Source organism: Falco cherrug, chromosome 3 (genome assembly GCF_023634085.1).
Source record: "Falco cherrug isolate bFalChe1 chromosome 3, bFalChe1.pri, whole genome shotgun sequence".
Lineage (NCBI taxonomy): Eukaryota > Metazoa > Chordata > Aves > Falconiformes > Falconidae > Falco > Falco cherrug.
The window spans coordinates 96,240,459-96,497,045 of record NC_073699.1 but is presented as its reverse complement, the minus strand read 5'-3'; the positions used below and the strand labels follow the sequence as shown (position 1 = coordinate 96,497,045).

At 45.2% G+C, this 256,587-nt stretch overlaps 8 protein-coding genes across 16 annotated transcripts in view; 4 read left to right on the top strand and 4 right to left on the bottom strand.

The window, feature by feature from the left end:
* Nucleotides 1-5,645, bottom strand: part of SMIM13 (small integral membrane protein 13) — a 12,680-nt gene extending 7,035 nt beyond the window's left edge. Inside the window, exon 1 of the mRNA XM_055705159.1 lies at nt 5,168-5,645. Coding sequence (XP_055561134.1) covers nt 5,168-5,243 — 76 coding nt within the window. The 5' untranslated portion in view covers nt 5,244-5,645. The remainder of the gene's footprint in view (nt 1-5,167) is intronic.
* Nucleotides 5,646-13,959: 8,314 nt separating this feature from the next.
* On the top strand, nt 13,960-60,318 carry ELOVL2 (ELOVL fatty acid elongase 2). Of its 2 annotated transcripts, none has more exons than XM_055705976.1 (8): nt 13,960-14,043; nt 38,909-38,972; nt 44,262-44,449; nt 51,802-51,879; nt 53,025-53,196; nt 55,154-55,278; nt 56,839-56,973; nt 57,606-60,318. In XM_055705976.1, exons 1-8 carry the CDS (start codon nt 14,041-14,043, stop codon nt 57,732-57,734), a joined length of 894 nt encoding a protein of 297 aa, XP_055561951.1. In that variant the 5' UTR covers nt 13,960-14,040; the 3' UTR covers nt 57,735-60,318. The 2 variants fall into 2 exon arrangements, with proteins under 2 accessions (XP_055561951.1, XP_005434954.3); XM_005434897.3 differs by lacking the exon at nt 13,960-14,043 and adding an exon at nt 35,569-35,588.
* Nucleotides 60,319-69,137: 8,819 nt separating this feature from the next.
* Nucleotides 69,138-94,007, bottom strand: SYCP2L (synaptonemal complex protein 2 like). Its single transcript, XM_055704821.1, has 29 exons — nt 93,972-94,007; nt 92,640-92,664; nt 91,534-91,619; nt 91,313-91,401; nt 91,175-91,209; nt 90,205-90,347; nt 89,683-89,735; nt 89,272-89,317; nt 88,430-88,522; nt 88,284-88,344; nt 87,731-87,879; nt 86,824-86,902; nt 84,370-84,488; nt 83,876-83,951; nt 83,639-83,714; nt 81,693-81,741; nt 80,522-80,577; nt 79,831-79,885; nt 79,086-79,242; nt 77,963-78,012; nt 76,755-76,851; nt 76,225-76,316; nt 75,996-76,059; nt 74,093-74,224; nt 73,225-73,343; nt 71,822-71,916; nt 70,257-70,356; nt 70,117-70,175; nt 69,138-69,630 (listed from the first exon to the last, which is right to left on the bottom strand). Exons 1-29 carry the CDS (start codon nt 94,005-94,007, stop codon nt 69,516-69,518), a joined length of 2,406 nt encoding a protein of 801 aa, XP_055560796.1. The 3' UTR covers nt 69,138-69,515.
* A 3,757-nt stretch (nt 94,008-97,764) lies between these two features.
* GCM2 (glial cells missing transcription factor 2) lies at nt 97,765-102,500 on the top strand. Its single transcript, XM_005434896.2, has 5 exons — nt 97,765-97,806; nt 99,033-99,285; nt 99,689-99,801; nt 101,267-101,392; nt 101,619-102,500. Exons 1-5 carry the CDS (start codon nt 97,765-97,767, stop codon nt 102,498-102,500), a joined length of 1,416 nt encoding a protein of 471 aa, XP_005434953.1.
* Nucleotides 102,501-112,779: 10,279 nt separating this feature from the next.
* Nucleotides 112,780-144,621, top strand: MAK (male germ cell associated kinase). Of its 6 annotated transcripts, none has more exons than XM_055705059.1 (15): nt 112,780-112,911; nt 118,285-118,621; nt 120,311-120,365; nt 121,331-121,452; nt 122,482-122,561; nt 124,337-124,469; nt 124,562-124,733; nt 129,069-129,236; nt 131,040-131,357; nt 132,399-132,589; nt 133,128-133,258; nt 134,936-135,064; nt 136,953-137,027; nt 139,753-139,881; nt 143,092-144,621. In XM_055705059.1, exons 2-15 carry the CDS (start codon nt 118,521-118,523, stop codon nt 143,244-143,246), a joined length of 1,959 nt encoding a protein of 652 aa, XP_055561034.1. In that variant the 5' UTR covers nt 112,780-112,911; nt 118,285-118,520; the 3' UTR covers nt 143,247-144,621. The 6 variants fall into 6 exon arrangements, with proteins under 6 accessions (XP_055561034.1, XP_055561036.1, XP_055561037.1 ...); XM_014276525.3 differs by lacking the exon at nt 112,780-112,911 and adding an exon at nt 113,389-113,868; XM_027799280.2 differs by lacking the exon at nt 112,780-112,911 and adding an exon at nt 114,146-114,279.
* Nucleotides 144,622-146,613: 1,992 nt separating this feature from the next.
* Nucleotides 146,614-150,204, bottom strand: LOC102057678 (transmembrane protein 14C). Its single transcript, XM_055705063.1, has 4 exons — nt 150,046-150,204; nt 149,707-149,808; nt 147,663-147,747; nt 146,614-147,431 (listed from the first exon to the last, which is right to left on the bottom strand). The coding sequence occupies exons 1-4, from the start codon at nt 150,119-150,121 to the stop codon at nt 147,374-147,376; spliced, it is 321 nt and encodes a 106-aa protein (XP_055561038.1). The 5' UTR covers nt 150,122-150,204; the 3' UTR covers nt 146,614-147,373.
* A 9,913-nt stretch (nt 150,205-160,117) lies between these two features.
* Nucleotides 160,118-176,182, bottom strand: GCNT2 (glucosaminyl (N-acetyl) transferase 2 (I blood group)). The gene is made up of 3 exons (XM_005434953.3): nt 175,041-176,182; nt 162,036-162,128; nt 160,118-160,855 (listed from the first exon to the last, which is right to left on the bottom strand). Exons 1-3 carry the CDS (start codon nt 175,987-175,989, stop codon nt 160,665-160,667), a joined length of 1,233 nt encoding a protein of 410 aa, XP_005435010.2. The 5' UTR covers nt 175,990-176,182; the 3' UTR covers nt 160,118-160,664.
* Nucleotides 176,183-200,102: 23,920 nt separating this feature from the next.
* On the top strand, nt 200,103-217,553 carry TFAP2A (transcription factor AP-2 alpha). 3 transcript variants are annotated; one of them, XM_055706369.1, is made up of 7 exons: nt 200,103-200,346; nt 204,997-205,431; nt 208,390-208,441; nt 210,178-210,409; nt 211,265-211,383; nt 213,691-213,832; nt 215,409-217,553. In XM_055706369.1, the coding sequence occupies exons 1-7, from the start codon at nt 200,296-200,298 to the stop codon at nt 215,695-215,697; spliced, it is 1,320 nt and encodes a 439-aa protein (XP_055562344.1). In that variant the 5' UTR covers nt 200,103-200,295; the 3' UTR covers nt 215,698-217,553. The 3 variants fall into 3 exon arrangements, with proteins under 3 accessions (XP_055562344.1, XP_055562343.1, XP_055562345.1); XM_055706368.1 differs by lacking the exon at nt 200,103-200,346 and adding an exon at nt 202,003-202,669 and having other exon boundaries at nt 215,409-217,494; XM_055706370.1 differs by lacking the exon at nt 200,103-200,346 and adding an exon at nt 203,642-203,710 and having other exon boundaries at nt 215,409-217,494.
* The last annotated feature ends 39,034 nt before the right edge of the window (nt 217,554-256,587 follow it).

The following is a 256,587-nucleotide window of genomic DNA, read 5'->3' as shown; positions in this document are numbered from 1 at the left end:
ATTTACCTTTTCAAATCATCCTTAGCTTGATTGAACCTGTGGATGTCAAACAGCATACCCACAACACACCTTCACCAAACAAGAAGCGATGACATGCAGACTATAATATTTCAATGTTTAATGTCCAAAGAAGTTGCCTCTCAGAGAAGTAAGCCAGATCCAACACTGCATCATCATAATGCAAAACGGGGGCTCCTGCTCTTGGTGTAGCAGGCACCGAAATCCAGAGCGAGCCAGGAAATCCTGCCTACCAAAACCAGATGGTATTTTGCATGCAGGAAAAATAGCAGTCCTCAGCCTTGCAGAGTTCAGTACTCACTAAAAGCTAGGAGCCACTGTCTCACTTCAAATGCCACAGCCAGGTGCCAAAGATACTTAAGCCACACTTGGCACTGTGCCATCAGTATGTCAACCCCTCTTATGAATTGTGATGCAATGTGTTTGTGAAGATGGGACCGCGAGTCAAAGCCTCTTTTCCTGACTCACAGATGTACGTAACATCTATGCAGTATCAGGATGTTAACAGATTTTATGATTTGACTACGCTTTATTAAAGCTACCTTTTCTGTTCCTTCCCACACCAGCTCTTAGATTTTATAAAGGGAAAAAGAAACAAAACGATCCGACTACAATGTTACTTCCCCTCAAAAGGTGAGGGGTACAAGTGTCAGGTCCATGTATTTCATTCAGCTTATACTGGCTTGTACACAAAAAGCTAAGGGAGGGTCTTTTTACTGGAGCACATTTTCCTTTTCCATCTGAATCAGGAAGAGCAAACAAAACAAAAAAAAAAAATGGTGCCAATATGGAGTGCTGGGGTAAAGCAAACTGAATTCTCTTATGTCAAATACAAATTAAGCCAAGAAAGGAAGGAAGGAGATGCAGAAATGGCACAAGACAGAGTCTGAAGATCTGACTTCTATTTCTGACCCTACTATGGACTTTCTGTGCAGTCTTGCAAGATCATTTTACCTCTGTATCCATAATGATTTGAAAATAGAATGCTATTACTCCAGCACATTAAGATTAATTTAGAACTGGGGTACCCCCAAGATGAATGTTGCCTGTATTCAAATGCTGACGCATCCACCACAGAAAATCTTAAGCAGCTATAGCTGAAAAAGAAAGGGAGCCCTGAGCTCTAGATGCTAACCTGAGATTTGTTCTACTCTGAGCAGTGTTAGATGTCTTCTGTGACCATGGACAAGTCACTTCAATGCTGCGCCATTTTTAAGATGTAGAACATATACTGCCCTAGTGGACAGCTTTGCTATGGAGATCAGACTGAAAGAAGCACACACTACTCTGACACTGGAGTAATAGAAGACATCAGGTGACACAGTCCTTGGCTCTGCACAGCTCCTTAAACCTGGTCTCATTTAATGCAACACTCAGCCACACGCTGCTTGCTGACATCACAAGGAAACATGCTCTTCTGATACCTCATTTCTAAGTTTCAAAATTCAACTTCAAATTAAAGGCTATTTTCTCTTTATTGCAGATCTAATGGAACATGACTTACCTCATCTTTTCAAGTATACAATATGTTTATAAACAGTTTTGTAACTAACACATTAAGTTATTCGGGCAGAATTTAGGGCTCAGATGTTTTCCCATCTGCAACTGAATTCAGACCTGTGAAGCAAACCACACATTTGTGTCAGCACTTTGAGTTACATGATTTTTCTTTTAAGGTCATGTCTCTCAAACCACATCTCATTAGCCTCTCTTGCCAAATGAGATGAATGCTTCCATCTGTTCCACTGAAGGCAGTTCTGCAATTTCACATGGCTCCATGCGTTACTATATTGGGAAAAATAAAACAAACACACTGAAGTAAGCAGTACTAGAGTTCACGTTTACTAGTATTTTATCTTATTCTATAAGCTTGGCTGTGCCAGAGTTTCTCACATCAACAGAGGAACATGGAATATACAAAAGCAGCAATGAGACCACCAGAGAGAAACCAGAGAAAGGAAATCAGAAAAGGTGGGAATAAAGAAAGTGGAAGCAAGTTACCTTAGTCACACTTTTTAAAAAAGCAACTGAAAAATTGCTATGTTTAAAGTCCCTGAATGGTTTCTATGTCAGATGTGATCGGTTTACAAATAGAGATGTTGCTAACTGCAAGCCTTCCATGCTTCCTAACAAACTGAGATTAACATTGAAAGTAGCAGTTGCAAGCATCCAGAAATGTTTAAACAAAAATAAACGAGGTTATTTATTTGAAGTACTTTTATAGACATAAATGCCTAATTCAGGCATACACATTTATATCAACCAGTTTCACAGCCATACAAAAAGCAACTCCTGATAGTTTGTGCTTTGAATTTTATCTTTTCACTTTAGAAAAAATGATAAAATGAATGTTTTCCTCCATTGTTTCATTTTTGAGAGTATTTATCACATCATGTCTGTGACAAGCAGCATAAGTCCACGTGATCCTAGAATGTTTCCTGGATATTAAGTCTATTGTTCTCTGCAAGCATTCACACCCTGAGTCCTTTTATAAGCCACTCAAAATCCAAGTTACAGCTCTTTACGCTCCTGTTTCATTACCTCTCACCAGATGGCTGTAAATTATTCTTATCTCATCAAGCTTACTCAAGGTTGTATCCAGCCATTCTTGTGTCAGGTTTGTCCATTAATTAATGTGTATGTCTCACTAGCTGGCATTTACCATCATACCTAGCACGCTGTCTCCCTGGGAGTCACAGGCTGCAAACACTAGGGACCTGTCAGTAAGAAGGTGTGTAAGAAACTGCCCATCACTGGCACAGAGAAACAATTACACTGGAAATAGCTTGTGCTCAGGTTTTTTCTAGTAGTGATCTTGACACTGGTTTTCATTAATATTTTCCATTAATAATCATGGCACAAGAACTAGAAGTGTACCAATATTAATGAATGCTGTATGATGGCAAAAAATAACTACAAATACTGTAAATCATTATCAAGTCCTATTGGGTCACTTCTAACAGGGTAACAGTTCAATTCCCCCCCCCAAAAAACAATGAACATGTCACAGATTTCAAAAGTACTGAACACAGGAAGCTGACTTTTTGTAATCTGAAAAGGTGACCTTTAGCAAACATTTTATAAGCTCTGATACTGATGAAATTGAAGTATAATGAAGGATTCAAAGCATTCATTGAATCCAAGTTGAACGTACAATAGAGAACTCCAAACAGCTACATATTTATAAGCCACTTAAAAATAATTTATTAATTACTTTTGCTGTCTTTAAGCAAGAAAGCACTTAGATGTTTAAGTTAGCAAGAGCCCTTAGTATTTCAATTCCATTTGTCACATACAGCAAAAGCTGGAAGGCACAGAGAAAATTTCCAATTTTGAATGGCATGATGCAAAATCATTCTAATCTTTCAGCATGACAGTAAGGAAAGATCTCATATGCATAATAAAAACTTTACTAAAGTACCACATTTCACCTTCTAAAGATGAAGTGGCCACACAACATATAACAAGCATACAGAAATTTGACCAAGTGACTTAGGTCACTGCTTAGCCTGTAAAAATAGACAGTACAGGACCCAGGAAAAGAGCACAAGACCAGGGAAAGTATACAAGTATATACCCTTGCAGTCCCAGTTATCTGTATTGCAGAAGTTTCCTCATCTGAGTGTTAGTACTGTGGCTTAAAGATGTTGACCTTTCTTCCATAAACTTTAAATGATAAAGAGTTTCAGCATCCAAAATACTATTTTGTTCATGAGCTTTACACAAAGGAGGAATAAATTGAAAAGAATTTTGTTTTAAGCTTGTTGATCAACTTTATGTACTCCAGTTCCTCTAGAATGATGAAATTTCACAACCGTTTCCAGTTCACCTTTTTCATTCTACTCTGTTATAAAACCATCACCCTTCCTCCAGTCATCTGTTTTCCAGGCTAAACAGATCTAACCCATTTAGAGTTTCTTCTCTCTTTTTGAAAAGAAATTAGGACTTTGTTTCAAATAAAGGTAATACACTTTAACAAGAAAATACACTGTTTGTGACACATGCACATGGTAGATTCCTGGAGCAATATAATGACATTTTCCATTTTATTTTAAACTTCTAATGTTTGATTTGCCTAGTTGCTTTCTACAAAGCATTAAACAGATATTTTGGAGAAATGCTTGCAATTATACTTCAGCTATTCTAATCCTTTCTTTGGGATACTAACAGCTCAGTTTGAAGCCATTGTATTTCCCCACATAGGTCATTGCATGCATACATTTCACACTTCTGATGTGCATTACTCCATACATGTTACTACTGGATTTCACCTCCCATTTTACTATCCAGTCCCCTGATATTGCAAAATCTTTTCAGAATGCTTTGCTGTTTTGTATTATTACATTAGTATTTTATGTCAGCTGACTCTTCACTTGGCTCCCCTGGTTTTCAAAAATCACTTATAAATCCACTTGGCATTTGTTCCTTTCTCACAAGCCTTTAACCAGAAGCTATGGTAGTTTGAGTTTGGTGGTGGTGGTGTTTTTCAGGGTGTTTTTCTAGAGTTCAGCGTATTGACCACAACATCCACACACACACTACACTGCTGATTCCCTCCAAGAACTCCAACAGACCTGCAACTCCTGCCTCCCATTGAAATAACCCTTCTCTCTGCATTGAAAAAAATAAGGAAAAAAGGCAAGTCAGGGATCCACATAAGAAAAAACCTCTTCAGAGCTGCCCTCTATCTTTTCTGGCAAACAGACATCAAAAGCTGAGGGATAGCAGCAGGAAGTTTACTTCTTCCATTCACTGGCATTTCAGACCGACGTACAAACTGCAGAGTCTGTTCAGTAAAAAAGCTATCAGCTTCAGATTAGTCACCGAATTAAGCTCTGGAAGCATTTCAAGGCTCAAAATTATGTGGAAACAAAGAGAAGGGGGCGCTGCGAAGCGCACCCGCTCCCCCACACGCCAGGCACGCTGCCCTTTCATTTCCTTCAGTCAATCTGAGCACAGGAACCACCGGGGGTGGGGGGGGAAAAAGCTGGTGGGGGATGGGGGGATATGGGGGGGGAGGGGATGGGGGGATATGGGGGGGAGGGGATGGGGGTCGAAAGGGGTCGGACACCGGCACTACGCACCGCCGCGAGGCTTGCCCTCCCGCACCCCCCCCGTCCCCCCGCCGAGGCGGGCGGGCGGGACTCACCGCACAGCATGAAGAGCAGCACGCAGGCCAGGGTGGCCACGATCACCAGCAAGGTCAGCCCGATGCTCTGCCACATGGCGCCGGCCGCCTCCCCCCCGCCGGCGGCGGCGGCAGCGGGGGCCCCTCCTGGAAGACGCCTCCCCGCCGCGGCAGCCGCTCGGCCGGGCCGGGCCGAACCCTACCGGCGGCCGTCAGGGCCCGCTCAGCCCCGCGGGAGGGGCGCCAGCGGCGGTCGGGGCCCGGCCGGCCCCTCCGCGGGTCACCCCGCGCCCGGCCGCCTCAGGCACCGCGGGGCTGAGGTAAGGGCCCGCCGGCGGCTACGGGGAGGAGGCCGCGGCTCGCATCGCTGCCCCCGAGGAAGGCAGGGGCAGCTCCGCGGCCCAGCGGGGAGGGCGAGGGGAGCTGGGAGGACCCGGGCTGAGCCGGCAGCGGCACCAGCCCCCCCCCCTCTGCTCCCGCCGCTTCACAGCCCAGCGTAGCCAGCGGCGGCCGAGAGCCGGGGCGGGCCCCCGGGCGCGGCGGCGTGACGCCGGACGGCGCGCGGTGCATGCCGGGAGTTGTAGTTCGCCTTCCCCCGCCCCGCGGCCGGAGCGGGCGGGCGCCACCCGCCAACGGGAACAACAAATCCCGGCGTGCCCCGCGCCGGCCCGGCGGCGCCAAACGGCCGGGGGCATCTGTGACCCCTCGCGCGGGAGTGTGGCGCCCCCGCCCCGGGGGAGGCTGAGGGGGGCTGAGCCCCGCGAGCGGCTCGGCTGGCCCCGCAGCGCCGCCGCTCCCTCGGCCGGCAGGCAGCGGCTGCCCGGCTACGGGCCAAGGCCTGTAACGGTTGTGTGAGGCACCGGGGAGCAGCCGGTGTGGTAACAAACAGGTGTGGCCGTGGCTGAAGCCCGGCGGAGCAGGTGTGTGGAACAGATTGCTTTCCCTAGAGGGATTAGTCAGGGTGAGGCCACCTGATCCCGAGTTACTCTTTTTTTTTTTTTTTTTTTTTTTTTTTTTTTTTTTTTTTTTCCTTTCCCCTCTTGTTATTGTTGCCCTTGGTTCCCCTTCTTTGATCAATAAGGGGGCAGCAGGACTACTAGGCCTTAAACCCAGGGCAGTATTTTAACGTCTGTGCCACCCCAGTGGCGTTACAGTTTCCCATGACCTTGGCTCTTGCCCTCTGTTGACATTGTAGTGATTCATCAAAGCTGGACTTTCCCACTTATGAGAAATCTGAGGAAGTGCAATCTTCCAGGAATGGTGAGATAAGTGCGAGAGAATCTTGATTCTGAAAAGGACTTTGCTGTTAGCGCTGGAATAAGGCTGTAACTTAACTTTATAAAGTAAGAGACACTAGTTCCTGTTTCTAACGCTACTGAAAATGTGTGTTTAAATTTGCTACTACAGAAGCCTAATTTCCTGTGGAGAGGTCACCATTGCAGTGAGATGTCAGAGAAAGCTAATCCATTTGTCCTTTGTGTTTGTTTTACAGATTATTTAAAAATCTACCCTTTTAAATGAAGCTAAAAAAATCTCAGTTTTCTGCTCATTGAGCATGCCACGTGCTTCCTCCTTTCAAGGTACCCATAAACCAGAATGACTTGCACATGCAGTCCTCCATTCACATCCTTAAATTTGCTGTCACTTCACCAAATTGAGGAGTTTTCTTTCCGTTCCTAGCCTTCTCTCCCAACATTTCTGGCCCTCTAGTACTCTGCCTAACCCACTCAGCAGGTGTTTTGCAAGTATTTAATTTGAAACATGGTTTCTGTTATGTCTCGGGAAGTTTGTACTTTTATATGTCTCCTGATCTTTAAATGTCACTCTAATTCTAGCCTAAGTAGTTGTTACACATATTTAAGCAAGGTTTCTTCTGTATTGCAAACAAACAGCAAACCAGGAACAGTTACTACCATATTAACCTTTGAAAAATATTTGTTTCCTCCTAGCTACACTGTTCTCTTTCTCTGAATTTTTACTTATCATCTACAGTTAAAAGTAAGTTCTCTGGGTATGGGACCACCACTTTGTCATTCCTGTAAAACGGTTCTCACATTTTAGGGCTGCTAAAATATTTTGGATACATCATCCTATGGTTCCAAACTGGAACATGGATACACGCATATATATGTATACACTTGCATCACATTTATGTGATCAAATATACATGATACCATCCAAGGCAATATAGTAGGAAATAAAGATGAAAACAAGTAGCAATTAGACTTCTCATATTACACTACACAGTTAAGAGAGCCTTTTAATCAACTTATATTCAGTTTGGAAGAACTTAATTTTATTTATGTAAGTGTCCCATTCTCTAACTCATCCACCAAGCTAGTCACCTTGTTGTAGAAGACCATCAGGTCAGGTGGGCGTTATTTCCCATTCATAAGTCTATGTAGACTACTCATAATCACCTTCATGTGTTTGGAGACCATTTCCAGGAGGATTTTCTCCATGACCTTTCCAGGGACAGAGGTGAAGCTCACTGGCCTGTAGCTCTCCAGATCTTCCTTCTTGCCCTTCTTGAAGGCAAGAGAGATGCTTGGTCTCCTCTGGTCTTCAGGAACCTCTCCCAGTCACCGCTGTGTTTCAAAGATAATTGAGAGTGGCCTCGCAATGATGTCAGCTACGTCTCTCAGCACCCAAGACACATCCTCTCAAGCTCTGTGGACTTAGGTTTTTCCAGTTTGTTTAAGTGCTCCCTAACCTGGTCCTCCTCCACTGACTGTAAGTCTTTCTTGCCCCAGACTCCCTGTAATCTTGGTGTCCTGAGACTGCTGAAGGCCAGTGTGGATGAACTGCTGAAATTGTCCTCAGGACAGACAACAAGTAAGAAAGACTTTGTAGCATAATGGCTGAAGCACTTAAATGAGAGGTAGAAGTTCAAACCCCACAAGCACTGGCAAGGTATGCACTCCAACCAAGCCATAAGATAAAAAGGAGAAACACTTACTCTTCCAGCCATTTGGTAAATACAATCTTCGTTATCCTATTTTTCCTAATATGAAATAAAGCTTTTTATTTGGGGCACTCGGAACATGTTGTTAATTGAAACATATATACAGTTTTCCACCTGAATGAAAAAAAACAAACATAATACTGTATGCATTTTATCTAAGACTTTTCTTCAGATCAATATTATATGAACACATACACATCTGTCCCGCTAGATGGCATTTCACGTGCTAATGCACCAGAAATCTGTACCAATACCAGTAATGATGCATTTGGAATAAGTGAGCTACAATGTGGCTATTATTTTTCAAAAGGCTGTGAAATTTCACAGAAGGAAAAAATGATTAGTGCTGGACAGATGAGGTTTTCTAATCACTGAAGTTCAGAAATAAGGTTGTTTATACAAATCCAAGCTTGTTCTATCCAATTCCTTATGTGTATATGTACAATACAGAATTACAGAACTGAATATAGCTCATCCATTCCCTGAAGACGATGGCATACTATCAATATTCTACATTTAATACTTTTTCCTATGATACTTAACACTGATCAACCTTTCCACATCTTCTCTCTCGGTGTGTACAACCACATACTCATTGAGATGTGTTTTGGGGGTGAAGGAAGGAGGACAGTCAGGCCATCAAGCAGCAAAGGGACTGCAGCACAAGACCAGTGAGCAGACATGTGGAGGGCATCTGCCAAACAGTGCACCTGACCATGGGCTGGCTCAAAGCAACAGCATTTGATGTGCTTCTGCAGAGCAGCAAAGCCACACTGTGTTCAGGATAGGAGAGCTAAAGGCTAGGGCCAGGGAAGAGCGCTGCAGATGCTGAGGGCACAAGCCTTATTTTCAGGGTGTGAGAGCAAATGCATCTAGACTAACCAGTTGTTTCACAGCAGTCATTTAACTAGTGTTTGTGTCTGCGTAGCAAGATGAGGTGAGGGATGTTATTATCTACCATTCACCAAGGACTGAACTGAGCTGAAATACACATTTGAACTATCAACTAATTTTGGATGTGCCCCTTTTCATCAGGCATATGGGGAAACTCTCATGTTTCCCTTGCATTTAATTTATTTGTAGCACAGCTTTTGCTAATGTCAAGTGCAGCCGCAAGTGCTCAGCACTTTGACAAAGCTACACTCAGTTACCTTGAGGCAAAGAGCAGAAGGAAGAATAAAATCATTGACTAGCTGTAGAAAAAAGATATTTACATGATACCCTGTAACCACATGGAAATTTTGTTATATAAGGAGTGTATGCTAGTGTTGAAAAGGAATTTCAGCCACTCTAACAGGATTATCTTTTCCTCTTTTGCAGACCCTTGCATCACTCATGGTTTCCTGTTTGTTTATTATCATCTGCAGCATGCATTGATGAAGCAGGAGTCTTGCCAAAGGCTATTATTGTAAATAAGGCTTATTAAAATGAATATGCACAAGAACAGCAAGTAATCCAGGTGGTTTTTGTTCTATGGTGTCCTAATTTTTTAATCCTTCTCTTGATACATACAATATCTTTGAAGGTAACTGGGAAGCATACCAACTACTCGAGCCATAGCAACATACAGGAGCTTGAGCGCCTGCCACTTGTACCCCAGAGGCTGGCCAGGTAGTAACAGTTCATGCAGAAGGTGCAAAATGTAGCCCTTTATTCAGAATATGCTGGGTGACCTTCCCCCTGCTACCATTCTTTTGACATCAAGACATTTCTATTTCCTAGGGCAGGAGTACAGAGAACAGCTTGCTTCCACCCCTTTCCCACTGCGTTACACCATTAGGCATCACACTGTGAGCTCTTTGGTGTAGGTCTCAAAAATACAAGACCATGACCCCAAACTGGGACCTCTGTATGCTACCCTAACACTAAATACTAGCAGGTGTGAGAGAAATCATTCAGGTCCACCATTAAATACTAGCAGGTATGAGATAGATCGTTCAGGTCCACCCAGAACTCACAGCGAGTTAATACCACCAGGCTCCTCACAGAAGACCTGCAGACAGCAAGGAACAGCACATCTAACTACAGTCTGTTGTAACAACGCAGCTGCAGTTTTTGGTTCGGAACTGTTCATCTTTTCCCAGTTTTGGCTGACTTAAATGAGTAAGACAGCCTATTTATGTAAAGATGATAAGCATAAAAGGGATGAGAAAACTCTATGTAAATTTATAGAATACCAAACTACATAACTAAACTGTACCTGTGACTGCAACCAAGGACTTTTTCCTGGTCACGTTGCTTTCCAGCTTTGGCTTTAGCCTTTTAGAAGTAAATACCAGCAGCTTACTTCTTTCCAGAAGAGGGTGCTAAAACATAATATTTATTACAAGAACTGCAAAACTGCCCAGTTGCTCCATTCCATACTTCATACTTCAGCATGAGTTTATTGTGGCTTAGTTCTTATTTTATGTCCTAGCAGCTGGCAATTTAATACAAGTCTGCTGTACAGACATATTACACCAGATGTAGTTTCAAAAACAACAAGCATAGAAAAAGTGACATTATAGAAAGAACTAGCCACACCAGAGGAAAATAAGAAGACAAACTTTCAGATCCATTTTGGTAAATTACAAGGCCTTTTTGCTTTAGCCTGATTACTCAGATTTGATTCAATGCAGTTTTATTACTGACAATTTTCAAGCATTCAGAGCTAACAAAATTTCTGTCACATGGACCTTGTAACTCCCCATCATGTCACTAGCAGACCCGAGATCAATAGGTACTTAACCATTGTCCTGTGCCAATAAAATTAGGAAAAGAATGGCTAATGGAAGAAAGACGATCTCCCATCTGAGCTAGCTGCTAAGGGAAAGAAGAGACATTTTGCCAGTGAGCTGGACGTATGCTATGGACAGGACAATTCCGTGAAACAGGAAAGTCCTGAGTTTAAATTCCAAGTTTTGGAGGAGATCGTGACCAAGAGCAGTCATTGTTAATGGTAGACATGTCTGATTTCACTTTTCTTTCCCAAACTAAAACTTTATCCTACTCATTGAAACTGAGCAGGAGCTGAGAGTTGCCAGTAGTTGGCTGATCAGTGGTACCTTATCCACACAGTTTCCTGCTGAGCTGCAAACCCAGTGGGACCTGGTGGCTCCAAAGTCATTGCAACTCAAAGCTGTTTTTCCTAAGGTGCAGAGATATCCAAAACCTGACTGGACACAGCCCTGGGCAACTTGCTGTAGGTGGCCCTGCCTGAGCAGAGGGATGCGACCAGATGAATTCCAGAGGTCCCTGACAACCTCAACCCTTCTGTGATTCTGTAAGTTAGGTAGTTTGTGATGAGGTCCAACCTACACCACCTACACCAGCAAGGCTCAAGCTATGTCTCTGTGGTATTTCACTGTGAACAGTAGTTGTTGTGTAACAGCATCGCCCCAGAATGAAGTGCTGTTTTAATTGCAGCCACTTACTCTCCTTGTTTCCAGGGAATTTCAGCTGGAACTAAGCAATTCCATTTGCTCACATGTTGATTTATTTTTCTGCCTTTCCTCTCAGCACAACATGCTGTTCAACAGCTGCTCAAAGCTAACGTGTGTGGCAGAGGTCTGCTATGCTCAGTGCCCGGGATCCAGCTAAAAGCGTGGCATTGCCCTCCATACAAAACAGGTGAATCCAAATCCTGCCACAGCCCTTAAATCTCCAAATTCAGGTCATTAGATATGTGTTAAAAATATCCATAATACTATTACAGCTTCTTTCAGCTGCCACCAGAATCCTATTTGTTTCCTATGCATGCCCTCACTGGAGACATTATTGTTTTGACAAAAAAATATATAGAAGGAACTATTATAAATATATAGAAGGAATTACTGTAAAAAATTATAGAAGGAAACTACAGTAATTAGTATTAATATAATGTATCAGGTACAAGGAACTCAAGAAATTAAAAATGTTACATCTTTACCAAACTTGAAGATATGTTTCCTTTCTGTTTCAGACAAAGAAAAACAAGAGTAAAGAAAAAAACGTACCATTTTCTTAGGTCTGGATTTGGCTTGACGTACTAACTCCAGCCTGTTTGGACTATAAAGAAATGGGAAGAAAAATTGTGAGGCTGAAGCATTCCAATGCACTGGGTCACTACCACGTTTCTCTAGTCGGCTTCCAAACTGCATCTTGCTCTACAGCACCCAAAGAGTAATCTTTTGGGCAAAGAGGACAATTTTCTGCTTGGGGAACAACTCTGGGGACAGAACAGATAACAAAAAGTATTTTTCTTCAATATTTCAGGACGGTCTGTAGTAACACAGGAAGAATTAAATGAATAACCTAACAAAAAGATGAATTAGAGGAATGGCTGGCAGCTCAACCTCAGGGATTACAGCAGTTCCATATAGACTAACACACCGGAATTTGGAAGCTCAAGCAAACAAGTCTGCATCTATAAAAGTGGGCTAGAAGTTAGGTGAGGGCACGCTTTCACGGGAAGTTTCTGGCAGTGTCATTTCTGTGCAGGCAGGCAGCCCTGGGAAGACAGCCATTCTCCCAGCCTTTGGCATCCCTCTGTGTCTAGCTCCAGGAGAAAGCAAGGGGTCAAGGAGTACATGAACAAAGAACCTACTGGGAAGGAAGTCTCGAGGTTCAGAATGTCAGCGCTACATTTTGGACAAATATAGGCTGGCTATACATCAAGTACACTTTACCTTGTGAAGATGCTACCTGTCCTGCACCACACATGGTCCCCTTAGCTTCTTTCCACTGCTTGTGCCACTGGAACCGGGAAAGACTGTTCTCTAAGCTCTGGTCAACAAAACTCTGAACAGACAGAACTGAGAGGGCAGCAATGGGAGTGCATGAATGAACTTGTCATTTTTGACAGGTTTTCATTTAGAAAATAAAAATGAAGAATTTTAATATTTTAAGGAAGATCGTTTTAATTTCACATGCCAAAGACAGCTTTATTAAAAACAGGGGAAAGCAGCAGGATGTTTTCAATAAGGTTTGATAGTTTAAATAAATGTTTTATATGAGATACAAGGTTTCGTTAGCAGTTTTGAAGGTGTGAAATTTTGTGTTTGTTCCACCAGGCACAAAGCCTCGCCTCTTCCCTGACCTGTTTTATATCAGTGGCAGAGTTGTGTTGAGGTCAGTAGCTCCTGCTCTGTGTGATTTTTACCTCTCCCCTAACCAACCTAAATAAACAATTGCTTATCAGTTTCTCCCCGATTGACAGATCTCCAGACAGATTACGCAGTTAAGTGGTGGGGTGACAGTGGTCTCACTTTGCGTGGAGGATTCAGGGCTTCAGGTCAGAGACCTTCAATGGCAAATATGAGTGCTAGGCATAGACCCAACCCTCTGTTCAATGCAACAGTCACGTCAGGATCAGAGCAGCCAGGCTCCTGCCTCCTCCCAGAGCAGCCCGTTGGTGGACATCCCTTGGAATGGAATCTTCCCAACAGTTTTGCCAGAGGCCGATGGCCACTGCTGGAAGGGTGGTCAGGCACTGGAGTAGGCTGCCAAGGGAGGTGGTGGAATTACCATCCCTGGAAGTGTTCAACCATCGATACAGCGCTTGGGGGCATGGTTTAGTGGTGGACTTGGCTGTGCTGGGTTAACAGTTGGGCTTGATGATCTTAAATGCCTTTTCCAACCTCAACGACGCTGTGATCCTGCACCTACGCTGACGCCTGGGACAGCCTCACGCAGCCTCCTCCGCTACTGCATCCCACCCCCCGCGGAGGCTCACCACCACCTCCCCATCCTCCTCTTTGCAAGCCCCCCCAAGGAGGGGCGCGGCGGGGACCCGCAGGAGCCCAGCGCGCCTCGCCCCGGCCGCTGCCGTGGAGCCGGGAGCCATCCCTGCCGCCCCGTGGGCGGGGCCGGGGTGGAGGCGGGGCCGGGGCGGAGGCGGGGCCGTACGCGGCGCAGCGCGGCAGAGCCGGCCCGCCGATACCCTGGACAGCGCCTCGCCGCCGCCGCCGCCATGGTGAGTGCCCCCGGCCGCGCCGGCCCCGCTGCCCCCCGGCCCGATCGCGCCCCCCTCCCGGGGCCGTGCGGACGCGCCTCGCCGCGCCCCGCTCCTCCGGGCCCCCCCTTCCCCCACGGGCCAGGCTGGGGGAACACACATGCCCTCAGCCGCCCCCCCGCACCCCGCGGCGAGGGACCCGGGGTGGCGGGGGGAGCCCTGTGCAGTCCCAGCCGTGCGAGGCGGGGACGGTCCGCGGGCGGCGGGAGGCGGTGCGGGCAGCCCCGGTGCCCGCAGCTCCGCAGGAGGCTTTCGGGAGCCGGGGGGCGCCCCCAGCCCCCCGCCCTCCCCCGCTCCTAGCAGGTGCGTTTTTCTCTATTTCGAGGTGGGTTTGAGCACGTTACGTAAACGGATTATTCCCGGCCGTGTGTTAATAGAAGCTCCTGTGTTAAGTCATACAATCTGCAGCGGAACATTTTGGTTTTTTTCTGTGTAATGAATGAACAATGGAGGTTTAGATTCCAGTTTAGCATTTAAGGGAGTTAAAGTGGAACAATGCGGTCACCTATTGCATGAGTAGGACCGTTCCCCTGCAGCACACTGTGTCTTTGCAGCCATAGTAACTTCCCCAAAGGAGCTCACTCTGGTTGTAAGCAGTCGTGCACCCAGTATAACGCCAACCTTACAGACTAGGACGGTATCATACAGGTATTTTGCAGCCTTAAAGCCTGAGGTACAGCGGGGATGAATAACCTGTCCAAGCTTCTTGTGTCAGAAGCTTGGGACATGATTGACAGTAGAACCTAGTTTTCCTTTCATATGATTTAACAACAAAAATACTTTTTTTCCAATGTCTTTGCATCGTGTATAGTAAATTCTGCCTTCCTGGCATAGCAATCAATTTGGAATTTCCCCCCCGCCCCAGCAATTCAAACATGAATAATATTCAAATAGTCTTTCCATGAATTAACTTGAGTTCTCTTCCTAACAGTCACGTATCCATCTGCTGTCGGTCTGAATCTCTTTCTTTTATTTACTCTGTTTGCAATCAGCTGAGACTTAGGATGACAGAAAGGAAAAAACCCTTGTCCTGGTTTTGGCTGACTCCTTCCAGGACTGAGATGAAGTCAATTATACTGGTGCAAATCAAGGAAAAATTCATTGGTAACATATGCATTGGCAACTTAGTATTTGTACTAATGGAAATGATAGCTGACACCTACCCTTAACCTGTTATTTCTGGTTCTTAGAGCTGTTTAATTAACCTTGAAATTATTCTTGAAACAATGGGCAGCGATATCCAGTAATCGTCATTCAGACCTGGGTTTCTATTAGCAGGTTTTGCTCTTCTGTATCTCCAACAACCTTAGTGGTGAAAAGTTGCTGAGCTTTCCTAAGCCTTGTCACTTATGCATACAAGCATTTGGGGAGGGGGGAGAACAGCCAATTTGGGAAAATCCTTAAGGTGGTGTAAAGGCTGAAGGTTGCTTTGGCTCTAAAAGTTTGGAAGAGTGTCCTTGGAACATTAGCTACTGAATGTAGAACCTGAACTGATGAAAACTGTTGCGATGAGGCTAATGCAGGGTTAAAAGTTACAGCACGTTAATGTCTAAAGGGACCTGGATCTTGGGGGCAGGGGGATGCATGGACATGGGAGGACGCTGCCAAAAGTATCAGGAGTAAATGAATAACAAACATAAATTTTTGCCCCAAGTAGTGGGAGTAGTATTTTAGCACTCCCTTCTCTAGTGGCATAGAAATAAGTAGGTGTACGTTGGTAGCATCCCTTCAACTCAACTGAGAGAGTTCCCTCAGCATCCTGGAGCAAGTAATCACTATTATTTGTAGCAAGTAGCACAAGAAAACTTTTTTTTTTTGTTTTAAACTTCATTTTGCTGAAGCAGCAAACCGCAGCCTTCATCAGGCTTCAAGTGTTTCTTTGGCATCCCCACTGTATGAGGGTCACTACAGTGGGACCGTTCTTCTGTTTATGTAGTTCACTGCAGCTCTACTTGCTTCAGTGAATCTAGGTCAAATTACACTGGCTCAGGATTTGGCTGCACCCTTGAACTTTAAACCGATTATAAATTTTGATTTGTCAGTGTATTTTCCATGGGGTCAAATCCCATTTTTGACGGAGTAAGAGAGTGCATAACCTTGCACAGTGCATGGCAACTAATACTTACAACAAGACTAGGTAACACTAAGGTAAGCATAAACATGAGGACAGTGCGACGCTGTGTTTAATAAGTTCAATTATCTGTACCTCTATAATAACCCAGTTGCAGAGGGGTTATATGGACAGCAGCTGGAATATTTTTAAAATTCCCTGAGAGACTTTGATAACTGGTTATCCTGGTTTCAGCTGGGATGGAGTTAATTATCTTCTAGAAGCTAGTACGGTGCTGTGTTTTGGCTCTGATGTGAGACTTCAATTCCTCAGGCCTTGCTAGTGAAAAAGGCTGGAGGGGCACAAGGAGTTGGGAGGGGCACAGCCAGGTCAACTGACCCAAACTAGCCAAATTCCATACCATGGGATGCCATGCCTGGTATACACTGGAGGGGTTGGCGGGGGTGGGCAGGTTGTTTCTGGGGGACTGGCTGGGCATCGGTCGTGGGTGGTGAGCAGCTGCATTGTGCACCATGTGTTCCTTTCTTCCTTTCCCTCTGGATGTTATTCTTTCCCCTTCCCCTTTTCATTATCGCTGTTATTGTCATCATTGTTATTATTGTTCTTTGATTTTTATTCTGTTTCAATTATTAAATTGTTCTTATCACAACCCTTGAGTTTTACATTCCTGTCCAACTGTCCTCCCCATCCCTCTGGGTGAGGAGGGAGGGAGTGAGCGGCTGCGTGGTACTTAATTACCCACCGGGGTTAAACCACGACACTGGCGTAATCTGAAATCAATGAAGACAGACACCTAACTCTTCCAAGCATTCATAAGTGTCATGGCCGCCATATCAGGGTATGATGCTTGATGTGGTTTTGATTGTAGGACACACAGAAAGGGCCCTAGACAACAAGAAACCTTTCTTCTTTATTGGCAGTAGCCAAAATAAAATCCTGCCTCATTGTCCATCAGTATTTGTTAATCACCCTGAGCACTTCCTGAAAAAGAATATTGCAAAGACAATGTTCCAGTCCCCAAAGACTGACACACAAAGTGGAAGAGAACATTTTCTGTAGACAGAGATCAATCCAGCATAAATCCGTGACTGAGATGGGAGCCAGCGCTACAGCACCCACTGTCAACAAGACCTCTCCAGCTCTGTCAGCGTGAAAAGGTAGCAGAGCTCAGCAGCCCTGCCATCCACAACCATGGCAGCAAGCCAGGGCTGTGCCAGCTGATACAGAATTAATAAGCTATGAGAAAACATGCTTAGAAACTGCATATAGAACAGGCAAAGGGACCTAAGTACTTCCACAGAAAGTCAAGAAGACACCCTGAAGCCTTTTGCATATGATGGGATTGATTAAAAAAAAACCTTCCAGGACCTGAAGGAAGAGTCCAGTGTTTCATTTGCATAGTTAATATAGATACCCGCTTATCAAAACCTGCATGCTGTCCTTGGTGTTGATCTCTTTCACCTCTAGGAAGATCCTTTGATTCTTTAAGACAGATCATTGCATCTCCATTACAAGCAGGCTGACCTGTGAAAAGAGAGAGCCTCCTGCTGTTTATCAGGCACTTGATTGTACATTCATTTAGTTTAATAGCGTCTCTTCATTTATTAAACAAGAAAGTTAATCAGATGCAAACACTTTAAACTTGAACCTATGACTCAATTAAAAGCTGGTAAAAAACCTGCATTAGTATTTTCTTTAGGTATTAGTAAACTCCAGACTAATGCAAATATAATGAGCTGGTTTATTCCCTGATGTAAGACATCTTCAAGCGTATTCAACAAAACCCCACCAGGCAGGAATTTTGCCTGATACTTTCATGCCGTGCTATATGAGAGTTTTGTTAATCACTGCCTGTAAAACTGATTTAGAAGCTGAGGCATTGATAGATCTCATACAAATTGAGTCTGAGGTCCAATGATAAAGTAATATGTCACAAGTGCAGCCTGACTTGTAACTAAAGAAGGTAAAGAAGAAGGGAGGGAAATTAGGAGGATGAAAGTAAGCGTACGACTGGTTGTTCAGAGCCAGAAAGCTCCTGGGACGAGTCTGCCTTGTGAGGTGGAAGGTCACAAGAAGGATTGCCCAGCTGCAACCAAGAAGAAACACCTTGTGAGACTGGGGGCTGCAGCTCTGCCACGTTATAAATGCCACATTTCAAGCACATCAAATTTATCAGCCCATTTGTAAGTGGCTGGCAGCAACTGAGCTTATAAATCCATTATCTGCACACACACCCCATGGCTTGCCTTAGCATACGCTAAATACAAGGGCCACAATATCTGAGTGACTGGGTCTTTACCCACAGGGCTGCTGCACAGCTGACGAGCAGAGTTCAATATGAAATAAAGTGAATATTTATGTCTTCTGTGGGGCTTCTTATCGACCCAAGTAACAGCAAAACCACTTTAGTTTCTGAGGACTAGTTATGCTCAGATCTAAGTGGGTAAGAGGGGACAGTTTACATCTTCAATAATATGACAATTACCATTATATTGGCATTAATACTGAAAGTACTCCGATTTGATGTCAATCTAACAACAACTGAGTGATTTTTTTAAATATTAAGTTCATCTAGATGATGACTTTTAAACTGCATTGCATTTCCTCTGCCTCAGTCAAAACTGGCCATGATAAAACGGTAAAGGTCAGACATCCCAAACTGAAGGAAATCAAACTCTATGTGGCAGAAGTTTTTATGTGAAGATGTGTAATTAGAGAACCAAAAATTAAGATTGTTTTCATCGCTGTTGGGAGAAATTTTTATTTTTTCCCCTAAAAAGGACGGTTATGGAAATGAAACCAGTACTACTTCATATTCTGCGTCATTATTTGAAAACCAAACACAGCAAGTAATGGGAGTTGGAAGAAGGACTGCCAAGTTTTAAATAAATATCCTAAAACCATGCATAAGGAAGCACAACAAAACCATTCTTTCCCTGGTTCTTAAAGGCTCCCTGAAGTACGTTAGTCAGTAGTTACCATTCAGGACACTTTGCAGCTAGCAAACAGCATGTGATGCAGCAGCCTAATGGGAGGAGGATAAACTTACACAGATGAGAAGTCTACAGCTGCTTTTATTTCCCCTATGTGACAATAAGCGATGCAGTTCACAGACATTTTGTGCCATTAGGGCCTTACCACGCAGCACAGTCATTAGCATTCTTATTTGGTTTTGAGAAAAGCATCAGTCTGGGTGTTTCCATGGTATAATAGGCTTAAGAGTTTTGGGCTTTAAAATTCCAGTTTTATGTGGATTAAACTCTAGAATACCTACTGTTGGGGCTAATAGAGGAAGGGAACTAATTAGCTTGTGCACCCTGTTATCCTGTGCCAGCAGACTGTGCTCTGTTATTTGGGTTCCATACATTTTTAAGAAGGAGTGTCCCTTGAGTTCATTAGCCTGATTTAGGGTTTTAAAAGAGGTAAATTTTGACCAAAACAGGAGGAGGAGACGTAAGAGAACTTCCATGCTTTTTTTTTCTTCCTTACTAAACTTGAAAATCAACTTCCATTTCCTTCCCTCTCCTCACCCAGTCTTCTTTAATCAAGACTGAAGTCCAAAACATGAATTAGCATTTGAAATCCAGGTTTTCGCATTCAGGGATTTAAGTGAGAAATAGAAGGAAAAAAAAGTTAAGGACCAGTTAACAGAAACAAGAAGATATTTTTCTCTTTCGTTGTTGTTTTGTGTTCTTAAGTGACCCTTTGGAAAACACACATCAGATTCTGTTTATTTCTCTATATTACACATGCATTTTCACAGCCAACTTGAAGTAAAAAAATACTTTGTTTCTTGCATTTTTGCTGTGAGCATGGATAAAACCACTCCGAAAACCAAAGTGCCTTCAAACTGGCAGGGAATAAATGGTTGGCAAAGTTGATGAGGGTCATTTCCATGTCAGGGAATTGGCACATCTTTCGGTAAGGCTGCTCTGAATAGTACCATCCACACAAGCTTTCCCTCCAATTGCTGGCTGCAGCCAGCCAAGCTACTTCTATCACAGTTTAAAAGGTCAGGTGTAAGGTCGTGCAAGTTCTGCATCTGCTAGAAGTCGGTGTTTGTGGCAGAACAGTGGTTTATTATGTACAGTTTAATTTTTTCAGTACTTGTCAACAGCCTGCACAATTCCAGGGGGAAAAAACACGAAGCCTATTTTCATATTTATATGCTTGTCAATCTATTTTTCAAATCTCTTTATGTACTAAGTAATGTAATGAATTTTCACTACTGACTGGCTGCTCAGAATTACCCTCCTCCTCAAATTCAGAAGCTTGCCTAGTATGAAAAAGATCCCACGCAACGCTTATAGGAACAGCTGCATCTGCCCTCTCAGCTGTCAGGATTACTCGCCTTCCTTGAGCAGCATTTCAGTGTTACTTTGCTGTTACACCAGACGCCGTACTGTAGCTTCAAGTCTTAAGATCAGCCCTTCTTACCTAAAGGTACCTTCTCACCTTGACTAGACTTCTTTTCAAGATGCATCTTTTAATATTGGCAGAAGGCTATGCGTGAAACCAAACAAAACCTCCATCTTTTTGAGTTTATGGAAGGGAAAGAAAAATCAAAGACATCAGAAAAGAAGGATATCAAAAACCAGTTCAGATTAGCAAGGTGTTTCTAGGTCTCTTTCTTCTTCCCACCTCTTACTGCTGGTGAAAGCAGAAATGTGAGATGTCTCCCAGCCTGCCAGTATGCAGGTGGCTTGAATATCAGCAGTTATCATCACCCTCCAAATAGCAGACACCTTATTTTATATGAGTTACTCAAGAAATCCAAATCTCCTCCTACAAATGAGGTCCTTCCATTGACAAAAGTATTAGAAGACTCTGGATCCACCCTCAAAAACACCTTTGGAAATCTTGCCTCTTCAATTTCTGAAGCTACTGGCTTTACCTGGAAGCTTGATGATTAAGAGCTGTGAGAAGGTAGCACTGAATCAGTCCATCCCCAAAACCAGACAACCCAAGTATATCATGTCTCTAGTTTTATGGCATTCTTTTTGATTTTCAGAGCTCTCTTTTTCTGGCAGAAGGTTAGTTATAGATCCTCCCTAAGATTTCCCTTCCCCCACCCCTGGTATGTGTCAAAAGCATCACAGGATATTCCAGTTCCCCTTTGAAAGCTGAGATACAGCTTGTGATTTCTTGGCGATGGAACACATTTGAAACTTGGCTCAAAAACAGGCAATTTGTGCAAGGAAATGGGAAAGGCACTATTTAGCTTTATGCCTCTGCAAAATACTAGTAGCTGCCCGTTTCAAAGAAAAGTGATATTGAGAATCTTTTTGGTTTCAACGCAGTTACTTCTTTCTCACTGCTGGAGACTTTGTAAGCCAGCATTTCAATAGTATCTGCAAAAAAATTTGAAAGATAAAAGACTAACTAGATGACAGTTATTTTGCTTACAATAACTAAAAGAAAAACTCAAAATATCCCCCACAGCCTCCCCTGGAGGGAAAAGCACCATTTTTTCCCCTTTTACATTTACTAGATTATCAGCATAATTTTATTTCAAATTGGGTATCACTGAAATGTCCCCTCAGGACTACATTTAATATACTTTTTTTCCCCAAAATAATTTATTTTTCATCAAGTAGGAAGTCATTTCCTTCTTTTTGCTAGACACCTTTGGGAGATGGCAGAATTCAGATCAGAAAGTGTTTTGATGGAAAGGTGCAAAGTTAAAAGCCAAGCCAGAGAACAATGTCACAAAGAACAATGTCACACAGCACCATCCTATTTTGCCTCCAGGTGTGTTTTGATGAGTTTAAAGGAGTGTAAGTATTTCAACATTCTGGCTCATTAAACCTTGGGTCTTGCTGAAACGCAGCACACGTGCTTGCAAGCGCTTAAAAATACTCATCAACTCCTGAACACTCAGAAAGATGAGAAACACCCTGATCAGCTGAAAACAAGGAACTCATGCCAGTCCCCTGGTCTTCAGGAAATCTAGGGGTTCATGTGATTTCGTGTTTCTTTTACAAAGGCATCCCCCACCCCTCAGTGCTCCTTCTGCAAATGGAAGCAGCATTGATAAGACATTGATGCAAATCTGATTCTCAGCAGTTCTCATTGAATGCAATAAAGTGTTTTTTTAAGTGAAAAGGATACAATATTGCTGAAATAAGGATGTCATGTAAATTAACAGTACTGAGCTAAATAACAAAGTACTCACTGCAACATGGGCATATGTGTTGCAGAAAGCAAAGTGAGATCGTTAACTGCTTATGACACTTCATTCATCAATCCAGAATTCAAAGAGGTTTGAGAATTTGCTACCAGAAATAATCTTGCACTTGCCTCAACAAGCCAGTTTGGGATCTATTTTGATTAACATCCAGTCAATCAGACCTTCAGGTTAATACTGCAGGTAACTGAGTCTAAATTACAAAGGACAAATGTGCATAGTCAGAATGAAGGAAGCATTCAATTAAATTAGAGTCCTCAAATAACACAGTGCTTATACCTAGCTGGGAAAAGTACTGAAGGGCATCCTCAGACATCACCTCCTAGTTTCTTGCTTAGCATCTTCCTAAAAGAAATAATTTCAAACAGATGGATTTTCTTTAAAACCAGTAATACTTGCAAACCTTATATTTTACTTGCTTACTTAACTGTCACGGCTATCACACATTTGCTCCCTTACATTTACAGATCACCCAGACTCAAAGAGAGATGTTTATTTCTTACTATAGTCTGTTTTCCAGGGGAAAGTCATCTGTTGCTGCTTTTTTTCAGTAACACCTTAATTCTCTATGATATTTAATAACTGGATTTACCATCATGACCTTTGCCACATCTGTCAGACGACACATTTTGCTGGCAAATAGTTATTGTGTCTGGTCTTTTTTGATAGAAGCTTCCCATTTTATCTGTCTTTAAGGATATCAGTAGTGATACTTAAATCAGCTACAGGTGCCATCAATGCTACTTCTAACTTGTCCTGTAAAGTAAAATATATTTATTACATTTACTTGTAAGAAATTGTCATCTCTCCATATCTATTCCCAACAACACACATTGAGTGCAAAGTACTTCTTCTTTGAAAGAGTAGTAAAACTAAAGAGACTTGGAGCATCTGCTTCATTTGTTGGAAAGCTGAGCTCATAAGGATGCTCATTTTCTGGAAAGCGGTACTTGATCGGTGCCTGTGATGTATATCAGGTCTCAGACAGCTCAAGCTGACCTTGCCAGCAACTGTTTTCCTCCTGTCCGATATCTGTCCACTACAGGGCAGCGCTGAACCTTATCAATACTTAACCACCAAGGGAACCAATATTTTTCCATGTGATCTCCAGCTTTATAATGGCTGCTTGCTCAAAGAATCCATTAATAATTAAATCCAGATGGGTGTGTCGGTCACCGTGGCGCAGCGGTCTCGTGTAGATGTTATGTCACATGGAAATTCCCAGCTTCGATGACACTTGATGTTACAGGTCAGCTTAGGCTGATCCTATCAGATGATCTCCCGGAATGATGAAGAAAGCTGTGTGAAAAGCCTCTGCTCAGAAAGCCGATCTTCTAATACTGGACATAATCAGAAAGACACAAAATGTATTGCAAGGCCAGCATACCCACTGAAGCACTGAATATCTTCTAGTCATGCTTTCTTTCCATAATATTAGATATCATGACATGCCCATCCTTTAGAATTTTTCTGGCTTTACTTCCCTTCTTTAAATCAGCAGTTACTTGTAAATGATACCTAGCACTAAACAATAAATTAGAAGACAAATGTCTATTAAAACTCATAAGCTTGACATTTGTTTGATTTTAAGTTTAATGTACAAGTATCAGATTTTATAAGCAAATATTTTGACCTAAAACCTCAGGTTTCTTTCCCAGAGTGAATTATACTTGTAATGACCCCATCAAAAAGCTTTCTGTACTGAGTTTGGTACCTGCCTTCACTAGACAGCAGCCAGGCTGCTTTGGACGTGGGTGATGACCTCAAAGTGAAATTGAAAGGCTTTGCATGTGTTGGAAGATTAAGGCTGAAACCTTAGAGGCTGGGATCTGGATTCTCTAATCCATTGCAGCATGCTACAAACACTTCCTCCCCTTCCATTTTTTTCTGCCTCTTTTTTCCACTTGCATCCCTATAAATAGGTCAGGAAAGGGTCTCTGTGTTTGAGCAGTGGCTACAAGGAATGGTGTAGCAAATGCCTGCAAACCAAGAAACCCCCATTTCTCTAATGGGCAAATAAACACAACAGGATTTCCTTCACCCAGACCAGAAGAACAAGAACAAATCTTAAACTGAGTGCTGTTACTTTTTAAGGCTGTGGCTAAAGCAGGCTACAACGTGACCTATCTCACCAGCCTCTGAATGGAGAGCAATGGAAAGAAAACACGTGCACACGTATGATGACCTGCAGCACTGAGCTACTTTGACAGATTCCTTCATTTTGGAAAGAAATTAAAATACGAGGGCTCCATCCCTGACAGTGGGACCGTTACACCTCTGTGGAGCTCTGCCAGTCTATTCAGCTGACAGCACAGGATTTACCCATACCTGTTGGGTCACAATTATGCAATGAACATGCCCCCTTATCAATCTGCTTTTTCCAGGTCCACTCCTGGGTGGCAAGGGAATGGGAATATGTCTTGGTTTATACCTCATATAATTCAATAACTTGAGCAGGTTGCACAGGGTAGAATCTCAGGCTAGATCTTGACACATTGTGCCTTTGGGAAGGAAGCTAGCCTGGTTCGACTAAATGTTTATAAGCACAATTTTTCACAAAGGAAATCCAGCTGGGCAGAGTTCATCTCAGTAACTTTACATAAGGATTAAAAAAGACATTCAGGAGAGGGTTTGGGAAAGAAAGCAAACACATAAGCATTATTATACATGTGTTTCTGTGGGGTTTAATCCTTTTTCCTTTGTTCCTTTGTGGGTTTTCTGACTTTACAGAGGTCAGTAATGCTCTTAACTTACAGATATTCCTTTTAAATATAATTCTAGTTTTACTGTGCCAATGCAGAACTTGAAAGTATGACTGTAACCTCTAGAGCACGTGGATTTATGAAAATAAGAACTTAGTGTTTTCCCTCGGTAAAAACATGGGACAGAGGGAGCTTGACCTGGGGGATCTATACAAAAGAAGTTACTACAAAAACCCAACCAAGGATGTGAACATCTGCCTGCTCTAGTTCCAGCTGTGCCAGCAGGTGAGATCACCACTCCCAGCCACACAGCACCATCCCTTTACTGCAGGTCACCGTCCTGCAGAGTTCATGTGAGGAGCGATGCCGAACATCTTTTAAGAACTCCTGTTCGGGTAGTTTCAATTAACCAGAGTCACTTCATCTGAAATATGTAAGAGCTGTACAACCAGCACAGCCGAGAGGTCTGCAGCGGCGTTCCCAGCCCAAAGGATGCGCAGCTGAGAAGCCGGTGGTGGGAACCCAGCTCTCCAGCCAGCACAGTGATGCTCACAGCACCCAAAATGCAGCAGCTCTCTAGCTCTGATTTGGTTTTTATTTGTGCCTACAAGAGGTTCAGTGCAGTTTAATAACTGCATCGACTTGACATAGTTTTGCTCACGGGGATAAAAGTATGTTCAGGAGCATTATTTTTTCTGAAAAGCTAAGGTATCCTATACTATAATTGTCTATTTGCTTACAGGTGTTTTTATACTTAAAACATTCTCCTGTACACATTCAGTAGCTACAGCAATTTTAAGATACTTCAGGAGCATGAAATTAATAGTAATGAACTTCCAAATTTCATAATACATTGACTATAAATACAGTACACAGTTAAGTGATGCAAACAAAATGTGCTGCATTTCATTCCTTTTATGTACGGTACCTTTAGCATTATATATATTAGAAGCCCATGTCATCTCTTATGTCCTGACTAGGTGAATTTGTTGTTGTTTTGAAACAGGTATTAATTAAATTTACATATAAAGCTGTCCATTTTTCCAACAGCTCTCAGAGTCTTTCTTGTTTCGTTGTGTCCTTCACAGGCTGTATTCAACTGTCTGACACTGTTGTCCCTGGCAAAAGTGTGTCTATAAGAGGAATTAGCATTGCAGGAAAAAGTCTTAATTCAGCAATTGCTTAGTTAATATTTTACAAGTCAAGTTTCTGATTTACAGTTTTCTGCAGGGCTGCTCACAGTGGCCTGTCAAAGAGCATAAGATAGAAAGAAAAACCCTAAGGCTTTATTTTAATTTTTAAATGTTTATATTTTCATGTATTTTAAAGATAAAACCACGCAGCCCTACTTTGACAACTGCCCAGAGGAACCAGAAACACTACTCACACAGGTTTTCAAATACTCCTGCCTCACCCCCGCCCCAGCAGGCAAGTACCGCACAGCAGTAACACCAGCTGTTTAACAAATTTGGGCAAAACCATCCAGTCAGGGAACACATTTTAGAAAATCCATTTCAGCCCTCCCTGGCTGTAACGGGAGGGGCAGGCAGTCCCTCACACGTTAATCCCCAGCACAGGGACACACTGTTATGTTGCAGACATCTGGGATGGCAACCAAGAAACCTGCTTCTTCAGCATAGAGTGCCCTTTGTCTCACTGCGCTGCCAGGGTTGTGGGAAAGCCAGAGCTCTTGCTTTTGGGTTGATTTTTTTATTATTTTATTATTTTTTTTAAGGCTCATTGTCCAACAAGCCATGAGATCCTGTGCCGAGGCTTAGGATCCTCTATTCATCTTCGATCTTGCAGTTTGTTACAGCAGAAAATGAAGGGATTTTCACAGTACTGGAAAGGAGGTGTTGTCTGTCTCTATCACTTTCACCAGAAAAACATGCAAATGTGTACAGCAAGTACAGTATAAAGCCCTACATACATTACACTAACTCATGAAATCATCTTCTCAGCAGTGAGAAAATCTGTCTGCAAAGAGTGAGGAAAACAAAAGTATCAAGATATGGAATACTGAGAGGACTGAGCTGCCTTACAAACTTGTCACTGTAATTCTCCTCTGCCACTTCATTTGCTCCCTGTCCCCATCTCATTTATCCTCTGCATGGGTCTGCATTCAGGATTCAAGCTTTTTGCTACATTTTGCTGTGTAATTGCATACATGTCATATGTCGGGCAGATGCTGTATACCCAAGCACATCTTTGGAGAATATTCTGTCCCAAAACCAAATCATCTGGTAAATCCAAAGTCTTAAAAGGGTAATTACCCTCCCTTGCTCTGGTAGAATTATTTTCCTGTGCTTTTCAGGGTGCAGCTGGCTGTCTTGCTCTTATATGACAAGAAGCAACACGCTGCTGCTTCATTACATATTCTGGTTAGGCATGCTTTAGCAAGCTAGTTGTTTGGAAGCAGGTGTGTTAAGCTGTGCAAGCTTTCAGATAGCTGACATAAAATTATTTCTGATACTGATCTGTCTTTCCAACACCTTGTAAAGTCAATGAGAGCTGAACAGACCATTAAGGAAGCAAGCGTAACGGAACGAACCTCTCAAAATCAACCAACCAACCCACTCACTGGGGTTCTCTGCTTGTAACTTGGATTGTTCTTGCTCCAAAGGAAACTTTCTCTTATTCAAGCCAGGACCAGTTCCCAAGAATTGTTGCTTTGCCTGAGAAAGTGATTTATTCACTCAGACTATTGGAAAAAGGCAGATTTTTTTTTTCCTCTGCCCCTTCATTTTTGACTGATTTCCTCTTCGTTTATTCCCTCACAGTCATACAGTCTCATCACATCATCACTGATGGTAATTATGCTCCATCTCAGGTCATACCGTCATTTTAAATCTGATTGTTAGAGCAAATGAAAAATGAGGTCAATGATTGCTACCATTTTCTTGGGAACTGACAGGCCACATCTGAGGTCTCCCTAGAGAAATCTTCTTTAATTACAAGTTAAGCTGATGTTCCCCTGTGTAGCAAGTAGAATTGAGCAGGATTACTTTTAAAAGGATTGCACTGATCTGCTTTGGTGACAGTTTCATTTTGAAATTCTGATAACAGGCAAGAGGATGGATTATAAAGATACGGTTCTGGGGAGTGTACATGACTGACACATACTGCAAATTGGGCCACAGCAGCCACCCTGCCTTTTCTGCTCTTTTATTAAGGCCAGAACAACTTCTATTTCGAGCAGTGCAATACCCATGTATTATTATAGCAATTACTTAATATAATTGTAAAGAACAAAGGGAAAAAAAATTGGAATTGTAGAAGTGAGATCCTGCAAGCAGCGATTCCAGAAAGGGAATTTTTCATCCTAGAGAAAATGTGACACACAACCTTTCATAAGATAAAACAAAGAAAAACGTGTAATATGCTGAATGCTTTCAAGTATTTAAATTATTAATCAATTTTGAGAAACCAAGTAAATATTAATGGGTTCTTAAATCACTTTTATTCCAACCCATGCAATTGTAGCACAGAAACCTTCCAAATGCCTTTTCCTCGTACTTAAAAAACCCACAAAAACAGCTGATCAATTTTGCAAAAGCAATTTATCTCATAATGATATATGATCTGACAGTAGTGTGGCTGGTGAAATAAGACTTACTTTATTTTATCTGAGAAATCAGTATTTTCTGTGAATCCTAGCAGGTTGCATAGTCCAGAAACAAAGAATGATGTCTGAAATAGCTCACATTAAATGTTTTCATGAAAATTGTTCTGCCTTTTAGATCTTATTCACCTTTGGTGCTGATGATGCTTCAACCTGATTTGAGTCCTGACAGAAGCCATAAATCAGATATTCCTCCACCTAGGTCCTTATTCCCATGTGTGGGATGAGTGCATAGCACTGAGCAGTGCTGCAAAACAAAGTGAAGAGACACCTCCTGTTAAATAAAACTAAAAGTCCTAAAGTAGAAGGACCCTAAACATTAGTGCCATCTCTCCAGAAGTGAAAAGCCTGGAGCACGTTGGCTCCTTCGCTACGAACAGCTCAGACTTCTTTTTCCTACAGGAGCACACCAACCATCAACCGATAATTGATAAAACTTGAGAGAAGAGCATTTCTCTGGAGTGTCCTGGATGTAAAGCCCTGTCATGCAGGACTGAGGTGCTCACAAAGCAACCCCCAAAGCCAGGCAATCCGGTTTCAGGAGTTTTACACCAAGCTGAAGTGCCACGCAACTCGACAAATACAACTGCACTAAAGCAATACGTGCTGGGGTTTGGGTTTTCTACATGTACTCTTAAAAATTTAGCAGTGCAAGGCAGAACTTGTTATTCTGCTTCACTACAGCTAGAACCTAGGGTTTTCAGAAAGACACAAGAACTATGACAGTGTGTGAAGCCTTATAGTATCAAGAGTTAAAGCCCAAGGGGTTTGGAAGGGGAAAAAAAATGGGTATCTTTTGAGAACGAACAGACACACACAAAGCTTTTACAATTCAGAATCAGTAGTATCATAGTGTCACTGAAGGTACTGTGCAGGGTGCCTCTGGAATACAGCAATATCCCCAAAAAAATGCAAAAAAACACCAGTGGGGGGGAAAAAAAAAGGAGAGGTTCCTTATTTTCAAACATTAACAGGCACAAATGCTGCCGTCTGGACTGGAGCAAGGAATATATTCTGAATCCTCTTCATTGGTGTCACAGAGAGATTCCTGTTCTTTTTAAGATTTTTCTACAAGCCAAGGCCTAATGAGGACAGCTTGCAGTAAGGGTAATTGATGAACAAAATACTAACCAGTTTAGCTTCTTTTTTTGTATTTTATTTTTTATTTTTAAACTGACTGTAACTGTAGGAAGGAAGCAGCAGCTTAAGCAATGCATTTGTTTCTAGAGGTAAAGCAGAACGACTTTGAAAATAAAAATGCAGCAAACCACTAATATTAAAGTCAAAGCAAACCAAGACAAAAAAACCCAACAGGCTAGCATTTACTCTTTGAAGTGCTGTTTTTCTGGATTCCTTTTCAAAACTGCAGTTTACATCTGACACGTACCAGCATCTTGACACTAGATTTTTGCTTGGTTGAAGCTCATGTGCTAGGAAACTGCTGAACCTTACAAAATGCTGGCAAAGCAGGGACAGATGTGAAGGGAGAACCAGAGGCTGCACAGGGTTGTTTGTTGGCCATATTCCTTCAATCATCAAACTTCTTTTTCAGGGTGCATACACTCCAAATTTAGGACCCTGCTGCCACGTGATGCTGGAGGCTCCTAAATTCTCTGGGTGTTCACGTCTCCAGTAGTAAGAGCATCTGCATTTCTGCATATATCTATACCGGCCTCAGCCTCTAACGCCCCGGAGCATTCTCGAGCCATGCCTTCCCTGCCCTCCCTCCCCTGTGGGACATGGTTTGCCTAGCCTTGGGTTTGAGATTGCCACATACAGACCAAAACTGTGCCCTCATGGATGCCACCAGGCCCACTACCTTACCACTCCTGTTAATTCAGTACATACAGCCCTCACCTGTTCTAGGGGACACCAAGTGTCAAACCACTCTTCTACCTGACTTGAACTTGTATCTCACATCTTTTTATGACCTCCTTAACTGCTTGGGCTGGCACATCCCCCCCAGATTTTTAAGCACAGTCAGTCATCACCAGCATCAAAGAAAGAGGAAAAAATTGGAACTGAAATCGTTCCTCTCAACATCTGGATTCTAGTCTCTGCTCAGGCACACACTGCAGTATTTCTTAGGGAAGCAAGAGCTGCAGATGAAGAAATAAAGGAAAATAAATTCCAGAGTTAACAGTGTAGTTACGCAACTCCGAAAACAGTCACTGGCTGTAAGCCACAAGCAGGGGGAGGCAGGCAGTCGCCTAGGTACCACCCCCCAGAAAGGGAGCTCCTGTGTCCTCTCCAAGCCCATCTGTCCTTGCAGCCCAGGGAGCCAGTTACCCAGGTCTTGTGCCTTGCACAGGGAGCTCAGACATCTCACCTGGGACCACAGAGCTTGTCAAGACACCTCAGCACCACACCCCAGACCTCTTTGAGGATGTAATTCTTCCTTGCAAGATAAGTTTGAGTAGAGAGAATGCAGAACTAAAAATCAAGATGAAATTGAAGAAATTCAATTTGCTTGTGTAAGTGACAACTTCTAGCACACTCCTAGTAACATAGGCAAGTCAAAATGTCCTGCTGCAGGCTTAATGCAGATTCTCCTGGCAGCTTGTTGCTTTCCTGCAGGCATTGCTAAACCACATGGTGAATTTCTTTAAACAACAATAAAGAAAAAGAACCTTTAGACACAAGTGCCCTCATTTAAAAAATACAAAGACATAGAAGAAACTATATATTTCAGAAAAAAAAAAAAATCATATCTATTGTTCCAAGTTAAGCCATCTAGACAGCCCGAATGCAGTAACAGCTAAAGATGAAACCTCTGGCTACGTTTAGCTGTGTGTTTCCGTACTTACCAGACTTTGCATCCTTCCATTCATTTTTCATATCAGAAATTGCAAGCCAGTCATCTTACTGAGGCATTCACTGAAAGCACAGCATTTTCTTGCAGGTAGCATAACCTGAGCAGCTACCGAGACAAAAATCTGCAAGCCTCCCTCCCCTTTGCAGCTATCTCCTACTTATTTTTTCACCCTCAGTAACACTCATCAACTCTGCAGGGACTAAATTAGCACAGGAGAAGGTGTTCAGCACTTTTGGCTGTAATCACTGTTCAAACAGCTGTTCTCAATCCCCTTTAGAGAAAACGAGCCGATTTGATGAATCAGATCCCCTATTGATTTAGCCAGATAACAGGCTGGCCAGCAAGCTACCAGCCTTGTGTAGGATGCCAGCCTGCAGTCAATCATTTCCAAATATATGCAAAAATAACCCTCAGCTGCAAAGATATTGCCCTTTTTATCTCAGAAAGTGCTGGACTTAGTAATATCACCTGGAAAATGTCCAGAAATTTGCACGTGTGTGCAAGTTTTGGCTGTGGAATGGAGTATATATTGCATAGTATCAGAAAATAATAGGAATAAAATATAATCTGCTTGAAAAACATTGAAAATCAAACAAATTGTTTTCAGACAAGACACGGCTCTTACTGGAATCTTTTAGAAATACTACTCAAGTACAACCAGCACTATTCTTTGTTACCTTCAAAGTTGCTCTTGAAGTCTTTAAATAATTTACTGACCACAATAGTAACGTCTTTATTTTCTGGAGTGCTTACAGTTTATTATGGAAACCTTTAGAAGAAAGGAAATAGGAAGAGAAAAGTAACATATGAAGACCATTCATTTTTTATTCTCTGTGCTGAAGCTGGAACAGCCTTCTTTTGTGGTGTTTTTTTCTCCACCATACCATATTTTCCTGAGATTTTTGCATTAAATTAAAACGTATTACACCACTTGTGTTTCCGAAACAAAGATACAGCTCTCTCTTTTCTTGGAATTCTAAAAGAATAGCTGTATCTTTAGATGGAGTCATCAATAGTTCTTTTAATTAGCAATTCTTGGCTATTTTCTGCAAGATAGGAGCATTACCAAGGACTGTTCACGTATTATACGGACACCTCTCTGGCCCTGGGGTACTAGCAGAACTTCCTGTGCCACAGTGCTGCTCAGCTTTGGTCACTTCTGCCACACCAAATTACGTGCCTTCATAGGGCAAATCCAGCTATAAAATTCTGCCAGCTTCCCAGTGCCACTTGTTGGGAAGGAATCAGGCAGCGAGATCGCTACGCTAGCAAAAACATCCCATGTTACAGCCCCTGGTATGTGGCAGAAGAGCCCTGTAGCCAGCCTGTTCACCGCAGCCAGTGGGCCGTGCTCCTGCCAGCATCACCAGGCTGGCTGAGGGTTTGTAACGTAGCTAGTCCCTAATCTTGGACAGCCATCACAGCTGAAAGAATGTTCCAGAACGTGGGATACAGAAATTACCATGACAAATAAAAAAGTCCAGTTTCTGTCCCTTGAAATGATTAATCGGAAATGCTAAAAAAAAGATGATCTAAAATAATGTCCTTCTAGTTATTTGTTTCCTTCCCTCCCTCCCTCCCTGTGCATCCATGGGACACAGTAGCAGTCTCATCCCCCAGCTGGGTGTCTGCTCTCTCATGAGCTTACTCCAGCTTGTTCCTACTCTCAATGAGATTATCTAGCAGTGAGTTCCGTCTATTGATTATAAATTACATAAAGCCATAGTTTATTATCAACTTCTGGGTGTCCTGTCTCCCAGTTTCACTGAATATCCTGTTATAGGAGATAGACATATATATGTATGTATGTATGTATGTATATATAACCCCCTTGTTATAGTGACACAATACATTGCAACCTCAGGCTCACCTTTCTGCCTTCATCTTCATCTTTTCCTGCCGTTTGTATGTAATAATCCTTACATAAATTCTTTCTTTAGGGATTGTTATACACATATTTCCCCCACAGCTATAATACAAATCACAGAAGATAAAGATGACAAAAACCTAAAAGCTGATCTGAAACAATCTGTGATGAAGAATTGTCCCCCATCGTGCTTCTTTTTCCCAGATTAGTTTTAAATGCGCTGGGCAGTAAAAACCTAAGCAATTTCTTTTATAAGCAGTTATGACACAGTCCTGAGACTTAACTTTGACTTCCCTTTGCTTTATTTCATTCCCTATTTCAGCCATTCTGGAGCCAACGCTACAGGTTTCCAAAACTTTGTTAATATATATATTCAAATATGTGCAGCATGTAAAATTAGTTACTTTAAACACGCTGATAAATTCAGATTACTTCCAGTACTGCTCAGTCACTGACTATTTACAGAGCAGAAACCTTCAGGGAATTAAGGAAAAGTTGCCATCTAAACAGTAAAAATCACCGTAAAATTAATATATATGTTCTCTGTCATGATTGCTTCAAACATCACATCTGCTTCCTGGAGCTGTCTTGGAGAGCAGCGGCTGGCACCCATTTCTGGTTTTTGTCTGAGAATTGAAATAAGATGTCTTTTTTATAGAGAATATAATTTTTGTATAGCTGTGTAAGAACAAGCAACAAATTCTTTTGGATTTTTGGGATACTGAATGATTTTCAAGGCTTTTGCACAAAAGAAACCTCGCTAATACAAAAGATTTCCAGCATAAGTAAGATTGAATGCAGCTTACTCGTCCGTAGGAAGTTTATTTCAGAAAGCCATTTAAAATCCACATAATCAAACAAAAAGCCTCACAAGCATACTTCATCATGTATGCCTATATTTAATAATCACCTTTTGTTTGTCTTTTAATCCCAGTTATTGTCTGTAACGGTATTTTATGCACATGAGGAACATTTTGAATACGAGTTCCTCATCCCAGCTCAGGAAAGCCTGGTATCACTGTCTTTGAATTTCAAGGAGCCTTTAATTTTAGAACTAATTTTAGAACATCCTTAGACTAACACAAGTTCTGGAGACCCCATGCCTGTGGGCAGAGCCTCCATCTGAAGGGTCTGTAATTGCAGCCACTAGAACCTGGGACTTCTGGGGGGCTCCCTAGCCTGTTGGTGGTCATTCCTGTTCCCAAATGATCAAAGTTATTTTGGCTATAAACTCCTTGTTTCTAGACTGCAGTATTTATTTGCTGAAGTAGCAGTTGGGACATTTTTGAAGGTTGTCAGTGGGAACAACAGCCAACAGGGACGTGTCCATCCACTTGCTTCTGTAAAAAAAAAAAAAAAGGATTTTTTTAATGTTTATATTGGATCCAGGTAGCCTGGTTTATATAGCTTTATAAAGAGGACTTACATCACTTGAGGCAGTGTTTTTAGTGGTCAGTAGATAATGCCTAAAGATAGATCATTGGTATGTTGAGAAATCAAAGGTATTTTGGACAAATCAAAGGTATTGTGATACCTGCACTGTTTAGATAGCAGGTACATAATTTTTGCATAACTTATACTGCTTTTACTAAAACTATCAGGAAGCCAGTAGACATTGGTCTCTCAGTAAAGACCAACACTAACAAACATATATAAGCATATATAAGAATGAGAAGTTATTTTTTTCCATACCTGCTGACTTGGAAATAGTGTTTTACATGCAATCAGCATGAAAACAATAATTCATGTCTGTGCGCCGTGCTACTTACGCTTTTATTTCCATCTCTGTTGCAAAAATATTGAAACTTATTAGGGATCTCTATGTTGCATTATCATAATTGGCTTTATGCTCCCTCCCCATCTTTCCATTTGGGTGACTTGATTTGCTGAGATAACCTAATGTCTTTTTCATAGGTGAAGTTAAATAGGTCTTCCACAAACCTGTCCAAAATCCTGCCAAACTCTCAGCATTGCCAGTGCCCGCAGCAATGTCCTGTACAACAGGAGGAAAAACATGAAATACAAGTTAATCTTTAGCCCTGTAACTCATTGATACCTTCATTGATAAAGGCTGTTACAGTGATTTGCCAGAGAGAAGTGAGTTGCCTGGCCATGTGGGTTTGTTCAGGCTGGCTTTATTTGCTTTTCTTTACAAACACAACAGATCATCTTGAGCAAGACGTTTGCATCTAGTCTGCACAGAGGCACTATTTTAAGATGTGTTCTAAACCCCAGGAATACGGTATGGTCTCTTGTAGTGGTGTTGACAGGAAGGTGACAAGACCAGTCACACAAAATTACCTACTTTTTTTAAAGAATATTTTTTTTCCAAACTATTAGTGCTAGTATTAGGTATATAAACAAATATATTGTTTTTAACAACCTTCTAAATCTATATTTTGTAAATCTTTGTTTTTGTTCCTGTAAAGTAAGATGAGTTGTAAAAAAGCTAAAAGGGAGGCAAATGCCGGGACATTCTTAAGAAGCATATTTTTTCTTCTGCTGCACCTCCTAGAAGAAATTCTACTCTCAAATTACCACTGAAAGCAAACCCAGCACTGAATTATGTAGTGCTAATTAAGATAGACAGGAGCAGGGTTGGGAGCTGGTACAACTCCCCACTGGGTCACTTGAGCACATTCATAAGGAGGTAGACTTTAAATTTAGAGTGGTTCATCTACTCAGCATGCTGTGTGCTCATCCTAGCCAGGTGTGAGAGGTTAGCTGTCATCAGCTGCGTCAATGAAGACAGTAACCTGCTCAAAAAAACATATTGGTATATTTTGTAGGTGGTATCAAGTTGCGGGGGAGCGTTGATGCGCTGGAGGGCAGGAGGCTCTGCAGAGGGATCTGGACAGGCTGGACTGATGGGCTGAAGCCAACTCTATGAAGTTCAACAAGGCTCGGTGCTGGGTCCTGCACTTGGGTCACAACAGCCCCCCGCAGCGCTGTGGGCTGGGGGCAGAGCAGCTGGAAAGCTGCCCAGTGGGAAAGTGCCTGGGGGGGCCGGTCAGCAGGCGGCTAGGCATGACCCCCCAGCGTGCCCAGGTGGCCAAGGGGGCCAGCAGCACCCTGGCTGGTGTCAGCAATAGTGTGGCCAGCAGGACCTGGGCAGTGACCGTCCCCTGTGCTGGGCACTGGTGAGGCTGGAGCAGCGGGGCACTGAGGGGCTGGAGCGTGACCAGAGCAGGGCAGGGGCTGGGGCAGGGGCTGGGGGAACTGGGAGTGTTCAGCCTGGAGAGGAGGGGGCTCAGGGGGGACCCGTTTGCTCTCTACAGCTGCCTGAAAGGAGGCCTCAAGTTGCACCAGAGGGGGTTAGATCAGATATTAGGAAAAATTCCTTCACCAAAAGGGCTGTCAAGCTCTGGTACAGGCAGCCCAGGGAAGTGGTGGAGTCGCCATCCCTGGAGGCGTTTAAAAGACGTGTAGATGTGGTGCTCAGGGATGTGGCTTAGTGATGGACTTGGCAGTGCTAGGCTTACAGTTGGACTTGGTGATCTAAAAGTTCTTTCCCATGATTCCTAATTCTATTATTCTGTTTTTAAGTCTTCATTCTGCTCTTTCTCCTGAATATTCTACAATTCTAATTCCTTCATGTAACTGTTAGAAGAATCCAGTCCCTAATTTCCATCTCAATGCAGCCAAGAGTAGACTTGTCTAGAGTGTTTTAATATAAAACGAATATACATGGTTTCTTATGTTGTTCTTGATGTGTAAGATTTATTTATATAATGTAAGCATGAAAGCAAGTAGCTTTGCGTACTCATTCCTACATGACATTTGAATCCCTTAAAGTATTTTTTCCAAAGCAGTCGGTATAGTCTAACCACAGGAGTAGCTCTGGTTCAAATTAATGCACCAGGTGAGCACATCACAAATAGCAGTGTGGCACTCCCCAGATGGCATGAAAATAATAGCAAAAAAACAGCATAGCTCAAGGATGTGAAAATGGAAGCAGATCTTTTTGCACAGGTCCAGCACCTGGAAACTGAGCTACCTCCTATGACAGAAGCCATCCTTTAGCCTGCCGCGGAAATTGTCTGAAATTAAGAAAACACCTTTCTCCAGGGGCAGCAGTCAGGACCCTTTCCTGAAAACTAGTTTAGCTTTCTCAGTGCTGCAAAAGTATAAAAATCAGATTCATTCTCTCCTTTTTCAGACCAAGTCCTTTAATTTTTTGTTAAATATATATGTATATATACACACACAGTTTTAGTTTCAGGGTTTTGTTGAGTTTTTCTTTAAGACAAGCTGAACACAGCAGCATCTTGCAGACACAGACCTTTACAGCCTGGAATACTGCAAAATCTTGCTGCCATGTATTCACACAAAATCTGCCCACTTTGAATATCCTGAGGACCAAAACATAAGAGGGGGAGAAACAGAAGGGGCTTGGGAATGCCAGGAGCTTCTCCCTGCCCAGACCACAACCCAGCCCCAGCAGGGGAGTGCAGACGCCAGGACTGGACCTACCAGGGTGCAAATGTGGATCTTCATGAGGCAGATCTGCTAATGGTGACTGCAGCCCAGGCATTCAGAGGCACACACGGCCCTTGGCAGCTCTCGCTCTGTGGAGATGCTCAGCATCGCCGTGCGCCTTTCTCCTCAGCCTGGCTGCATTTGCTCAGTGCTGAAATTAGTTCATGAAGCACAGCAAGGCAATGTTGGAAGGAGCAGAAGAAGAGCTGGCTGACCTCAGGCTCATGGTAAAGAGCGGTTCAAGCACCAGCGATCAGGAAGCCACTACTCAGAACCGGAGTCTGGGAAGAAATATTTGAAAGGCCACCACATCCGACTAAGGGAAAGACTGTGTTGATCATGGCTCAGCTCCCAATCCAGTCACAGACAGGCACAGCCTTGCTAAGCCTGCCAACTTAGCGGCTTCGTTGACTTAGACCTCAAAACACAATGTCCCTGTTAATATAGTCTTCCTTTTCTTGCCTCCTCTTCCTCCCTCCCTACATGGCCTGAACTTTCATTGCAGGAGGTCTGGGTTCTCCTGAAGACCTTTTTTTAGGAATGTTGTGCCTGATATAGAGAAATCTCAGCTGGCTCACCCCAAAGGTTTCCTTCTTTAAGAGTAAAGCATCAAGATATGCAGCTGATGCGCTGTTACTAGGCTGGTTGCAACCAGGTGGCTTTGTGAAGCTTATCAAAGGAAATGCCAGCTCCTCTCCAAAATTATCTCTAAAAGAAATAATAATAATAAAAAAAATATTTCAGGTGAGGAAACATAACAAACCATAAAGCATCTTTATTAGAGTGAAGATTATACCCATCACCGATGGGTTTGCTGTAATACTTGTTCTTTTTCATTTGTAAAACCTTAATTTCCCTTCCCAAAGGGTTCCAGTTTGGGCAGTTTCCAGTAAACGAGGCCTCTATTGTTATCTAGACCACAATCTGCCCTAAATTAATTTTTAAAGAGGTTTGGTTTTTTCCAGTAGACATGATATTGCATACTTTGGAAATAACTCAAGCATGACATTTGTTGGGGTTTTTTAATTATATTCTCTATGTGAGCCATAAGATAATGTCACATATCCTTTTTATATTTTTTAGGAGAACCTGAAAGCTTTTGACCGGGGAGTAAATGAGTTTGTGGACTATATGTTTGGACCTCGAGGTAAGCTGCTCCACCTATAGCCCTTCTAGGTAGTAATACCTGTCCAGATTATGACTCAAAAAATATTCTAGTAAACAGAAGCTGTCAAAATCTTCTAGTGAATAATTTCTCATTGAAAAATGTAGGCTAGGCAGAATCACAGTATTTGTAGAAACACACCATTATTGTTGGAAATCTATCAATGCATTGCATTTATAGAAAGCCATTAGATATTTTTTTTGTCTGTTTGACATAATATTAACTATAATACAAATTAAAACCAATCACAGATTGTACTAAAAGTGAAAGAAGACATGAAACTGATTTTTTCTTTGAAACCTTAAAAAAAAAAATCACTGGATTTTAGAGTCCTTTGTTTCTGAGACTATAAAGGATTTCAGTCTTACATCCTAATGTAGATTAAAAAACTTGAAAGCCTTGATTTTTCTGAAAGTGGAAGATCTGTTTTGGTGCTGATTCTCATTCATAATGCAGTTGTTATTTGCTCCAGCCTCCTATTAAATAGCCTAATTCAGAAGGATGATCAGAGCAAAAGCAAGAAAGGGCCTTCAGCACCCTGCAGGGTCATAGCCAGAATTTCAGCAGACCAGTAGAGAGGCTGGGAGAACAGATACATCTTTCTAGCTGCTGTTCTTGCTCTTTAACAGTCTGGACAAGAATAACTTGAATAACTGTAGCTTGGTGGTGCCTCATGCTTTGTTAGGACTGAAAGAAGTAATAGTCAAAAACAAACAAAAAAAGAAATAGGACTGCAGAAAGAAAAAGCTACAAGGCAAGGATGGAGCATCAAAGTCAGGGCTAAGAGCACCAAGCAACTGGAGGAAGGTGGTGAGACAGGAGCTTAGACAGCAGTCACTCTTCAGAGAAGGTCTCTGTAAGGCCACCTTGCTGTTGATAGGGCTGGACTTAAACTTTCAACTTCAGGAATAGCCTTGCAAACTTTTCCCTGCGGTTAAATCCAGAACTGCTGCCCATGTGGATGGACATATGCTTATGTATTCTCATTTTGTTGTAATAATGTCCTCCAGGTCCCAGAAAAAGTTCTTGCTTAATTAGGAGGACAAGTGAAAGAAAGCTGTATCATTTTTAAAATCGAGAAATTCTCATTTTTCATAGCTGACTGGATGGTTACAAAAATATCTGCCATCATCTCTGCAGTGGATGCAAAGCTTGAAGGAAAGCTTTCTGGTAAACAAACACTGAACAGCTTGGAAACTGCAACAGAAGCAATTAAAATGGAAAAAGTTTTATTAATAGCTTCTATAATAGTGCATTTTAATATTAGCAAAGAGATGTGATCACAAGCATTAAAGTACTTTTTTTTTTTTTTTTTTTTCAAATTGGTATGTTTTCCTTCATTCCTTTCCTCATTGGTCCAGAACAAATTTTTTGAAGGAACAAACTGTAGTTAATCCAATGCAGAATACCACACAGATCCCTTTGGGCTTTTAGAAAGCCCTTCAGTTAAATGAGTATTATTTGTATTGCTTGCCAAGCACATCACCATCCGTCTCCAAACAGCAATGCTGAAGATAGCCTTTGTTTGTCTGTGCCTTTTCTATATGCTCTTTAATTTAACTTGTGGTATAAAGACACAGTATCATACATTTCCTAAATAAGGTAGCTCCCTCCAATGTGTTTATACACATAAATAAATCACAATAAACTGCAGTTTTAAATTGCATAGAATGACCCCAGAAATGAAAAATCTAATGAATTCTTGAGAACTTCCCCAAATGTCTAAAACCAACAAATCGTTCCTCTTCTTTCTCTCCACCAATTTTCACCCACAGCACACACTTCATTCAGCAGCAAGATGGTTTAAAAGAATGGATAACAATGCTCTAGTCTTTTAAAAATCAATCCGATATTTATGGTTTATGTCGTAGGTGGTAACTCCTGAAATACTGGTATCACTATACTGGTTTTAGTCGTCATTAGCAGATGTGGCCGAGGGCATGAGAAGAGACAGAAAGACATGCGCTGGTCCCAGCGGTCACCTCTGCTCCCATCGATAGTACCAGGTTAACACAAGCTGGAGTACTGCACTACTAGAATAAAGGGCGTATTATCAAAGTTCTGAATTTCATTTTTATATAGGCATATTTTGTGCCTTTGAACTAGCAGAGCAAGTCCTTTGGATCAGGAAATAAAAGCCATATACGTGCCCATCAGGTGCATCTCTTAATAAGAAGTGGTCTTACAATTTGGTGTTGGTCCATATTATTCCAGATAGGAAATTACCTAGGCTCAAGGCAAAATGAAAAAGAGTGAAATAACTGTGTTGTTCTGTAAGAGCGCTTTTTTCTCTTCTCCGTCATCTGCAGAGTATTGTTTGGTGTTACACAAAATTAAGGAATATTGAATTGCAGGAGCTAAATCTAGTTAATTGGTTGCTTGTTTTATCTGTGAAAAAAAAAAAAACCAAACAGAGATGGTCAAGAATAGATATATTTTAATAAAGTTATGATAAAGTAATGAGCACTCCTGACCTGAGTATGAACAGTAGCAAGGCATTGGTGCAAAACTGTCTACCCTCTGCACCTGAAAAGATCTGAATCTACTCAGACACTAACTAGCTAAAGTTGTACAGAAACCTGGATGGAAGCCTGATACCTTTAAAGAGCCTGGGAGGCCTGCCACTCATTTCGAAGGAGCCAAGATTTCACCCCAAGGGTCTGGCACATGATGCCCAGTGACTGTGAATGAGCTTATTCATGGAGCAGTCAGAGCTCGCGGGCGCCTGCTCCTTCCCCTGCTGCAGTCCAGCGCTTTCCCACTGCGGCTTTATTCACTGCCTTGGTCTCAAATTCGGATGCTGTGTGCATCCAGTATTGTAAAAATAATCCTTTCTCCTTTCAACAGCAGACCTTTACAGTACTTGAACATGCAGATCAGTCAGTGAGCAGAAATACTCTCCTTTTTCCGACAACCTTTTTTAAAATACACTCCCTTTCCTCTCCCTTCCTTCTACACTCGTGGGTAAGCCTAAGTGGAAATAAAACAATCGTGTTAATTGGCTGCCTTTTACAAACCACTTTCTGCCCACAACTGTCTTACCTTTCAAGGTCCCAAGGTTGAGGTGGAAAATAATCAGCAAGGGTACACGTTTTAATAATTTCTTTTGAAACGGAAATAGTATAGACCTTAAAAATACTTGATGTGCTGACCTGAGCAAGCCCATGAATTCTGCTTTTGTATGGATCAGCCCACATGCTTGTGGCCACTCACAAAAGAATGAAAACTTTCTGAGGATGTACTGGGGCAGAATTTAATGCTGTCTAACTTGTATTCTCAACTCTTCCCCTTACTTTTCCTTTTTGAGCAAACACGCTGTTTTGTTATCTGCTGATGCCAGCTGGCCTTTGTGCAAGTAACCTTTATGCACCAAGTGTTGCAATCCTCAGGTGGGGACACCTTTCTTTAGGTAGCAGTCTTGCAGATATGACTGCTTTCTACATCTTCATTTAGGATACCAATGAAACAAATTAACTTCTTACGCTCCTAAAACATACACTAGATCAACACTTACACATGCAACCTTTACCTGTCCTATGACTCCTGTGTCCTGTTGGGAGCCCATACGGGAGCAGAATCACCTCAAAAACACCCATTCCAGAGCTTCAGACATGGCTTGTGAACTTTGAGAGGGTTTTTGGGCTCACACTGAGGCAATCCTGATAGGCATTGAGATCTGAGGACAGCAAAAGGCGTTCTAGCTTGGTAATGCACAACAAAGCAAGGCTGCCCTAAAGGACAGATTGGGCTTTGTAATCGTTGTGCTGTTGTGACTGCTTTAATCCTACACCTCTCCTCTTCTAGGGGTTTTGGGGAGTCCAGAAGGGTGAGTCAAAACCAGGAGAGCACTGATGTTCCATGGTGGCTTAGGTCTGGTTGAAAGTTTCCTGCAAAAGAGCTAACAACCCAGGTAGAGCCCCAGTCTGACAGACGAGTGTTAATAGCCACTGTGATGGAAGAAAGGTGGGAAGTGGGGAGAGATGGTAATGAGAAAGCAAGCTGATGTTCATAGCCCTGTTCATAAGATTACTCTAACTCACTTAAAATCTTGTTTTATGCATACCTGTAGGCTTGTATTTCTGAGGAAAGAACAGTCAGAAAGAATACAGCACGGCAAAACTGCAATCAGCAAGTGTTTGTTCAATGCTTGGGCACATTTGGTTTGTGCATCATCCGTTGCCCAGTCCTTTCCAAATTCCACACAGGCGAGAAAACAGTAAAATGGTTTGTCATGCACTGTGAATACCTTTTCTTCTTTTACAATTTCTAACATAATCTTGGTCTTTGTAAAAGATAAACTAAGTATTTTAAAACAGTTTCTAAGAGCAGAGGAACTACTGTGGCCTGTGCAATAGCTTCGCACTGACTTAGTTCTTCACTTACTCGGTAAATCATGGCAGCTTTAGAGCACCCTTTTGGAAAAATGAGCAGTGGTCCCCCTTGTTCTTTCGACAGATAAATGTCTGAAGATTGTTGCTGTGGAAAATTAACTCTAAATATTGCTGCACCTTAGGGGAAAAAAAAAACCCACCACCACTCTTTTCGCTTATGACATCCAGTTGCTCACAGGCGCCTCCAGATTGGCATATAGGATTAGGCTTTGCTCATATACACTGAACTATCTGATTACTGCCAATGGGATTACTCGTGTGAATAAGGCAAGCAGGATTTGACCTTAATATTTCATCTCAGGACCAGGCAAATGGCACAGAAACTGTAAGAAAGCCAAAGATCTTTGATAACTAACAAAGTAAACATTTGCCTTTTTTTTTTCATATTTAATGTTTTTGAAAATCCTCCCCTTGTATAAATGTTTTCTAGTGAATGTTATAGACCCTCGTACTTACATGGCAAATGCAGAATTAAAATAATATATGAACTGGCAACTTTACAGGTCCACTGTACTTAATACTACCTACAAATTGTCCATTGAACAAATCAAGATATGATTTCATTATTAAGTCAAAACACAAAATTAAATTTTGAAAAGCATCTAGGAATGTTTTCTTCTTTTAATTTTCTCTTGCCTGTTAAAATGAGGAGATTTACGTGACCTGAAATTATTAGGGAATTCCATACAGTTTTCAGCACACATTCCCTGAATTAGTATGCAGTGTTGGGGAGGTAAAAGCAATGGATTGCTCTTGCGAGCAAAGCGTGGCAGATCCCCTCTCACACTTTTACCAGACTTTTTCCTGATGTGATCTACCTCATTTTAGCAATACTTTGCCATAGCCACCTCCATTGCCTGCTGCGTGTGTTTCTTTTCAGATGCCAGGGTTAGAGGATGGTTCCTTTTGGATTCTTACCTTCCCACATTTTTCCTTACTGGAGCATACCTACTTTGCATATGGCTGGGCAACAAGTTCATGAAGGACAGGCCTCCCTTCTCTCTCAGGGCTCACCTCATTGTATACAACCTTGGGATTACACTGCTCTCCCTGTACATGCTCATAGAGGTAAGTGTTCTTCATGCAGCGCAGCTGGGAAAGGTGAGCAATGCACCGTTTTTAGTAGAAAAATCTTACCAACAGATAATTTTGCTAGGAAATTTAGCATCAATGGCAAAGTAAATTTAAGATCCAGAAAAGTCCCTTAGCAATTGGACAGTGAGTTGTACAGAACCTTCTTAGCTTGGATCTCGGCAAGTTTTACCTGTCCTTCCTGAGCTACAGCCCACACCTGGGGACAGCTGGCTGCTACCAGGACAGTGTCTCCAAGCATGAATCTGAATCTGCAGCAGTCCCTCAGCTGAAACATAACTACACCTCATCCTTAGCACCCACAAATATGCCCACAGATTTGGGTTTATTTCTATGACTGTCTATGGAATGATTTTTCTTTGAACAAATACCCATGTGTAAATGTGAACATATTTATAGGTGAGAATAAGTATCAATTTATCTATGGTATTGGCAACTCAATGTTATTTTTCTGCTCTCCTAAGAAGCTTTCCTCATAGTCAGACAGTAAGAGACAGGTGTTAAAAACCCACCACTTCAACCAAAAGCAAGTGCTGTGGGACTTGGAGGCTGAACATGGTCACGCAGATTATTTCTCCAGGGCTCATCAGGAAGGAATATAGAGAAATCAGGATCCGTTCAGAACTAGAAGAGAGGTTTGAATGCAGCTCAAAATTCTGCAACAGCAGAGGATTCAAACAGTGCTCTTCAACAAAGACATTAGTGTTTTCACCTCCCCAGTGGGGAGCAGAAGCCAAAAGTCACTATTTTGGTATTATTTGGGAGCTCCCCATTATGCCTTGTGATAATTGAGGTACTCGGTATTAAAGTGTTAACATCCATCACTTGTGGCCACAAAACCCAAACACTAAAAGATAAAACCCACAAAACATTTTCTGACTTGGCTTAGAAAGTGACCCCTGGAGAAGCCTTGGCTGAGGGATGTTGTTGACTTCATGGTGTGACCTGTAAGGCTGTGAGCTGACACTGCTGCCTTGCCTGCACAGCCTCACAGCATTCCTTGCTCCCTGGGCTCCCAGCCTCACGAGCAGCTTCCACCAGAAAAATAAGGATGGACTGTTCTATCAGCTGGACAAAAAACTTTGCAGAAGCCAAACAGGACCCCAAAGATTTCAAGTTTTAAATTAATTTGAGCTAAACACCAGGTCAAAAGGCTGAACAGCCGTTTAGGGGGCGTGCCTTTGTGCTGAGGACCAACTGTGCTTCATCCTGGTCAGAGCTCCAACTGGCTTCAGCGGCTGCTGGAGGTGTCAGAGTGCAGGATCAGGCCCAGAGCAAAGGAGAAACCAACACAGTCACTGGAAGGTGTGATGACTCCATACGGACTGTCCTCCAAAATTTAAATTAGCACTTTGATGTTTAAATCCTCATTTTGCTTGAAGGTATACAGATAACTCTTCAGTAGCAGGACTCAGCAAAAAGGATTAACTGAATAGAAAACAAAAATACTGCTCCCTTCCCCTTGCAGGCTGATTTGGCTCACCACAAGTACACGAACAAGCAAAAAGAATTTTAGTAGGTCTCACTTACATGAATGAAGCAAACTCGGTTCTTGCCACCTTCATGTCCTTGTAAGAATTGCGTTGAGCCATCTCCCCACAGCCACCCCACTGCGCTGCCCTCTCTGAGGCCAACTGTGATGCAGATGACCGCTGAGTTGCCTCAGTCCTCAGATTAGTCCCTTTACATCTTGATTCTGTAGCTGGAGGCTGCTGATTTACGCCTCCTGAGCTGCAGCTGGGCACAGCTGGCAGTGGCTCATAGCTCCACATTTGGCATTTTTGGGAACTTGAGGATACGGTGACTGAGCTGCACTGCCAGGTGTTCTGCACCCTTCGCTCCCAGCTCTGGACTGGCAGCCAGACTGGTTTTATACTGCACAAGACATCATTTTTCTGTATTTTTCTGATAGGAACTTGCCTGGTTCCTATCACAGCTTCTCCCATGAAGGAGCAGAATGAAAGTTAAGGCTTGCAGACCTGCCTGAGGGAGCTTGCACATCCCTCCTGAAGGGAAATGAAACAGGCAAATAGGAGAGCAGAAATCATCTTCAGCACTGAATAAAGTTATGGTGACTCAACATTTCAAAGGGTTTCATTTCCAAAGCTTCTCTCTGGCTCTTATTCTCTCTGTCTTTTATGGACTGTAAGCTCTTTAAGGCAAGAGTTACCTATATTTAGAGCATTCTGCACAGTGGTTTATGTAAACACAGCTGATCCCTCCAGCGAGTATGAGTCAGGATTAATTCCTAGTTAGAAACATCTATAACAGTTATCTTAGTCCTCCATTCTCCCACTTCACCTGAACCCCTCTGGTCTCTGTAACACAGGTAAATAAAAAAATAAGCAGCTCCATAATAGAACTAAATCAGCAAAAGAACCCCAGTTATTGGCATTATTGTTCTTATCTCTTCTTGGGTTTGTTTATGAGGTGCCACACACCTTTTCTGATGATAGCTCCAGAATGGAGTGGGTGCTTCTTAGACATTCAAAAGAAAAATACCTCATTCAAAAGAAAAATATCTCGTTCAAAAGAAAGGGTGTATCTCCAACTGCAGACTGTCCCACATGATGGCTTTAGCGAGAAACATGGTAAAACAGCTGATGGGGGTACTTGTGCCACAGTTCTTCATCTCCTCACCTTCATCTCCTGACCTAGTTTAGCTGCCCCTTGACTTCGGTTGATTTGTACAACCTCAAGGCAAGAAGGCAAAGGTTACAGCAAGGAGTCATAACAAAAGGGCCGTTTTTAAATCTCCAAGGGCAGATTCCTCTTTCAAGCCAGAGCTCCACACGCTGCCCCACAGGCATGGACTACCAGGGAGCTGCTTTTAGCTCCATGAGCTTTGAGGACAACCAATCCCCAAAGTACTTGAAGGAACAGCTCCAAGAAAACTCTAAGATGTGTCATTAGTATAGGATCAGATACCCCTACTATCCCTGAAGGACAAGGTGTAAAGGAAAACAGCTCTGCCCAGCTGCCCTCATCATACCGAGATATCTCAGAACTTTTGTGTCAAGAAGGAGTTAGGTGCCTCTGAAGGCCTCCCAGAAGGGCAGCTTTTTAGACCTTAGTTTAGATTTCTGAGTTAGGCAAATGCATTTTCTTGAAGTGGTCAAAGGCACTTACCTCCCCCCATTGAACCTAACGGAGAAGTGGGGCACTTGGTTTTGGAGCGTAGCTTTTCGAAGTACCTGACGCATAGACACAAGACCTGCGCTCGGACTAGGCATGCTGCCGGTGCACGGCTGGGGGGCAGAAGGCAGCTCCCTCCACCCTTACTGCTACAAGAGAAACCTGCATCAGAGGTTTGTAACTGGTTGTGTGCTCTTCTGTACCTTGAAGTGTTCACAGACCCGGGTCAAGGCTTATTGATCCAACAATTTCTAGTAACCTTGCCACAAATCTGTCTGCAGAAAAACAAACACCACTGTTTCATTTTAATAAACCCCAAAACTTTTAGCAATTTCACTGCAGAAAAATATGCCTTTCCTCTACACAAATATCTGCCCAAGATCCTAAAAGTACGAACTGCGAGCAGAAAACCAGCTTACTGTGAAAAGCAATCAGGTCTTTACATCTTTTAAAATTAGTTCATGTGTGAGTCAACCCACAGACCACACTCCAGGGATGCAGTCGGAGATGCCAGAGGCCAAGACAAAGTTTTGAAGTCCACCTGAGGATAAAACTGTCACAACTCCAATGATAAATTAAAACTGGAAACAAAGGAGACCAATGTTGATCTCCAAGTTGTAAAATTACTCAGGTGAGGATACTCTCTTCCATTAATAGGAAAAGACATAATGTTTACCATAGTCTTAGGCTGCTTTCCCCGGCAGTAAGTATCACCTCTGCCCTATTGAAATTAAAATCTCAGCTAGTCATTAAGGTCTTACCCAAGTACTTTTCTTGATCAGGCACTGAGAAAACCAGGACACTTGGCACCATCTGGGTCAGATTAAAAAGGAGATCTAGAGGTATGTGTCATTAGCATAGGGGTGGCGTGATGTCTCAAACTGCCTGTATCCCCAGGTAGCTTCACAGACTTATTACAAATCCTATGGATTTGTAAGCAAGAAACCACATCCATGTGGGGAAGCAGGACTTGCATGTGAGGACCCCTTGATTCAGAGCAAAGGGGAAAGAGCAGAACTCCACAAGTACTGCAATCCCAGTGCATTAACCTTTCTAGTGAAGCCAAAAAAAAATGCCTTTTACCTTACATGATAAAAAAAAAAAAAAAGTAAATTACCTGCACTTTACTTGTTTCTAGGAGCTGAAAATTCACTACACAGTGATTCCAGTTTCTGAATTATAGTCATGATTTGCAGATCCATAGTTGCCAAAACCATGTGAGGATTCCCAGGATTACCAGAATTGCTTTCTCTGTATCCTCTGATAGCAGGGAGAGGTCAGAAGCACAATGCTGGCACAATCAGCAACCAGTTTTTGAAGAAAAAAACAACCACCAGTTTTAGTTCTATACATTGCAACTAGAATTACACATCACAAATTACTAGAATGTCCAGTATAATGCCTGGAGTTGGGATAACAGTGGGCAAAATGGAAAAAAAAAAGAAAACCAAACAAAAACAAAAATAGAAGGTGCACTTAAACTCTGTTTTGTTCCTTTTTTATGATGGCTGATATTACAAAAATTTACTTCCTGACTGTGCAGGTGTTAAAAAGATAGAATTTGAGTAGCAGAAGGTCTGAGTAAAGTCTTAATAATGGAAGTGATGAGGAAAGGTAAAAAAAGACGTATAGATCCTGGCTGATTTGAACTGTCCTGGAATTTTACTATAGAAATTCAACTTCAACATAATGATTTTTATTATTTTTTTTAAGATTGTAATAAATGATTGGTTACACTCCTTCCTTAATTGTTAGAAGTAAGAAATTATTCTAAATCCATGAGGGCTGGTACTTGAGGTAAAGGCTTCCTTTGAAGTAACTGGGACAGAAAGACTGTCTTAACCTTAGGGGAGCAAGAGGAAAAGAACAAAGTGGGGAAACAGAAGAGATCAGGTGCAATTTTCTATCATTCAGAAGAAGGAAGATACGAGGCGGGGGGGGGGGGGGGGGGGGGAAGACAGCAAAAGGTTACTGAGAGTGCAGTGTAACGCAGTGAAATGCAAGGACAAAAGCAAACAGCTTTTTTAACTAAGAACTTTGTCTGAATAGAGTTAAATTCCCAGGTGTTTTTTTATCTTAATCAAATAATTTGTTTGGAGAGCTGAGGAGCTGACTTTGCTGTCCTTGCCTGCAGTTATTCTAGCTGGACATGTTGTCCTCATGTCTCAGTTTTCACCCTCCAAGTTCTCCGTGCCTTTCCTACCGACCTTTCTGAGCTCTGCATTTAGTAGAACATTCAGCCTGTTCATCAAAAAGGCAGCGCTCTGGATCTCACCTGCATATTTAAATAGAATTCAGTAAACTTTACTGGGAATTAAGAGTAAAAATTCGTATGATGAGGTTTTTCACATGTGCAAAGCTTCTGATACCACCACTGGTAGCACAAAGTAGCATACAGGAGCTATTCAGAATAGATGTAATCAAAGATTCATGGGAAATAAGCCTAGAAGGGATTTCTTTTAGCCCATTTCCACTATCCCAGACAACAGCAACACACAAAGTAATTATCATTCATATATATCCATATATATATTGATATAATTAATTTTGAAGTCATTAGCTCACTAATCCTTCTAGCAGTCTCCATTTACTTCAGGGGTATTAAATGGAACTGGCTGAGTTTCTCACAACATGGCTTTACTTTTCAAAGAGGTTTCGTTCACAAAAAAAATTCAGCAATTTATCAAAACTTCATTTAGGAAGGGGGCCTTATTTTTGTCACTGTGATATGAACTTTCTGACCTCAAAATAAGAAGAAAGCATGGGACCGCTTACTTCTTCCACTCTGGAATAGCCAGTATCCTTCCAATTATGATGCTCCAGCAGGATGAGAGATCCAGCATGGAGTTCAGCTGTACGTATTGCAGGTCAGGATAGCAAACCCCAGTCACTGTATTACAGAATTAGGCCATCTTTTTTGGGGGGATACTATGCATGCAGTTATTGGACCCCTGACTAGACCCATGGAGAGATGATGAGCCTCACCAAGGAGTAGCTCAAAGCATGCTCTTCATGTTTCTGTCCCCATGAAAAATCTCTCAACTGCATCATAAAGAAGGACAACAAAATATTTTAATTGGGAAAAATCTTGTGGGGTATTTCCTATTCAGCATGTGTTTCTTGTTTGGCATAACACCGCTACGAAGTTGTTACATTTGGGGAAACTGAGGCACTGACCAAGTGGCAGGGCTGGGACTAGGCTCTGGGAATTCCCCAGTCCTGAGATGAGCAATCTAGCCCATGCTGGTTTTCCCTGTCAGGGTTATGGTCTTGCCAGATTACAGCTTGTGTGAGATCTTCAAAACACGAATAGCAATCTGGAAACACAGGCTAGCCATCTAAAATCTGGGATTCTTGGAGGCTCAACTGAAGATAAGCAACCTCTATAGAGAGATATTCTTCAACAAATACTATTTACAGATGATTTTACAATTGAATGTCCTAGCCAGAACACCTGCCTGAAAGCTGTCTAGGTATTGTTTAAGACTGATTTCATGATAAATCAAGGATGATTAATGGTACGTTCCTCTATTCATCTACTGATGTTGAAGTGCAATGGCCCCAGTAGCACTGCGGTGTGCCTTCACCCCAGCCTCTTGGGCAGCAATTCAGATGCTTCCCGGTGTGACACCTGCTAAGTCTAAAAAATTGCTTGAGTGTCTATCCATGTCCCCATTCAGCACTATGCCAGCTCTTCTCTACTTCCTCCCACATTTATCCATGTAGGATAAAGAGAGAAGTGTATAGCATTAAGAAGTATTTCTCTCTTTGTGCTATTTTGGATTTACCTTCTGTTTGCTTTGCTTAGCACCAGGGAATTTCTCGAGGCTAGTTTTGCACAGGTAGCTGTGTTAAGTTTCCATTCATACTGCTTCAGGACAGAATATTCAAGCATGAGATTTAGAGTGAAGATCACTGCATAAGTAACAAGAGATTTTAATAGATGCCTTGAAGGGTCTAAAGCCAGAGAAATGTAAAAGATGTACTGTTTCAGCGTATACCTCCAACACAATGTGATGCCCTTCTTCAAAACAGAAGACACTAGCAAGTTGTCTGGTTTAAGAGCATCAGTTCGTGGAAGGAGTGGGAACCTATCGTACTTCCGTGCTGCTTTTTTCAACAAACACAGAACTGCAGTGGTAAAAAAATGCTACGCCTGTTCATGAGGATAACTGCTCTGTTTTCTGTTCCAGCTCATCCTTGCCACATGGGAAGGAGGCTACAACTTGCAGTGCCAGAACCTCCACAGCGCAGGGGAGGCGGACATGCGGGTGAGCCACAGCAGCAGCTCAAGCCCCAGCATCCATGGCCATCCTTCCCTCCACATCCTTGGTGCAACACTTCTGCGGCCACAGCAGTTATAAGGATGTTATTGGCGACATCTTTAACACGAGGCTTTTAATCGGGTTGCCTAATAGCTGGTAGAAAACAAGAAGTGTTATCCTTTTGATTCAATACAGGTGCATCTTTGCAGTGGAAAGCACGACAGGGAGTAATTTGAAAAGCCATATATCAAGATCTGTTGTCAAAATGGTGTTGCCTGACTATTGGAACAGACAATATGGATCGTTAAAAAACTTGGAACAAAAATCAACCATCTAAAATGTAACACTTATTTAGCTATAGCTGGAAATTGATTTAAACCCCACCCTAAACTCTGGAAAACTGCAGTGACATTTTGCTGGTTTGACTCACCTCTAGTTTCAACCCTTATTTCTACATCACAGAAATTTCATCTCTTAAGTCTGTTATTCCCCATGTCAAGCTTACATTCCAGACAACGTTAAAGCTCAAGTGCAGAAAAACTAGTAAACTTACATAATTTATTATATATATATAAAAAATATAACCCAACCCTCAAAATTTGTCTGTGGTATGGCAAGGAAAAGGTCAGTTAAATACCTTTTCCCATCCACAAGGTGTTTTCCCCCTGTTTTACCTGTCTGTAACTGTCCTAGGACATACCCTGAGCTCTGATAAAGCCTCTCAAGCCCAGAGGAGGGTACATTCCATTGCGTTGAGTGTCAAATTGGATTATTTGAAAAGAAGCTGCCAGCAAAATCACTTCAGTGCCAAGAAAGTGTAAGTGGTAGCACCCTTAAAACAGAAACAACAAAAAGTCGTCGGCGTCCCCCCCCAACTGTATCTCTGAAGAAAAAAATAGAACGATTATAAACATTGAGGAAAGGTTTCCTATTTCTTAAATTATATATTTATACAATCACATAATAACTGTTTCTAAACTGTCTCATTCAAAAGGGAAATAAAATCGAAGCCAGAACTTGTGCTTCTCCTTCAGTAGGATATTAATGCCTTTGGGAAAGTTTCATGCCTATGGACAGATGAAGTACAGCAATATTTAAGTCTTTTTATAGACAAATATTGATCTTCTGCTCCTTTGTTCTTGCTTGTACAGGTAGCCAAGGTGCTGTGGTGGTATTATTTTTCCAAAGTAATTGAATTCATGGACACTATCTTCTTTGTACTGAGAAAGAAAAGGAGCCAGATCACCTTCCTTCATGTGTATCACCATGCCACGATGTTTAACATTTGGTGGTGTGTCCTGAACTGGATACCCTGTGGGCAAAGTAAGTCTCTGTTTGCTTCATCTCCCGGGGTATAAGTCACCTGTTGCTGGAGGGGAATCACGTCGCTCTGCAAAGCACGTGTGTCGCTGTGCTATGTGATAGCACCTTTAAGGTTCATTGCCTTTGAGAACTGCTGAACACCTGCAGACCGCAATAAAATTAAAAGCATGGTTAAAAGTTCAGGCCAAAAATATCTGACTGTTAGGTCTCAGATTTTTCACTTAGCTGCCACAGCCTCTTGGATTTACTTCTCTTCAAACCACCTTTAGGCAGGATAACACTACTGCATCGTACACAAGAGCTATCTCATACAAAACCTACTCTAAAAGCAGATCTGGGAGGAAATCATGACCTTAGTAAAGGCAGTGTCAATCACAACAAATTAACTCAATAGCATTTTTACAGGCAAATTAACTCAACAGCATTTTTACAGTCAAATTTATGTTTGACTCCTGTATGCAGCAATCCAACATTCTGATTTAGCAAAACACCTACAAAATCACTAATTAAAATACCAGTTTGAGTTTGTTTTGTTTTAAATGAGAATACATCTCATTCAAGTAGTAGAACTACTGGACAGCCAGAACTGTTCAATACGGTCTTGCATTTCATATTGCAACAACAGAAGTAGCAGCATCCTTTGCCTTATTATATTTTGGGTACAATATATTTTATACAACAGTAATCTCTAAACTTCTTGGCTCTTGGGAGGATATTGTAATTGTTATCATCTCCCCTGTTGAGTTAGGGAAGATGTATGGTGCCACAAGCCAGTCACTTGGCATTTGTATACTAGGTCCAAAAAATAAAGAACTACTTCAGGTGTCTCAACATGCATGTTTTTCCAGGGCTTCATACAGCCAGAGGCTTCCTGTGGCATTATCACCAGAGCTGGGAAGAAAATTAGTTTTCTTTCTTTGAGCTTTTAAAGATACTCAGTCCACTGTAATATTTTGTAAAGCAACCCGCTGCAGGTGTTTCTCTGAACAGAAAGCAGAATTCACATTTGCTGGCACTCATTACGGACAGCACAAAAATCAGAGTAAAACAGTGTTACAGGTAGAAGCAGAGATCAAGGATTTCACAGCAAGTAGAAACTGTTTCAACAGAAGTGTAAACAAATTGATGGGTGTTTGTGCTTTCTTTGTGTCTGAACGTATTCCCCATGCTTCACACTGGCTTTGCACGATTGTAATTAACAGAGCATAAAAATCAGTAGCTAAGTAATTAATCAATCACTATTAATCAGTGGAAAACCCAAAACAACTGGTGAGACCATCCTGTAGTGTTCAAGCACTGCCTTGTGCTCATACATGAGCATATAGGAGAGAGTAGTGCTGCTACTTCTCAATAGTCTGTAAGGTACAGAGGGTAATTAATTTGCTCTAGAATATGTAGTAATTCAAGTGATGAGGTATTATCTTGGGTGAAATTCTGGAAATTCGCACCTAGCAGAAGAGCCACTGAAGAAAATGAGAGCGATGCTCAAACACAGCCACACGAGTCTAGTTTGCTTCAGTGTAAAGCCATTACAACTACATCAGGGAGCCAGAGAGCAGGTGCAGCTACTAATACTACTAAGGTGCAGTACCAGCAGCACAGTCACCCACAGCAGTGTTCAAAGCTTACAGCAATAATGGAGAGACTCACGCAAAGAAGGTTCAGAGGGAAACAAAAGCAATAACCCGTAAACTACGGAATAGAAAAGGAAACTGAAGAGAAAATGAAAAATATGGCATGAAAATACAATATTCAGCATGAGAAAAAACTGGTAGGAAGTATCATTTAGTTTGTCAGTTGTCCATAGGACAGCACCTCTTCACATCAGGAATGTCTTTAGCAAAGGGCAAGTGCAAAGGGAAGACTTATCATATGCAACAGACATTGCTAGAATAATATCTTCTCTCACTTTTTAGCAGTTGTTATCTAAAAATGTTTCCTTGATGGATTTTTACAGGTTTCTTTGGACCCACTTTGAATAGCTTTATCCATGTGCTTATGTATTCTTATTACGGACTGTCAGTCATCCCTTCCATGCGCAAATATCTCTGGTGGAAGAAATACCTCACTCAGGCACAATTGGTACGTATCTATTTGACTCTCATGTTTAACTACCAGAAATCCTTCAAAATGCCAGAGGGGGCAAAATGAATGATAAAGACTGTCATTTGCAGAATTAAGCCAGTTTGAATTCAAATATAACAAAGCCATAGAATATATATATATATATAGAGAATAAGTCCCTAGTGCAGCCCAGTATAACTTAATAAAGGAAATTATGGTCTGAAATATTTTCTACAATACAGTAGAAAGTCTACAGTCCATAAAATTCCACAATTTTTGATCTCTTGCATACAAAATTGACACCACTTAATCCTGGCAAATGGACTGATTCAAAAGCTATTAAAACTGTCCTATAGAATCAGCTCCAGCTGGCTCCAGGATGGACCCAGCGCTGGCCAAAGCTGAGCCCATCAGCAAAGCTGGGGGCACCTCTGTGGTATCATATTTAATAAAGGGTAAAAAATGCTGCACAGCAGCGGAGAGAGAGGAGCAAGAAAACATGAAACAGCCCTGCAGCCACCCAGGTCTGAGCAGAAGGAGGGGAGGAGGGACAGAGACTCCCCAGCAGCCCGTGGTGAAGCCCATTAATTAATTAAATAAATAATCTTCCTGAAGTCGAGTCTGTTTTGCCTGTGACTGTAGTTGGCAAGTTTTACCAATTACTCTGCCCTTACCTCAACCCACGAGTTTCTTAATCTTATTTTCTCCCCCTACTCTACTGAGGATGTGAGAGAGCAGCTGGGTGGGCACCTGGCAGCCAACCAAGGTTAACTCACCACACCACGTTACAACTACAAAATGCAAAATTATGTAAACAAACTCTTAGACAAGACAGAAGTTCTCTGACTTCTTAAAGTCCATTCCAGCAGGTACTGTACCCAAAGAGCTGAGCCACATCAAAAACTTCTATCAACAAGATATAGGGCTTGATATGAAATAGTGTTCCTTCCGCTTTTCTATCTTGGGGCCTTTTCATATTATTTGGGAGTTCAGATGTTTGCAGTGAACTTAAAACACCTTGTAGAAATGTGTTCAGCAAATGCTTCTCCCCTGAGCTGAGACCATCCCTGCAGCTGCAACATGCTGCCCTGAAGCATGCTGCCACTCCTTCTGCATCTCATTTTTGCTTCGTTTGTCCCCATCTTAACTCCATCAATGCAAATGCCAGGCTGCCTGAACTTCTCAGACCTGGGATTTCCATTCTCTATTTAGACTTCTAAAGCTGTTGCCTGGAGTCTTCAGAGTTTTCTCAAGCTTCTGTCCAGCAAGAGACAACACTGTACCTGGCATGACATGGTCTGGAAGATAAAACAACCCCTATTAAAATAAAAGAGCTTACATTTTGCCAACTAGGCCTATAAACTCAGACTTTTTGAAACCTCTGACCCCTTAGGTGTGGGTTTTTTTTTTCATTTAATAAGAACACCATTTTAACTTCACCCTCACAATACATGCACAGGTTCAGAAAGGGATAGTTTTTGAGTACTCAAACTTCCCAAGAGCAGGACTAGGTGACGTCGTTATATCTGATTTAGCTAGTATTGATGCAAATATTCATGCATGATCTTTCCTCCACAGATCCAGTTTCTGCTCACTATTGTACACACGCTCAGTGCAGCTGTGAAGCCATGTGGATTCCCATTTGGCTGCCTCATGTTCCAGTCCTCCTACATGGCCACACTGGTCATTCTCTTCATAAACTTCTACATTAAGGTAAGAGTCTTCCAAGAACTCTCTGACAAGGGTGGGGGAGAAAAAGAACTTTTTGGATAGTGGCACTAGTGAATTCACGTGTAGAATGAGCATCAATACTTAAAATATGTTTGTATTACAATATATATGTCAGTTAAGAATGATCAATACAGCAACGTCTGCAAAAGACAGTTGTTCGGTAGAGATGACCTCCCCATCATAGCTCAGCTTTTCTGCACTTGGAGAGCAAGCCAGGAGGTGTGTTCAGGATTAAGAGGTCTGAATTTCCTCTTTGGGGCAACTTCTTGAGTTCTTCTCTCCCTCCTTGGAAAAAAAGAAAGAGGCAGCTGAGTCTTTGCATTGTTTATTTCACCTTTTTTTTAGCAGGCACTGCTCCAGCCTGCCTGCGCACATAGAGCTTTTAGTTAAAATGTCTTAAAATGTCTTTTGACATCAAGAAGTATTACAGTAATACTAGTAAGGTAATATCACCCAGAGCAGTGAAAATAATACAGTTCTCTTAATGCAGTCTGAAGCAAACATACACATCTGCATCAACAACACCAGACAGCTCCATTTTACAGTTAACCATAAGTAGTGTTCGGGGGACACTAAATAAATCCAAGTACTTACTTTTGATTTGGCTTTTATAGACATATCGGAAAGCACCTTCAAGAACAGCTATAGAGGAAACCCCTGACACAAAACAGATCAAGAATGGTTTCCATAAGGACTGCTTTGCTGCTGCCAATGGATTCCTGAACAATAAGAAAGTACAATAAGTATAGTATTTCCTATGATTTTTTTTCCAAAAAAAAAAAAAAAGAAAAAAGAAGAAAAAAAGACTGAATTACAAGCTTTAGCTTAAAACCTATTTGATTACATTTATCAGTTCTTTGTACCAGACACTTATTAATGTACTGCTCTTTAGGTTTTAACAAAACGAGTAGAATTACTTGTCCTGTCAGAGATCACCATTGGAAGAAAGACGGCCAAGATCTTTCTCATATGAAAAAGAAAACCTTTCTGATCTCTAATGCTGACACAAAAACGCCTTATAAAACACTTGATGAATGAATGAATCCATCAATGCCTTCAAAAGGTTGGGACTCTGTTCAGACTAATGTGGTGAGAACTTTCTGTGCATGTGAGAGGTCTTGAGGCAAGGCTTTGAGTGCACCCAACGAATGGGAGGGGGAAGAAAGAAAGGGGGGGGGGGGGAAGAAAGAAAGGTGAGATTCATACCTTTCCCATCACCATACCCGTCTTTGCTTCTTCCCCACTGTTCTCCAAAGCACACTCCCTTCCCACGGACACCAGGAAGGTGCAGCCATCCCTTTGGTCCTACGGGAACCCTGGGGAAGGGCATAACCTAGGGCAGAGCCCAGGTGCTCCATCCCATAGTTTGCAGACAGACGTGCACCTTGCTTACTTGCTTCACGTACGTGCAACCTGACTCAAACACCAGGAGCTTGCTAGTTCAGGGGGCTGGGCTGGTAGCACCTGGGAGTGCCCAGGATTATACTTGGAGTACACAATATCACTCACTGATATGGGATGTTGAGCTCCAGTCAGAACAAATCAAGTCACTTGGGATGTGCTGAATTAATAGTTCTGAGTAAACGGATTTTGAAAGAAATAGGAGCTCAACAAGTTAATGAAGATAAATCCTTTAAGTGTAAACATGCACAAAGTTAATCCTATACAAACACTGCTAATTGGATGCAAACTGATGTGCCACATGTTAACAGACTGGAAGATGAAGAAAATCTAAAAAGTGAATTCAGCAATGAGCAAAGCACATCATACAGGAATTTCTCTGCTAGGTAGGTCTTATTCAGACTGGTCTCTTGAGAAACAGGTGGGACTGAGGCACAGCCCTCTGCAGGGAAAGCACGGAGATGTTTGCTGGCTGCAACTGTGACCGGTGTGTCACTCGCAATAGCCAGTCACCATCTGCTCTGCTCCAGTTCACTGCTTTTACCCCCTACTTAAATGGTTAAAAATGAAGAATACCCAGGGTTAGCTTTGGGGATCTGCCCTCCCCCTTTTCTCATCTCACCCCTTTCAAAACCTCTGCTAAAAGTGGGCACAGCCCTTTTCCTCTCCCTGTTTCACAGTGCAGTAACTCTGGTCTTTTCCAATCTCATGTGTGTAAATTCTCCCAACAAAAATACCTTTCAGAGTCACCCCAGCCCCGCAATCAGAGCCACCTGAGCCCCGCAAGCCCCTTGGACTGAAGTAGTTCTGTAGCAGGACCATGTCCTCTCCCTCCCATCACCCCACAGGGTCCCAGGGCAGGAGGGGGACACAGCAGATGTGGAGCCAGGGCAGAGGGACTGAGCAGCCATGGAGAGCTCATGCGGAGAGACAGCAGCACATCTGAGCATCCCGGCTGCTAAACAGCATCATCACGCACTGGGTAACCAAAATACCGGCAATAGTCAAACACTTTCACACCACCACCACAGACATACACCTAACTGGTGTGTGCTCACATTTGCTCCCCCTTCACGAAGCTGGCCACAGTGGAAGTCAGCGTTTTGCTTTATTTAATGTTTGAGAAGGAGGGAAGGCAACAACTAGAAAAAACAAAACACCCAGAGCCACAAAGCCTGGCCCCTGCGTGCATATATTAGTTCTCACCAGCCCTTCCAGAACCTTTGCTTTGTTGGGTTTTCTGGTTGATTCTGTAAAACTCACAAGTTCTAAGAGATCAGCAGGTTTGGCTGAAGGTGTTGTACATGGCCCTAAGCAAAGGGAGAGCTTCAGAGCTCTGCAGATGTCAGCTTGATGCTGGAAACCAAGGGAAAGGCCGAGGGAATCAGAAGAACTGACAATATAGCACACAAGGCAACTAGCCGAATCATTCATCTAAGGCAGGCAACAAAATGGTCGTTGTAACGTTGGCAACAAAAGTGGCCCAGCGTGGATTTTAGGCCAAGTGGAGTCCATAACCTTTTGATGGCAAGGCACGCATTTGACTATCAAGGTGGACAGCGTCAGCATGCGAAGTCTTAGAAGTTTACTATGACAACCAAACCCACAGATCTTGTCTTTTGTTTTCTTAAAACCTCATTCGAAAGAAAGAGAAATAAAGAAATGCCTTACTTGAAACTCAAAGGGCTGGGGAAAAAAAAAGAAAAAGAAAAGAAAAAAAAAAAAAAAAAAAAAGGAAAAAACCAAGCTGGTCTCACCTTGCAGATCCAGACTGGCCAGGAAGGCTGGAACCAGGTATGTTTTAAATTCTTCAGATCTGTCTTAACATCTTCAAAATGCTGCAACTTTGAAGAGAGAGAAACACTGACTTTTTAAACTGATTTTCCTGTAATACATAACACTGTAAATAAACAAATTTTACTATCAGGCTGTCTCCACTCCTCTTTAAGGCATCAGATTGCTGGGAACTGATTAGAGGCTACTTTCATTCTCAAACTTTTTTCAGAAAGTTCTTAGGACATTCCCCTCAGACTGAGGAACAACCTCCACCACTTTTCACACGGCCACCCCCGGTGTTGATGTAAAGCTCCCCTGCAGTTTTTGTACAGCTGTTGGCTGTGCTCTGTTCTCCTCGTCAACTGGGCATTTCTGCATATCATGCTCATATACACACACATACTATTTAGGTTGATAGGAAACAGTTTTCTATAGCATGTAGATGCAGCATGTTTACACTGCCTCCTTAAGATACATTTCTCTGGTATACTGGACATCCATGTCCCCCTCCTAGACATTCCTGCTTTTTAGCAGTGGTTCTACAGGCAAAACAGGCTCCCAGCTTTGCTCCCTTGGGGTTTAGCTCAGATGCATGAAGTGGATGTTGTGAGTCCCTCATACTGAGCTTGCTGTTTCAATCAGAGAGAAAAAACACTTTCCGTTCAATCCAAACAGACTTGCTAACATTAGCCGGACTCTGGTACCTCCCTGTTCCCAGGCTCTCTTGCCTTGCAGACTTCGGCTGGTGAGATCCTTTTGATTCATTTATTATAAAACGGGTGAAAATAGCAGTCTTGACTTTGATGGAGGAAAATTTCCAAATGTTGCACTGGAAGACAACCATTGCATCTCACTCATTAGTTCAGATGAGTTTGACCTCCGGTTTTGATTCACATTTCATGCACTCCATGGTGCCCTACACACAATACCAAAAACACCTCTAGATTTTGCTGTGCATGACAGTGTGAGGGCACAGTGAAGCGTAACTGGAGCATCACGGTTGAGACAGTGGAGGTACAATTTACAGCTCTTCACCCAGACTTACCTACCTGGGGGCAGAGAGCCTGATTCGCCCCTTATGTGCCAAGATGTGGAATCCTGTCAGTCAATCCAGACTCCCTTACTAGCAATGCAGCTTCTTGTGCCTGCTGTTTCTGCTATATAAAGGCTTCAAAACGTCTCATTTGGGAGCTCTATCTGAGAAAAATAAGCAAATAAATCAGCAGTCAACACAGCCAAGAACGAAGCATGTGAATTTCCAGTGACTCCTGTGCAGATTTTGCAGCTGTGAGAGGCTTTTAACCGACGCATATTTACTGGAAAAAGGCAAAACCTAGGCTTGAATGATTATTTCAAACCCACATAAAGGGTAATCTGGCCCAGTTCAGCAGCTGAATTTCAGTTAGGACAGTAAAAGGAAGTGCTGAGATTATCCTCAATATGTGTGAAAATTTTAGGATTTTATCCTCATAAAGCAATCAGAAAAATGTTTCAAGTTGGAGAAAATGCTGAACTATTTCTGAGAGACTCAATTCATTTCTGTTTGGAGTATGTTCACTAAAACCATATGGGTGGAATGAAGGACTAGAATCTCAACACCACAAAACGACACAGGTGTTCCGTTTCTCTTTCCCCTCATCCTGCCAGGTTGCACTTACAGCCCTTGCTCAAGAATATGGAAAATGGACATTTGTTGCTCTGTTTTGGCCAAGGAGACCAGAACCCACAGCTCCCTATTTCCAGGACAATCTTTTTGGGCTTACTATTTGAGCCTGGTGAAGATTGCGTGCTTTGTGGAAATGCAAATGGAGTCATTTAACAGCAGGCTGTACCCGCATAGCTTATAGACTAGCAGTTAGCCACTGTCCTGAAAGGTGGGAGATACAGGGGTTTGGTTTGTTTCACTAGAGATTGAAAATCTGGTTTCTCCACATGCCACATGAGTGAGCTAATCACTCCAACTGCAAGAAAAATAAAAACATTGTGCAGCATCCTTCTCCTTCACCAGGAGAAGCCCACTGAAAAAGCATTTCTGGATTGAGCTGTTCAACCTCAACTTGCCAGCAGTTTCCCATCCATAAAATGCAGCAACCACATGCAAAGGAATCCTTGACACCCAGCTCCAGCCACAAAGGGAAACCTGGAAAACGTTAAGATACTGAAAGGGAAAATGTTAAACGAAGATGCTCCATGGCTACCATGCTCACTCCCAAATGGACAGTGAGTCCATGGTTTTCACACTGGTTGAATTGCAGGAGAAGCAACCTCAGAAACAGCTACAGCAGTTCTGGGTGCTGCCGTAAAACCCTGTACTGGATGTTACCAGCCAGAGACAGCGTCTAGCACCATGGGCAGAAAAAAGTTGGTATTACTCTTGGGAAGAGGCAAGACCTGTAACAGCTGATGGTGGCAAAGAGCATCCCATCTAAACACACAGGCTGAGTAGGGATTCCAACAACTATGTGTTCACAGGGTGCTTCAAGCCACATTCACGGAAAGCAGCACTCTCTGTGTTTAACTCCTCTGCAAGGACTGCCAGTCCTTAAAGGGTTGTGTGGGTTTTTACTCTCCTCTTTTGCTACGTTTAGAAGCAATTTCCACATCTTATCAGCTGAAAATGAAGTTTTTCAGGCATATTTTCACCCAGTAGCATGCTTGGACCACTCCAAGGAATTGGAAAAGGGAAAGCACCTCATCCAGCCCAACAAGCGAAACCACAACCGCATGACTGCCTGCATTCACTATGGAAAATTTGTTGTATGGGGGGCAGGGGGGGGAACCAAACCTACTTCATCATGTTTTACCAAGCTCATCTTCCAGCAATACTCCAAACATGAGGGCAATACCGATCACTGTTCTAGTGTGCTGTCAGGGCATCGCTTTCCTCTGAATGGATGCAACAAGAGCTTTGTGCTGCCAGCAGCTCCTCTGTCCTACAGAGCACCTGTGCCTAGGAATGTTGCTCATACCCATGGCCAGCCTAAAGACTCCAATAAATGAATCCCTTAGGTGTCAGCACTGGCCAAGCAGAGATCACTGACTAATGAAAGGACCAGATAATGCAGCTTTAAGCTTCCTTCCGTCACAAACATCCAGCATGAAACAAGTCCAGCAGCACTTAGTACATGAAAGCTGAAGCAGCCAGATACGCACTAGGACAAGATTCAGAAGTACTTCCAATGCATTGACTGTGAAATAAAGCATCATCAAATATCCCTGCCACTGTAGCGGACTCCAAGGTGCAATTGCTCCTGCAAGTGAGGCAGGCTCATATCTAGCGGTTTTGTAAAGACTGCAGCATCAGAAGCTAAGGCACAAGAAGGATAGCTCTACAGGCTCATGGCCAACCAGTTAACACTTGTGCAAGGCATCACAATTGTTAAGAGCAAGGGCTGTTCACCAACAAGAGACTGGAATTTGGGGGAGCTATGTTTAACTAACAAACCCACCTCTGGGCAATTTAGTTTCTGAACTTAGATACGTGCCCTTTGAAATGTCACGTACATGGCACCTCTCCTAACTTAATTTTAAACTGTACTGAACTACCAAACCAATCCGCATTTTTTTCTCCCTCACAGAGTACTGTAGCTGGGAACTCCTCGTCACACACAGACAGCCTTGCTATGTGTAAAAACTTCTTTTCTGGACAAAGCTAATGTTGCAATAACTTGTTTGTTCCAGTCATCCCATCAAGTCACCCTTTGATTTTCAGATTGTTTTTGGTTGGGACCTGGTGGTAGAAAACTGAGAGGAGATACAACAGAGGAATCAATCTCAAAAATACTATTTCTTTCAGGCTGAAAATGCAAACACAGGGGGGATGTGCAAACACTTGACTCTGCTGTTTTGGGCTCACCAGAGGGTATGTGTGGGACGACAAGGAAGAAAACCTGAAGAAAGCAAGCTATTGAGTTTGATTCACTGGGTTTGGATGTTAGTAGCTTCCCAAAGAATGAAGAGGAAGGAATATGCTTTACTAAGGCCCTTCCAGGAACACCGGAATTAAAGGAGAGAAATCAGGCTGCTGATGCATGCCAAAGCTTTACAGGGCTTCTCTCACAATCCAGCTCTAAGTAATGCTTTCTCAACTCTTGCTCATGATAAACAAAAAACACCCTGTAGTATGTGACCAGGAAAGGCTCTGCTGCTGCGTTTGGTTCCAATACTCAACAGCTCTCAGCTGTTTCTAGAAATGCATTTATTTTCCTCTTTTAGACGCAGTCCTACCGCTTGCAGAAGTGGGACCTGCCCCAGCGTGCTCCAGCCCACATCAGCACACCTTACTGAGACCAGGGCAAGTCAACCCCAGGCCAGGGCAAGCACACACACACAGTTCCTCTGGTCACCCTGCCCACTTCCAGCCACAAAGAACCACCCTTTCACAGGCATTGTGCAGCCTTCGTCGCCCCTAGGTAACAGTAGCCCTCAGACCTTGGATGAACCATCACACTGATACAGAACATGCAGATAAACAAGCACTTGACATCATCCCCTGAAAGAGATATGGCATAAAGATAGCAGGGGTTATAACAGGGTTTAATATTAAACTGGTTAAGAGCTTAAAGTGGACGAAGCAGTTGCTTTAACCTGCACTTTGTATCTCCCATTTCTTTTTCTGGGTACTGAACACACGGTTTCTTGCACTTCAGCACCCACATCATCTTTGTCGTTCTGGCTTAGAAGAACAAACTGAAAACTGAGCTTCATCTGGTTGCACTGAAAGGAAGAAAATCAAATAAATATCTGGATAAGTAGCACTTCAAGAGTGTAAGCGACCAGGCAAAGGAAAGCTGCCAAGGTCAACTACCTGCCTTCCCAAAGGAAATGTTAGGGTAACCCAGTTACAGGTCTGTGTTGCTGGTGTCAACTGGAGAAGCCAAATGGACTTAACACCTTAGGGGCTTTCAGCTCAAACATGCTGAACTGACCCAACAGTGCAGGACGTGGTGTGGGCTAGGCTGTCCAAGATCAGAAAAAGTCACTCCTGCCCGACGTTGTCTCCAAACACAACTGCTACTGACTACAGATGAAAGGCCATTACACACATCATGTCCTCCCAGCTTGGCAGGTTACCAAGCCAGAACTCACTAAGTTCCTCAAAAGGTTACATATATAAATATATATATATATATATAAAAATATATATACACACACACATAATAAATACTTTTTTATATATAATTTATATATATATAATTATATACATATATATAAAAAATGTTTAAAATAAAGGAATAGAAAAAGAAGTGCAAGGGTAGGAGACATCTAAGCTGTACGCTTAAACTGTGTAGCATCCTGTTCTGCTCGCCTGTATCTATTAGTAAAAGCATCTTTTCGGGTTCAGACTTTTCCAATAAAAGTTAAAAGCAAGTGTAGGCACATACATTATGACAATTTTTAACAAGAGGTCCTGTTTTCTCATCTATCCATGACCTCTGAAGTGCTCAGCACTCACCTTCCAAGCTTTGTAGCGGCAGGTTACACAGGGGGTTCAAGAGTAAGAGACACAGTATGTATCGGTCTTGTTTCTGTATATTATCTAGCAAAGATACTTGAGTGGAAAACATTCCTAAATTTTTACAGTCATAGGAGACACCAAGAAAGCATTCTGCCAACACACATGAAGGGTGGGGAAACAGGGCAAAGCAGGCGTTGCTACACATCTGCTCTATTGTGCTGACAGAGCTTAAATGATTATCAGTTCTAACTTAGAGAGCTATGAAGCCATCAAACAACATCTCAGAAATGAAAGATTAACCATTATTGTCGTAATTTGAAATAAATAAATAAATAAATAAAATCCTTAAGCCAAGGAGAGCCATCACATCTCACCCTCTTCTTGCTTCAAACATTCCTTTTGGGAAGTAAGCTCCTTGGAGATGCAGGTAAGCAAGCCTAAAGTGGCCAAGGCAACCACCACCCCAAGGGAGATGAGATGCGCTCCAAGGATGCAGGTTATCGATGCTGTTCCTGGGGCTTTGCAGAATTTGGTATACAAGAGCAGCCACAGTGTGGAAGTCTCCTCTCCTCTCAATTCTTAGGTCTACTTCACATCAAGCACCTTGTTAGGCCTGGCTTCATCCATCACATCTGGCCAGGTCATGGGGAATAGTGTCACAGGATAAAGGCATTTACCTGGGAACTACTAGAAGACTCATTTTGGTACTTCGGATGGGCAGCAACATCACACAAAGTATCCCTTTACATTCAACTAGCGTGAACTCTGGGTTACAATAACAAGCAACTGGGCAGTTCAAGCCCTTATCACCTTCCTCAGCTCAGGATCTTACATTACTACTCAGGTAGTAAAAGCCCCATTTAAAAAGTGTTTTCTATTTTGGATCTGGTACAGCCAGGCAATAGGAAGGGATGCTCAGATCACTCAGGCTGATACCTTAAAGCCTGTTTTAGTTGGTGATGTTGCTGGTGTAACCACAGCACACCGCAATACCGGTGGGACACAACACATGCTGAAATCTCTATTACTGGGCTGCAAAACCAGACAGCATCACCAGGCACAAGCAGAGCTGTGCTCAGGGGTTACAGCTTCATCTTCCAAAAGACACAGACACTTTGGCTGAGTGCTTTGAGAGAAGATGGGCTGCAAAGAGCAGCTGGAAAGGCACTGAAGAGCAGCAGGAGCATGCAGCATAGTCGGGTCACCAGAGCCAGCTCTCAAATAAATAAGCACGAGGTCGTGGATGTGAAATCACAGTTTCACCCCTTTGCATTGTGAATAGGAGAGGGCAGACCAGTGGATCTGGAGCTTTGGGAAAGGCAGGGTTGATTCTTAAACCAGCCCTGAAGGAAAGTGCTGGCCACTCCTTGATATGGATGAAGGAGTCTTGTACCAACTCTGGTCAGGACTATTTAAGCTAAGGGAATAAGCATAATCTCCAGAAAATGATAAAGCAGAGGCAACAGCAGCTTCTTGCTGCTCTCTGCGCCAGCACTATCCTTCCTGATCGGCTCAAGGAGGAAGAGTTTCAGTCTCCCGGGAGACATTCAGTGGTGAAACAAACCCTGGTAGAGGTGGGCTTTTACCATGGAGGTACATCATGTGCAGGGGGTGATTCCCTCAACTCCAACCCACACAGGAGTCTGATGTCAGGTTTATAAAGGAGCCAGAAACACAACGCTTGGAAACATGCCATGTTTCCACAAATTCATTAAGATGCACCAGCACTAATGCTGTGTCTTCCACAGCATTAAAGGCAGTCTGTGACGAACAATCATAATTAGAGAACTTTGTCAAAGTAGAGGACTATGTCAAATAGTACAGTTTATCTGCTGCTCACTTTCAAGAGACCTTTGATGCTATTTTGCCTGATCCCAGCTTTGTTCACTGTACTTTGAACTCTCTTAGAAGCCAGTAGTCACTGGTTGTAAAAGTAGTTTCTCCACCTCCACTTGCTCTTTTCCTCTGCAATGCTCCCCGTTTCTTGCCTTCCACAGTCTCCAGTTTGCCATCAGGCAGCTGGGCCAATATCCAGTAGATCCCACTGTGCTTTCACCTCTGTAATTCAGAATTGAGTGGCTCTGGTTTCAAGCCAGCGGTTCCCACGTTGCTGCATGCACGCAAGAAACACACCCCATGCAGGGTACACAGTACTCATACCTTTCCAGGCATGCAAAATGCATCAATTTGAAAAAAATGAGATTGTTACCCTATGCAAAATATTTACTTGGAATCAGTCATTACATGCTTTTACATTTGATGAAGATATTAGCAGAATACTCAAAGAAAACCGGTATATGCATCAGTTTAATGACTAAACATGGAATTTGGTCCATTAAATGTCAAAGAAATAAAAAAAGAACTATCTTGTATTTTTGCAGAAAAACTTTGTTTTCGACACAGGGGTCAAAACTGGATCACTCAGCAGCGTATATTCTTTTTAGGCCAAGAAAAAAAAAAGGGGGGGGGGGACGGGGACTCCACATCAGTGTTATTTCCCCTCCCTCCTCTTCCCCCCCCCCCCCCCCCCCCCCTCTTTCCACTTCAATTAATATCTTTCACAGGACCATCTTCTCTACTCCAATAGAAGGTGCTCAAACGTTAAGAGCAGTAGTGGATTCAGGGGGTTGCTAGTCAGCAGGAATGGTCACATTGTTTCCTACTTCCTTCCTCCTTGGAGTTCATACTGCAGGGAAGGAAAAAAGGTAAGAAAAGTGTTTCAAAAGTTTATACAAATGTTTACATTGCATAAGATCAGAAGCCACAAAGATCCTAGAAGCACGTTTAGACTCAGGTTTTAATTCTCAAGCACCCACCCTGGAGTAAGTGCTGCTGGATGAGCAGCTCCCATGATCCGATTGCTCCTTCCTCAGCCCTGCCCCTCTTTAAGAGCATCCTTCAGGAGCACCTATGGTAGGGGAAAGGCACATGTCCCTGAGCAACTCAGTGCTCCTAATAAAAACATTTCCCTATAGAAATATTTCCCTATAAACTCAGGATCCCAGCTTAAACAGCTAAAAGAAACAAGCCCTCTGTTTTCAGCACCTTTTCCGAAATGCCAGGCCCAGTCTCCCGTAGGGACACACAGGCTGTTCCATCAATGCAGGGAGCTTTCATCAGCTCCATGCAGCGCAGACACACAGCATTGCACACATCACAGTAATCCATCAGTCTTACGGCAGGAATGCTGAACCCCCAAAGCCATCAGGTCCATGCATAAAAGCTGCAGCAGCAGCAGCAAAAATACATGCGCATGTGACTGGGTGGAAAAGACGGAAACTAAGCTTTGTATCAAAGTTAGCAAAGTATGCAGCTTCCTTTACAAATTGAAACGGGGCCATAAATTAGTGATTAGGCTCTGAAGAGTTTAACAACTTCAACAGAATATTTAATTAGGATACAAGGTAAATTAATAAATTTGGGTTTTAGAAATTGAATTTGGAGGCATCAAGGTTAGATGTTGATAGACTGAAAAAGCAAATGACAGAAGCACACAAGGTGGTGTGGGGCTGCAGAGCTCCTAGCCACACAGGTGTCACAACGGCACAACTCCAAGGGCAAGCGGGACAAAGGGACAGAAGATAACTGCATTGGGGGTCACTAACTACACAGAAAACAGCCTCAGGACAAAGGAATCCCCGAGATACAAATCCAGGAAAAGCATCACTACCTGATAGTCCTTTCCCTCGCCTTCTTCCTTAGGCAAGTGCTTTTGGACCACTTTCCCTAGATGCTAGCAGGGCAAATATGGCTTTCTCTATGCTTTCCATGCGTCAGGACCGGAGGCCTCACAAAGAACCAGCCCCACATGTAGGCTGACCAAAGGTTTCCCCTCCCAGGACTTCAATTTCATTTTCTCACTTCCAACACTTCTCAGTCAGGCCACAGCTCAGAGCCCACCACCCCCACGGCACTGCTTGTGCACCACACGTACCGTTGTATTCTGGATAGCATCAGCAAAACTGTTTGCTGTTTCACCCAGGGCCGAGTCAATGGACTGAATTCTGCAAGAAAAGTGAGCTTGGCTAGTTTGCCTGTGAAGCATTAGTAGTTACTGATGAAGCTTGAACAGAGATTATTTACCAATCAAAATGAACCTGAGGATTCCCCCTTTTGCAGCTTTCGGCCCAGCATTTGCACCAACAGTACCTTTTACATAGGAAACTATTATTACCTCCTTCCACCCTCTTGGACCCCTGGATACAGATGTGACCAGAGGGCGCACCTCATTCCAGATCCTGGTGCAGGTCTCTTGAGGTACATGCCTGTCATCCACAACTTCCCACACAGAGTCCCTCCTTGCACCCTTGTCCCAATGCAAAACCCTCACAAGGCTGCAAAGGCTCCATCAATGACCATCAAGCAGAGGTGCCATACTGGGTTCAAAATACTTCCTGAAATACCAGTGAGGGTACCACCAGCCTGGCTACTGCCCTCTTTAACCATCTTCGAGGATTTGTGACCATGCAGGGCAGCTGGTAGGGACATACCTTTGCTTTTGCTGGTTGCAGAAAGAATTCAGTTTGAGCAGCTGCGTGTTCCAGAAGTCCTAAAGAGAGCCCCAAAGAAAACCCCCATTACTTGGGAAGGAGGTACCTTCATGGGCAGGCGCACAAGAAGTTGTACACACCACTGCATCCTTCTCCATGTCTACCAAGATTTGAGTTTCCTTCTCAAGACTGGCAAGCTCTGAAACAACAATCTTCTGGAAGGTCTCCAGCTTACTCAGCCTAGTGATGGAGAACAGAAGTAAGTTTGACACTTTAACATGCAATAGCACAAGGCAGATGACAACCCTTTCAGCACCAAACCTGCCTTTTAGGCAGAAGAAAATGTCCTTGCTGAACTATGTGAGGCAGTTTTGCTCTCAGGTGTGTCACAGAGCACACGAACAGCAACCAGTAACAGAGGTGCAGGACAGAGCACCCAACAGGGTTCCCAGGGCATATTCTCCTGGCCTCCAGGGATTTCAGCAGAGATTTCCCCAGACAAAGAGAGCATCTTGGCACAAAATTGGATTTCCTACCATGAGTCTGATATACACATACAGTGTTGTGACAGGATGCCAGAGATTTCTAAACCTTCACCAGCAACACCCTAACTCACTTGGGTTTGCTACTTTTCCCTGGTGATGGGACACCAACCCATCATCTGATGGTGACTTCAGAAACTACCCTTCTGGGGTAGCGCAGTTTTGCCTCCACTGTCCTGCAGCTCTAGTTGGCTCCAGGTTACTTGGTTAATAACATCAACGTACAGAGCAGCACCTCACTGCCGCCAACTCCAAAGCATCCCCTGGTTTTGTTTTGGGGGTTTTTTTGTCTGTTTGATTGTTGTTTTGGGTTTTTTTTGTTTTTATTGTTTTTTTAAACACACTTCTCCATGTACCTTAACAACAAGCAAATTCTGCTTATGGACATCCTGCTGATACCTGGGATTTTGCACTTTTACAGGCTGTCATTTCACATATATGAATATAGGTCATATATTTGACCTAACTCCTGGAAATTGAATGTGTAGAAGATACAGAGGCCTGATAGACTCACTCATATCTTCGGCTGTGCTTGTATTTCACTTAAAAATCCATAACTATTATAATTGATTTCTATTATAATTGATTTTTTTTATTTAGCTCCTATCTAAGAAATTTGACAACCTGCAAAGCACAAGGACCTTCTTAAAGCCCCATCTGGTGAGTGCCTGTGAAGTCCACTAGCTGGATATTATTTCATGTACATGGAAACAATCTACAGAAGTGGGTCTATAACAGACCCCCTCACTTTTCTTCTCCCCCACTTCATTAAGTAAGAGTCCGGTCTCTTTCTTAAAAGATGTAGAAACAGAAGCTACTAAGTGTAACAAGAGGGGTTTTAAACAGATTTGTGAACAATGGTGACTATCAGAAGACAGTCTAAGGACTGACTGCTTCATCAACTGCTCCCGACTCAGGCTCGTTTTGCATTAATTAATCCATCCATTCTTCTTTACAGGAAAAAAAAAAAAAATATCACAGGATCTACACTTCTGGAATTCTTCTTACAGAGGAGCAGGAGACACACACAAGCTATTTTGCCTTACAAACCATAATAAGTGCAGTAGCTTACTATCAGGTTCACTTAAAGAGGCATTCCTTTCCACGTCAATCAAAATTTACACAAAGCTGAAGCTGTTTTCAGCCAGCAGCAGGCAGCTTACCTGCACTCATGGATCTGGTTCAGCAAGGTGGACAAGTTCTTCTCCGAAATCCTCAGGGCATTCTGTGCACTGGTCTCCATCCTTTTGTACCGTGACTAGCCACAGGACGCACCGTTAGCGATGGGCAATGGCCCAAGCCAAAAACTAGAAGTGTAGTTTGCAAAAACTTTGCCTGGAATACAAAACCCCCTGCAGGCTGCCATTCAGCTTAGCAGAAACCATCTTAAGTCACATTTAAGCTGAAGTGAGATGACACGTAGAAAGGGCACTCCAAATATGAACTGATTTCATTCAGCCACACTAGTTACACCAACAAACTCCTATGTAACCCATGCAGCTTCAGGTCAGGGTCATCTTATCCAGCCAGCAAAGCAGTGAGCTTCACCCCGTACTGCAACACACTTAACTGCACAAAACCAGGTCTTTGTTAGCACCACTGCAGATCAACACCAATGCAAACCATGTGCATTTTATTCACTACTGATTTGTAACTACCTTGACTCAAGGACTTTGTGCCAAAGTTTAGTGTGAACACTTAGCACCAGCTCAAACAACAACAACAAAAAAATCATGGTTGCACAATATGAAGTGCTGATCCAGTATGTCTGCTCTGCCATGTCTAGTTTGTTCAAAGCTTTTAAACACAGGAAGATGCTGTGATGGGTCAGATACTTCCTCTCATATCAAACTTAGTTTATTGCCCACATTACTTGTTATGGCTAAATCAACAGTAGCAGCTGGCTGCTTGCACTGCATGTCAAGCACATCTATGCAGCTGAGTGAACCAAGAATATACAGCTTGTATACTACCAATCGTGCAACCAGCATCTCTACATACTACTAAGCTCAAAGACACAACCGTGTCCATGTGGATCTTACATGTTCTAGTCAATAGGTGCAGCCTGTATTGCTGTTTTCCATTATGGAAAAGCTGCATAGTCTTGCATCGCAGTGAAACTGCTCTGTGCTCCAAAAGGGAGTTTCTCTGTTTTTGATACATGCCCATGACATTGACAATGACCCACAGATCCAGTGCAGGTACACCGTCACTATTCTGGGTTGTCTTTCACAAAAACTTTGATCCTTTCCCTCTAAGGAAAGTATTTGAAATGCCTAACCAAATCTGATGTTCCAACATATTGAAAAGACAAAAAAAAAAAACCCAAAAAAACCCCACTTATTAAAAATTCCTTTCTGCCTTTCCTGTAACACTTCTCAGAGTATATAGGTTGTGCAGAACACCTCTGGGAGCTTCAGGCTAACCAGAGGCTGCAGCCAAAACCCTGCTTTTGGACGCAAAATATAAATGGGATGTTTGCACCAACTCCCCTGGTGATAAAAAGGTGATTTCACATACTATAGGAAGTGCCACACACAGCACACATTAAGAGAATGCACGTTACCCAGAGCAATTTCTTTAGTTGGCTGATGAAGCTCTCAAATGCAGTAATCACCCCTGGATCACTGATGTCTTCAGGCATTTCAAAAAATACATCATCCACATTATCATCCTTTTCCTGACCTAGGAGAAAGCACATGCCCAGTTAGTACAATGCTGGAGGGCTTCTTGGAATATAAACTCTCCTGCTACTGAAGGCTTTGTCATTCACGTGAATGCAATTTGTGATAGAGCTAGAATTTTAGTCTTGCTCTTCTACAGCCCACAAGCAGGAGGGAAACTGCCCCAAAAGGCATTGAGAAAGACTTGTCAGAAAGCAGCATGGAAGTAGAGGCATGATACTAACCAAACACAGAGCACAACGTATTTACAGATAACGAGGCAAAAGCACAGCACGAAGGGGGAAAGAACAAAAAGAAAAGTCAGGCCACTTTTCCTGTCTTCCGATTCATTTCAAGGGAAGCCTAGCCCCCTTCTGTTCGGACTTAGCAGTGTTTTGCAGTTACTTTGTCCATTATCTGCATGGTTTTTTCAGGTTTTTTTTTTGGTTGGTTTGTTTGTTTTGATTTGTTTGTTGGGGTTTTTTAACAGCTCCAGACAATCACTGTTCAGAAAGACTAAAAGGTGTGGACATCATTAAGTGGCTTCTTAAGTGGATCATGGTTAGTGAACCCAAAATCCCATATTCACACCTCTACATAGGTGGTACCCAATGGCAGCACTGCAACACATGCCTTATGCTATGTTTTGACTTTTGGAGAAGATACTCTCCCTACAGATATCTCTCTTCAAGCTTCCATGTGACTTCTACATCAAAAAGAAAAAGCTGGAAGCATTTAAACACTTTACCTGAATTGTCAACCTGACTTTACCTGTTTGGATCTCAGCTTTGTTCTCTACTGAATCAAAGGCATCCCTTGCTTTATAGGAAGCATCAGGGGACAGATCACTTGCTTCCCACCTGGAAAATTTAGGTTTTTTTATGACAGTGCTGCTTAATATACCTAGAAAGAGAACAGAAAATGTTTCAGAAAAGAGTTGTTCTTTTGCATGAGGTATGTGCTAGTATCTACCAGCTACTTAAGCAGAAACCACCACTTAAACTACCAATGCCACAGAAAAGCGGGCAACTTCATTTTAGGGTCTGGCATCACACTTACAGGACAGGGTTAAGACTGCACCAGCAAGTATTTTTCCCTTGCAAAAGCAGGCAACTAGACTGCCTAGCGCTACACAGACAACTGGAAAGCCACCATGTCTCCAACTTAAAGACAATTTTGCTCTAACCATTACAATAAATAAATAAATAAATAAATAAAACACACACACACACACACACACTCTTGTCCAGCTTCTTTACATTCCTTCTTCCAACCCAAGATCTCAATCTGTTTATGCTTATTTGTTCCTAAGCTGGTTTCATCTGCTCTGGGGGAAAAAAGAAAAAAAAAAAAAAAGAAGAAAAAGAAAAAACCAAACCAAAACACATATAAATACAGAAGAGAGAGAAAAAACTGACCACGCCCATAATAGCCTTCTTTTCTGCAGCTTCACTGGAGTTGCCACACAATTTCTTTTAACCCAGGAAATTCCTCAGGAACACTGTGAGGAAGGCTGCAGCCCACATTTTAAGGAAAGCTTACAAAAAAAAAAAAGTCATTCCACTGCCTCAGTGTCCACTTTTCTGAGCTCAGTGAGGTATCTGCATCTGACCGACCACCTCTCTGGAGTCTCCATAGGGCAGGAAGGTGATGGATCCCAGGGCAAGGGGGACAGTCGGATCACGAAGAGCATGTTGAGGTAGATTTAGGGTTCACAAAGCAAAAGTCCAGATGCAGTCGCAAACCACACCTGAAATTTCTGAATGTAACACTACTTCTGCCATTGCATGGTATCAACTCCTCTCCAACTGTAAGACTGTAAAGAGTGATAAAAGTCCTCAGCACTTATCTTTTCCCAAAATTAAGCAGATGCATGAGTGCAGGGAAAGTATATTCTGCAAATGCTGGACAAGTAAAAGACCCATTGGGAACATGACTATAGCCAGCTCATGAGAAAAGGGATGCTTCTGCCAAGACCAAAGCTTCAGTGACTCCATTCATAGTCACAACAACAACAACTTTAAGACAATCTCTCAGAACTACCTCAGCATCAAGAGCATTAGGATGAAGACAGCCCACTTCTGCTCAGTTTTCCTTGAAGTTCAGTTGTTTCCAGTCACAAAGAGACTGCGCTGCAGTTTTGAATTAGTTTGTGCAAGTTCAGTTTCGTTTAAAAAAAAGCAAATAAATCCCTAAGTGCCACTTACCTAAAAAAAGCTACAACAATAATAAAGCACCAGTACAAGTCACCATTTACCAACTGCTTATAACAATGTTCTGTGTCTATATGCTTAGGTACAGAGAAAAATCAACAGTTTTCAGGGATGCTTGGTTTTTTAAATCGAAGTTGCCACTGTACTTCCAAAACATTAAAAATTAGTGTTCATATGTCTCTTGGGTCACTGCTTTATAAATCCCCAGCTCTTAACAGCTATGCTACAAGTTCCACTGCGATCAAGGACAGGATTTAATAGTTATGAATTCTGGCATCTGTATAAAAGCATCTTACCATAGTCTGTCACGATATACGAAACAAAGAAATAGAAGGTATTTCTTACACAAAAGGTATCTCTAAAAACCTCAACACTTACTTGTCTTTGAAAGAAAATGAGAACTTTGGCAACACCCCTTTTTACTTCTAAAGAGCTCTTCCACATTACCAAGACTGACAAACCTGAGTCCTTCCGCTTAAAACTGTCTTCTTCTCTTGACAATTTGCCAGACGCGTTGTGAAACTCCTGAGGAGAGAAGGAAAAGAAAGCAAGAAGGTATCCAGTCTGCACTGCAGACAAGCTGCCAGGGTTTCACCCAGTTATAGGAAGCAAAGCAACTCGATGCATTGGTTTTAGGCGAGAAGTAGCCTGACAGCAGGTTAGGAGGAGTTCAAGCGCTGCACACTGCACCTGCATAGCCTTCTCCACATCACTGGGATAGCTCCTGGTGGATGTATTAAGTAGTAGTGGACCCTTTTCGAGCCCCTCCGAGGGCATTTCATCTGTGCAAGAGATCAACCAAATGACACAGGCAGTAGAGGTTGAATCCTATACTGACTAAAAACCTCAATTTAATGACATACATATAAAAAAAAAAAAAAAAAAAAAAAAAAGAAAGAAACCACCACCCTCTCCTTTCTCTCTTCACACAGGGAACAGACAGTGGCTCAGACTTAGTCCAAAGACCAATTTATTTCTGGCCATCAGTTCAGTCAATTCCTTCATGTCATTAGCCCCAGCTAAATTTCTCCCTGGTCAACAGACAATCTACAAACAATATCCAGCCCTCAGACCCAGTACAAGAAATATCACAAGGCAGAATGCTTATGAAGAAAATGCAAAATTAAAAACAAACACCACCAAAAACACACCCAAAAAGCACACCCACACATATCAAAACAACTTCCCTAACTCACTGAAGAAGATTAAAAGAGAAATACCAGCATTATCCACTGTAGGCATATCGCCTCCCTTGGAGCTGGATGTGCTTGTTTTCCTTGGCATCTCCTCTTGAGCATCTTCCCTTGATGCTCCCTGCTAAAACAAAATTGATTCTAAGCATGTATTTATTTAAACACTACTATGAAAGTAAGGGTTTGGGCTGATTTGGGGGGGAAAAGATTTAGTTTGGTTGGTTTTTTAAATACACTAAAAGCAGAAATACACTTGAAAGATGCCTAACAATGCTAGGTCTTCCCAACACCGAAGAAGATCTGCGCCCCAAAGTTCAATGTATGCATAAGTTCTCCCTTTAGCCATTAAAGCTGTATAGCATATAAAGATTTTAATGAACAGAATAAAAGCGTGCTAGTCAAGAGAGAAAAGAAAAAAGCTTTTACTTTCCCCTGGAAGTCTTAACACAACTACTAGTTATGGGGAGTTTAGTCCCAGACTTTCTGTATTTATGTGGGGACCTTTCCTAAACATTTGATGTGCAGCACTTAATGGCTGGGCACTGGGAGTCTGCCACTGCTAAACTGTGTTTTATTTTGCTTGATGTATGCCCGGTCCGCTAATTCCTCCATCAATATAATCTATGGTTAGTTTTCCCAGGGCTATAGGTGAAGGTGGAGAAGGACAGTGGAGAAGGACAGCTGAACCAGGGCTCAGCGTGAGCGCAAGACTTGGAATAAAAACCTTGAAAATTGCCAGCAAAATGCAGAGGGGAATGTGAGCTTTCCCAAAGTGCCACAGGGAACGGGGCAGAGGACAGTGTGGGGACACAGCCCGGGAGGCCCAACTGGGATTTCTGCAGGTATGTGGATAGGCAGCTCCAGCTCTTGGCAGGACCCCAGAGCTGAATTCACTCCTGTGGAGCAACACCTGCATCCCCCAAAGCAAGTGTCACATCAAGCAATTCCTGCCCAATTTTCTGTCTATCAAAGGTAAATAGTATTATTACAGAACAACATGCTTGGGGTTCGTGCACAGTTGTTTCTATGAAGTTTCCCATGTTTTGGTAAGTTCTCCTTGTTTTCCCACTCTCTGGTAGATCAATACAGTCTCAGCAATCCTTGGCAGACAAATCAGTTCAACAGAACATTTGAGAAGAAACATAAAACCAGTTTCTAATTCCCCATTCATTTGTACATGTTTTGCACACAGCATAGTTTTAAACCTGAGGCACCTAAGGATGACAGCTCCTTACCTTCTTTGTCGGGTAGTCACCGCCGCTACTTCCAGAAGACACTGGAAGCACTGCAAGGAGAAAAGCTGAGCTGGTTACTGACAATGAAACCGTGTGCCTTACCCAGTTATGGTCTGCATCACAGCTAACTCGGTTTTGAGTCTGATTTTCTAGACATTTACAAGAGAACACTTTGCAACACTTCAAAAGCTTCAAAAAAGACCCCAACCTTTCTAACAAGGCTAGATGCCATGATGCAAATATACACCACTTGCTGCTTCCAGAGCAGCTGCCAAAAATAGGGCCAGCTCAGCAGCTTCTCTGATGGTCCCCAAGTCCCAGCCAGGACACGTGGGCTATCACTGCAGCGAGAACGATGACTCCCATAGGAACACAGTATAAAGCATAATTTCTCCCTCAACTTTCTTTTGCTTTTCCATCCCTACAGAAGCCAACAGCCACCTGAGCAAGGCTCATCCTCCATGAGAGGGATGGAGACGTTAAAAATCTCTCAGGGCAATTCAGTTTGGATTTGGAGGTTCCAGCAGCCAACAGACCCATGGAGCATGGCTACAGGGGAAGCACACTTGGTCCAGCCTGAGCAGAGAATGCTGTTGGAGGACACTATGTCTGACTTTGTACATCTCTCAGAGAACAATTGACCTATCTGTGTTTAAGAAGGGGAGCAGAGCGCAATGGTCTGCAAATTGCGTAGTTTTTCAAGGTCTGTTCCCCAAGTCAGTCGTATTCCTGGAGAGATGAAGAATGGAAAGTCATAGGGAGGAGGTATGGCCGCTCCAGAGAGATCTTCCTCTTCTTGTGTTCAAGAGCGCCAACACAGGCATCAACTTAGCACCCGTGGGCTCTTCAGCCCCACTTGCACAGAGGGCTGTACCCATGCAGACACTCAGGTGCCCGATTTCCACCTGGATGTTTGAACCCCACTGAGGGAAGGGGGTGGGAGCCTGGTCCTTCGAGCACAAGGTGCACAATGCACCTCCCCCGTGGGGCACCCCTCGCTGCTCTCCCCTGCTTGGATCAGAATTCAGCCAAATCATCCCTCTCCAAACCATCATCAGCCGGTTACTTATCTGCAGGACAGTACATCACGCACAGCTAAGCGTCAACAGGGGACCAAGCTTACCTTTTAATTTACTTCTCACCCTGGATCTTTTTCGCGTATAGTCAAGAGATTTTGGCAACAGCTCTTTCTGAGAGTCAAGGATCCAGCTTTTTTCGCTCTCACCAGTGCTTCTATTTTCATCGCTGCTTTCAGAGAAAAGATGTTTCCTGTAACTGGACTAAAGACACTATAAAAAGTGAGTCCTGCTCGGTCAGCTCCCTCCACTCACCCAGAAGCCCCCCGGCTATTCCCCCTTCATCTACTACCAAATTATTCCATTTCTTCCTTCCCACAGTACAACACCTAAAGCATTTTAAGCTGTGAAATCTGCCAAAACAGCAACAGTTAACTGTCAAACCAGCAGTGTAAAAAACACCAAGAGGCAGATGGTTGCCCTTTGCCAGCATGGGGTTCACAGCATCCTCCATCCTCATCTCCCCCTCCCTTCTGTATCTAGATAAAAGAGCTCTTGGAAGGAGGAAAGCCTCAGCATGCCTGAGCTGCAGCCAAGAGTGCAGCGAGAAGAAAAAAAAAAAAAAAAATAGCACAGACATTCACTCGCTGGTCTGGCAGTCCTGGTGCACCCTAAGCACTGTTTTCGGTAGCAACAAGCAGACTATTTTGAGGCTACCAGGCTCACATTCCTCCACCTCTGCACTGGCTAAGCCTCAAACTTCAGCCTCTTTAAGGGTGCAATCAATTTGTATAGGTGGATACACACACAGCAACCAAAGGCTCAAGGGATAAAAAAGCACAGATGACCTACCAGCCTTCTCTTGAGCTTGCCTGGTTCCTTGTTCTTGTCTCCTGTTTTCAAACTCCTGCCAAGTAACCGAGAAAGACCCCAGTAAGACGAGCAGACGCTGCAATAGCACATCACAGCAGCACAGAAGGGTCACAGCCAGATAGCAAGGACAGGGGGCTCCTCGAGACACCAACAGGAGAACCAAACTGATAATGCCAGTCATTCACCAAATTTTGCTTCTTTGGTTGATTTCTGAAAATAGCGATCTGGGGATACCTGGAAAGTAGCACTTTTTTTGTTGTTTTTTTTTTTTTTTTAAAAAAAAAAAAAGGCTATGTACTTAGAGATGGCAAGTCGCTGGCAGCTTGCTATAACTGGAGGTAGCCAAGGCAAGACAGAGGGTTTAAGCTTTTTTCAAAAATTGGTAATTTAGGCATACGATCAAGGAGCGGGGGGTGTTTGAGAATTAAAGTCTTATTATTGTCAAAACATACAGAAGTCATTATTCTCTGTAGTAGCTTTTGTATTCTCAAGTACTATTGAAATATTGCTATTGATAACATCCAGATACTGCGACAGCTAAGCAAGGAATTATTTTATCAGAAACTCACACAGCCTTTTTGATCCCATCTTAAAACAAGTTAAACTAAGGTAAAGAACTTTTCTTTCACAAAGCAAAAAGTTCATAAATGGTGCACACACAATCCCATACCTCTGATTTTGCGAAGCAACCTTCTGGCTAAGAATCTTTGCTTGGGCTTCAGCAACCTGAAAGAGAAGCAGGTATTTGTCTTGAAGTCAAATTATCCCATAAAACAAACCACAAAATTAAGATGTATCAGAACTCAGAAGGGCTAGAGGAATGGATTACGAGTCCAGCAGGAAAATTCAACTTTTTGACAGTGGGATTTGTTGATTGGAAGTGTCAGAAATTATAACAGACAAACATCAGCCTTCTATAAACAGAGTTACTTTCTCTTTTCCTTGCTTTACGAATAACGTTTATTTTAAGCAATAACATCGTAAGAGACGTCATTTGAAGCAGTAACGCTGCTAGTAGCTGCAGGTGCCAGCCAGCCTTTGGGCAGGGCTGCAGGGACAGAGGGACAGGGTACCATGGAGCAGGGCTTTATGCTGACACCCAGTGGCAGTAGCAAGGGTTGGAAGGTGTCCAGTTCCAAACAGAAATTCGGGGTGCCCGTTCAGCACCCATCGCCGCTGAGCTGACAGGCGGCAGCACCCACCCCGGGGAGGAGGCTGACAGCCAAAGGGTTTGTGCGTGGAGCCGTCTTGATGGAAGCCATCGGGAGCAAGTTCTGAGCTTCCTGAGAAAACCCACACTGGTCAAACTTTGGTATCAGGCAGAACGATTCGTTTTTATTCAGTTTTTCTAACAGTCTGTAAATATGAGTCAAGCAGAACTTCCAAGAAAAGTTTTGTGAAGACCGGCTTTAACCAGGGATTTCTAACTTGCAAAGCATGGCTCAGAACGGACTTCAGCCTCTTCTGGTTTAGCCTCTAGGAGCACAGTGAAGGACACTCAATCTGCTTTCAGTACCAGTAAGACACAAGCAGAGGCTGGCCTTCGACCTCACAGCTTCACTGCAGCAACAGCTCAAGCTGCAGTTGATTTTATCATACATTATCCACCACAAAACTCAAGTAGTGATGAGCATTCTCCCCACCTCAAAACAAAAAATTGCCACGTATAGCACCATGCAGAAAAAAACAAGAGCCTCGGATTCTCAGTTGCCTGCTCTAACAGTGTCTCCATCCTTACCACATTTCTGTGCTAAGAGATAGCCCCTACTTCAAGTTACTGCTGTTAGCTGCTGGGCTGGGACCTGAAGCGCATCTCCTAACAGCTTCTGTCTCAACTTTACCTTTTCATGACTTGCAGCATCTGAGATTTCAAAGTCATAGATTTCCTTCCTGCAAGACAACATATACGTGGCAATGACTTACAATCATGAAGAATCACCCTATGGAACTTCACTAAGAATATGGGGGGGTAGTGCAGTTTGTTTTCACCCCCCTCCCCTATGAACTCCATTATACAGTAAACAGATACTTTATTGCCTAAAAATGCTGTTTTCTCAGCTTCTAAACAAAAACACTCATTCTTTTCCTACACAGTCTCTATTGTCTGTCTTGATTCTAGCTCTTTCCATTGTAAAATTTTAATTTTAAGAGAAATAAGATACAAAGTAGCCTATCCCTGTTTACATAGTGGACATTTTGTTCCCACATCACCAATAATAGTATGTGGTAGGAAGAAATCATAAATGGGAAAATATTTTCAGAAACATTTAAAAGGGGGGAAAAATCCATTTAACTGTTTTGAAAATTCTAATATTTAAATGTTTTCTCTCTCTAATCGCTTCTCTGTATGCATCTAGATTGTTTTCATGTCTTTCAACACTTAAACTTGACCGTATCTTCAGTTCTTTCTCCAGATTGTAACCATGTTTTAAAAAAAAAAAAAAAAGTCTACAATTATTGCTCAACACGCAGCACACCCGGGAGGCGTACTTACTAGTGGAAGAAAAAGAACTGAGCTGCTCGTTAGTTAAAGCTTCCCGAGGGAAAGGAACTCTCGTTTTCAGATGAAACACTAGAGGGAGCAGAATGACCAAACTAAGGAGTTTTTCAACTAACTTCTACACTGCTGCTCCTGCTTTAGTACAAACTCTATTTGCTGCGTCAAGTTATTTGGTCTTAAAACACAGAACTTGCAGTAATGATGAAGTCCTGCATCAAGTTTTCCCATTCTTATCTACAATCAAATAAAAAATTCATCAAAACGCTTGAGTGGGGTTTTTTTTAAGCTGAGTCAGTGGATTGAAGCAGGATGCCCAAGGAAGCCCCGGAACCACAAGAACCACAGGGGAGATCCTTATGTACAGTTCGTTTGCTCTCCTGCCCAGCAGCAGACATTAGCTCGCACACAGCACTGGGCACAGAGCACAGCAAGAGGGTGCAAAAAGGCTGCATACAGCCTTGAAACCCTCCACTGCCTCTGCCCGAAGTGCCGCTGGCTTGGAACACCAGCGGACCCACGTGTGTGCATGAGGGAAGGGGTCAAAGAGACCATCCTGAAACTGTAGGACACGTGGTGCCAAAAATAAGCTTAGGTATTTGTGAAAGAATCATAGTCAAGTCCAACCGTTAACCCAGGACTGCCAAGTCCATCACTAAACCATGTGCCTAAGTACCGCATTTATGAGTCTTCTAAACACTTCCAGGGATGGCAATTCCACCACCTCCCTGGGCAGCCTGTTCATTTACAACCCAAAGAGTCGGTTTGTGAGGTACTAGCAGGGAAAAACACTTGCACCAATTAGCATCAAAGCAGTGGTTTAAAAGGTGTGTAGGGAAGAAAGCTAATCAGTCACTTCACAAAAGTCCAACTCATTAACTATAAGAAATGCTGTCCTGCAAAGTTCGGGGCAGGGGGTGAACTCATGTTCACATGATCTTCCACAAAAGTCACGATCCCCCTTATGAACAGTTACATATTTGGTGAGCTCTGGTTACACAGCTGAAGCTAAACTCCCAGTAATACAGCTGAACACTCATCCTGTACTTGAATTAAATTCATGCTGAGAAAGAAAATTCACACCAAAGTGGCAGCCGAGCCAGTAACCAAACATCACAGTTCTGCAGCTCCAAAGTGCTGTAACTCTGAGCAGCCAGCCTTGCTAGCCAGGGTAGCAAGACAAACTTTTGGGTTTTTTCATATAATAATCGATAGAATAAACTTCAAAATTACATGCATTAAAACCCCAGGGGAGGGAAAACAAACAAACAAAACAGAAAAAAAGCCCACCTTGTAACTTTTTGTCTGCGAGACCCTCGCCTAGGCTTAGCTTTCGTCCTTGAAGATGAAGTTTTGGACTTTTTTGCTGAAGGAGGCAAGGAAACTACAGCTTCACCCGCTGGAGCTACTATGAAATACTTTATCTGCTTTTTGCTGTAAGGCCCACAAAAGCAGACCCTTCACCATGTCACCTGGGGGACACTTAATTGGGTCAGACTTAAGGAACTGAAGGGAGCCACGCCTGACCTGAGCCTTGGTTAGCATCTTCCACGTAAGGCTGCTGGTTCACTGTATTCATGGTGACACCAGAGTTAACCACTTTCTGCTCGGAGACATGAAACCATGAACAGAGCATGCATACGACTGATAAAGAAGTGAGGTTGGTTGGTTGGTTTTTAGGAACAGAGATTTTCACTGCTAGCCTGTGGCCACAGCTGGATGACAGGCTCATCATCAGCCACACAAAAACATTTTAGGTTGCACATAAGTGATATGATGAACTCTCACTAAGAGCATCCCACCATCCCCTTACAAGGGGTAGCAAAATTTCTTCTTTCTTTTTAAAGCACTTTTGCCAAAATTGCAAACATTGATATAAGACTGAGTTTGAAAACATTGCCAGATCTGGGTACAAACTAGTCTTCTTTGAAAGAAGGTTTTAACCACACCTATAAAAAAGGGAGACTGGAGGAGGGCAAAAAAGGGCACAAGGAGTGTTTCACCATACACCAAACACTTACTGCTACGGTGCCTGTTAACTGCTGGCTGTGCTGAGAGGTTAAGTTGTCTGATAGAGTCTCCACGTTCCCAAAGTTTGAAGGATCTTCCGTCATCTGTGGTTTGCTGGACTCTGGTATTGCTGCAGAAAAGCAGTTGAGCGAGAAGGTCATTGCAGTAATTGAATACACACACCACCACCCTTTTCCGTTCTTGCTTACGTGCACAGAAGCATAACGATACAACTTAACAGGCACAAACATCTCAAAATTTTTAATAGAACAGAACCATCAAAAATCTCCAGATTATACAGAATTGCCAAGCGAAATCAACAGCATTTTGAGTGTACCCCTTCCAAGCCCCTCTTACTATATAAATACATATAACTATCACCTTATTTCTACCTTGGCTCTTAGTTCTGGAAGACATGGAACAACCCTTTGTGTTCAACTAAAACAACAAACCAGCAGGATCTTCCACCACCTCTGTTTCCTTCCACTGAAGGTCCACTGGGCACTGCAAAAGTTGTGTCGCTACAGATAAACTACCTTCTGCCCTTTGTACTCCTTGCTTGCTTCAAGGAGTAGTGTCCACCTTGTACCTCTCTGCGTGTTTCATGGTGGACACTAATGAAGGAATTTCTCCCTCACCTGTACCTCCAGGATCTGGAGGACTTCCATTCTAGCTCATTCTGGGTTGTAACTGGAGGAAAATGAGGAGTACTACCAAAGTAGTTACTGCCTCAGACATTTAGAGCTGAAGTAGCTCTTTCTACTATGCACCTGGAGAAATCTGACATACACAATAACTAAGAGGAAAGTAAAAATTTGGTTTTAATATCAGCACAGAAAGAACGCTACCTAACCTAAGGGCTCTTCAAACTCGTGATCCATTTCTGAGACGGTGGGTGCTGGCAGTAGAAAGAGCTGTGAGTTCATAACCTTAGAAGATGTGGAAATCTCTCTTAAACAAGTTACACCGAGGAACAATCTGCACAAAAAGTAATCACTTCAAAAATTGAAATACAGCCAGTTTTGCAGCAAGGACATATCCCGGCCTTCAAGAAGGAAAGATCACTGTACAGAAAAAAAAGCCACCTCCCAAATAATTTGAGACTGAAATTGAGCTAAGGAAACATTGCCTGTTGATGATCAATTTGATCATGCACGCCTCTTGCCTTTGTGCTGAAAGCAGCTTTTCCTCAAGACTAGGGGTCACAGCCTTGCAAAGCAGGGTAGAGGGAAAGAAAGAAGCTACTTTCTCTTCCCCTTGGACAAACGCCAGGCTTGGACCTTCCTTTGGGTCAGGCTCCCAAGCATCACATCTGTACTTCAGGCTCTGTGTTCGCTCGACATCTAGCATGTTTTGGATCAAAATGAAACCCATCAAACAATGCTGGAAGGAGATGTCATGCAGGAGATGGTCACTGGCAGCGCGAGAGACAGCACCACTTGATCACAGAAAATTCGGTGTGTCCAGTTCAAAGAAATACAAAGCACTTGCTCTAGGCTGGTGAGAAGAAGGAAATAACGGCTATTCCAGGTCCAGCTAAGAGGCTTTCCTACCATAAGGCACATAGGCACATTTGTAGCTGGGGCACACACAGGGACAGCCCTGTGACACAAGGTATTTCCAGCAGCACTGCCCCTACGCGTGGCAGCAGGTCGACAGGAGCAGCGTAGCCACTCAGCTCTCTACAGACAGGGCCTGCAGGTGAGCGTTTCTGCAGCACCAGGCACCTCCAGGGCATCACTCACCCTGTGTGGGGAAAGAGGACTGGAGCACACCGTTCTTTATCACATCCCCTTGCCGAAAAGGAACAGAAGTCACATCCCTGCAGGAAGCCTCGGCAGAGGCTGCCCCACCACACACACCCCACCGCGCAGAGGAGAGCGCGTTAAGTGCCAAGGTGTGAGCACTGGTCCATCAGAGGACCTGTGCTTCCACGGGGACACAGATGCCACTGTCCCCTCCTGCAAGGAATCTCCCACAGGCACCTGCATGGCACAGCCAGACCACCAACCATGCACAGGGCGAGCAAGAAGGGAGGAGAGGTGGGTGCATCCCACTGCAGCTGCAGATGGAGAAACACCACTGCACACGCTTGGCACGTCAGAGGTCAGCCAGCAGCAGAGGTGTGCCTTGCCAGCCACCTGCCAGCACACAGATCCCGTCTCCACGAGCAGTTCCCCTTCCCATGCAACCTCAGCAGCCCATGGTCACGGTGCCTCATCCTCGCTCCCTGGGACTCAGCATTTGCATGAGCACCAGTTACCAAGCTCATGAGATACAAACAGTAGAAAATTGAACTTGGGGGTTTCTTTTTTTTTTTTCTTGAGGGGTGGGGGGGGTGGGGGGTGTCATGTGGTTGACCACGAGCTGTGGACTGCAAGTGAAGATACTCATTTGAAAGCCAAACAATTTAAATTTCATTAAATAAAACAATAATTTCTAAAAAAAAAAAAAAAAAAAATCACCTGTTTCATTCTGCATGGCTTGCTCCCCAGCATGGACAGGCTCCCCAGCATGGACAGACTCCTCTTCAGCCATATCTATCTGTTGGTGTGAATTAATCTCATGGGAAGTGACCTTAAAAACAGTAAAGTCTTTATCTAGTTAAGGCAGCTACTTAATAACAAAACAAACAATTGTTAAACGCCAGCAGCAAATCACTGGATGCTAATTGAGTTGACTATTTAGAATGGACTCAGCTCCTACAAGGATAAATGACAGCCACTATACTACAGCTATTTACCGTCACACCAATATTTGTGCAAACCCCATGGTGTGTAAACAAATCACGAGTATAAGAAATTAACATATTAAGATTTAAAAAAAAAATAATCACACACATCCCCCACGTTTTTACAATAGCTCATAAAAAACTTGAGGTTTTCAAGTGTACTCTACTTTTAATCTAGAAGTACTATTAAGATTTGAGTCTTCCAGCACCCCTTTTCTCCAGGTTTTTGTGTCAGTTTGCTCATCCTGTGCAATGTTAGTGCTTCGAGCTAATGTGAGAGCACATTTATATTTCTAGCTATGCAATTAAATGCCATAGGCTTTATTTACTACTTCAGAAACACGGCAAAAGTAATCATAACACGTTGAATTGATTAACAAACCAATTTAACCTTCCAGCTTCTAAACCATAAATTAGAGTCCCTTGAAACTTCTTTCCTAAAGTCTCTAATTTCTTTCAGGCCAAAGTTAAGAACATCTAAACAGTGGGTCAAAAATCCACAAGAGGAAGACAGATATATAATGAACATGCATAAATAAACACACACAAAAAACCCCAAACAAAACCACTGATTTTTTTTCCAGTGTATATCAAGTAAAATATAGTTTAGAAAAGAAAAAACATTCATACCAAGAGCTTACCATCATTTTTTCATCACCCAGAACTTTTCCAAGTATACTTAAAATGTCGAAGTCAGCACTGAAAGTTATTTTGATTTTTCTTGCTTCGGTTTTGTTAAAAGTAGCAGGAACCTTCATATAAATTGTAACAATCTTTTGTCCACCATCCTCTGGGCAAAAAAACCCCAAGCAAACAAATAAAACAGTTAAATCTGTTTTAGAGCAAGACATTCAGTGTGCCACCCCAAAAAAATCTTAATTAGTGTTTGGGATTTTTAAAAAGTCTCTTACACCTTGAATTTCCAATTCCTCTGTTCATCCATTTCTTTCTCATTGGATCTAGACAATTATGCTGTTCCCCAATACATCTATAAAGTGACCCCTCAACACACCCTGCTTGTGTAGGGAGGGTGGGCTACTGTGCTAAGGGGGCCCCTAGACCTCCAACAAGACCAACAGGGAGACAGGAGAAGACACAGAAACTCTCCTTGGTGATGGTGAAATTTTAGGTTGGCTCCATGTGTCTTGTGGACCCACAGCCAAAAGGAATACAATGCCAGCTGGGAAATCTTACCCTTCAGGCTGTAACCGCTGACGGCTTCTTTCGACAGCCTCACCGTGTCCCAAAGAGCACCCTTTGGAAAACCAAAGCCATCACATCAGAAGAGCTGAGCGGAGTCAGCGTTATGCTAACCCAAGGCCACCTGGCTTTGCTGTTACCCCGTTACTGTCCACATAGAAAGTCACGCTCTGGCTGCCAGCGTTGAAGTCAATCCAGAACTCCTCCAGCTTCTCATCTGGTGGCTTCTTCACCTGGGGAAGAAAAACAGCTGCACTGCTGCTCCCAGTGAAGAAAAAAAAAAAAAAAAAAAAACAAACACCACACAACAAACACACACCACAACTGCTGCAGCATTCTCAGTTTTCTTTAACAAAAAATTGGAAAGTGTTGCCCTACACGTGTGTGTATACATATGCACACCTTGCAGAAATAAGACTTGGGATCAACCTGCGAGTTGCCAGCCTGCCGCTCAGCTGGCCATACCCACAGTCAGACGTGGCTCTGCATCAGCCGAGGGAAAGGCGATACACAAATGCTCAGTGTTTGTGGTGAGAAAGACTCTACAAAAGCTTTTAGTAGCTTTCAGCACTTGAAATAAACCTAAGCAGGGGAACTGGCTTCCACTGAGTTGGTTTTGATTCGATACGACTGTAAGGAGTGGTGCCGCAAATACATTTAAAGACCAGCAAAGCAACGTGCAGGATCCGTAACTGCGGCTACGGCCTCTCCTACATGGACATCAGGCTGCTCTTGTTTTCTGGCAGCCTGGGAGCAGCTCTGCTGGAGGAATCAGCATTGTCCTATCCTATTTCTTTTTAGAGATCTCTCTTCTGTCATCGCCTGAAAGAGAAGTGCTGCCTACATCGTTTGGCTGATACAAAAGCAAAGTCAGCAGCAAGGAGAGGAGAAAAAAAACCACCAAACCCAACATATACCACAAAGCAACATTTTAACAGCAATAACACTGTAGGGAAGGTGTCACAGTGTTAAGGACTATTACCTCGTTCACGTCAGCAAAAGCAGACATACAAGGAAATGAATAGACTCTGGAAGAAAAGCAGACTTCACATGATACAGTCAACATCAGAGTTCAACTTTATCAAAGATAAAATCATTAAGATTGGTTATTGATTTTATTGTTCAAGAAATAATTAATAAAGTCCTAAAAGTAAATTAAGCTAGGAGAAGTTCAGACAATACAGTATTTTATTAGTGATGCACTGTCTTCATTGATTTTACTTTCAAAAAAAAAACCCCACCATTAAAATGAATAAAATCTTAAGAACTTCATTATTCGTATGTGATTTAAATTACTATTTTTTTAAAATATAACCCAGCTCAGTTTACAATCCTAGTTTTTCCCCTCTGCACTAATGCCAGCACCAGTTTATTCTGTTGGTTCACAGCTTACCTGCTTTCATCCCCAAGCCTTTCATTTAGCTTGTTAAGAAACTTTCTGCAGTCCTTCAAGACAAATGGCATCTTATTAAAAATGAGGCTACATTTCCTTTGCAAAGAGTTATTCTATTGGGCTGTGTAACTTCTATTCCAGTTATAAGCTTTCAACTGGTCAGTTGAAAAGGGAAAGAAACACTCAAGTTGCTACAAATGGCTGGACCCAACTTACAACCAGCAAACCCCCAAACAAACCACAAAATTTTTTTTATGCTTTAGAAGTAAAATAAAATAGCTCCTATTTCTGAGTTAACAATATGCCATTTTATATTTGCCAGATTAAAAAAAAAAAAAACAAAACCCAAAAAAAACCACCACCACCACACACACACCATCCACAAATAACTACATAGCTTTGTGTATTAATAAAAATCAGTTTTGTAGGAACTTCTTACAAGGACGTCCTGACCGAACTCAACCAAAACTAGCCCCTATACACACTTGTCAAGTATGTTGTTTTCAAAATAAAGACCCTCACCGTCTCAAATTCTCTATCCTGGATCTCTTTGAAAGCTTCAGCAAGATAGTTATCTTCAAACCAATGGTGAACAAGGTCATCCCTCCATTTTTTTGTCATTAACCTACAAAGTGCTTCTGAAAGGGCAACCTGAAGGTCATAATCTAGGTGGTAAACATAAGCACAGGGTAAGTATCACAGCCCAGCATAACAGAGAGTTATAACGTTGCTACTCTGGCACTTATATGCTACAGTCGCATTCATCAGCCAGCTTCAGCTTCACCAAGGAAGGCAGCAGAGGGTAACAGCCAAGCGTTAGCTCCAGGCATCCCCAGCTCAGTGAGGTCAGGGTGTGGAGCACTAACCACAACACCTGCATGTGTCAGGAGATGTTCTTGGGGGTCGGGGGGGATGAGAGCGGCGCCTCATCACTGACTCCCCAGGATTAAGTTTCATTTCACATGCCATGCTAACACCCTAGAAAGTGTTATTGCTAGGAGAAGAAAAAAGAGATTTCACTCAAGAGACTGCAAACCTTGTTAACAGAAGGTTGTCCATATCATGGCAAAGTAGTTAAAATTTGTTTTCTAAAGACTAATAGCCAGCGTACTTTGTAAACACATACATAAAGCAGATCTCATTACCTTTCAACATACATCAGTTTAGCTTTTCTTATTAACCAATATGAATTACTGACTAGAAAGAATTAATGCATTGTCGCATCTAACAGCTTTTGAATAATGTTTTCCTAAAGTACTACCCAACTTTCCTCCTCCCAAATCAACTCTTGACAAGGAAATAATTAAAATTATAATTCATTTTCAATTATAATAAATAAATATTATATATAATAATAAAATTACTGTAATAATTCAAAAATAATAATAATAATAATAATAATGTAATAGTATTATATAACATAATAAATAAGCAGATTAAGTAAAGCCAGAGAACCCCAGCTTCACAAGAATAACCACTAAATACTTCTTACCACCAACCTCCAGTATAGTTTTTGCAAGGTCTTTCCTGAAACGACATAATGCAACAAGTTAAAGCAGAGAAATAACTTTAAGTCTTGTTGCAGCAAAGATGCTGTTTAGCTACTGGAGCTTGAGGGAAAGCCACTTACGTGAGCGAGCACATCTCCTCGGACAGAGGGAATTTCTTTCTCTGTTCCCGTGAGACACTGTTGAGTATAGAGTTGAGGGTCCTCAGAGTCTTTCCCCCAACAGAAAAAGGGGCAGAAGGGAAAGTGAAATAATTGAGTAACATTTTTCACATTTCGTATCTAATTACACACACTTCTGTGCACACCTATCTGTGATTTTCTTCTCCTAGTAGAAGTCTTACCTCATGCCGCAGAGAGTAGCAAATGTTTGCTTCTGTCACTAGATGCCCTAGTTCAGGTAAAAATAAATTCACCAGCTCTTTCTTCCCTAGAAAAATCATTGGAAAGGTTACAGCTAGCAATGAGCTGGTCTCCATATAAGACAGTTGAAGCAACTACAGCTTGTTGTGTTGAAGGAGTAAAAATATCCCAGCTGCGGATGAGTTTTAAATTAAAACAAAGCTTCCAACCATTTAATCCTAGCCAGAAAGGGGAACTGGTAACTTCTCCATAAAAAAAGCTCCAGGTACTTTTAACTACTGGCCTGGGTAACTATTTAAATGGGTACAGAGAGGAGAATCTACTTGCTAACTGCAAGAGATAAATCCGTAATACACAGCTTTTGTCAAAGTCCACAAAGCAAACCACTAGAGTATTAACCAGAAGACACTCATGCCCACTTTGGTCCCACTGGAACAAGCTACAAGGATGAATAAGCTCGTGTTACCTGGCCCACAATGTAATGTTTAATTTTTACATGCCTTGTGAGCCTGGATGTCTGGACACATGGGTACTTGTGCTTTCTGAAAGCACCTGCTCCCCTGCCTTAATGGACAGCCAGCAGCCACAGAGAAAAACCTACCCACCGAAGTGAACGAGGACAGACATCCCTCCCTCTGCCTTGTCAGGGTGGCTGAAGGAATTACCACGTTATTCTGCAGCGGTGGTTGCCTTCAGCAAGGGAATAACATCTGAAGCCAGTATGAACAGGCGTGCAAGAGCAGAGCTTCTCGCCCAAACTCCCTTCAGAAGCGCCGCTTACTCCAAGCAAGTGAAATATTTGATGCCCCCCATTTAGACAAGATGCCCCAGCTAGGTGTTTTTGTCAGCATATTCAAAACAAGCAAGTAAAGAGAATGGTAAAAGGGTTTGTGCTCTGATCTAAACAATGAAATTTAACGGGAGAAAAGTCAGCAGGAGGACTGAAAGAAGACATTGCAGGGAGGACGAGGGGGAAGGGAGCAGAAGGGAGAAGAGGAAGGGGATAGAATTCAAGCAGAATTAAGAAACGTGTTACCAAGACTGAGATTCAGGATATCAAGGAACAGAAGGGGGAAAAAATACTGACCTTCACTGCTGCACCGGCAAATCACCTGACGGAGAAAGCGAAAGAAGCCTTCATTAACACTCCACAGCCCGAGAACCACAGCACTCAAAGCGCTGAGGTGCTTATGCCCCCACCATCACAGCTTCCAGGGGTGAAATAACATAAAACATCAGTGTACCCACATCAGGGAAAACAGTGCCGCCTGATGCAGGTGTGTCACATATTGGTCACCCCAGGTGGGCACTATGTAGGGGGAGTAAAGGGAACAAGGCACCCACTTCCCCCAGGGATTTCAGCAGCACTTGAGAGCGCGGTGCCCTCAGGTCGCCTGCAAAACCCACATCGTGGCATCGCTTTGTTACTTTTATTACACCTATGGGCCTATGTAAAAACATGTTTTGCATTTACACACTACTACAGTGCTATATATCATAACGTGTAGTATCTGAAGAGTGTTAAAGTCCCTTAAGGAAAATAAAATATAAAATAAAAAAATTAAAGAAAAAAAAACCAAAACCCAAACAAATAGCGTTTCGTCCTCCACAGCGAAAGCATATGAAAGAAATGGAAAAGGAAGAAAAAGAGATCAAGTTTTGACAAATCAATAATTTAAAATATTTCATATGATTTCCATGTGGTTAGTAGACAAAGAAGAATATTGGTTTTGCCCAAATATCTTTTATCAAGTCTCCTAAAAATAATCATAAATATGCACACAAATACCAATGCACAAAGTGACACAGTTCCAGTAAGCTACAGACAGCAAGACTGGGGGACCAGCTTGGGTAAAGAAGTCCAAAGTACCCTTCCTACTGCAATTTTACATCACTTAGGACTCCGATACCTTTAAAGTTACAAATATTTAAAATAGAAACCTAAGTAAGAACTGTAAGCAGGTCAGATTATTCTTTAAATCTGCTGTTTCAAACACCATAGGACCAAATCACCAGGACCACCTCGTCAAACACGCACATAAGGTGCAGCTCAATGTCAGTAACTTATGCTCTAAAAAAGAGCTTTGGCACAAAAGCTTTTGTTTACAAAACATCAGAACTTCTTGCACATTTTCCTGCAAAAAATAAACACTTGGCTTTATGTTAGAAAACAAGAAAATGCTGCAGCCCTGTGCAGCCCCACAGCAGCTTCTCCCAGGTGTGTCAAACCTCAGCCTAACGCGAGCCCTGAGCACACTGCTGGGTGCTGCCCCTCCACACCACCTGAGCTGCATCCCAGGCTCAGTCCTAGGACCAAGGTTTGTGTAACTATTTGTTTTTTAACAGGGAACTGTTTGCAGACAACGGCTTTCTTATCCAATAAATGTGACCCTTCTGCCCCCTTCATGCACATACGTACCAATGCAGAGTCAAAGAAGTCTTCAAGAAGCGACATCAAAGATTTATTCTCATTTGGGTCGATGAGGTTCACAAATGCTCTCGTTCTTTCAAACCAAGATACCAGGTAAAGTTAAAAGAATCAGTTAAAACCTGGGAAGGAGGATTGATAATCTTTCAACTAGATACATCTGCAGGAAACCTTATGCACAGAGACAGGTTTTTCAGTCCTTAAACTTCAGAGTCATATGCTGCATCGAAGCTACACGGCATTAAGGAACTAGGATTTTGCTAGGAGAGCATGAGAAGCGCCACCTTCGTACCCATTCAGCTGGACTTATTCCCCCCCTTCCCTCCTTTTGTCCTTCTTTCTCATCTCAAGGCACCCACTCTTGGTGCTCAGGACCTCCTTGACACAATGCACACTGCTAATGGCATCGTAACTCCTGTGGAAATTTCTAGAAGATCAATTCACAGCAAAATAACGTTTTAAAAATTCATCCAGCTTTTTCAAAGCCATTATTTTAACACTTGATGTTATTTTAATATAGTGTATGGCATCATACCCCTATGGCTAACTAGAAATCTATGCTTCACTGGAGGTACAGAGCTCAGATTAATCAAACTTCATTAATAATCTCTCTGTACAGGAATCTTGAGCAGCTGTATCCCTGAAAAGCATAATTACAAGGTAGGATTACAACATTTTGGACTGAGGACTCCTTGATATGACTCTGCTAACAGAGAGATGTTAACTGTTCCCTCCTAGCTATGCTAGATCCAGGTATTGCTCATTTTCAGCACTGGTGCATTTCTGCTACTACAAGTATTACCAGCTGAAATCAATATTGTGCCAGACGATAAAATGCAATTGCAAATTAAACACACCTGGTTGACTGTCTACCTAAAAAGAGACTTTCATAAAGAGCAGCCAGTTTTAAAATTATAAAAGCACAAACTGTTCATCATTTCTATTACTAAAATTGTATTTTGTTGGAGCACTTAAAATGCATTTAGAAATTCTATATCATTTCACAAACAGGACTCATCAAAATTCATCCTCTATTTCCACTGTCAGCTTAAAAAACAAACAAACAAAAAACCCCATACAACCACACCACAAAACCATAAGTCAGGTAATAAGTGAAGCCAAATGTCAGCTGCTGTATAATGAAAGTAATGCAATGAAAGTAAGTATTTTTTCCCATCAGCTCATGCAATATATTAAAAAAATATTTTTTTTTCCCCCCGTGGCCCAGAAGCCATCCTCAAGCTCTCACTTCCTTGGAGTTCTCTTCTTCACACAGGCAACCTTAAATCACATTAGTAACTTGTATAGTAAGATTAATACTTATCTTTTCTACCAGTCCTTGCTCAATAAACAAACTTTTCCCTTCTTGAAGATCGCTTTTAAAGTAGAGCTGAATACATTTCAGCAGCAGAGACACATTCTGGAATTCATTCCTGTCCAGCTCCTACAGAAACACAGGGCACCGTGCTGCATTACTCCGACACCTGTAGAGCTGGGCATTACAACTGTTCAGATAATTTATGATACTTGCCTTTCTCAGTGCTTTGTCTAGCTGGTTGAAGAGAGCTTTGCTGTATTTCTGGGGAGGTTCTACTTCTCTCTCTTGAAGCAATTCGCTGATTTTCTGAAACCCCTTCCCCTTGAAAGCGTCGGTGAGAAGCGATTCAAGCTGCAGAGGGAGGGGAAGCAAACCACTCACAAGCCACGTCAGCTGGCATTAAAGTGTTGCAGCACTGATGATGAGAAAATAACTAGTAGCACTATTTTTAAAGTTGTAGGCTTTTTATTTGGTTTTGCTTCATTCGTTTCTCTGCTTTCATTTTGCCATTACATCTGAAGGCGAAACATCAGTCTCTATCTCCAAAAGAGACAGGACCTTTCAAACCGAGTAATCTCAAAGGATGCTGATTAACAAGCAACTCCTTTAGTACACTCATTTTATAATTCTTACCATGTCCCGCAACTGTTACAATCGCTCTTTTCCCCCGTACTAACAAAAATATTAATGTGATATGGGAGGTGCAGCAGACCCCTTTCAATAAAAATTCTAGGTCACACCATATCCAGTGAAGACTACATATTTAAATATATATAACTGTTTGTAAGATAAAGCTAAAGATACATTTAAAAGATATTTACGTAGTCTTCCATCCTGGCTGCCATATCACCATTCACTTCTCTATGCCGTTCTTCACTTTTTTCTTCCTTTGAGAGAAAAAAAAGGGGGGGGGGGGGGAGACAACAACACTTTTCCTGTCCAAAAGCTGAAGACCGCTTACTCGCCCTCTCCCTTCCCAAAGGCTGGTTTTTCCTGCCTTAATTCCTAAGGAAAGTTTCAAATATCCCACACACACACCCCGCCGCATTCCCAGCCCCGATGCTCCTGGAAGCCCCCGCAGAAGCCGCCGCGGAGCCCAGCAGGTACCCCCCCGGCCGCCCCCCTCCCGGGCGGCGCCGCGCACCTGGGCCACGGAGCGGCGGGGAAGGACCCTCGGGGGCTGCCGGCCCCCCCCGCACCCCTCACCAGCTGCTCCTGGATGCGCCCGCGGCGGGGCTGGAGGGGAGACGGTCCGCAGCGCTTCCCGCAGCCCCAACTCCCCCCGACCAGGGATGGAGAGGAGGGGGGGATAAAGGGAAAAAAAAAAGCGGCTTTTCCCCCCCGCGCTAAATAAGCCGCAGCTGTGTGGGGGGCGGCCGTGGGCATCCCAGCCGGGCTGCGCCCTGCCGGCTGGGGGGGGGGGGGGGGGGGGGGGGGGGGGGGCACAGGCTGGTTTCTTACATCGCACAGCTAAAAGTAAAAAGTTCAGTAGGTTTTTTAGAGCGGGACCAGAGGAGATGGAAGTGAATGAGAAAAACCCTTCGGAACAGGTAGAATTGTTTAAAGGATTATAGCAACACCAGGCTTTCAGCGGTTTTGTCTCTGTGATGTTAAGCATGCTTTCATTTTTTTATTTTTTTCTGTTGCTCAGAGATAAAAGCAAGGTCCCCCCAAAAAGAACCCCAACCCACCCCCCCCCAAAAAAAAACCCCAAAAAAATACACCACAAACACACGACAACGCAAAAAAACCTACAAAACCCTTAAACCCATCAGCTCTTTCTTCCCAAAAGAAGAAAAAAATGATACCTATAAGTTACTAATCAGTTAAAACCTGCTGATCAACGAGATGGCGTTGACTCTTAATGTTGGGTTTGAACTTTTTCTCTCAGAAAAAAGCGTGGAGGGACAACGTGCCCAGTGACACCGAGCGCTCCGCTCCCACCTAAATCCAAAGAGCCGCCGTACACCTGCAGTAGGGGAAAGCAGGTTATTTTGTGCCTTTGGTTCCCTCCAGGGCCCCTTCCAGCTGCAGGCAGCTCCGAGCCGCCCTCAAAACCCGGCATCTGGGGCACCCCGGGCTGGCAGGGATGCGGACAGGGATGCGCCCGGGGGTGGGCACCCCGTGGGCACCCCCCGCCCTACGGCGGCGGGCGGCACAGCCCGGCTCCTGCCGGACGGGACCCAGGCCCTGCTGGAAGTTGCAGAGCTGACGAGCCCAAGTGCTGGGGGGCGGATTGGAGCAAGACCCCCTTGGCTACCCCGCTGCCTGCAGGGAACAGCAGCGGAACCTGCGGGGGAGGGGGGGGGTGGGGGGAGCGCACCCCCTGCCCCTCCCAGGTGCGGGGGTGAAGGGCGGTGGCGGCGCTGCCCCGCCTGCGGGGCCGGCTGGGACAGCCCCCCCCCCCCCCCCCACCTCCCGACGGCATAAAACAGCGGGAGTTGCCACCTGCAGTTGCTTCCTGGCATGAAGCTCACCTGGGACATCAACGACCCTAAGCTGCCGCAGGTACCGGGTTGGGGGGGTGTGAGGGACAAATGCTCAGCTGGCTGTAGCATGGGTCTGGTGGCTGGGGTGCCAGGGGAACCCCTCCTCCCAGCAAAGCTTCGTTTTACAGTTGCTTTATTTCTCCAGCACGTCTTTCCATGTATAAGTGGTTGGGCTGCAGTGGTCCTTACACAAGGAATTGTAATAAAAATATGGATTTGATAAGCAGCTTTGGCCAGCTGGGTATGAACTCCTCAAACAACTTTTTGCTCTGCTCTTTGGTCAGTTTCTCTCTCCTGCATTCACAGAACTGTTGAAAAGATGCTTGGCCTGAATATTTTCTGTTACTATCATTCAAGCTATCTAAATATTTTGTTGGTTTGTTGATGTGACACTTTATTGTCAGGGTCCACTCTGCTTTTCTCTAGTTGTGAGCTCCACATGCATTTTTAGTTCATAGCTTTTTTCACCTTAGAGTTTATTTAATTTTACAGAGCCTGTGCAATTATAGAATGGTTTAAAGCGGTAAGTGCTGGTAGTTTACATGCAGTCACTGGGATGGCTCACATGTGGTCCATCTCTGTGTTAAACGTGTATTATAGGAACTCTTTAATTACACTGCATTTGGAGTTTAAAATATTAGTAGTTCTTTTATTGTGCTTGTAATTATGTTTTTATAAGGAACTCCAGAAAGCCAGTGAAATCCCAAATCATATATTGAAAGTATATTTGTAATGGCAATTTATTTTTAGTTCTGACAGAGGCCTTATTCAGATGGCCATATTAGATGGACTTTAAGAAACCATTCCTTAGCTAAAATTTCTCTTTTCCAGCCTGCAGGTGCACAGTCCCACAACAAGAATTTGCATGAGCAGGGCAGTTTCTGTCCTGCCTGGGTGCATTGGTGGTAGCTTAGTCAGTACGTTTTGGTAACAAGGCTGATCTCTTACAGCTGGATAACCTTGCTGCAAAGAGGCATCTGTAACAACAGACCGTGTTGTTATGGATCACGATGCAAGAGAGGAAATGATCCTGACTTTAAGATGTGGAAGCTCAGGCTGCCTTTCCCCTTTTATAGAGCATTTCTGACTTCTCTTTCTGCTGCATGGGTAGCCACAGAAAAAGCCCTTTTTCCCCACTATGTGTTTTGTAACAGGGCAAAAACATCAGGTTGAGGTATCCTGCTAATATTCTCTTGCTCTCCCCCTTGCTGCCCTGCCCTCCCACCCCTGCTCACCCTGCTGCAGGAGCCCAAGCACTTCGATGCCTTCCAGGAATGGCCCGATGGCTACGTGCGACTCATCTACTCCAGCGAGGAGAAGAACGCGCAGAGACACCTCAGCGGCTGGGCCATGCGCAACACCAACAACCACAACTGCCAGATCCTCAAGAAGTCCTGCTTGGGGGTGGTGGTGTGTGCCCGGAGCTGTGCTCTGCCTGGCGGGGCCAGGCTGCAGCTTCGCCCTGCCATATGCGACAAGGCTCGGCAGAAGCAACAAAGTAAGAGGCACCCGAAGGGAGGGGGGATGCCCGAGGGACCTCATTCCTTCCAGCTGGGTGTGATTTCTAAATTGGGATCACCCTTACTTGCATGCAGACTAAGGCATAGTTGCAAAGACTTCATTGGATGCATTTATCTCTAAATTTCACCAATGTCTGTTTGTAAATACTTAAGGGAAAATGGGTCTAAAATACTCGAACCCGTTGGCATCATACCAAGTGTGCAGCTCTAGTTCACATCATTCCTTATGCTTGGTGGTCTACATCGTGTTTCCTTGGACATCATACTTCGATTTGAATTTCAGTGAGGGCTGATCATATTGCCCTTGGGCTCAGTTTACTCTTGAACACTGTCCTCACCTTTAACCAGTGGCTTCAGAAGTTTCTTTCCCTCTGTTCACAGAGAAAGCCTGCCCCAACTGTAACTCAGCCCTTGAGCTGATTCCTTGCCGAGGACACAGTGGCTACCCGGTCACTAACTTCTGGAGGCTTGATGGCAAAGCAATATTTTTCCAGGTAAAAAGCATGCATACATATGTGCACACATGTACATAAATTATATAGAGTGAGCAGAGAGATTTCTCCTTGTTGTTTTTGTTTTTTTAACACCAAGCATGGCGAGCACTGGAGTTCTCGTCCATGACTGAATTCCTCTGTAGTACAAGCATCTCAAGAAAAAATAAAACAGTAACATTTGGCTGTGTCTTTAAAAGCGGTACTTGAGAGTTAACTATATCCAATTCGAGCATCATTATTGATGCCTAAAATTCTCCTGTTCACAGTACACAAATATGGACAAAAAGGTTGTCCTGCATGTCTGACAACTGAGTCTCACCAAGGACCTAATACTTATTTCCTATTAAAATGAATAAACAGGGAAAGTAAAGCTTTACTTAAATTGCACAAGCTGAAATTTGAGAATTCTATTTCATGTGAAAACAACCTTTCAGTTTTAAGAGGATTTAAAAATTTGCCAGAAAAAAAAGGAAATTTAGAAAGCTAAAATCTGAAATTTCATGTTGATTTTTTTTTGTAATATTAGGACAAAAATTTCACACAAAGCTTCTGTTTTATCAGATTACATTTTCTGCTGGATGGTGGGTTTTTTTTTTTCCTCAGCCCACACAGTGGTGAATTCTGTTGTCCAGTCAGTAAATGGAAGCAAACTGTCCACCTTTCCAAATACTCACCTGTAGTATTATTATTCTTCAGATATTCCATTAGACATGTGAGAACTGAAGATTTTTACCATCGAAACGTTGATAAAACCTTGCTTAGAAGGTAATTTCTGTTTGAGAAAGGCCAGCATTTTAAGAACAATATTAACTTTCCTACTTTGTGTTAGGGACTATATGTAGGTCCATTCAGGGCAATGTCATGGGGAAGGACATGCAGACTATAGAGTTTCATCATATATTGGTGTAGCTTTGGATGCACAGATCTGCATACCCACAGATGTTTCAATAGCAGAGCATCTTTGAGTAGCTTTCCAGGAGATACTTTTCAGTCCTATTTAGGAGTTGTTTATTGGTTTTAGAGTACAGAACACTTTTCATCTGGTGGCATGAAACCTCTTTAAAACTTATTTATGCTATTTTAGCAATGGCTTTTATAAAGTAGAACAGCTATCCTAGACTGCAGAAAACCAACTGAACCAGATTTATATTTTTTTCCCTTGGTTCTAATTAGTTACTGCCAAATGTCACACATAGGTAACACCTTTGCTTCATCAGCTTTGCAGTAGTCACTGACTTCTCCCTTACTTTTTCCTTCTACCTACCTGCAAATCATGATTTATTGCATATATTTATTTTTACATTTAATCCCTCCTTGTTTAGTTTTCTCCTCCGTGTTCTCTCCGTGTTGGTTCTTGTGCCAAACCACAGGCCATGTTGTGGCTACCTCTCATCCTACTTACTGCATTTTCTCTTCTCTTACCCCATTTTAGTTTGCATCTAATTCTTTGTTAATTCTAATTTAGGCTAAAGGAGTCCACGACCACCCCAGGCCAGAAAGTAAGTTGGAGGCAGAGGCAAGACGAAGTGCAATTAAGAAGCAAATGTCCTCTTTTCACCTTTCCCAGAAAAAGAAACCTCTAAACACAGAGGTAAGTCAGTCATTAGTCAATTAAAAAGGTGTCATAAGTGAAGATTTTCAGTCAATTAAAAAGGTGTCATAAGCATGTACTGGGGATGCTAGAGCAGAAGAAAACTTTATGCCATGCTACGTCTGTGCATCTTGGGCTGAAATGAGCAATGGCACAAGTGTTGAGACACATACGTGTGTGCAGGCAGTTGATCCCTGAATCTCAAAGATCTACTTGTCCTTGTCAGGCAGGAAGGTACCACGACAGTGGTGGCTGCACCAACAACCTACAGAATCTGCCCTGCATGGATGGCCCAGAACGGGTCGGTATCGTCACAGACACCAATTTTTCAATTCCAGCCCAGCCTTACCCTTCGCTGCAAAACACCGACCTCTACAAAGCATCTTATGACTCCGCCAGCTTCCAAGAGGATCAGCTATCACCATACCCGAAGTGCCCCAATCCAAAGATTTACGTGCCCAGGCCACCCAGCTACGAGTTTGGAGTTCCTACTTTTATAGGCTCCGGCCCCTACCCGACGTTTTACAAAGACCTGACAAGCCCTGCCGTTGATGCGGACCCCCTCGGTCTGACTGGATCTCACTGCAGTGCTGCGACTGCCCATGACAAGAGCTTTGATACCCCTGGTAGACATTACGGACTGAAACCAGCTTGGGGGAAAACTGGCAGCGGAGACCGGAGTGACTACGGACAGATGCAAACAAGCACTAACTACCCTTACTGCGGTGGTGACTACCCCTGCCGGTACGGTCCCAGCCCCTCCCCCATAGCCCCACCACTGCAAACAGTCATCACAACCACCACCAAGGTGTCCTACCAGGCTTACAAGCCAGCCACGCTGAAATACAGTGACAACCTCTGCGAGATGAAAAATCTTCAGAGCTATACCCACATGGCAGAAAATGTCTCGGGCGCTATCTATTCAGGGATGAAGATTCAGGAAGACTTTGGGATGATAAAGTCCGCGTTGCTCTACCAGCATGACCCAGGCCCCACAAAGTCCAAACCGGTGGAGAGTGTGGAGACCTATCGGTATGGGCCAGTGCTGGGGAACAGCTACGCTGAGCATGAAGGCCAGACCTTCAGGTTTGAGAGTACTGAATATTGATTACATGGCAAATACGTGCAAATGGGAAAACATATTCTTGTGCTAACCACGTGCATGCTAAGCTTGGTGATTTGGGATTTGAGGAGAGGTGAAGCAGCAGTACACCACAACAGCTTATTCCCCAAAAACGTCTTTCTGGAGCTGTGCTGAGTGAAGTATATCCTGCATACAATTTCAAACCAGCCCCTCCAAAATCTCTAAAAATGGCATGAGGAGCTGAGCCCCTAACACCCTGGGAGCAGGCAACGTGGAGGCACAGCACCTCTGGAAGTCAATACCCTCCTCTGACAGTGGGTGCTGTCCCCTTATAGCCACAACTTCTGCCAGATGCCTCAAGCTTTGAGAGAAAACAGTCCATCTGTAAGAAAAAAAGTTTGTTGGGTAATGGAGGAAAAAAAATTAAGGAAGGTGGCTATAGATTATAGTCAACTGAAAGAAATGACAGAAAATGGAAGGAATAAAAGCAAGACAATTTGCAGAAAAATTTACCTGAATGGTCTATTCACCTGCTATGATGCATTTGAGGTATGGAAAGAACATCTAGGGTCCTCTGAAATAAATGAAAAACCTGCATGCTGACTTCGTGTTTCTTTTTGATCCCCTGCATCAAGAGTACAGACTGTCCAGCCTTTCTGTGCAAAAAGGAGAGCCCAGGTATAGCCCCATTGCCCCTGAGAACCACTCCCCTGCAACACTCAACCTGGAGGCAAGAAGGCTCAGGTGACCCCCCACAAGCATGCCCAGCATCATGTGGCTGTCAGGGTTAACGTATGTGGTCCTGAAAACCATTTGCAGTGAAATTGTTTTTTATCTAAAGGGGTCTGGCAAGCTGGTCAGACCAGTACTGCGCAGGTACTGCTGCAGAAATGTGCTTTACCTGTAAATACTGCTCCATCCTGTCTAAAATGCAACATCCCAGCTGCTTAGCAGTGCAGGTCAGCATTGAGTGCACCTTCCCTGGCTGCCTTTTTGTACTGCACCTCTATTAGACCTTTCTCCTACTTCCAAGGGACTTCACCTAGCCATTTTTCTCTCTGCAATGGTAACTCCCCATGACAGCACTGTTCTGGAAATGAAGCAACCAACAAAACTGAGAGGTCAGAAAACAAAATTTCCAGACTCCCTCAGCTAAACAGAGAACACATAAAGACTTGCATCCCAAAATTCTTAGCTAATTGAATTATGTCTTGATTAAGCTAGGAAGAAGAAGAAGAAACTGAGGAGTACTGCTGGTTTACAACCGGGATATTTTGAAAGCTGCCTAGTACTGGGGAATGGAACCCATCCCCAAACTGTGCATGCTGAGCAAGGGAGCTAGGTAGACACAGGGTCAGGGTTATAAAATTTATTATTAAGTTACCAAGTATCTTTAACTTTTGAAGTTAAATTTCAATGAAGGCATTGAAATATTTAAAAAAAAAAATCTGGTTTATGTATATTTTTGTTATGTAATAGCATGCTACTGTACCCTTTCAATAAACTTGAAATCATGGTTAAAAGCAAAGCACCATGAAAGTTAAGGTGAGCAGCTGGCTAGTTGGTTTCAACACACAGAACCTTGTAATGCTATCATCAAACTGGCAAACAAATCTTACTTGCAAAGCGTAGTGCACAAATACGCAAGTTTTTAAAATAATTATTTCTGGTGTAGTATATTTTTTTTCATTTTGTATTTTTAAGAAAACAATGTGTACAGTCTGATCTGTGAAATTGAGCCCCACAGGAATTTAGCTAATAGCATCCTGTTTCGGCAGTGGATTGGTCAGCACTTTAAAAATTCAAGCCATGTGAAGCTGGAATTTACAAAAAGACTAAGTGAATTCATCTGCAGCTAGCTTACCTTGTTTTTTAGGGTACTTGTTGTATACCTGACTTGGCTTTTGTTAAACTTTTTTGGCAACTTTATTACCAGGTGTTTTAAATTACTGAGAAGAACAGATTCAGGTGAGCAACATCATTTTCAGAATTAGCCCACATACTAACCTTAAAAGAAAAAAGGTTACTACCCAGAAAGACTGGTGCAAAGTTTGAGTTTAGGAATGTAAACAGCTCTGCCTGTTTACAGAATGGAGCCTTCTCATCTGTACTCCAAAACGTATTGAAGCATTTGGCATGTAGAATAAAAATCAAGATTTACAGCCCTCTAAGTTTAAAAGAAAAAGCAATATTTTGGAGGGGAATGAGGCCAAACCAAATGACTAAAAAATTTGGAAATCAGGGAAGATGAGAAAGTCAAAGACAATTTTAAAGCTGCAAGTTGCTCCATTTAATATTGATTTTAGAGGAGTTGGAAAACCACAACTCAAGCTTCAAGTGTACTAAAACATTCAGATAAGCTGTGGGGGTTTTGTGCTGTTAATATTACTGGTATAAAACTTGTCACTGTAGCTGTACGCTTAAATCTTTATGCTATGCTTTTAAACACAGCCTTTTAAGCAGAACTTTGTACATCAGTTAAGAAAACTTAGCCAATTCTGTTAAGATGCTACTTTTTGAGTGTGGACTTATTTCTAATAGATGTGACAGCTGTTTAAGCACAGTAAAAGCTATGGTAGCGATGATCTCATTGCATCATCTGTAGCACCAGAATGAATAAAACCACTCTAAAGGTTATTGCTGCCTGTCTTTGCTTTGCTGCCTTTCATGCACAAGTGTCTGGGACAAGTTATCTTTACGTTACATTTTTTCAGATAAAAGACCAGATGGATAAAGTCTAGTGCTGTACATAGTTTTGTCTCCAAGACCTATAAATGTAAAGGCGATGCGAGCTTCTGTAACAAAAAAAAAATGCTGAAATCTAAATCCTCCTTTATATAGGGTTTATATAGCTGCAGGATTGGCTTTAGAAGAGTGTTTCTCAAGTGAAGCAGCATCCTGAAGAATGATGTGCTCTGTTTGGTCCCTAAGTAAGCAGCTTCTCTTCCATTAATCACCACTTTCAAGCCTGGTTTCTGGTCCCACCTTGAGCATATGAGAGGAGCCTCTCGCCAGCCTGCAGCCTGTGCTGCGGCAGGCTCCTTCATCTAACAAATTCCAGTTGTTATGGCAAAGTCATAGAGGGAGGGAGGAAAAAAGTGCTTTCAAACTTTGGCCACCTGTGGCTCCAGCTTCATATGGACTACAAGGGCTCTACTGAAGTAAAGTGCCACCTGTCCCCATGCTGAGGCTGCCCTTTGTACCAAACCAGCAGCCTCTTAACAGCAAAGTTTAAAAGGTCGAGTGCTGAATGGATGCTTCCCAAAGACAAGAGGCCGCGTGACAAGGTTTTTCAATGCTGTACCCACCAAGTGCAGCCATATGTCACATATCCGACAGGTGCAGCTACACGTGGGCATCGTTCCGTGGTCCCATCTCTTCCTGCTGGGAGGACAGAGCCTGGCACGCTATCCTGTTCCATGGCTACCTGTGTCCACCCAGTCCTGCCCAAGGTCTCCGGGGAGAGTCTGAGCAACCTGCCCAGCCCTTGCTCCTCTTCCGAAGGCAGGTTACCTCTGGGCTTTTCAAATACACTACATGCTGCAAACAAGGTGTGCAGAAACTTGGCTGCCTTGGGCTTACTGAGCTTTAAGTCGTCAACCTCCTTGCTTTGGGGTACAGATTAGCATCTTTAAAGACAGAGACAAGATTTCCTCTGAGCTCCATGGGTGGGAGTCAGAGCTGTTCTGTAGATGCTGATGATGCAGCAGAGCAGAACCTGATTTCTGAGACTGGTTTGGGGTTTTTTTCCTGAGGGTTTTCTGGCATTTTTTCTGGATTTCTAGGGTTTTCCTTTGTGTCTTTCAGGGGGAAGCTATCTGACACAACCAATCCGCTCCCATTCACAGAAGTAGATCATGTTTCTGAGAGACACCGTTTAGCAGGATGCACAGTGCAGTTCCAGGGATGCATTCAGGAAAGTTCATGTCATTCCCACCCTCATCAGTAGCAGTCACACGCAGATAAAAAAGGAGAACTGGGTCATTTAATGTTGGAGTAGTACCTCCCAACACACAGAGTGAAAAGTTCGTCCAGGTCTGTTAAAACCCCTCGGCCTGAGGAGTAATGAGACCGGTGCACAGTGGTGTGCCACATCTGGATAACTGCCTTCAGTGTTCTGGCAGCATAAACCTCTGACTGCCGCTCACAAGCAAAGGGAGGGTGAACTGGTTACTGCTTTATGTCGTGCTGCAGTTGGGATTGTGCAAAACGGAGAGTGCCTTTCAACACCACACCTCTGAGGGCTCTCGAGTCCATACGCAACGCAAAGATCAGTGGGATGATACAGATGCGAGTATTGCACAGAAACATCGCTCGTTTGGCTCAAACTTGTCCAAACAAACAGAAACCAAACAAAGTTTACACAACCCCTATTAGCTTCAACGTGCATGCTGGCACTCGCCATGGCATTTGGGAGAAGGCAGTTTCAGGTACTTAGGCTAGCATCTGAGCAAAGCATCAACACCTTTAAGGACCATAACCAAAGAAGGTTCTTTCAACAGAAAATTAGCAGTGGGGCTGCTCGTGGTGTTGTGTAAAATGAGCAGGGAAGCAGGTGCATGGGGATGTTCTTGGAGGTCCTTTCACAAGGCTCACAAATGTCGCTGCAGTTGCTGGGTCTCTTTGTTAGCCTGTTGCCTTTCCCTCAGTTTCCTGGTTCATAGCAAGAGCACAGCACAGCACCTCTCTCCTGTCTTTGTGACAAAATGAAGTGTGAAGTGACTGGGTTGAAGTGCTCGTCCTGCAACTCCGCACCATGTTGTAGTTTGGCTTAAACACTGGCAAGTTCTGTCTTCAGCCTTTCTGTCTTCATGCGTGTGAAATGTTTGGGGAGTGTTACAGAAAGTACCAACAACTGACAGACACAACGACCCAGTAACAGAATTTAGACTTAGCGTTGCACCTGTGCAAAACTAACCCTGGAATTATTTAAACATCAGACCCCTTGCTTGCGCCACATCTCTTATAAATGACTGTAATTGGAGGAGAAATGCCCCAGAAGCAACCAAGAACGTTGTTCCAGGGTCTTCCCAAGCAAAAGCACTAAAACAGCTGTAGCTTCCTTCCCTTCCATGGTCTAATCTCCTTGGAGAAGTGATTACAAACCAGCCTTACAGGCCACGTAACGCTCGGGTACGCAAGCACAGCAAGATGCCAGGAAGCCTCATATTAGTGCCCCAGACCTGCAGGTGAAGGTGGCTGGAGGGGTATCTGTGGGGCTGGTGGGGTCCATCCTTCAGAGAAAGGGAAGAGCATCTCCAGATATAGGCTTGCCAAGCTGGTAAGGGGGGTTTTAAACTAAGGTTGCCAGGGGAAGGGAATCTCAATCCATCCCACTCCTACCAGTTTGATGCCCATGCCAGCAATACATGCCCAGAGCTTGGAGAAGGATCCCAGGTCAGCCAGAGAGCTCCTGAAGAGTAGTACAAAGAAATTCCAACCACTCTAGCCAGTAAGTCAGCTTCATCAGGGGCCCAGCTTCAATGCCTCTATACAAACACGTGTAGCATGGGGCATAAACAACAGGTAAAGGTGTGCACACCCCTGCAGGGCTATGATCTTGTCTTCATGACGACATGGAGGGATGACTCCTCTGACTGGAGTGTTGGAATGGAAGCATACGAGCTCTTTAGGAAGGGGAGACGAGGAGGGGGTCTCACCCTCTGTGCCAATGACCAGCTGGAGTGCATGGAGCTCTGCCTGGGGACGGGTGAGGAGCTGGCCGAGAGCTTATGGGTCAGGATTAAAGGGAGGGCAGGGACAGGTGACATTATAGTGGAGGTCAGCTACAGGCCACCTGACCAGGAAGACCAAGCAGATTAGGCCCTCTATAGACAGATACGAGCAGCCTCACATTCAGAAGCCCTGGTCCTCATGGGGGACTTCAACCACCCCAGTATCTGTTGGGGTACAACACAGCAGGGCATAAGCAAACCAGGAGGTTCCTGGAATGCGTTGATGATAACTTCCTTCCCCAAGTGATGGAAGAGCCAACGAGGAGAGGTGTTGTGCTGGACCTTGTTCTCACCAGCAAGGAGGGGCTGGTGGGGAATGTGAAGCTCAAGGGCAGCCTTGGCTGCAGTGACCACAAAATGGTGGAGTTCAAGATCCTTAGGGCAGCAAGGAGGGTGCACAGCAGGCTCACTACCCTGGGCTTCAGGAGGGCAGACTTTGGCCTCTTCAGGGGTCTGCTTGGTAGAGTACCAATGAGATAAAGCCTTGGAGGGAAGAGGGACCCAAGAAACTCTTTAATATTAAGGATCACCCCCTCCAAGCTCAGCAGCAATGCGGACCAACAAAGACAAAGTCAGGCAAGAACACCAGGAGGCCTGTGTGGGTGAACAAGGAGCTCCTGGACAAACTCAAGCACAATAAGGGAGCCCACAGAGGGAGGAAGCAAGGACAGGTAGCCTGGGAGGAACACAGAGGAATTGTCCGAGCAGCCAGGGCCCAGGTTAGGAAAGCTAAAGCCCTGATAGAATTATATCCGATCAGGGACGTCAAGGGCAACAAGAAAAGCTCCTGTAGGTGTGTTGGTGATAAAAGGAAGACTAGGGAAATTATGGGCCCTCTCTGAAAAGAAACAGGAGACCTGGTTACACAGGACATGGAGGAGGCTGAGGTACTCAATGCCTTTTTGCCTCAGCCTTCACTGGCAAGTGCTCCAGCCACACCACCCAAGTTGCAGAAGGTAAAGGCAGGGACTGGGAGAATGAAGAATGACCTACTATAGGAGAAGATCAGTTTTGAGACTATCTAAGGAACCTGAAGGTGTACAAGTCCATGGGACCTGGTGAGATGCATCCATGAGTTCCGAGGGAACCGACGGATTAAGTGGGTAATACTGCTCGTATTTGAGAAGTTGTGTCAGTCTTGTGAAGTTCCCACTGCCTGGAAAAGGGGAAACATAATCCCCATTTTTAAAAAGGGAAAAAAAGAAGACGTGGGGAACTACAAGCCAGTCAGCCTCACCTCTGTGCCTGGCAAGAACATGGAGTAGATCCTCCTGGAAACTATGTTAAGGCACATGGAAAATAAGGAGGTGATTGATGACAGACAACTTGGCTTCACTAAGGGCAAATTGTGCCTGACAAAATTGTTGTCCTTGTACAATGGGGTTACAGCATTGGTGGATAAGGGAAGAGCAACCGACAACATCTACCTGGACTTGCACAAAGCATTTGACACTGTCCTGCATGACACTCTTGTCTCTAAACTGGAGAGACATGGATATGACAGGTTGACCACTTGATGGATATTGGCTGGGTGGCTGCACTCAAAGAGCTGCGGTCAATGGCTCGATGTCCAAGTGGAGACCAGTGATGAGTGGCATTCCTCAGGAGTCAGAATTGGAACCGCTGCTGTTTGACATCTTTGTTAGCAACATAGACAGTGGGATCAAATGCAGCCTCAGCAAGTTTTCTGACACCACCAAGCTGTGTCCTGCAGCTGACACACTGGAGGGGACGGATGCCATCCAGAGGGACCTTGACAGGCTTGAAAGGTGGGCCTGTGTGAATTTCATGAAGTTCAACAAAGCCAAGTGCAAGGTCCTGCCCATGGGTCGGGGAAATCCCGAGCACAAAGACAGGCTGGATTGAGAGCAGCCCTGAGGAGAAAGACTTGGGCGTTCGTTGATGAGAAGCTCGGAATGGCCCAGCAATCTGTGCTTGCAGCTCAGAGAGCCAACTGTATCCTGGGCTGCATCAAAAGAAGTGTGACCAACAGGTCGAAGGAGACGATCCTCCCACTCTACTTAATTCTGATCAGACCCCACCTGGAATCCTGTGCTCAGCTCTGGGGCCCCCAACACAAGGACATGGAGCTGTCAGATCGAGTCCAGAAGAGGGCCACGAAGATGATCAGAGGGCTGGAGCATTTCTCCCATACTATCATTCTATGAAATTGGGTGGCAGCACCAGAAGAGGAGGAGACAGCCCATCGCTGGGAAGGGGCAGCCATGGAACAAGGCTAAGCTGAAGAGAGGGAGAGGAAAGGACATGAGGGCATGGGGGGGGACATCACAGGGCAACTGCTGCACTGTTTCCACTGATGGTGGAGAGGTACTTCCATAATCTACATAATGTATACATGTAATGGTGTTCAAACTCACCCTTACAGGTGAAGACATGGTTAAATGCTTTGCTACATATGCTCAACTCCTGTTGAATCTCTGCCTGAATTCTGCCTGCGTGGGTGATGGTACCTTCTCCCTTCTCACGTCCAAGTCTCACCTTTGAACTCCACTTTACCCGTGAGGTGCCTCTGATGCTTTATTTCAATAAAGGAAGTGGGCATATTCTGTTTCAGAAAATATAACCTTGTTTTCTTGTACTTATTTCACCAAACTAGGTGTGAGTGGTCAAATCCTTTGGATTCCAGGAAACCAATTCCCACAGCCCCACGTTCCACCCAGTTGACTTGAGGTAGAATCAATTAATCTGTCAACAGTGCTTAAACCGTCATGAAATTACCGTGCCAGTTAATGAGGAACAGGGAGGGGAAAAGAAAAAAATATCCTTCGGACAGCTTCCCGCGTTCACCCAGCAAGCCTGAGCTGCCAGCCCAGTGAAGCAGAGCTGAACCTGAATTTCTAAAACAATTTTCTGCCTTTCTTTCCGTGGTGCCACTAGTAGTCACCGTGTTGGAAAGATCTCCTCCCCTTGGCCCTTGCTCTCAACAAATATTAAAAATTAAGAAGTTCATACTCATGTTGAGAATTAAAGCTTCAAATGAGACTTCAATGCCAAAATTACTCTCTACCTCAGACATTAAATATGCAATTTGTATTAACCGTAACTTCCGTACGCACTGGGGCAATGGGGGTTACAAAGGACCATGGACAGACTTCATGACTATAGCAGAAATACGTATGTATTTTAGAATACATATAACATTCAAAGTTGTCGTCCCCACATCAATATTAGCAATGTGCATTTTAATAAATAGCTTACAATAAATAATTAAAAACAAAAAAAAAAGCTAGGGGAAAAAAACTTCGGATTTCATTACACTTATGAATATTAGAGAAACTAACTTCTGTACAAATCCTAAATAGGTGGTGGCCTGGCTGGTGGCTCCATCTAATATATAATTAGCATTACTACTAATAAAGGTAGTAAGGACACTCGGGATGCTCGCGTGTCCCACGGTGCCACCTTCAGGAAACATGTGACAAGGCTCCTGTCAGGCCTAGCTCAGGTCCTGCTTTACACCACTCCATTTCTTACAGGTTGGGCTTGTCACCGCTGCCCGTGCCGGTGGCCCTCCGCCGCCCGCCACCTCTGCTGCGTGGTGCTGAGCGCCCTGCTCCGTGCCTGCGCACCGCGGCATCCCGGGGCCCGTGTCACACCCCCGCACCCGCCTGCACACAGACACCTCTCACCCATGCATGCACCCCTGTGCATCTGCACCCCTGCATGCACACCCCTGTACACACAAACATCCCTACAACCATGCATGCACACCCATGCATACACCCCTGTGCATGCACACACACCCATGCACGCGTGCCCATGCATACACCCCTGTGCACACACACACCTGCACCCATGCACGGACACATGCCTCTGCACGCACACACACACGTGCACCCACGCATGCACACCCATGCATACACACCTGTGCATGCACACCCCTGTGCACACACACATACACCCATGCATGCACACTCATGCATGCACCCCTGCATGGACACACCCCTGTGCATACACACGTGCACCCACACATGCACACTCATGCACACTCCTGTGAGTACACACAACCCTGTACCCATGCATGCACACCCATGCATACACCCCTGTGCACACACACACCTGCATCCATGCATGCACCCCTATGCATGCACCCCTGCACGGCCACACACATGTGCATACACACACATGTGCACTCACGTGTGCACACACACGCACAGCCATACAGACACTCCTGTGCACACACACACTCCTGTGAGTACACACAACCCTGTACCCATGCACGCACACCCATGCATACACCCCTGTGCACACACACACCTGCATCCATGCATGCACCCCCATGCATGCACCCCTGCATGGACACACCCCTGTGCACAAACACACGTGCACATGCACACACCCCTGTGCACACACACCCCTGCGCGCGCACACACACACGTGCACACACCCACGCACACCCCCCTGTGCACGCACACACTGTGCGCACGCGCAGCACGCACACACGCGAGCCCACACGCAGCCCCGCACCCGCTCCCCCCGCGCCTCGCAGAGCCCTCGCGCCCGCCTGCTGCTGCCCCACGTGACCACGGCCAGGGGGCGGGGCCAGTGGCAGGCCCCTCCCGCCTTCCCGGCCCCGCGCCGTCGCCCCGGCGACGCGGCAGAGCGGCCCGGCGGCGGCTGACGGCGAGAGGCGGAGGCGGGCCGGGGGCCGCCCGGCTGGCACCGCCCGCAGCGCCGCAGTGAGTGGGCGGTGGGACGGGGGCTGGGTTCCTGGCGGCCGGAGCGGGTGTCAGTGTCCTCAGGGGTCGGGCCGGCTGGGGGCCGGGGGGCCCACCGGGAGGAGGGAGCTGCCGGCTTAGGCGAGAGAGGCCCGGGGCCCGGCGGCCGTCCCTGAGCAGGACGGTTTTTCCAGGCTGACCCGAGGTGGGCCGGCGGCTGGCGTCCTGCCTTGGCGATGTGAGGGGCCAGCCCGCTCAGTCTGGGAGAGGTGGGTGTGTGTGGGGGGTGGTGTGTGTGTGTGTGTGTGTGCGTGCGGGTGTGGGTGTGTGGTGTGCGTGTGCGGGGGGGGGGGGCCTGCCCAGGCAGGCAGGCAGGCCGGCCGGCCAGCCGGCCTTGGCGGCCTGGCGTGTCGAGGGTTAATGAGAGGAGGGGATGAGGTGATTTCTTCTTTCAGAGAACCAGCATGAAACTTCCAGGCTAGGTGGCCTTGAGTTTCGTAGCCTGAGCAAGTGACAGGAGAGCTGTGCACTCCCGTTTGCCATGAGCAGTGTTATCTGCATGCTCAACAGTGTCATCAATGAAACTAATGAAACTAAAACTGGCACCGAAATGGGCATTTACTGAAACTTGCAATGCTGCGTACATGTTGGAAGATCAGTGTTCCTTCTGGACACTGCCCAAGGCTGGAAAACCTAATTGGAAGTCCAGCAGCAGGTCTTGCTGAAACCATTGCAGCCCTGACACACCTCATACCCTCCTTGCGCGGCGGGAGGAGGTTTCCCGGGGTGGGAAGAAGTGACCTTGCTGGCATGGGGTGGTGGCATCCAGGCAGGTCACTGCTGAACCATCCTGAAAACGCTGGTGTGAATCGTTTCGGTTTGAAACCAAAGCTGATTTGGAACAAAATGAGGGAAAATATTTCCAGCAAACTGAAGTTCCTGCTTTTTAATATGCCCTGTCCTCAATACCTGATACCAGTAAGTGAAACAGCAGATTAGATTTCTGAAGAGACTTTTCTTTAAAAAAAAATACTTATTTAAGGCAATATATTTGAAAGTAAAATGTTTATTGTTAATGTTGTTAGCTTCTTGCTTGGAACTGAGCAGTCATGCTTTTAGATAACCACTGGTCTTTGATTAGAGTAATGGATTTGTACCTAATCCCAAGAACTGAATCCACCTGTTGTGGGACCTGATTACTGTCAGCTTTACTAATATACAGTCACTACAAAGGAGGTTCTCGTAGCAACAATTTGTTGGTTTGTTGTTGCTGGATTTTTTAACTTTTAAAATTTGTGTCAGTATATGCAATATGGCCAGTTCTGATTGTTGAGAGTAGTACCATGCTCTGTGAATGGTGTTGGTGATTTCAGCAGTTACTGTAAACAGGTTGGTGAAATTAGGTTGTGTTTTGCCTGTCTGTGTGGGAGGTCTTTATTGGGTCATAAATCCTAATTTGTATTTTAATTTGAGAGTAGCCTGTTTAGCATGCAAATGTAAAACTTTTGGTGATGCTTAAGACTTGTACTGCAGAAATGCAGATGATTTACTGTTATTAATTACCTTTTGAAATTTAATTCAGACACCTAAAATAATTTAAAGTTGTTGCTAGTGCTTAAAGTAAATCATCAATAGTATAGTAAAAGTGAAAATTTGCTTGAATTATTTAGTACTTGTTCAGATTATCTAAACTTACACAAATTACTAGTTCTTTCAAGCTGTTGTATTTTGTCCTCTATTTGTCCCCTGCTTTAATCCTTCCTTAATCCTGTGTGAAGAGATTATGGGCAGTATGTCGTTAGGAGTATAAAACAAGCTGTTGTTTACAGTAGGATTTCTGTTTTCAGTTTGGTGTTTTAGAGCTTCATATCGCTGAGGAAGTAACACCATATGAGCTTTAGGATGGGAAAGGCCACTTAAGAGGCTTGCATTAACCAGAAAAGCTAGATCGAGCTCTTGCTTTTCCCCAAGTTGGTACAAAAGAGAAAACTGAACTCCACATTTGAAAAACACCGAGAAAAAAAATTGCACACCTTCACTGGGTACATGTGGTGCAAAGTACTAAATGTGTGAAAGTCTGTTGTAGTGAAATGTGAATCTCTAAAGCATTTATATTCTAACTCAACATGCTCTGTAATTCCAGTAGAAGTAAAAGAAGCCCCTGACCCTGGTGTCACACCAGCCTGATAAACACAAGTACTTGGCAGCATCGTTTATTCTAATACCAGTGGACAGTGGCAGTTAAGAGTCACCAGATCCGGTGCTGTACTTCTCAGTCAGCAAACCCCTGTCACCCTCCAGCATTTCTTACAGACTACTGTGTGCCATAGCACTGCTGTAAAATTGGCTGTTTAGCTGTCCACAGAACTCTACCAATTTTTTTAGATACTTCTGTATGCAGGATAAATTCTGTATAAAGTTGGAGAAGAGCTTAGAATAGAGTGTGATACCCACAGTCCTTTTTTTCCACTGCATTTGGTTAGTTTTCAGTTGATAATGTCTAACTATAAGAGTTCCCTTGTTTGCCTTTTTTTTTAACTGTAAGTGACCAAGACAACTCTGTCATGAGAGTCACTCGTGGAATGGCCTAGTGTGCATCAGTGTGGTAGTGAATGTATGTGGTAAATATGATAGATCCAGGTACATAGATACAGTTGTCAGGGAATATAGTTTTCACAACGGGTTTTGTGCATTTCCATCGAGCAATTTTGACACTCCTGTTTGACTGTTGAAGGAATGTGCTGCCGTTTCTGTACTTCGATTGTTTTCGTACCCTAAAAATTACAGTATACAGCAGAACAGAAATAAGGCAATAACATTTATTACAGAACAGACAAAATGCAGTTTTGTCAGTGATGTGTTACATTACAGAGGACCTCTAGAGGGAAACACTTTTGTGTGATGCTGTTTCAAGTGCACATGCTGAAATAATAGAATTGGACAAAAGGAATAATTGTAAAAGCATGTGATTAATTTATATTTTAAAAATTACTTGGAAAGCTGATAGGATTTAGGCACCAAAATTAGAGGACTTAAAGGTCAAAACTTGAGGCTTGTGTCTAGATCTGGTTCTGCTTATTGCAAATACAGAGGTTTTCATCTTGGTATTTTGGGTCACTTTGTTAGAGAGCAAAAGGTTGGGCATTGAAAGGCATGAGTGTGTTTCAAATTTGTGACATATATAACTTTAGGAGTTCAGGCTAGGGCCATCTTTGTCAGGTACTACTGAATCCCCTTCGAGAACTCTGTCTTAAACAATGTACAATATTTGTTGCAACAGAGAAACGCGGGCACCCAAATCCTGTCACATTTAGCTTCCCTTTATTTTACATGCCTATGTATATCTATATACAAAATACACACGTGGTTTATCATTGCTGATGCTTTAGGTGCAGATGCTGTGTTTTAAAATGTGTATTGGAATACTTTCAGAAAGTTTTTTGTTTGTTTTTTAATGTATATATATCAGAATAACAAATGATAACTTGCAAGATATGTATGTAGTACATATGCTTATTGTATGTATGCTTATTACTGGAGTCAACATATAGTCTTGTTGAAGAAATGGCATTATTCAAGGTATTAAAGACTAGAGTGCACGCAGGCCCTTTGAGGAATAAGATTTAAAACTGAATTCTGAGAAAAACAGCAGGCTTAAATATATATAGGTTCAATTTAAAAAACAGTCATAATTTGAATTGTCTATGATTTTTACTTTTTGTTAAATCTGTGTTTAGCTTTGTTATAGAATATACTATTAACCGGTGATCATATTTTACTGTAACAATGGCTTTTGGAGGGCATGGATAAAAACTTCTTTATTTTTTTCACTACCAAGCGGGCGGTTGTCTGGTGCAAAGATTTTAAGTTGAAATGGTCACTTGTTACTAATATCTTGACTGATGATTTAAGATTCTTCCCTGTTAACAGAAGCAACAGGGAGTAACAAGGTGCACGTTATGACTTCAAGGAAGCAACATTTCAAGTAGTAACAGCTTAGAAGCAGCAGTGTATTGTCCAGGCAGATATTTCTTTTACACAACAGGCTAGTTAACTGGTGAATGCTGTATTCACACTTGTAGGAGGCCAGTTTTATTGTTGAATTTTGCCAGGCCTGTAAATCTCAGGCCTGAGGCTTGTTACCAGCTGAATTTGAATTCCTTAATCTGTTTGGACAGCCACACCAGCCTTTAGCTAATTCTAGCATAAGGGTAAGGACTACAGAGTTGCATGTCAAATTCTGCATCCCCTATAGAGGCAGGCTGACAGTGGATGCCAGCTGATTGGAACTTTATTTTACATTTTCAGACAGCAGAGGCAAAAGGAAGAGACAATGCTGGAATTCAGTTAGCAGTCAGTGGTTGGTTTGTGTTATTTGGGTTACGGTGAGCAAATAATACAGTGATTGGTTGTCAGTTTTCCCCTGGTCTGCATAAGTAAGTGGATGACTATTGTGAGTTTGCGTAAGTGTCTTAACATCAGTTTTTAGGATTGCATCTAGTAGGCAGCCAAAGCTAAGGTTAGAATTAGGATTTGTGCATAGGATCTATGGGAACTGGCCTTCATCTGAATTGTTGGTGACAGATAGTATTGTGTATAGTGAAACCTAGGGTCTGTATTCAGGTTTGAATTAGAATTCAAATTAAGGTTTACATATAATTCAAAGATGAAGGTTCAATGTTTAGTGTGAATTCTTTTCCAAATGGCAGTTCAGATCTAGTCTTCCACACCAATGCACATGAGCTCTCTAATTGTCTCTGCAGGCCTTGTGAAACAGAACGACAAACTTAACTCTTCAGCCATTACTGTGCCTAATCCAACAGTGGCTGTAGACTAAGAATTCTATGAACTTCAGAGCAAAATATCCAAGTACGTTTGTAACAACTCTGTTTACACTGGCGAAGAATCCAGCATTTATCTCGCTGCTTCACCTTCCTTCCACGCTAACTTTAAGCATAGCAAGCCTGCTTGCACTGCCAGTCCAAAACACAGCATTTGGACCCTAGGTTTACTGTAACACCCTGTGCAAAATTTGGGTTCTTCTGTTTTCCTAAACTTCAGCCCTGCCTTCGTTACAGATTCGGAACCTACTGCTTTCTGCAAATTATGAATTAGGAGTTCCATCAGAGGACACCAGTCTTAAACACACTCCTCTGGTTCTAAAGAATTATGACAGTAACCTCAACTCTTCAGTCCCTACTTTCTCTAACCCTAATCCTAGACTGGGAGCCTTCTGTGGTTTGAAGGATTTAAAAGAACTAGTTATATTGAGGTGTTATATTTAAAGAACACATACAGATCTGGGAGTTGTAGTTGTTAGATACAAATAGTAGAGTGTCTCTTTCCTAAAATACTGTAAAATTATATATTTCCCTACCTTTTTGTTTTTTTAAGGATCTATGTGAGAATGACCGTGTTCTTCTGTCTCTTAAACTTCGTGTCTGGAACTCAAAGTAGCTGTAATTTGGAGAACAGTGAATATCCTGCTCCAGCGTGAGAAGCCTTTTACCAGCGTAAAACAGTCTGGAAGAAGATTTCTCTAAGAAAATCAAAGTGCATAGAGTTCTCTAATAAAACAGAAGACGTTTAGTATTTCATAAGCTTTTGGCTATACAGGTCTTTAAAAAAAAATGAACCGTTACACAATCATGAAGCAACTAGGTGATGGCACCTATGGCAGTGTGTTGATGGGGAAGAGCAATGAGTCTGGAGAACTTGTGGCTATCAAAAGGTATGTAGCATCTAAATTCAGTAAAGCTACTTGCAAAAGCTTAAAGATTTTAACTTTATTGTTGTCTGCCATCTGTGTAGCATAGAAAAAATATCCCTTTTTTTAAGGAAATTAATAAAATTTTTTTGAGATACTTGACAAGGTGATCATGGGTCAGATTTCAGCTAACAAATCAATAGAGAGACACAGTTTGTATAAGTTACTGATTTATCTTGGCTTATAAAATTGCATGCTGCTTTTGTTCAGTTTGAACATGCTTTGTTCCAAAAATGTTGTTAGCTAACACCAAAGGAAAAGCAAAACTGAATGTGCAGTTGATTAATTAGGGAGTTTATTTATATGAATTGTAAGAATACCCATTTTAGCGGGTAAATTTGAAATACCTTCCCACCCACCCGAAAATCTTTTTAGGTACTGCATTAAGTTTCGGATATTGCTACAATGATAAATACCAGATAACAATCTGGTCAGATAAATAAAGGCTGTGTCCTTGAATCTAATGAAGGTGTGTTGTGTGTGGTCATCAGGGCTGTCATACCTGCCTACAAAGATTTTTACAAAACAATAAAAATTGTGCTAGACGTGTGGGAAAGTTCCTCTTGTATTCCTACAGAATTGCAAGCAGGATGTAAAGCATAAGTTGAAATACCAGAAATTATGTGTTGCTGAGATCTTTTTCTCCTTTTATGGACTTACTGCTTATAAGTGATTGAATTTTGTTTTAAGAATTTCAGGTTTCTCCATATACTGCTAGTACCGTTACCTAAGTTAATAGTCTTGATCTAAGCTAAAAAAAAAAAAAAAATCTGCAATTGCTTATTTTCGTTATTTTTAGGCAAAAAGAATAACATTTTGTGAAATATTTTTCATGATTTCGGGATCTGGAATGCTTTTGTGTGATTTTTAAGTCTGGGATTTGAGGGGGGACAGTTTTAGTTGAAGATATGTTTATTTTAAATTAAAATCTTGGGTTTAAATCTCTTTGCTCTAGGCACTAGAACTTTACAGAAACACAGCAATGACATTCACAACCCCATCCCAAAATCTGAGCAACACCAAATATCTGTTTGTTTCTATGCAAGACTTACAAATAAATGTATTACACTCTTACATATAACGATTACTTTAGAGACTTCTACGTGTGTATGAGTATTGCTTGAAAAAATGAAATCATTTTTATTTGGTATTTCATACTTTGAAACAGGTTTGTAAAAATGACTGATCAAGTCAGATGCTTAACTGTAATGTAAGCAGTCAAGATACTTTGCAGATTTCAAAACCACAATTTTCTTGTTTTCCTAGAATGCAGCTTAGGCACAAAGAGGTGATTTTTCTGGTTTGAAATATCGGTGGTTTAAGTGCAGTGTCGCTGTTCCTTTCCGTATTTTTAAAAGCACAATTCAAATGAAACAAAGGGATTTTGTCCCTGATACCTTGGAGTATCATGGTCTTTCTGGCTCTATGCCTCTAAAAATATGTTTGCAGTGATTAATCATTAAACACTTAAATTTCTAGCAATTCTAAGAGTTGAGTTTTTAATTATGTTGCTGATGGGTAGTCCAGAATGTTTTAAATTGAGTTCAAAATACAGCAATGCTACAGTTGGAAAATAACATGTTTAGATTTTTTTATTTTAAAACCATTCTATACTGTTCACTTAAAATACCTTATCTTGGAATTGTATTTCAGAATGAAAAGAAAGTTCTATTCATGGGATGAATGTATGAATTTGAGAGAAGTCAAGGTAAAGTGCTGAACATAGCACATTTGAAAATAAGCGTGTGGTTGGGTCTGCATGAAGGAAAAGGGCATCTGCAATGTCCAGGCATAAGGCCATACTCTGTGAACTCTTTAAATGGGGGTGCAGATTCCACAAAACCATGGTTTTCTGGCACTCCTAGAGCTCCTGCTGCTTTGTGGAATATTCCACTATTCTCAAGCAGTGGCCCCGTCCCATAGCCAGGACTCTTGTCTTTGGGAGAAGGGGGGGTACAGAAGGAGAGAGCACAAAAGGAAGAGGCTGTGTAAGTGTGTGTGTGTGAGACCATGCTGGTTTTTTATTTTACCAGCAAATTTCTAGGTGCATATCCAGTCCTTGTAACTTGTATTTAGGACATCTGTAGAAAGCCCTGGAAGTTTTGGCTAGCCAAATGGTAGAATAACACTTCAAATCCTGGGCTTAAATTCCCAGTCATCCCATGTTTTGGGCTTCTGATTTTCTGTATATACAAAACTCCCTGACAAAGGAGTTGGGTATCCATAATTTAGGTTTAACTTACTGGAGATTGCATAATCAGTATTTCCAAAAAGAACACCTGTAGGAGAATCCTTGTTCATGAAAGTTGCATAACAAAAAAAAAAAAAAATTGCTGAGTTTTCTTACTAGGTTCTGTGTGAGCAAGAGCTGTTAGAGCTTCAGAATTGCCTTTCATTGTAGGGAATTAGGGTTTTGTGTTAATCTTCACCCCAGCTAGATTAATTTCAAAATAAAAGCAACAATGACATTAATAGTAGCTTAAATCTTCTATGTCTAGGGATTAATTTCAAATGCTATTTTGTTGTTCTTTGAAACAAATTACAAAATTAATATGAACTCTCAGATGGACGTGTTCTATAGAAGCTTCTAAAACAGAATTTACATGTTAAAAATTTAGTTCTGATAAGTGAAGTCATTGTCATTATCTGAAGCCGTATTTTGCTCTGTTGCAGTCTCTGAAGAAGCTAAATCATGCCAATGTAATAAAACTGAAAGAAGTCATACGAGAAAATGACCATCTTTACTTTGTATTTGAATACATGAAGGAAAATCTCTATCAGTTAATGAAGGACAGGTACAGTACGTCTTTCACAGGACAGGTAGTGTGGTATCATTTAATTATCCTTATGCTATCTTGAAGAATGCATTGGAATTTCTGGTTTTGGCTCTTCTTGCAGCCCCACTGATCTGAACAGGAGTTGCTGCACCTGCTTATCTGAGGGTAGAATTCTGCATTGCTCTGCATTACAATATTACATATTGTAATGATTTTTGGAAATAAAGTTTGTTCAGTTGTTAACACGATAGGTTGCATGTCTTTGGTGTGTAGAGCCATGAGAGAAATTCCAAGTAATTATTTTTTCTTCATACATTAAAGTGAAGGCTAATAAAGGATTGAATAAACACTGCGTTCTGTTTTTGCTCATGGATTTGGCTTAAGGTGGCGGTGGTCATCTGCATGTACATGCATGCTTGCTCATAAAACAGACCTGTGTGTGATGTTGCAATCTTGGACAAACAGTACACAGCAAGGCTTGCAAGGTGGACTTTGGAACAGGAACTGCCTTTTCAATAGCATTTTTCTTTGCTGAATTCTTTTGCCTTTAATGTGTGTTTCCTTCAGACATTATCATGCACCTTTATCTCCTAATGTGCAAAGCTCTTAGGTTCACATCCTGACATAGCTGCAAGCAATATTAGCACGATGTTACCCTGCAGCTGAGAAGCATTGCTCTCAGTCTTACCACTGGCTAACATGCTTACCACAGTGCTGCGCTGTGTAGTCTCTTCCTTGGTACATTGCTGCACATTCTGTGTTCATCTGATCGAGCACACTACTGGCCAGCCAGTTTCTACAAAGAGGTAGGATCGTGACCCTCTCTGCAGAGAAGTCTCTCTGCAGCACTTAAGTGAGTTAAATTCTGGCCTGGGCAGCAAGTGAGTTTTGCAATGAGAGCCAGCTGCATCTGTCTGTGTGCAAGACTTGACGGGTCTGCTTTCATCTGTTTATGATGTGTTGTGCAAAATGAAGAAGCACGTGTGTTCTGAAAATACAGTATTTTTTTTTTTAATTATGTGACGTTGTTAATCTGTTTCTTTGCAGAAACAAGTTGTTCCCCGAGTCAGTCATCAGAAACATAATGTATCAGATACTACAAGGGCTAGCTTTTATCCATAAACACGGTAGGTTTCATACTAGAGTTTAACTGTGTAGCACTTTTTTAAAAAATAAGATAGTGCACAATAATAACATGACTGAAAATATCTAGCAAAGGCTATTAATAATCTCTAATAAAAATTATCCTTATCTATTTCAAGTATGGTGCATTTTTAAACCATTCCTGAAGTTACGCTGTTCTTTTATAATCAGATTTTCTTCTTTCTCTTTCAAAGCATTGGCTATTGTTCATATGCTGTTCAGTACTTTTTTTCACCTCAGTTACCAGATGAATAAACAAGCTAAAGAAACTTGTACGTTGGCTGTACTGTGCATTTGTTTTCTAAAAAAGATCTATTTAAGGAGCATTGATATGTTAAAGGTGGCAGTTTCTCCTGTCTTGAGATACTATATATAACTAATATGATACCCTACATCTAAAAAAAAACATTAAAATAACTTCTTCACTAAGAAATTCAAACATTCTCATTATCAAATACAACCTGGACTTAAATATTTCAAGAGAAGGGACTTTTCTAGGAATTACAAGCACAGTCTAAATAAGAGGTGCTGTGTGCTCACAACAACAAAAAGTGTTTACAAAACTTTTAATGCTCATGTTTAATATCTGTCTGCAAACTGCATTCTGAAATACTGGTATTAAGCTCCTTTGCATTAAGAAAAGTAGTAATTTGCTTTCCTGCTTAACTCCTTTATTTTGTACTTGTCCTTCACATCACATTGGGATCCTTAAAACTTTCCAAAGACAATAAAATATTAGCTGAAAATGAAAAAAGAAACGATGTTCCCAGTGATCTCTGATTTGCTTTCATGTACCCTGGTGAGGCCTGTTCATGCATTCAAATAAGTAATTAATTCTTTTCGGTATTATCAAATACCCAGAAATTGCTATTTCTTGTCTTTCTGATCAAGATCATATACTGTTCTCTGATTATTAGCATCCTCTTTTCGTTCTTTATTTCTACATGAAATAAGTGAGAAAATCAGAATTTAAGAAAAACTGGCATTTTTAAGTTACAATATTAATATTTTGTTTTGACCATAAGTGTTTGGGAATGATAGGTATGATAAATTTGAACACTTACATTTCACTGTAATAATTTCAGCCAATTTCTTACAGTGGTTGTCAGTTTCTGCATGCAGAAATCAAATGTTTTATTGTAGCAAGTGAATTTTGATTTGATTTATATTATAACAAATCATGTGTACCAATTAAACCGCAGAATTGATTTGCTTAGCAACTTAACTACTGTCGAGGTATATAGGTGCTCAAGCCAACAGCAAGCATTAAAGAAACTATATGTGCCTGCATTAGTAATATTACCATTCCTGAGCGGAATTTTGATAGCTTTTATATGTCTGTGTCTGCAAATTGTTGTTAAAAGTCGTTCAAGGAATTGTATATATCAGCTAAGTGTGTCAGATACTCAATTTTCCATTATCCAAAACTGACAAAGCAGTTGTAGTTTTTGCAAAAGATTTCATTCTGAAATTGATTTGCTATTTGATAGTGCTGCAAGAGCCAATTCATTTTCCTTAGTGTGTTAATGACAGTTTACATTTGTTAATTTAAGAACACTTGGTGTAATAATCACTGGAGGGAAAATGTGGTGCCTGTTGGGGAGAGGGTTACCATTCTTTTATGTTGATTTTTTTTTAAAAAAAAAAAAGCTATATTTTTTAAAAAACATCCCACAGCAAATTTTGGATTACGCTAACAGAGGTTGCTGTTTAAGAAGTGATGACACAATAATTTGCTCTTCTGTCTTGTCTTCTATAGGGTTTTTTCATAGAGATATGAAGCCTGAAAACCTTCTCTGTATTGGACCAGAACTTGTGAAAATAGCAGATTTTGGGTTGGCTAGAGAACTAAGATCTCAGCCACCTTATACAGATTATGTTTCTACCAGGTGGTAAGTATATTAAGAATTTAATACATTATCTTAACTAGTTACCTTTCTCTTACCATTTTAATTGATCTATAATTTCTTCCCATCTGCAATAGGTACCGTGCTCCTGAAGTTTTGCTAAGATCGTCTATCTATAGCTCACCCATTGATATGTGGGCAGTTGGCAGCATAATGGCTGAATTATACACACTAAGACCCCTTTTCCCAGGCACAAGTGAAGTAGATGAAATCTTCAAAATTTGCCAAGTATTAGGGACTCCAAAGAAGGTAAGACATAGAAAAACTCACACAATTGTATTTAAAAAAAGAAAGTTATATCTTTTATAAAACATCGCATTTTTTCTCTGTCTTGGAATGAACATATAAATTACTGTCTTGGTAAGTTTCCTGCAGACTTGAGGGTTTTTCCACTGTATTTCTTTTAAGTTTCCATTAAGGTATGCAATGCTAGTCTTTTGCTGTACATTAGCATCTGTTGTATATCATACCATTATGTGCAGCCTTGTTCTCCTTTGAAAGCCAGATAAAATTGTTTAATTTAGTTATTTAAAGTTAGGCATATGAGAAAGAAAATCAGAAGTTTCCTAGGATTTAATTTTGCCACAGGCAATTTGTTTTCCTTTCCTGAAAGTGTAATTCTTCTAGGCTGGCACCCAGAATTTGGACCTTGTAGGAGATACCATAAATAAGACAAATTATGCTTTTCTTATTTTTAAAGCATAAAGGAAACACTAGATCTCAGACACAGATCTCTCATAAATACTATTAGCAATGAAAAGTAATGGAAAAGAAATGCGCAGTATTTTAGGGAGGAAACAGTTCTTTTCAAGTGTTTTCTGTACAGGCTAAGTACTATTTAAAAATACAAGGAAAGTTTGGGTAGAGCATATAAAAAAATGTGTGCAATTATATTTACTTCATTTTAAAAGTTGTTTTAGCAAATGGTATGTGATCATGCAAGAAAAGAATAAGCTTACCTTCAAAACTTTGAATAAACTGGAAGACCACCATATAAGTATTTTTTGTAGAATATGGTAGGAGGTGACCGACGTGTATGAGGTACTTCATGGGCACAAACAGAACTTGGTGAAATAACTGACTCAACAGTCTTTAGATCTGGAAGACCTAAGGGTGGGAGATAAAAACATCAATTTCATTAGCATTCTACTGATATAAAGTATATCCTAATTCTTGTTCAGTAAAGGAGCTGTTATAAACAGAGAAGTGTGGAACAGAAAACTTAAAACCGAAATAGATTAAGCTTAGCTAGGAACATGCAGAGCTGGAAGTGGTGGGAAGACATCCAAGAGAACATACTGAGAAACAGGTGCAAACTCATGACAGAGCAGAGAGTAGAAGGTCAGAGGTTGAGAGTTATAGATGATACGTTGTGGAAGTGAAAACTGAGTCTAGAGGTCTAAGTGAGAAATTGCTATGGTGTGTAAAACAGTGCTTGCTATGACAATTGTACATCAGAAGTGTGTAATATGAGCAGTGTTTTAAGACATGAGTTTTGAAACAGATGTTAAGTTTCTTAAACAGCTCACGAGTCTTGGATAGTAAGAAGAACCTTTAGATGTATATTAAGAGTATCTGTGAAAGATGTCAACATACTAGCTTCTGGGACATTTTCAGCGTATAGCATAAACAAGTTCTGGAAGTGCAGGGAGATCAGAGAGAAATTTTTCACTGTGTGTAAGTAGCTGAGCAGTGCGGAGTTGACTGCTGTGGCTTTTCTGTAACCTTAGAAGCAGTTTACAGAAGCAAATCATGACTTTATACTCTGTCATTCCCTGACTAGCAAGCTCATTGCTTGGGAAAGCAGGGAGCATTGCCAGCTGAGTATTTCAGAGAGAACTGTACCCTCTTATAAAGACTTAAAGTGTCTTCTAAAGGGTTAGAGTCACTGCCAGTCAGCCCTCGAAGGATCAGGACACTACGATTAGTTCCTTTGTGTCCCTGTCATCTGCTGGGCAGACTAGGGAATTTTATCCCTTTACAACAATGCTAAGGCATTCTTCAGGGAGATTGCTGTGTAAGAAGAGTACTTAAATATTATGATAGGAATTATCACAACAAATGATGCACTTATAACAAGTGAAGTACTGTTCTGCATTCTGAAAAACAAGTAGTTATTTTAATAGTCTGGTTTTGCAGATAGTTCTACAAATAGTATTTTTTTCAGACATGCATTTTCATTTATTGCATTATCCTGCAATAAGGAATTACAGGAATTATGCCTAGAAGCTATATTCATTCCAATTTGCCTTCTTTTGTTTAAGTCTATACTACCATACTAATGACTTCTGTGATTTTGGGTTTTTTAAATAGTGACAGGCAACTATTTTGCTTTATTTTACAAATGAAGTTGCTTTATTTATGTTGTACCATTCAAGTACTGGCAGTGATGGTGCACTTCTAGTACACCAATTTAATGAAAAAACTGATGACAATCTGAAAAGGAAAGATCAATGAAATGCATTTTCATTAGTTGAAGGTTGGAAGTGGCACTCTAATTCCAAATTCTTTTTTTAAATTAGAAATTGAAATTTATTTTTCATTTTTGGACTTGTACTATTTTCACCCTATCCCTGCAGTTCACCAGTTCAACATGCAGCCCTTGCTACTTGGTTCCAAATAATTTTTGTCAGTACCTCTGGCAGACAGAATGTCACCAACTCCAATAAAGGAGAGAGATGCAGCAGAGGAGAGAAGAGTCCATCTCCATTAATTTAAATGAACAAATTATTCTCTGAGGTGTAATAGAAAGTTACTTGAAGTCTTGAGACTTATTTTAACCAGACGTGGTTTATAATTATATTTTGAGTTTTCTTTGATTACCATAGACTGTGTTAACAGAGCTAAAGCTGTTGTACATAAAAAGATGAGTAATAGCTAACATGGTATTTTAAGATCAAATCCTATCAAATCAATCCAATTTACTCCTGTAGCAGTGTAACAAGCTTTGTGGATAGAGGAGAAGCATTAATATCATACATTGTCTTCAGTAAGGTTTCTGATGCTGTCCCTCGTAATATTCTCATCAGCGTATTTATACAAACAAACTGCATGATAAGTGCATACCTGTTTTGAAAGCCTTAGTCACAGAGTAAGCCTTACTGGTTCTCATTCAAAATGAAAGATTGAATAGGACTCATGAGTGGTTCTGCATCTGATGCAATTTAAAAATGTATTTAAAGGCCTTCTGATAGGATAGATTTTACTGCTTAAGCTGCTAGATAGGCTGGGAAGGATTGACTATGTTAGAAAACAATATTAGAATTCAGAGTTTATAAAATTAGAGATGTAGGTTTGAAAAAAAAAATTAGCAGTGTGTAGAATGCTCTACTTAGGCAGGAATAATCAGCCACATAAATCTCTGTGGATAACTATCCAGCAAACATACCTGCAGCAGAGGATGTAGGAGCTATATAGTGCATCGTATGTCAACAGCATTTTGCTGCAACAAAGACAAATACTATACCAGTGTGCAGAGAAAGGAGTATTGTCCACTGACACATGAACTAATCTTTCTGTTCCATTTGCTGTATTATATCCAGTTTAAAGTTTTGCCTTTCCAGAGAGAAAAATCAGAGAAGAAAAAAAAAAAAGCCTAGACTTGGGTATTCAGTTGTTTGGGTTTCTTTAGCTTACACAAAGGAAGACTGGCAGAAAGGAGAAGAAATACACCTTCTAATGTATAAAAAGGCTCTTCTTGAGAGAAAAGAGTAATAGTCCTTGGTATCCATGGATGATAGCACACTCAACAGTGGTCTTTTATTGTAGTAAGAGAAATACTACTTACTACATGGGTAAGTAGTAAGTAAAACATGAGGGTTTTCTACATTTTTCTAATCTTGAGGAGAATTAAGCTCTTTTAGAGCAGTTGTGGAGTGCCAGAAACTGGAATCCTGCTGAGACTAATACCTGTCAGGAAGGGACAAAGGTATGGACAAGATGATCTCTTAAGGTCTTTGATAATTCTGTGGTTCTGTATTCAAACAATGGAATTATCAAGCAACAAAGGACTTCAGGGTTTACCTTCCGGAAAGTTAAACACTCAAAGAAAAGTTTTCATCTGGTGGTCATGGCTTTTTGCTGTTGTAATAATGTCTAGTTGTAATTTAATCCTTGGCTGTCTCAGTGGTGGAATCAGTGGTATATTGTAGAGGCTGCATCATGGTTACACAACCATGGTATGTTGGGTGGAAGGGCCTCACCTCCGCTACTGCCATACAGAAGGCATGTTGAAGTCAGCTGTTTGAACTCATTTCTCTAGTAGAGGGGATGTTTGGTACTGCTCCTGTTACTGCTGCACTCCCTTCTCCTTCAGATACAGTATGTCCAAGTGTGGTATCCACAATAATAGTTCCACCTTTACCTACAGGAGACCTACAGGACTACCATCGGAGACTGATGCTGCATTCACTGGTGTTGTAACAATTGTAATGGAAAACAGGAATGCCTGTTTTCCACTATATAGGAAGGAGCTGCACAGACCAAGCATGACTCAACCTGCATAAAATTAAATTTGATCTAATACCTCAAAGATACATCTTCTTTGTTCTTTCTTGGTACTCATTTTTCTTTCCTTTGAAACAGAGTGACTGGCCAGAAGGACACCACCTTGCTTCTGCCATGAATTTCCGTTTCCCACAATGCGTCCCTATAAGCTTAAAAACTCTGATCCCAAATGCAAGCAGCGAAGCAATACAGCTTATGAGTGATATGCTGAACTGGAATCCAAAGAAGAGACCTACAGCAAGTCAGGTCTGAGCACCTGAATGATTAAGTATAAGACTGAATTTTCTTGTACCGTTAAAAAGTTGTAGATACAAAACCAGATTGATTGCCATAATACTAATGGCCAGAGAAACATCTCTGCATTTTGAACACTTTGGGAATGAGACTAAGTAGTGAGGAGCAAAAGTTCTAAGCCTGGCTCAGCAGACATCAAAGTCTTTAGTTATTTCTGCAATGTTGTCTTCTGTATGGTTACATTCATACCTACTTCATACTTCTGTGTACAGGATAGAGAAAAATCTGAGCTGCAAGTTGCCTGAATTGTAACTATAAGTCACTTCTGTCACCTTCTTTTTCCTCCCCCATCTGTACGAAGGAAAATATTGAGAATTAAGCTTTGCTTTTTGTGAAGCTATGGATGGAAGGCAGTGTGAAAGAGCTAAGAATTATTTTTACTTGGAGATTGGACATAAACTGTATCATGTGATAAGGAAAGAACTTCTTGAAGAATATACCATTAGGTCCCAAAGGTCACAGGTTTTCTCCAAGTTTATTTTTAAAAATTGTATTTCAAGTAACAAATATGGTTGCACTCTACTGTTGTTTTGGGGTTTTTTTAGTATTCATACCTAGTGCAGTCCCTGCAATCCTATTTAGAAGGTATAAAAGGGGGATACAAACAGGAAAGAAAAAGGACATATTGCAAGTTATCCTAGGTAGATGTAACGTAAGTGATTCAGAAGTGGTTAAGCAGATGGTACCAAGCAGAGCAAGCATTTCTCCCCACTTCATAAAGCATATCTATTGTTACAGTCACTGAGATCTAACTGTAGTCTAGTGCTATAAATCTCTACACAGAATACTGCATGGTGCTTTATGAAAGCAAAGAACCAGCTTTTGCCCAAGTGAGTTGTCAAGGAAGCAGCTGCACCAGTTGTGTAATCCACATCCAAAAGGGAGACTTTAATGCATATATGTGGAAATGTGTACAAAGCCAGCAATTCACAAGTGCAGCTGAGGCAAAGCATCTCTTTGAGAACTAACAAAGAGTAGTATCGTACCCAGAAGTAGCAGTGTGTTGTTTTGACATAGGAGGAGCTGTGTTAGCAGAGTACGTCTCTGCTGTGCATCTAGTGGTGGACATGAAAAGGTCAGAGGAAAAAAAGTGAAATATACATCTGCCTGAAGATGGACACCCTAGTTTCCTAATAAACACTGTAAAGGCACAGCAACTACAGTGAACATACTTCAAAGCAAAACAAAACCAGTGAAGCTGGTCACAAGAAAATGAAGGAGAAACTTTGCTCATTAATATCCCCTAATTGTAAAACCCATACAATTATATTAAATGGCAGTCATCACACTTCTGGGTTTTTGCAATTAAAAAAACCAGCAAACTGCTCATTGAGTTGCCAGAACATAGTTAGCAATGGAAACATGTAATAAAGCATGTGGTAAAGGTAGTGGAGACTACCTGTTTTAAGATTGAAATTCATTACTGCATGAATATAGAACTGCGTCAAATGTCAAATTCACATCAAAACAGACTCCACAAAACAGAGAGGTAAAGGAGGGCAAGGAATGGTGTGACTGCTGTAACATGTACAAGTGGATGCATCTTACTAAATTATATGACGGGAATTGTTTAAATTGTTTAAAATACACTTTTAAAAGAACTGACAGTTATCAGTGCACACTGATTACATATGATTTCATTATGCATCCATCTGTGCTGAAGGGTTTGCTCAAATGCTTCAGACACCTGCTTTTAGATCCTTGGTGAAATCAGCTTTTTGAAGTAACATTAGTACGTTGTATCTTCTTCTCCAGGCTTTGAAGTATCCTTACTTTCAAGTTGGCCAAGTTTTAGGACCTCCTCCACAGTACCTGGAGAAGCAGACTCCTATTAAACCAATTCAACCAACAGAGCCAAAGCCAGCTTTACCTAAACTGGAAGTTGTGTCCAAGCCAGAACCTCTGTCTTCACCTGAAGTACCTGACAAAACGCAGTCACAGTCCCTGTCAAAGTTTAACCACCAGCCTCTCCAGCAAATTCAATTGCCTCAGAATACAGCTAACCAGCAAGTACCAAAACAGCAGCAGCCACAAGCACAACCATTTTTTCCAGCCATCAATAAAAACTCGCCAGTAAGTTGTATTCAATAAAAACTTTGGTTTTATTAAAAGTTCTTACTATGTTCAATGAGGTGATCCCTTGAAAGTCATCATACTTTTCACTAGAGGAAGTACAGGTAGGTAATTGGAGACTAATGAAGGATATAACTTGCCACTTAGTGAAATTTTGCAGCAATTCAGAAGACTAGATTGCTTGTAACAACAATGTGTGTTTGTTTACAATAGCTTTTACTGAAATGCTTATGCGGTAATGTAGTTACAACAGCTATCATTTATTGACCTTTGAGAAACGGTTCACAAAAATATTGGCAATATATAATAGACAAGTGAAAAGGGAGAACTTCGCTTGCCTCAAGCAGGAAAATACCCAAGAAAATTCATCTAATTCCGATGCTTATAAGAATTCAATGAGTAAGATTTTTAGCAAGGTGAATATTGAACTTTGATTTATAGTCTTCATTTTGCTTTCCACTTACACTTGCTGAACTACAGTATGAAGTATGTTAATAGGTATTCAGAAAATACCTGAAAGCAAACCACAGTCCAATGAAAGGACAATTTTAAAATCTAGTGATTTCTTTGGAAGAGAACATTAAGGAAAAGCCTGACTAACTTCTTTTATTTGGTGTATTTACTTTGGGGCCACAGCAACTGACACTCCTAAACCCTGAGTGTGATTGCTGTGAATGTTCTGCACCACTGTGCCCTACTTCTTGACAGTTCATCTATCACTGTTGAGAGCATGAGTTCCGCAAGATACCGGTAGTAGAGGCTGAGCACTGAACTGGGTCTGCAAATAGAACATTGACTTCACTATTTCAAGTAGATTTGAGCGATTTAAGGATGACAGTCCAAAAGAACTACACTCAAAATACCTGCTGGCATTACTGTTATGTTTTGTGCTTCAGATCATTCTGAAACTATGACCAAAATAGGCACAACAGAATGGGAAAAATTCTCTCAAAATTCTTAAGCAGTAGTCAGGAAGTGAACTAGGTACAAAGTATAACATTTTAGAATTTAGTTGATGCTTTGTTTTACTATTTAAAATAGAAACAAGCAGCTAGTGGCCCTCAGAATGGTGCATTAGGTCCTAAAAGCTGCAGAAGACGATGGGGTCAGACTTTGATTAAGGCTGTGGATAGCTTGGATGACTTTGATGACACTGAGTTTGGAATTTCATGTTCAAAGAAGCCTAGCATTGCACTGCTAAAAGAAAAGAAAACCAAGGAATGTCTTTTTAGGTAAGTCCTATAATTACAGAATCACACCTTTTTAGTAAACAGTGTTCAGTAGGTTTATAGACTGATTGAGACGAATCTGCTACAATTTAAGTCACCAAAATTGTGCAAGAACGCCAAGAGCTGTATGAGCAGACTAGCTTTGGGTGTGGGGTTGGTTTTATAGCACCAGTGATATCCAAACTGAATCAAATTTGGTTTCAGGCATTGTATAATTTAGCTGTTTGTCGTGTTAGAATAGAATAGAAGAAACTATGTGTTTTACTAAAATCAGATATAGTAATTTCATTTCCTTTGTGGGTTAAAGTTTGTACTAAGTTCTGCCGCAGTTATCTATGTTTGCTTTTATACCATAGTGTCGGATGTGCTTTTGTCTTCAGACTCTCATGAGATATGAGATCTGGCTGTTACTTTGTGGGAATAAATTCTACCGATGAAAGTAGGATAAGAGAAGAGCACTTTACTTTTCAGGCTAGGGTCAGCTTGTGGTATTCTGAGCTGCAATCATTGATCACATTGTTTGAATATTTTGATTTTTCAGTGTGCCAGAACCAAAAGCTTCATGCTGTATTCAGCCAGGAGGGGAAAACAAGGTTCTGATGAGAAACGATTCTGGAAGATCAAATGCATCAGCAAAACAGTACTATCTAAGACAATCAAGATATCTACCTGGTAAGGATAAAAGTCAATACATACGGAAAATAGAAACTGTCAACAATCTATGTATAGTACAATTAAACTTTAGATTTTATACTGGATAATTTTACTGTTCATAGCCAGGCTAAATTTTCAAGTTTTGGACTAAATGCCTTTCCCAGAATGTATCTCATCACAATTGATGTGAAAGTTCCTGGCTATGTGAACATAGAAGGGAGCCCAACGCTGCTTTTGTACACCATGAAAGTTCACAGGGTCTTTTATGACCAGTAACATACAAAATGCTCAGTAATATGAATCCAACATCTTTTGGATTCCTAGGAATATATCCTGATTGACTCATAAGCAAGTGTATCTGAGGACTAAAGAAACTACCCATATGTGTATCTATATCCATGTATTGCGTAGTTCTCAGCTCTGCAGTGTCAGGAAGTTTGAGTTTTTTTGAACTTAAAGTTCTGCTAAGCACGGTTACCCTCCTTGGTAGAAAGTGTTTAGAAATATGAGCCACTCACATTGGTAGGAATTCACATACTCACTTCCCTTCCCAAGGCAGTAATCCTCCTGAAAAATAAATAGATAGCTTAGTCTAAATCTGGATGATTTTACTAGAATAACATGAAATTATGTAATTGCTAGAAATAAGAATGGGAAGGAGGAGAAGGAAAAGGGAATGTTTCCTGCAGTTAGTATTCTGAATGTTTTCTATAATTATATTATTTCCTTGGGTTCTCACTTAGTATCTTTTCTTTAATACCATGATGGTTTGCACAACTACAATAAGTGTATCATGACTTCTGCTGTAATCCACAGAATTTAAGTGGCTCACAGAGGAATTCCTGATTGTCAGGCAAGTTCTTTTGTTACAATGTATCATGAATTTCCCAGGAGTTCATTAGGCCATTGATGACTTCTGAATATGAAATCATTTCTTGAATATTAAATAGGATGCCCAGAGACTCCAGCAGTTTAAGTCCAAAAGAAAAAAAGGGGGGGCACTTCCCTATCTAAAGGTAACACAAATGGAAAGTTCATCTGTATTTCTTATCTTTTTCTAAGCCTGCTTCTAATGTCTCTCTGGTTTTAGTAGAGTTTTCAATGAGAAAAGCATAGACATAAAAATTAATTAATTTCAGCACTTAAAGAGCGTAATAGCTCAAAGAATCATATATGTTATTTATCCATCTTACTGTAGTTCCTGTTACCGCTAGATCTGGGAGCTGCTTTCATGCTGTGTAATCCCATTAACTTTTGTAATGCTCATAACATGCTGAAGTAATGAGAACCTCTTTTTCCTACTTTTTCAATTAACCCCTGAGGAAAAAGTTTATTTTCAGCCTGTAGAACCGTAGGTTTCGGTAGGTATTTTTTTTTGTGTTAATTGCTTGAGAGTTGAAATTATCAATAATGAGATTATGGTTTTATAGGAACCCATTACTTGTACTAAAAGGGCTTGTAAAAGTTGACTTGGATGAATTAAGAGAATTCTTATATCAGTGTCTCTGGTATTCATGGTTTGGCTGAAAAAACTACCCTAACCAGTGGACATTGTTCTTTTACATTAGTGATGTTTATGTTATGCCACAAATAATTCAGTGTTGGTTTGCTGTTCTAGAACTGTCCGGTTTTCATTGATTGAATTACATTTGAAAATTGCTATTTATAGCATTTTCCATAATTTGTTTTCTAAAGGTGTAAATCCTAAGAGTGTCTCTTTAGCAGCAGTAAATAAGGAAGGATCACATGGAAGCTGGAACAACCAGTTGTTTTCTAAACCACTGGCACGCGCTGGAGGAGTGACTTTCAACAGAAATACTACAGGTAAAAGGGTAATTAAAAGTGGTCACGTTATGTCTCATAAGACCATCTGGTTTAACTTCTGTTGTCAGGCTTAGCTTCTAGGCTAACTTGTTTGTTTTAACGATAGACTCTTAAAGTATCTTTTTCATATGTAAACTAAATATTTTGCTTTCAGAACATACAGTATAGAGCAGCCCCTATTGCAAAATTCTGTCAAGATATATTTTGTCCATAATCCTCTTAGACCACTATGTTACTGTCTTAATTCAAGCAAATAATTTGACCTCCTTACTGCCTGATCAGCGTGCTGTGGAACTGTCAAACAGCAGCCTCAAGTATGAAAACAAGATGGTGGGTGATATGCTAATTTGATAAAAGTGCTGCCTAATATTCTAAACAGGTCTTTTAACAATCTACTAGTCTTGTCCTAAATGCTTTGCAGCATGAAAAGTCCCCTTATTTTCAGCAAGGAACTTGTGGTAAGGTGCCTTTTGGTACTAGGTTTTGTGAAGAGCACTGTTACCAGCATTTTATAGGGTGAACACTAGGACTGGTTAAATGGCTTATCTAAGATTTCACTGAGGAGAGCATCACACTCAAGGTTAAAATCTGTCTTCTGACCACCAAGCCCTGTACTTTAAGTACATGGTCCATCACCCTGTTAAGGGGAGGTTAGCTTCTTAACAACTTTGCAGCCATTGCCTAGCTAGCATGAGTCACTCCCAAATACTGTAATGCTAGTAAACCACCTCACATGCTTCTATAGAAGGAACTTTACAAGGTTTGTTTCCATGGCACATGCTGCACCCCTTTTTAGTAGCACTTCAGTAGCCGTTCTGCAGTGTCAACAAACCAGGTTTTCCCTCTGAAAGTCAGGTGAGCTGTAAGATGTTCATCTGAAGTTATGTGAAAGATTTGAGGAAGGGAAAAAATAACAGCACCTACCAGAATTTTGATGAAATAGAACAGACTTTTTTAAGCAATGATCTTATGTACCTTGTTGTTTTCCAAAATACAGTGAGTGTCTCAGAATTAATTACGTATTCAGAAAATAGTCTTGTAAGGGAATTAGGCACAAAAAGGCGAAGAGCTGTTTCCAAAAGTATGCATCAATAAGCTAACCACCTACATACTGAATTGCACTGAAAATAAAATTAAGATGAATGCTAATGGTAAAAATCCGGCTGTTGTCTTACTGGCCTACCTTGCGTATCTACCAAAAGGTTAAAGAAAAAAAAACCCTAAAACTGGTTATTTTCTGTGTTTGAAAATACTTGCCATTATTTCCATCAGTATCTTAATTGCATGTTGTGTTTTGTATACTGGGGAGGCAACATTTAAGACAGACACACATGAAACCAGGATAGCTGGAGCACCGATCAAAGAAATACAACACATGTAAATTATATATGTTTTCTTTTTTCATATTGACAGAATTGAAAGTTGACACTGTGCTGTTTACTGTTTAAATAGCTATGTTTAGTTTATTTACATGCTGCTTTTTTTTTGTCATCCACAACATTGCCCTAAGGTGAAATAAGATAAGATCAAATAGTTACAAATGCTTTATTTATGAGGAATTGTAAGGTTATGCTCAGTCAACTTTGCAGATACGCCTGAGTGCTTAAACTTGTGATTTATGTATTTGTGTGACTGCAATGTGGTTGCATTGTTGGTAAATCACACTTTATTCCATTATTAGAAAATACTTTGTAAAATAACTTGTTAGAGTAACATTTCCTGCTTGAGAAAACACAGGAAGGAGACATTATAGTTACAAGCATGTCAGATACCTTTCTTGCTTTGTTTTCCCTCATTTCTTTCACATCATCTAGCCAGGTTCTTCATACACTTTTTCTGAAGTTCTGTCTTTCCATCTTTTTCTTCCTCTCATTTTCCTTGTCTACAGATGAGAACTTAATTATGCCTATTGAAAAGCTATCATGCAAAGAAAGGTTGAATGAAAAATTAGAGGATCCAAAAGGTAATTCATAGCAACTGTAGCCTAGTTCTTTGTACATTTCCTATTTATGTTTTACATTTTTCTGTAAAAATTGCACTTATAACACAGATTCCTGATGATCGTGTACTTAATTTGCAGTTGTAATCTGGTTTGTCAAACCTTGCTGTCTTCATTGTGACTTCTTCTGGAATCTTGGCACTTACTGTACTTTAAAAGACAGAGAATATTTTATTACCCTAATTATAATCCACAGCATGTCACTACGCTGCTGCTGGATAATGGTGAAGAAGCAATCCTAAAGCAGCAGCACATGTGTCTCTCCTGAAGGACTGCTTGTTCTTAACAGCACTTGGGACTTGCACCATTGACTGCATTCTGATTCCCTGTTGCACTGATTTTACAGCACTGTGATTGTATAGATTTTGGTGGAGTTACCTTAGCGTAAAAGGGTGGAAACAGGTTTCCAGGCAGCCGAGTCTGTGTCTAAACACAGTTTGCTGCGAGCACTGTAAAGCTGCTGGACTTTATCACCTCTCCCTCAGTTTCTGGCCTCTGTGGTGTGTCCTGCCTGTGTGTATGTCTTATTGCAACTGTTCATAGGGTTTTTTGAACTCACTACCCAGCTCAAATGATTCTGTGACTTTATCCTTCATGAAGAATGAGGTATGTGTTGTTTGAGGTAGGGGGTATGGCCTGGGCCACGCTCACACTTGCTGGCATTGTGGCCATGAGTGCTTGCCTGTACACCTGCTGCCGGACCTCCTGGATCCCTGATGGATGAATACTGCTATAGCAAGAACCCCTTCTTTTGTACAGCGGTGGCCAGAGGTAAGGAACTGTGCTTTTCAATAGGATTTTTTTATATTTGTAGTTACTCTGTTATTTTATATTAACTTTTTTTTTCCCCTCGTCCTTCATTGTTCTTATCCAACAGAAAAAAAAATCACCCCTCCAGACCTCTCTGTTTCACCCAGACTGCTCCTCCTGGCTGCCCTCTACCATGCAGAAAGGGTCATAAAGGACATTGGACACTAAGGGGTAAGGAGAACCAAAAAATGGTTGAGCAATTTTTGTCAGATAGGCAGCTTTGCTAAGCTGTAAATAAGAAGCAGACAGAAGTAGTCTTTTTGATGTTATATTAATTGAGGCCTGTCATGTGCTTATTTTCAGACCTCAGAATTTTAAAGAATGCTACCAAGCTGTCAGAGTGAAATAATTAGGAACTGGAGGAATAAGAGTATGTGTTGTGTGTAGGTGCGCAGGCAGGGGGACAAACCACTAAAACGGTGTTGTTTTGTTTTTCAGGCAAATTCCTGAAAAGGAAGAACAACTTAAAGACTACAAGAAAGTTAAATTTTATTAGAATACTTTATTAAAGTTGTATTTTTCACCAGGACTTCTGTGTCATTCTTTACTGTGCTGGAGAGTGGCATCAACTGGACACAGGGGAGCCACATGGAGACCCAACTATTTGCAAAACTGAAAGAAGTGACAGTTTGGGGAGACTTTACAAAACTGAATTAGTTGAATGCTTTTTGTTAGTGCTTCTCAACAGGGAGGTATGCAATGACCCAACACAGCTGTAATTAGCTGAAGATACCTTTTGGGGTTTGTAGATGACCAGTTTTGCAGCTTATAGATCCACTGCTCTGAGCTCTGAAATTACCACAGAGGACTGGGAGCATTTGTGTGAAGAGGAAAATTTTGGGATTACGTGGAGGCCAGAGATTCAGGAAATAGAAAAACTGTCAAATCCTATATTGTGTGCTTTACTGCAACTACCATTGAAACCATGCTGAATATTAATAAGATAAAAATGCTCACAGTTGATAAAGGTCAAATCAAAACTACTGTGTATGGCCTTGTAGTTCACAAATTTAATACTACTGAAGCACACCACTAAAGAAGACCATTTCTCTCTGGACATTGTGCCAGCACAGTCTTAACACTGTCCCAAATGATGACAGATGTAGATAAGAAATTTTCTTGGAGCAGAGAGTCTAAGTGTTGTAACAGATTCCTCTTCCATTGGACAATTTCAGTACTAATTTTGTGTGTAAATGCACAATGTTTTTCAGCTTCCAAATGAGGATGGTTACATCAACCTTCCCAAGGTAGCACTGCTTTAAAGAAAAATCTGGACCAAAAGCAGGTATAATAGAATTATAGCCAGGGTTAAAGAAAGAGGGTCTGACTTTTACAGCAAGCCATTAACGGTGGAACTGGCAAAGTCAACTTCAGGTGGTGCGCCACTTCCTGCAAGAGAAGTTTGGTTCCATTATTTTAGATAGATTTAGGCTGAACATGCTGAGCACAAGATTTTAAATACTAGTTCTCAAATACTGAAGTGCTTAAACCAGCTTCCAGTAAAGTAGGTAGCTGTAAGTAAAAGGTAAGACCCTGCCTTTCTCTGAAACTCAGTGTAAACTTTTCTATGTGGTCTAAGTTTAATGAAAGTACTAATGAAATGTTCATCCTGCTCTGTTGTCTTTATTCCAGCTGAAGTGCAGATCAGATGTGCTGGATTTGCAACTTGGCAAGTCTGTCAAGTGCTGTAAAGGGTCCAACTAATATACAAAGCAGAGAATTAATATGTACTCTTTTTCAACTGACAAGCACTGGGCAGTCCTTAAAGAACACTCAGTACTTTTGTGGTACTGCAAATATATTTTCAAGGGACTATAAAAAGTAGGCAAAGTTACCTGACTGCAGCTGGAAATACTAAAACTCTGTGTAACATCCACAGGAAATCCTGGCTTTGTAAGTGGTGCAGCTTACAACCCATCAGGAGTATATACCCCTTCCTTTCATAAAAAAGAAGTTGGATCAGCAGGACAACGGATACAACTAGCTCCTCTTGGTGCACCTGTATCAGGTAGGAAACATCCTTTTACCATACATAGCTGAGGCAGAATGTTTGTTTCCCATGCATCCTAAAAGATTTAAAGGCCTTAGTAAGGTTTTCCTCAAGTTTTCTAAGTAAAATTCTTGGGCATAAAGTGTTCTTAACCTAAATTAATTCAGTGTAGTTGTTTAGAGGCAGTCCTGATAACTAGAGAAACTATTGCTACTATTTTGTTAGGTCAAAGAGAAGGGTGGAAACCTTTTGTAATTCTAGAAGGTTTGGACCGTTTGCTAAAATCCTGTTCATTAGCGGTGAAGGGCTAAGCAGAATCGTAAAAATATGTACCTCCACATCTCTGGTGTAAGTGGTCATGTAGATTGGACACAAATATAAATTCATTATTCATGAGCTAGTAGGAATTGATACAGTCACCCAACTGGTAAGTATGAAAAATAAATACATTCAAGTTTTTAAAAAGCCTTATGTTTGAGTGGATTTGAAGGAATTTTCTTAACAGTGGCTTTGGTGTAGCTTGGGGCTGTCGTGTGTGGGTCTTTAATCAGTTTGATGTCACTTAATGCAACTGAATGATGCTGATCCATGCTTGCAGTGACCTCAAAAATTTCAAAAAAGGCAAAGACCTTCATTAAGTTACTTAGTAAAGTCACAAATAATGTTATAGATATGGTATAAGCAGTAAACTAAAATTATTTTCTCCCTTATTTGCTGGCCCTATCTAGTTGGCCTGTGGTTTCTGCAGTGGTCATGTAAGGCAGTTTTTCACTATATTCGTCTCACTGTGTTGGCTGTACACATCTGTGGGTACTGAGGTGACACTACTCTTGTACCCATGAGATATCACAAGGGTGCTTTGTGAAGTGAAACTTTTGATGTTGCTACATTATAGAAGGTAAAAGCCAGAAGAGAAGGCAAGTGGTACCTTAATAGATACGATACAGTCATGATGTAGCTGTAAGTTACGTGACCAAACACATTAAAAGATTGTTCCATTCATCAGTTAAAATCTATGTGAAATCTGTTCTGAATGTAACTTTTACCATAGATTTTCTAGAGTGAGGATGACATTCTGAGCACCCTCTGTTGGTAAGATTCTGATTCAGAGAAGATGAGTGAAAGTGCTCAGGATGCAGGAGAAACTGGCTTGTGAGTGAAGATTTAGGTCCAAACCAAACAGCACACTTCTCCAGTTACTTCAGAGGAAATAGCAAGGCCCTAAACTAATTGTGAATTAACTAAAGGGCCTATGGCAGACCAGTCTGATACGGTCCTGCTTAATAATGTTGCCTTTTTGCTGACTTGCTCTTTTGAGTTACCTGTTCCCCTTAAGAACTTGCAAGTGACTTCTGAGGATGAGGGAGGGAGGGAAGGAAGGACATGGTACATGTATAAAATATGCTTAGAAGTAGTCGTATTCTGAGTCTGAGTTGATCAGAAGCCCACCAGGAAAGGCTGGAGCTGCACTTCATTATCTTATCAACTCACTGCTGAAACACAACAGTGAGAGTTTTGATTTGTCACAGTGTGTGGATCAAGAAGTTCACAGAGGGACAAAATCTGCGACTATCTCTAGACTGCTGTGAATAGTGAGAATGAAAAGGAATTATGTATGGTGATCCAAAGGGAAATAAATTCACTGTTAATCTGTAATTAGAAATGGAAAATGTGTAGTAAAAGTCAGAAAGGGTGGCGGATGGAGGTCAATTAAGAGATTCTTCCATGTCCTGGAGAAGAGCAAGAATCCTATTGCTTAAACCCCTCACATTTAGCCTAAACTCTGCAGACTTGCATGGGAAGAGAGATAAGGATGAAGCAAATGGCAGGTTTTATCTCCTATCTGTCAATATTTGAACATTAATATTTTTGGTGACGCTTTGTATTATCCAAACTGAAATAAGTTGTGCTTTCAATTGTTTTTGCTCTCTTCATTTGTTCTATTAAGTTTTTTAATGCCATAATTTAAATAATTTAATGTAGTATAAAAGATAAGTTTTGCTGAGGAAAATGCCAAGATGCAAAAAAAAAAAAGTGACCTTCATTGCCAAGAGAGGGAAGGCTGGAATCGTACTTGCTGATGAAAAATATTGAATGCCAGCCTGCGGTACAAAGGAACAATATTAGTTTTTAAAGAGGTGGAGACCTGACCCCCAGTTTCAGTTCCTTAAGATTCCTCTTTTTTAAATGTCTTGATCCTCACCTGTTCCTTAATGGGTTCAACACACTGTTGAAAAATACCACCAAAGATAGGTGGTTTTCCATGAGAAACAGAATGATAAATAGGCACACACAGAGAAAAAAATTATTTTAATGTACCAATAATACCTAATAAAAGAAGACTAAACTAGAAAAGCAGGAATGGAGGGGCAAGATATACTTTAGGAATGGAATACTAAGGAAACAATGTAAGGTATAGCAGGAGTCTGGATAAGAAAGGTCCCAAATGACCGACTTTAAAGGACTGGAAAAATGGCAGAATTGGTGATGAACATGAAGAAAACCATGAGCTGTCAGCCCCCACAGCAGGGCAATTACCTTAATCACATGAAGCTTGAGGAAGTAGTAACTATCTGAAATGCAGAAATGGGAAATCTGAGTAGGAAGGCTGGAAATGCAGTAGTGTACTATTCCCAGTGCTTGAGACCAGGTGGATGTCAATATTAAGGGATAAAAAAACATGCAGACTTGGAACATCTTCCAAAATTAATAGAGAAACAGGAAGTGGAGATAAAGAGGACTCGCCACCAGATATACAAGGAGTTTTCAGTTAAGTAGTAGGGGAATAAAAGACATGAAATCTCAAAAGGAACAAGAGGATCTCCAGAAGCTGTCCTTCAGTCTAGGCTTTTTGGGTCTTAATAAGTTTATCAATGTTATAATTGCATAATGAGATCGAGGAAAGAACACTTCCATTCTGTAGCAGTTTTGCAATAGGAGATACAGAGCTGTAGACATACGCATCTAAATTTCAGTGTCAATGTTTTCTCAAGGGACTGTTGTGAAACAAGTATGCAGTAGATGAAAATTGCTCATAAGATACACAAACTGTAGAAAACATTAACCTTATCTGAAAACAAGCGTAGGCAGCATATCAGAGACCAAAGCATCCTGCTGTATTAGCATCCTTAAGTACCACAAGTCGTCTTTAAGCTCTTGTCCTTTTATTTGTAAAGGAGTGAAATACCTTTTGAGTCATAATTAATTCAGAGTTCTTGTTCCTTTCAGATTATTCATGGAAAACCAAAGCTGCTCATGCTCAGTTACCAGGTCCTCCTTTCAATTCAGCAACAAAAAACATGAATATTTTAACTCGCCTACCAACAATTCAGTCAATACATGGAAGAACAGACTGGGTGGCCAAATATGGAGGAAACAGATAGAAAATGGCATCCTGTATAGGTATTATGTAAGCTGTGTTCAGTTCTCCTGCACTGGAAACCTGAAATGCCTATTTGTTCCAATTTTTCCTAAGACTATGCAACAGTAAAGAAGAAAAAAAGACCTTGTGCTCTATTACCTGTATAATACTTATAATACCACACGAAATACTGGCTATAAAGTAGGATTTATTGAAGTATTGTATAAAATATATTGCCAAAACTACTGAGAAGTAGATTTCACTTAACACTTTTCTATATATGGATCTCCTAGCCTCATACTCTTAAAACATCTGTTATGGTTGTTCACCTAATGCAACGTCCACTTTTGGCATATGCTTGAAGTACACAAGCAGCTAGAAACAGGGCTAAAGCGGAGCAGCACCAGGCTTTCAGGTATTAGGCTGGTTCTTTACCAGAAAGATGAGACTGAAAGCATGGGTCGGGTTGGGCTTTGTGAGGAACACCGCACTCCTACTAGGATTTCAGAACTCACTTGTACCTAAGAGTTACTTAAGGGTCTCTAATGTGCAACTATTCATAATAGCAATGAGACCTCCTTGTAGTAGGACATAAGCAATCCGCTGATAAATACTGCACAAGGAAGGTCTAAAAATCTGGCCCATATATATGCCTATAGAATGATACAGCAATACTGGAAAACAGCTGAACAAGTACTGAATGCTAGACTTACAGAGTTGTAGGAAGTCTAAAAGTTCGGTTCTGCTGTTATAATGAACTTATGACCATTTCTGCTTGAAGATCTGTGGAGGTTTATATCTGCCCTGTCAAGGGAGTGGCACAGTGACATTTTACGGAGCTTGAATCGCTGCAGACTGACAGTGATTTTTAAGGGGGAATTAGCCAAAAAGGCATAAATTTTCATTAAACTCCTGTTTCTACATGTCCTTATTGGATGATCAAACTAAACTACAGAAGCTGCATAAGCTCTGTGAGGGAGGATATTGGGCTGTTCTTCAAAGACGTTGCTTTATGGTTTAGACCTTAAAGGCCAACTTAGGTATCTGAAAACACACACAAACTTTAATAATGCAATACCTCACTGTTTATATGCTCGTTCAGTACTCTCCCTGGCTTCTATGCTAAGGCTTATAGTAATAGCCTGCAAAGGACTTTGCAATGTACAATAAATTGCTTTTAGGATGTTGAGCTAGGCTACTTCTGGTAACAACTGCATTTAGAATAGATGCTTTAGAGTTAGCAGTTACATTAAACCTGCCATTTTAAAGTACAAAATTACCATGTTCTTTGAAGATGTAAAGCTGTTAATGATTACTTTAAGCATTGTAAAAAAGAGATGTATTTGTATGGCTTTTATAACTGCATATAAAAATATAAATTCCTGTTGTTGACCTAATGTGCCTAATATATGGGTTATGTTAGCTTACTGGAAATCAATTTAATCTAGAACAGTTGTACTAAAAAGTAAAATATATTGTTATAAAAATTTCTCCTAAAGAAAATACTACTTTAATACTGGAAGAGCTATATAGGGATAGGGATTTGTGGTTACTAATGCACTAGTGAGTTTAATTCAATTGCCATTGGTCTAGGCTTAAGTATTTGTCATTTGCTTAGTACTAACAGATGCCCCTGTGTCATTTAAGTGCATCTTAATTTATCTGTAGAATAGATCTGTAACTGGCTGTGAAGGACAACCTCAGACTTTCTCTAACAGACGTAAATGCACTGATTTTATAATTAAAAAAAAAAAAAAAAAAGAGAGAAATGATTCACTCATCTCCAGTACAAGATGCTAGTGACTTAGCTAAAATCAGGAGTCTGGTCAAGGAATTAATTAATAATGTGTCCATAGCTCATCTGTCCATGTCTCACCTTTCCTAGAGCAGAAAAATAAATAGGTACTATTTATGGCACTAAATATGTCTAGAAGAAACATGCTGTCCTTACCATATGCTAATGACATTGAAAGAGCTTTGACATAACCATAACAGCCTTTACTTGTCCATAATCAAAGCATGACAAGTGTTAAGAAAATCTCCTTGCAAATAGCAAGAAAAAACAGTAATAAGAGGCTAATAGGCTTTGTACAGTAGTTTTAACTCTGATTCATTGATACACATTGAACTGTTAGTGCAGAAATGCCATCAGCTAATGCTTCAGACAATTAGTATATGCTGAGAAGTTCCAAGGAGGTAACAAGTATCAAAGGCTAAAGCTCTCCTCTCCTTCCTTTGTCTGGAGTGCTACTGTTTCTCCTCAACATGGGAAGTGTTAACGCGAGTTCCACCACAAATTCTCAGTCCATGAAACAGCAGCAAGGCTTAACACTTTGGTGTCTGAGTTTAAAAGCTTACTAGTCGAATTCCATGCTTCCTATTGCCTTTATTAAAGACAATTGCAGCCCAAATTTGCAAGTTACCTGATTTGAGACCAGCATTATACAATTAGAAAACTGCAGGATCGTGGCTATTCTCAGTTTATTGCAGGAAATGCATTTATATTTGTGTTTTACTTCCACAGAAAGTAACTGCTTCAAAAGCAGTATGAAGAGGCAAATAATCTGTCCAGTAGTTAAAAGTGTCTTACATGCTAATGTCTGGCTTATTTACCCTTCCCAGCTAGAGCAAAGACATTCAGACACCTGCCCACCAATGCTGGGTCCATAGCCTGGGTTTAGGAACTCAAAAGGATGATCTGTAAACACACCATCTGCTGTCCTGTGCACCCCTTGCTTCTGTGCAGGGAGGCAAGAGGGAAAAGTAAATATGGGTGAGCACGCGGAGCCGAACTCTGCAGGATGATGAATGAGGGCGCTCGGAAAAAGCCCAGAGTACAGTTCCCCCACAAAAGATCTTGCTGCCTGTGCTCAAGTCAGCGCTGACCCAAGTTGCGTGGCCTGGGAATGCTGCTGAGACCCTTGCCCTTGCTGGAGCTGTGCCTGGCAGCATCCCTGCTGATCTGGAACCCAACCTACCTGGCATCCTGGCTTGACCTTGATCCCTGAGGTTTATATTTAGAATTCTTTCAGGCATTAAGAGAATCAACTCTGAACCCTTCAATCTTTAAATAAACTTTCATAGAGCATTTTTCAAATCTAAACTATAAGATCCCTCTCAGAAAAAAAAAAAAAAACCCCACAAAACCAAAACAAACCTCAAGTATAACACTTGTCTGAATATGCAGTCTGTATGCTTTTGTTCTCTATACCTCCACCCAGTTCAAGGGATTTTTATATTTACAAGTCATTAAATTCAGGGAATGGAATAGAGATTATTTATACAATTCACATTTGCAAAATATATCCAGACATCCTGTGGGAAAGGCACTAAACTGTATCAATCCAGATGAACGATGAAAGAAAAAATAGTTGTGTAGAACACAAGAGTTTGTAATAATAATATGTTGGTTTATTTAGAGTAAGATTTTAATTGTCATTAAATGCAAGAGTTCTGCCTAAAATTCAGCATTATCTAATAAAGCATATTTTTGGTTTATGAATAATAATCTGTAAAAGTTAAATGAATGACATTTAGCTGGGCAGTTTTGCTTATAAGTAATTGCAAGTAACAGGTTTGCACTAATTGCATTACAGTTAATTAATTACCTTGACAGCCTGCTCCGTGATTGTGTTTTGTGGGACCAGGTTCTAACACACAGTGCTGGGAGAACAAAGTCCCTGACTGACAAACATCGTGACTGGATAAACTGGCAAGGACAGGGAGAAGTAACGTAATAAGCATGTTTGTTATAGTAATTACTAGTGACAAATTGGCAACTCCTCTTCCCTTGTTTTAGAGGTATAGATGATTTTAGAGTGACAAGTACAGATGTACATTTAAGCTTCAATCCTGCAACTGTCTGCAGGCAAGTGCCAAGAGGCCTTTGCCTACAGTAAACTGCAGGTCCAGAAGCTAAACACTTTATTTTCTTGCCTCATAGTGCAGAAAATGTTAAGACAAATACCATTTTGGAAGACATAACGAGGGCTGTCAATGTCAGTCCTTTAAAAACACAACCCACATGCGTTAGGATATGAAAAATACAATGCACAGGTAGCAGTGCCTCTTCCACCTCTGTGTAGCACATTCAGGCAGTTGCATTTTCAGGCTTCTCAATGACGTATCTTCAGATGACTTGATGCCAAGTTATGGCTTAAGAGGCTTTTCCATGATCTGCAGTCCAAGCCGTCCAACCATCAGTAAACTGTTGAACAGAATAGTTGTTATTTAAAAAAAAAAAAAAAAAAAGAGGGGGAGGCAAAAATCTCGTCAAGAACAAGAAGGAAGAAAACATTGCCATGACTTCATGTAGCTGAACTCCACCAGAAGATTTCATTTCTGACAGAACTTTACCACATGACATTTTTAAAACGATATAATCCACAAATAAGTGGATTCACTTATTCAAAAATACAGACAAGAACACTAAGACTACCTGGCACCAGCAATTATCCCGGGCATTGCTTTTCTGGAGTTGTAAAATCTCATTCCCATAACAGTAGACAAGGTTCCAGACGCCACTGTTGGAAAGAAGCCCAGTCAGAACCATTTGAAACAGAAACACCAGAGCAGCACTGCAACGTTTGGACATGCAGCAGTGCCAGCCAAACAGGCCTGCACCTACAGACAGGAACAACTCCCTCCTCTCCGCAGAGAAGTGTTTGCAAACATACTACTTGTTGTTAAACAGTAGAGCTATTGCAAGCCTCTCAACAGCTTTAGTAATCACGCTCCTCTACTCAGTAGAAGCGAGTAGATCTCATCAGGGTTGAGGCCATTGCCTAATCGCCCACAACCTCCAATCCTCTGGGTAGATTGCCAATTCGCCCTTTTTTTTCCCCTTATTTGCAGAAGAATTATTATTTCCTTGACTACAGGTGGGCTTAAAACTGCCAGAAACCTGGGACAAAGTTCACTATGTGGGAGGCAAATACTATTACAGTTCCCATTTCTCTGGGACATTCTGAACTGGCAGGTGGCACTACATACTACACCTAGAAATAAAACAGTCCCACTTGAAAATACGAATTAGCAAACAGAAAGCAACCTAAGGGATCAAACTGAAAGAGCAACTAACATTTTAAATATTACTCCAAACTACTTAATCTCTTAAGTCTGGGGGGGGAAAAATCCCGTCAATATTCACATAAAAGTTACAGGCACATTGTTTCTTCAAAGGAGGTGGTGTATGAACCTTTCTCTAACGCTTCAAGTTTGTTTGCATCAGACAGGGCAAAAGGTAGTCTGTCAAGGTTCTTTTTCTGGTTTTTTTTTACCCGTGATGTAGCATGGCCAACCTAAAGCTCAGCAGGAGCCAGAGCTGCACAGGGCAGCAGGGCTGAGGAGGAACAGATGAAGATTTGGACTAGACTGGGATACAGCATCGCTTTCCAGAGGCCCACTCGAATGCACTACATCAGGATATACAGAAGATGCTCATCTTTCTGTCACAACACTGCCTAAAAACCTGTGCCGAAGATGCACAGCCACCCCCACGGCATGCCAGAGTGGAAAAGCCAGGTCACAAATGGAAACTGCTTCACACTGAGCTGTGCTTTACATCTCATTCCATACTGGCAAGGCAGTTTGGTCCTCCGCAATATCGAGCAGGGGCTTCCTAAAGGACTTCATCATGTCACATGCTGACAGGCTGTTGGTTTTAAATAGTCTTATATCGCTGTAATGCTACAGTATCATAACAGTAATAATACTATTGGCACAGTTACAGAGCTAGAAGGAACCTCGGGAGGTCATCTAGACTAACCTGGTCCCCAAAGGCAGGACCAACTCCTGACAGATACTGGGTTAATCATCTATTAATGTCCTATGGTGATGGAAGTCCCCGAGGTTCACCTGAGGAATCCCACAAAACACACGTGTTCCAGTGCTTCGTAATACTGTCCACTGCCATTTTATCCTTCACCTGAAGCGTTAACCACAAGCCAAACCCACGATTTCTTATCCCATCTACTGTATGTAAGCAGCCGGCATAGCTCGCTGCCTCCTTCTACATATTCTTCTGCAGTGCAGGATGCATTAAAACATCTATGGCTCTTCTGACATTCTTGTGCAAACCAGTGTCCCATAAAACCCATAGTACTGCTTGTCCCAGTGCTGCCACCATGGCTAAAACGCTTACGCCACGACCGCGGGCTGAAAACCAAACATTTTGCACGTAACATTTCTCGTGCCCCTGGTAGTTCAGCACAGTGCAGAGGACGTCAGCATTTCTCACCAACATTTCTCACTATGAGTGGGCACATGCTGAGCGATGCTGGTGATGGGCACAGGCACAGTCCCTGACACCACGTGGAGAGCGACGGAGGTTTCAGGAGCTGGTACCGCGCCCTGACACAAACCTGCTCCTGCCACCACTTACGACGTTGGTACAAAGCGAAGGGCACGGAGCAGCCGAAACGTGCCAGGGAAAAGGCTGCTATTCCCGCTGCTGCCCGTGCTCGGGAGCCGAGCGGCCTTACCAAGGGAGAGCCACACGTTCCTCGGGTCCTTGGACTGCTGGTAGGCGCCGAGCCCCGCCAAGCCCCCGAAGAGAAGCCCGGCCGCCAGGGAGGGGACGCTGCCTTGAGGGAAATACAAGACGAAGCCGTCAGTGACGCGGCCCGACCGCAACTCCCACACAGCCAACGCAAACAGCGGCTGCTGGCTCCTGTGGGGGGTTAATTACCGAGACACCCGGCAGACCCGAGCCCAGCCGCGCTCCCGTGCCGCAAGGGTTTAGCGCTGCGCCCGGGCCCGCCGCAGCCGCCGGGGCGGGGGGCTGCCCGCGGGCAGGACCGGGACCCCCCGCCGACACCTACCCGCCTTGGCGTAGCCGACCACGCCGCCCGCCGCCACAAGCGCCGCGTAGCCGAAGCCCAGCCAGTCGTACTCCATCTGCGGGCAGCGCCGGGCCTGGCCCCGCCGCCCCGCTCCGACCTTGGGCCGCCCTCGCCGCAGGCACCGCCCGCCCCGGGGTCCCGCCCGCCCCGCAGGCACCGCCCGCCCCCGCAGGCACCGCCCGCCCCGGGGTCCCGCCCGCCCCGCAGGCACCGCCCGCCCCCGCAGGCACCGCCCGCCCCCGGAGGCACCGCCCGCCCCGGGGTCCCGCCCGCCCCGCAGGCACCGCCCGCCCCGCAGGCACCGCCCGCCCCCGCAGGCACCGCCCGCCCCGCAGGCACCGCCCGCCCCGCAGGCACCGCCCGCCCCGGGGTCCCGCCCGCCCCGCAGGCACCGCCCGCCCCGCAGGCACCGCCCGCCCCCGGAGGCACCGCCCGCCCCGGGGTCCCGCCCGCCCCGCAGGCACCGCCCGCCCCGCAGGCACCGCCCGCCCCCGCAGGCACCGCCCGCCCCGCAGGCACCGCCCGCCCCCGGAGGCACCGCCCCCCCGCCCCCCGGAGGTCCCGCCCCCCCCGGAGGTCCCGCCCACCGGCGGTGACGGGCAGCCGGCCGGGTCCGTGCCCGCTGCTTGTCCCGGTCCAGCGCTCCCGCGGGTGCCTGAGACCTTTACTCACCGGTGACAAAAAGTGGCAGGGCCGGGCAGTGCCGCTCCGCTCCGGGAGGCGCATTCGGTTTCTTGCCGTGAATAACACAGCGGGCCGGGCAGGAACAACCCGAACCCAAACCGCCCCCTCCCGGCTGCCCAGCCTCAGCGGCGCTGGGGGCTCCCGGGGATGGCGAGGGGGTCTCGGTCAGCCCGACTCACCCCCTGCCCCGGCGTGGGTCCCCCCCGGGAGACAGCCCCCCCCGACCTGCTCCGAGGTGAGCCCTTCCCAGGGGCTGCAGCCCTTCCCCCCCTGCCCCGGCGTGGGGTCCCCACGGGCTGCGGGGGGGATCTGCTCCCCCGGGGGCTCCCCGGGCTGGGGGCACAGCCTGCCCGGCCGGGGGCTTCACCGCGGGCTGCCGGGGAACCTCTGCTCCAGCGCCTGGAGCCCCCCTGCCTCCTCCTGCCCTGGCCTGGGGGGCTGCAGGGCTGTTTCTCTTCTCCCTCCTCTCCCACAGCTGCCCCCGTGCAGTGCACGTTATCCCAGAGGCGCTACCACCATCACTGATGGCTCAGCTTTGGCCAGTGGTGGGTCCATCGTGGAGCCGGCTGGAGCTGGCTCTGCCCAGCATGAGGATACCTCCTGGTGCCTTCTCACAGAAGCCAGCCCTGAACGCCCCCACCACCCCTACCCCCCCCCCCCACCGCTGCCACAACCTTGCCGTGTAAGCCCAATACAGATGTATTTTCTGTAAATATAAGAAGGCATCTTATATTTAAGTCCCCCTTGCTCTGAGCTCCATAATCTGAGCTCTTAAGACCTCCTCTACTGCCCTTAATAGTGGGTGCATGGATGACTGTGGATCACATTTGCTGAAGCTTGTGGACTTTTGTGGAGACGACTTGATTTACATTTTTGTGACATTAGATGCGCTGCAAATACTTGTGTTTTAGGCACACAGGGTTTGCAGTGGAGCTTGAAGCACCTGGCCAATATAGTGCCAATGACTGTCTGCAATGACTTGTTGATGAAAACCAGGCTGGCTCCTTTGCTTTAAAAATAAGAAGGCGTCTGGATCCCCCAGTAACTCTGCTGAGGAGAGTGGGCGCTTGCTGAGCGATGGTGGTGATGGGCACAGGGCACAGTCCCTGGCACCACATGGGGCAGCTGCCCTGGCACCGTGGTGGGTGCTGGGTGCAGCCCCAGCCCCACAGGGAGGGTGCAGCTCTTGCAGCCAAGAAGGTGGGTGGCAGGCTGAGCTGCGTGAGGCGCGTCGAGGGAGGTGATTCTTCCCCGCTGCTCTGCAGGGAGGCGCAGCTGGAGTGCTGGGCTTACTGGTGCAAGGCAGGCATGGGCAGCCCGAAGCAGAACCAGCAAAGGGCTCTGAAGATCGTTAAGGGTTTGGAACATCTTTCATACAAGAGGTAGTTGGAAGAGCTGGGACTGTTCAGCTTGGAGGAGAGGAGGCTCAGGGGTATCTTATCAATGCATATTAAATATGGGCACAAGTTGAGCAGGCAATTTCATTTAAGCGTAAGTAAAGTCATTTTAATTGTGAAGGTGGCCAAAGAGGCACTCAGGCAGACCATGAAGTCTCCATCCTTGAAGATACTCAGCACCCAACTTGGACACAGCCCTGAGGAAGCTGACCATGCTTTGAGAAAGGGGGTTGGACTCCGTGGTCTCCAGAGGTCCCTTCCAAACTCAGCTGGTCCATGATTCTCTGTGACACAAGCTCTGTGAAATTGGCACAAGTTTCCCAGCCGGTGGGTGCCTGCTTCCTTCCCAGCAGTGCTCTGAGAACTGAGCACCGAGATCTGTGCTTATGAGAAGATCTTTTATGTATTTTATAGAAAGGAAAATATCATGAGGCCCATCTGACACAAGAAGCAAACCCCTGGCAGAGCTTGTTCATTAATGTGTACCCAAAGGTTTACCAAACCTGGCAAGTGTCAAGACCTGCCTGTAGAACAACCCAGATGACTTGTTGATCATATTTTCTGCTTTGTGGGGTGTTTTTTTTCCCAGCTGCAGTACTGATGGTAGCTGTGCTTGGGCCTGGATATATTTGCAAGGAGAAAAAATATCAGATCTGAAGCTTGCATGCTGCAAACTATGGTCAGACCAAGTCCCTCAGAAGGCAATGAACTTTCTGTCACACTTGGTTCCATACAAGACTATGAAGAAGACATGGGCAGGCTAGACCTTTGTTCTGTTCTATGTGACTGGTTAAGAGAGTAGCACAAACATTTCAACTAAAATAAAGCTAATAATGGCTGACAGCCTTTCACTGAACGAACAAAACCAAACCAGAAAGGGGCACCTATCGCGGTTCTATGAGCTCTACGGCAAACCAGTAGTTTGCCCCAGGTTATCTGGAAAAGAGGCTTACGCGGGACAAGTGACACGCAACAGTATTTTTACCCTGTTCAGCTTATCGGCTCTTCGCGTTCCCAGTTCATTCTCGTATGTGCTGTGTTTAACTTTTCCCATCTTTGTTTGCCTTCTCCTACCGGCTCCCCACTTTCGTTCTAAGGCTTTCTCTTGTCTTTTCAGTTTTCCTCTTCCCCATATTCTCTGGTCCGCCTTGCTCTGAGCTCCATAATCTGAGCTCTTAAGACCTTCTTTACTGCCCTTAATAATGGGTGCATGGATGACTGTGGATCACACTTGCTGAAGTTTGCGGACTTCCGTGGAGACAACTTGATTTGCATTTTTGCGACATTAGATGTGCTGCAAATACTTGTTTGCAGTGGAGCAGGGTTTGCAGTGGAGCTTGAAGCATCTGGCCAGTATAGTGCTAATGACTGTCTGCAATGACTTGTTGATGAAAACCAGGCTGGCTCCTCTGCTTAAAGTAGGACCTTTGCTTTTGGTTTGAAATACCTAATCAAATCAGAGGCTAAGGTTTACCTACTATGTACTTGATGCCACGGTTTTGCCTTGAGTGCCTATTTCCAGGCCTGTTTCTAGTGCCTCTTTTCAGCTGCTCTGCCCAAAAATTGCATTCATACACCAGCGAGTTGTTTGCCATTCCTACCAGTGAACCTTCATGCTCACACAGCAAACCACCACCATGACACCTTAAAAGCCACCATGAGCTGGCAGGATTTGCTAGGCAAAGACCTTTCCTTGGATGGCCCTCAGTGAGCATAGGCCTGAATGTTCCCTGGCTTCTCTGGCATGGGGAGAGGGAGGAGATGGCAAGCAAAACCCTAGCTGTAGGGTGGCACCGTGAATCTGGAGCAACGAAAATCCATCTTCATTCAAATCCATGAAGAATGGATTTATTTGCAGAGGGTCAGCAAAAGTGCCAATCTGCTGTGGAGTGACACCAGTAAAACTTTTTTTTTTAAGCCTTATGTCAAGATGTTACATTCATTAGATATTTGTGTGTTCACAGGCTGGTTCCTGGGGTGTCCTGGTTTCAGCTGGGATGGAGTTAATTTTCTTCTTAGTAGTTAGTACAGTGCTGTGTTTTGGCTGTGTTGATAGCACACTGATGTTTTTAGTTGTTGCTGGGTGATGTTTACACTAAATCAAGGACTCTTCAGTTCCTTGGGCCCTGCCAGCCAGAGGGCTGGGGGTGACACAGGACATTGGGAGGGGACACGGCCAGGACAGCTGACCCAAGCTAGCCAGAGAGGTATTCCATACCATATGATGTCATGCTGAGTATATAAACTGGGGGAAGAAGGAGGAAGGGGGGGACATCTGGCATTATGGCGTTTGTCTTCCTGAGTAACCATGATACGTGATGGAGCCCGGCTGCCCTGGGGATGGCTGAACACCTGCCTGCCCATGGGAAGCAGTGGATGAATTCCTTGTTTTGCTTTGCTTGCGTGTGTGGCTTTTGCTTTACCTATTAAACTGTTCTTATCTCAATCCTTGAGTTTTACATCCCTTCCTGATTCTCCTCCCCATCCCTCTGGGCAGGGGGGGGAGCGGAGTGAGCAAGCAGCTGCGTGGTGCTGGGTTGCCAGCCATGATTAAACCACGACATGGGGGAAGCTGAGGATGTTATTGTATTCCTGCATATCACGGCATAACCCCTTCAGTGTCTTGATCTCTGATTCAGTGTGTGCTAACGAGCAGATCTTGGCACCATCCTCAATGACGTTTGCAGTACCTGCAGCTTCAGCTTTATTCATTGTTGATGTCACTGCTGGCTTCACAGCTCACAGAAGTCAGGTTCACCAGTCTTTGTCACTTTAACTTAATCAGAAGCCAGCGACTGACTCAGAAGCTGGTGAGAAGACAGACCTACCAGCTACTTTAGTTTAATGCCTCCTGTGGCTGTGCAATGATTTATTCATGTGCAGCAAAGCTTCAGTCTTGTAGTTGTGGGTGCCAAAGCGGGGGATTTGTTATAGCTGTGGCACCCACAAATAAACTGAGACAAGGCTTGCAGAACAAGGCAGTGTGCTTTAACAGAGGAGTGGGATATTGCAACAGAGCAAATTAAATCAGATCACGAGCCCATTAAAGTGTGTTGGATTTTGCTCTGTTCTGCAATTTTATTGTCGCCTCTCCTTTCTTTTACACCATTTCTGTTCTTCACTTGGAGGGGGGATGTCCAGTATTGGACCTGCATTATCTGGGGACTATATGACCCCTAAGGTGATAACTAATAGTAGTGGTAAAACTGAAAACATGAATACATCCACATTCCTTCATTTCTTTGTTATCCAATTTTGTAACCAGAATGTATGAGCTAACTAACAAATACTATATGGACATATGGTTTTGTTTAACAGTCCACACATATTCTTTAAGAAACAGAACGCACACATTATTTCAACGTAAGATGTCCCATGCAAAGAACTATCAAGGATGATTAACTGAAATAATTGCTGCTTAGGACAAGGCAACTTTGAAGAACAATTACATCCTGGGAAGCTGGCAACACAAGATTCTTGTAAGCAAGATAGATCTGGTACTTGTTGGACAAATAGCCAAAGATGTGTCCTTAAGCGCACTACCTTCATTATAATGCTAAAAATCACCCCCCTCACACCAGATACCCTGGCCCACAAAGAGACCCTTCCCCAATGAGCATGCGTAGGTAACTGGTAAGTTTGCGTAACCCTTATATAGATTGCTGTTCAATCAGTGTTAGAGGGTCGGAAGTTACCAAATTAATATTTGTGTAATTGTATAAATCTGATTGTGGAAACTGTCAAGGTGTGCTAGTTCACCCTAGGACCCAAACTTGCACAACTTTGTATTAAAAGCAGTATCTCATATTGTTAGACTTTTTTCCTGATTTTGCACACTGGGTAACAAACTCACTTTTCAGACAACACCTTGAGCGCACTTAAAAGGATATTTTGGTAAGCCTCTACTTTTTATTTTTCCTTTTTTCTTTTTTTTTTTTCTTATTCTGTTTGTTTGGGGGTTTTTTTCTTCTTTCTTTTACTGTCCTTTTTTTCTTTTTTGTTACTAGGCTCAGCTTGAGCAGCTGCCTGGCTGCTAGTGCTGGGATTATCTCTGCTGCTCCTTTTGGGCTAGCATAAATTCTGCTTGGCCTCTTGGTGGAGGAATGGATACAGCCAGAATGTGGATAAATCTAGCAGGAGTGGGAATGGGAGCACGGGGAGCCTGCTGATTTAGGCTGGCTTTTGCAGCACTGCCACCAGATATCAAGCCGTGGGCTAGGTCTAAGGCTTGCCCTCCCTTCTCTTCAAAAAATCCTGCTTGTGTACCTGCTGTCCAGGAATTTAATCCAGGCCTCTAGACCAGAGCCCTGGGGCAGGATTTGCACAGATGCCCGGTTTGCAATAGCAGGCTGAAGCCCTGCAGCAGGGAGGCACGGCACTGTATCCGGCTTTTCTTGGATCCACTCTCACAGCTGTGTTCCCAGTGACTCCCTCACAACTGCTGCAGCCTGGCACGCACTGCCAGGCATTCCTGGCTGCTGTGCACACCTCTGATGCTGCAGGCACACATGGAACATACATTTTCCTAGGGATGGGCGATTTTTGGAAGTATTTGGATGCGTTCAGCTGAAAGGGAAATAACGTCAAACCCACAAGTTATTCACAATAGGGAACAGCAGACCTGTGGGCACACACGTTGTGTAAGCCCGAAGCTGCAGCTTCTGCTGATCCCAAAGCTGCAGCTCCTGCTGATGCTGGCTGGCTCTGGGGAATGCATGGCCACGGGGTCTCCGTCTGCAGCAGCTCTGCTCATCACCCCACGCTGAGCACCGCCTGCCCCAGCTCAGCCTGGGCTGCAGCCCTTCCTGTGGCTTGGCTCAGCCCCTGGGAGCTAACCAGGATCCCAGCTCTCAATTAACTTCCCCGTGCTGTGCTGTGGGGTGGAAAAGGAGCACCTGGTGGTGCCTACTGGACCTGAAGAAATAGTGTGTCTTAGGAAGATAAAAACTGGGGAACAAACTCTCAACTCCCACATCCAACAGATACTTTAAAACCCAGTAGGAGAAAGTTCCACTTAATTTGAGACTTAGCAAGCACCAGCCATGTCAGCTCATATGTCCCACTGCAAAGCCAACTACTATGCTGTAGAGCCATATAGAGGAGCACTCCATGTCTTGCACGACTACTTGCATTAATAGACCAGTTAAAGAAACCCTGATGATAACTCTGAGAGTTTTCCTAGGCCAAGGTGACAGCGAGCAAGGGGTGAAGCAATGGTGATGTCTCTTTCCTGCCACTGACAGAAGGTGCAATGCTAGCTCCTTCAAATATCCTCTCCTCCCTACCTCACATATGGAGTGCCATAGGAGGAATGAGTGCTGCTTCTCTCTTTCATTTTTAGAATATTCAACTGAGATGCCAGGGAATGGGGGAAAAGCATTGCAGTATCTAGAACAGGCACAGAAGTCTGCAGGGTCATGGAGCTGCTGCTACAGCGTCATACGGTATGGAAAAACATCCTCAATGTTAGGAATGCACAAAGGTTGGGGAAAGGAGACGGATGATTTTTGTTCATGGGCCTGAATCCTAATCACAAAGTGATGACAGCCTGTGCAGATATACTTGTTGTGACTTCAGGGCTATGTCCTGTGGGGTCCTGAGCCCCTCCAAAGATGGAGAGTGCACAGCCCCCCTGCATAGCCACTCTCCTCGGAGTCAAAAGGCTGCAGTTGCACATGCCTTACACCTTACAGTGAGATTGCAGCTCCTTGGGCAAGGTGTATGAAAAGTCTCTAGGAGCTCAACAAACAGAAAGGCAGCCAGTGGGTCACATAAGCGAGTCAAACTGACTTCAGTGGTAAGCCCAACTTGCTTGGAAATCCCGTTAGAGACAGCATGTCCCATCCCGGTCAGCATCTCAGTGAATGACTGAACTGAAAACTTTGCTCTGCTGTTCATACTGATTCAGAAAGGCAGCACAAGTAGCACTGAGAAAGAGTTTACTTTTTTTTTTTTTTTTTTTTTTTTTTTTTTTTGCCTTGCCAAAATTGTAGAAAACAAGGAAGTATGGGTATGGGTTGCTCAGAGCACGGCTGCTGAACTGAGTCGTTGTTACTGCTGTGCACGGGAGGCAAACCTTCCTTAACATCCTTCCTACCATCCTTCCTCCTCCAGTTTTCCACCTTTTCCTGTCTTACTGCTATTCCAAAGTACCACTAGTACCAATAGGTCTCACTGGTTTAGATGTATTTCTTAAGCTCGGCTGCCAGAAATTCTTTTTCTCTCTCCTACAGTGACTAACTGTAATATTCTTTGTTTTTCAAGAAAGAAGAGGCTGATGAGGCAGATGTTGCACTCAAAAATCAGTCACACAATGAAAACTTACGAATTTACTTACAGAAAAAAAATTACCTGGAATAGCATTCATGAAAACAAAGCCTCTAAACCACAGCTGGACAGAAATCTGCGAGGTTTTTCTGGGTTCTTACATAAACAGGTAATATAACGCAGTCTTAAAATATCTATATTTATTCAGGCTCAGAGTACAATACCCTTCTATGTCCATAGCTTCAAACTGCCACGCTTATTGCTTCTGCTGTTGGGTGATATTTTGGCACTTGCCTGTGGAGTTTGAACAATGAAATATAACCGTGTTTGTACTCTGGGCTGCTTCAAATATTTATATAAAATGGTGAGAATGCCTTTATTTTGTTTGAGATGTTTCAGTTTTGGGGGATAGTCAGCTTGGGGAAGGGAAAGCTGGGTCCAGACCTCTCAAGATAGATGCCTTAAAACTCCCTTTTTAAAAGATCAGGTTCTCTCTGAAATACTTCTGTCTTCAGCTGCCATCACGGCAGCAAGTTAGCAATGCCCTCTTCTCGCCTCCAAAAAAACTGAACAGGATTTCCACCAAAGTTCTGCTCTGGAGGTAAATTCTCAGTGCCTTTCTGCAGGGATCTGCATTATTAGGTGTTGGAGCTATAAATGCAGAACAAGCTGACTAAGGCAGATCCTGCCTGTTCAGAACCTTCCCTGCGGGTCACCGGCCATGCTTCAGGACATCAAAATATGATGTGCTGTCATTTCGGAACAGTTTGCAATCCAGTTTGTTAGAAGACCCTGAAATTAGCAATGGTTTAATAAAGTTGGTGGTAAAATTGCTGTTATTCAGGAGGTGTTCTTTGAGCCATCATCGCCTGTCCAGGAGACGGGAGAGCAGCACACGCTCCTTAGGTTCAGGCATCCCTATTTATGGCTGACTAGGGTGCTGATGTGCCCCGTAAATACAAACATCATAGCTACAGAAGAAGCATTCCTAGTTTTGCTTCCTTGCTTTCTTCTTAAGAACACGATGACCCATACCCGTAACTTTTACCTTCTGTTTGCCATATTCGAATCCCCCCCGAGCGCTGATATTTTTCCCCCGCTGCAGCACGCCCAGTCTGTGGAGGGTTTGTCTGTCTTTTCTTATGCAGACTTGGAAGGGAAAATCTGCTCAGGTACTTGATGCCCCCCCTCTAGCGGCTGTTATTGGGGAATAAAACCAGGGCTGTGATGAAGCAAACCCCAAGGTTAAGCATGTGCATTAACCATTATATGAAGATGAAAGGAAGGAAACGTAGGAAGAACACTCATGCCTTACCAAAAGGTGACAAAGAATTACTGAGTTATCACCAGAGCCCAGTTACTGCTCTTGCAGTCCTGAAAATATATTTTTTTTCAAATTTCAGAATATTGCTACTGCTTTCCCCGCTTTCCATCTCTCCCTCTGTGTCTTTACACTTGACAATCTAAGGACACGGGTGAGCTGAAATCTGCGTGTAGAGAGCTTTTTTAAGTAATTCAGTTCTGTTAGTTGGCCAAATAAGACAAATATGGAAGCCCCCATTTTTCAGACACAGAGAAGGGCTCCTGTGCCTGAAAGCCTGTCTGGTTTTTCTTGTCACACCCACAGATCTAGTAAAAGATGCTGTTTTCTCTTACAAAGCTTGCTGTGACAGATATTGAAAGAACAGGTATGATCTGGGAAGCAAAGTGTCTTTATTCCATTTCCAGTACTTTTCCATCAGCTCTCTGCAGTAAATACCAGTGTCTTTGACAAAACGGTATCTGTACATACGGCCAGCAGCTGTGTTCCTGCTTGGGAGATCTTGCTGACTGTGACCTTTTTGCTTACCAAATGTGCACACTTGTCTTTTAGACACAAGAAGCGCTAGAGATGCATGACTGTTTATATTTTGATAGTAAAAGGTGGCGATGGCAGTGGAGCAAGACAAAAGCTGGGGCTGGAAAACAGCACATGCAAAAAGGCAAAAGTGCTAAGCTCCTCCAGCTGCAAGAGGAGCTTTGCCCTCATGTCTCTTGTTGGATCTTTCACATTTTGGCCTCCAGGTGTTAAATTGCACCTCGTGGTGAGATTCGCAGGCAGTGCGAGACAAGCCAATCCAAGCTGCATCTACAGAACATCTTAAAGAAACCCGTCTCATGAGTTTCTGCCTCTGGCACAGCCGAAATTAAGATTGCTGCCGCTATTCTCTTGATCGCTTTTATGGATGTCGTAGCCTGGGGTTGGGCTAGCTAAAAATACCAGTTGGGTTCCACCTGCACCTCACTCTGGGACAAGGTTCTCTGCCGATGCCTCAGCTCCAGGCACTCTACAGTCAGGGGATATGTTTTAAGCTCAAACTTATTTGCAAACATACAGGTGGAGTTAAAAAGCCACTTGAGGTCACCTGTTCCATATACACAAATGCCTCTGACATAATGGCCTGCCAAAAGACAAAGAAAAAAAGCAATGTCAGAAGCAAGGATCCAAATCATTCTTTTTGAGAAGTTTTATCTGCAAAGCCTCTAGGAATAACCTACAGAGCCAACACGCTAGCAGGCCTACTGGGCATGCAGGGAGAATAACTGTGAACGATGGGATGAAGTGAAGAAAGTTACTGCAGAATAAATAATGAGCAAAATAAGGAGGTAACTCAGAAAAAAAGTGTTAATACTTGAAAGTCTTTCTCAGATAAGGACGAAACACAGCAAAGGGAAATGTCCTTCTTTCAGTGTAGAGAAACCAATACTTTTACTCATACTAGATTTTCCACTGATTAATTCTGGGTGATATTGGTGTAATTTCACTGATTTCAATGTAGAAATGCCAATGTGAAACTGCTGTAATTGAAGCTGACTGAAGTTCTCAAAATTTTTCTCCTTAATAGAAACAACTATGTTATGGATCAAGAATTCTTGAAATAAAATTTGTATCATTAGCATTTTGGTATCCCGTTTCTTGTTGCACTTGGATATGTCAGAAGTAGTAGCAGCATGTAATGTACAAACCGGTGGCTGAAAAATTAAGTGTGCCGTACAGAGGATGATCTGCTGCTAATGTCATGCCCTGAAGTAGCAGGACAGAGGAAAACTCAAAGCTCAGCCATCACCATCAGCCCACAGCTCCATAGGTTCCCCGTCAGCTGTGGCTCCAGCAGGCATGGTACCCAGCTGAGAGCTGAGATGTGTCCAGGTTCACCCAGGACACCTGCCCTGCGCGCTGCTGCTGGCTGCAGCACAACCGCATCCCAGCACGGAACACACGTGTGGGCTGTTCCCACCCACCTGCAAGAAAATTCCCACAAGGTTTTCAAGAACATAGTGGGCTAAAACTCATGTGAGCCTTAAGTGCTGCTAAATATCCACCTTCCCAAGGCTGATATATCTTATAAAACTACTGATGAAGAAGCAACTATTCCAGCTTTCTCTCTGTTTATGTGGCTGCTATCATTCACATACGGACTATGAAGGAGAGGATTCCTTTTTAATGTCATCTCGCTGATGAAGCACTGTCTAAAGACTTGCTCACATTATGGTTAGAGGCTGTAGGAATACAAAGGCAGCAGTCACGTGGTTTTTACTATATGAACAGGTAGAAGAAATGGAGAAAAATGTACACATTACCATGACAACCTCCATGGCTCTCTTCCATATCCATCCACTTCACTGCTTTCAGGTTACCTTCCCACGATGCGTTGGGCATGGACCCTGGGACACCTGCAATTAGGTAACAGAAAACCAGATAATTAATCCTTTCAGCAGCTATGTGTTCAGGTGTATGTCCGCTCTCTGGGACCTTTCCCTACGGAGCTGGGGTGCAATATGTAGGAATATGCATCAACAGATGCCTGGCTGCTAACCTTGTTGTCAAGTTTCTTCAATGAAAGCAACTTTCATGACATAAACACAATGTCAACTCAAGAGATCTAGACATTTCACACGAGAAATAAAATCCCTCTTTTGCAACAGCCTCACTACGATACCACATGCGTGTGTAGTCACCCACGGAGTCTTCCCAACCCGCACGGCCCTCCAAGTGCTATTTGAACACTGGGTCACCGACATATAATGCTTTCACATGAATTTAGTGGTAATTTTTTTTTTTTTTAAGAAGAGACTAACAGAACAAATTCAAACATGATCCAACTGGATGGAACCGCTGAAATTCAATTGTAGCCTATAAAGTTATATAATAATGTATACAAGCCTAGGCAGATCACAGGACCTATCTAGAAGATAAACTAGTAAGAGTGCCTCTCTTTGTCCAGCTATAACCTGGCAAACACTCATTTTGAGTCATTAAGGGGAAAATGCCGAACATTCAGTGGTTGGTAATAGCTGAAGAGTAAACAGGCAACATGGATGCAACATGTAGGCAGCTGCTGTGAGTCGGGGGAATTGCCGTACCTTCAGCACAAGGCAGTAACCGTAGCACCGTGCCCACGGGGTGAGGCGTTTGCCTTCGAAAGCAAGAGCAGATCAGGTGAGTACAGGTCGGGAGACCGCCTGGCCTGATCTGCACTGCAGTATTGTATTCAATTCAGTGATAGAAGTTTATTGAAATATTTCCTAAAACTGCTGTCAGAATACAGGAAAAAAAAAGAAAAAAAAACCCCACAAACAAAACCAAAATCAAAGCAAAAAAACCAAAGGCATAAAATAATAAAAGCTTTCTATGAACTTATGCCTTTCCACAAATTATTTTGTCTTTCTTACTGGCTCAATCAGTTGCTGGAGAACAAAGTGCAGATACAGACTCTGTAACCGCCACCCAATGGACAAGCCACTTCTCCGAGAAAAGCTGAAAAGCCCCAGTTTCTCACGGCAGCACAAACACCTGCGTGCAACTTATTCACCTGCTTGGGACAAACCTACCCATCTTGTACTCTTTCCTGCCCAGCAAGCAGTGCCCCCCGCTGCACCTGAGCTGTCAGAAGGCAGAGCAGGCAAGGCGTGGCGAGCCAAGTGGCATGCCAGCAAGTACAAAAATGCGGGCGTCGTTTCTGCTTTCCCATAACAAAGCAGAAAAGCAAATGAAAAAGACTGACTTGCTCAAATGCAAAGAATTACTGCGAGCGTCACCGCCGGGGCGTACCTGGGGCTCAAGCTGTTTAACAAGTGCACCAGCACTGATGGTGGCGGTGGCCAGGGGGGACAGGGTTTGTCCCAAGGCAGCTGCTCCCCGCTCCCCCCGATGCAGCAGGAGGCTGGAGCAGGGGGGACAAGGTGAGCTGGGGGACAAGGTGAGCTGCCCCCACCTGCTCAGCACCCCCCCAAGCCCCCCCCCCAGCACCCAGCCCTCCTCCCTGGCAACACTCAGTCATTTTCGTCAATCTGTAGTACACACCAGGAGTGGGGAGTCCACCAGTAATAACAATAGTAAGTATTAATAAATACTAATAACCCCTGATATCAGCCTAATCGTAGCTGATGCAAAAGTTAAGCTGTTTGAAAAGCTAGACACGTTCAAGTATTTTTCTTCCAGATTTTTAAAAGGGACATTTAAAGCCTGTTAATCCTGGTTCCTCCTGTTTTCCCTTTAAGGGGAATGCTTGTGTGAGTGGCAGGGAGGGAACCGCGCAGCCTTTTATGAAAACGTCTTCATAATATTTGTATTATTATCTGTCACTTGTACTAACTCCCTACACAGAAAAGACAGCCATTTTCCTTGATTTACTCTGCGATGATAACAAAGACTTTCCGAGCTTGTACAAAATGCATAATAGCACCGGTTTGGGGTTGTGGGACCTGTGCAAAGACAAGGAAGCTGAGCCCTTCAAACATGATTTTAACTAAAATAAAATTGACATTTTAATCTCCAGTTCTGACCTCTCTCTTTCTTTAACTCTAATCAGCTCATCTTCCAGATTGTCATAACTTCATTTAAAAAGTGTACTAATCTAGGCTGTTTATTTTGCTGGTTAACCACAATCCTAAATGAGGTGATTTGCCAGCAGTTCTGTAAAGCGCAGTTTCAGCTGGTGACTGCAGCACACACAAGAAACCCTCAGTGCTGAAACAGCAGCCAAGAGTGTGTCATCATCCTAACCTTGGTGTTTTCTGAAAATAAAAGGTGAAAGCAAAGTGAGATTTTGTTACTGTTTTGCGTTTTTTCTGTTCCTTTCCTAGACGGCAACAAGTACAGTACCTCTGCAGTTACTATAACCCAACAACTATTTTGCTTGTGAGCTTGAAGAGAAGCACAGTGAGGGACAAATGAGACCCTAAAGGCACTGAACAATGTCGGGGGGGGTTGGGGTTGGAGTTCGGGGGGGGTTTAAGAAAATGGATGGGAGAAAGGTTAAACATCAGGGCTGGGTTTTTTTCTGTTTGCTTGCTTTGCTCTGTGTTTTTAAGGATAGTTTGTTCCTGGTAAGTAAGGGTGGTGGTTTGCAAATACCGACTCATGACTTTTATATCAGATGCAAAAAGACTGTATGATCCTCCAGCAGAACCACCACAACACTTTGCCATAAACAGAGCTAGGCGGCAGCTGTAACCAGAACTTCATGACTCTATTTTTCCCCCTCTGTATATCTGTATATTGGGTCATTAGCAAATAAAATAACATGCCAAAAAGTGTGGGTTTGTCCTGGGGAAAATTCAGAAAAAGTTACTCTTCCACAGAAAGCATTAAGCTAAAGATAACACTTTATAAAAGACAAAAAGAGGCAGTGATGGCAGGGGATAAACACTTTAAATGGGCTGGAATGTGCATTACCATCCCAAATTAAAAACCTGTTTGTAACAGATGGTAGTAAATGTGGTGTGTGGATAGACTTGGTAAATGCTGACACAGTGGGAAAGCAGAAAGATGACTGACAAAACAGGAACGACCCCAGGACATCCACAAAAGCACTGGAAGGCACTGCCTTCCAGAAATACTGAACTACTGACTCCACATTATTCACCATCACCCAAATTGAGTAAACTAGGCATTTCTGGAAGTTAATTAAAGAGCGGGGGAAAGCATAGCTCAGCACTGGGAAAAAAATGGATTTACCATATTTTCCTTGAAATATTTGTTTCAGCAACTGATTTCAGATTTGTACACTGTTCGGGGGCTTGTTCTTATAAATACAGTTTGTTTGTGAAGTGGTGCTGATGGTGAAAGTTAACAGAAACTTTGGCATGAATTGCTCGCTGTACTTTTATCCAGCTCTTTTCCAAACTGCAGCTCCTGCGTTGAATCATCTGATGGATAAGAAGGAGAAGGTCTCAGCTGTAGTAGCTTCATTTGATGATACATCTTGAAAGACAAATTTTCCTGAGCAGTTATTGACCCATAGATTAACCCCAGGGTCTTTGGCAGGGTTGCAGTCCCACCTGAGACGAGCTGAACTCCACAAGGCTGTTCAGGAGACACCTGCTTCCCAGAGTGGGAGCCCGCTGGACCTGTGGGGACACCCTGGGCTGAGGACAGCCGGTGGGATTGCTGCTCCACAGGAGCTGCCGGTGCCCACCCCGGCACCATGAGGCATGGTTCTGCCAGCTTCCACCTCAGCTGCCCAGGCAGGGTGCTGGCAGCCAGGTTTGTCTCTCAACACGTGTAACGTACCTTTAGGAGATGAATCTGCTCATAGGTGGAAGGAGACAGATTCAAGCAGCCTGACTGGAGTTCCCCCCTAACAAAAACAAGGGATGTTGGCAACTCAGCATCTGGGAACGTCAAGACAAGTCTCTGTTACTGCAGCTGGACTGAAGTTTAGTTGCTTACATGCAGGAGTGGGAACAGACATTACCTGATGCCAGAATTTAGAAAGAAAAGAATTCTTCCTTAAATTACTCCCATCTGATTCTGTTCTTCAAGGGCTTGTGCTGTTTGAACCTTATTATACCAATGTCTATTAGTTGTAAAGATAATCAAGTAAAGGAACACAAGCCCATTTCTTAGCTGTGACTTTTCAAAAAGACCTGTTGAAGACATACCCTTCCTTCTCTTGTCATCACTAAGTAGTGTTTTAGTAAGAAGCAAACAATTGGTTGTAAAGCAAAGTATTGTTCCTACTGAAAGCAGCGCTCAAAATCCAGCGGCTGCAGACTGCACAGAGACCACAGGCTATTTTAAATTATATCTTCTCAGATGAACCAAATATCTGGTGGACAGGGGACAAGAGTAATTTTTCAGGGAATTCTGCTGTGAAGAAGGTGAGTTTTTGTGACTGCTGCAACTGTGTTGCAACACCTTCGGTTAAGTAAGTTTTTCAAAAGAGAAAGGTTTTAACTATGAGATTACAACAGCTTTGTGGGCATGAAACTCAGTAACAGTCACAGGAAAATCCCTATTTTTTATGCCTTACTCCTATGAGAAGTTCTTGCTCAACCAGGAAGTCTCATTATAATAATGGAGAATATGAACGAGAGAACAAGGATTAGTTATATGAGTAATGCTGCAGACGCAGATACAAAATACCTTTTTTCTAGAACATGGCTTATTCAGCTAGCATCACAGTCTGGAATCAATACTAAAAGCTTCTGCATCTCTGTCTGTCTTTTGAAGGGTGGGCACTAAGCGAAGGAAAAGGAACATTACCAGGCAGAACAGAACCCCAATAGTGCATATTAGTATGATGCATGCATTGAGGAGAAGGTTGTTCCACAGACCTGTCTACAATATACCGAATATACAAGATACCGAAGTAGTTTTGAATGATTAAGTTGCTGTAGTGAGAAACTCAGTGCAAGCTAAATCGTCTGGAAAAAAAAACCCACAGGCCTGCTTGTACAAGCAAATGGCCATATAAACACTTAAAAATAAGGAATTGGCTAATGTGATTGATGAACGTGCTAGCAATGCTAGTCAGAATTTTCCGGTCTTACTCTCAGACCTCACATCCACACCCAAGGGATGTGAATGGAATGTTCCTTGAGAGCCACCAGCTCTTGTTTGGGTGTAAAGCTACTGCTTCAGAGGCACTGCGGTGACACTGCAAGGACACCTCCCACCTCTCGTGACAGCCTGCCAGCTTGACCCCCAGCGGCACCCACCACATGCCTGCCACTACCTGAGACACACTGTGCCAGCTGTCCTCCTCATTTTTCCCTCTACCGTTCAGCTCCCAGCTGAGGACCTGCCACCAGGATGGTGCAGATACACTTTCACGGTTTGGGGGTGGTTTAACACTCCAAAGAAAACTATCCACCATTTTAATTCTTTCCCGATCATTGGTAAAATGAATGAAGATGTCAGCAACCTTCATCCTGCTTGGAGAGAGCTCAGAAACATTGCCCTTAGACCCAATATACAACTGCGTCAAAAACACTTAAAATGGTGGTTGGCACAGGTGAATGAATTCTTGGAAAAGTAAGCACCAGCTAGAATGCAACGTCACCTTCCATAGATTCCCAGTTTCTGTGCCAGATTAGCAGCAACAGGAGAAAAAACTTCACTCAGAGATAGGGGGTTGAGGCTGCTAATGTCCCTGGGTGCCTGTGCTCGATGGGAAGCTGCTGGAGGCTCCGTGGTTCTGTGGCCTGCCCAGCGAGCTCAGAGAGCGGTCTGGGTTTGTGGGCTTGCACAGGACACTGTGGGCTACCCCTCTAGTAATCACCTGCCTGGTATTCATGCTGATGCGAAAGTTTGCCTGGTTTTGCAGCAGGTAGCGATGGCATGCTGTGCACCCAATGACCTTTTTGGGCTGGCACAAGAGCAAAAGTGGCAAGGTGCTCCTTTTTTTTCCCCCTTCTATAAGACACGTGATCCACACCTGGTCCCCATTCTGAAGGCTTCTTGTAGAAACCAGGAATAAACGTGGTTCTGCCCTGGCACTTTCCCTGCAAGCCCCCAGCTTCCCTTACACCGAGTGACTGCCAGGCACCACTCCTGATCTCTCTGGAGGGATGTGTGTGACCAAGGCACAACCCAGAGGTGGCACCGTACTGCCCGTGCATGGCTGGGTGAATTTTGTGCCAGCCATAATGAGTGGGGATGAGAGGTGCATTACTGTAGCTAACCACCTCGCACCCCGTGTGAAGGCAAACCACCCCAGGCTAGTTGCTGTTGCTCTCTGCAGTGACAGGGAACAAAGAAATGCTGAGCATGGCACCGTTGCTACATCGCCAGCATTTTCAGGGAGAGAAAAGAACCACATGCTAAGGTCTTGTCATGGAAGCTTAGAAGGGCTGCTCTAACATGGCAGGATGCATCTGCAGCCTTGCCCAGTTGCCAGAACGTACCTGGGCACTTGTACCAGGCAGGGAATGGGTGGGTGACTGCTGTAACAGCCAGTTGCCACATGCAGACTTTCTCTTGCAGCTCATAGCCTGAAGGGCTTGCTAGGGATTTACCAGCTCTTATATTAGGGCTTGCAATACTCATCACACCTCGGCAAAACCAAGACTGATGCCCCAGACAAGCGATCCCCCAGTAGCCTAGTGTGTTGCCACACTTCCCTGCCATACGTGCACCTGAGTTGGAAGGCATGGGTGCTGGGATGGGGTTATTGGTGCTGGACTTGGGATGAGATGGAAGAAGCAGTGTCTGGATGAGAATGTTCTCATGCAGATGTGGCAACGCAAGTCGAGACGGACATAAAAACACTGATCTACATGGCTGCGTTCTGACAAAATGGCCAAAATGGCATTTATTATTTTTACATATGGCTTCTCTATCTTAGATAGTACATGTGTCAGACCCTGATGACCTGCTGCAGACCCCAACATGCAGGGTGGTTTTTTGTGGTATCCAGGAACAAGGATCCTGGGTGAGCGCCAGAACCTGCAATCTCTTACACTTACCCTCAGGAAAGGAAAGCAAGAGGAAAGGGGAACATTGAAAAACAGGTGAAGTTCAGCATGGGGGAAATGGCAAGAGATGGAGAGCAAAGAAAGGATATTGAAGCAGGAGAAACGTAGAGCTGAATAAGGACCAACCAAAATGGCATGCTGGCAGGAGACAGCAGCTGCGGCAGAGCAGGCATCACCTAGCTACTTATGCAACATGAGCCCATGACATTTTGGAGTCTTCTACTGGCACATACTTGCTAGTGTGCTTTTTAGGACCAGCATTGTGCTTGGCAGTGGTGCAGGCTGCTCCCCAGCTGAGATCTTTGTGCCCCTCTTGGCTGCCGCAGTGCACTGGATGTGCTGCTAATGTACATCTTTTGGTTTGGTTCCACCAAAGAAGGAATCCACTTGCGCACTAAGACCATTATCTGAATAAAACTAGCGTACCATAAGAGGGGAACAGCTGGATGGAAAGCACTTCAGAAGCACGCTTCTGCTCCCAACTAAAACGTTCATTTTCATTCCACAATCAGCAAAGTAAATGTGTCTGTGCAAAGCCTGCGTCAAGAGTGCTATGCTGTGTCTGTGCAGCAACGCCATGCCTTTTGGAGGCACACCAGCTAGCTGCATGGTGGTGATTCCTCAGCTCCTCAGTGACAATGCCACATGAAGCATATTCCTGAAGTTCTTGCTCCTCTTGTTCATGGCTCCGCACAGGCCCTTCAGTTGCGCTGATGCAATTTCTGTGGAGCCACAGAGCGAACCCCAGGGGGAGCAGCACCCTGCTAGGAATAATCCTTCCCCAAAAGCATCAGAGTGCAGATGCAAAACCCAATTTCTTCTGGTCATAGCTGGGTTTCTTGTTATGCCTAGAAAGCTTGTAGTGTTTGTCCAGCGTGGACATCGCCATGCAACACTCCGCGGCATCTGTCCAGTGTGCTCGCAGAAGAGTCCCCCCAAAACTTCTCTGCTTCTTCACCTGGTTTATTGAGTTTTGACTGCAGTTCACTTCTAAATCCAGCTGTAGCCGTGGCCTCCGATGTAACAGCTCTTCCTAGGAACAGAGATCCTTCATAACCCCTAGTGAGGAGAGTGAAGGGCACCTCAGGGCTGGCTCTGGTCAGAGAGCTTGTGGAGGAGAGAATGCTCTGCCAGCATCTTTTTGTGACTAAATATCTAAGACCTCATTTTCCTTTTCAGTACAGCGTCTCCATGCATGTTGGTGATGTTTTGAAGCTAGAGGCAGTGCCTGGTACACACTGCTGAGCATCAGGAGCCATTGCATGCACCCTGGTGAAGCAGGTAGGAGGCAGCATCTCGGCTGTGTTTCCCAGCCTGCAGTAATAGTTCTGGTCTCTTTGCAACAGAGCAGAGAGGACAGAGACCAGCTTGCCAAGATGTTGTCAAGAGGGACCACGGAAATGGTCTGGATAATATAGGACATTCTTGGTATGCCTGAATTTGGGAGAAACCTGAACAAGAAATTTGCAGAACAGGTGCAGGAGACTAGGAGAAATATTTACCATGTGCACAAGTGTATTCAGTCACAGTTTTGAGAGAAAGGATGAAGATGGTGGTTAAAGTACTCTGGGAGATGAGCCTCTTACCTAAATACATACTGCTGGCCTTTGATTTATTCCCTGTCCCTGGAACACCCTGGCTGTTCCCATAACCACCGAGCCCTTTCGGTCCTGCCAGCACAGCCATTTATAGGATACGTAGTGATCCAGGGCAATGACTGATTACAAATGAACTCTTTTACATTTTCCAGGCTGGTGTTAACCCAGATCATTTAAGACAAAGATCATCTGTACAGATGAACCTGATGCCAGCAGCACCCCTAGCAGAAAGGTCAAAGTGGAAAATAGATGCTATTTTTACAGGATATTGCAGTAAACTACCTGTGGCACACAGGTGACATTTGTTCATCAGACTATGGGCTAGTCCTTTTAACATTTATTTTGGCATTGAGGATGCACTCTTGAATATTTCCTTATAGCTTACTCGTCAGTTGGAGGGTGTGCATGGGATAATCTTGAAGATTAAAGCAGACAAAGCCATGACTTGTTTCGCTGGGATCAACGTGAAAGAACTTCCTATAGACAAAATCTGTAGCACAAAGACCTGAGCATGTGAGTTTTAAACAGGCAAAGTTTGCAAGAGTGATATAACCCATGGGACTTTAAAGTTTGTATCTCCATATCCTCATTTCCTAGAAAAAGTCTTAAATGCAATAACAAAAATATGTTCAGTTAGCAGTACTGCATTCCCCAAATACATCTCGTCTGCATTGGGGTGAAAATTGTAGAGAAACTGTTAGTACCGGTAAAACACATGCAATGCCTTTAAATATCCTGCCCTACCCTTCCAAGTTCAGATGTTAAAAAAATATCTGTACACAGGTGGCATTGTAGAAGGTGGCATGAGCCAGGCTCATGTCTCACTGTCACTGAAAAGGGAAGGTCTGGCTCTTGTTCCTCCTCTCCTTCCCATTTTCCTCTCCTTTTTGCTCACATCTGTGTGTTCGCCCCCAGCTTTAATTTGTGCTGACTTCCGTGCTGGCCAGATCCTCCACCAAGTCAATTCAATTCATACACTCAGTCAGAAAAAAAAGGAGACTTGTTTTTCCTCAGATCTAGTGAGTTGAATTGGCAAAGCTCCTGGCACAGGACTGGTGGGCAGAAGGGAGTGGAAAGAGATGAGCAGGAGAAAATTTCCTGTTTTGGCAACAACCAGCTCTTAGTGCTCAGCCACCTTGTGCACACTCACCCTTAGTAAAGGAGTGGGGCTGGTGCAACCACATGTGTTATCTTGCAGGTGAGCCAATTCCCAAAAAGCAGCTGAATCCAGTGCATTAGACTGGGAGTCAGGTGTCAGTGCTCCAGTGCCGGTTGAAGACCTTGGGAATACCATTTCACCCCTTTCTGCCTGCTGCTGTGAATGGGAAATAATAGTACCGATCCCCCTTGTAAAAGCATCTTGCACGCTCACATCTGTATGAGAAGTGCTGCTATTACTTCTCCTGACCTTTATTTTCCCACTTGAACAATGTGTAAGTTACTAGGGGACCAGCGTATGTGTGCATCAACGTGTGTGTCAGTGAGTATGAAGGGTTATCACCTGAGACTGCCTGCATCCCAAGTCATGCATATGCTGTGACCATATCGCATGGAAGTGGAGACAGGACTTTGGCTCGGAAGAGGATTCAGGAAAGTTCCCCTGAAGGACTCTGTAGCATGGGCTGTGGACGCACACCTCTCCCAAGGCAACCAGAACCCCATTTCTGCTCTGCGTGCTCACACTGCTGGCCTGGGACGTGGCCACTAACCTGCACTGCGGTGGTATGTGTTTCTTGTGAGACCTGGGGCAAGTCATTTAGGGCCAGCCACTTCAGGCCTACATATTTTGCAAATGCTTTCCTTTAACTGCCCCGTGCTTCTCTTGCTTATCTGAAAAGTGACTTTCAAAAATTTTCTGTCACACGGGAGTCATGTGGGAGGTAAGTGGCCTGAGGTAAATACCAAAGATAAGACTGTTATTTGAAAAGCAACTGAATGGGAATTGAAAGTCATAAAATCATAGAATCATTTAGTTGGAAAAGACCTTTGAGATCACCAAGTCCAACCATAAACCTAGCAGTGCCAAATCCACCAATAAACCACATCCCTAAGCACCACATCTACACATCTGTTAAATATCTCAGGGATGATGAGTGAACCGCTTCCCTGGGGAGCCTGTTCCAAAGCGTGACAACCCTTTCAGTGAAGAATTTTTCCTAATATCCGATCTAAACCTCCCCTGGCCCAACTTGAGGCCATTTTCTCTTGTCCTATCACTTGTTACTTGGGAGAAGAGACCAACACCCACCTCGCTACAGCCTCCTCTCAGGCAGTTGTAGAGAGCGATGAGGTCTCCTCTGAGCCTCTAGGTCTTTAGCCTTTAGGGGGCTAAAAGAAATCTTGGTCTTCATTGCATGACTCTGGGTAATAAGCATGCTATTTTAAGATTTGGGGGCCAAACAGTCTTTTTTAATCTTTTATCTGAACTGAGATTATCACAGCTGTCTGAAACCACAAATATCTGTTTGATTTAGATCTTTCATGATATGCTGTCCATCCAAACTGGTCCTTAAATGATCTCTCTGCTAGCCTGGGAGCCTCCAGCTATTGGTTCTAACAGCTAGACCACTGCCTGATACCATTATCTCCCTTTGATATGCCTGAAAAGCTAAAAGAAAATGGTTTGGTTAAACTTGGACGAGAGGTTTTTGTTAGAGGCAGGAACTGAGTCCCAGGCTAACACCCATGCACTGGGAGGGATGACTTCTCACCCCAGCATCACTCAGAGCTCTCGATCTGACTCAGACACATTCAGAGGAGTGTCTCACACCCTGTGCTACACTTACAAGATTGGATTCAAAATCCTGGACAGCAGCAGCTCCTGAGTACCTCTGTCAGAGCTTCATGGCCACATTTTACATCCCTAATGTAATGGCAGGGAAAACAAGGAAGAGGAAAAAAACATACCTGCCATGGAAATGTTGCATCTTTCAGATGCAAAGAGAACAAGCACGAAAAAATGTTACACCAGTGTGCCATAATGGAAAGCATACGGTGATATTTGTGGAAATAAACAATGAAATGTACAGCCTATGTAAGCTACACAGTGCAGTACAGCAAAAGGCAACCACCTAAAGCTTTCTGATTGTGGAAAACATCTCTGGTCCCAGGTTTATTGCTTCTGAGGCAATAAGCTATAACAAGATCACAGCAACCAGCTTCCTGGAAAAGCCAGCTAGCTACAAATAATGTATGCTAATGATTACACCATTTGTGTATCTTGTGCACGCCAGATGCAGAATATCATTATGGGAAGAGCAAGCACTGTTCTTGTAGAGGGTTATGTGGTAATTTGAAAGCAGACTGGCCTTGCAAAACGAACCCACAGTCTGCTGCTTAGATTAAAGTAGACATGCCCTGCCTCTCTGTTACTGCCCCATTTTCATTTCCCGCAATTACAGTAGAGAGAAAGTGGAAAGGAAAAAAAAAGACAAGAGAAGAAATGTATCCTTGCTTCCATTCCTCATATCCCTGCTTTGGGCTGCTGTGAAGTTCTAGGGAGTCAGGAGCAGTAAATTCCTACCAGGTGCTTCTAAAAGCGACGTGCATGCTGGAGAAGGCCTGTGCATCTTCTGATCCTTTCACAATCATATGAACAAAGTAAAATTAATTGTAGATACATAAGGCAAAGATGAAAATACTGGCTCTGATTCTGTTTCTCTGAACAAATATTTGACCGTGTGCAATGGAGTTCAGGCAACAGCTATGAGCACCTGGGGGTTTTGCAGGCGTTATGGGAGAGCTGGTGTGTGTGCATATACGTGTGCCCACAGAAAAGCACATGAAGACTAGAAGAAGGTTCTAGCCTGAACTCAGATTTTCTGGCTCTGGAATAATAGATAGAGATAAAATTTTGTGGAAAAATAAAATTCCCCTCAGAAAAATTAATATCTTGCAGAAAACACTTTCACTACTACGTTTACACAGCTTCTATATTTGAATCTTTATTCCTTCTTTTCTCTTCATCTCAATTTTTACTGATAAAAGCCCTAAGCCAGCTGAAATGTCCAAGGATTTCAATTTGAACTTGGATGCCCTGAGCTTCTTGCTGCTCAGACGCAGAACGGCAGTGCACATCACGCGCGGTGCAGTCCGCCCTCCCTCAATGATCAAAAAGGGCAATAAGCCTATTGATAGATCAGCCTTTTACGTCAGTTATGATCTGATCACATTTTTCACCGAGGCTTTGTCAAAGTCAGCCTCAGATATGTGTGTGTGCGAGTGCACGTGCACACCTCTGCATGCACGTGTGCACCTATAGAACAAAAAGTGAAAGTGTGCTCACCCGGGATCCTGTTGAGCGTCACCCAGAAGTGCTCATCGGGGCTGTAGGTGTCCTCGGACCAGGCCAGCAGGTCAATGGCACGCTGGTCCTCCAGCACGAACTCCACAAAGGGCCGGCTGACGGCCACGTACGCGGAGCCAAAGTAGATGGTCAGGTTGTGCGGGGGAGGGGGCTTGCGTACAAATGTCCACAGCATGAAAGAAAATAAAGAGTATAATTGCTCCCTGTGCACATATTTGGTGCGGGCGGAGATGTGTGGGGGCTGCAGCACCCCAGGGGTGAGGTTCTTCCCCCCGAGGCCCTTCAGCCACCGGACAATCTCCCGGTTGGTCTTCAAGGGGAAGTCCTGGCCGCAGGTGTTGAGCAGGTAGCGCCAGGGCACGGCCGAGGCCAGCAGGTCTCTCATGCAGTGGAGGTCAGCCCGCAGGCGGGAGATGCCTCCGTAGACCACCCGCTCTGACCGGGAGGCGAGGAAGGCGTTGGGGAAGCAGCTCAGCAGGCGCCGCACCGCCTGCCAGAAGGAGGCCGGTGCCTTGGCGTCCACATGGATGCAGTAGATGTTTTGGGGCATGTAAACCGCTCTGAATAGCCTCTCGAAGGTCTCAAACTCTTTGTGCAAGGTCATGACGTAGGCGATGGGGAAGGCAGCCTCCTCAGCCGAGAGGGTGCGGGTCACGTAGTGGTTCTGCGTGACATACTCTGTGCAACTGGATTCCCTGAATGATGTTTTTAAAGCATTTTCCTTCAGAAAGAACACCCTGTCTTCAATAAGTGCTTTACAGGCTTCTGCTAAAGTTGCGCTCACTGAGAAGTTGAGCCTCTGAAGAGATCTTTGTGCATGCAAATTAACAGCATAGAAAACAAATGGAAGAGAAACACTGAGAATCAGAACAGTGAAGAAGCAATACCTGAGTGTAGTCATCTGCTCAGAGAGAGTCTCCCTTGGCATATTGCAAAGAGATCAGATCAGACATCACAAACGGCTTGTTTTGCTGGTCGTGCTTCCTTTCTGCTGCAGAACGCATGCATCTGTCTGATGCATAGTAGGTAGCTGCTGTTCTTACTTTTGATATTAATAGTTGCATTGTCATTGTTGACATGGAAGCAGCCTAAGTAGTGAACCGCTTGCAGATGGAAGCTGCTCCACAGCACCCTGAAGATTAAACAGACATATTCCATAGTTACTAGCATTATATTATATTTATATGATATTTCAGTGCCCCTGAATTCAGCTTATGGGTATGTTCTTACCTGCTTCCTCCCCATTCTCCCTGTGTCTATCATATAGCTGTAAATCTTCCTGTGTGTGCATGCTGTGACAGGAAGATCTGATGTTTACCTCTAATTCTATTTTTTCACTTACAGGAACTTGGTGTTTTTTTGAACCACCCAAATCTATCAGTCATCACTGTTTCAGAATTATGAAAGGCTGTCCAGCACACCACGCTACCATGCAAGGCCACCAGCACTCACACATAAGAAGCAGGAAAATAATTTTTTGCCTCTGTGTAGAGTAATGTCAGATCCATCAGGTTTTTTGCAGCAATGTTTTCTTCATTTCTAAATTTGAAATTTGCCAAATGGTTTCTGCTAAGTGTCATGGACGAGTTGTGGTGAGCTCCAGGCTTACATCCACCACAAGGAACTGGGTTAGCAAAACCTGCTATTTAAGCTACTTAAGCTAACCTTAGATTTTCTGATGAGACATTCTTGTTTCTAAAAGCCATGCATGCACTTGGTATAAAAACATGCTTATGCAATGAGACCTTGTGGCGTGGCTCTGACTAAAGTGAAATACTCGGTAACTCCCTCTCTTCCAGCTGTGAGTCTGTTCGTGTGGATCTCCCGCCATGAGACAACATGTTTGGGGCATATAAACTTTTTCCAACATCATGTTCCTTTGCTCCAATGCGAAGTAATGCTGAGGCAATATCAGATGATCTGGGGTTATGCCAATAGATGTTTTGATTGAGCAATCCAGCCTGCTACAGAGTCAGAAATACCATCAGCTGCCTTCCAGCTCATGCAGACAAGTCACCTCAAGCACTGGCAGGTCCCGCCCAGAAGCTGCACTTTCCTCCTGTCCTGGCCACAGTCTCTGGGATTCTCCGTTCAAACAGGCTGCAGGCTGTGGCTTCAGCCTGTCAGGTAGGTCACAACCTGCAATGAGGAGTGCTGGAGAAGCTTTGTAAGGACTTGTGGCCAGAATGTCCCCCAAGAGGGGCACCAGCACAGGACAGACCTGACAGTCAGGCTTACTGGGCAGCAGAGCCACTCCTCACCTGGGAGCCAGCAGGGACAGGCAGGGAGAGCTGTGGTCACACTGGAGATCCAGCACAGCCTGCTTGGTGGACACCAGCGCCCTTGGAAGGAGGACGGCTCCAACAGAGCTGAGGGGCTGGAATGGAGGTGTGCAAAGCACCAGGGAGTAAAGGAGACTCACCTAGCACTGCTGAGAAGTCGTCTGGGAAATGCTGTCACAGCCCAGCAGTACAGCTTGGTAAAAAAGGATTCCGAGAGGTGAACAGACGCTGAGCTGAGACCACTCTCCAAGTCTAGCAAAGAAACGCACAGCAAACACTGCCATGAGGGGGAAATGTGTCCCGGCTCAGTTACTCGTGAATGCTGTCCTAGGAAGCGCAAATCTGCTTCAAACCCCTGTTCCTTCCTAATTTGATTGTTACAGTGAATTCTCCCCAGGAGCAAACAGCAGTCACCCCCCTGACACCTCGGTGATGCAAACTGCCATGACAGGTGCCTAAGGCCAGCAGCCTCCTGCTCTGTGCACTCCACAGGCTGTTAAGTTTAACACCTTCCTACCTGCTCACAGGGCCAGCTGGCTGCGAGACCATTTCTTCCCCTGTGCCATGGTCTTAACAGGTCCCTCCAGCTGGAGTTAGGAAGGTGTGGAAGGAGGAAAACCAGGGGCAGGTGCCAGCATTCCTGCAGAAGTCAGGATTTCCTTGGAGGAGCCTCAGGTGGGGTCAGAGAACACAAGTAGCTTTTCCAAAGTACCAAAGGGCTGAGAGATACTCCAAGGCAGTTAGATGCCTTTGAAACTGTCTGCTCAGATGCTTTTAAAACTATCTGGGGCACTGTGGAACCTGCTACACAGCTAGGAAAACTTTTAAGAACTTGAGATATATATATATATATATAAAAGATATATATCAAAGGAGACTGTTTTTTCTTAGGTGTTGAAGTTTGCATTAGTAACGTGGTCCATACAAACTGGTAAGCTACGTGCAGAAAACAGAGATAGACCATCATAGGAGTGAAATGCAAGATTTAACTTCTGCTTCGTGTGTTTTGGCTTCTTTTTTTTTTTTTTTCTTGCACAGACATCGGGTGTTGCAGCAATCCAGACTAACCATGATCTTTTGGTACTACCAGACTTCAGGGAAAGAAGGCTGCATGCTTGGTGCTACTTCTTTAATCCTGGTGCTGTGATTCTCTGGCACGGTTAGTGAAAAAACTAAAAAACTGAAAACATACATGGAAATGACTGCTGTGGGAAACCAAGCTCTCAGAACCTTTGGGTTTTTTTGTGGGTTTTTTGTGGTCTTCTTTTTTTATTAGTTCTACCTTGAGCTGCTTTTTGTGAAATAAGATCCATTCTTTGGATTATAGGCAGAAATTGGCGGGGGGGGCGGGGCACAGCAAAACAAAGAAATAGAGTGTACAAGTCACATGAGCCACCGCAACGGAAAAACTCTTAGGTATTGGTGAGTTGTCAATTTTACAGACTCATCTGAAATTCAGCTGCAAGGAGCAGCCAGATCTACATGTAAATCTGAACCATATTATGGTAAGTATCAGTGAAAAAGCATCAAGGTGACAGGAGACCTCATGATGCCCATGGCTTCTCCTGCTGTGGATTGTATTGGACCTCAGCATCTTTTGGGTGCAAAAACAGACTTACTGGACAAAAACATAACATATTTACTGTGCTGTTTGACAGAGGTTGTGTAAAAGGGGTCTGTGCTGATAGAACTAAAACTGTTGCTGGCTAAGATTTGCAGTGCTGCTCTTTTTTATTGTTCCTTGGACCTGCATTGTAGTAATTCTCATTTTAGCATCCGAGGAGCTTTTGGTGTGGCTTTTGTAGGGGAAACACACTCCCTGGTAAAATTAGTGATTGAAATGGCTTCCTTGGGGATGAATGGGAACAGACCTTTCCAGACAACAAAGATGTTATCTTAGGAATATAGTTAGTATTCAGTAAACTGCTCCTAGCCTTAATAAATGTAGGCAATAGGTTTCAGCTAATTTGATAGTTAATTTAAAAGCAACATGCACGGCTTTGCATATCAGATGTGAGTTCCTTTTTGGTCTGGGTCAATAGTGACAATATTATGCATTTCATGCCTATTGGGAGTCACTTGGCATTTTCTATTCTATTGTTAGGACAAAACCCTCTGCATCATGACATTCCTTTTTGTGAGCCTCTCGTGCAAAGCTGTCAGTTTGAATTGGCACCATTATTACAATCACAGTGAGACTGTCATGAGCAAACGATTTCTCCTCAGTGTGGCTTTTATGGTTAGCAAGTGCAGGTAGCCACAGTCCACTGTCTTGTGCCCAAGCAAAGGATTTCCTCATCCCTCACACCTTATTGCACTGAGATGAAAATTCTTTGGTCTTGTGCTGCTCTGGGATGTCGTGCAATGTGCACAGTCTCCTCAAAACCCTCCTCTTGGAGCAGCCTGCCTGGCAGCAGCCTTCTCTAACATGTGCCTTATTCGCATGTCCCACCTGAGCTGGAAGGTTTATATGCACTGTATAACACAGGGAAAGAGAAAGCAGAGTCTGAGCACAGGAGTAGTTAAAGTTTATTGCTGTCTTTTCTCCTTTGCTCTCCCTTTTATCCTGTTGAGAGCAGTCCCTGCCATTCCTGCACTTCCCAGCCAGCCCCTAATCTGACTATTCAAAGGGAAGAAAACAGAAAACCTACCTGAAACAGGAGCTCGCAGGCAGATGCACTGACACCGGAGAGTCACAACGCAGCAGCACTGGCAGCAAATGGGAGGAGATGAAATGACACATCAAGGCAAATGCTAGCTCAGCTCACATGGTCCAGTAAAATCCTGGAGTAATCTAATCGTACGCAGCCAGTGAGCACATCTGTCTGCACAAACAGCAGGGGCCAGACAACACACCACCTCATCCACTTCTGTCTTGCGGTGCTCTCAAGCCCCAGACGCAGAGCCTCTTACGCCGCAGGAGCTTCACTGCTCGTCTGAATCCGCAGCAGACTTCCAGGTACAAAGGTTTCAGGAACAGGGAAGCTACCTAGTCCCTAGCAGAACACTTTGGGAAGTCAGACTTGTTACTGGTCCAAAGCAGAGCGCTCTGCTGCTTCCTTCTCCAATTAATTTCCAGCAGGGATACGTACTCACCTCTGTGCAAGCCGCTCCTCATCAGCTGCTCAGGAGCAACAGCATGGCATTCTCTTCCCTGCTCTTTATCCTCCAGCACAGAGAAAGCAAGACGTAATTAAACATGTCCTAATAGAACGGGCAGGCTGTGGTGATGAAGCTGGGTTTCTTCTGTTAAATATGATTGATTCTATAGGTGACACCGGTGTAGTCAAGGTATGGAGAGAGACCTGTTCTTTTTTTTTTCAGATTACTGTACTCATCAGTGTACAGTAAAGTACAAACGGATGTGTGCAGCTATTATTTGCACCGGAGGCGTGTCCAAAGGTAGCATATACTGGATGTTTCAAACATTGGGGAACTTACTAATTTTATAAACATGAACCCAAGGTGTTCCCCTCAGTGGGTGAAGTGGGGCAGCTGGTGTCAGACCTTTAGGGAGGTGCAAGGTCAGGGCAGTGTCCCTGCATCTCAGTCCCTGCCTGGCCAACAGCTCACTCCCAACTGCAGGTGTCTTAGTAGCTAGAGGAGTAAAGTAACTCCATTTGCAGGTTGGGAGTAACGTGCTCTACAAAGCAAGGCTAACCACAGCCTTGCCTGCTGGTACAGGTGACTGGCTGTGCCAGAGAGAGCAGCTGTATGGATCATTCCTTTAATTTCTAATAGCTCCGCTAAACAGCTAGCATCATCATGCTCTTTATTCTGGCAATATAACTTGTTGCCAGGTATGAAGTGAGCAAAGAGTCCATAGGGATCTAGAAAACATCACCCGTCAGGAATGACTGAAAAATATACATGGTCGTTTTATTATTAAAATGGAAAAAAGGAAAAAGTAAATGGGCATAAAATCTGCAAATATGTAAAAAAAAAGAAAACCAGAAGCAAATCCTGATGCAAATAGGAAGGGAGTAGCTGATTCTCCCTGTTCTCTGTGCATAGGGCAAGAACTAATCATCTTAGATAGCATCAGGAGAGGTGAGGATCAGACGCTAGGGAAGCTTTGTAGTGATAAACAGTTAAATGTGGATTAGATTGTCTGGAGAGGCTGGAATTTTCCTGCTGAGGGTTTTCAGGAGCCAGTTAGGCATAGCTTTTTCAGCAGTTTTGCAGGTCATACTGGTCCGGACCTGGTAATTCTCTAGGTCTTTTCAGCTCTCTTTCCTGTGATTACAGCCTCACCTAGCTTGGCTGTAGCTGGGCTGGGGATCCTATTCCACCTAGAAACTGTAACAAAAGGATTTTGTCATCATTTAGAAATACGCTCATCATCTCTGCTAATTACCATAAACTTTGCAATTTAGGTAAGCTCAGAATAGTTGTGAACCCCTCTAGGAGGAAAAGCATTTGTATGATACTTTTGTGATTCATCTTAAGCATAAAGAAAAATAATTTAATAAATGATAAACATGTAACTGTTTATCTCTTGACAAGCATGTCACCTCTCATGTCTTTTCTCATCATAAGACAAATTAGCCTGATGCCTGTGCCATCTCTTTTCCTAGTTTTCTTTCAGTGAATTGTCAGGATCCTCTTTCCGAGGGCTGTGATAGGTATCTGGTGTCCTTAATGTCCTCCTGCCTGGGACAGACTTTTTATTAGGTTCAAGCAGAGCCAAGCCAGGACCTGCCTTGAAAAAGTCTCTTTCCCACCCTACCAGGCTGTGAGCAGCAGGGAGGTGCCACCTAGTTTGTGGGGCTCTGGAGCCTCCCAAAGGGCTTTAGGATTGAAAACATCCCCATCACACTGCACTCCAGGTCTGCTCAGGAGATAATATTAGACATCCATGACCATTAGAGCCTGCCAGATTCTTCGTGAGTAATGACAAGGCACTGGCAGAAGTCACTGGTGACAAACGCTGGCTGTCAGACTGGGAAAGAAGTTTGCTTCCCACCAGCAGAAATGCTGCCTTTTGTAGCCCAAAGTGCAATGTTTTTCTTAAGGTTTAGCCTAAGATTTTCAACTTCTGTTGCCTCATTTTCCCTTTGGAGGCTTTACTGTATGACAAGGTCTCCTCTTTGTATAACCAACAGTCCGAGCAAAGCAATCTGTGTTGGTGAGCCATCTACCTCACATTGTGTAAGCCCCAAACTTGTGCTTAAAATTGCCACTGTCCTACTGTGAAGACAGGGTTTTTTTATCCCTGTCCTTGCCATCCTTGCCAAATAACCAAATCACTCTTTTCAGAAGGAGCCCTGCTTCAGGCTCTCTCAAGTTTTCACATCCATTTCCATGTCTTTTTCCTAATTATCTTCTAGAGCTGCTGATGCACATCCAAAACAGTGCTCAGTGAAAGCCTCAAACTCCACTCCTGGGTGTTCCAAATGGCCAAGCACCTTCCTGTTTGCTTTTCCTTTGGGTGGAGGCTCATGCTTGTGTGTTGGTCCCTTGTTCTACTGCTTTCGCAAAAACTTTTTATGGCTCTCTTACGGGAAGGGCAGTGGCTGCAATCACCAGTCAGCATGGGATGGAAGACAGACTCTGATGGCATTACTGAAGCTGGGACAATCTAGTCTCCCCATATTGGGTGACTGGAAGGTTGTAAAGAGGCTAGAAAACTACTGGAAATCTCCTGCCTTGCACAACATCACATTCCTCAGCTCCAGCAGCCAGCTTCATCTTGTCTGGTCCCTTCCTGCTAAACTGCCTCTCCCAGGCCAGGGTTTTCTTATTGGGTTCCCCATTTACCATACATACCTGGCAGCTGGTACCCTGGCATGTCTGTGATGGGTTATTTCACAGTGCTTTCTGGGACTCTCCTTTTGCAGCGTGCCTGGACTCTGCAGTCCACTCTGCAGTCTCAAAATTCTGCAAACGTGTGTTTCTTTCCTTCCAGTTTGGCTCAATTTCTGTTTGGTATCTACTTACAGCTTGTTGCCAATTGCTCACACCGATAACACTCCTTGGCCTCAACCCCGAGCCTATATTAGGTTAGTTTTTGCTATACTCCTTTTCATTCACAAAGAACGTGCATAAAGGCTGCTTTTCCCTGCACCTACAGCAAGCAGAGGAAAACAGGCAGCTTTACACCTAAGCCTCTGCTGCTCCATCTGTGTGTGAGCTCTGTTCAATTGACCGGACAAGTTCATGGCAGAAGATCGTTCTTAGATACACAGCAACTATGTCTGTCTCACAAGACCCTGGTCTGCAAATGGTTGGAGGCTGGAAGGGTGTCAGGAAAAGTGCCACAATTCGTTTTCCCGGCTTCTTTGCTCTTCCACAGGCCTTAGCACCTGCTGAGGACACAATACTGAGCTGGGAGGTTATGACCTTCCTAAGTTCCTGCTCCCTCTCAGAGGTGCACAGACCGTTGCTTTTCTCACTCTCCCGTCCTTTTCACATAACATACATATTGCTCAAGACAGCTGCAAATGCTGCCCTGCTCCAGGCTGTTGCTTGTCGGTGGAGGCTGAGGTTTCTCCAAGTCAGGTCTTGCTCAGGACATTACATACAGTCAGTGTCTCGGACAGTGGCTTCTGTTGTTTCAGTGATGACTAAACAGTGTGGGAGTTTGGGTTGCTCCCGGTGGTTAGCCTGAACAGCCCGCAGAGGCACATTGCATCCTTCAGCAGGCTCTGAGGTTTCCTACACACCCAGCTTGCGGCGTCCAGCCTGAGACCACCACGTCCTCTAATCAATGCAGCAGTTCTTCAGTGACTAGGCTTCTCTGTCAGAAAATTGTGGCTGAATTCATGCACTTGTAGTCAGACAGTCCCATCTAAAAAAATTCAGCCGGGCCATCTCGTAGTGGAAGTAAGACTTTTTCCAGGGGCATTAGCTGTGGGATCTCCAGAGTTATAGCCACATTAATCATGAATTCCCCAAGAAACTGCCCTACCCCATTAAATACATTGGCATATTTTTTAATAAGGTCACCTGCCTTGTGTCGGCTGAGATGGAGTAATTCCCACTTTCATTACCAGTTTGATCAATTTAATATCCAGCGTGCTCGGGGACTGAACTCAAGTGATGCCACTGTGTGTACAGCATGAAATTTGTGGTGTTTTACCTCCTACTCGATTGGGTCTAAAAGCACACCATGTCTGTCCATGTCCCCCTGCTTTACCTTTCTCTTGCAAAGGTGATCCTTGCTCTCTTTTCCCTCAGCTAGCCCTGCTGTCGCCACACCAACGTGCAAAACTCTGTAGTCAGTTGGCGACCTATGGCTGAAGCCTCTGCAGGTTCTCACTTTCTGTTGGGACTTGACTGCTTCCACAGGGACACCAGGAGGGTGGTCCTCTTCGTGGTGGCTGCCTGGTCTTAAGTATCATGTATTTCACCCTGGTTTCAGTTGCATAGACGCTGGGGTTGTGTATCAGCTCTTTCTGGCAAAACTGTTGCAGGCCACCATACTGTCCCCAAGCAGTCTGTCCTTGGCATTCAGTAGCCAGCCCCTTCTGCCCCATGGTGATGACCTCTGCTATGGCAGCAGGACCTGCTTTACCATGTGGGGCCAGCAGCTGTGCTGGGGCTTGTAGAGTAACCTCTGTGCTGTCTGCAAAAAGAAAACAGTCCTTTTGACTCTTCTTACCCCGCCACTTAAACCCAAAATGTTGGGTTTGGGTTTTTTTCATCTAATTAGTAGTGACAAATGACTGTCATTGGCTCCTTTGGGTTAGGCTTTGGTCCCTTGCAACCCAGCTGATTTAGAGGTTTTCCCTCTGGGCAACAAGAAATAGCAGCGTGGCCAAGCCATGAAGAGCAGGGGAGTGACAGATACGTTCCAAAGCCCAGACTAGATTAATGTAAATATTATAAGCTTTCTTGGGAAAAGAATGACCCTATTTTTTTGCAGATTATTTTTACCAATAGTCTTCTGCACTGGTTACTTAATGCTTGAGGTTTTGAGGAGCATCCTGGCTAGCAGCATCTCAGAAAAAAAATTCTGTGGCCAGACGAGTGCATTAGAGAGACCATTTGTAATTTACTCAGCTCTGCAATCTATGGAGTAGTAATAAAGCAAACTTCTGCCTACTAAAGCACTGAGAACTTACGGGGGGCGGCGCGCAAAACCAAAAAGCCCACCAAGACTCCAAATACAGGCAGAATTTAGGATCCACTGACAACCAGTCTCTGAATTGAGCCAGGAGCCCCTCAGTTAGCCCTCCGCCCCCTGGTTACACAAAGCGTTCACCGCCTGCTCCACAGCATCCCAGCTCCCAGCACGCCGCGCTGGACCGCGATGCTCGGTAATGTCATCCATCGATCCGTGACATGTCACATCCAGCCATTAGGTCGCTGCCCGCCTGCCGAGCCGCATCATCACCGGGTATCGCGATTCAGCCGACGAAGGTCCCCCCTCCCAGCCGCAAGCCTCTCCGCTGTCATTTGTCCCCTGTGCCACTGGATGGCAATGCTGACTAACGTATCGCCGACGTTTCGGGGCCGGGAGCAGAGACACCGGGGTGAGGAGGAGGATGAGGAGGGTTGGCAGACGGGCAGGGGCAAGGCAGCAGCGGGCACCCTCGTGCCAAGCGCGTGGGAAGAGCATCCCGCTGGGACATCGCACCTTGTGCTGTTACTCCCAACCAGCCAGGGGATGCACGAAGCACAGGGGGGTGATTCCTCAGCACACCCACAGCTGGAGGACTTAAATCATGGAAAACTAATATTCGGTTTGGAGGTTTTAAGTGTAGGAAGGGGTTGCCGGCAGGGGTGACTAAGAGTCATGGATTGGCTGGGCTTGCTAGAAATTGCCCAATTTTTATACTTAAAAACTGTACTTACACTTTGTAAAAACGACTTTGTAAGCATGGCATTGCTGGGCTCAATGACTATTCAGTGAACTCATTTGAATGTGCATAGACAGGGCTTGCTTGAACTGCTGCATCAAAGAGAAATGCTGAAATGAGTCATTTGTGAATCACGGCTTATTTTCTGTTGTTAGCTCATCTGGAATCCCATGGTGATCAAACAGCCTTTTACAATGTGTTAATACATCGCTACTCCATGTGTTTAGCAACAGCTCAGTTCCAATAAATTGTAGGTAGTCACCCATTATAAAGAGGTAGTGTTTTCTGCTGTGTGTAAACCAGCGGGGACAAACTTGGAGATGAAAACACATGCGAAAATTCATGCTGTTCCACACACTCTCTTCCGTGCTGCTTCCACTCCTATTTCATACATGGTTTCTGTCTCTTTGCTTGCAGGACACAGTCCAGCCAGAAGAGATTGCCTGCAAGGGTGACTGCTCCTGTCCTCCAAGAAGGGCTGTGGGCAGCCTCTCCAGCAGCAGCCAAGCTACTTTCCAGGCACAGGAATGGAAGGGAGACTGGGAGAAAAACACCATCGGCAGCAATTTAAGGTAAGGTCTTTGTTTCCAAATTGGTGGTTGACCCCATCCTACACCTTCAGCTCCATGGGCTGGAGAGCTTGACCCAGACTGTAGTCAGATTCAGGAACTGATCTGCCTAAACTCGGCGGGGAGGGTAATCACCACCACCACCTTTTTTTTTTTTTTTTTTCTTTAACAAACTGAATCAGTCCAGCAGGTCTGCAAAAAGTTGAGAAGTCTGAGGAAGAGGGTGTGAATCCCTTAAGGCTGCTATTGTCATTGAACTCTCCATGGTGTGAAACCACAGCCTGAGGTGCTGAGCTTCTCCCTGGAGCAACTGGGGCTCAGGAACCAATTCCCTTCTGCCAGCTCTTTTATTGGAGTGAGCGGCTGGAGATGGAAACATCTTCAACCAGCACAGCAAGCTTCACCACAACCCGTCTGTCAGTGCCCTAAGCCCTGTCTGCTTGTATATGAGTTACATGGCCGTGAAGGCCAAATACTCCATGCCATCAGCTACTTAGACTTCTTCTGTCACACATAATTGTAGCTCAAAGGTCCTGAATAATTGCATTCATATTGGGCCTGATCCAGCCCCCAATAATAATCTTAATAATGCTGCTCTTAACCAGCCACATGAATCCCTTTCAATCCTCAACACAGGCTCAGTCATGCTGTAATTCAGTAGAGGAGGCCATTCACTGTGGGGCTAATTTAGTTTAAAATGCAGACAGCCTATTTATGGGACAATTTTTTGTTCCTGCTCTAAATTCTTATGCTCAATCAACAGCCTGTAAACCGGGTCAAGCCAACACATGACCCATTAGCGTAAGCAGTTGGGGCTTACAGCCCTTAGAAGCTGTATTTGCGCTGTGCTCCCTCACAAGCAGGATATATCCCCCATTTAGGTAATGGGCCCTCTTCTAGGGGAAAAATATAGAAACCCTTTTCCTGCACTGGAAATCAGGCTCACACAATCACAGGGTTGAGCTTGACCCCACACTCACCTGCTCAATTAGCCACCAGCTTCTGCAAGCGATGCTGGCCTTCTGAAATGAAGGAACACCACTTCCCCACCGTGCAGGAAGAGCACAAACGAAGGGAAGCTTGAAGAGCTTCACACCATTGATGTGAAGGCTATTCTCCCACCATTTGTGCTGCCACTAATGGGATTCCCAGGAACACAGGGAAAGGCTTTCCTCCTGGGAAGGCTCCACATGAGTACTGGACTATGAACAAAGCTCAGGTTCCTCAATAGGTCTGAACAGAGATTAAGAATTAGCTTATTCTCAAGTTTTGAAACAACCCACGGCATGCAAGACCAGGCAAGGGGTTAAGACATGCCCATCTCCAGCAGGAAAACAGGCAAATGTCTTGGGTCCTTGCACAGGACAAGTCCCCTGATCTAAGTACCCCCTTCCTTTTTTCTCTAGGGTTATTCTTAAGGTGGCTGCCTGACTTTAGCAGCAAGCCTTATGAAGAGCTTTAGTGGGGCAACACAATACAGCACCAGGGGAAGGGAAGAATGGAAACAGAACAAGAAATGAGGGGAAAGGGGAGTGAAAGATGCCTTTTAGGACAGCTTCTCCTGGCATAGGGAAACTGTGGCCTTAGGGGCCCAATTTACCTTCGACAAGGGAGGCTGGCCTGGAAGAGCTGGTGAAAAGAATAATAAACACTCCAGGTGGGAAACAAAAGCAGGGCATCCCCACCCACCCATAAATATAGGCAGGGCATGCCTACATCTACATCGCCTACAGCTGGGGCCATCTGTCTAAAAGCAGGGAAGGGTGTCAGGAGAGGAGGGCCTGTTCCAGGTTAGCGAGGTTAAGTGTGAAGCAGGTGATGCTGATTCTGGGGCATGTGATAGCCTGTCTGCATTTGCATGCCATATTTTTCCAGTGACATTTGCAGAGTGCGTGCATGTGTGCGTGTGTTTTTTCTGAATAGCCCCAAATAAACACCACACCCCTCAGACATGCGCATCTCTTACAAGTTTTGAAATAAGTACTGACAGCTGGAGACTGTCTCAAGGAAAGGAGACGCACTTCTGCAGAGCCCGTTTATACCAGGAGCTCCGACAGAGTAAATCTCACCAAAACTCAGGCTGGTTGTGTTTCCTTCCTCTTTGTCCAGGTGTCACCACAGCCCTGCACCCTTAGGCAACTCACTTCATTCCTTTATGTCCCAGTTATCTTGAAGATACGGGACAAATAATGCCACCTACTTCACAGAGAATTATTTATGGTTTCTCTTAGTTTTTTCCTAAGTTTTTATGCCGAATTTCTTCTGCCTTCACCTTTGAAGAGCACAGGGGTTTATATTGCAATCCTGATGTAGAGATACAGATGTGTATTTCCCACTAATACTGTATTGCCTGCCCAAGTTGTCAATCTGACCCTTTGAGAGCCTAGAATACTTCAAATGCTTTATTTTTATTTCTTATCTATAAGGCTCTTTCCAGTCTACTCTTCACGTATGCTGGGAGATACAGGGATGTAGAAAAGACGATAATAAATGTCATGACTTCAGGAAGTGGTGCTTTAAAAACATTAGTCACTTTGCATAAAGTTGCCAAAGAGGGCAATTCTGGCATCAAAGGGGGCTAGGTAAGGTGTGGAAATCGCATGGCTCGAATTGAGGTCAGGCTGTGGGGTTGCGTTGTCCAGGCTGCCCTGGCAGAGCAATCCCACGTCCAAGCCCGGTGTTTGCTGCTAAAGGAAGGTAAGTCTGGGTTGTTCTGCCACTGAATTTCCCAAAAAGGAGACACACAGGGGCGCCAAAGACTTAGGAAAAAGAAAGCTATACCTGAGCCTTTTTCTGCATGGCTAGTTGCTGGGCAGGCTCCTCACCCTGCCAGGTCGGAGGGCTCTGCTCCTGCTCGGGAGCGGAGGGTGTTCAGGGAGCAGCTTATCAGCCCGGGCCTCATTCCATTTGCAAACGCGCTGGGGCTTCGCAATCGTTTATTCTCGCCCGGTGTCACCCGCCTGGGTGGCTGCTGGCTGCCCACAACCCTGTGGAGCCCCGGGAGCTGCTGCCAGCCGGGGGTCCCTGTGTGCCCGGGTGTGGGGGCCTGGTCCCCACCAAGGCTGGTGTATCCATCGCTTTGGTCCTCCTTGCACAGTGCTCGCCACAACAGCCCCAAAGTTGCTCGGAACAAATTTCCCAGCTAAATCTGGAAAAGCACCATTGTATCAGGATGATAATACCACCCTTTGGAAAATAAAGCGTTTGCTGTCCAGTGTCCAAGTAACTGCACACTTTCTTTGCTGGGCGTGATGGTGGCGGTCGGCATCTCTGTTCGGGCAGCTTGTCCTTATGGGCTGAACCTGGTGTGGTGGTGGCTGCAGCTGCTGTGATGAAGGCCAAGGTGAAAATCCCCAGGACGACTGTAATGTGGGTGCATGTCAGCCGTAACCTCCACCCGCACCCTCGTTTCCCTGCAACATAGGGAGGAGGCTAGTGTAAGGGCGATTGCATCAGCTCTCGACTGCCATTAGGATATACATATAGCGGGCTGGTATTTCTTCAGTGGCTATATGGAATGATTATACTGGATTATCCAGTATACGGCCTGCTCTTTCACTCACTTTCAGAGGTTTTGCTCCATAGTTGTCAGGGAGGCGGGTAGGACATGTTGGTATAAAACACCACATAAACACAACTAAGCCAAGCAAACTAGATCCATAGTATAGGCTGACATAGAAAAAAACCCCATGCTGTTCCCTGTTTTGTTTTGTTTTGCTCTCCACCAAGTGATATATCTTAGTGACAAGTTGCTCTAGCCATACAGCATTGCTTTTAATACCGTACAGTGTCGTGGGGTGTAGGCATGTGGTAGGACAATGGCTAGAGCTAATGTTAAAGGCTAAATGCATTGCAGCTGCATGCAAGCTGGGCTAGATTAAAGACTACAGCCCTGGAAGCTTCTTGTTAAAAAAATTACTTAAGAAGTTTTTTGTGCAGATTAATTTTGTTTTGGACAACAGAGCCTCCAACAGTCATTTTCCGGTAATATGGCTTTTCGTAATTATTCAACACTTTTAAATATATGCTTTGCAGACAGCGGTTCCAATGTTAGCATAGACATATCAAAGTAGATTTTATATAAACTCTGCTGTGGGTAATACCAGGCTTTGTTTTTTAAACATGCCTTGGAATTATTAGCGTGTTTTATTCAATGCACTAAAGAATGAAATTCCACTTCCAATATATCATATCATGCCGGGATGGATGCAACATCAAAGTATCATTAGAGAAATTGAGAATCGCAAACGTGGGTGTCCAAGTTTAGCTATCAAAGGGTACAATCAGGCACCTGACTGGAAATTACCTGTTTTATAGAGATCCTGATCACCTGCTGCTCCTCTTAATATCACTTTCCCGGCAATGGGACAAGTTGTCACCAGCAGTAGGAGGAGCGGATACCAGTCTGGTCATTAGTTCAGTCCCAATTCTTGGTTTCCTTCCCTTCCCTTTCCTTTCCTTCCCTTGATCTCCAGCAAACCAGCTGCAAGACCTTGGGGAAATTCCTTATCTTCCCCTTGCATCAGTTTACTTATCTGTAAAGCAGATAAACTAATAACACTGCACCTCTTGGGGGTTTGTTGAAGCTTATTATACAGTAGCGAGTGCTCTGAGAGGGAAGTCATTATAAAAATGACAGCATTAATGTGACATGAAGGTAACATGAAGGAGCCCCATTCTGCTCCATGCAAGTCAGTGGAGCTCTGTTATTTGCTTTAGCAGAAGCAGGGATTTGGCCTATGCTTAAATGACTTGCATTTGTTTTTCTTCTTGAATGCTAACATGTAGTTACGAGATACCATTACAAGGAAAGCTCATTCCTGCCTATGTGTAAATATTTAGCAGCTGAATAGGTGTTATTTAGCAGGGCACAGTTTCTGAGGATGTTAGTACAGACTCATTCTAAGCTGCTACAGATCAGAAGATACACTGAAATTACCAGATCAAAATCCTTCCCATATAAGTGTACACATACAGAATTTATTTTACTGGGCAATTAAATGTGTAAGATAAATATCCCTGGGGGAGGAGGGTTGTTTGAGGTTTTATGGCATATCTTATTATGGGCTCAGTTTCGAAATCTTAATCCAAGCAAAACTCCCCACGTAGAGACTTAACACTAGAGCACAACTTTGTGTTTCGTACTCAGGATCTGTGCAGTTGGGTGGATATGTGCAGTTGCATCAGTGGATTTTAGGGCAGGGGGGAGTGAAGGCAGTGAAGCTTCGCCCAAAGAAAAACAGCCTTTCCTAAAACGTTGATATTAGCAATAATGCTTTGATCAGGCAGGTCATGTTGAAGGACCTTAGGTAATATACTCTTTTCTGGATTTCACATGACAACTTTACTGATGAAAAATTAAAAAGAAATGTCAAATAAAACTTATTTGTAATTATTTTTGGGCAGCATGGTCAGTGAAACTGCAATCTGCTGCAGCTATGAGATCATTGGCAAAAGAGTTGCCTGTGTTTCAAATGCAAAAGCTTTTTTAGATGTCATGTGAGCAGTCAGAATTGCCCAGAAAATACTCCAATTTTATGTCCCACCTGCAAATGCAACTATTTTCTTAAAACTGGGTGGATTTTTCTGTTTAGGAAATGAAATGTACAACAGAAGTGGATAGGTTGGAGTAAATAAATAATCAGATCTTGACATGCTTATGGTGGTTTCTTTTTCTAAAGACAAAAGTGCCTGGTGGCTTTAGCATGGATTTATTGTGCTTTACAAAAAAGAGAAATTCCTCACAAACATTTGTATTTGAGACCGTACACCTGCTCCCTGAGTTATCCCAAAAAACAAGCTGAAGCACAAAGGTTTACTGCACCCATGCTTTTATTCATAGGGATGATATTTTTAGGAGTTCTTTTTCTGGAGATGGCAATGACTGTACCTAGCCTTAAAGGGTCTAGGTTGAGAAAGAATTATCTGGGGAAGCAGAATGTACCTGTTACATTTCCGTAGGACACCTACAGCATGGGAATTTGGACCGTGTGGTTGCTCATGCAAATACCGGCCAGTCCTTAGGAGCTGGATTGCATTGGCACCACAGTGTGCGCTCAGTTTTAACTCCCAGTTACTTCCCGGGTTTGCTTGTTTGGTTGCTTAGTGTAGTTAGTTTAGCAAAAAAATATTCAAGGAGCAGGTGAGACCCACGTCCTTCTTGGAAAAACTTTCCTTTTCTTCCTCCTCCCCCCCCCCCCCAAAAAAAACAAAACCCAACAAACTTTTCATCTCGTTTCCAAAAAGTTGCACTCAGACGCCCCTCCTGCCCCTTCATTTGGCACTGGAGAGAAAAAAAAAAAAAAGCTATTTATATGCAGAGCTGATTTCTAAACTGATCAGCCCCCTAACAACATTCTGGGGCTTCAAACGCCGCCGGGGTCCTGGGGGTCTCTGAGCAGGGACGGCAGCCAAGGATGCGCGGAGAGGTACCGCAGTGCCGTACTCAGGGAACAGCATCCTCATCCTCCTCCTCCCGCTCCACGCGTGAAGCCCCGCATCCCCCCCCAAAGCGCGTCCCAGAGCAAAGTGGTGACAGGGGGAGGGAAGGGGAGGGAAGGAGCATTTGTTTCGTGAGGTCCCGGGAGCGGCTGAAGAGACCTGTTGCACTCGGTGAGCTTCTCTCCCGTGGGAAACGGGCTTGAAAGAAAACAAACTGCGCTAAAATGAATAGCCGGGAGACAGCACGGTGGACAGGCGGGTCGCAGGCAGGTTTCTTCTCTTACCCTTTCTTTCCCCTCCTTCACACCATCCTCCTCCACAGCATCCCAAGCCGCGCAGGGGGAGGGCTTCCCCGGGTCCACCGGCGAGAGGGCTGAGGCCGCTCCGCCCCGGGAGCCGCCCTCCCCCCCCTCCCGCGCAGCAGGGCATAAGAACGAGACACAGACCCCTAAATTCACCGAGGAACAACCTCTCCGCTAACAGCCGACCTGCAGCCCCTCCCCTTCTCCGGCATCGGCATCCCAAAACTAATTGAATCCTACTGGACCGCAAAGTGCGAGGCGAGGAAGGGCGGGGAGTGTCTATTTTCTTCTTGGTTTTTTTCCTTTTTGTCTTGGCTTTGTAGAATTCGGCGTGTCGGGCTTGTGGTGTTTTCTTTTATATATATGTTCTGCCGCTTTCTGCCTTTTTCCTTCTGCTCCCCCCTCTGCCCAAAGGTGTGCCCGGCAAGACGCCTGGTCCCCAGGGAGGAGGCGAACCCCATCCCGGGGGCAGCCGCTACCCCCACCCCGGTAAAGCCAAAGCAGACCCACCCCGACCTGCACCTCTTCTTTCTCCCTCCGAGGCCGGGAGTTCAACCTGGGCAGGGGACGGGGGAGGCTCCCTGCCGGGGAGGGTCCCTCCCGACCCCGCCGGGGGACAAGCCCACCCCGCAGCCCCGCGGAGCTGCGCCCCTGCCCGCCCCGGGGCTGGCTGGGCTGCCCCTGCCCCGGCCGGCCACTGACAAAAAATTAATTTTAAAAAAATGAATACATATTTCTGTGTCAGCGAGGCGGTGGAAATGATCTGCGCCAAGCCTCTCCCCAGCCGGATGGCACTGGGGCTGGGGCAAGGAGAAGCAGCAATACGGGGAATAACCGGAGCCGGGTTTCTCCCCCTGCTCCTGCGGGCTCGCCCCGGGGGCAAGGCAGCACAAGCAGGAGGGAGAAGGAAGGATCTGGCCGGCAGCTGGGGATACTCCCGGTTCAGGGGTGTAAGGTCGGTAACAGACCGGCTGGGGAAACTCGACGGTGGGCAGGAGAAAGCCCCCCCCCCTCCCCCGAGCATCTCTTCCCCCCTTCCTGGCTTGGAAGGGATGCGTGGAGGGGTTTAGCCGAAAGGGTGCTGCTGGTGGAGGGGAAGGGGAGCGGGCAGGGCTTTGCATCATCAGCAATAAATCAGAGGGGATGGATTCCACGGTGATTCTCCGATCCACCTGCCAAAGTCACTGCCGTGCTGTGAACCAGACGGTGTATCAAAGAGAGGGGAGAGAGAAAGAAAGGGATGGCAAAAAAAAAAAAAAGAAAAAAAAAACGGAAAAAGAAAGAAAGAAAAAAATCCACCTGCATGTCATGTGTCTTGTGTCTTTGATTTAAAAGAGACTGTTTTGTCTGGGGAGAGATGTTTCCTCCGCCTCATCTTCCCTCCGGACGGGGAGGAGGCAGGGCAGGCAGGACGAGGACACCCAGAGCTGGCACCTCAGGGATGGCAGTAGCCCAGAGTGCGGTGGCTTCAGCTCCGTACACCTTAACGTGCCGGATTTGCCCTCAAGGCTGCGAGGGAAAGGAGTCCTCCAAACGCCCGGGCCAGTTAACCGAATTAAGTGCGGTCACCAAGCGCCCCAGGGAGGGGAAAAGGAGCGCCCCACAACGCCGGGCCCCGCAGCACGCCCAGCCCGTGCCCTCCTTCCCTGGGCTAAAAAAACCGTAGGGATGAGCCCGATGCCAGCCCAAGGGCTGCCCCGTACCCCCCAAAATAGCGGCTCCCGCCCCGCAGGTGGGCTGTGCTGGGGCCGCTTCTGCCACGTACCGCGGGGCAGAGCCGGGCTGCGCTGCCCGGGGAGGTTTAACCCTGCGTGGGGAGCGATGGAGGCAGGGAGAAGGGAAAGGTCCCACCGGGAGGACGACAGAAACGCGACACCCAAGTTTACCGGGGACGTTTCGCCGAAGGCCAACTTCAAATTGCATTTATTCCCCACCCCTTCCGACAAAATAATAATAATTTAAAAGTAGCATTTTAAATAATCGTTCCGAGGCCAAAACTGCCGACGCTCGTAGGGGCAGGGTCCCAGAGCCACGACATCTTCGCTCATCTTCCCCATCTCCCTCTCCCAGTTTGCGCGGGGCTGTCTTTGCTGCGCGTCTCCCCCGAGCAGGAGCCTTCCCGCGGACCCAGGGGGTGGGGAAGGGGCAGGGCCGGGTAATTAAATTCCGGTGCCCGGCTAATTGCTGTAATTTGACGCTAACTGTACACCGCGGGCAGGCACTGGGAGCGGCGGTGTGCAGCGCGCCTCGCACGGCCCATTGACCGCGCCCCGCCCCGCCGCCGCGCAGGAGCCGCCGGTCCCCGCCGGGGCCGGGAAGAGGAGTCCCGCAGGAGCCGAGGCTTCACCTGCCCGCGGGTCTGGTGTTCCCCCGGGGCCGCATGGCTGCGGGTGCCGGTTCTCGCCTCCCCCTTCCCACCTGCCTGGAGACAGGGCCTGACCTCTCTTCTGCAAGGTCCTTGACCCCAAGCTCTTGGGCGGGGCAATGGGGTGCGCTCCGCTTCCCTCTGCTGGAGGCTGAGACCAGCCCAGGACCCCAGGACTCGACTCACCACGGCCTCGTAGATGGGGGGCAATGCACCCCGACTCCTAAGAAGCCTCTAAATAACCCACACCTGGGACACGATGTCACCTTTCCCCGTCTCTGAAATGCGAAGGTCTTGCTGTGCAACTGCAAAATGGAAATTAATTTCATCCCTCCCCGAAATCCCATAGCTGGAGTACTGCACCCCCACCCCACCCCCTCCCCCCGTGCCTCGCCCCTGGACATGAGGCAGGAGCAGTGCTCCTTCTCTTTCGGGCTGTGAAATCAGAGCTCTGCTACACCCTGGCAGCTTTCCAGGGCACTTTGGCACTTGAATCCCCCAGGGCAAAAAAAAAGCACGGGCGAGGACAAGGGGTGCGGACACCGAGAGGTCTAAGGGTCACGCTCTGGCAGGCTGGCTTCCCCTGGGGGGACCGCAGCATCCCTCACCCCGCACGGCCCAGCGGCCAGACCCCGGCCCATCAGGTGCTGCCACCCTGGGTGCTGCAGCCCCCCGGCCCGCGTACCACGGGCTGGGAAGACCGTCTGCATTTGGGGGGGGCTCTTCCTTTCCCCCTGGACTACCCCAGCCACTTGCAAGCTCCTCCGTTACCCGTTATCAGCCCCCCTGGTGGTTTGTCTTTTGGGGCTGCTATTATGATGATGATGATTATTACTACGAGCTGGCAACTTGCCCCCGAGGAAAACCTACCGCCCCCCCGGGGGAAGGTGAGGATGGGGGGCGCGCCTGTCCGCACGCCGGCCGCAGGCACCGGGTGGGCAGAGCTGCCCCTCGCTCGGGGTGGTCGCGCTCGGGGTGGTCGGGGGTGATGTGGGGGGGCTCGGGGGGCAGCGTGGCGGTCAGCTGCCCGGCGGCTGCAGCATGCCCGGGAGGCTGCCCGGGGGCTGGCGGCGCAGCATCCCGGGGGGCCGCGGGGCCGGGCCGGGTGCCGTGGGAGTGCGGTGGCGGGGGGCAGCGCGCAGGCAGCGCGGAGGCAGCGCGCAGGCGCGGGCAGGAGCACCCAGCTCTTTATGGCCAGGTGAGAGAGTCCCGGCGCAGGTAAGGGGAGGATTTACCCACAGGCATCTCGGGCGGGCGGCTTGCCCTCGCAGTCCATGACCAGCAGGGCCCTGAGGACCCGGAGCCCGCAGCCAGGATGTCTATCCTCGCCAAAATGGGAGACTGGCAGGTAAGGCGACCCTCCTGCCCCGGGGGGGGTATCGTTATTTTGGGACGGGAGGCAGGGCTGGGAGCGGGGGCAGAGCTGGCGCCAGCCTCGGCGACTTCACGGCTGCCCGTGCCGGGAGCCGCCGCCGGCAACCGGCGAGGCCCGGCCGCAACAGGTAGCGAGCGGCGGGCCGGGTCTGGGGGGGGCGAGGGCTGCTCGGGGTGTCCCGGCCCGGGGGCGAGCAGCCCGGCGCCGTGGGCAGGCGGGGGGCGGCGTGTGCCGTCCCGCTGTCCCCCTGCCCGCCGTCCTCCGGCCCGGGGCTGGCGGTCGCCGTCTCGCTGAGAAGCCCCGGGGCTGCCCCCACAGCCGGTGGGCTCCCACGCGTGGCAGGGCCCCGCCGCGCCTCGGGGAAGGGCCGCGGGGCTGCAGCGTCGCTGCGAACTCCCACTCGAGCCCGTCCTGCGGGAAAATGGAGCTGCCGGGTGGGACCAGGCGCGCCGGGAGGGTCCGTGGAAGCGCTCCGCGGGGTGAGCCGAAGGGGCAAGCGGCACCCACCAGCGAATGGGCCGGGCGGGGAAAGCGCGGCCCGCCGGGGCCTCGCCCAGCCCCGCGGACCCGGGGGGACCCACTGGCACCACGGGCGGAGCGACACGTGTGGAGTCCCGACGGCTGCCAGGCCGGGGGACGCTGGGGGGTCCCCATAGCCCCTATAGCCCGCCCGCTGGGCTGGGCGGCCGCGCTGCGCCGGCTGGGCGAGGAGAAGGCGAACCGCCCTGTTCGGGCACCCCGGCTTTCATCGCCAAAACCGACCCCCCCAGCCCCCAGGACTGTCCAGTTCCAGGCGGGAGCCCAGCTCCTGTTTTTGCTCCCAACTTTTCGGATCTCTCGACTAAGTCTTTCTCCCGACCGCCTTATTTAATTTTTTTGGAGGTAGCAGTAAGTCATCAGAAAAAAAAATAAAGGGGGAGGGGGGGGAATGCAGTAAACAAAAGTATCTTTTTAATTGTTTTTAAAGTTGGAACTGGCGTCTTTTTATCAGGTCGGGGCGAAGAAACGATCAAACCAGGATTTTTAATTTTTTTATTTATTTCACTGAATCAACTCTTAGGTAATCACTCTTATGGGCTATCAGCCCTGAAATCTATTCCCGACTTTTCCTTACACCCCGGCCCTCCTAGCTCCCGTTCCCCGGCGCTGCCCGCCGCCCCCCCGCGCCGTGCCTGGCCACAGGGCCCGGCCGGGGACACCCACCGCCCGCTGCCCGTGCGGGTTCCCCGGGGTAAGCCTCCCCCTCCCCACCTGCCCCCGCACCCCAGGCCCGGGGCCGAGGGACGGGAGGGGCGAGAGCCGGGAGCCCCGGGCGGCTGCGGGTGGAAAGCTGTCCCGCGTGGGAGGCTCTCGCTGCCGGCCCGGCTCCACCAGGGCTGTGCCAAGGGGCGATGGGCCCCTTCGTTACCCTCCTCCCCTCCTCTTTTTCTCATCACCCACCCCAGCCCCCCCCGGGGCATTAACTAGGCTTAATCTGCCAGCTCTATTTGAACCTAAATGGGAGTAAAAACAACAATTTACTCTCCTGCCACTTGCAGACAAAAGCGCTGGTAAAAAAGAGCATCGGGGGGTGGAGGAGGGGGGAAGGGGAAAGAAAAAAACTCTTTTGGGGATGTAGAGATGTGTGTGTGGAGGAGCAGGCCCGGGAGCCTGGGGGCTTTGCCGCCCTTCCCGGCGTGGGGACGCGTGTGCCGTGCCCCCCCCCCAGGGCCCCCCGCGGCGTGGAGGGGCCGTTCGCTGCTGCAGGCAGTAAATTTTCCTCCGACGTCGGGGGTGGGGGGTGGGGGTGGCCCCGGGAGGGTCTCCCAGGCCGACAGGGCAGGTTTTGCGGTCGGCAGAGGGAAGTTTCGGGGAGCGGCAGGGCAGCCAGGTGCTCGCCCCGCGTGGGGATGCCCGGCTCCGGGGGACGCCTGGGGGGCTCGACGGGCGTGGGGAGCCGCGCCAGGCCCGACACGTCGGCCCCGCGGAGAGGAGAGCGCCTCGGCGTTAGGAGCGGCGCGGGATCCGAGAGGAAAAAAAGAAGAAAATCGGGGGAAAAGAACCCTTTCCGTGGATGGATCCAGGCTGGGCACCGTGGGGAATGAAGGAGGAGAAGGGTGGAAAAGCAGCCCCCCGAGAGGGCGGGCTGAGCGCTTGCATTGTTAAGCAAACGAAGCGCTCCACCTAAGAAAGTACCAAAGTTTTATGATGGTCATTGTTTTGTCCCTTTGCTCAAGTGCTTGCAAAAGACGGTTTGCCTCCTGCTACATTCCTATTACCGCTCGCCCACTCCTATCTGGGAGGTTATATGGGGTTTGTTTGGGTTGGTTTTGAAGACCCATAGCCAGCAGAGCCGAAAGGAACGAAATAGTTTGCAAAAGAAAGAAGCTTTTCAAATATCCACCAAAAAGATCAAATCAAATGCAGAGGGCAACAGAAGCCTCCGCAGACTATAACCTCGTTAGAGCAAGACCCGAGTCTCGTTTCTCCTCGCTTTGGTTTCTCAAAACCCGGTGGAAAAAACACCCAAAAAACAAACCAAGTGTGGGGGGAGAACGCGCGGGGGTGCCCTCATGGCTAGCCCCAAACTCTGCAGATGAAGGGACGGTCGCCTCTGGTTTCGCTGGCCACTTTCCTCCCCGCTGGTGGGCAGAGGCGTGGGGGGAGCGGCGGCCGATGAGCCCCGCTCCATCGCCTGCCCGCCCCAGGCAAGGCCCGCTGCCCCCCCCCCCAGTGCCTGGTCTCGGCGGGTTGGAGAAACCTTTTTTTTTTTTTTTTTTCTTTTTTTTTCTTCCCCCCTCCTTTTTTCTCTTTTTCTTTCTTCTTCCCCCCCCCCTTTTTTTTTTTTTTTTTTTTTCCTCGCGGGTCCTTTCTACCTGTGTCCATGGCTGCAGGTTGTTGTGCTGGCGAGCAATTGGGCTGTTGTTGATATGCTAATGAGGCGATTAGGCTGTGGGTAAAGAGCTGGAAAAGGGAAAAGTTTCCACCATTAGAGGGAGATCTCCGAGCGCGGACGGGAGCTGCAGAGCCTCCGCCAGCCGCGCTCCCCACGCCGCCCCGGCACCGCCACCGTAGGGAAAGGCAGGGAGAATCAAATCCTCTCTCTCACGCCAATCCATGAAAATGCTTTGGAAACTGACGGATAATATCAAGTATGAGGAATGTGAGGTAAGCGCTTCCCCCGGCCGGGGTAGATCCCCGGCCCCGCAGCTGCGAGCGGGAACCTGCAGCATCCCTCCGTCTCTCAATTTCGTTTAGGAAAACTTCTGCTCCTTCGCCCGGCTTCCTTGCGGTCCTGCAGCTGGAGAGGGGCTGGGGTCCTTCCCCAGGAACTTCGGGGCTTGTGGAAACCCGGCTTTGTCGGAAGTGTATGAGGAAAGGCAAACAGGATCCAGCAGCAGTCTGGTCTATAGGTAGATCCTGCGTAGATAAGGCTCAGTAAGACGCTACACTCATCCATATGGATGCATGACTGAAATGGATGGACGGATGAATGAATGAATGAAAGGGCAAAGAGACAAAGGGAAGAGAATTATTCTTATACGCCAGGTACCTGAGGCATCCCGATAAATTGGCTCAGGACCGACGCTTAAATTCAGCCTTTTCGATGTAGCTGCGGGTCGATTATACCGAGCTGCACAAATTTGCAAGGGTCAGCTGCCGAACTGAAATCACGGGTTTGGGAGCAGTGTTCCCCCAGCCTCGTAATTTTCAGGGCCACACTCTCACGGGTTTGAGAAATAATATTTTAACCGCTTGGAAAAAAAAATTAAAATCCACCTAATTTGGTCTGGGAGCCGTTCAGCAGAGATTGTGTGCGCGCATCTCTGTGTCTGTGTGTGCATCCATATTTTTAGAAAGAGGCGAGTGTCTTTTAATCTGACAAAAAGGAGAAGAGGAAAAAGAAGAGCGATGCCCAGGACCCCATGCCTAGTCTCAAACCAACGAATACCATTGTCACCCGTTTCGCAAAAGTTGCCAGTGCGGTGCGTTTAAACCTCTCAATAAAGGACTCCACTTGGCAAATGAACGCAGTTATTTGGTCGTGACCCACGCGGGAAGGTTCCCCCCAGCCTGGCGGAGCCTTGCCGACATGCACGTCTGGGACGAAGGGGGGCCACGCTCTCATTCGACTCTGCCGCTGCTTTGGGCGATGCTGTAGCTTAGGAAAGGGACCGAGGACTCGCCAGACTCACCGCCGACTAAATGGTTTTGGTGGTTTATTCCCGGATCGAGGAGTTTGGGATAAAAGCTGTCTCCTGGTGCGGGAGCTGAGCTCTTAGATCCACTCGCTGGCGGATGCTTGATTTCTAGAAATGAGTTGATAAGGGTGTTCTGTTTGGTTTGGGTTTGGGTTTGGGTCTTGTTTGTTTTTTGTGGTGTTTTTTTTTAAGCCGGAAAAAAATAGAGATACATATTCCTCGGCTGGATTTCGGGAGGAAAGCGTGTCTCTCCCCCTCCCTTCCCCCAGGATCGGTGTTCAAGTGTGCACACGTGCGAGCGTGTGGATTTCATCGCAAATGGCTTTTGTTGCCTTGCGCTAATGGGACTTCGCACCGAGGTGCTACCGGCCGCGGGGGGAGCAGCGGCCGTTCCGCCGTAGCCCCGCTGGCTGTTGTGCGTGCGTGTGCGGTCGGCTCTGCGCGCTCTCCCCGGGCGCGGATGCGAGGGGACTTGTAGGGAGGATGGTAAAGAGGGTGGCTGCGCCCTGATGGGGACGGGACCTGCCTTTAAAAAAAAAGAAAAAAAAAAAGGGGGGGGGGGGCTGGAAGTACTGCTGGCCGCGCTGAGCGCCGGGGGCCAGGAGCGGGCGGAGCGCGGGGCCGGGCGCCGGCGGCGCGGAGGCTGCGGCGGGGCAGCGGCGGCGAGCGGAGCGGTGCCGGTTTGAGGGAGTTGTTTGGGAGTTGCACAGCCAGTCCGACGGGTTGCGCCGGAGCCCCGGCTTGTCTGGGCCGGGAGAAGCGCTCGCCTTGCCTCTTTTCCCGGCTCCCTCTTCCCCCCCCGCGTCCCCCCCGCCCTCCTTCCCTCCCCGCCTCGTGCCTTTTCCCCCCGTCTTTTCCTGGATCCTGCGAGAGGGGGGCCGCGGGGAGCCCGGCGGATGCTCCTTGGGCTCCCCAGCCCCCCCACCCCGGGCGCCCGCCGGCCTCGGCGCTGGGCTCGGACTGGAGGAGGAGGAGGAGGAGGAGGAGGGCTGACACCCAGAAGGGGAGACACCCAAAAAAACTTTCCCAGCCGGTTTCCGGGACGCAGGGCACGGAGGCGAGCCGGCTCGGCGGCGCGGGGCGGCCGCCGCGGGGGCAGCGGCGCGGGGAGCCCCTCGGCGGGGCGCCGTCGAGGCATGGACGGGGCGGCGGCGGCGGGCGGCCCCGCGGAGCCCACCCCGCGCAAAGGCGGCGGCGCGGCCGAGGGCGGCAAGAGCCAAGCGGGGAGCCAGCAGCCACTCTTCTCCCTGGGCTTTGAGGCCGGCTACGCGCAGCAGCCGCAGCCCGAGGTGCGCCCGCGAAGGACCGCGGGGCTGGGGGCATGGGGAGGCGGCGGCGGCGGCGGGGGGAAGGGAGGGGAAGGGAAGGAAGGGGGGATCCCGCGCCCCCTCCCCTCTCTCCTTCTGCCCGTCTCTCCCACCCACCCCACCCCCCTCCGCACCCCCACCCCCCCGCACCCCTCGGCTCCCACCCTCTCCCTCTCTCCGGATCTCTTTCTCTTTCACTTTTGCATGCCCTGCAACCTTTTAAAATGTTGCCCCTTTCCTGTGATTCGTCAGACGCAGCAGCATGTCCCCCCTCTCTCTCTCCCGCTCCCTCTCTCTCCCTTTTTGTCTCTCTCTCCCTCTCCCTCTCCCCCATCTCTGATTAGATACACTGATTCTTCATTCAATGGACGTCATTTAGAACAGGCTCTGCCTTGAGTTGCCTTCTCGCTTCACGCTCGATTTCCAGCCATTCTTCCCTTATTAAGTGTTCGTGTAATATTAATAGTCATGAATATCTGCTATTAGGAGTCTCCAGGAAGGCAGCAGATCTGTTATTAGGAGCTCAAGTGAAGCAGCAGCTAAGTCAAAGGAGAAAAAGAAAGAAAGAGACAGAGGAAAAAAAAAAGGATTAAGAAACAAACACACACACGCTAAAAACAAAACAAAAAAGGCAAAAAAAAAACCCGCAAAAAAAAAAAAGCAAAACAAAAAAAGCAACCAACTTTGACTCCTCACACCACGCCAGGATAGAGCGCTCGCCTTGGCAACACCCGATGAAGGGCAGCAGAGATCGGTGCAAGTTCTGATGGATTATAGTGGCGCGCCCGCGGTGCAGGAGCAGCCCCGGCGCCCCGGTCCCGCCGCCCGCGCCTAGCGTCGGGCTCCGGCCGCGCTCCCTCCGCGCCCGCGCCGCACCCGCACCCGCGGGGCTCCGCCGGGGGTTGCGCGCTTCGCCGGTCCCTTTCCTCTGCCTTTTTTTTTTTTTTTTTTTTTTTTTTTTTCCTACCTTGACTTGTAACCCCCGACTCTTCGCAGATGTTAGTGCACAGTTTTTCGGCTATGGTGAGTTGCTTCACGTTTCTCTTGGAGGGGGTTTGGTGTGTGCTGGATGTTGCTATTGTTGTCGGCGGTGGCGGTCGGGGTTTCGCACTCAGCTTTCCAGAGAGGGTGTTTTTTTTGCTTTTTCCTTTCCTTCTTTTTTATAAAGTCGTTGGTGTACCTTTTTGGTTCCCCCCCCCCTTCTCGCTTTCTTTTTTTCTTACCCCCCCCCCCCCCTCTTTTTTTTTCGGTCTGCTTCGCGCAAACGGCAAAAGGCTTTGCTTGGACCCTACCGCTTCGATTTCTTCACCTTGCCACCTGCAAACGGGATATTTTCAGTTTTCTCGTTTCCCTTTTTCGGGATCGTGGCTCTTTCCCTTGAATCCTCCTCCTCCTCCTCGGAGGCCATACCTTTTTCCCCGGACATACCTGTAGTCTCTTCTTCCCGGCTACCGGAGCCCGCCGAGCCGTGCCGACCCAGCCGGGCGCGTTTCGGTGCCGCTGGCCCGTCGGGACGGCGGGACTCGGGGCGGCGCTTCCCCCCCTGCCCGGCACATTCCTCCGCTTCCCCGGCGCCTCGGCTGCCGCCGCCGCCCCCTCCGCGCCGAAACCGCCCGGTGGCGAGCGGGCAGCTCGGCCAGGCACCGGGGCCGCTCTCCCCGTAGGTGGGGGGCCGCGGCGGTGCCTTCGCCCCCAAACATTTGTAAAACTCGCGGGGGGGAACGACCTGTTTGTTGAGAGCCTGTTTCGGCGTTTGTTGGTAACAAAATGGCAGTGGGCTTGGGTTTTCCAGGGTTTTCTTGGGATGCGTTGCCGGTAATCCTAGCGACAGTATTTGTCTCGGTTCTACCCAGGGCCAGCGGGAGGATTTTGAGTCGTGGTAGAATTACGATTTTAATAATACCTGCTTATGAATTATTCTTTTTATTTGCGGGAAATACCTGCTCCTGAAATGCCGGGGCGCGATCTGTCGGGAGCACACTCTGTATCGCCGCAATGTTTTATTAATTATTATAAGCAGTCCTGTTATAATTATTGCTGTTATTGCTGTTATCATTACTGCCGTTATTATTATTACTGAAAAAGCGAGACTGCCTCTTAATTGCGTGCGAAGGGAAACGAGAGGCAGAGAAAGCCTCAGATCTGCTCTCTCCGCCTCGGAGCGGACGGATTGCCCATCTTTGCCCCATAGGTGAAATTCGCAAGTCGATTTTGAGGAGAAACAGTTTCATATTATCTTTGTTTTTCTTTTCTCTCCCTCCTTCCCCCTCCCTCCTCCCCCCCCCTCCCCCGCCGCCCCCCCACCTCAGGAGCGCCACGACAGTACCAGCAATGGGACAGCCCGGCTACCCCAGTTGGGGACCGTGGGTCAGTCTCCCTACACCAGCGCCCCGCCGCTCTCCCACACCCCCAACGCCGACTTCCAGCCCCCCTACTTCCCCCCCCCTTACCAGCCCATCTACCCCCAGTCTCAGGACCCCTACTCCCACGTGAACGACCCCTACAGCCTCAACCCCCTCCATGCCCAGCCGCAGCCCCAGCACCCAGGATGGCCGGGACAGAGGCAGAGCCAGGAGACGGGGCTACTTCACACGCACCGGGGTTTGCCCCACCAGCTCTCGGGGCTCGACCCACGCAGGGACTACCGGCGGCACGACGACCTGCTGCATGCCCCGCACGGGCTGGGCTCGGGGCTGGCCGACCTGCCCCTCCACTCCATCCCCCACGCCATCGAGGACGTGCCGGTAAGCAAAGGGGTTGCCCCCCGACCCATTCGTCCCCCGGCCCCCTCCCCGCGGGAGCTGAACTTCGAAGGGGGGTGGGGAGGGAGGGGGATCCCCCTCCCCCCAGGAAAAAAAAAGGGGGGGAGGGAATAAAAGACACCCCCTCCCGGGAAAGGCGAAGCCCCCACCTAGAACAATAGGTTCTCGCAGCTCGTCCCTGCGCGACGCCTCCCCGCTAACGTGCCCGCTAAAATATAAATAAATCAAATTACTGTCATCGTTAACAATATCTTTCCTTCTCAATGACAATAAGCTGTTACGATTGGAAGAATATATAATATCACCACAGGGCCGTGCATATGGGGATTTCTCGCTGCCTTGGGAAAAACACGAGTCTGAAACGCGAGATCTCATTAAATGTCCTCCCAGGCAAACGTAAAGGGGGAAGGAAAAAAAAAAAGAAAAAGTGGGTGAAAGTGGCCTAAGAAGGAAAAATCGGTTTCCCGTGATTACAGAATTGGCATCTGGGATAACGACATCCAAAGTTGTAAGAGGGTACCGGCAGATCCTCTTCTCTAAAGGAATTAATTGACAAATCAGGCAAGAGGTATACTAAAACGCTGCCGCCTCCTTTTAGCAGTGGTGCAAAGGGATGACCTCATAAATCATTAGCTATAGGTTATCAAATTCGAGCCAGACCTGCTACACCCTAGATTAAATTAAATGTTGGGAGCCTATTGGAGGATGCATTATTTGGGGGACCTAATTCTGTTATCGATAAATAAAGATTAAAAAATGATTTCTAATTAAGCATGACATTAGCGCGTGGGCTATTTACAAAGCAAGCCAGGGCTATTGTTCGGTTAGGAAAGTGGCCTTATGCAATGTGATAGGTCGTGATCGAAGTTCATGTTTCAGGGTTTCTCCCCGAAAATGGAATTAGAACATGGCAATAAATTTATTAAAGCCCACAGAGCTTGTGCTGAGGGACTAAAGCTGCTCGACTTGCAGGAGGAAAGAGGAGGGAGGGAACTGTGGTATCTGGATGTGATTTTTGCTGAAATGCCATCCCAAATTACAGGATCAAATATTACAACAATATATTTGCTGACAGTTTAATGAGTACAGTTTCGTGTTGCAAGGATAATGTTCAGATGAACTTACCTATTTTTGGGGGTCATTTTGAAATCTTTTGTAAATTATACTCGGGGAAAATACTGAATTTATTACAGCCCTCATCTGGCTAAATTAGCCACAGAAAATTGCTGGTTATGTTTAGCAGTTTTGCAATAAACGCATACATTTCCCAAAGTGGAGGATTTAGTCAGCAATTTGGATCCGTTAAAAGCAGGTCGATTCTTTAAACTTGATACAAAATAACATGAAGGCAATAGTAAGAATAAACTAATTTGTTGACTGCAAGCCCCTGATTGCTGTAGGAGGAACATGACCTAAAATATTCTCTTGAATTCTCCCTCTCCTCAATTGTGCTCCATGGCAGTGGGCTGATTCGGGAAGCCTCCTCTGCAGATCTATGAATTAATAGCATTGCTATACTTCGTGAAAACCAAATGCCATCTGGTTTAAATCCTTAAACCAGCCCAGCCATTTTTTTTTCCTCTCTCTCTCTGTAAAACTGAATCAGCAGGCTGCATGAAGGAAAGCATAAAAATAAGAGGATGTATCTTTTCTAAGAATATTTTACCTAGTTATGGAGGGAAAAAAAAAAAAAAGCCAACAACAAAACAACCAAACTGCCCTTTACAGAAATCTGGGTCGGGAAAGAGTCGTTTTTGAATTTTTCTGTTGCTGCAACAGTTAACCTTTAATAAAAACGACCGCTAAATATTTAAGAAAATCAAGTAGACGGTGAAAATTATTTAATCATAAATATCTCTGTGGGATTTTAAACTTAACAGTCCTCCCTGTATGGAATATGTGTAGAAATAACACAAATAAAAGTATTATGCCACACTACATTTACTTTATGGGTTTAGGGTGCATGCATAAAGGGATCATATTTCCCCATATAGTTAAAACACAAGAACTGCAGCAGTAGTCATTTCTGAACATTTCTCAATTTAATTATACTTAAATCCAGAAGCACTTTAGGCAAGTTACAAATGAGAGCATTGAGTATAATAAAACCTGTAATAAAGCAACTTAGTACCATCCACCCGGAATCATTGAGATCAGGCACAATTAACAGGAGCATAAATCCAAGACAGAATGGAAAATGTTAGAATCAGTATTATTGTTGGACAAAGACTAGAGAAGGAAGTAATAGTTTTTTAAATGGTAATGCCTGGGTTTTGTAACGATTGCGAAATCTTCTATCTCAGCAGCACTGGTGTTAATTTGTAAACACAGCCAGACATTATATTGCCTGTCAGTTTTTGGAATTAGAAAACATGATTTCATTTGACTTTCTAATCACGTCGTGGCTCTGCCGCGCGAACCCCAGCTGTAGCCGCGACCGCGGAACCTGCGAGGGGACAATAGTGGGGGGGCGCGGGGTGCGGGCCCCCCCGGCTCCGCACCGCTCCCGCTCCTTTGTGCTCTGCGCCCGCAGCGGCGGGGAAGGGCCGGGCCGGGCCGGGGCCGCTTCCCGGGGAGGAGGGGAGGGAAAAGAAGGGAAGGGAGGAGAGACCCCGCAGAAGCTGGAGGCCACTCGTCAGTCGGGCTCGGCCGGGCAAGCCCCGGGGGTGTGGGGGTGATTTATTATTTTTTTCTATTTGTTGGGGAACGGGGGAAGAGCGGGGAGGGATGCAGGATTCCTCCTGATAAAGGAAATCCCCCCAAATCCCGTGTTCCATCCCCGTCCCCCCTCTCTTCCCCGGCAGGATCTGTTGTTTCCCTCCTCGCAGCTTGCCTGGGGAAAGGGGTACACAACTTCTCCCGCACCCCATCCCAACCCACCCCTCCCTGCCTTTTGTTGTGGTTGTACATTTACATCGCTGCCTGTTCCTTTTGTTGCAGCACGTAGAAGACCCCGGTATTAACATCCCAGATCAAACTGTAATTAAGAAAGGTAAGCCGTTTTGCGCATACCAAACATGTCGTCACAGGCTGGGGACTGCTGGCGGGGAGGACTTACCCGCCCCCCCCCATCCCCCCCAAGCCCCCCGGCCCCGGGCTCCTTCCTTTGGCACGTACTGTTGGTCAAAAGGGTGGAGGCAGAGAAAGAAAACGGGCGATGCGGGTTGAAAACTGCCCTCTTAAATGGCCGCGTTTGCCGGGTATTTTAATTATTGTTGTCATTAGGGAGGGAAAAAAACGTTAGCAGATGATCTAGAAAATCCGAGCCGGTGTTTTAGTGCATTAGCAAACAATTCGGTTTCATGGTTTGCCCCTTGCATCGGGCTGAGCGGCGGTGTGTAATCGTTGTTGGTAAACTGGGCTGTGAAAGAGAAAACGTTGTTCCTCCTTCTTCGGGTTTTCTTATTTAAATCACGGCGGTGACGAGGTGGGCTGTCGGGAGAACGAGGGGCGAGTTTCTGGAAACTGATGGCTGTCCGTCAGGGTGGTTTGGTTTTCGTTGGCTTTGTGCGCTTGCTTCATTTGGAATTGAATTGCTTGGATGCTGGTCCTCAAATCGTACAAAATATTTATGGCGTGTTTGCAATCTATTTCCTTTTCCCGTCTTTCTTCGGAAGACCGAAGGATTGGGAAAGGTGGCACAGGGCAGTTTGCAAAGGAGGTTTGCTTGGTGGAAAGCGGTCGGTTTGCGTTTGGATCCTCTGTCGGGAGCTGCTGCTGGAGCAAAATTCGCGGGGCTGAGCGGGTGGTCGCCGGCTGCTGCCCGCGCCGGGGGGTGCCACGGCCGTTCGGCCGCCCGGGACAGGGGTACCCCGGCCGCCACCGGAGCGAGGTGCTGAGCAGGGCCGCTCTCCTCTCTGCCAACCCTAATCGCTGTGCAGCCAAGAAGCTCAAAGTTTCATTCCCCCCCCCCCCCGCCTGTAAAGCCTTTGTCACGTCAAATTAGATGTGCAAGGGATAAATCTTAAGAGATGCTCTTTCCAAGTCGACATGATAATTGGCTCTTTTATTAGTAATCTCAAGAGTTCGTTTAACTCCTGTTGTATCTATTAGCCTTCCCAGAGCTATTAATGTCACAAGTGATCTATCCAAAAGGCAGAGCCCCCCACTCGGTTGGGCCGTGCCCCGGGCGGAGGAGGAAGGCAAAGGCGGCCGCGGACCCGCCCGGGACCCGAGGCCAGCGGGCACCGCAAGGCAGCCGGCGGGGAGGGGCCGGGCTGCATCCCGGTGCGCGCCCCGCCACCGGGGCACACGCGTCCCGGCTCCGCGCCGCCTGACGGGTTTCCACGTCAAAAGTTGCGCACAGGGGAGGCGGCGGGGCGGGCGGGCCGGCGCCGTCCCGGGGGGAGCCCGGCGGCGCGTACCCCGGTGCCACCCGGCTGCGGGCGCTGCCCGCCCTCCGCGGCAAGGGCGGCCGGCGGCGCCCGCGGCGTGTGACACGGCCGGTGCTGACGTGCTTTAACAGCCGCCAGCCCCCCACCGGGCTGAAGGGGGGGGCGCAGGGTCGGGGTTTATTTTGTTTTGTATTTTTGTTTTTTTTTTTAATTTCTTTGCTGCGGGTCGAGGGTCTCCCCCTGCTCCCCCCGGCTAGCCGAGGGCTGCCCCGCCGGCCGCACTGCCCTCCGTAGGCGGTGCGGGACCGGGGCTGGCCCGCCGCGCCCCCCCTCCCGCCTCCCCGGCTCCCCGCCCGCTCCTCACCCTCACCTCCCTGCTCCTCCCTCCCTGCAGGCCCCGTGTCCCTCTCCAAGTCTAACAACAACGCCGTCTCCTCCATCCCCATCAACAAGGACACGCTCTTCGGCGGGGTGGTGAACCCCAACGAGGTCTTCTGCTCGGTGCCGGGCCGCCTCTCGCTGCTCAGCTCCACCTCCAAATACAAGGTCACGGTGGCGGAAGTGCAGAGACGCCTCTCGCCGCCCGAGTGCCTCAACGCCTCCCTGCTGGGCGGGGTGCTCCGGAGGTGAGGGGCGGGGGAACGCAGGAGGCGGGGTGGCGGCGGCGAATAACGCCCGCTGCCGGGCCGGGCCGGGCCGTGCCGTGCCGGGCGGGGTGTGGGAGCACGACGACAGCCCACGCGGGGCGGCGGGGGTGGGGGAGGGCGTGCGGCGCCCGCCGCTAGGGGGCGGGGCAGCGCTGCGAGGCGGGGGCGCGGTAGCCATGGCAACGTGCTGGTGTGCCCCCCCCCCCCCCCCCCGGCAGGACCCGTGTCTCCCCCCTCCTCGCGCCATGCTGTCCCATCAAGGGGGTGACCCCCCTACACACCACACCCCCAGGAGCAGGGAGGCTAGTGGTGGGTGCTTCGCCATGGGCACCCACCCGGCCACCCACTGCCCTGGGCCTGCGGCCTCAGCCAGGCAATTACGCAGCGCCCGGGTAGGGAATAATATCCAGGATTAATTAAACCAGCTCCCACCTGCACGGCCCGGCTCCGTCCGGCTCTGCCGAAAAGCCGCAGATGGGCCGCAGGGATTAGCGTGAGGGCGGCCGTGCTGCGTGGTGGGAGCGGGGTGAGGCTGGGCCGCTGCCCCGGCGCTGTGAGGAGAAGCTGCCCCCAGGCCCATGGCGCCTCTGAGCTGCCCCGCCAGCTGGGGGCTGATCCAGACCTCAGCGAGGGCCCCTGTTGCCGAGACATGGAGCCATCCAAAGCCCCGTCCCTATGTCTGAGACAGCTTTCAGCTGTGCTCGCTCTTCAGCCCCCCGCAGCCCCCCAGCACCCCCACCCCTGTACCCCCTTGGCGGGAAGGCGATGGGTCGGGGGGATCCGGGTGGGAGCCGAAGCCAGCCCTGTTTCTCAATGCCTGTCTGTGTGAACCAGGGCGAAGTCTAAAAACGGAGGGAGATCTCTGAGGGAGAAACTGGACAAAATAGGATTAAACCTGCCAGCCGGGAGGCGTAAAGCTGCTAACGTCACCTTGCTCACGTCGCTGGTGGAGGGTAAGTGACTCAAATAGCAGGGAGGGCTCCTTTGGAAAATGGCCTGTTGCTTTTGCCTGATGGGAGAAGTTTTGGTGTTGGGTTGGTTGGTCCTCCTGTCCCCCCCCTCAAGTCAGTGCTGCTTGTTGGAAATTGGAAGGGTGTTACTTTCTATGCCTTGGGGAAAAAAATGTTAAATGTCTGCCTTTGCTTTTTGTTTTAACCCCAAGTGGGCTTCCATGAGTCCTGCAGACTCAGCATTGCATTCTACCATGTATTTGCTTTCAAGGCTATTGAGCTAGATGTTTTCAAGGCCCCGTCTTGCTCCCTTGTTCAGGTGAGCAATCCCTCCCCAGCGTACCCGGATCTCGTTGGGAGCAGCATGGGCCGGATCCCTGCAAACAGGGGCTGTGGGCTCAGTGCCGTACAAGACCCCTGAACATCCAGTTGGAAATTACGGGGAGCAGAGCCTCGTAATGCTTCACTGCTGTCCTTCTGCCGCAGGTGGACAACCAACCAATTTTAAATGTCAGAAACTGCAGCTACTTTAAGTATGTTCTCCCTCCCAGCCTGCAGCCACGTAACAGTAAATCATTTAAGTCTTCTGACATCTGCATTTGAGAAATGCGTGACCATTACTTCCTGAATTCATTTGGGAATCCTTGACCTCAGCCATGAATTAATGGTGTCCTGAAAGCCTCAAAGTTGCACCCCCCCACCCCCCCCACCCCTTTTGGTTCTCATTTTCAGGACATGTGTTCCCTTGGCTATATTGTTCTTTTCTCATTTGGCCAGAAAAGGTGCAACTTACTTTTAAAGCCTTGGGACGGCCTATGCTGTTAGAACCGGAAGGTGGGAAGCTCAAGAGTTTGCAGTCATTTAGTTTTCAAGCAGTTGCTGTGTCACACTGGCACAAAGTAAGCCCAAGACCAGCAAATAGATCCTCCTCCTTTCCCCTCACTTATTATGTGCATTTTAGACCAGTTCAGTCTGCAAAGTGCTTTTAAGCTCAGCCTGGGCTGTGCAGGTTTAACTTAAGTTTGGTTGTGTAGGAGGAAATGTGTTGCTTTGTTTTGTTGTCGCTTTGCATTCTGCAAGAAATGTTTCATGTTCAAAGGGATGGGGAAAGAAGCGCTGCGCAATGCCAGGCTTCATTTTTTTAAACATCAGGATTAGTGGCTGCACTATATTTATACTGCGTGAAAATTACTGTGTCTTCGTGTATTTGGAAAAGCTTTGCAATTGCATCGACGCACTGTAGTAAAAAATCACAAGGGGAAAACTTGTAAAAAGTCTAGATTTGGTAGATACTTAACATTATTTGTGATGTTAATGAATATGGAGAAGGTTTTATGGTAATCTATTGTTCTGTTTGGCTTTCACATACAATGGCTTTAAAAGGATGATTTTTTTGAGAAACAAAACTAGAGGCCTGATCTCCAGATAATTTAGAGATGGTGGCTAATTTTGGGGGGATGATAGCGTAAACATTGCTGGGGCTTTGAGTCCTGTAGCGATGAGACAGTTTCTAGAGTACTGTTATTGTTTATGATCCGCTCCATTTTATGGAAACAAGCTCACTGGACTGAGGCTTTGAAGCTCTAATTGGCGCATGCGTTCTTCCGGAGCTAGAGCTAATGGCAGGAAGCCCTGCAGTAAAAACCAACTGGTTCAGGAAATTAAAACCAAAGATTTGAAAATCAACAAAACAGACAGACTCGGTGGAATGACCCTAAAATTCTCATGGTTAATCGTTTGGGGGTGAACATATAATTATATGCGATCAAGTTAAATTTTAAACACTTAGCTGTTTAATGCATTTTATTTAGAAGAGCTCTAGGAGTAATTATGATCAATATTAATCATTGATGCATTGCAAAAGAATATAGAGACGGGGCTGAGGCGAGCAAACATTTCCAGAGTCAATAGCTGTGAATGAAATGTACCTAAATGGCTGCGTATAGGTATGGATATGTAAATCTAAGCACACATACTAGGTGGATGGAGCCTGCCAGTCTAAAAGTATCTGTTAGTCAATGTAAACTTTACAAATTTTTTATGCGAGATTTCACTTGTAACGATTGTCATGAAAATACACATTTGCATTGCCTTGACTGAAGCAGAGAAAACTCCTGCAAGATAAGATGTGATTAGCATTTCTTACCTTACCTTTTTCAAAGAAAGTCCAAGCCTTTTAGAAGAAAAGCCCGAGTAGAATGTAGTGCCTTTTTTTTTTTTTTTTTTTTCTAATGGATTTTTGCCTCTGTGCTATGTGTACTGATGAGCTGTGTGTTTCCTTCCCATCCCCACCCGTGCCTCCCTTTTCAGGAGAAGCAGTACATCTAGCTAGAGATTTTGGGTACGTTTGTGAGACAGAATTTCCTGCCAAAGCAGTAGCTGAATTTCTCAACCGACAACATTCCGATCCAAACGAGCAAGTCACAAGAAAAAACATGCTTCTAGCTACAAAGTAAGACATTTACCTTCCTGGCATGTTACTCAGAAGTCAGGGGAGGGCGAATAACCTGGGTTTGGGGCTTTTATTTGTGAGCATTTGCCACATAGCCGGTGGCTGATAGTTTTGCACGTTGTGAGGGGGTGTATTTGCTCTCCTGCTATAGGAAAACTCTATAACCCAGCTTGGTTTCTATCAAGTCGGTTTGTGCAGATTACCTTGAAAGCAAGTCGTGAAAATTGTGGGTGGATGTTTAGTTAAAGAAAAAGCAGTAATTCTTCAGAGCAAAACATTTCCTGGGCCTTTTCACTTAGCTTATCAATTTAAGTAGAAGGGGAAGGCTTCCCATTGACAGTAAAATAAAACTGGCACATTAAACTGATTTCAGTTCATTAAAATCGGCAATGGTTCTTTCTGCCTAAGCAGCTCTGTTACTTAGTGAATATGGGGATATTAAAAATATATTTTAAATGACAATCTGTACGCAGTTAAAGTGCTAGTGGAGTTTATCATTGGTGGTGCTGCCTAGACTTCCAGGTGGTGCGTGAAAAGAAAATGATTGTTTTGATATGTTTGCTGGAAATTAAAAGGGTTGTTTAGTAGCCCTTAATTACCAATGGAGGTGTCACCAAAGGGCACAGTGCCAGAGGACGCAGGCAGAAGATGGGAGCCGCTTTATGACTGGAAGACATTAACATGGGTTTTAGAATACAAACTGTTTCAACACGCCTCTGAGCTCTCTTGCTCTAAGGTGTGTTATTTCCCCAACCATTTGTGCAGGGAGTGGATGATATAACTGAACTTCTGTGCCATGCCTTTGTAGCCTTTCTTCCCACCTCCCTGGAAGGAAATTTCCAGACCTGGGTTAGCATCAGCTTTCCCCTCTGTGGGAAGGTCCCTTTGGATTTGGAGATGTAGACGTACATGTATAAATGTTTCAGAATATCCTAATTTAAAGCCTCGATTCCCCTCTCTGCCCTCGCTCTTTATTCCTGACAAACAGCCGCATTTTAGCCTTGTGCAGGAAGAGGCTCGTGCCTCTTTCCAGTTCAAAGAAATAAAATAATAAAAACATAATCTTCCAAGACATGGCTAAATCCCTGAACCTCCCTTTAGATATTGCACCCCATCTATTCCCTTCTGCTCTGCTTGGGAACTTTGAACTGTGTATCTGCTCCAAAACCCAACTGGGCCGGAAGGATGGGTGTTTGTGGGGAGGGTGTAGGGGGCTGCGATAAGGGGACTGGTGGGGGCAGTTGGGATGTGTGGGTATCTGCGTGCCTGTTTGCCCATGCGCTGGCTGTAGCCGGGGCGTGATGTGTGTGGCAAGCGAGGTGAAGGAAGAGGTTTGTGCGTGCTGGCAAAGTGTGAGAATTAGGGGGAAGGATGTGTAGAGAGAAGAGGGAGAGGAGAGAGAGCGGAGCGTGTGTGCACTCGAGGGCAGCAGCCCCCTTGATCCAGGGGCTTGTGTAATCTAGCAGGGAGAATGCACAGGCTTTGCTGCTGCCAGTGATGGTTCATTTCTCTCCCTCTCTCTTCCCCTCCCTCCCTGCCTCCTTCCCTCTGTCTCTCTGCTCCATTTGTGCTACAGACAGATCTGTAAAGAGTTCACCGACCTGCTGGCTCAGGACCGATCTCCCCTGGGGAACTCGCGGCCCAACCCCATTTTGGAGCCGGGCATCCAGAGCTGCCTGACCCACTTCAACCTCATCTCGCACGGCTTCGGGAGCCCGGCGGTGTGCGCTGCCGTCACTGCCCTGCAGAACTATCTCACCGAGGCACTCAAGGCCATGGACAAAATGTACCTCAGCAACAATCCCAACAGCCACACAGACAACAGCACCAAAAGCGGCGACAAAGAGGAGAAGCACCGAAAGTGAGGATTCCCCCCCACATACACTCCTCTCCCTTCCCCCTCATAGCCCATCGATCCATTCATCTCCCTCCTCCCTCTCCCCTGCACCCAGCACCCCAGGCTACAGCAACAGAATGAGCATCCTTCTGCCAATCCTGTTCTCTGACTCTGCAGGACTGCTCAGCCCTCTCCCCACACCCCTTCCCAGCATCCACATTTCCATTTGCTCCCTCTTAACTTCCCCCCCTCTCCCCGATGCCACCATCGTTTTACCCCAGTTTGGAGCCTAAGAGAACAGAACAGGGGGACGGAGCCAGCAAAGAAAAAAAGTTCTGTCTTGAGTTTGTGAACTTTTTTTTTAAAATAAAACAAAAGGAGGAAAAAAAAAAAGAAAACAAAAAAAGAAAAGGACTTTTTTTCTAAAAATATATAAAAAATTTAAAAAAAAAAACCAAAAAGAAATAAATAATACTTAAAAAATTCTATGAGCTTCACCGGACTGAATCACCACCTTCCCTTACATAAACTTCAGTTAAGATTGTAGCCATATTAAAAATGAAAAAAGCGATAAAGGTACAGCAGCAACAGCAAACAGACAAAAGGCAAAAAGGACTGATGACATTTTATCAGTATTGTGAATAAACTTGAACACAAAACACAAGCAGTTCCATGTCATATCTTCAGTTGTAGAACTTTTTCCTGTCCAAGGTAAAGCGACCAACTTGAACTTTCTATTGCAACACGATTCACGGTTATTATATAAGGGAATCAGTGTTCATGTATGTATATATTTATTTATGTGTAATTTAATGGGAATTGTAAATATGGTGAGTCTGTTTTAAGCCTTTTTTTATTTATCTGGTGATCTCGTTTACCTCTTGTTTAGTGGGTTTTAAATCTTCCCCTCTTAGTTCATCATGTGGTTCATGGTACTTATTTAGATATCAGAGGTTTTTTGGGGGTTTTTCTCTGGGATTCATCATTTTTAGCCCTGTTGTAGCATGTTAAAGGCGACAATGAAGCAGCTGAACAAATAAAAAACCATGAATTTTTATATATAATTAGTATGACATTTAGTTTCTCATTGAAGATAAAATAAAGTGATGTTGGACCCTGGCAAGGTTTTTAAACATGTTAGTGGTTTTACAACCCTTATGTGTTGTGGAAAATGAAAGAAGTTATTTTCATCCACTGTCCTCCTCCCGAAAGCACCATCAGAGCAATAAATTAATATTGTCTTTTAAAACAAGATTTAGCTTTTCTCTCCTTTTCCCCCCCTTTTTTTTTCTTTCTCCCTTTCTTTTGTTTTTCTTTTTCTCCTTTTTTTCTTTTTCTTCTTTTTTTTTTTTTTTTTCCCAAAGAACTTTAAACATTTGGGACCACCTGGTATCCTGTATTTCCACTGGCCATATTGGAAGCAGTTATAGTTGTATTGTATTGAGTTGTGCCGGCAGTAGTTTCCATGCCTATCAATGTATCATAGTCCTTTGTTGCCCAGATAAATAAATATTTGATACGCTTTATGTCGATTTTTTTATTCAGTGGCTGTCTTTACCCAGGCGTATTTTTGTTCTTGGCAGTATTTTTTATTCAGTATGGTTACAGTAATTGAGTTTAACTCTCCCTTGACAATTGCTCCTTGCAATAAGCAGCTGAACCCATTGTTTCCCTCAAGTATAATAAAAACTTACTTTCAACTTGGAGTTCAGAGCAGGGTATCATTTAGATATTCCACTGAGTCTGTATTCAGACAAATGACACAATAAAGCACAATGTATTCTTTTGGATAAAGAATTGTCTGTACTACTAACAAAATGACACACTATCTTTTCTTTAACCAAAACATAGTTTTATTTAAAAAATAAAGTTTTATTTTATTTATGTTGACCTCTAGGTTTTTATTTATGTTCATATATAGCATGCAGAATTATAAGCCTATAAAATTTTGTACATGTAGTTGTCCTAATGGAGAGCAGAGATTAAAAAAAAAAAAATCTTGAGAAGGACATTTTCAAAAGAATAATTACCGAGCAAATACTGAAAATTAGGTGCTATGAAAAAACCTATATACTGGTGAATCAGAGCTGGGTGCTCCCTCCCCCTCAAGAAAAAAGAAAAGCTCCATAGCTGATGCCAACAAAATCATCTCACGGTTGTGAACTTTAGTGAAATCTTGCAGGAGACAGATTATTTCTGATTGATGGTTCGTGTTTTAGTGGAATGCACAGACTGACATTTTGAGATGGTTGTGTCAGTTTATAAGGGACTGAAATTTTTATCTTGAGTTTCTTCTTGTGGAAACCAGTTGTAAAATAGGGAAGTTTGCTTTAAAAAAAAATGGAGTGCACGTCTTGAAGATGGGCTGTAAAAACATGCGAGAATTCAGATTTTGACTCTTATTTTCTTTGGCCCAGGGCGTAGGTGAAGTCGGGATCAGGCTGGATTATATTATATCATAGGAGGGGAGGTTAATGCAGTTTAGAATGTAAAGGCATTTTAAAGAGATGGTCTCCTTTAAGTGCTGATGATATTTTGGTGGTGGTAGCTGATTTTTCTCTCTTTCTCTTTCCTGCCCTCCCTGACTCGCTCTGTCCCCGTCCGTCCGTGTGTCGTACCCCCCCCCCCTTTTTTTTTTTCTTTTCTTTTTGCTCGGGCAGAAATTGAGGAGGTTAAGAGGGAGGTGTTTACAATGAAGCTGCAAAGAGAATTAACATTTGCTCATATATTTTGACGTTTGGTAGGGCTGGTGAAGCAAAGCATTAGATAAAGCCCAAGATGTTTCATTTTGCTTTGGTAATCTACTTATGGAAGGCAGTGTAAAATCAATCTTGCCAAGCAGAAAGAGAGTTGGTGGAGTCTAAATTCTATTTTCGAGAGCCAGCCAGTTTATAAAAATGGTGAATATTTTTTTCCCTATAAATTGAAAGTGGATCTTTTGAATGCAAAGCTGCAATTGTTTTAAAAACAGTTATTTATTATTTCCAAGAGAGACTGGTTAACTGTAAAGTAGATGTAACAAAATAATGAGGTGAATGAACCCTAACTGTACATATTCTTGACATAAATGAAATGCACAGTATTGTAGCAGGTGAAGTGAAGCATTGTCTATCAGGGCTGTTTTTCTTGGCTGCATCTCAGATTGTGTGTGGGATCCTAACCTCAGGCACAATAGCATTCATAAACAGCAATACATTGCTGCTCTTTCTACAGCAACACATAAATACTCATTTTTAAACGAAAACAATCTTATTAAATACCATTCATTCATATCTGGATTTACAGATGCTTGTTACTTTTTGAAACCTGTACCCAATATAATCGTTTTATACTGGGCAATGTATAAAGCAGTCTTATGCTAGAACATTATAAGGTCATAATAAATAATGTTTTAAAGATATAATTAGCTACTTTATGCTAGGAGAGCACATTTTAAGTATCCTGCTGCTGCATTAGCAAGCCACCAGAAAACAGGAATGAAATGACCTTGCATAGATTTCTTTATTACTATTATTTCTAAGGCAGGATTTTACAGGCGATAATGGAAATCAGACTAGCTTTGGTTCAGCCTTCTCTGCTGTGACCAATATGCAGTTACTAAAATGTGCTAATTACTTTAGCATTCTTTGGATGCGTTTTTAACATTGTGATCAAGGCACAGCAGTGAAATTCTAGGTCATGCTTTTATACACTAAACAAAAATCTGCTATTTCCCCCCCCCCCAGATTGGCTGAAATGAGGGTGAGTGGTGGCTGAATGTTAGACCCTTGCTGCCACGCTAAGCTAATTCCTCCATGTGAACCAAAATACAGCTCGGTGCTCTTTCGCCGTGAACAAGGACAGCCCTCCTCTTTGTACCATAATTTACCCCACCCTCCAAAAATCAAATATTAATATAATTTGAGATTTAACTGGTGGAACAGCCATCAGGACAGCAATGCCCCGCAGCTGAAATAATATTTAAAATAGAAGGGATTTGACATTTGAGAAGTCAGTGGCTTGAAATACCCAGTTGTACTTAGCTAATTCAGTCCTTAACCTCTGGTTTCAAATAAATCAATTACAGTCGATTCCACTTCAGTTCAGAAGTGCACAAGGTTTTTAGTTAATTGAATACATTTTATTCACTTGCTAGGAGTATTCATTTATCCAAACCCTTACATTTAAAGGCGATTTCTTTATTGTCCATGATAAATTCAACTGCGTAATCAGATCAGCTCCTTGTTTGTTTACTCGTCTTCTGCCTCGCATTTAAATTCCAGAATGTGCACTTCCCTTTCCCTCCTCGGTACGTGCATGTCTCAGCCCAGACCAGATTCCCAGAGCATCAGCCCTCGCGTTCGCAAAGTGTAGCTAAAATAAGAAATGCCCTTCCGATGGGGAGCAACGGGAATCCCATTCTAGCTAGTGAGGGCAGAGTGATTTAAACCAGTTCGATAATCAAATGTGAAAGGCTGGGAGCGTAAAAAATAAATGGTGCCTCTGATTCTGTCCTGTGCACCTTTTCTGAATCGAAGGGCTACATGTCTGCTCCCTGCCCTGCAAGTGGCTCTTAACTCTTAGGGTGGATTTGGAGCCGGCTCGGTGTTGGTGGGAGAAGATTTTTGTCGAGCACTGGGCGCTGGAGTTGTGTCACTGATCCACTTCGAACAGATATTGATATATGCTGTACTTTGTGTGTGTTGTTTGCAGAATCCTGCTGGCGTTGGTTTGCTGTTTTGGAAAGGAAAGGGGTTAATTAGCGTCATTATCAATCACTAATGCTTGTCTAACGTGTCCAAAGAATAATCAAGTTAGGGGACTGCATGAAGCTAACATCTGCTTCATTCTAGCTAAAGATTTTTCCCTATATCGTTCAATTATTGGAAGTCCACACCGGTTTAAGGCTTTGTCAGGGCCATAAAACAGGGTCAGATCGTTAGAAATCTAGAATGGAGTGGGAAGTGCAATATAAATAACAAATGGCTTCATTATTTGAGTTACAGGTGCAAGAATGGCTGTGAAAATGAGCAGGGATTACTAGAATGTGTTCCTTCTTTTTATCTCCAATATGAAGGATAAAAGAAATCAGCCAAGGCCAGTTCTTAAATCATTTATTCTGCATAGGTTACAGCCTCTTTATTTGCAATATTTAGTTCAGTAACCCAAACTCCCTGAAATAAGTAGTTTAAAGCAAGCGGTTGGAAATGGAGGAAAAGTGAAAGTCTTTCATGACCTGTTACTAGTGGAGCCTTACAGGCTTCAGAATAGCAAAATGGTCTTGTTTCTCTTCTAGATGAACTTTCTAGGCTTTCTTGGATGGCTAAAACAGCTGATGTTTCGGGCAGGCTGAACAGAAATATAGCTTATGATGGCAGTAGATATTTGTGTCCCCGAACTGTCACTCCTCTGTTCTGGTGCCCAGTATTGTAGCTATAAAGGCGACAGATCTGTGGTCTTTTATTCCCTCTTACAACCGCAGTAGTCATTCTCTCTGATGCTGAGTTCAACTTTGGTGGCCCAAAGGGCCAAAATTTCTTACCTAACCAACAGGGTGGTTAGAGCAGCTTCACTGAGTGAAGGCAGTGTGGAAATCAAAGTAAGACTAACAAGAGCTTTCTGGCAGGGTAGGAGGGACCCGTTGGTTCTCAGTGGCACTTTTCTTTTAGGCTCTGATTTTGCAAGGCAAGTGCCGGCACCCAAAGCCTGTGGTTTCCCCGTGCAAGTATGTGAGTCCCTCCCTCTTGAAACCAGGGCCCTGAGGTTACTCCAAGCTCTGTGGTGATTGTCCTGTTCGTAGGCAAGGAGCTTATTTACACGGGCATCTTCAAACTGGTGCAGGGAGGGTAAAGTGGGAAAGCATAGCCTAGGCGAGGAAGAAATCATCTCAAGTTCAGAGCAGGAGGGTAGAGGGCTGCTGGGTGTGAAGTGCGAGCCATTTCACCACATCGGTCCTCGAGCGTGCTGCACTCACACACACACACGTCCCAGTTTCTATAGATCTGCAGCACCTACATGAAGACCTGCCCTGTCCAGAGATGCTCTCAAGCCCCATTGCTGTTATTGCCTGTGGGATAGTTAATTCCCTTTGTAACACTCTATTGAAAGCAGATGCAGGGGCTCTGAATAGAGAGTTGTTTTCTAGCGGGAGTGTGGGCTGTGCAGTTACACTCAGAGGCTGATGGACGTATATTGCTTCTAGACGATGTTTTTGGTTATGTTCCTACCCGCTCGTTGATCCTGCAAAACTTCCTGCTCGGCACTGCTTAAGGCACAGCCGGCCCCCTCCTTTCTGTGTATGATCCACACTGATCCCCAAAGCTGAGGATAAAGAAGTGGAGGTGTGAAATATTTGGGGCATGTTTCTGGTTGTAGAGCAGAGTGGTTTTTGAAGCTCCCAGCAGAAAGGGAGAGCTGTGTTCCCTTTCTTTCTCTCTTTCTTTCTCCCTCCCTCCCTCCCTTTTAAGCCTGCTGGCAGTCTCGCCTCCCTCCAGCACGTCCTCCTTGCCCTCTGCCTTGCTGCTGGATGCTGCTCCTGGTGCTTGTCCTGTCTCTTCTCTGATGCTGTGGCCATTCCTCTCCTGTGATGGAGGTTATCGCTCCACCCTGCAAGTAGGACAGTTTGGGTGATAGCTGGGGAGACACCCCATGCTGCAGCACATGCTGGTGCACCCTGGCAGGGGAAGGGCAGTGTGGCAGCACTGAGGGGCAAGGCAGGGTCTGTGCCTGGCCCCAGTACTCCTATCCTCATTAGGCCTAATTAACTGTACTCTAACAGCGTTGCAAAAGTGCTCCAGCCATCCCTGCCCAGGTCTTGGAGGCTGTGGCTTGTAGTATGGTCGTAGATGACCCAGGCCAGTAGCTGATGGGTTTCCCATTGCCACAGAGCCTGGATACAGGCTGCTCCTGGGGTGCTGGTGTTTGGGGTGAGGGCGTCTTCCCATCCCTGTGTCCTTGTGAGAGCTTGCAGCTATCCTGCTGGACAATACAGGGTTTTACAGGGAGCTGAGGAAAGCGAGAGGAAGTAGGAGGTGGATGTGGCTTGGAAGACAATCAGTTGGCAAAGGGGCAGTTGAGGTTTTTGCCTTGAGTCTCCAGGAGAGCCTGGACAGGGCCCTGGTAGGGGGGGGGTGGAGATCACCCCGTCCATCGCTGCAGCTGCTTTTGGAAAGTTTCCTGGGAAAGGGCTGGGGAAACTGGAGCCTCCAGCAGTACTGGCTGCTGCTACGACCCTCTTGGAGGCCGGCTGTTTATTTGTTCACACTGTCATACCCGGGGAGGTTTCCCACCTAGGGCGCCTTTCGCCCTGCCTGTCCGTGTGTCTAGCTGCATGCACGCGCGGCTGTGTCTAGAGGTGTGCACGCATCTGTCTTTGTGGGTGTTTGTGTGTATGTGCGTAGTGTATCTATCTATTTATCTTCATGGGCGTGTGTATTTATGTCTCCATCCCCGAGACTTTTGGAGAGGCTGGGAGAAGAGGGGGTGGGGTGGGCTGTCTCCCGGATAGTTGATATTCCAGGTTCAGCCTCTTTCTCCGCTCTCATTCTCTAAACCCAGCCAGGGGGAGTGTCGCCCCAGGCCGAACATATGCTTCTTTCCATTGCACTAATCCACCTTCAGCGTGGAGGAATAATTGCTCGAGTGTCCATGGCTCCTCGGCGCTTTGTCCCTCGCTGGCTCCCATCAGCTTGGCACACGCCATTTCAATCAAATCCTTTCAGAGCCCTGTCTCCTTTTATCACGTCCCCGCTCCGGCAAGAGGAGGGAGGGGAGGACCGGGCTCCCCGCAGCCCCGGCGGGGCCGAGCCGGACCGGGTCCCCCGTCCCCCCGCCGGGAACAAAAGGGCCACCGAGCAGCACCGGGCCGAGTTTGCTCTGCCTGCAAAGGCGTTTGAGTATGTTGTTGTTGCTGGGGAAAAGAAAAAAAGAAAAAGAAAGAAATAAATAAATAAAAAAGAAAGGAAAAAAAGAAAGGGGGAAAAAGAAAGAAAGAAAGGGAAAAAGAGAAAGAAAGGGAAAAAGAGAAAGAAAGGGAAAAAGAGAAAGAAAGGGAAAAAGAGAAAGAAAGGGAAAAAGAGAAAGAAAGGGAAAAAGAGAAAGAAAGGGAAAAAGAGAAAGAAAGGGAAAAAGAGAAAGAAAGGGAAAAAGAGAAAGAAAGGGAAAAAGAGAAAGAAAGGGAAAAAGAGAAAGAAAGGGAAAAAGAGAAAGAAAGGGAAAAAGAGAAAGAAAGGGAAAAAGAGAAAGAAGGGGAAAAAGAGAAAGAAGGGGAAAAAGAGAAAGAAGGGGAAAAAGAGAAAGAAGGGGAAAAAGAAAAAGAAAGGGGAAAAGAGAAAGAAAGGGAAAAAGAGAAAGAAAGGAAAAAAGAGAAAGAAAGGAAAAACAGAAAGAAAGGGAAAAACAGAAAGAAAGGGAAAACAGAAAGAAAGGGAAAACAGAAAGAAAGGGAAAAACAGAAAGAAAGGGAAAAACAGAAAGAAAGGGAAAAACAGAAAGAAAGGGAAAAACAGAAAGAAAGGGGAAAACAAAGAAAAAAGAAAGGGAAAAAGAAAGGAAAAAAGAAAAAAGGAGGAAAAAGAAAGGGAAGAGAAAGAAAGGGAAGAAAAAGAAAGGAAAAAGAAAAGAAAAAGAAATAAAAGAAAAAGAAAAAAGAAAAGAAAGAAAATGAAAAAGAAAGGAAGGAAGAAAGGAAAAAGAAAGAAAGGAAAAAACGAAGGAAAAAAGGAAGAAAAAAAAAGGAAAGAGAAAAAAGAAAAAGAACAGCCACCCCGCGGGGTGGCGGAGCTCTGTCCCTGACGCGGCGGAGGGGCAGCTCCGGCAGCCGGCCCGGCCGCACCGCGCACGCCGGGGCAGGGAGGGGGGCTGGGAGGGCGCGTGAGCCCCCCACCTCCGGGAGCTGGTGCTGGTGACAGGCCAAGGGCTGGGAATCAGCGGCTGGAAAACTCCCGCGACTCCCCGTGGCCGGGGGAAGGGACGGGGGGTGCAGGATTGTACCCTCACCCTGGCTTGGCCCCCTGGGCCGGCGCAGGTAGCCGCAGCCCGGCGGGACAGCGCGGGGGGGCAGGGACGTTCCTGCCCCCCGGGACGGCTGGGGACCCTCGGGGGGCAGCGCTGCCCCGCGGCGTCGAAGGGCTCCGGCTCGTATTTATGTTCCCCTCCCTTCGCCTTCAGGCGAGAGGGTCGTGGATGTTGCGAAGGGGCTTAAAAATTCCCCCCAGGAGCGGCGAGCTGAGGGATCGAAAGGAGAGGAAGGCAGGACGGTTAACTGAGGGAGATTTAAAATGAGAAGGGGGCGGGGGGGGGCGGGGAAGGAAAAGAGGAAAAAAAAGATGTGCGGGATCTTTACATCCCTGTGGGGCTGTTTAGCTCTTTCTCACCTTCTTTTTGCTCGGCTGCCCGGGATGGCTGAGGGGGGCAGGCAGCCCCCACCCCCGGCCCACCTTTCCCGGGAAGGCCGCTGCGCTCCTTGAGGAGGGGGACTGCTTGCTGACCCCGCTTTGCCGCTGGGGAGCCGGGCTGGCAGCCAGGTGAGGGGGGGGGCGGGGGCCCGAGGGGGTCCTGCCTCCCCCACCAGCTCTTTGGGGTGGCCGCAGGTGAGGAGCCAGGCTTTCCCAAAGAGCGGGGTGTGCGGGGATGGCCGGGATGCCCGCCCCTGGTACCCCCGCCGTCCCCCCATCCTCCCCGCCCCGGGCTGGGGGGACCCCGCACAGCCCCGGCCCGGACGGAACGCCGCGGGAGCTGCGAGGGGCTTCGCCGGGACACACCGGCCGGGGGCGGGGGGGCGGCTGCAGCACCGGGGACGCTGCTGCGGGGGCAGAGCCCGGCAAACATGCGCCGGCTCGGGACTGCGCCGACGTTTTCTCCTCGCAATGAGAGGAAACTGAATAGTCCCGAGCAGTCCCTGAATAGTTTTTTACTGAAGCGTGGGGCTTTCCTTCTGCTGAGAAAAATCGCCTTATAAAGGGGGGGGGGGGGGGGGGGGGAAATCCCCTTTCCACTAGGTTAGGATTTAACCGCAACACCCACAGAAACTGCCTTATGAAAACCAGACTTTTCTATGAAAAGACTCTTCTGGCAGCAATTAGTCTGGCTTTCTTTAACAAAATTCTTTGTAATGTCATTCAGCAGGGAAAAAAATAAATCCCAGGATAATTCTGATTACCCAGTAAAAAAAAAAAAGTAAAATAAAAAAATTTTAAAAATCCGCATATCAGGCTTTGCCCTGAAAAAAAAAAAAAAAGTTTAAATTTCCCCTTGATCGGATAAAAAACGCGCTGAAATTTTGCGAGGGTGGGCTTGTGCGGGGAATGGGCTTGTTCCGTCCCTGCGTGAGGGACGTGAAAGGCACTGACACGCACACACTGGTCACCGACTGGTGTGGGGGGCTTTGCCACAGCCTCTCCCTCCCCGGGCTGGGGGGCGGCGGGAGGCTCGTGCCGGGCCCCGCGCAGCTGCGCCCGCCCCCGGCAGGCAGCGCGCAGCTGAAAATCGCGCGGCTGCTGGCGCGCAGCGGGTTGCGCTTCTCTTTCCCCAAGCTCCCCCCGCCCCCCTCCCCGGGAGCTGGTGGCTCCCAGCCCCCAGCAGGGTGGCGGTGCTCACCCCGACTCCTGAGGGGGCACCCGGCTTGCTCCCTGCGTGCCGCCCAGAGGAGGAGGAGGAGGAGGAGGAAGGGGGGACATCTCGCCCCAGGAGGCGGGGGTGGGGTGGGGGTAGCTGCCTACCTGGAAGGCTGTCGCGGATGCTCGGGCAAAGCCAGTCCCTCCGCCTCATTCGCAGGTTTTTGCTACTTTCCCTCCCTCCCTCCCTCTGTACTCTGGTGAAAGGTTGCGTGTTCCAGCCCAGAGATTCAAACGTTAAATTGCTAAACCAGAGTAGGAAAGGAGGGGGGGGGGTGGGGGGGGGGGGGGGAAGAGGAAAAAAAAAAAGAAAAGGCGTGTTTATATTTCAGATCTTTTAAAAGGTCGGCTTTAATTAGGTTAAATACAAGTATTATTGGCCCAGAAACACATACTGCAATAAGCTCGTTACAAGCCTAATTGCAACGAAAAAAAAAAAGAAGAAAAAAAAAGTGCGTGGGGAGGGAGAAGAGCCGTACTCTTTCGGCACGACACACCTCCCGAAGTGCGTGCGTGGGGTTGCGCGGAACCCCGCTCCGCTCATCCCCACGCGGTGCGGTGCGCATCCCTCCCCACGCGGCCTCCATCCTTCTGCGGTGCGTTTTGCATTTCCCCGCTGCGCTTGCCCGGAGGTGATGGTGGTGGTGGTGGGGCTGCTTTTGCTGCTCAGCGAGGTGTGGGGTGTTTGTGCGTGAATCTGCCGTGGACTTGCGATGGAGCCCAGTCCCGCTTGACCCTCCAAAATAGCTCCTCTTCCCAGCTGGTCCTGCTCTCTCAACCCCTTGGCAACACAACTTGAGGGGTCGGGGGGAGGGAAACACACACCATTTGCCCTGAATCACAAATTTTCATGGCTTGGAAAGAAAAAGGTAACCCTCATGTCTAGCTCAATTAATAAACATGGTGATTTCACACCCAAAAGGAGGACATTATTTCACGGGAGCGCTATCGGCTCCATCACAAAGGGTCACAGCGCAGCTGTGGCGAGCCCGGGGTTATTATGCAGCCTGATGATAGGATCCCGCTTGCCATCCCGGCTCCTTCCTCGGGGCGACCAATAGCCCCCGGCAGGGCTTGTGCCACCTCATGATAAAGGACTTACCCGATGTGTGAGGAAATGGAGCAGCTTTCAGATGAGAGGTAATCAGCTTGCAGGCGCAGCCCCAGCCCCTCACTCTTCCCCCCACCCCCCCATCTCCTGCCTTTCCATTGCCTTTCCATTTAACTTTTTTTTTTTTCTCTCCTCCCCCCAAACAACAACAACAACAACAAGTTATTTATTTATTTGAACGCAAACCTGACGCTCCCTCTCACCTCTGGCCCCCTCGGGGGGCAGCGGCGGAGGACCCCCCTCCAATCCTCACGGCTGCCGGTGGCAGGAGGAGCCGCCTCCCCGCACGGAGGGACAGTTGTGGCTGATAGATTTCTGGTGTCAGGAATTGGGTCCAGAAGCTGTGAGGCAACATATTAACTGCGATCCCATAATCTCTTAATCACATTACATTTTAAGTGAGCATGTGTAATTTCACCCATCAATGATTTATTTAAGCAAGGGAGCACAATTACTCGTCTCGCACACAAACGCTGGCTGGGGGGAGCATTGTTTGCCAGAAATCAAATCTGCGGTTTCAGGGACTGTTTCTCCATGCTGAGGAACCCCAGACCCACGCTCCTGAGGACAGGAGTTACCGCGGCTGATCCTCCTACCCAGGCAAGGCGAGGGCGAGCTTTCCCACCCTTTCCATCCCCTTTGCAAAGTCAGCCCGGCAGCACGATCCGGTGCTGGTGCGGTGCGGTGTCGCCCGCCGCCTGGTCCCCCGGTGCGTTCCGCAAGCTCTGGAGGGAGGGTCGCCGGGGAGGTTTTCTGGTGTGTGTGTGTGTGGATCTGACCCTTCTCCGCCGTTTTGATTAAAGCAGGTGTAATTTATGGGGAGAGCTGACCTTACACGGTTTCACTCTTCCCGGATCCCACATTAAAGAAGAGGGAAGGGCGAGTAACCTCTCCTGGCGCAATGCTGACCACCGCCCGGGGTGTTTTACACCTCCGGCTGCCGCCGGGACATCTGCGGCGCTGGGGTAGCCGAGGGACCCCCTGTACTTCGGAAGCCGCTTCCTTCTCTGCGCCCAGGCTGCCGCCCCTCTAAACTAGCCTCAAGGAGAGCGACGCGCCGTGTCGGCGGGAGGTCAGCATCCTCCATCCCCCCTCCTCCTCGGCCCGGGAGCCAAACTTGCGGCCGGTGCCGGGACCCGCTGTCCTGGCTGAGAGGAAGCATCACTCGCCCATCCCCGTCGCCTCCCGCCTGGGGACGGCGGGCAGCCGCCTCGCGCCCCCCTCGTGTGCCTGCGGCGAGGGGAGGCGGGGGCACGAGGACCCCCCCCAACCCCCCTCCGCTCCCCTAGCCCCAGGCCACCCGGTCCCGCCGTGCAGCCTGGTCCCAGCGCCAGGCTGGAAACAGCTCTACAACTTTATTGTCAATAGCGCTATTATTGCTGTTATGACTCTTAAACCCCGCACAGGTTACGCGGTGCGGAACGGCCGCCCCCGGGCCCGCGGCGGGGGGAAAAGCCCCCCGAGAAACGCGTGGGGCTGCCCGGCAGCCGATGTCTCCCTCACACCGGGCTGGGCTTTTCCAAAGATTTAGTCCTACACGTGCCGGTATTTTATTAAATCGTCGATGTAAGAAGGTGCCCGAGAGAGAAAATCTTTGGCTAAAGAGAGAGAAAGCGACCTCCTCCCCTTTCACCAGCTTTTTCATTTTTTTTTTTTTCCTCCTTTTTCTTTTCTGCAACTATATTAGTCAGGCGTTTGGCAGATTTAACGTTGCAAAGGAAACAAAAGAAAAAAAAAAGTAATTACATTTTTGGAAAACAAACAATAATTACACGATACAATCGGTATAACAGTAAGCGAAACACAGCAGCGGGAGTTAGTAACAATATTCCAGCCACGGAGATGGGCTCCGCCGCTGACTCAGCGGTTTTGAATACTCCAAATTATCCTTACATCGGATTTCTGCAGCGCAGTTCAGCTGCAGTCTATTGGCTTTTAAATTAAAACATATCTCGCTGATTAGGCATGTATTAGCGCCTAAAAAAAAAAAAAAAAGGAAGGAAGCAGGTTTCTCAAGGTAAAAATAATTCAATAATTCTGGTGGATCAGGAATAATTCCTGAGCCCTGCTCCCCCGTTTGTGTATAAAGCGGAGGAGCCGCGTTTGCAGGGGCAGCCCCCGGCCCCTTGTTATTGATGCCTGGGGGCAGGGGGGGGGAGGGAGGGGACACCAGGAGCGGCTCCCTCGCATTAGAATTGCTGCAGCACCTGTCACCTGGAGAAGTTGTGACTTCACATGCCCCGCGGCTGCGACTTCACATTGGGGCGCATTATTCCAGCACCGAGCGGTGTTGACATAAACACCCCCTCCCCCCCCCGACCTCCTACTCCCCCCCCCTCCCCCCGTTTAGCCCGGCTTTCACACGAATATTTGGGATGATCTCCAGGGTGGCAGAAAAGTTGTGCACGTGAATTTATTATTTTTTTTCTAATTAACCGGTTTTTTCCCTATCATTTTTTCCAATTGACTCAATTTTATTTTAATCGAGAGCCCTTAGGATTAGTTGTAATGATATGAATGGTTAAGGTGGGAAGGGCTCAAGGCTGGAAAAATGTTCTCTCCTTGGAAGAAAATATCAGACATCCCCCAGAAGTAACCGTGCAGAGTGTAGGTCTAATATAGATGGGAAGAAATCACAGGGCTGTCGGTGTAATCTGTAAAGTGTAATGAAATCTCGGATTTGTTCAACGAAACCTTCGTTCTGCTTCCCATTAACTGGCAATCAAAAATAAAAGGGGAAAAAAAAAGACAAAAAAGGAAGAGACAAGAGAAAAAATAAACCAAAACACCCCATAACTTTGCTTGCCCTAAAATGCTGATTCCTACCACTAAAATGTGTATCCCAGAGAAAAGTTTGGAGCTGCGCTGCTGCTCAGCCCGGGTCCTGCTCTCGGGACTCCTGAATTCCCAGGGAACAGGCGCAGGAGCAATTACGACAACAGCAGCAGCAAACACGAGGCTCCTCGTCGCCTGCTCCTCTTTGGAAAAAAAACCCCCAAAACAACAGAGTGTTGGGTTTTTTTTTTCTGTCAGGCAACCCCAGACAGAAGTGGCAACTAAAGCTTTAAACCCTTTGGAAATTCCTTTCTGATTTAAGAGAGCCAGGGGGCTTTCGCCCTCTCCCTGCCGCTGGATGTGAGGAAGGGCAACAAAAGAGGTAAAATGCCTTCTCCAAGTAACTGGCTCAGCGGTTCATGCGCATCAAAGGGAAAGCAAGAGCTAATCCGAAAATGACCACTTTAATGTACACGAACCCATGGCTACAGCAGCAGAACCGAGGGGGATTTTGAACTCTCCACCACAACAAAACCCTACACTTAATGTCATAATAACAGATATTAAACAAAGGGGAATGAAAGGGTCTCACGCTGGTTTTTCTGCATTCTTGAGTCTAATTAAAAATATACAGAAAGAAGACATAGTTTGGGTCAAAATGGCATGAGAGCCGCCTTGTGCCAGTGAAGGGGCTGCAATTATCAGCTTAGAGGCCAGATCCGAGAGGTCTTATTTGCTATTCAGCTCCAGGGGAGCCGAAAGCCGGCACAGGGACGAGGGTGGGATGGACGCACGCCCGGCCAGGGCTGGAAGGGCTGGGAGAAAGGGGCTGAGGGGCCCTTGTCCCCTTCTTCCCTCAGACAGCAAAGGGAGGCTAAAACAAATACGGCAGAGCCCTATAAGCCTTTTTTTTTTTAAAAAAAAAAGATAATTTTTTTTTTGGAGGCCACTGGGACAGCCCTTCCATTCAGATGGAGCCAGAGTGTTTACTTAGTGTCAGGTTGTGACTGGGCTCCTGCCTTTGGGGCTGGTGCCATGGCTGGGAGGGGGAGCCTGGGGTGAGCAACAAGTGCCCTGCATGACAATACCTCCCTGGGGAGAAAATACCTCTCACAGAAGGGACCTTCTCCAAAACTGGAGGCCAGAAGCTGGAGCCAGGCAAATTCAAATGCAAGATAAGGCACATGCAGGCGATTAACCATGTGAATAAGCTTCTGAGGGCAGCAGTGGGTCAGTTCCTCGCTGTATTTTGGCAGGGGAGTGGATGTCCCCGCAGAAGATGTGACTGAGTCTAATCCAAGTGACTGGGCTCGATACAGAGATGACGTGGTAGAACACGACAGCCTGCAGTATGAGGGAGGTCAGATGCAAGACTCATGAACGACTTCAGGGCTTTGTGATTTGGCCCCTTATTCACAGTGGTGTTTGGCTGGTATTGGCCTTTGGCTGGTATTACTGATATTTAACAGTAGGCAAACTGTCTTTTCCTTGGCTCTTAGGGTAGACAGCCTCTCTTAATGCTTGTTTGGTTTATTTCCAGAGGAGCCACACTTGGCCATGCGTCAAGAAGACGGGTCTTCTGTGAAGAGTCACCAGCGTCGCTGCTTTCCACTGACCCTTGCTCATCTTTGCAGGAGATTTTCTCGGTGCCTGCAGGCATCTCGGGCTGCACCCAAGGTATTCCCATCCACCAGTGTAGCAAGCGATGGGAAGGGGTTCCTTCAGCCAAAGCAGCTGAGGAGACCCACGGATGGTACTCCCACCCCAGAGAAGGGACATAGTTGGGGTGGAAGATGAAACAGAGAGGGCAGTAATGCTTCTCTCATTCCGTGGCGATCATGGGAGCAAACTACACCTGAGCTCAATGTCCCATTTAATCCCCCTCAACTGGTCTGATAGATCAACCTAAGGTATTAAATATAAACATAGCAGAGAGCACCCCCTGCTTTTGCTACCAGCAGGGCATGGGTGGCCTGATGAATCTTTCTTTCTCAGGTCCTGTCTGTGCCTTGTCCTCAGAGGCTTCTGCTGCCCAGGCCACCCTGGCCTTAGAGTCTGTCTCACAGGGAGAAGGGTGTTTCCAGCTTGCCTGGTGGGACCTTCCTAACCTGAGGGCCTTTGCAAGAGGCCCAGGAAACCTTTCGCCCTAATTGTAGGATGCTCAGCTCAGGGCTGTGTGTGCAGAGCAATTATTGTTTACCAACATGGTGACTCCTACTAACCCCGCAGCACAGCTGCCTCGCTGGAGCTGAAGGTTAACTATTAATTTCTGCCTGTAAATCCAAGAGGTCTTCTCTAGGCAACATCGCTAACAATTCTGAGGCCGGTTTTATGCTGAGGTTTTGAGGAAAAAAATTGTCCAATGGAGGTTTCAAGTCGCATCGCTCCTCAGCCTGCAAAATCATACAGGGGCGAGAAGGATATCTGATATTTGAGGCTTGAGCTGGGGTACTCCACCTTCCATTTTCTTTATGGCTTTGGTGTGACACCTATGCGGCAGCATTTGAAACATTTATGTGCTGTTTTCAGTGAACACCTGCAGAGTGATCCCGCCGCCCTTCGCGGGGTGCACTGGCAGGGCTGGAGAAAGAGGGATGCTGTTGCTGCTTTTCCCGCTTGCACGTGTAGGTTCATACTACTGAATCCCGCGGTGGTCTTTGGCTAGTGCCCCCAGGGGAGCTGAATCCTGATATTTGGCATTGCAGGGGTGCTGCCCACACACCTTCTGGAACTGATGCTGCTCTGCATCCCTCCAGGGCGTGCAGGCTCCTGCACCCAGCTGATTGATGTGCTGTCAGGTCTTGCTAGGGGAGAAACCCTACTTTGGTCAGGGCTTCAAGCATCCCGTGTGCTGTGAGGCAGCCCCGATGTTGTGATGGCTTTCTTTGTGGTAGGGTGCCCAAGAGATTTAGGAACTGACCGGGAAGCTACGAGGGTGCCCACAGCACCCTGCCTGTCTCCTAAAGGCAGGTAAAGCGAAGCTCGCAGCCTGGAATGCTGATTTGGGAGAAGCTGACGTGTGTTTCCTTAGTCGCCTTTGCGTAAGGCACGTTGTGGTGGTGTGGGTGTCATTCTCATCAAGGTGAGTACATTAAAAATAGCAATGCACAGATGGATTTGAAAATAAAAGGAATTCTGTGCAGCAGCAGCTTTGTACACGGTTAATTCCTTGAGAGAGGGACTTAAGTAACTACCCTGTTGTAAAGCCAGTCAGACTCTCGAAATAAAACAACAGGAGGAATTTTCATCTAATAATAAAATCATCATCATCTCACCTTAAAGAAAATGGTAAATGAGAACCAGAAGGAGCTTGACCATCTTTCCCAGGCTAATAGAATAATCTTCTGGTTCATTTTGCTTGTATCTGATTAACATTGTGTCTAATTGCCATGACGGTTGCAGTTCCCTTGCCAGTATAATTTTGAGGCATTTTACTGCTTTCTATTTTGTAAAAATTTTCTCTCGTGAGTGTTGGTTTATGCATTACTCACAGATAAATGTAAATTTTCTTAACCAATGTTATACACAATTATTAGTTAAACCATAACAATAAATGCTGACATATTTAGGGCCCAAACTTGTCTACATTTCATTTTTATTACTATGAACACTCATGGCACGTTCTGCATGGGCAGTGCTTTTTTTCAGTGGGGCTGCTCATTCACCTCTTGGCCAGCTTTATGACTTGGTGGGTGTGCTGGGATGGGGATGGAGGGGATGGAGGTGATGGAGGCAGGGAGACTGGGAACCAGACTGGGACCTGGGAGAGCTACACTCTCTTTTGTTACTTCTGTTGTAGGGAATAGGCAGGAGGAGACGGCATCAATAACACGGTACACAAGTACCATGCTTTTGTTGTCTATTTGAGTCTTTACTAAGATTGTCCCCAACACACGTGGCTGGCTGGTGTGAATTAAGTCGCAAAACACGACTTGCAAGATGTTGTCACTTCAGAGGAATGAAAGGCACTGTGTCTCTTCTGTAATCTATGATTTGTTTTTCACATTTTTCCAGTATAGAGGTACTGGGATTAAATTCACTAGTCTGTTCCCAGTTCTTCTGCACTGAGAGCAATGGGAAACAGCTAGGTGTCTCTCTGCACTTTCAGGTACTTCAGTGCTTTAAAAATCTGATCCCTGTGTGTCTGTGTCCTTATCTTAAGATCAGAGTAACTGACCTGGAAGCAGATGAAAATTTTACCAAAAATACTCACTGGCCTGTTTCTCAGTGTAAGTTAGAAAATAAAGACAAAAAGGATACTTTTGAGTCTATGCTATTCAAGCTTACCTTTGTTGGGGGAGCATCTAATAGTGCCAGATGGAGAGCTGGATCCTGCAGATGACGATACGCGGGACAGTCTGCACCCACCGAGTTTGGGGGGGACTCCTCACTTCAGGAAAGCTGCTCCCAGGCCTTGGCCTTTGGAGATCTGGACAAAGAGGCTGAGCTGCTGAGGCATCGTGTCATCCCTCACACCCTCAGCAGCAGATCCTTCTCTTCTGGTTTTACCGATAAAATTCATGAGAAGGAAAAGTTCTCAGGGAAAGGGAGCAAACCCCACAACCCTGCTTACAAATAATGCCAAGGTTTGAACCCAAAGTGACGGGGAAGTAACATTTTAAGCTGTGCCTGTGTCCTGGATTCACCCTGTTGAGAGAGAAAGCAGTACTGTCACTTCAGATTCCCTTCTTGCTGTTGCCCTGGCAGTGTCCAGGGTGGGAACAGTTGCATGCATCTACTGCTGCATTTCTTCTGCAGCTCTGTCACATGTGTCTGGATGCTCCTCACAAGGGTTGTTTGCCCCTAAACTCAGTGGCCTCCCCCAGACCCAGTCTCTGGTTTTCGACATGAATTCTGCTGGCAGAACACATCCTGGCAGCCTTTTCCATAGGGTCCCCTGAGTGATGGACAGACCTGTGGCTCCTCAACCGTTGCCCTTCATCCTGTCCCTAAGCGCCTCCTGTGAACTTCCCCAAAAGGACTCCGAACATGGTGAGCAGCGTGATATGTCTTGGCATCCCTGCCTAGGCCTCTTCAAAATGTGCTTCCCCTTGTTCATAGCAATCAGGCCATTTCCGATGATGGTTCAGCAATGCCTCCCAGGCAAGTGAGGGCATGATCAGTCTTTCTTCTCCGAATTTTGTTCTGAGTGAGTCAGATAAGTCAGCTAGGCAAGCAGAAGCTCTTGCAAGTCAGGGGAGAGTGGTGGCTTGCTGTGGTTACATGCCCCTCGCAGCCCTGCTCGGAGAGAGAAAATTGCTTCTGGAGCCTCTGTGCTGCTGGGGTGCAGGGGGTATTGCCAGCACCCCGGCACCTGAGGCCATAACTTGTGGAGCACAAGGTGGCCAAGCTCCATAACTGCTCCTGTTTCCTTTCCAGTGCATCCCCCAGGAGATCAGCTAGTTGCCCCCACTGATGTCAGGGGGGTCTTGCTACCAGGAGACCTCACTACTTTTTTTTTTTGCCTAAAACTGATTCTACAATCAGTGGGTGATACAAATATCTGTCTTCTTTTAAACATGTCTGTTTATGTCTCTCTGTGTTGCTCTAGGGTTATATTCTGGAGTCCCTGGCCCTAGGACTTTTGACATTTTGACTTTTTGGGGCTAGGAGATTGGCAGGCTCTGAATTTAGTGATTTTCATGGGTCCTTTGACTGCAAAAGTTGAGCTGTCCTTGCATCTAGCTGTAGCTTCTGGAACGGTGTTGATATGTGGAGATACAGCCATGTGTTAGTAACAGGATGACAAAATCCAGAAGTGACTCCTCTGCCAATTATCATGAAGTGGCCACCGAGGCACGAAGGAGTTTTTATTCTTAAAACGTTATTTCTTTTCCCATTGTTACTTGGTGTTTCAGTCAATTCATCAATTTTTCAACAGGAATCCTGTTAAGATCGGGCTTTATTTTATCCACTGTTAAGCACAGGACAGGGTATGGTATGAAACCAAGGCAGGGAAAAAAAGATGGGGTTTTCCATTATTATTTACTTTTGAGGCAGCAGAAGGCACACATAGCCCATCCTCTCCTAAAAAGAAAGATCCTCTGGCTAGGCATTTTGCATAGTGGTTGGACAGAGGTTTGAGGTGGATAAGTGTCCACCGAGATACTTGATTAACCCCAACCATAGCTGACCATAGTCCTCCTCCTCCTCCTCCTCCTCCTATTGTAATAACACATCTTAGACAAGAGAGCTGATAAACTTCACCGGTGCTGGGGCTTACAAAGACAGAAGCAATTTCCCTGGGAAATGTATGGCCTGCAGACCCCACTGAGCTGGCTTACCCCTAATTTAGCCTCTGTTTGGGCAGTTCTTGATAGCAGGCAAAGGCCTTGGGATCAGGCCCTCTGGGATCTGGGGTGAGGAGCAGCCTTGAGCGAAGGAAGCGGGAGCTTTTGCTGTTTCGCTCATCAGTAGAGCAGTTCCAGCAGGACCAAAAGCCCCATGAGCGCTGTGCATTTACAGCACGTGACACCTCCGTCTCAGGCTTGTAGGACAGTGCTGATGTTAGTCCTTTGGTGAGAGGGGAATCAAAGCACTGACTTGTCAAAGGAGTCGTTCAAGGCCAAACATCGCGCCCCACACTGAGCTGGAGAGAAATGCAGACCTCTTGCCTTTCAAACTCTGGTGTAAACCACTTTGCTCTGCTCCACCCTGTAGAATGGTATAGAATTTTCAGTGCATTGGAGAAACTAAGCATGCTATAGAGGTACAGAGTTAAAGGAAGATATGAAAGAGTTTCCACAAGGGTGTGAGTTTTCAGGAAGCAAACTATAAGCACCTTGCAATTGTGGGTTTTTTACATTATTGGGTACAAAGAAGGATTTGGACTGTACCCATGGATGGAATCATGAATAACTTTTGCTTTAACTAAATCCCACTAACGTGCCAGTCTTGTCATCATCTTGTATTGCTGATATCAGGAGGTAGAATACAGTTACATACTCACTGCTCAAGAAATGAAGAAGTTAAATATAAGGGTATTGGAAAAGCAAAATGTGAGAGCAGAGGTTTTCCATTCAACTTTAATTCCTGCTTGATGTGTGAATTTGCAGTGCCTAAACGGTGGTGGTGGTGGGCTTCTTTTGCACTGCTTGCTTTTTAAAGATGTAGTTCAAATGAGATTGTAAAACCTCCTGTGTTTTATCCCAATTTCACCTAGTAGCAGAAGAAAGTAAGAATATATGTGGAAAAAGGTACCACCTGCGAGGCTGGTGTTAACAGAACCGTACAAAGCGCTGGTCACCTGCGTTGCGGAGGGCAGGGGTCCAGCCTTGGGCAGTGCCAGCGCTGCCCCTGCGAGGGCTGTGGGTGACGACCCTCCTGCACACACAAGTGCTGCTCCCTTTGCGAAGGGCTGGTGTGCTATTTGGCAGCCTCAGCCCTCCTTGTGCCAGCCGTCGATCGGGCTGTCTGTGATGGTCTCCTACCTCTCTATATTGCTCAAATGAAACTTTTTGCCGAGCACTTGAAAACTTCAATTTACACCGCCTGGGATGGCTTGTTCTGTCTGAGCAGCCGCAACCACCGTTCCCCAGCCCCGTCTGCTGCCTGGGCTACAGTAAATGCTTTATTAGCACCAGGATAAATTAAAAAGCCAGCACAACCCAGGAGAAAGCCCATCTATATTTAGCATCCTCTCTGCTGCAGCGGGCAGCTCTGTCTTGCCTCTGCTCTGACCTGCCAACGGGCGACATCCCCTCGGTACTGGCAAAGGAGCCCGGGCTCGGGATGCAAACCTGGCCACAGGTACAGCTCTGTCACTGCAAGTGAATCCAGGGGGGCTTAAGGGGAAAAACCCCCTGAGAGTTAACTCTGGAGCTTTATCATAAAAAGTATACGTGCACAAGGGGCTATTCTCTTTGCTGCATTTATGTGGCTCTCCTGTTCGTGCTAATAGCAGCGGTGTTTGTATGTCCCGCGGTGGGAACAAACTCTTAGTGAATAATGTAGTGTTAAATTCTAGGTAAGACATCAAAGTGCCAGTAAAACCAGTGCTATAAGATTACTTCTGGCAGCTCCAGCTTGTGACCAAGCTAGTTTTAATATTATAAAATCTGTTGCTCCCCTCTCATGAATAGGTATACTGTATTTTGTTCTTTCAAGTCAGAACATGCTTTTCTCTATTTCTTTCTCTTCTGCTTTCTCTGTTTTTGGATATCTCAATACTCTCTCCTGTCCTCTCAGGAAGATGGTAAAACTGAGAGTTCAAGTGTTCAGGGAAATTAAGACGCATATATTTTAATTTGCTGTAGAGACCCTAATACTGTTCTTCCAAGGCAGGCTGGGTGGTTGATGTAAACCAAGAGAAGCTGTGTGCCTAGGTAAGCTTGTACATACGGTACCTACAAACATCACATGCTTATTGATCTGGCGTGTCAGCAATACCTTAGCATATGGAGGGTATAAGAACCACAAGAAAAGGCCATGGGAACAGGAAAAGGTCCTTTTAATTCCACCTTCCTGCTTTTCCATCCTCCTCCCCCATCCCCTCCTTCTCCAGCGACAAACCTAGGTGTCTGTGGAACTAATTTACATGCTTTGCTTCCATTGCCTACTCCCCTAATTTATTCCATATGTTTATTGCCCTTTGTGTGCAATACTCCTGCCTGTGTTCCCTATTTGCTTATAATTTCCTAATTTTTCAGGTTCTACCCACTGTTTTGTGTAGCTTTTTTTTTTTTTTTTGAACCCGCTCACCCATGTGTGATCTCTGTGAAATTTCTGCTTAAAGCAAAGTTAGCAGCAGCCACCAGGGCTACTTGGAGCCTCAGCAAAGCGGGACTTTTAAAGCGGTGCCTTGTTCAGAGGTACTCTGCTGAGGCTGCAGACAAGATGGGACCTACTGGGACATCCAATTAGTATGAGCCCTGCTTCAGTGAGTCAACGCTCCCCTTCTCTGCTGTTTCGGGAGCCGTGGCTTTCTAGGATGAGCCCACAAGGAGAGGAAATATCAAGACACCTCTCAGTACGTGGCTTGGTTTAACAAAATGCTGAGCTGCGCACAGCAGCTCCGACTCAACAGCAAAAGGCTTGGAGTCTGACAAGAGTAATTTTGAGCCTGAGATTTGGTTTTGGAAGTAACAACTGTGCTGTTTGCAAGAAAACCGTGGTACTTGTCACTGCTGCAGTTCTTTTATGCCCCAGTACTTGTCAATGAATTTCTGTTTATGGGCAGGGATGGGGCAGCATCTACACTGCATCTTGTGGATCCCTCTCAAACCAGACGTGTTGATGGAGACCCTACAAGCATGATGCCAGCCACAAGACCTTCAAATTCTTGGGCATCTAGATGCCCCATGGCAGTGTTGCCTGAGCAGATTTTTTTTGGATTTTCAATGAAACTGGCAGCTTTGTGCCCCTACACAAAATCTGGTGAATCCAGAAATCCCAGACAGAAGCATGGGGTTGTGGTCTGTGATAGCAGGCACACTGCAGCAGAGACAATTTTGAGTGTTCAGCTCACCCATGGCAAGGCAGAAGGTGCCCATGAGGCTGGTGCGAGGGCGGGTGGGTGGCAGGGTGTGAGACACCTCTCTGGCTCTCACAGCTGGCTTGAGCTGCTGAGCCCTCACAAATCTGTGACATGTCTCAGCAGCCAGAGTTGAGCAGGCAAAGAGATGCTGCTGAGTTTAGTTGGCAATGCCTGTAACTCGCCGCTGGTAGAAGAACATCAATTAATTAATTTTTTTTTAAAGCTATGGTAAAACAAGCAATGAGTTTGGTGTGTGTGCATGGGGACATGTTAGCTGATTACTAGTTAAGCTTCTTAGATATAATCCTTGGTTTTCTTCGCAATGATGCAGGAGTGCAAATCTTTGTGGTTGTTTTTTCCTTGTCATCTTCAGCGACTCTACTTCCAAAGGGATGGAGGCCACTGCCTCAGTGATGGCTGAATCCTTTATGCAGAAACACTTACGCTTGTCCTTAGCTTTAGACTGGGAAGTTACCTCTTTGGCTGTGGCATCAGCCCCATGGATTCTGGATGTGCCATCACTTGTGACAAAGTTGGGTCACCTCTTCACAGATGTCTCATATCTATATCTGCATCTACATCTCTGTCAGGATCCAGATCTATTCAGTGTGTCATTCCCAAAGACGCAGTATTATACACAAATAAATAAATGAACAGGCACAGACACACGTATATAAAACCAAAGCATACAAATGTAATTTGTTGGAGAAATCTGGCTGTAAAAAGTCTTGCATTAATACCTAGATACGCTTAAATACCAAATATCAGTATCTCCCAAGGCATATTCTTTGGGTGATCCATGTGATTTTTTCCGACTGCTGTGCAGTGCAGATGCCTTGAGTTAGCGAAGCAGTTTTGCTGGGCTCAGGTCCCTCTGAGCAGCTCTTTGCTGTTGCTGTAGTCATGAAGGGCAGTGACCAGTGCACCGTGCGCTGGTACTGGCGTCCACTGGTGGCTGCACAGCCCAGTTCTCCTGCCATCTCATACTCCTGAAAAGTATTGGGTGCTAGATTTCCCAAATACAGATTCCCATGGCGTTATTAACAAAAGTAATTATTGGCACACTGGTACCCAAACCAAGTTGTTGATTTCTGACATTGCACCTATACCACCTTCTTGATTCTCTAGGGGAACTGGGAGATTGAATAGCCTGAACTTGCTTGGAAAAGGGGTAGCGGAGGTGGGGACGGACAGAGAATTGCAGCCCCCCCTTGCTACCTCTTGCTTCCTGTAGCTTCAATCGGCCGGCAGCTCAGTAGCCATGTCTGAGTGTGGGTGTCGATGGAGGGCATCCACGGGGAAGGCACGACTTCATGCTGGAAGGAGGGAAAGGAGAGACACCAGGGAAGAGAGGCTGGAGGTGCACATGCGTGTGTGAGAACCACCATGTTGCTGGAGGTGAGAGAAACCACCCAGATGAAATGCTGGTCCTGCAGAAGTCCAGGGAATTTTTCTCCTTCCCTTTACTGCAGCCAGGGTCCCAGTCCTCGCTCTCAATACAGCCAGACATTTATATCTGAACCGTGCTTTATATTTGCTTACCTGGGATGGAAGTGTATCTCCTTGGCCATCGCTATGGTGCTCCTGCTCAGAACACTCTCCACGGCATTACTGTGGGTTTCGGTTCAGGGACTGCATCTCTGTAATACTCCCATTTTCCCTGACCTGAGCTTAAATCCCTGTGAGGAGAAGGAAGGTGTTTTGGGATGACCTTGATGTCAAGCTCTGTCTTCCAGGACACCATGGCAGCTCCCATCAGGGGTGTCCTGTGTGCCCTAGGACTCATCCCTTGGGGGTGCCTTTTGTTAAATGGGGCCCAAGCAGCACATGCATGTAAAAGCAAATACCATGGGTGTGTGAGACACGGGGAGAAATGTGCTTTCCTGGGTAGTGGAAAGGGATGAGGTGTGTATGTGGGGCACGTCTTGCTTTTGTGAAGCCAGCAAGGATGAACCTGGTTCCAACTTGCGTAACACTGCAAATTTTGGCTGTGCTGGGCCCCTGCCACCTGCCGCTCCTTACAGCTGGTGTTACACATCTGTGAGTCACGTCTCAACACCTGCTCCCCCATTCTTGGGAGCAGAAGCCATCCCCTTCCTCTGCAGAGCAAGGCTTTCCCCTGTGCCATCCTGCCCTCCTTCTGGGGCAGGGCGTGCTGCTGGGGCTGCACCGGGGCACACAGCCTGCTCTGGTGACCGCTCTTGCCCCTGGCTCTGCTCCCCAGATTTTCCACTCGGTACAAATGCCCACGTCCTAGGGTTGCCTATGCATTTCAGGGAGCAGCCAGACCAGCCTTCTCTTCTCTCCTCACCCCCCATGGTGGCACAAGCGAACCCACCATTAAGTTTTTTGTTTCCCTACTGAGTTTTGCGCCGGGGAAAATCTGACTTGCTGTTCAGATACTTGTCTGCAAACCCACCTTGGTAATTTTTCCTTTGTTTTGTTTAACACGTCAAATTGAGGCTAAGGTTTTCACTCTTCTGTTTTTTTAACAGTTACTGATTTTACCATGTTTGGTTTGGCAGTTTGAAAAAAAAATCAACAGAAGGATTACATTTCAATGGCACAACACCCTAATCCTCAGGCAAATGATTTGTCCAAGCTTAATATGAAGTACTTAGGATGTATTGTTTGATGTAAACACTAGTTCTAATAAAATGGTGCCTGAGGTACAGTTCTTCAACTTGTAATACCCTATTTGTGTTGGCCTGTACACATTGGATTTGAAACCATTGTGATAAAATATATCCTCTTTAGCCTGATAAAAAAAACCCAACAAAACAACAACACAGCAAAAACCCCACAGTGTAGGGTCTGCTCTCCAAGGAAGGACACCGAGTGTAGCAATGAGCCTCCTGTGTGCACTGCAAGTGATGTAAATTATGCCTTGTCATTCATGGGGTGCATCTAGGGCAGAAATCAGCTCCCTCTGGGCAGCGCATCAGTCTTGGTTTGTTCTCAACCATCCTGGGGAAAGCGGTTTCCCTGCCCCACAGCTGCATAGTGGTGTTTTGGACTCCATTTGATGTTCTTCCCAGCTTTTTCCCTAGTCACCCCATCTATCTGAAATTATTGCTGTTTGGCAATGTAAATATGCTCCAGGTGTGACCAAAGGTCTTACTAAAATGCCAGATTTAAAAGAATCTGTTAGGGGGACTGGGTGACTAACTATGGAGGGGGTAAGGGCATGGGGGCAGCACCACAGCGCAGCAGGCATCCCCACGCAAGTCGAGCCCCGTCGAAGAGCAGCCAGCTTAGCACCAGCAGGCAAAAACGTTTGACATGTCAAGACATTGTATTTGTCTTACCACTCCATTAATATACGAGTGACAGAAAGTCACTTCCAGCAACCTCCCCTGCTGCTTGTACTACCTGGGTTCCGGCGAAAAGTTTTCACAGAAATAAAAGGAAACCCATGGTTCTGGCAGCGTTCTGGGAGTGGGCTCCACCGCTGCCTGAGTGCCTTTTGTAAAGGGGTAAATACCAACGGTTTGGTTAGGCTTCCTCATCCTCACCCAGCTACGGTTTGTTTGAAATGGTGATGTCTTTATGTCAGCTTTTACAAAATGAACAGGCTAACAAGGGTAATGATAAATGGGGCAAGGAGATTTCTTTCATGGAGATTCTCTGTAGCAGAAATAAAGATTGAGAGAAAAGTGATTTCAAAGACAAAAAGAGGTGAGGAAATGCCCAGAGACTTGCCCATGTACAAGAAGGAAGGAAAAAAATGTATAGGCATGGATGCTAGAGAGTAAGTGCACTTACTACCAGCTTGTACCACATGTTGAGTTGCTCCCTATTAACCCTATTAAACAGTGCAAGGGGGGGATGCTTTAGTCAAGGTAATATGGAAGTGGGCTTCATATGGGTCTGTGGTGTAAATTCCCAAATTGTTACAATAATGTCCTTCTGCAAACTCTGTGCTTTCTTCCCCCTTCCTGGAGGGCAGCTCTGTTCAGCTGTGGAGTCTCTCCTGCTGCTGCTTGTGTCCCACTCCTGTCCCTGCTCCTGCTGCTGGTATCACCAGAGCTAGCTTGGATGTGGAGAGTTGCTGTTGTGCCTCTTGGAGAAACATCTTCATGGCAGTTGTGGTGGGTTGACCCTGGCTGGACACCAGGTACCTGCTAAAGCCGCTTTATCACTCCCGTTCTCAGCTGGGCAGGGGAGAGAAAAATAGAACGAAAGGCTCGTGGGTCGAGGTAAGGACAGGGAGATCGCTCAGCAATTACTGTCACGGGCAAAACAGACTCGACTTGGGGAAAAAATAATTAAATTTATTGTCAATCAAATCAGAGTAGGATAATGAGAAATAAAATCAAACCTTAAAACACCTTCCCCCCCCACTCCCTTCTCCCCGGGCTTAACGTTACCCCCGATTTCTGTCCCCCCTCCCCGCCAGCAGCGCAGGGGACGGGGCATGGGGGCTGCGGTCAGTCCATCACAGCTGTCCCTGCTGCTCCTGCCCCTCGGGGGGCTCCTCACCCCCTGCCCCTGCCCCGGCGTGGGGTCCCCACGGGCTGCGGGGGGGATCTGCTCCCCCGGGGGCTCCCCGGGCTGGGGGCACAGCCTGCCCGGCCGGGGGCTTCACCGCGGGCTGCCGGGGAACCTCTGCTCCAGCGCCTGGAGCCCCCCTGCCTCCTCCTGCCCTGGCCTGGGGGGCTGCAGGGCTGTCGCTCTCACAGTCTCACTCCTCTCTCTGGCTGTTGCTGCTGTTGTGCAGTTTCTGCCCTCGCCCCCAAATACACTATCCCAGAGGCGCTACCACCATCACTGATGGATTCAGCCTTGGCCAGCGGTGGGTCCATCTGGGAGCCGGCTGGCACTGGCTCCATTGGACATGGGAGAAGCTTCTGGCAGCTCCTCACAGAAGCCACCCCTGTAGCCCTCCCCGCAACCCCCCGCCCGAAACTCCTGCCATGCAAACTCAACAGAGCAATCTCAAAGCATCTAGCAAGCAGGACCTTTTGACACTGCTGGAATAGTTCCTCCGGGTCTGGACCTGCCTTGACCAAGTAAGAAGGGACCTGGGGCTTCCCAAAAGATGCTGAGCCAAGTCACGGAGGCTGGGAGGGAACAGTGTAACACTGCAGCTGATGTGATGCCACTGGGAAGCAGTTACAGTGGTTCCCAAGTAAGCTTTCTATCTGCAGTGCAGTTCATTTGAGGACATAGATGTTGCTGTCACTTTAATGATGATAGCCCTGCCTCACAGGGCCAACAGACACCTCTGCCACTTTGTGCTCCCTTTTTGCCCTCAACCTTTCTCGTGTTTCTAGTGTTTCACAGTGAGCAATGTGGGACTCATATTTCTGCTCATTGGGGATGGGCTCACGCCTTTCAGCCCCTCGGAAAGCGAAGCTGAGAGTTATTCCAACCTGCCCTGCAGTCTGTGTGAGGCACCGGTGACAAGGGACAGAAGGACCTGGCTCGACACAGAGAGTTCGGGTTTGACGGGAGACGAGTGGTACCACACACCTTTGTGCCGTTTCTGTTTTCCCCAAAGAGATACAGAAGCATTAGTTGTGCAATGAGAAAACGTTCCGCTTTCTTGCTCAATACTTGAGTTAGCTCGTGGGACAAGCTCATAAACTTGGGGCATGATCAGATGTTCCAGTTGCCTGGGCTCAGTATCTACTGTTGCACGCAGCAGCCCAGGAGAAGCTGGGTAAGTTAGCTGAGACCTTGTAGAGAGCATCGTAGGAAAAAGCATTCGATGCTTCTGGGTGTCCCTGCGCCTGGTAACGTGTTAAAGGGGGCCTGGCTTGTCCTAGCTAAAATGTGTGGGCTGACCCAGTTGAAAAAAGAAAAGGCCAAAGAGCTAACCTTTCCCCTGCTTTAGGGTTACCCTTGGGAAGCTGAACAGATTTCTGTGAGATGAAAAATGCAAACAGCATCCACCCCTCTCCCCTTTCTGGAGCTTGGTTTCACAATCAGCTTTCCAGTGAAAACAGAAAAGTGTCTGTGTGAAAATTCAAGCAGCAACAACAAAAGAAGATGGGTTTCTACCCTTTCTGCAGAAGACATCACTGAAATGATCGGTCCCTGATGCTGCTCTCAGCCTTCAATTTTGCCCGTTGCAGCTACTCCTATGCAAGCCTCTTTGGAGGTCCCTTCCTTCAATCATGTGTCGTCACCAATTATTTGCTGGTTTCAGAAAGAGTTAGGCAGACAGTTTGGGGAAGGTGACTAGGCATCAGGATTTCCTAAGCTGTATGGAGACACCTTGTACAGTGACAGGAGCTGTTGTTGCTGCTGGTTGGGGCCACCGTACCGGCCAAGCGCAGGCACTCCTGGAGTCACCCTGGACACCACCACCAGGCTTAGCTCCAACCCCCTGCTTAGGTGGCATGGGAACCTGAGTGAGCTGGTGGCCAAGCAGCCACCGCCCCCCCTTTTTGCTCCAGCAACCACATGCCCATGGCTGGAGGTCCCAGTCCCGAGCCAGTTGCAAGATTGCCGTGACCCGGGGCATGCTGCAATCTCTCTATATCCGCTGAGTCATTTTTAAAACCAGCACAGCAATGCTTAGCCCCAAACCTAGCAGGGAATTACACACAGAGGCTGATCAGATAAAAACTCTGCCTTCCACTCCAGGAGCAGGGGCTGAAATTACACCCTGTAATTATAAAGTAGTTAACCTGTGACTGCGCTTTATATATTTTTTTTTCTCCCTTCAAGCCAATTATTACTAAAACTGTAAACTCAGTATGACTGAATTGTTTATCGCTGCTCTGAGAGGAAATCATCATTTGGCTTTACACTCCTCAGAAGCCAGGTACACTACTTACCTTATATTTACACTGCCATTAAGATAACATTATTATTAATACTGCTATTTTTCCTGTGTTAGTGCAATATTGTTGATATTAATAATACTTAACTCAGGTCCTCAGTTCCTTAGGAGGAATCACAGCCCATGGTTATTATTAAGCTTGCAGCTGGGTAATAAGCAGTTTGTCCCAGCAAAATTATGGGCTTTACAGCGAGATGGCAATAGACCACGGGAGCCTCGCCTGCTTGCTGAAGCCGATTGAAAAATATTCCGCTGGGCTCAATAAGCTTTGAATCTGGCTCCCTGCGACTGAAAGGAGCCAGGAGTGAGCACAGGATCCACAGCTTTGCTATCACCGGGGTTTCACCTGTGATCGTGGCTGACATGCCACGGCAAAGGTGGGTCCTAGTGAGGGGCTGGCAACAAGGAGCAGAGACTTTGCTGTCATTAACTCATGGGGTGGCAGGTGAGAAAGGGGAAAGCAAAGTGCACGGGCAGGGCTTGCAGTGGCTCCTGAAAGGCTGTGGCTGGCACGAGAATGGCACATCTGAGAGGCCGTGGTGATGGGCTGGTGGATGTGTTTCTGCCACATGCAATCCCTGTGCAGGTTCATGTGAAGCAGCAGACGCTGCGGCGTAAAACCAGGCAGAAAACTGGGAATAAAACAGTTTGGCTTGATCCCTCAAAATATTTCTCATGGGTTATCCTTTGAGTCTGCTCTTTGACAGATTATCTTATCTGCAGAGGTGTAAACCTTACTCTGGTCCTGCAGGAGTTTCTGTGGAGTACTTTTCTCCTGGCTGACTTTAAAAATGACAGCATATTACTGGGGGTGCTCTCAGCCTCTGAGCAAGGAGATCAGGATATCTTCAACTGGGCCACACTGGGAGGTATGGCTGTACATTCAGCAAGCGTACATTACAATCCATCCCACAAGTGACTGGAGAAAAGGAGCCTTCTGTCTGCCCCTTGCCCCAATTTTTTTTAACTCCTCAGTCTGCAGAGAAAGGGGTCTGCTGCCAGCCAAATAATCTACAAACAGAAGTTTATGAAAACATTAGTTTTTGCTAATTGATATTTTTTCAGCCTTTCTAAACATAACATTTTTTCCCCAAACAAGTCCACTTGAAATCTCCTGTAATAAGTCAGATACCCTTTCCCCTATGCCATCAGATACAAAAACCCATTTTTCTCTTCCATGCTGCTAAAAACCTATTTATTTTGCTTTCAGTAGCTATTTGCTTGCTCGTGCTTCCTAATACAGAAACGAGCTTTGGCTTCACAGCCATTTCCACTCCAAAATGCCCAGGCTGAGTGCAGGGTTCTGTGCAGGGTTTATTAATAAAATGCTTCTCTCTCGCCACTGTGCTGACTCCTTGCAAACCCAGCAGTGGGCAGAATGTGATCAAGGAAGATTGCATTGATAGATGCATCTTACCAGAAAGCTTCCACATAATTAACAACATTTGTAGCCTGAAGTTGGAGTGTGCTTTAGAGGCAGCGTGGGTCTGTTGTTTTCTGCTCTTCACTTGAATCCAACTGATCTTAACTGGGCTGACACTTGGTATTGCAAACTTCATCAATGATAAAAAAGAAAAAAAAATAGTGTGTTTTTTTTAAATAAGAACTGCATTTTCTTTTAATGTGTGTGAGAAAGAACATGCTGTCATGCTGTTATCACCCAAATTGCCCCATTTCTTTGTTCATGGAATAGGTTCTGCATACCTAAACCTCTGGCAGCACAAGAAAAGGGAGCTCAAATCACTGTGCTTTGGCTCAGGTTGGCAAGCTGCAACTTCCACAAGTAGCCGCCTTGCAGCCAGAAGGATTTACTCATCTGAGTAGCTCCTCTTCATGGTGTGGGTGGAGGAGGCACGAGCAACCTGGCCTACCGCAAATGTCACCAGTCTGCCTTGTCACTCTCGGAGTTGGAGAGATCCAGCAGCTGGCTCAGCCTCCCTGCTAGCATCCGCTGGTTACATTGAGCTCATTAAGAAAATATTGATAGCACAGAAGTTTACACAATATTTGATCCAGCTCGCTTCCTTTGAAGCCGCACAGATCTCAAACAGCTTGCGAGAGCAGGAGAGGGGAGCATGCGCGCGCATACGGGAGGGAGAGAGGGAAATCAAACGCTCTGAATGAAGAAATCTTGCCAAAAAATCTCTGGGTCGGGTTTGGGGCTGAGAATGCAAGCATCAGATAAAAATAACAAGTCACACGGTGGAGGACAGAGCGCAGGGCTCCTCTCTCTCGCCCGGGGCCGCGCATGCCCCCTGAGCAGCCGTGGTGAGGGGAGCCCAGCAGAAGGCTGGAGTAAAGAAGGGCTGTGTTTGATGTATGAGCTTTGGCTTGCCATTGTGAGTCACCCCAGAACTAGCTGTAGGCAAAACAAAAATCATTTGTGATTAATTAGAAAAACTGGACAATTATGAATTGACTGCACACAGCCAGCGTACGCTAATATAAATAGTAATGAAGCTGGCTGGATGCGATGAACACACTGTGTTTATGTGAGATTGCAGAAGAAAGGATCCGATTTAGGTGGTGTCAGTTTAAATAACGTGATTTCTGCTCTCTGACTCTTTGTTTGGTCTTTACCCGGGATTAGATCTGAAACTTTAAAATTGAGTTTTAGTTGTCTTATCTAAATGCCTGGTTGTTCTTCTGATGTCTGCCTGAAACATATGCTTCTCTTCAACGACCATCTAAAATTATTATGTTACGATGAATGAATAAGTCTTGCAGTGCTGTATGTAAGTGGTGTGCAGTTATCGTTGCTCCTTTGTGTTTGTCAGTAGCCCTCGCACAGGGTCTGACAGGCTCCATCCACACACAGGGATTGCAGGATTATGTGAATTCCCCAGGTTCTTAGTAGTTTTCAAGGAGGGAGAGGTGGGAAAAAATAAAAAAGAAAAAAAAAAGAAATCTATAGGCGGCTCTCTGCAGCACAATGGATAATTATACTCGCAATGTTCTACATCACTCTTCATTTAGCTGCCACCTAATTAAAAAAATATATCAGCGATAAGGTGACGTCAGTGCCAGAATTTGCCTCCGATTTCGGGGGAGCGGCAGCCCCCCCCCCCAACTGGGGCTTTCGGAAGGGGGGGGTGCCCTGCCCGCTGCGCCCCTCGGCCGCGCTGGCTTTGGCCGTGCGAAAACCAGTCACCCCTCCCTCGCCTGTAGGTGATGCGCAGGTTGCGCGCAGCTACGCGCCGCGACAATCGCGACAGCGGATGAAATCGCAGCCCCCCAATCCCCTGCCCTCCCGCCCCCGGCAGGGGTTTGCTCCTCGCCGGGCGATGACTCCAGCCCGCGCCCCCTGCCCCCCCGCCCGGCCCCGCTTTGTTCTCCTCTGCCACCGGCGGGGGCCGCCAGCGCTGCCGCCCGCCCTCGGGGGGCCGCTCCCGGTCGCGACACGCTCCCGACCCCCCGCCGCCGGGCCGGGAGGCGCCTGGGGGCTGCTGCCGCTCAGCACGGCCCACCTACCGGCACGGGACCCCCCCCCCCGCGCCGGGCCATGCTGTGCCGGGCCGTGCTGTTCCCGGCTGTGCCATGCCGTGCTGCGTCCTGCCGTGCCGTGCCGTGCCGTGCCCCGCCGTGCCCCGCCGGCCGTGCCATGCCATCCCCCGCCCTGCCATCCCCCGCCCTGCTGTGTCGTGCCGTGCCATGCCATTCCCCGCCGTGCCGTGCCGTGCCATCCCCCGCCGTGCCATGCCGTGCTGTGCCGGGTGTGCAGGATGCAACCTGCCAAGTGGGGTGCGTTGGCCGGCACACCTCACCGGGTTCATGGCTGAAGTGGCCCAGGGTGCCCACGGCCACACGCTCCCCCCCTCCTCCCCCCCTCTTGCCACCTTCGCACCTGGACTATTTCGGCCGTTTCGTTTCACGGGGAAGACTTTAATCCGAGTATTTCATACCCGCAACTATACCCAGGCTAAAACTCTGCCTGGTGCTTTTGGTGTTACACCTCTATCGAGCGTGCGCAAGAGCACCTATGGATGTGTTTCTGGAGAGAGAGCTCCTGGAGGAGAAATACTCTGCTCTTCCAAGTCAAATCGTGGTGGTGATGTACACGCGGTCTTTAATTATCACTGTAATCCTGCAAGGAAAACTAGAGCGCTGGAAGATGAAGGCACGTCTGCTGCAGCGTGCTGTGCTTCGGCTGCCTCTGAGACAAAGAGCAAAGGTGCCATGGGGCAGGTGTGAGAGGCAAGACAACAATAAACATTTCTTTAAGATTACTATCGACCTCTCAGTAGATACTGTTGACAGAAGATGAAGATAACATCATGCAAAACAGAGTGAATGGCTCGTGATGGTACTAAGTGTTCTCAGATCGTATTCATTTTGGGGAGAGGGTGGCTGTTTTTGACGCTGTGGCCCCTGCCTGCATTAATGGTGCACTGATTAAAGGCTTTGAGTACAGCTGCAAACTGCTGTAAATAACAGCAGGAGAACTGTGGGCCTTACGTGGGAACTGTCCCCCACACACGCGGAGGGAGATACGCAGGGTGACACTGAGCTGTACTTTTTACCAATACATTAGCTCTAATGTTAAATGTAATGAAACTGTGCAGTGGCCCAGACCATTAATGTAACGTTCCAGTCTCACAAGGTCTTAATCACGTGCATCTTTGAACATTGACAGAACCATAGCCTAAAACTTTGGCTGAAGAATCACCCCGGGATGCCGGCAGGCCATACTCCTTTTGAATTCCAGCTGGAAGCATAGAGGAACAAGGACAGCAATATTAACCACATTATCCTTTCTTGCATCTCTACCAGCTCATCTAGCCTAAAAGAAAACGTGGGTCTTTATCCTGCAAATCCTCCATGCACAAAATTTTCATTGCAGTCGATGATATCTGACTTTGCAATTGATTTTCTCATTATTGTTCCCATGTCAATTATTTCCCCAGTCTGAGTCAGTGTATATCTGCATTGCAACTAGGAGTCTGACCTCAGCACAAGTACTGCGTGTTAGTTTTTAATCTAGTGATCTGGAGTGTCCCTAACTACTAAGGCATGGCAACAGCAAGGGCATCAACCTCCCAACCACGTGCCCTGCACCTGCTGGGGTTTTCATGTCTCTTTGCACCCTGAATTCTGATCACAGCATGGGTGACCCCCGTGCAGTCCGCTGGGCATGATGTGTCAGGTTTCTGGTGTGTTCCCCTGGCTGGATGCCTCCCAAAACTCACCCCCACAATGCTCTGCAGCTGCTCTTCCTGCAGGACTCTGGGCTGATTGTGTCCCTGTCTGCTTTTCCTTCCTTGAGCAACTCCATCCTTCAGAAATCTCTGGGCAGATAATTCCGGGTGATTTACAATGCACTTGGTATTTTTGTGGGGGCAGCTGTGGAGACCTCGCTTCAGCCTGTGTGTCTCATGTCTGTGATGTGGCTGGTAGTAAAAGCACTGTCCCCGATCTGTGGCTGGGACATGCTTGCCCAGTGGTGGGCCAGATCCCACTGGCTGCTGTAATGTTTTCTTCTCAGGGTCCTTTTTCTAAAAAAAGTATGTTTTGCTTTTCATTATGTCATATTATAAGGAAGTCCTTTAAAGTAATAATAATTGAGAGCTAAATTCTCTGGCTGTTTCCCCCCCCTCAGCAGTAATGGCTGATCACTACTGCTGTCCCTTTCACCTGGGGATGATGTAAATTCTTTTTTAACCCTTGAACCATCGCACTACCGCTTCTGCCACCTGGGCTGATGCCTTTCACCAGCCTTTGGAGGATGCCAGTCTTTATATCTTTGAGAGAGAGGAGGTCTGCTGAGCCTGTGCCCTGAGCTCCTGCGCTGGGCCAGGGAGAGGACTATGTCCTTGCCATGAGGCAGGGGTCAGTGCCTGTTCACTCCCGTGGCTGCTGTTGAACCATACCTCTGAAAAGAGGAAAAAGCCAATTGAAAGCAAACACGACAAAATAGCAGCGACCTCTTCCTGCTGCCCCCCAAACACGTGCTCAAATGAATGCACATATTGTGCACGTGGGGATGGGGTGGGGGAGAAGACCAGAAACCCCTTGATGCCGAGAGGCTGTTCAGCTTCACAGGACTTGGGTTAGCAACCATGTCCTGAGCACCCCTGGGACCTTCCCTTCATGTGCTCGCTTCCTCATTGCCAGCATCTGTTCAGCAGCACCTGGCATCTGTGCCGCCTTCACATTTTTGTCGTCAGTAGCAGGGTGGGCATGTGTCACTTCTGCCAGCACAGGAGCCATGCCAACTGCTTTTGGATGTCCTCAAGGTACAGCAGGCAGCTCCAGGTCCTCCTGCAGGCCTTTCTGTAATGCAGGCTTCTCATATTTGACTTTGGCACAGCCACAATAGTTGTAAGTATGTCAGGTTCCCAAATACTTACTCGCTGAAATCTCTCCTATTTAGATAGTAGCTATCTGGCAACTTTGGATGTTGCTTTTGTCCTGGCATAACCTTCTCCTGTAACTATACCTCAGGATTAATTCTATTTGCTCAAGAAGTTGGCAGGATTGTGATTTGCCTCCTGCCTACTTGCCCCAAACTGGTGAGCCTAATAAAGTGTTGTGAGGTGTGTTATGATATTTTAATGATGACAAATATCAACCTTTTTAATCAACCAAGACTTTTTGTTATCAAGTTCTTTATCATTTGCCATCTGCCAGGCTGTTTGACATTGCATAGCATAGGCTTGGCATGATGTTCCTGACTGATAAATTAAAGAGAATTGGTCAGATGAATTGCTTATAAGCTATGCTAGTTTTTTCTAACTTAACTGGAAATGCATGTGGAGCAAAGCTAGGATTTTTAATTTGTTAATCCATTGGTATGCGCTGTGCAACACCTTATCAAAACACCCAAAACTGAGCCAGAAGAAGGCAGCAAATAAGAGGCAGCTGACTCAGTGACCTTTCTGGTTTAACTCACATAGGTATCCATCAGTCATGTACCAAAAACTTTCAGGAATATCTTGTTGTTTCACCTATTCTGTTGTATGTTGCTCCCACTGTTTATTACGGAATCACTAACTTGGTTATCTTATCTCTGGTTCACTGCTATCTACAAAGGAACATCTCCAGCTCTGTTTTTATGCCTTGGCTGAACATTGAGGGCTATGACTAAGATTTCTGACTGTTTTAGAATGACAGGCTATTCGGGGCCTTTATCTTCTGTTAGCCAAGGCAAGATGTTTATCTGGAGGTACCTAGACCCTGTCTGTTGGCTGCTCATCTGGAGCCATGCTTTCAAAATCCAGTTAGGTTGGGTCAAGTTCTGAGTTTGCCCCAGCACAGATGCAAGTTGACTTTGGTTCAAAGAGGACATGGGGAAATGCAGGGATAACATTTACTTCATATTAGTCTTTTGAAATTCCTTGCTCCGTTTATAATGAACATGAGCTCATTTTTGCAATTTGCTGGACAGATTTGTGCAGTTCGGGCAGAATATGATAAATGATGTCCTTAATATGATTTCCAGTGTTTTATGGACTTACTCATTTTCACCACGGTTTATTTCTACCCATATTCATGAATTCAAGAGTTTCGTCAGCAAGTTTCTCCTTCTTTTTTTTTTTTTTATGTTCTCAGTTTTCAGTTGGAGTGCAGTCCTGTGTGCCTTGCTGACAAACAGACTTCAAAACCAGGTGAGGTTATATCATGTTCTTTGTTAATCTCCAGATATTTCATTAGGGATGTTTCTGTGATTCTCTTGCTTAATTCCCAGAAGCTTTTCACTTGCCAGGCATCCTAGTGGCACTCTGAATTATCCCAAAGACACTCTGAATAGAGCACTTAACTGAAGCCAATTACAGGATGAATTTGCTTAGGTATGTTAACTTGCCTGTGAGTGTATAGAGAACTGACTTGTTTTGGTATCTTTCCATTATATAATCCGTAATTTGCTCAGATCCTGCCAAATTCCTTTTTCATTCCATACCTGCTTTATAAATTAATGGCCTAATTTAGCTTTTCTTCTTATGTTTTCAGTTCCATACTTATTCCTTTTTCTACTTATGAGTATTTATATTTTTGACCTCAGTTGAAAGGATCATCCAAAATTGTGCCAGCTCATCTGAAACCTCCCAGGCCTGAAACGTCATGTTTCTATACTTAGGCTGAAAATCCTTTACATTGGCTGTATAGATAATTTGCTATATAGATTAGAACAGTAGGGATCTAGTCTCTGAGTATTATTCCAATGCAAATAATCATAATAACAGGTTCCCCATCTCCAAAGGAAGCCACTTGCCCGCACACCATACCTACCATTAAAGGAAGAACAATGGTGTGTTTTTCTTGTAGCAGATCAGATTGGCTAAAGGCATTTGCTGACCTTCCATAGCAGAAGTGCTCTTCTTTTGTGCAGCTTGGGCATGAGTTCCTCTGCTGTTCTTTACCACTTCTAGACAGAAGAATGCAAATGGTTTAATTTGTTCCTCTTTTGCCAACAATCAGTTCATTCTGGGCACAAGGCAGTAAGAAAGTGTCATTCTGGAGAGAGACCAGGAACTCATCATGACTCCAATCTCCTGGTATGGAGCGGAGTTGGAGATTATATTTTATTACATGACAGGGGTCAGGAACCCACAGCAGCTGGGACTGATGTTATGGGAGGGAGAAAGTTCAGATTACCGCTCTTTCTGGCTGACATTGGTAATCAGGTCATCCAAAGTTCTTGCCATTGACTCCAGCCAAAAAGAGGGAAGCAGAGCCCTGACATTTGCAATGGCAAATCTTAATATCCACTGGTGTTCAAAATACGAATGGCTAAGATTTGGTGTTGGGCTTTAGCATTAGGGAGCGAAGAGTGGTGGGGAGCAGTGTGCTGGAAGTTCGAGATACTGTGTGGCCTTGGTTCAGTGAGATCTTGGATTTAAACTGTTTGTATATAATCTGGAATCAAGATGGGCAGAAGTACACATGGAGTCAAGAGCATCATACTTCAGTCTCTGTCTGTATTACCAGCTTTGGGAGCATTTCCCAGTCCCTTGTCCTAGTGAACCCTCTTACCCTGTTATGCCCTCAGACCAACGCGCTAATAGAAATAGCTCCATAAAACTGCCATTCTGAATTTGGTAGTAGTTTCCATAGCACTCCCAGGTAGTGTCAGAAATGTGTTTTGCCAGCACCTTCATGGCACAAAGAGCAATTGGATGCAACCCCTGGGAGCTGGCTCGGGAAGGAGGTGGTCACTCCAGTGGAGGTGAAGCTGATGCAATTCTTGCACCCATTAAGCTCAGCATAAAGGTAAGAAGGAAACATATTCTGGTTTCTTCCCTCTGTGCAGTTATGAAGAGGCAACCACAACTCATATTGTATAAAGTTGAAGAGCAAAAAAAAAATAATTCTGAAGCGGTCACATACAATGACTGAATTGTAAAAAGGATACTCCTCTCGCAGTCCAGTGTCTTTCCTGCCCACATTACCTTTGCTATAGCCTCCAGAAGCAAGGAGTGTCATGGCTGAGAGACTGTAAAGATTTCTCCCCTTTAGAAGACAAGTTTATGAATGAGGGCACTTATTCTGGGCCTTGAAGAAGCTGATTTTTTCTCTCTGCTCTGCCACAGGCTCCTCCAAGTGCCTCTGAGTCAGTGACTTGGACATTTCTGGTGAGGAGGACGTGCCTAACTCCCCCTACTTGCAAAATTTACATTCTCAAACACCTCATTGAACTGCTTGGAGACAACTGAAATCTGAATGCACCCAAGGATGCATTTAGTATAGCTGCTGCAGGCTGGATACTGCAGTGCATGCAAGGAAGTGTGCTGCAGGAGCATGGGGCTCAGCCGAGGGGCTGTGCAGCCCACCTCAGGCCATTGCAGCTATGCAACCAGCAGTCTCTTCTGGGAGGCTGGGTAATCCTATGTGAGCCTGCTGTGCCCAAAAAACCTTTGCTGTTGATGGTTAAGGCCTTTATGCACCAAGAAGTCAGCTTCTGGTTGAGTGACCCTCCAACGTGTACGCCTGGAGGAATGACTTGAATCCCTGAAGGTCTGATCTCGGTGTGCTGTTATTAAGGATGGCTGGTAGCTCCCGTTTTGGGCCAGAGTATAGGAAAACAGGCGAGTTCAGAGTGAGCCTTCACCTGATCTGCTCTCCCATAACTGTTGCTGTTCCTGTCCTGTAAGTTGTTGAGTGGACACCTCAGAGCAGGGCCATGGGCTGCATCGCTTGCAGTGCGGTGGCTGCCAAGTCTTTCTGCCGGCTGGTCT

Bases quoted from the DNA above. Each gene is read 5' to 3' on its own strand.
- GCNT2 (XM_005434953.3), bottom strand. From the start codon at position 175,989: ATGCCAAGGGAGACTCTCTCTGAGCAGATGACTACACTCAGGTATTGC. The intron at 162,129-175,040 runs GTGAGCACACTT...ACCTAATTGCAG, and splicing joins GACGCTCAACAGGATCCCGG to GTGTCCCAGGGTCCATGCCC. The intron at 160,856-162,035 runs GTAATGTGTACA...GTCTTTTGGCAG, and splicing joins GAGCCATGGAGGTTGTCATG to GCCATTATGTCAGAGGCATT.
- MAK (XM_055705059.1), top strand. From the start codon at position 118,521: ATGAACCGTTACACAATCATGAAGCAACTAGGTGATGGCACCTATGGC. The intron at 124,734-129,068 runs GTAAGACATAGA...CCTTTGAAACAG, and splicing joins TATTAGGGACTCCAAAGAAG to AGTGACTGGCCAGAAGGACA. The intron at 129,237-131,039 runs GTCTGAGCACCT...CTTCTTCTCCAG, and splicing joins AGAGACCTACAGCAAGTCAG to GCTTTGAAGTATCCTTACTT.
- GCM2 (XM_005434896.2), top strand. From the start codon at position 97,765: ATGAAGCTCACCTGGGACATCAACGACCCTAAGCTGCCGCAG. The intron at 97,807-99,032 runs GTACCGGGTTGG...ACCCTGCTGCAG, and splicing joins ACGACCCTAAGCTGCCGCAG to GAGCCCAAGCACTTCGATGC. The intron at 99,802-101,266 runs GTAAAAAGCATG...ATTCTAATTTAG, and splicing joins GCAAAGCAATATTTTTCCAG to GCTAAAGGAGTCCACGACCA.
- LOC102057678 (XM_055705063.1), bottom strand. From the start codon at position 150,121: ATGGAGTACGACTGGCTGGGCTTCGGCTACGCGGCGCTTGTGGCGGCG. The intron at 147,748-149,706 runs GTAAGGCCGCTC...TCTTTCCAACAG, and splicing joins GAACGTGTGGCTCTCCCTTG to TGGCGTCTGGAACCTTGTCT. The intron at 147,432-147,662 runs GTAGTCTTAGTG...TCTGTTCAACAG, and splicing joins GGGATAATTGCTGGTGCCAG to TTTACTGATGGTTGGACGGC.
- TFAP2A (XM_055706368.1), top strand. From the start codon at position 202,277: ATGCTCCTTGGGCTCCCCAGCCCCCCCACCCCGGGCGCCCGCCGGCCT. The intron at 202,670-204,996 runs GTGCGCCCGCGA...CCCCCACCTCAG, and splicing joins CGCAGCAGCCGCAGCCCGAG to GAGCGCCACGACAGTACCAG. The intron at 205,432-208,389 runs GTAAGCAAAGGG...CTTTTGTTGCAG, and splicing joins ACGCCATCGAGGACGTGCCG to CACGTAGAAGACCCCGGTAT.
- SYCP2L (XM_055704821.1), bottom strand. From the start codon at position 94,007: ATGTCGCTTCTTGAAGACTTCTTTGACTCTGCATTG. The intron at 76,317-76,754 runs GTATTTCTCTTT...TCTCTTGCACAG, and splicing joins GCCTACAGTGGATAATGCTG to ATGAAATGCCCTCGGAGGGG. The intron at 69,631-70,116 runs GTATGTCCCTAC...CTTTTCTTGCAG, and splicing joins TGCAACCAGCAAAAGCAAAG to AATTCAGTCCATTGACTCGG.
- ELOVL2 (XM_055705976.1), top strand. The intron at 38,973-44,261 runs GTAAGCTGCTCC...GTTTCTTTTCAG, and splicing joins CTATATGTTTGGACCTCGAG to ATGCCAGGGTTAGAGGATGG. The intron at 51,880-53,024 runs GTGAGCCACAGC...TTGCTTGTACAG, and splicing joins CAGGGGAGGCGGACATGCGG to GTAGCCAAGGTGCTGTGGTG.